This window comes from Bos indicus x Bos taurus, chromosome 4 (genome assembly GCF_003369695.1).
Source record: "Bos indicus x Bos taurus breed Angus x Brahman F1 hybrid chromosome 4, Bos_hybrid_MaternalHap_v2.0, whole genome shotgun sequence".
NCBI lineage: Eukaryota > Metazoa > Chordata > Mammalia > Artiodactyla > Bovidae > Bos > Bos indicus x Bos taurus.
In genome coordinates this window covers 93,152,086-93,440,443 of record NC_040079.1, presented here as the reverse complement: position 1 = coordinate 93,440,443, position 288,358 = coordinate 93,152,086, and the positions used below count along the sequence as shown (strand labels likewise).

The following is a 288,358-nucleotide window of genomic DNA, read 5'->3' as shown; positions in this document are numbered from 1 at the left end:
TGCTTGTGAGGCAGGTGGCAGTACTTTTACAGCAGTTCCCAGGTGGTGCAGTGGCAAAGAATCCACCTGCAATGCAGGAGACACAAGAGACATGGGTTCAATCCCTGGGTCAGGAAGATCCCCTGGAGTAGAGCATGATAACCCACTCCAGTATTCTTGCCTGGAGAATCCTATGGACAGAGGAGCCTGGTGGGCTACAGTCCATGGAGTCTCAAAGAGTCAGGCATGACTGAGCACACACACACACATTCTCATTGAACCCTGTGAGGGAATAATTATTACCCTCACTTTATAGATGAGGAACTCGAGGCTCCTAGAACTTAAGAAACCCATCCTAAGCTAACAAAATGAAACAGAACTCTATCCCGTTATCCCCTGGATCAGAACATCCTTTAAAATGTAATATTGAAAGCTCCAAGATGAGAAGATCATCAGCATTATTCTAGGCTCTGCATTCTGTAATGATACTGATTAAATTAAGAAGATGTTTCTTTGTAAAGAAGTTGATCTTGGGAATTCCCTGGCCATCTAGTGGTTAGGACTTTCTTTCACTGCTGTGGGCCTGGGTTTAGTCCCTGGTTGACGAACTAAGATCCCACAAGCCACATGGCACAGTTAAAAAAAAAAAAAAAAAAGCAGCTGATCTTGTTTTCCAGTTGCCTCTAAGAAGTAGAAAAATCAAGATTTTTTTTGTTTTGCCTCTAAATAATTGCTAATGAATAATACATAGATCAAATAACTGTTTGTTGTTAATCATTGTGCTAAAAAGACCCAGAATAATAGGTGCACTGCTTGCCATTTGATAAATTATTAAGTGGTTTAATAAATGATTAAAATAACTTGAAAATTATGAGTGAGTCCATATGAACTTCACAGCTGTGTTCTTACAGCATAATATTTAAAGGAGAGTGCCAAGATATTTCTGTGCTGGATTATAATGTGGAAATTGTTAGTTACCCATAGAAAGAGGCCCAATTTAATAATGACACTGAGTAATGTTTGCATAATGGTATCAGTCTTATTGGTTATAAAATCATTGAAGATTGTGGTATACATTTCCCTGGGAAGTCAAGATGTAAAGAGACCACATCAGCACCTCCGGTTTGAACTAGGAGCCCAGTTTGGGGTGTGTGTGTGTGTGTGTGTGTGTGTGTGTATGTGTGTGTGTTTAAGGGGACAGACAGGGGTTGGGGAGGGGCAGGGAAGGGATGGGGCACCCTGTGAAATGAAGCTCATCACTTCAAAGGGGCGGCTGGCAGAGAGCAGGTGGGCTGCTCTCTAGGGAGGGTGCAGGGACAGTTATGCACAGGAACGCACATGTGGCCAGGCAGCAAATGAGGAGGGCTGGAAGATCAAAAGGAAACCTGAAAATCACAGGTCAGCCCCAAACTGTACCTCTCAACTAGGATTACAGTGTCAGGAATTTGAAAGGGAGTGCCCGGTCTTTACAAGGTCAAGAGCCACAGACTCTGGTTGAGTCTGTAATGGATCTGATGGAGCGCGTTTCATTTATGCCAAGTACAGAATCCATTCTGGCCTGAGAAATCAGGTAGTTCCCAAAGCCTTTTAAAGTTCGTGGAGGACACCTGCATTCCACAGGCTTCCAAGGGCTCTTTTGAAGTATCTCCAGGAGCTAAACAGCCTTTCCAGAAGGCCGTGCTCGTAAAGTGTGATGGATGCTCTCCCAGATGGCCCCATTTTGCTCATCCAGTGCTGTCATCCAGGTAGAGAGAGGACAGCCTCCTGCCAGTTTGCCCTAAAACAAGGTCACTGATCGTGCAGTGAGGCCACTTATAAATATTTCCTATATAAGTGACATCTGATGTCAATACACTACTCTTTTAAACACTGATCTTTTTGGTTGGCTAGGGAAAAAAAAAAGACACTCTGTTTCTAGGTTTATGTAGCTAGAATTTCCCGTATGCAATTTTAGCAGAATCAAATCCATGAACAGCCCATCTTATGCCAGGCTGTGGTTACAGCAAAGGGCCTGAATGGGACTGTTTCCTTGTACAGTATGAAAAGCAAAATAATTTAGTCATTGATGTTGTTAATTAACTTTATAAATAGAAAGAATTCTTTATAGCCCTCTGTGTTCTGGTTTCTTCCTTTTGAAAGCCCTTTACTCAGTCTCAATGTAGGTATTTATGAAACATTTTGCCTAGTTCAACATAGCATCTTAAATGCTATCTGAAGGATTAAAGAGTCAGTTCAACATTTTATTCATGTATGCCTTATAGATCCCATTTCTAAAATTAAATTTTTTTATTGACTTCTACTGTTTTCTTTAACTAAATACATTGAAAACATCTGCAAAATGTAGTCACAGTCTTGAGGTTCCTTGGAGAAAAACCCCTCTGGTTGAAAAAAATCCATTTTTTTTTTCCTAGCTGTAATCACACTTGGACGGGTAATATAAGCCAGCATTACCCAGGCCTTTTCCTCCTCAGCTGGTGCTGAAAACTCTGGACAACTTAGATAAAAGTAGGCTTTGCTCTGTGGCTAATATGTGGGGTTTATTACATTTCATATCTCATCTTGCATGGTTCAGTGTATCCATCAGCACAATTTCACAAAATAACAAACCCAGTCTAATGAACGTTTAAGTCATGTTCTCTCTGCTTGGGTTCCTAGGAATGTTAGCTTATTTGATTTAATTACAAAAGAGCAAACCAATAAACAGTATCACCAGAAAATTTCAAGCTATGAACACTCAATAAATGTATTCATTTAGTTGCCAGAAAACATGCCAAATACTCTGGCTGAAAATTCAAATTATCTGATTAAATTTTATTAAAACTGAAGTAAAATCAATGGGGAGACAACATCAGTCGTTTATACTGAAACCCCAATGGGAAAACAGCTCACATAATAATTAAGTTTGCTAATGGATAATGTTTAAGATTCATTGTTTGAAAGATCAGGTCTTTAGAGACAAACAGGGACTGAAAAAAATCAATTCAATTATAAACGTCTCTACTCCTGAAATACATGTACTATTAACCTTTCATGATTTTCAACAAAGCATAATGATGAGAAATCATTCCCCAGTGGAAGGGTGAAGCGGTTAGACATGGGGAGGGGCTCGGCAGGCACAGTGGATCCAGCTGGCTGCCAACAGGTTTAATAAGGTGACAAAGCTACCAACAGTGATATCCTAGGTAGACCACTCTATGGCAGAGTTTTGGCTGTGATTTACCTGCCATGGTTTTTCCCCGAGTTGATTCCTGTAGATTCTACCAGCATAGATAAAATTTTAAGAAATTCAATTTTTGCATAATTTAGCCACATTTTTACCACTGTTTGCAAACAAAGAATCTTACATGTATAAAATACGCTATAGGAAAAGGAGGTAGGGCAAATAAAGGAATGCAGGAATGTGAATTTACTTGAGTGGAAAATATAAGGAAGAAAGAAATGAGAACCCAACTCATTCTTCTAGCTGAGAAACTGGCAACTTTTCTTATGAAGTTGTGACACAGCTGACAAAACAGTTGAATTTTGTTTCTTGCAGTGATGAGGCTGCTGTACAAAGAGAAATGGGGAAATTTTGTGATGTTGGAACATATGACTATTTCTCAAAAAAAAATTAAAAGGAAGGAAGGAAGGAATCTGTGCAGATGGTAACCTATTTGAAAGCAGAGGGCTTGAACATGATTCAGCTGCTGAATCTACCAACTTCTGGACTTGCTCTTACCTGAGTTAACACTCTTCCTTAAAGTTATACCAGCCTATGTTTGCAGCTATTTCCCATCATCTATCTTAAGTGCGTACTAAAAAAAATTGAGTTCTCATCTCCTTAGTAGAAGATTGAGGACCAGCTGCTGTGTGTCCTGCTGCCTATAGTGGGACCAAAGAGAGCCTCTCTCATTATGGGTCTCTCTGGATACAGAGGGTTAAGTGAATTTTATCTTGACTCAAGTTGAGGGCCAGATATTCAAGGGCTGGACTGCCCAGCACAAGTCACCCCCTGAATCAGGATTCACTGCTACCGCTGGTTCTCCAGGCAGCACCTACCTCCAGGCCTCACGGCCACTTGCTTTGCTTGAGCATCCCTGCCATGGGCCCAAAAGCATTGCCTTATGTCCACAGCCCGTGCCTCTTCCCTCCTTTCCATATGCACCATTGCTGCTGAAGCCTGAGAAGCCAGGGGCTCTCCTAAAGATCAGGTGAGTACAATGGCCAGGACATGGAAGCAACCAAAATGTCCATCAACAGATGAATGGATAAAGATGCGGTACATATATACAAAGGAATATTACTCAGCCACTAAAAGGAGTGAAACTGGGTCATTTGTAGAGATGTGGATGCACCCAGAATCTGTCATACAGAGTGAAATCCATCAGAAAGAGAAAAACAAATATGGTATGTAATGCATATATGTGGAATCTAGAAAAATAGTACAGATGAAACTATCTGCATGACAGGAATAAAGGTGGAGACATAGAGAATGGACATGTAGACATGGGTTGGGGAGTATGGTTGGGGGGGACAAACTGTGAGATTAGATTGACATATATACACTGCTGCTGCTGCTGCTGCTGCTAAGTCACTTCAGTCGTGTCCGACTCTGTGCGACCCCATAGACGGCAGCCCACCAGGCTCTGCCGTCCCCGGAATTCTCCAGGCAAGAACACTGGAGTGGGTTGCCATTTCCTTCTCCAATGCATGAAAGTGAAAAGTGAAAATGAAGTCTCTCAGTCATGTCCAACTCTTAGTGACCCCATGGACTGCAGCCTACCAGGCTCCTCCACCCATGGGATTTTCCAGGCAAGAGTACTGGAGTGGGTTGCCATTGCCTTCTCCCATATATACACTACCATGTGTAAAATAGACAGCTAGTGGGAGGCTGCTGTACAATGCAGGGAGCACTTTGATGGGTGGGATGGGGGCAAGGAGGAGGGAGAGGATATATGTATCCATATAGCTGATTCACTTCATTGTATCAGCAGAAACTAATGTAACATTGTGAAGTAATTATACTCCAAAACAAACAAAAAAAATGATTAAGTGTGTACACTCTGGAGGTGTGTGTGGAGTTAATACTCTGTGAAGAGTTAATACCCTGTGGGGTAAATCTCCAACCAGTAGGAAACGGGGCTGATCAGATAAACTCTTTTCTAAACTACAGTTGTTCATGTAGCCTCTCAGAAAATGCCCCTGTGAAGGAAAGTAGTAGGTTGCTCTCGATAGTAAACGTGACCGGCTCCGCAAAGCCCTTCCTGGCACTCGCCCTCTTCACTCCTCTGCTTCATTTTCTATTTCCCTCTTTCCTTCTTCCATGGAATTGCACTGTCTAAGGATGAGTAGTCAGCCCACTAGCCCACCGTTTTGTGGGTGCAGGACCCTCTGCATCTGGGGGATGCAGAGGACTGACTGGGAAAGGCCATTTCATAGAAGAGACTTAAGCATCCCCAGAGCTGGGTATCCATGGGAGTCCTAGAGCCAGTGTCCTGCAAATAGTAAGGGACAGCTTGTATGTAAACATAAAAGCTTTTGCTTACTCTGTTTTCTACCAAAATACCCGCCAGATACTTAAAAATAATCACATAGCTCCACTCATGGTATAAAATCTCAGCCTTGGCACCTAATTTGCCCCTGTAGTTGAAAATATACAATCAAGTTGGATTTGTTAGCCTTATATTATCAAATGACATATGTGTATTAGTCACTCAGTCATCTCTGACTCTCTGCGACCCCATGGACTGAGCCTGCTGGGTGCCTCTGTCGGTGGGATTTCCCAGGTAAGAATACTGGAGTGGGTTGCCTTTTCCTCCTCCAGGGGATCCCAACCCAGGGATCGAATCTGACTCTCCTGCATTGCAGGCAGATTCCTTATTGTCATTATCAAATAATAATATCAAATAATTTAGGGCACAGTCTGGGAACCTTCCCAGGTGGCAGAGTTGGTAAAGAATCTGCCTGCCAATGCAGGATGCATGGGTTCTATCCCTGGGTTGGGAGGATCCCCTGGAGAAGGAAATGGCAACCCACTCCAATATTCTTGCCTGGAAAATTCCATGGACAGAGGAGCCCAGAGCCCTATAATCCATGAGGTCACAAAAGAACGGGACATGACTAAGTATTCATGCATGCTGGGAACCAAAGTGGTATTTTTTGAGACCAGATCCCAAAAGAGGTCACAAGATGGTGCCAACACTACCCATCTACCACCTTGGGTTGCTTCTCTCCATGGTCAGACTGTGCCACACACTCGACACACAGCTTTTATATACATGCTCCCAATTCCTGGAACACTTGTTCCTACACAGAACACTCTCCAGTCTTGCACACATGTGTATTTCGACTAATTCTTCTCAGGGTTCCTGACAGCTCCCTACCCCTCAGAGGCAGACTCTGACCTCTGGAATTATATTACCTTTGAAACCCACGTTCTGACCATCTTGTCTTTATTCATTAAATATTAGTCTGAACTGGGTTTAGAGTAAGAGATTTCATCATCAGAAGACACTATGATGTCACGGCCTCTTAATATCTTCCAACAATTCAGAAAACAAATCTGTGAGTACATGTAACACCTGCACTTCCTCTTCTCATTAACTCTGTTTTCCTGAGAATACTGGTGAGAAATAATGAAGGGACTAAATCTGTAGGAACACCTCCTGTCACAGGTGGCGCTAATCGTAAAGAATCCACCTGCCAGAGCAGGAGACAAAAGAGAGGCGCGTTTGATCCCTGTGCTGGGAAGATTCCCTGAAGAAGTAAATGGCAACTCGTTCCAGTATTCGTGTCTGAAAATTCCACGAACAGAGGAGCCTGGCAGGCTACAGTCCATGGGGTCACAGAGGTGAACACACCTGAGCAGGCACTTCTACTGTCGTGGAGAGGTAAAGTTAGAGGCAAGGTAAACAATGCTTAATATTTCTATCCCATTCAACGTGGGCCTGGCTATCCTCACCAAAACTTCCTTTATTGAGGCAGTAACAGTACTTCTGTAGTTATTTTCTAGTGTCATTACACAATTAGAATACATTTGCCTGAAGTCCAAATAGCCTTCTCTTTTTGTCTCATCTTGCTTCTTTCTGAGTCCAAATATCACCATCAATAACGTATCAACAGATCAGAATCTCAGGGAAGAATCAACATCTCACTTCCAAATGACAGAGATTAACAAAGACATTGTTTTCTCCAACAAATATTTAGACTAAATGGCTTCTTTCTATTCAATACACTGATGCTCCAAGTTTCTGCTAGAAATCATTTATTTCCAAAGAGCAATTTGTATCTATTTACAGAAATAATCAGATACTGAAAGAGCTTAATTGCTCCTATATAAAAACAAAACTCTGATAATCAGTCCAAGAATTCAAGGAGTGGCATGACAAATTGCTAAAAGATAATAAATGGTTGGCTCAAGTTAATAGCTCAATTTTGGAAATTGAGGGAAAGAGACTCTTATAAAACAGAAACCACACAAAAAATCTTAAAAAAAAATCAAGGTCCTAGGATATAATGGTGCAGAAAACCACAACAGATAATGCTGGGTGTACTCTCAACCATTCACATTTTATATGCCCTGGGAAGGAATAACCAGTTCCAAACCCCCATCCTCAGACGGCCTGCCTGCTTGGAAACCAGTCATAAGGCTAACAGCACACTGCTGGCAGGTTTCCTGAGAATATACCTTTCCTCTAAGTGAAAGTGTTAGCCACTCAGTCATGTCCAACTCTTTGCAACCCCATGGACTGTAGCCCGCCAGGCTCCTCTGTCCATGGAATTCTCCAGGCAAGAATACTGGAGTGGGTTGCCTTGCCCTCCTCCAGGGGATCTTCCCGACCCAGGGATGGAACCAGGTCTCTGCACTGCAGGCAGATTCTTTACTGTCTGAGCCACCAAGGATAGGTAGCAATACCCATTTCTGATTAGGCTTTTGAGAGTATCAAATATAATTTTAAAATGTAAAACAATAATCACAGAGCCTGGCACAAAGTAATTCTTCACTAAATTGCAATTATTTTATTATTGTTATGCTTATGGGAAAAATCACATGCGCTCAGGATATTTCTTATTTCAAATAATGTCCTTATTGCTAAATCCTCTTCCCTGCAGTTTTGGTCTCATTTGCCACATATTCTCAGTTTATATGGAAATAAAACAGATCATTCTATTCTGGCTTTTCAAAGAGAACAACTAAAGCTCAATGTTTTGACTCAAGTTTCTTTATGGGCCAAAGCAGAGGGATATACTAGTATTGAAAACAATAAATATTGCCACTGAAGTTTTTAAAAATCTCCTAATCAGAAGGATCATTAAGTAGCACAAATGATAACAGTTGGAATAAAGCAGCCAGTGTTGATGAAAAGATGCCCTTACTAGATATATGAGGGGCAGAGGAAGAGGTGGCTGGATAGCACCACCGACTCAATGGACATGAGTTTGAACAAACTCCAGGAGACTGTGGAGGTCAAGGGAGCCTGGTGTGCTGTAGTCCATGGGTTCACAAAGATTCGGACACAACTGAGTGACTGAACAACAACATATGATAAAAGCTAATCCAAGGTTTCTCAACAGGAACAGTTGTTTCTCACAGAAGGTTTTGGAAACTTTTAGGCACGTTTTTGACTGTCCCAATGCCTGAGAAACACTGTTGATATTAATGTGAGACAGACAGTCCAGCACTACAAAAATCTATCCCACATTCCTATGAATGTTCATATATTTTCCCAGATAGTCATCTGAATAAGAAAAAAATACATGATACCTGTCCAAAAACATCTGAGCCTAGACTCTACTGCTGTTTTATATATGAACACAAAGTATATCTGTACACACTGCTTTAAAAACTCTGAGACCCGGAAAAGAGGTTATTTGCAAACTGGAATGGAAATATTTCATTATTTAACAACTCTTCTGGGCCTTCCTGGTGCCTGAGCTGGTAAAGAATCTGCCTGCCATGTGGGAGACCTGGTTCCGATCCCTGGGTTGGGAAGATCCCCTGGAGAAGAGAAAGGCTACCCACTCCAGTATTCTTGCCTGGAGAATTCCATGGACTCTAGTCCACGGGATCTCAGAGAGTCATACATGATGGAGCAACTTTCACTTTCTGTCCATATTGGAATAGACCAGCTCTCAGCCCGGCAAATGTGCTAGTGTTTTTTTTTAACTGAGGAAATGAACTTGCCTAGTGAATGGACATTTCACAATAAATATTAATAAAGTTGGCAAAAGGGAGTTATCAATCTTTGTAAGAATATAAAGTTTTAAAACTATAAATATTGCCATTGAAAGTTTTAAAAAGTCTTCTAACCAGAAGGATCATCAAATAGTACAAACGATCAGAGATGGAATATGGCATCCAATGTTGGAGAAAAGGTGATCTCACAGCCTGTATGACAGGCTTCTCAGTGTGGTGAAGGAAAACAAATCTAAATGAAATAATGCATTGTCTTCCATGAGATGGTTGGATGGCATCATTGACTCAGTGGACATGAACTTGAGTAAACTCCAGGAGATAGTGAAGGACAGAGAAGCCTAGCGTGCTGCAGTCCATGGGGTCACAAAGAGTCAGACACAACTGAGAAACTGAACAAGAATAACCAATGAGATGGTGAAAGATGGCAATCAGCTGTCTAATTAATAGCAGTAAAATGAACAAGTCTACTGTGTAACAATGAGGACATATAACAGTTTTAGGAAGAAAAAGTAATATAAAGAAATGACTTAAAATATAAAAGAGCTATCAATGTCTGAAACACTTATAATTAATTAACAGGGAAGGTATTAATATTACCTTTGCCAAAGTTGTCATTTAAGCAACAGGTTAAAGTTGCAATTCTGTTTATCCACATCGTTTACAGCAGCTTTTAAAAGTAGAACCAAGCGCTTTAGTAACTAATTATTCCTTGACAATTCATTGCTAAGAATTGTGATGATGTTGTGTTGTAAAGCTTAAAAAAAAAAAAAAAAAAGAATTGTGGTGAGAAACTCAATAAATCAACAGATGCTGTTAGTTCCATTCATAAAATTAAGAGTAATTTCTTAAATGATAGATGATTTTGTAAAATGCACAAAGATATGGGAAGAGTTTGTATATCTTATCCTTCAAAAAAGAAATAAGTTGACCATCCAAAGGAAATTATTTGAGCTTGTTTTCATACTTGATACTATTGTTGTATTGATTTTTATATATCAAATGAAAAATTAAGGAAAAATTTAAAATATTGTTAAATTACATGAACTCCTCTAAAATGTATTTTAAAGCTTAAGTGAACTCCTTCTTAAGCTGTAAAGAAATGAGATTATTAAAGTAAAAGTGAAGTCGTCCAGTTGTGTCCTACTCTTTGCGACCCCATGGACTGTAGCCTACCAGGCCCCTCAGTCCATGGAATTTTCCAGGCAAGAGTACTGGAGTGGGGTGCCATTGCCTTCTCCGGGGTATCTTCCCAACCCAGGGATCAAACCCAGGTCTCCCTCATTGCAGGCAGATGCTTTACCATCTGAGCCAATAAAAGAAAGCTTAATGTGAGCTATTAGACAGTTTTACATAATTTTAAAAGAAGCTTGCCAACAGAATTTCCAGATCTTCTGTTTTTGCAGTAATTAGAAAATGATTAGCTTAAACTATTAATTTGAAAATACAATCCAATTAAAAGCTCTTTAAAGCATCTGATGATAACATTTAAAGATTCATGTGTCTTTTATGATACTGTTTTCGTGATTTATCCATTTTTAAAAAGAAATAGAATATATTAGCTAGTATTTCTAGGAAGATTTAACTAAACAAAAAATTGACTTTATGAGTAAATCATAATTTAACTAGGGTAAAAAAGAAGTGGATTCATTCAGTTCAGTTCAGTACAGTCGCTCAATTGTGTCCAACTCTTTACAACCCCATGGACTGAAGCATGCCAGGCCTCCCTGCCGATCACCAACTCCTGGACTTTACTCAAACTGATGCCCATTGAGTTGGTGATGCCATCCAACCATCTCATCCTCTGTCATCCTCTTCTCTTCTCACCTTCAATCTTTCCCATCATCAGGGTCTTTTCCAATGAGTCAGTTCTTCACATCAGGTGGTCAAAGGATTGGAGTTTCAGCTTCAGCATCAGTCCTCCCAATGAATATTCAGGACTGATTTCCTTTAGGAAGGACTGGTTGGATCTCCTTGCAGTCCAAGGGACTCTCAAGAGTCTTCTCCAATACCACAGTTCAAAAGCATCAATTCTTTGGCGCTTAGCTTTCTTTATCGTCCAACTCTAACATCCATACATGACCACTGGAAAAACCATAGCCTTGACTAGATGGACTTTGTTGGCAAAGTAATGTCTCTGCTTTTGAATATGCTGTCTAGGTTGGTCATAACTTTCCTTCCAAGGAGTAAGCATCTTTTAATTTCATGACTCCAATCACCATCTGCAGTGATTTTGGAGCCCCCAAAAGTAAAGTCTGCCACTGTTTCCCCATCTATTTCCCATGAAGTGATGGGATCAGATGCCATGATCTTAGTGTTCTGAATGTTGAGCTTTAAGCCAACTTTTTCACTCTCCTCTTTCACTTTCATCAAGAGGCTCTTTAGTTCTTCACTCTCTGCCATAAGGGTGGTGTCATCTGCATATCTGAGGTTATTGGTATTTCTCCCGGCAATCGTGATTTCAGCTTGGGCTTCATCCAGCCCAGCATTTCTCATGATCTACTCTGCATAAAAGTTAAATAAGCAGAGTGACAATATACAGCCTTGATATACTTCTTTCCTGATTTGGAATCAGTCTGTTGTTCCATGTCCAGTTCTAACTGTTGCTTCCTGACCTGCATATAGATTTCTCAAGAGGCAGGTCAGGTGGTCTGGTATTCTCATCTCTTTCAGAATTTTCCACTGTTTGTGGTGATCCACACAGTCAAAGGCTTTGGCATAGTCAATAAAGCAGAAATAGATGTTTTTCTGGAACTCTCTTGCTTTTTTGATAATCCAGTGGAAGTTGGCAATTTGATCTCTGGTTCCTCTGCCTTTTCTAAAACCAGCTTGAACATCTGGAATTTCACAGTTCATATACTGTTGAAGCCTGGCTTGGAGAATTTTGAGCATTACTTTACTAGTGTGTGAGATGAGTGCATCCATTAGGACTTCTATATTCTTCTTTGGAAGAATCTCAATTATTTATTGTAGCATTTTCATTTATGCATTTTGTTGAAGCAATTTCACTTAAAAAATGAAATTATTTCAAAATGTCAAATAAACAGCACATTGTGACAGAAGATACAGGAGACTCCTTTTTACTGATTTAAAACAAAATATTATTCAGTTAGCAGATATACATAAAATTCTGCTAAATCATTGAGTTATATTGGTAAGAATGCTTTTTAAATATTTCACATCACTGTCACACTTAGAAATTTTTTGAGGCAAACAGGGTGTGGAGAAAGGGGAACCCTCTTTACACAGTTGGCAGGAATATAAATTGATACAGCTACTATGGAGAACAGTACGGAGGTTCCTCAAAAAAAACTTGAAGCAGAGCTACCATATGATCCAGCAATCCTACTCCTAGGCATATATACAGACAAGACTATAATTCAAAAATATACCTGTACCCCTATTTTCATAGCAGCGGTATTCATAATATCCAAGACATGGAAACACCTTATGTCCATAAACAGATGAATGGATAAAGAAGATGTGGTGTGTATATATTTATATATATACACATATATGTGTGTGTGTGTATATATATATATGTATATATATATGGAATATTACTCTGCCATAAAAAAGAATGAAATAATGCTGTTTGCAGTAACACAGATATACCTAGAGATTATCATACTAAGTGAAGTAAATCAGAAAGAGAAAAACAAATACCATACAACACCACTTGTACGTGGAATCTAAAACATGACACAGATGAGCTTACCTATGAAACAGAAACAGGCTCACAGGCATACAGAACAAACCTGCGGTTGCCAGTGGGGTAGGACGTGGAAGGGGCAGGGATAAACTGGGAGTTTGGGATTCGCAGATGCCAATGAGTATATATAGAAAGGAAAAACAACTTAGTCCTACTGTATAACACATGGAACTAAATTCAATATCCTATGATAAACCATAATGGAACAGAATATTACAAAGAATATATATCCTTAGATAGATTTTGTTGTTGTTTAGTCTCTTAGTTGTGTCTGACTCTTTGTGACACCATGGACTGTAGCCCTCCAGATATATGGGATCTCCCAGGCAAGAATACTAGAGTGGGTTGCTGTGCCGTCTTCCAGGTGGTCTTTCTCAACCCAGGGATTGAACCCAAGTCTTCTGCATTGGCAGGTACAGTCTTTACTCCTGAGTCATCAAATACCCATAAATATACCCTGATGCTGGGAAAAATTAAGGACAGGAAGAGAAGGGGGCAACAGAGGATCAGATGGTTGGATGACATCACCGACTCAGTAGACATGAGTTTGAGCAAACTCAAAAAGATGGTGAAGGACAGGGAAGCCTGGCTTCCTGCAATCCATGGGGTTGCAAAGAGTCAGATATGCCTTAGCGATTGAGCATATATACATACATATATATATATATATAGAACTGAGTCACTTTACTGCACACTAGTAATTAACACAACATTGTAAATCAATTACACTTCAATAAATTTTATTTTTTGGAGCATAAGGATAAGCCACCTAAATTGTGAAAATTATATTTTGAAATTATTTCTTTGTGTGACCTATTCTTTTCCAGTGTTGCTCCAATATTGTGGATAGAGTTCAGACCAGACAACTTTTCTATTTATGCTTCCATTTACTTTTCCAGTCCAGTTTCTGTTCCCCTCACTTTTCTAAGATTATGGTCCTTGGACCTTTTTCTTTTTTCACTTTTAAATATTTCAGCATGTTTCTCTTACTGATAAATGCATTTTTAAAAATACAATACAATCAACATTCCATTATCACATCTAAAACTATGACCATATATTATTTGGTCAAATTTGAAAACTTCATTATTCAGATATCCTGTGACTAAGGGTTTATTTTGTACATTTGTTCTATTAGTTACTGAGAGAGGTGTGTTACATTCCCCCACCATGACTATAGATTCGTCTACTTTTGTCATTTATCCTGTCAAGTTGGTTTTATATATTTTGAAGCTGAGACTATCTTAGTAGATGCATACAAACAAAAAAAATATACAACTTCCTGATGTACTGATCCTTTTATCATTAGGAGGTGTCCCTCTCTAACTCTTTACTAAAAGTAAAGAAGCTTCAGGAGATAAGTTTATCTGATGCAAGTATAGCTACACTAACTCCTCTTTATTTTTGGTTAAAATTTGCATATAATTTCATCCATTTATTTTGCCTCCACTGTTTTCCCATCTACTTCCCATGAAGTGATGGGACCAGATGCCATGATCTTAGTTTTCTGAATGTTGAGCTTTAAGCCAACTTTTTCACTCTCCTCTTTCACTTTCATCAAGAGGCTGTTTAGCTCCTCTTCACTTACTGCCACAAGGATGGTGTCATCTGCATATCTGAGGTTACTGATATTTCTCCTGGCAATCTTGATTCCAGGTTGTGCTTCTTCCAGCCCAGTGTTTCTCATGATGCACTCTGCACATAAGTTAAATAAGCAGGGTGACAATATACAGCCTTGATGTACTCTTTTTCCTATTTGGAACCAGTCTGTTGTTCCATGTCCAGTTCTAACTGTTGCTTCCTGACCTGCAAATAGGTTTCTCAAGAAGCAGATCAGGTGGTCTGGTATTCCCATCTCTTTCAGAATTTTCCATTGTGGTGATCCACACAGTCAAAGGCTTTGGCATAGTCAATAAAGCAGAAGTAGATGTTTTTCTGGAACTCTCTTGTTTTTTTGATGATCCAGTGGATGTTGGCAATTTGATCTCTGGTTCCTCTGCCTTTGCTAAAACTAGCTTGACCATCTGGGAGTTCACAGTTCACATATTGCTGAAGCCTGGCTTGGAGAATTTTGAGTATTACTTTACTTGCATATGAGATGAGTGCAATTGTGCGGTAGTTTGAGCATTCCTTGGCATTGCCTTTCTTTGGGACTAGAATGAAAATGGACCTTTTCCAGTCCTGTGGCCACTGCTGAGTTTTCCAAATTTGCTGGCATATTGAGTGCAGCACTCTCACAGCATCATCTTTCAGGATTTGAAATAGCTCAACTGGAATTCCATCTCCACCAGCTTTGTTCGTAGTGATGCTTTGTAAGGCCCACTTGACTTCACATTCCAGGATTTAAAAGATGTTTAAAAGACACTTGCTCCTTGGAAGAAAAGCTATGACAAACCTAAAGAGCATATTAAAAAGCAGAGACATTACTTTGCCAACAAAGGTCCATCTAGTCAAGGCTATGGTTTTTCCAGTAGTCATGCATGGATGTGAGAGTTGAACCATAAAGAAAGCTGAGCACCAGAAAGCTGATGTTTTTGAACTGTGGTGTTGGAGAAGACTCTTGAGAGTCACTTGGACAGCAAGGAAAACAAAGCATTCAACCCTAAAGGAAATCAGTCCTGAATATTCACTGGAAGGACTGATGCTGAAGCTGAGGCTCCAATACTTTTGTCACCCGATGTGAAAAGCTGACTCATTAGAAAAGCCCCTGATGCTGGGAAAGATTGAAGGTGGGAGGAGAAGGGGACGACAGAGGATGAGATGGTTGGATGGCATCACTGACTCGATGGACATGAGTTTGAGCAAGCTTTGAGAGTTGGTGATGGACAGGGAAGCCTGGAATGCTTCAGTCGATGGGGTTGCAAAGAGTAGGAGACCACTGAACAACTGAACTGAACTGAACTGAGGGTTTCTAGATGTGCTCAGCTGGAGAGTTTGTCTTCAATTAACTACTCTGTTATTGCCAGGAGCCAAAGATCAGTCCTGCTGCTTTGGACCCTACTGTTTTTCTTAGAAAGTTTTAGGCTAGAGTCATGGTTTCTCTACCATGTCCAACATGGTCATGCACCGGGAGCCTACAGACAGGCATTTCCTCAGCTCTGCCCGTTTATCTCAGTACCTAAAGCATTGTTTTGACTCTCATCTTTTGGACTGGTGCTCAGTAAGTCAAGCTTTTCATGGTATAAAGGTGTTTCCATTCAGGGCCTAATTCAAGATCACGTCTTGCCACCTGATATAAAAATTTAATAATAAATTATACTGTGGAATAAGGCTGAAGACTAGCAAAGATTCTACTCTCTCAGATTCACAGAACAGTCACGATGTTAATGATAATACTGTATTTATAGTTTGAAATTGCATTCTCATCTACTTCTACATTAATTTCTTATAGGGTAAATGAGACACACAGGGCTTAAATTTTCTGATCCCAAGGCTAGCTAAGACTGCAATCTATTTAATATATAGACTATTTTTACCATATTTGACTACACTCTATTTTTTTCTGCTTCTATTTCAGTAAATCTATGTGAGAGGACTGTGATGTTTGTTGTCTAAATGGTGGTCACTGCAGGAGGCCTCATCTACACAGTGGCCTGGTGCGTCTCAGACTTGAGCATCCCTTCCCTTTGTGATTTCGTCCAGGCCTCCTGATTAGGCTTCTGCAGCTCGGACGTTCTTGCTGTCCCAGCAGTGCAGAGCGATGAATCCCCTCTATGCAGTTCCAGTCTCACGTTGTCTCCAAAGGTTTTCTGGTTGTCTCAGTAGTGCCCCACACTTCCTTAAGTAATGTCTCTGCCTTGCTCATGACCTCAAAATAGCAGCAAAATCCCAGCAGGGCCATATGAAGCAGGCTTTGTGCTCCCTACTCCTCCTGAATGCAATTCCGTGGCTGAGGCTGACACCCTTGCCTCACTTCCACAATCATATAAACTTAGCCTGGCATTTTCCTGAAAACTAATAATCTCTGTCTAAACAAGTGAGCATTCATTAGGACTGAATATTCCAACTTGGGCTTCCAGTTCAGTTGCCCCAACATTCACATCTATGCAAAGAGTAATCAAGCTGTGAGCTCTCACCCCAAGGTTTGGTGTTTGGTGACACAGAGGTACAAGAGAGGATTACCTTCAGAATCTGTTCTGCATAAGAGGGACTTTCTGTCCAATTGGGGTGTCCACATGTATGAAAAGGGCCTCAAGTTCCTTCTTTTTAAGGATCTTTTTAAAAAATGTTTATATTATATGGGAATATAGTTGATTATATATGGGAGTATAGTTGAGTGAAGTCGCTCAGTCGTGTCTGACTCTTTGCAATCCCATGGACTGTAGTCTACCAGTCTTCTCTGTCCATGGGATTTTCCAGGCAAGAGTACTGGAGTGGGTTGCCATTGCCTTCTCCAGGGGATCTTCCTGACCCAGGGATCAAACCCAGGTCTCCTGCATTGCAGGCAGATGCTTTACCCTCTGAGCCACCAGGGAAGCCCATAGTTGATTAACAGGCATATAGGAAAGTGATTCAGTTATACATATACATGTATCTATTCTTTTTCAAGTTCTTTTCCCATTTGGATTATTACAGAGTATTGAGCAGAATTCCCTGTACTACACAGTCGGTCCTTGTTGATCATCATTTTAAATACAGCACTGTGAACATGTCAAGTTCACTCTAATACTGTTCTTTGGAAGGAAAGTTGGATATACCCAGTACTGATAATACCAACTGATAATTTTCTTTTTTAATATTTTCTCTTTGGTTTCTTGGCTCTATCATTACCACCATGTGATGATATTTGGTTAGTCAGTGACTAAAACTGCTAAAAGCAAATGATCAAATACAGAGTTGAACTCTAACACTAACCCTTCAAAAGCCAGGAACTGTTTTAATTTGTTTGCACCCCCAGGCACTGTCATCAGGTTCAGATAGGGGAAAAAAAAAAAAATGGATCCTGTATGGTCTGGATTAGCAGACTCTGTGAGCCCATGTGGTCCCTTGGGACGTATAAAAAGGAAAATGTTTAATAAGTGGCTGGTATTTCTATGCTTTTTTGAGAAAGTTTAATTTTCACTTCTGTCAAGTTGCCCAGTTACAAGAATGGAGGTGATAACAAGCAGAAAAGTTATATATGTGCAAAATCCCTTGAAATTAAAAAATTAATTTTCTTTTGCTTATTTATGGATACCCCAAGAGAATTTTAGTACTTTCTAGAGGGAGGAACTTAACCTCTAAAAAAAGAAAATGGATTCATACCAACAGTGGGAAAAGGCAGTTATATATGGAGAAAAAAGTGTCAAATTCATGTCTTTATATTTAAATGTAGCACGAGAGATTTCTGTCCATTTGTTCCAGATGTTTCCTTAAACCTTACTTGTAGTTCATTTATCTGTGAATAAAAAGGATTTGCTCTTTCTCATTATTTCTGCAGATCAAGTTGAGCACTTCTTTTGAGCAACAAATCAATGTTGTTAGGACCAGCTCTCACTTCATGGGAAATAAAAAACTGTGTTTCAAAACAAATTTTCTTCCACCTAATTTTTTTTCTGTATGAATTTACCTCTCACTCTTGATTAGAATCAAGAACTCCAATCTCAAGTGCATCCCTCAGTGTAAAAGTAGAAAATATTCTGTTGAATTCCCTGAAGATAAGAAGAATGATTATTGGGACATAAAGCCTGGCTTTGAAAAATTCTAGAATTTCTGTCAGTGAACAGAAATTTGTCATTTTATTGGGACACTTTAATGTATATTTATTACAAAGTACAATGAGGTTTATAGAATAGCTTGTAAATCTATTCTTGCCCCAGTAGAAATTTAGAATTGCAGAGAAATTCAGAATGAAAAAACAATCCCTAATATTCTATTGTACCTAGAAAAAATTAACCTAAAATGTATAAACTCTCAAACACTACGATACTTATGTCTAAGAGCTTTCACACATTCATGCATCTAGAAAGCACTCAAAATTTTTGCCAACCATACTATTCTCTGCACGGCTAAAAATTATGGTAAAAATTAGCTGTTTACCTTAAATCTACTTTTTATTAGCTTTGTAACACAGAAGAAAAGAACAATGACACACATATCCATGAAAATTTGGGGATCTGTCGGTTTGGGATATGTACACTGACTATGATTGTTTTCATGCTTCATATATTAATATAACGGTGCGTGTTATGAAACCACAGAAAACTTCAACCTTAGTTGTTTTTCCTTTATTAAAAATGAAGTATTTCTGGACTTCCCTGGTGGTACAGTGGATAAGAATCTGCTGCAGATGCAGGGGACACATGCGATTGCTGGTCGGGGAAGATCCCACATACTAGGGGGCGACTAAGCCCTTGCACCACAACTACTGAGCCTGCATGCCAGAGCCCACCAGCCGCAGTTACTGAGCTCATGTGCCTACAGCCTGTTCTCTACAAGAGAAACTACTGCGAGGAGAAGCCCGTGAACCTCAACAAAGAGTAACTCCCACTTTCTGCAACTAGGAAAAGCCTGCATGCAGCAACAAAAACCCAACACAACCAAAACAATTAAAAAAAAAAATTATTTTCTCCCTAAAACATGGGGATGTTGAAGATACTGATAGCAAGTTTACAAGGTACCTGTATGGACTGCATTTTCTCATTTATGTAAATTTGTATAAGATTTTCTCTACACGTACATGGGCTCAGAGTCATATCTGGGGGTGCATTCATCAAAGTATAAAACAATGTTTTTCTCTGGTGAAAAGACTGAAGATGAATTCTACTTAAAATTTCATATTTTTCTTCATTATTTGACTAGTTTTCAAAAGAAGACATGATTTTTATCAGTATGGTCAAATCATGTATTCAGTTCAGTTCAGTTCAGTCACTCAGTTGTGTCTGACTCTTTGCAATCCCATGAATTGCAGCACACCAGGCCTCCCTGTCCATCACCAGCTCCTGGAGTTCACTCAAACTCATGTCCATTGAGTCAGTGATGCCATCCAGCCATCTCATCCTCTGTCGTCCCCTTCTCCTCTTGCCCCCAATCCCTCCCAGCATCAGAGTCTTTTCCAATGAGTCAACTCTTCGCATGAGGTGGCCAAAGTACTGGAGTTTCAGCTTTAGCATCAGTCCTTCCAAAGAACACCCAGGACTGATCTCCTTTAGAATGGACTGGTTGGATCTCCTTGCAGTCCAAGGGACTCTCAAGAGTCTTCTCCAACACCACAGCTCAAAAGCATCAATTCTTCGGCGCTCAGCTTTCTTCACAGTCCAACTTTCATATCCATACATGACCACTGGAAAAACCATAGCCTTGACTAGATGGACCTTTGTAGTCATAGTAATGTCTCTGCTTTTGAACATGCTATCCAGGTTGGTCATAACTTTCCTTCCTGTATTGGATGCCCCCAAATGAAAGTTTTGTTCCTTAGGCCATTATTGTGGTTTTCAACTTGAAACAAGGCCTTCTGACCTCCTCAGATCACAGGCAGGGGGCAGCTTCTTGCAGACAGAGGCTTTCTAAGAGCACCTCCAGGGCTGGAACTGGCATAACTTCCTGGGAGCTTCTTAGTTATTCAGTTCAGTTCAGTTCAGTCACTCAGTCGTGTCCGACTCTTTGTGACCCCATGAATTGCAGCACGCCAGGCCTCCCTGTCCATCACCAACTCCTGGAGTTCAATCAGACTCACGTCCATCGAGTCAGTGATGCCATCCAGCCATCTCATCCTCTGTCATCTCCTTCTCCTCCTGTCCCCAATCCCTCCCAGCGTGAGTCTTTTCCAATGAGTCAACTTTTCCCATGAGGTATCCAAAGTACTGGAGTTTCAGCTTTAGCATCATTCCTTCCAAAGAAATCCCAGGGCTGATCGCCTTCAGAATGGACTGGTTGGATCTCCTTGCAGTCCAAGGGACTCTCATGAGTCTTCTCCAACACCACAGCTCAAAAGCATCAATTCTTCGGCACTCAGCTTTCTTCACAGTCCAACTTTCACATCCATACACGATCACTGGAAAAACCATAGCCTTGACTAGATGGACCTTTGTTGGCAAAGTAATGTCTCTGCTTTTCAATATGCTATCTAGGTTGGTCATAACTTTTCTTCCAAGGAGTAAGCGTCTTTTAATTTCATGGCTGCAGTCATCATCTGCAGTGATTTTGGAGCCCCCAAAAATAAAGTCTGACACTATTTCCACTGTGTCCCCATCTATTTCCCATGAAGTGATGGTACCAGATGCCATGATCTTCATTTGTTGAATGTTGAGCTTTATGCCAACTTTTTCACTCTCCACTTTCACTTTCATCAAGAGGCTTTTTAGTTCCTCTTCACTTTCTGCCATAAGGGTGGTGTCATCTGCATATCTGAGGTTATTGATATTTCTCCCGGCACTCTTGATTCCAGCTTTTGCTTCTTCCAGTCCAGCGTTTCTCATGATGTACTCTGTATATAAGTTAAATAAGCAGAGTGACAATATACAGCCTTGATGTACTTCTTTCCTGATTTGGAACCAGTCTGTTGTTCCATGTCCAGTTCTAACTGTTGCTTCCTGACCTGCATACAGATTTCTCAAGAGGCAGGTCAGGTGGTCTGGTATTCCCATCTCTTTCAGAATTTTCCACAGTTTACTGTGATCCACCCAGTCAAAGGCTTTGGCATAGTCTATAAAGCAGAAATAGATGTTTTTCTGGAACTCTCTTGCTTTTTCCATGATCCAGTGGATGTTGGCAATTTGATCTCTGGCTCCTCTGCCTTTTCTAAAACCAGCTTGAACATCAGAAAGTTCATGGTTTACCTATTGCTGAAGCCTGGCTTGGAGAATTTTGAGCATTACTTTACTAGTGTGTGAGACGAGTGCAATTGTGCGGTAGTTTGAGCATTCTTTGGCATTGCCTTTCTTTGGGGTTGGAATGAAAACTGACCTTTTCCAGTCCTGTGGCCACTGCTGAGTTTTCCAAATTTGCTGGCATATTGAGTGCAGCACTTTCACAACATCATCTTCCAGGATTTGAAACAGCTCAACTGGAATTCCATCACCTCCACTAGCTTTGTTATTAGCGACACCTATTTGCAGGAACCCATCAGTTATCACCACATTCTCTGCCCTTATCCCACTCAGCTGACAACACTCACCAGGCAAGGACATTGAGTTTTTGACCCCAGTGTGTCTGGAATGGGACCTGGTTATCTGTATTTTTTCAACAAGATTATCAGGTGATGCTGAAACACAGCAAAGTCTGGAGCATCTGGACTCAGCATTTCCCAGTGAATGTTCTTTGCTATGGGACAGAGTCTTTTGTGCTCCCACATTAATCCATTTGGTCAAAGTCTTACCAACCAGTGAATGACTCCTGAGGTGACTCCTCAGTGACATGGTGGACCGGAGCAGTGTCAGAACAAATCTGGCTTAGAAGCCAGGCCTGATCACTAAGAAATAGCTCCCTCTTTAGCAGGTCCGAGAGCACAGGTGTCTAGTGAAAGTTACCTCAGCTTCTCTCTCTAGCTCAGGAAGGCCTTCTAGCATTAGCACATTCTGATCAAGAATCCAGACTTTGGATCTGACAGACTGGTTTTGAATTCTGGCTCCGTCATTGGTTCGTTTGGCCTTTAGGAAGGAGCAGTTACTGTATCTACTCAATAAAAGTAATATTTAGTTCATAAGATGTTTTGAATTTCCATTTATTAACAGCTTTACTGAGATGTAATTTGCATGCCATAGAATTCAGACATTTAAAGAAAACAATTCATTGTTGTTGTTGTTTTAAGTCAATTCAGTTATACTATCAGCACTAATTCTAGAACATTTTCATTACCCTAAAAAGGAACCTCATACCCTAATGAGCAGTCATCCTATAGCCTCCTTTCTTCCCCAGCTCCTGGTAACCATGAATCTACTTTCTATCTCTGTAGATTTCCCTATTTGGGGCATTTCATATAAATAGCCACATTAAAGTGGCCTTTTGTGACTACTTTCTTTTGTATGTTTTCAAGTTTTATCCATGTTGTAGCACATACAGTACTTATTCTTTATTATTGCCAGATATTCCATTGTATAAATATGCCACATTTTGTGTATCCGTTCATCAACTGATGGGCATCTGTGCTGTGTCCTACCTTGGGCTATTAGGAAAAATGCTGCTATGACCATTCATGTAAGATTTTTTGTGGACATTCATTTTCATTTCTCTTGAGAATATGTTTAGGAGTAGAACTCCTGGGTCATATGGTAACTCTGTGTTAAACAATTTGAGGGACTACCAAACTGTTGTCCAAAGTGGTCGCACTATTTTTACATTCTCACCAGCACTGTTTGAGGTTTCTATTATCTCCACATCTTTGTTGTCTGTATTTTTGATTAAAGCCACCTTACAAGTGAATACGAAGTGGTATCTCCTTGTGATTTTGATTTACAATGACCAGTACTCCTGCATGGAAAATCCCATGGATGGAGGAGCCTGGTAGGCTGCAGTCCATGGGGTTGCTAAGAGTCGGGCACGACTGAGCGACTTCACTTTCACTTTTCACTTTCCTGCATTGGAGAAGGAAATGGCAACCCACTCCATTGTTCTTGCCTGGAGAATCCCAGGGACAGGGGAGCCTAGTGGGCTGCCGTCTCTGGGGTCCCACAGAGTCAGACACGACTGAAGAGACTTAGCAGCAGGAATGATGTTGCCATCTTTTCACATGCTACTGGCTATTTGTGTATCTTCTTCAGAACAAGGTCTATTCAGATCCTCTGCCCATTTTTTAATTGGGTAATTTGTCCTTTTGTTCAGTGAGTTGTAAGAGTTCTTTATATATTCTGGACACAAGTCTCTTATCAGGTACGTGATTTGCAAGTAGTTTCTCCTTGTGGGTGGCCTTTTCACTTTCTTGATAGTGCTCTTTGAAATAAAACTCTCAGCTGGATGAAGCTCAGTTTATCTACTTTTTCCTTTGGTTTGTGTTTTTGGTACTGTTGCCAATCCAAGGTCATGAAGATTTATTTACTCCCCTGTTTCTGGCTTCCCAGGTGGCTCAGTGGTAAAGAATCTGCCTACCAAACAGGAGATGCTTACCAAGCAAGAGATGCGGGTTTGATCCCTGGGTTGGGAAGATCCCCTGCAGAAGGAAATGGCAACCTACTCCGGTATTCTTGCCTGGGAAATCCCATGGATAGAGGAATCTGCTAGGCTACGGTCCACGGGGTCACAAAGATTTGGATACAACTTAGCGATTAAACAGCAGCAGCTGTTCTGTAGAATTTGGGTTCAGATTAACTGAGATAATGTATGTGAATTCTAGACATGTAAATACAAGCAGAAAGTAATTATCACATTTAATATTATTATTCAGATAACTCTGGGCTCTCCCTGCCATCCTTATCTGGTTTCTCTAGTTTCCACCCAGTGCTTTTCTCTAGGAATTTCTTATTGGTTGAACTGACTTTGATTTCAGCTTGGATTTCAGACTCTTGCTGATACACTGCCTCTGGAAACTGCATGACTTTTAATTTGAAGCAGATGAGCTGACCCTTGCTTAATCCAGGTTTTGGACTCTCCAGGAGGGGGCATCAGACAGACAAAAGAGAATCACCTGGAAAAATCAGCTCTAATCAAATAATTCCTACTATTCACTGAACACTTGCTATATGGAATACTTTTTGCAAATATTAACTCACTGGAATAACTGTAGCCTTTAAGAATTATCACTTCAGTGTTATCAATGAGCCAGTTGATTTCCAGGGAAGTTCAGTAAATTCCCAACATTTCTTAGGAATTGATGCCCTGAGGTTTGACTGAATATGAAGCCTGTGGTCTTTCTTGTATGCCACTGAGTCTTGCTGTTACAGAGTAGCAAGAAGTCTTGAAGCAGCATTAGAACTTCTTTCTTTAGAAGCTCTAAAATGTATTAAAATATAAACAAGAATAACCTCAGAGACTATGTTCTGGACTTGGAGGGCATTGAAGAAACTGGAAACCAACTTTATGGAACTCAAGGACTTGCAATATAAATTAGAATATAAAACACAAACAAGCAGCCTACCCTGAAGGCAGTTACAAAAGGATCCTGCCTCGATAAACTCAACATTTTCTCTTCTGGACTGGTTTAGGATGTTTGCTATAGTTCAAACACTGACTTAACTTTTAAGAAACTTGAACCTGACCAATTTCTCTAAGTTACTATGCTTACAATTCAAATACCCACCCAGGGGACAGTTAGCAGTACTTTCTCAAATTTTTGTCTGGGACCACCTGCCGCAGAATCCCTTGGGATGCCTATTAACATGCAGATTCCAGAGCTGGTCCCCACATTTTCTGACATACAGCCTCCTACCTGTCAGGCTGCATTTCTAAGCAGCTCTTCACTAAAAAGCCAGAAACAGCAAGTAAGAGTTACTTCCTCGTTGCTGGATCCCACTTTTTTGCCTTTAAGAAATAGCATCTCCCCCTGAAGTTCTCTTTTACTATGGGTTCTAAACATTATAAAAACACAGGTTTATTTAAAGCCAATTAAAAGCATATCGGAGCAATACAGGAGACCCAGGTTTGATCCCTGGGTCAGGAAGATCCCCTCGAGAAGGAAATGGTAACCCACTCCAGTTTTCTTGCCTGGGCAATTCCATGGATGTAGGAGCCTGGTGGGCTACAATCCATGGGGTTGCAAAGAGTCAGACACAACTGAGTGACTGAGTGCACATGTGCACACACACACACAAAGCATATATTGTTTGACACATAGTGATAATAATATCAACAAGTAATAACTAATAGACCAGGTACTATTCTAAGTCCTTCACCTAGATGTTAACACATGGAATCCTCACAAACATCTCATCTTATTGATACTATTACCTTACAACCCACAATGCTGCTAAGGAAACAGAGAGGCCCAAGGTCAAGGTTAAGCAGCTTAAAATTGAAAATAGCCAAAATTGGAACCCACAGGCAGTTTAAGCTCTTGAACATCAAAATTGTTTCTCTTTAAAAAATGATTTAAAGCAAAAGATTAAAGAACACAAATCCATATGTCCATCAATAGGGGACTGGGTTAAGAAATCACATATTCCCCAAACAATGAAGAACAGATGAAAAAATATGAAGAAGCTATCACTGAGCTAAAAGCCTGTGTATAATGTACTGCCTTTATGTGTAGAATAAATATTTTTCAAAATGACTTTTGAGGGATCTTATGTGCTGTGCATTCAGCCTTTGTTATAACAATTTTCTTTCCAATTGATCATTTGATTTTTGATATGGTTATGGTGTAATTTGCCATGAAAAGTTATTTTTCTCTTATGTACTTGAATTAATCCTTCCTTTCATATCTTTTGGATTTGGAGTCATCACCAGAAAGAGCTCTCTCACTTCAAGGATATAATTAAATTCTCCCAATATCTCCTTGATGTTTTTATGGTTTCTTTTTACATCCAGGATTTTTAATGTATTTTAAGTTTATCATGATATACAGGTGAGGAATGAACAAGATATTTTCACAACACCCATTATTAAATTGCCTTCTTTGCCCCACTGATATGTGATGCCCTGCTATCATAAAGCAAATTCTCTCATATATTTTGGATTTTTTGTGGATTTATTTTGTTCCTTTGGGGACCATGTTTTTGATTTACAAGGCAGCCAGAAGCCTTCACCTTATTTTGTGTGTGGTTTTTAAAAAAATTAATTTATATTTAATTGGAGGATAATTGCTTTACAATATTAGGGCTTTCCTGGTAGCTCAGTTGGTAAAGAATTCGCCTTCAGTGCAGGAAACCCCGGTTGAATTCCTGGGTTGGGAAGATCCACTGGAGAAGAGATAGGCTACCCAATCTTTTGCTTCCCTTGTGGCTCAGCTGGTAAAGAATCTGCCTGCAATGTGGGAGATGTGGGTTTGATCCCTGGGTTGGGAAGATCCCCTGGAGAAGGGAGCTTTACAATATTGTGCTGGGTTTCCATCATATATCAACATTAATCAGATCAGTCATAGGTATACGTATGTCCCCTTCTTCTTGAACCTCTCTTCCACCCATCCTGTGTCATACAGAAAATTCCCACTGGCTATCTATGTTACACGTGATAGTGTATATTTTTGCCATTATACTCAAATATTATTTCAGTCTTGCAGATACATTTATGGCCTATGTAATGTGCCATGTTACAGCCAATATCCCTTGGGGAAGCTACAGAAGTAAGGAATGGTGGTTGCACAGTGACGGCTTCAGAAGCAAACAGGTCGAGGAAAACACTGTCCTGGTTGATGAAGATTATTGTGCCACTCCCCTGATAAGACTTTCTAATTCAGATGAGACTGTCCACTCAACTCTGCAGGTACCTTTGGGAAAATAGCAGCCACGGGGATTGGGATTAATTTCACATCGTCTGTGACCCTGAAGAGAAAACATGCTACCTCTATCCATGCATATGCCCTTGGCATTGTGTGAAAGTGCAGGATCAAAGTCAAACCTTTCAACTTTCCAGACTCTTAGTTTGGAATGTGTGTCTGCTGTTGGCTTTCAGGATCTGCCCATATTCCCCTCAAACCACAACAAAATGGCAGCTTGACTCAAGAATGTGGAGAGAATGCCATAGGGGCTGCTCTAACTAAAGTCGCTTTTCATATCACAAAGCTCCAGCATGGGCCACTTTGTGACCCAAAGTCCCTTTAATCCCCTGGAAAGCCTGTTTGAATGGGATAGACTTTTGAACCGTTTTTAAACTCTGCAGACCCCATATCAGACCCATGAGTCTCAAGTTACCCACGGATAGTGGGATAAGGCAGTGAGAGCACTGAGCCACAAGACCTGCGTGTGATGAGGCCAATGCTCCTGGTTCAACCCCTGCCCCATGTTAAGTTCCAGTAACCCCAGATGAATGTGAGTGTACTTTTTAAACCTGAACAGCTGGGAAGAAGGGGTCAGTCACAAATTAAATTAGGAGGTGTAAAATGCCGTGGGAAAAAAAACACACCAAGATAGCAGAAACAGGTGCCAAAGGGCATCTTTTCACAATTTCTTCACAATTTCATTTCTTTATGTATGATAAGCAGCTAAGCTGCATTACAGAAAATTTCATGCTTCTTTGACCTTTTGATTTACTGAAGAGAAAAAGAAATCACACCTGTTGCTGAGTAGTATACTTTGTTCCCCAGCAATCTCAAGTGCTCAATTATTTCACATTGCGTATGAATTTAAAGACGTGTTTTTTACACCTATAGATAACAGACTTGTGGAGACAGTGGGGGAAGGAGACAGTATAGCAATTTCGAGAGAGGCATTGAAATATATACACTACCACATATATGTATATATTTGCAACTTACATGCAGAGTACCTCATCAGAAATGCTGGGCTGGAAGAAGCACAACCTGGAATCAAGATTGCTGGGAGAAATATCAATAATCTCAGATATGCAGATGACACCACCTTTATGGCAGAAAATGAAGAGGAACTAAAAAGCCTCTTGATGGAAGTGAAAGAGGAGAGTGAAAAAGTTGGCTTAAAGCTCAACATTCAGAAAACGAAGATCAAGGCATCTGGTCCCATCACTTCATGGCAAACAGATGGGGACACAGTGGAAACAGTGTCAGACTTTATTTTTTGGGGTTCCAAAATCACTGCAGATGGTGATTGCAGCCAGGAAATTAAAAGACGCTTACTCCTTGGAAGGAAAGTTATGACCAACCTAGATAGCATATTCAAAAGCAGAGACATTACTTTGCCAACAAAGATCCGTCTAGTCAAGGCTATGGTTTTTCCAGTGGTCGTGTATGGATGCGAGAGTTGGACTGTGAAGAAAGCTGAGCGCCGAAGAATTGATGCTTTTGAACTGTGGTGTTGGAGAAGACTCATGAGAGTCCCTTGGACTGCAAGGAGATCCAACCAGTCCATCCTAAAGGAGATCAGTCCTGGGTGTTCTTTGGAAGGAATGATGCTAAAGCTGAAAGTCCAGTACTTTGGCCACCTCATGTGAAGAGTTGACTCATTGGAAAAGACTCTGATGCTGGGAGGGATTGGGGGCAAGAGGAGAAGGGGACGACAGAGGATGAGTTGGCTGGATGGCATCACCAACTCAATGGACATGAGTTTGAGTGAACTCCAGGAGTTGGTGATGGATAGGGAGGCCTGACGTGCTGTGATTCATGGGGTCGCAAAGAGTCGGACACAGCTAAGTGACTGAACTAAACTGATTCACATATATTTGGAGAAGGAAATGGCAACCCACTCCAGTATTCTTGCCTGGGAAATCCCATGGACAGAGGAGCCAGGTGGGCTACAGTCGATGGGGTCACAAAGAGTCAGACATGACTGAGCAACTAAACACACATGCACAGACACACATATATGTGTGTGTATATATGTGTGTATACCATATATGTGCATATATATTTGTGTATACTATATATGTGTATATGTACACACATATTTACCATGTGTAAAATAGCTAGTGGGAAGTGGCTGTATAGCACAGAGAGCTCAGCCTAGTGCTCTGTGATGACCTGGAGGGGTGAGTTTGGGGGTGTGGGTGGCAGGGAGGCTCAAGAAGTAGGGAATATATGTATATTTACAGTTGATTCATGTTGTTGTGTAGAAGAAACAAACACAACATTGTAAAACAATTATCTTCCAATTAAAAACAAAAAATAAATATGTGTCTTTTAGAAACCAACCTTTTCAAGCACTACCTGAACAGTACAACTGTCCCTTTATTATAATTTTTCAATAGTCTAAGGATTCAGTTCAGTTCAGTTCAGTCACTCAGTCATGTCCGACTCTTTGTGATCCTATGGACTGCAGCACGCCAGGGCTCCCTGTCCATTACCAACTCCAGGAGTTTACTCAAACTCATGTCCATTGAGTTGGTGATGCCATTCAACCATCTCATCCTCTGTCGTCCCCTTCTCCTCCGCCTTCAATTTTTCCCAGCATCAGGGTCTTTTCAAATTAATCAGCTCTTCTTATCAGGTAGCCAAAATATTGTAGTTTCAGCTTCAACATCAGTCCTTCCAATGAATATATTCAGGACTGGTCTCCTTTAGGATGGGCTGGTTGGATCTCCTTGCAGTCCAAGGGACTCTCAAGAGTCTTCTCCAACACCACAGTTCAAAAGCATCAATTCTTCGGCGCTCAGCTTTCTTCACAGTCCAACTCTCACATCCATACATGACTACTGGAAAAACCATAGCCTTGACTAGATGGACCTTTGTTGACAAAGTAATGTCTCTGCTTTTGAATATGCTATCTAAGTTGGTCATAACTTTCCTTCCAAGGAGTAAGCGTCTTTTAATTTCATGGCTGCAGTCATAATCTGCAGTGATTTTGGAGCCCCCCCAAATAAAGTCTGACACTGTTTCCACTGTTTCCCCATCGATTTGGCATGAAGTGATGGGACCGGATGCCATGATCTTCATTTTCGGAATGTTGAGTTTTAAGCCAACTTTTTCACTCTCCACTTTCACTTTCATCAAGAGGCTTTTTAGTTCTTCTTCACTTTCTGCCATAAGTGTGGTGTCATCTGCATATCTGAGGTTATTGATATTTCTCCTGGCACTCTTGATTCCAGCTTGTGCTTCTTCCAGTCCAGCCTTTCTCATGATGTACTCTGCATATAAGTTAAATAAGCAGGGTGACAATATACAGCCTTGATGTACTCCTTTTCCTATTTGGAACCAGTCTGTTGTTCCATGTCCAGTTATAACTGTTGCTTCCTGACCTGCATACAGATTTCTCAAGAGGCAGGTCAGGTGGTCTGGTATTCCCATCTCTTTCAGAATTTTCCACAGTTTATTGTGATCCACACAGTCAAAGGCTTTGGCATAGTCAATAAAGCAGAAGTAGATGTTTTTCTGGAACTCTCTTGCTTTTTCGATGATCCAGTGAATGTTGGCAGTTTGATCTCTGGTTCCTCTGCCTTTGCTAAAGCCAGCTTGACCATCTGGAAGTTCACGGTTCACATATTGTTGAAGCCTTGCCTGTAGAATTTTGAGCATTACTTTACTAGCATGTGAGATGAGTGCAATTTTGCAATAGTTGAAGCATTCTTTGGTATTCTAAGGATTACCTATTCTTAAGTCTGAACTTTTTATTGGAAAGACTTTAGAAAGTTTCAAGCTTATATCACAAGACAACTGATGGGTTTGTCATAGTCCAAAGCAGTCTTCATGTGCCCCTGATGCTTCATGAATTCCAAGCAGGAGACCCAAAGTGCAACATGTCTAGACAATGGCCAAAGAGCTTTGCCAGCTCAGCCTGCAAGTAAACACGGGGTTGTAAGAGAGCCACTTGTGAGTCTCTGGCTCCACTCACCCTTGCTGGGGGCCCTGCACATACTTGAAGTTTCCCTCAAATTGTCTCGGCGTTCCTTCACCTGGTCTTCTTGGCTATCCTTTGGCTCTCAGCCTTTTATTCCTTGTCCACTTGGGGTCACTGTGTTGTGCTATTTAATGCCTGTAGAGGGCATCACCATGGCTGCCAAGGTCCTCATTGCCACTTCTGTGTCCAGACACAAACCAATGAGCTCCATACTGAGGGATTATCTCTTGGTGTTGACACCCAAGTTCCTAACACTTCATGACCTCAGGATCTTGGCTTTATTCATTTTTGACCAATCTTCCTTTATACTTTTATCCTTCAGACTCAAAGTGGAAACAGGACTTGAGGGCCATTTAAATGAGTAATAAACATCCTACTCTTCCCTTGAGGCCTACTATTCTTGAACTCTGCCCTTAGAAGAGGTTCTAAGAAGCTTCTTCCATCTCAAAAGTCTTCTCAGTCCTTCACGCCAAGGGAGCCCTAGCCAGCCTGCTCCCAGTCCTTCAGACATGTCTGAGTCCCTGGACAGACCTTCTGCTATGAGATTAAAAGCAACACCAACAGGATACAACTTTGAAAATGTTATTTCTTCTTGGTTAAAATGCTATTTCTTCTTGGAATTGGCATTCTGAATATATAATCCTATGGATGTAGAACAATCGTTTTGTTTCCTTCCAAATCACTGGACGGCAGCAAGAGTCGGTAACTCACCAAAGAAATGGTCTGCAACCGTGACTTTCACTGCACAGAAACAGGGCCACTCGCTGATACACAGCATTAAATATGCTCCACAATCCCACGTGCAGCCCAAGTTTCTAGGAGTTATTCTCTTCAAGTGTCAGATGAGCACAGCTAAGGCTCAAGGGAAGGATTTTGTCAGCAACCAGGGCACAGAGCCAGTGGGTCACAGAACTATAACTGCGAGTCTTATCTTAGTGTCCTTTCTCTATTGTCCCTCACTGCAAGCTGCCTCACTCCATGAAATAGCACAGGACAGGAATATGACAATGATCTTGATTTTCCTCTCCCAAAAAGTGATTCTGCTTTTCCTACTTTCTCTCCCTTGTAAGCTTTACTGGATAGAAATTTGCCATACTTGGGATGCTGGACATGTCCATGACATCTATCAGAAATCTCCTTGCCTCCAGTGCCTGCTGAGACAATCAGCTGTAGGCCACCATGCTCTATACCATAATGCACTTCCATAGATGACCAGACAGAGAATGGCTCCTGATCCAAGGTGGACCTCTGAGGTGGTCCATCATGAAATCTCCACCCAACAGGAATGCCCTAAACTGGATGCTAATTGGATGAATCGATCAAATCCTCTCTTCTGGACTGAAAACAAAGACACAAAAGAATGGAAGCAAATCACAAAAAATGTAGTGATGCCCTCCACAGAACTAATAAATGAATAAGTAGAATCCCAGAAAAAGTAAGAGAACAAGAAATAAGAAATGAATGAAGATAATTTGGGGGGGCTTCCCTTGTGGCTCAGCTGGTAAAGAATCTACCTGCAATGCAGGAGACCTGGGTTCAATCCCTGGGTTGGGAAGATCCCCTGGAGAGGGAAAGGCTACCCACTCCAGTATTCTGGCCTGGAGAATTCCATGGACTTTATAGTCCATGGGGTCACAAAGAGTCAGACATGACTGATATGTTCACTTTTCACTTTCACTAATTTTCCAAAAATAATGAAATACACAAAATCACAAGAAGCTCAAGTAATTGTTCCAAGCAAGATGAAAAGAACACGTGTGCACATAGACACATGCACCAGCACACACAAATCTAGATACATCGTAGTCAAACTGCTGTGAAGCAAAGATAAAGAAAATAATCCTGAAGTCAGCTAGCATTTTTTTTAAAAAGGATACAATGTACATAAAGAAACAAACAAGAATTACATCACACTTCTCATCCTAAACCATGCAAGACTGACAATAAAGTGACATTTTAAAGAAACATGAGTAGACTTCATTTATTATTATTATTATTTTTTAGTTTACAATATTGTGTTGGTTTTGCCATACATCAACATGCATCCACCACGGGTGTACACATGTTCCCCATCCTGAACCCCCCTCCCACCTCCCTCCCCATACCATCCCTCTGGGTCATCCCAGTGCACCAGCCCCAAGTTTCCTGTATCCTGCATCAAACCTGGACTGGCAATTCATTTCTTATATGATATTATACATGTTTTAATGCCATTCTCCCAAATCATCCCTCCTCTCCCTCTCCCACAGAGTCCAAAAGACTGTTCTATACATCTGTGTCTCTTTTGCTGTCTCACATACAGGGTTATTGTTACCATCTTTCTAAATTCCATATATATGCGTTAGTATACTGTATTGGTGTTTTTCTTTCTGGCTTACTTCACTCTGTATAATAGGCTCCAGTTTCATCCACCTCATTAGAACTGATTCAAATGTATTCTTTTTAATGACTGAGTAATACTCCATTGTGTATATGTACCACAGCTTTCTTATCCATTCATCTGCTGATGGACATCTAGGTTGCTTCCATGTCCTGGCTATTATAAACAGTGCTGCAATGAACATTGGGGTACACATGTCTCTTTCCCTTCTGGTTTCCTCGGTGTGTATGCCCAGCAGTGGGATTGCTGGGTCGTATGGCAGTTCTATTTCCAGTTTTTTAAGGAATCTCCACACTGTTCTCTGTTGGGGGCCAGAGTGAGGTACTCCGCCCGTGACAAAGGTCATGAGGAAGGAGGCTTGACATACGCAAAGGTGGGATCGAGCCTCAGGAGTCCCCCTGGAAATCCTCGAGCGTCTACCCCCATAACCAGAGCCTGCCTACTTTACTACTTTGTGCTCTCACCTACACCTCTGACTTTACGGGGGGCTGTCCCCCACCACCTCTTTCAGAGAAGAAGTTAACTTAGAGCTCCAGTTAATAAAAACTCCTGGGTGTGACAAGAGTGTTTTAACCTAAAAACTCCTTTGAAGGTTCTCTGGCCTGCCTGACAGGCTTGTCCGGCCACATGTGATCACTCACAGCCTCCCAACCGTGAGAGGCACGAGATGCTTTAAACCTTCTAAAAACAGGTTCCTTAGAAAAGTTAGAAAACTCTTAGTATAAGTATAATGGGCTGATTAGAAATTGTATTGGTGAAGGGTTTTTCATTTGTTGAGCCAATGTTTGTTGCTAAGTCTCCACATCCCCTGCCCTTACACACATTAATGAATTTATAGAAGAAATAAGTATTAACCTTTGATATTAATCATGTTAGACCTTAGGCTAAGTAAATTCTTTCCTTAACTAAAATCCACTATACCCTCACCCTATAGGAGTGTAACTTTATTTGGGTGGCGTCTGTTTTAAGAATAATCACACCTGGAGAAATAAGTGTTGACTGGCCGCTGTCACAAGGAGAGGGTTGTAAATTGGCCAGAATATGATGTAACACCCCTAAGACCTCTGTATACATTTGTGTGAAGCACCTGACTTTAATCAGGACTGCTGTCCCCGCGTGACTTTTGTATAACATCTCAGTGTATAAAAACAGACTCTGGAAAATAAAGAATTGGGATCAGTTTCTCAAAATACTGGTCTCCCCATGTCTCTCTCTCTTTCACTCTGGCTGAGTCTCCATCTGGAGCGCGGAACCCACCATGCTTACTAATTATTCCTGGGCTTCTAAGATCCGACTGGGGAGGCCTCAGTGTCTCCTCTCCTTCGGGAGAACGGAAGGACGCCTGTGGCCTACGTAAGTGGTGCAAACTTCTTGTCTTGAAGTTTTATTGGTCTCCCGCGTAAACCAAGCCACTCAGCCTCTTTTCTCCACTGAATTTTCCTACTGAGCTATCCTTATTCTATTACTCTTTATATCTTTAATTAATATCTAATTGAAGCTATTGTATCCTGACCCTCACAGACGCCATCCCCGCTTCGAATACCCTGGATCAGCTGGGGCTGGACCCCGGCAGTTCTCCATAGTAGACTTCATTTTTGTTAGTAGTTTTAGATTTATAGAAGCAAGAGATTGTACATAGAGTTCCATAGACCCAGTCCCTCTCCTGCCTTACCCTCCAACTCTGCACATACTTTTCCCTACTATTAACATCTTACATTAGTATTGTATACCCATTACAATTCCTTCAGTTCAGTTCAGTTCAGTCTCTCAGTCGTGTCTGACTCTTTGCAACCCCATGAATCGCAGCACACCAGGCCTCCCTGTCCATCACCAACTCCCGGAGTTCACTTAGACTCTTGTCCATCGAGTCAGTGATGCCATCCAGCCATCTCATCCTCTGTCGTCCCCTTCTCCTCCTGCCCCCAATCCCTCCTAGCATCAGAGTCTTTTCCAATGAGTCAACTCGTCTCATGAGGTGGCCAAAATACTGGAGTTTCAGCTTTAGCATCATTCTTTCCAAAGAAATCCCAGGGCTGATCTCCTTCAGAATGGACTGGTTGGATCTCCTTGCAGTCCAAGGGACTCTCAAGAGTCTTCTCCAACACCACAGTTCAAAAGCATCAATTCTTCGGTGCTCAGCCTTCTTCATAGTCCAACTCTTACATCCATACATGACCACAGGAAAAACCACAGCCTTGACTAGACGGACATTTGTTGGTAAAGTAATATCTCTGCTTTTGAATATGCTATCTAGGTTGGTCATAACTTTCCTTCCAAGGAGTAAGCGTCTTTTAATTTCATGGCTGCAGTCACCATATGCAGTGATTTTGGAATCCCCAAAATAAAATCTGACACTGTTTCCACTGTTTCCCCGTCTATTTCCCATGAAGTGATGGGACCGGATGCCATGATCTTCGTTTTCTGAATGTTGAGCTTTAAGCCAACTTTTTCACTCTCCACTTTCACTTTCATCAAGAGGCTTTTTGGTTCCTCTTTACTTTCTGCCATAAGGGTGATGTCTTCTGCATATCTGAGGTTATTGATATTTCTGCCGGCAATCTTGATTCCAGCTTGTGTTTCTTCCAGTCCAGTGTTTCTCATGATGTACTCTGCATATAAGTTAAATAAGCAGGGTGACAATATACAGCCTTGATGTACTCCTTTTCCTATTTGGAACCAGTCTGTACAATTCCTTATTGTAATATAATAATGTAGTTAAAGTAATTATGTAATGTACATTATTAATGTACAATTTTAACAATGGAAACTATGGACTACATTAACTATAGTTTGTGGTTTATACTAAGGTTTACCCTTAATTGTAGTTCTGTGTGTTTTGATACATGCTTAATAACATGTATCACCATTTGATTTACAAAATATAGTTTCCCAACCCCAAAATCACCCCTATACTTCATCTCTCCCTTCCCTCCTCCCATACTCCTGGAAACCACAGATTTTTCAACAGTCACTGAGTGGCATATTTAAACTACTAATGGGGAAAAAATATGATCAAGCCAGAATTTTATGCACAGTGAAAATATTGTCCAAAAATTAAGAGGAAATAAAGACTTTCATAGACAACTCAATGACAGCCAATATGTACCACAGCCATGTTAATAAAAATTTTCAGGCAAGAGTATTTCTACCGAGTGGAAACTTGAATTTGCACAAAGAATTGAAAAGTACCATCAGTGGTAAATATAAACATTTTCTTTTTAATTACTTTAAGAAATATTTGACTAACATAAAATAGTTAACAGTCTACTGTAGGGCTTATATGTGAAAATAAAATGTACAAGAACAATAAAACAATAATAAAGGTAGGAGGAAGTGAAAATATACTGTTGTATAATTCTCACATCACATATAAAACAGTATAATATTATTTTAAGGAAGCTGTGATACGTTACAGTTGTACATTTTAAACCTTAGAGGAATCATTAATTTTCTTTAAAGAGGTAAAGCTAAAAGCCACAAGAAAAGATAAAATGGATTAATAAAAATACTCAATCCAAAAGAAGAGGGAAAAGGGAATAAAGAACAAAAGGGAAAAATAAAAACTATAGCAAGTTTTTATTGTCAGGTTGCTTCATTTGTGAGCCTTTGTTCATACCCATATTTAAGATTTTTATGTCTGTATAAAGATGTATTTATCATTGCTTGATGTTCCTCTTTATCCCTGCTAATATTCTTTGTTCTTATGTATGCTTTGTCTAATATTAATAAAGGCCTTAAAAAAATACTTCAGGCTAGACTTACCCATGGGCTATATAAATTCAACCATTTAATAATTAAATAAAGATGGTTTAAATACTCAAAAGCCAGAGATAAGAATACACAACAAACAAACCAATAACAACAAAAACAGCCAACTATGGCTTATCAGTGAGAAACTTCTTAACACCATAGCCCATGGGCTAAGTCTAGCCTAAGTATCTTTTTAAAGCCTTTATTAATATTAGACAAAGTAGACATAAGAACAAAGAATATTAGCAGGGATAAAGAGGAACATTAGGCGATGATAAATACATCATTATACAGACATAAAACTCTAAGATGTGGGTGTCAACAAAGGCTCACAAAGAAGCAACCTGGCAGAACTAAGACAAAACACGGCATCACAATTGCAATAGAGACTTCAACACCAACACTCCTCTTTCAGTAGCTGGAAGATAAAAACAGGGGGAAAAAGGGTAATGATATAGGCCTGAACATTACAGCCAAACTGTTTTACCTAACCAATAATCATTGAACACTCCACCCAAATACACATTCTTTTCAAGTGCACATCAACGATTCACCAAGATAGATTACATTCTGGGCCACAAAACAAACCTCAACAAAGTTAAAAGAATAGTAAGTATGTTCTCTAATCAAAACATAAATAAACTAGAAATCAATAGCAGATATATGGAAATATCCAAAAATGTTTAGAAATTAAACATACTGCTAAATAACTCACAGGTTGAAGAAGGAGTCAGGCAGAAATATCTGTCTAATTACATGAAAATGAATAAAAAACAATTCCAAATTTATGGGATGTAACTAAATCATACTTAGAGGAAAATTTATAGTTTTAAATAAATATATTAGGAAACAAAGTTCTCAAATTAGTGATCCAAGTTTTCATCTTAAATAACTATGAAAAAAACAGCAAATTCAAGCGAAACAAAAAGAAAGATTAGAGCAGAAATAAACAAAACTAAAAGCATAAAATGAATGAAAATCAATGAAATAAAAATAGTTCTTTGCAATTATTAATAAAATTAATTAAATTCTAGCTAAACTGATGAAAGAGAGAGGAGGCAGAGCAGAAGGAGGATGGAGAAAAGAAAAAGACACAGATTAACAGTATCATAAATAAAAGAGGAAATGGATCCCATGGAGCTTACATACATCAAAAGGTAGGAGGGGAGTACTATGAGAAACTATGCCAAGGGACTTAATAACATGAATCTGCAGTTATAGCACACCCTTGGCGAAATATCTGAAGACACAAGGGGGGAACCTGCCCCTGGTGTCTAGTGAGTAGAGGTCTGGGATGCTGCTAAACATCCATCATGCATGGGATACTCTCCCACAACAAAGAATCATCCTGTCCAAACACCATTTTGGTTGAGAAACCCTCACTTAAGAGAAATGGACAAATTCCTTGGAAGACATCTACTAACAAAGTTTTCTCAAGAGAAAAACAACCTGAATAATTCTATGAAAGACACTGAATCCACAGTTCAATACTTTCCACCCAAAAAAACAAAAGAACCCCAGAAAACTCTAGGCCCTGTGGCCTCACAGGTGAACTCTAACAATTTGGAAGAAACAATACCAATTTTTTATACATTCTTTCAGAATATAGAAGAGAGAACACTTTCCAACTCATTTTATGAAACCATTACCCTGTTACCAAAGCCAGACATTACAGGAAAACTAATGTCTAATATCTTTCATGATCACAGGCATAAAAAAATTTAGTAATAGTGGTTCAGATCCAACAATTTATAAAAAGGATAATAAATCCTGAGCAACTGGGATTAATCTCAGAAATGCAAAGTATATTCAACATTGGAAAATCATTAATGCATTTCACCACATCACCACATCAACAGACTGAAAAATAACAACCATATGATCACTGAAAATGATGCAGGCAAAGTATTTGAAAACCGTCAACATCCATTTGTGATCAAAACTGTCATTAAATAGGAGTAAGGGGAACTCCCTCAGCCTGATGAAGGGTATTTACAAAAACCCTACAGTCCACCTCCAAACTTAATGGTGAAAGAACAAGGCAGGGACGCCACTCTCATCATTCCTATCCCGCAACAGACTAGAGATCTTCATCCATGAAGTAAACCAGGAGTGCAGGGGTGAGGGAGGGAGATGGGGAAGGGGGCATTCACACTGGAAATGAAGATTTAAAACTGCCTTTATTAACAGATGACATGATTATCCATATAGAAAATCTCAAGGAATCTTTACGTGGGCTCAGCAAGGTCACAGAGTAGAAGATCAATATAAAACATTGCATTTCTCTGTATCAACAATGAACATTTGGAAGTTAAATTATAGTACCATTTGCAATAACATAAAAAATGAAACACTATTAAATCTAAAAAAAAAAATGTAAAAAACTTGTTTAATGAAACAAGACAACTGAGAAGTCATACCAATTCATGGACTGAAAGATTCAATAAAATACATACTTATTACATAACCTACCCGTCCTTCTCAGAGAAATTCACCCAAGACAATGAAAGCATATGTCTACACACAGACTTGTACTTAGAGCTTACTCTGACACCAGCTGGTGAACTGAAATACAATTTTGATGTTTAATATCACTGCTGCTGCTGCTGCCAAGTTGCTTCAGTCGTGTCCGACTTTGTGCGACCCCCTGGACTGCAGCCTACCAGGCTTCTCCGTCCCTGGGATTCTCCAGGCAAGAACACTGGAGTGGGTTGCCATTTCCTTGTCCAATGCATTAAAGTGGAAAGTGAAAGTGAAGTCACTCAGTCGTGTCTGACTCTTAGCGACCCCATGGACTGCAGCCCACCAGGCTCCTCCATTCATGGGATTTTCCGGGCAACAGTACTGGAGTGGGGTGCCATTGCCTTCTCCCTTAATATCACAATACACAGGTTTAAAGGCACAGTCTCCAGCAAGACTGCCCTTACTCCTGATGCCAGCCACACTTGGGGGCGCCCAGGCCATTGGTACTTGTGATTAACTGGGAGTCACCACAATCCCCTCAGGTTCGTCAATTCACTGAATATGCTCACAGAATTCAGAAAAGCAGTAAATCATTATTATGGCTTTACTATAAAAGATAAAAATCAGGACCGGTCAAGCAATGAGACACCGAGATTAAGGTCTGGGAGGTCCCACAACATGGAGCCTCCATACTTTCTTCCCTCCCCTCGGAATCAGGGTGGGTGGTCACACTCTCTGCCACACGGTGGCAGCGCTCCCAGCCAGGATGCTCTACTGAGCTCTGATGTCTAGAGTTCTTACTGAGCTTTCGTCACAGAGAGATATGAATGAAATCATTGGCCACTGGCTGAATTCAATCTCCAGCCCTCCTCCTCTCCCCAGAGGTCAGCAGGCTCAAAGCCCCAAACCTTTAATCATACAGATTGATTTCTGTGGTGATAAACCCTATCCTAAGTCAACTACCTCCTTAGTAAAAACTCAAAAAAATGATTGAAGGAACTCATTAAGAGCAAAGCAATCCTAATGCTCACACAAGTCCATGGATTTAAAGTCTACCTCCTAGGAACCAAATTCTTTATTACACAACAATGTTCATAGCAGCTTTATTCTTCATTACCAAAATCTTGAAACAACCCAAATGTCCTTTCAACTGCTGAGTGGATAAAGTAATTGTAGTATATTCATACTCTGGATTAGTATTAAAGATAAAAAGGATGAGTTACTGATATATGTAATAACATACATGAAGTTCAAAAACAATTATGGCAGGTTTTTTTTTTTCTTTGCATAGGCATTGTAAATGCAATAATTATCTACATAGCATTAGCTTATGATCTGTAGCATCAGAGGAATAAATCCTTTTTTTAATAATTACATTTAGTTCAGGGTTTTGCAACCTCAGTGCTATTGACATTCTGGAGCAAACAATTCTTTGTTGTGGGGTGAGATACATATATATATATATATATATATATATATATCATATATAATATTATACTATTATTATGCTATATATATATTATAGCATAAGATATATATTCTACCTTATACATAGGATATTTAGCAGAATCCCTGGCCTTACTCATTAAGATGCTGGCAGCAATTTCTCCAGCCCTGACAGTCAAAAATGTCCAGACATTCTCAAATGTTCTGAGAGAGGTAACTTATCCCCAGTCTAAAATTGCTAATGCAGTCAAACACAATTTTTACAGTTTTCATAATATTAACTATTTTGTGGAGACAAACATTACTTAAATCAGTGCAGGAAATTTGTGGCATTCAAATTATGCTTTCCATAGGAAAGCTCATCCAAATTTTGTATAAGTTAGAAACTTTGGAGTATTATTACTTTTCACACCAGGTAAAAATATATAGTTGTTTTAAACCAAAATTATTAAAGCTGTCTAGCTTGTCCAAGTACTCCCTTTCTTTAGTAATAATATCTAGATTTTTCTGCATTTACACACCTAATTATTAAAACAAGGACTAGCATTTTTCTCTTTATTTCTTCTTGTTGTACACATACAACCTTTGTTTCTTATGTTATATCCCAGGTAATCAGGCCATTAATTAAAAGAATGGCTAATTTTTTCACCCACCTCTTTCAGCAAGTGTTTGAGTTTCATTAAAGAGCTAACAAACTAATCCAATGGATTTTTTTAACTTTCTCTCTGAAAATTATTTTGTCCTTTCATTTTAAATGTATTTAAGTCCTACTTAGTCTTTGTAATCTCACTTATTAATTTTGTAGGGACATAAGCAAAGGCATATGTCTATCAATAAATACATTTAGAAAATACTTCATACTTTGATAAAAGAATTTTACCCATCTCCTGAGCAGTGTAAAGGAACCCTGGAGGAGTTGAGTTTTGGATTTCTTGCTATTTCAGTATTTATATTTTGTTTTGTCTTTAACATAAAGCTCCTTTTCCTATTTTCATCTGCCTCACCATGGAGTTTTGTTTTTAAAGAAATGAGAAAGAAAAATCGGGTTACTCAGCACCTTTCGGGTTGCATAGGAAGTCAAGAAGTTTGTGACAAACCAGAAGGAATCTTTTCAATTCAATCTGCAGTTCCATTCCACCATACATACAGACTCTTTTATAAAACTGTTATAAGAACCAAGGAAAGTTCTTAATTTCGATCACTCATACTCTACAACCACATGAAACCAATTTCAATTTTTGAAAAAAGCTTTGCATGAATTCTACTTAATGGTTAATCTGTATATCTGAAACAATTTGAGTGCTCAATCAATTCCCAGAAGTTGAGAGATAATAACGTGGGTGAATGCCAGCCACAAACATAGTATTACAATTATATACAGACCATTTATAAAAGGCTAATTACTTCTTTTACAAAGACAGAAAAGTTTTCCACTTATACACACACACACACACACAAGAAGCAGGCTTACTTATACAACCTCATCCATGAATCAAATATAAAGAACAAAACTCACCAATTTGTCGTAGCAGCTTTGGAAGGAGAGTGGTCAGAACACAAAGGATGGAAGGGAGCCACTATCTTTCAAGCAGGCACAAAAACCTTTTTCCTTGAATGTCTTTTTTAGCTTCTTTAAGCGCTGTGTAAATAAAGCAACATGGAGGATTCTACCTCTGGCAGAAGAAACACCATCAGCGGGTGTAGGCGGCAACGTGAACTTCTTAATCTGAAGGCAAGACTAGGTATTGGCCTGGGTAAACCTAGATCTGCAATGCCAGTAAGGATTCTTAATACGCCTCAAGGCAGGCAAACAAAAAAGCAGATGGCTGCTTGAGAGAGAATCAGAAGGTCAGACCACAGAAAAATCAGCTTCTCCACATTGCTTCCACCAATCGAGAAATGAAACAGCTATGCGCTAATCAAAATCAGAACCAGATTGATCAAGGCTCAGAGAAAGAACCAGAGGGGCAAAGTGGGAAACAGTCAGCCAGGGTGAAAGCTCTAATTGCCGACTGAGGTTCATCTGAAGAGGTAAACTCAGGGCAGAAGGTGAGTCACCTGTGCATCTCTGAGCCCTTTACTAGTCAAAGGAAAACAGACACAGGGGGATTTTAGGAAACGCTTTTGCTTGTAAAGAAGACTGTGAGGGAATTTTCAGACTCTCGAAGGATTGGCCCACAAAATAAAAAGAACAAAAGTTATTTGAGATAAAAACTATCCCAGAAGTATCAATGTTACTGAGTTAATAGCCTGCTCATGGGAGTGAAACAGCAATTTTCTCACGTAATCTTTCATCTCACATTTTTAAACACCAAGAAAAACCTTGCTTTTCTTATTTATGTCAGTTGCAAAGTCTCTCTCTTCCCAGCTAGGAAAACTATGCCTATTTACATCAAGACAAGTGAGAATATTTGATTTTGCTGCCTCTAGCCTTCTCCTCTTAAAGTAGGGATAGGGGGCCCACTTACATGCTCCCTACACGACCAGACACAAATTTGTCAGGTGTTGCTTGCAGAGAAAAGACAATACCCAGAATCAAAGTCTTCAGTTCCTACTATATTTTGTACATGAGAGCACAGATCAGTTCAGTTCAGTTTCAGTTGCTCAGTCGTGTCTGACTTTTTGCACCCCATGAATCGCAGCATGCCAGGCCTCCCTGTCCATCACCAACTCCTGGAGTTCACTCAAACTCATATCCATCGAGTCAGTGATGCCATCCAGCCATCTCATCCTCTGTCGTCCCCTTCTCCTCCTGCCCCCAATCCCTCCCAGTATCAGAGCCTTTTCCAATGAGTCAACACTTCACATGAGGTGGCCAAAGTACTGGAGTTTCAACTTTAGCATCAGTCCTTCCAAAGAACACCTAGGACTGATCTCCTTCAGAATGGACTTGTGGGATCTCCTTGCAGTCCAAGGGACTCTCAAGAGTCTTCTCCAACACCACAGTTCAAAAGCATCAATTCTTCGGTGCTCAGCTTTCTTCACAGTCCAACTCTCACATCCATACATGACCACAGGAAAAACCTTAGCCTTGACCAGATGGACTTTTGTTGGCAAAGTAATGTTTCTGCTTTTGAATATGCTATCTAGGTTGGTCATAACTTTCCTTCCAAGGAGTAAGCATCTTTAATTTCATGGCTGTGGTCACCCTCTGCAGTGATTTTGGAGCCCAAAAACATAAAGTCTGACACTGTTTCCACTGTTTCCCATGAAGTGATGGGACCAGATGCCATGATCTTCGTTTTCTGAATGTTGAGCTTTAAGCCAACTTTTTCACTCTCCACTTTCACTTTCATCAAGAGGCTTTTTAGTTCCTTTTCACTTTCTGCCACAAGGATGGTGTCATCTGCATATCTGAGGTTATTGATATTTCTCCTGGCAATCTTGATTCCAGCTTGTGCTTCTTCCAGTCCAGCATTTCTCATGCTGTACTCTGCATATAAGTTAAATAAGCAAGGTGATAATATACAACCTTGATGTACTCCTTTCCTGATTTGGAATCAGTCTGTTGTTCCAGTTCTAACTGTTGCTTCCTGACCTGCATACAGATTTCTCAGGAGGCAGATCAGGTGGTCTGGTATTCCCATCTCTGGAAGAATTTTCCAGTTTGTTGTGATCCACACAGTCAAAGGCTTTGGTGTAGTCAATAAAGCAGATGTTTTTCTGGAACTCTATTGCTTTTTCAATGATCCAACAGATGTTGGCCATTTGATCTCTGGTTCTTCTGCCTTTTCTAGATCCCAGCTTGAACATCTGGACATTCACAGTTCACATATGGTTGAAGCCTGGCTTGGAGAATTTTGAGCATAATTTTGCGAGCATGTGAGATGAGTGCAATTGTCAGCAATACGTGAACCATGAACTTCCTGATGTTCAAGCTGGTTTTAGAAAAGGCAGAGGAACCAGAGATCAAATTGCCAACATCTGCTGGATCATGGAAAAAGCAAGAGAGTTCCAGAAAAACATCTATTTCTGCTTTATTGACTATGCCAAAGCCTTTGACTGTGTGGATCACAATAAACTGTGGAAAATTCTGAAAGAGATGGGAATACCAGACCACCTGACCTGCCTCTTGAGAAATCTGTATGCAGGTCAGGAAGCAACAGTTAGAATTGGACATGGAACAACAGACTGGTTCCAAATAGGAAAAGGAGTACGTCAAGGCTGTATATTGTCACCCTGCTTATTTAACTTATATGCAGAATACAGCATGAGAAACGCTGGGCTGGAAGAAGCACAAGCTGGAATCAAGATTGCCAGGAGAAATATCAATAACCTCAGATATGCAGATGACACCACCCTTATGGCAGAAAGTGAAGAGGAACTAAAAAGCCTCTTGATGAAAGTGAAAGTGGAGAGTGAAAAAGTTGGCTTAAAGCTCAACATTCAGAAAACGAAGATCATGGCATCCGGTCCCACCACTTCATGGGAAATAGATGGGGAAACAGTGGAAACAGTGTCAGACTTTATTTTTGGGGGCTCCAAAATCACTGCAGATGGTGACCGCAGCCATGAAATTAAAAGACGCTTACTCCTTGGAAGAAAAGTTATGTCCAACCTAGATAGCATATTAAAAAGCAGAGACATTACTTTGCCAACAAAGATCCATCTAGTCAAGGCTATGGTTTTTCCTGTGGTCATGTATGGATGTGAGAGTTGGACTGTGAAGAAAGCTGAGCACCGAAGAATTGATGCTTTTGAACTGTGGTTTGGAGAAGACTCTTGAGAGCCCCTTGGACTGCAAGGAGATCCAACCAGTATATTCTGAAGGAGATCAGTCCTAGGTGTTCTTTGGAGGGAATGATGCTGCAGCTGAAACTTTTCAGTACTTTGGCCACCTCATGTGAAGAGTTGACTCATTGGAAAAGACTCTGATGCTGGGAGGGATTGGGGGCAGGAGGAGAAGGGGACGACAGAGGATGAGATGGCTGGATGGCATCACCGACTCGATGGACGTGAGTCTGGGTGAACTCCAGGAATTGGTGATGGACAGGGAGGCCTGGTGTGCTGCGATTCATGGGGTCGCAAAGAGTCGGACACGACTGAGTGACTGAACTGAACTTGAACATTTTTTGGCATTGCCTGTTTGAGATTGTAATGAAAACTGACCTTTTCCAGTTTTGTGGCCACTGCTGAGTTTTCCAAATTTGCTGGTATATTAAGCGCAGCACTTTAACAGCAGTAGTAGTGACAAATAGATTCAAGGGGTTAGATTTGATAGACAGAGTGGCTGAAGATCTATGGACAGAGGTTTGTGACACTGTACAGGAGGCAGTGATCAAGACCATCCCCAGGAAGAAGAAATGGTTGTCTGAGGAGGCCCTACAAATAGCTGAGAAAAGAAGAGAAGCCAAAGGCAAAGAAGAAAAGGAAAGATATACTCATTTGAATGCAGAGTTCCAAAGAATAGCAAGGAGAGATAAGAAAGTGTTCCTCATAATCTACAGATTCAATGTGATCCCTATCAAATTACCAATGGCATTTTTCACAGAACTAGGACAAAAATTTTCACAATTTATATGGAAACATAAAAGATCCCAAATAGCCAAAGCAGTCTTGAGAAATAAGAATGGACCTGGAGGAATCAACCGCCCTGACTTCAAGTTATACTACAAAGATACAGTAATCAAGACAGTATGGTACTGGCATAAAAACAGAAATATAGACCAATGGAACAAAATATAAACCTCAGAAATAAACCCAGGTACCTATGGGTAACTTATTTTTGACAAAGGAAGCAAGAATATACAATGCGGCAAAGACAGCTTCTTCAATAAATGGTGCTGGGAAAGCTGGACAGCTACATGTAAAAGAATGAAATTAGAACACTTCCTAATGCCATACACAAAGATAAATTCAAAATGGATTAAATACCTAAATATAAGACCAGAAACTAGAAAACTTTTAAGCAGAACACTCGATGACATAAATCAAAGCAAGATCCTCTATGACCCACCTCCTAGAGTAATGGAAACAAAAACAAAAGTAAACAAGTGGGACCTGATTAAACTTAAAAGCTTTTGCACAGCAAAGGAATCTATAAGCAAGGTAAAAAGACAACCCTCGGAATGGAAGAAAATAATAGCAAATGAAACAACTGACAAAGGATTAATTTTCAAAATATACAAGCAGCTCATACAACTCAATACCAGGAAAACAAACAACCCAATCAAAAAGTGGGAAAAAGACCTAAACAGACATCTTTCCAAAGATGACATACAGATGGCTAACAAACACATGAAAAGATGCTCAACATTGCTCAGTATTAGAGAAATGCACATCAAAACCACAATAATATATCACCTCAGATCGGACAGAATGGCCATCATCAAAAAGTCTACAAACAATAAATGCTGGAAAGGGTGTGGAGAAAAGGGAATGCTCTTGCACTGTTGGTGGGACTATGGAAGATGGTATGGAGATTCCTTAAAAAACTAGGAATAAAACCACCACATGACCCAGCACTCCCACTCCTAGACATATACCCAAAGGAAACCAAAACTGAAAAAGACACATGTATTCCATTGTTCACTGAAGCATTATTTACAATAGCTAGAACATGGAAGCAACTGAGATGCCCATTGACAGATGAACGGATAAAGAAGTTGTGGTACATATACACAATGGAATATTCAGTTCAGTTGCTCAGTCCTGTCTGACTCTTTGCGACCCCATGAATCACAACACAGCAGGCCTCCCTGTCCATCACCAACACCCGGAGTTCACTCAGACTCACGTCCATTGAGTCAATGATGCCATCCAGCCATCTCATCCTCTGTCATCCCCTTCTCCTCCTGCCCCCAATCCCTCCCAGCCTCAGAGTCTTTTCCAATGAGTCAACTCTTCGCATGAGGTGGCCAAAGTACTGGAGTTTCAGCTTTAGCATCATTCCTTCCAAAGAACACCCAGGGCTGATCTCCTTCAGAATGGACTGGTTGGATCTCTTTGCAGTCCAAGGTACTCTCATGAGTCTTCTCCAACACCACAGTTCAAAAGCATCAATTCTTGGACGCTCAGCCTTCTTCACAGTCCAACTCTCACGTCCATACATGACCACAGTAAAAACCATAGCCTTGAACAGATGGACCTTTGTTGGCAAAGTAATGTCTCTGCTTTTTAATATGCTCTCTAGGTTGGTCATAACTTTTCTTCCAAGGAGTAAGCGTCTTTTAACTTCATGGCTGCAGTCACCATCTGCAGTGATTTTGGAGCCCCAAAAAATAAAGTCTGACACTTCTTCCACTGTTTCCCCATCTATTTCCCATGAAGTGGTGGGACCAGATGCCATGATCTTCGTTTTCTGAATGTTGAGCTTTAAGCCAAATTTTTCACTCTCCACTTGCACTTCATCAAGAGGCTTTTTAGTTCCTCTTCACTTTCTGCCATAAGGGTGGTATCATCTGCATATCTGAGGTTATTGATATGTCTCCCGGCAATCTTGATTCCAGCTTGTGCTTCTTCCAGCCCAGCATTTCTCATGAGGTACTCTGCATATAAGTTAAATAAGCAGAGTGACAATATACAGCCTTGATGTACTCCTTTTCCTATTTGGAACCAGACTGTTATTCCATGTCCAGTTCTAACTGTTGCTTCCTGACCTGCATATAGATTTCTTAAGAGGCAGGTCAGGTGGTCTGGTATTCCCATCTCTTTCAGAATTTTTCACAGTTGATTGTGATCCACCCAGTCAAAGGCTTTGGCATAGTCTATAAAGCAGAAATAGATGTTTTTCTGGAACTCTCTTGCTTTTTCCATGATCCAGCGGATGTTGGCAATTTGATCTCTGGTTCCTCTGCCTTTTCTAAAACCAGCTTGAACATCTGGAAGTTCATGGTTCATGTATTGCTAAAGCCTGGCTTGGAGAATTTTGAGCATTATTTTACTAGCCTGTGAGATGAGTGCAATTGTGCGGTAGTTTGAGCATTCTTTGGCATTACCTTTCTTTGGGATTGGAATGAAAACTGACCTTTTCCAGTCTTGTGGCCACTGCTGAGTTTTCCAAATTTGCTGGCATATTGAGTGCAGCACTTTCACAGCATCATCTTCCAGGATTTGAAAGAGCTCAACTGGAGTTCCATCACCTCCACTAGCTTTGTTCATAGTAATGCTTTCTAAGGCCCACTTGACTTCATATTCTAGGATGTCTGGCTCTAGGTGAGTGATCACACCATCGTGATTATCTTGGTCATGAAAATCTTTTTGTACAGTTTTCCTGTGTATTCTTGCCACCTCTTCTTAATATCTTCTGCTTCTGTTAGGTCCATACCATTTCTGTCCTATATCGAGCCCATATTTGCATGAAATGTTCCCTTGGTATCTCTAATTTTCTTGAAGAGATCTCTAGTCTTTCCCATTCTGCTGTTTGCCTCTATTTCTTTGCATTGATGGCCGAGGAAGGCTTTCTTATCTCTTGTTATTCTTTGGAACTCTACATTCAGATGCTTATCTTTCCCTTTCTCGTTTGCTTGTCACTTCTCTTCTTTTCACAGCTATTTGTAAGGCCTCCCCAGAGAGCCATTTTGCTTTTTTGCATTTCTTTTCCAGGGGTGGCGGCCAGAAGGAGCAACCACACATCCAAGAAGCGGTGGCTGCCCGGAAGCAGGAGGGCCTAGAGGAGCTATTCCATGTTCAAGGTCAGGAGGGACAGTGGTGAGGAGATACCCCTCGTCTAAAGTAAGGAGCAGTGGCTGCGCTTTGCTTGAGCAGCCGTGAAGAGATACCCCATGTCCAAGGTAAGAGAAACCCAAGTAAGATGGTAGGTGTTGCAAGAGGGCATTAGAGGGCAGACACACTGAAACCATAATCACAGAAAACTAGTCAATCTGATCACACTAGGACCACAGCCTTGTCTAACTCAATGAAACTAAGCCACGCCCATGGGGCCACCCAATACGGGCGGATCATGGTAGAGAGGCCTGACAGAATGTGGTCCACTGGAGAAGGGAATGGCAAACCACTTCAGTATTCTTGCCTTGAGAACCCCATGAACAGTATGAAAAGGCAAAATGATAGGATACTGAAAGAGGAACTCCCCAGGTCAGTAGGTTCCCAATATGCTACTGGAGATCAGTGGAGAAATAACTCCAGAAAGAATGAAGGGATGGAGCCAAAGCAAACACAATACCCAGCTGTGGATGTGACTGGTGATAGAAGCAAGGTCCGATGCTGTAAAGAGCAATATTGCATAGGAACCTGGAATGTCAGGTCCATGAATCAAAGCAAATTGGAAGTGGTCAAACAGGAGATGGCAAGAGTGAATGTCGACATTCTAGGAATCAGAGAACTAAAATGGACTGGAATAGGTGAATTTAACTCAGATGACCATTATATCTACTAATGTGGGCAGGAATCCTGCAGAGGAAATGGAGTAGCCATCATGGTCAACAAGAGTCCAAAATGCAGTACTTGGATGCAATCTCAAAAATGACAGAATGATCTCTGTTCATTTCCAAGGCAAACCATTCAATATCACAGTAATCCAAGTCTATGCCCCAACCAGTAACGCTGAAGAAGCTGAAGTTGAATGGTTCTATGAAGACCTACAAGACCTTTTAGAACTAACACCCAAAAAAGATGTCCTTTTCATTATAGGGGACTGGAATGCAAAAGTAGGAAGTCAAGAAACACCTGGAGTAACAGGCAAATTTGGCCTTGGAATACAGAATGAAGCAGGGCAAAGACTAATAGAGTTTTGCCAAGAAAATGCACTGGTCATAGCAAATACCCTCTTCCAACAACACAAGAGAAGACTCTCAACATGGACATCACCAGCTGGTCAACACTGAAATAGATTGATTATATTCTTTGCAGCCAAAGATGGAGAAGCTCTATACAGTCAACAAAAACAGGACCAGGAGCTGACTGTGGCTCAGATCATGAACTCCTTATTGCCAAATTCACACTTAAATTGAAGAAAGTAGGGAAAACCACTAGACCATTCAGGTATGACCTAAATCAAATCCCTTATGATTATACAGTGGAAGTGAGAAATAGATTTAAGGGACTAGATCTGATAGATAGAGTGCCTGATGAATTACAGAATGAGGTTCGTGACATTGTACAGGAGACAGGGATCAAGACCATCCCCATGGAAAAGAAATGCAAAAAGGCAAAGAAAAAAAAAGGAATATTACTCAGCAGTAAAAAGGAATATATTTGAGTCAGTTCTGATGAGGTGGATGAACCTAGAACCTATAATACAGAGTGAAGTGAGTCAGAAAAAGGTAAATATCATATTCTAATGTACATACATGCAATATAGAAAAATGGTTCTTAAGAATTTATTTACAGGGCAGCAATGGAGAAACAGATATAGAGAATAGACTTATTGACATGGGGAGAGGGTAGGAGAGGGTGAGATGTATGTAAAGAATAGTATGGATACTTTCATTACCATATGTAAATTAGATAGCCATTGGGAATTTGCTGTATGCCTCAGGAAACTCAAACAGGGCCTCTGTATCAACCTAGAGGGGTGAGATAGGGAGGGAGATGGGAGGGAGGTTCAAAAGGGAGAGGACATATATATATATACACCTATGGCTTATTCATGTGGAGGTTTGACAGAAAACAACAAAATTCTGTAAAGCAATTATCCTTCAATAAAAAAAAAATTTTTTAAAGCATTCTTCAGTGATCAATGCAAAGAAATAGAGGAAAACAGCAGAATGGGAAAGACTAGAGATCTCTTTAAAAAAAAATTAGAGATATTTCATGCCAAGATGGGCACAATAAAGGACAGAAATGGTATGAACCTAACAACAGAAGCAAAAGATATTAAGAAGAGGTGGCAAGAATACACAGAACTATACAAAAAAGATCATCATGATCCAGACAACCATGATGGTGTGATCATTCACATAGAACCAGACATCCTGGAATGTGAAGTCAAGTGGACCTTAGGGAAGCATCACTACAAACAAAGCTAGTGGAGCTGATGGAATTCCAGTTGAGCTATTTCAGATTCAAAATGATGATGCTGTTAAAGACTTGATCACCTGAGTTGAAATTTCAGCCTGATCACTTACCAGGTCTAAAACTTTGGTATGCTTGAGTTTTCCATTTATAAACCAAAAAGTATCAATACTATCTACACCTCAAATAACTGATTAGTAAGTGCTATAAAACTGTTTGCTGTTGGAATCTTATTGGAAATACACAAATAGGTTCCTGCAGCTTATAGGATTGCAACATATAACATTATCAGTCATTTTATTTCACCTGCATAACCCTTTCACCTGAATCTAAACCCTGCCATGTTTTCACTTCTAGGCTTCTACACAAGGATAAATCATAAGGGTCTTCAGTGCAATCATCACCTTCTACTAGCCATTTCTTTGGATCAAGGTATATAGCTGTGCAGAGAGTCAACATAGCAGGTATGACTGCTGTCCTTTGAAAGGTCTGCTTGTAATGTTGGTCTTTGTTCTCAGGTATTTGAGAACTTCAATTTTAGGAATATTCCTACCATTCCCCAAACTGATAAAACTGGCTCACCATGTGTAAACTGACATATGGTTTATGTGTGGAACACACTTTCCAGCATTTTGGTATGTCAGGCAGTCTTCAATGAGCTTCCTTAACCAACCATGTTTCACACCTGTTATCACAAGTCATTGCTAGGGGGAAATTAAGTATATCCTGCAAGACTGCATTGGGAGAGAACTTCATAAGCTTGTGGCCAGCTTCCCTCAAACATAGCCATGTGCATCCTTTCTTGTGGATTTTCTTCTGTATTGCTTTGCTATAAGAAGTCTTTGCTGTATGACTAAAGGCACAGTCCTGTGAGCCCTCCTAGTGAATCAAGTGGTGGTCTTGGAGTTTTCCAACAAAGAAGTAGACCTATTGTTTTATTCCACTCAATGACATGTAATAGTTCATGTTTACCATCTCAATTAAAATACCACATTTCATACAATTCTTATACACTGTGCATTGGTAAACAGACACAAGTAAGTATAATCTTTATTCCATTAATTTTTTGTGTATTTGAAACACCAAGTTCTTGGCTGTAAACAGACACAAGTAAGTTTAATTTTTATTCCATTAATTTTTTGTGTATGTGAAATAGCAAGTTCTTGGCTGCCGCTTTAGATCCTAGATCAAACATAGCATCGCCCTATTATATATGGATCAATGTCTGGCACACATTTTAAAAGCTGACCTGTATTACATTTCTCTCTTCTTTGCATCTCCTAGTCCCTTGGACTGCAAGATCAAACCTGTCAATCCTAAAGGAAATCAATCCTTAGGGGGGAGGAGCTAAGATGGCGGAGGAGTAGGATGGGGAGAACACTTTCTCCCCCACAAATTCATCAAAAGAACATTTAAACGCCGAGTAAATTCCACAAAACAACTTCTGAATGAAAGCAGAGGACATCAGGCACCCAGAAAAGCAACCCAAGTCTTCGAAAGGAGAGAGAAGAAATACAGCTCCACCCATCAGAACACCGACACAAGCTTCCCTAACCAAGAAACCTTGACAAGCCACCTGTACAAAGCCACACAGAGCGAGGAAACCCCACAATAAAGAGAACTCTACAAACTGCCAGAATACAGAAAGGACACCCCACACCCAGCAATTTAAACAAGATGAAAAGACAGAGGAATACCCAGCAGATAAAGGAACAGGATAAATGCCCACCAAACCAAACAAAAGAGGAAGAGATAGGGATTCTACCTGATAAAGAATTCCGAATAATGATAGTGAAATTGATCCAAAATCTTGAAATCAAAATGGAATCACAGATAAATAGCTTGGAGACAAAGATTGAGAAGATGCAAGAAAGGTTTAACAAAGACCTAGAAGAAATAAAAGAGAGTCAATATAAAATGAATAACGCAATAAATGAAATTAAAAACACTCTGGAGGCAACAAATAGTAGAATAACAGAGGCAGAAGATAGGGTTAGTGAATTAGAAGACAGAATGGTAGAAATAAATGGATCAGAGAGGATAAAAGAAAAACGAATTAAAAGAAATGAGGACAATCTCAGAGACCTCCAGGACAATATTAAACGCTACAACATTCGAATCATAGGGGTCCCAGAAGAAGAAGACAAAAAGAAAGACCATGAGAAAATACTTGAAGAGATAATAGTTGAAAACTTCCCTAAAATGGGGAAGGAAATAATCACCCAAGTCCAAGAAACCCAGAGAGTCCCAAACAGGATAAACCCAAGGCGAAACACCCCAAGACGCATACTAATCAAATTAACAAAGATCAAACACAAAGAACAAATATTAAAAGCAGCAAGGGAAAAACAACAAATAACACACAAGGGAATTCCCATAAGGATAACAGCTGATCTTTCAAAAGAAACTCTTCAAGCCAGGAGGGAATGGCAAGACATACTTAAAGTGATGAAAGATATAACCTACAGCCCAGATTATTGTACCCAGCAAGGATCTCATTCAAATATGAAGGAGAAATCAAAAGCTTCTCAGACAAGCAAAAGCTGAGAGAATTCAGCACCACCAAACCAGCTCTCCAACAAATACTAAAGGATATTCTCTAGACAGGAAACACAAAAACGGTGTATAAACTCGAACCCAAAACAATAAAGTAAATGGCAACGGGATCATACTTATCAGTAATTACCTTAAACGTAAATGGGTTGAATGCCCCAACCAAAAGACAAAGACTGGCTGAATGGATACAAAAACAAGACCCCTATATATGTTGTCTACAAGAGACCCACCTCAAAACAGGGGACACATACAGACTGAAAGTGAAGGGCTGGAAAAAGATTTTCCATGCAAATAGGGACCAAAAGAAAGCAGGAGTAGCAATACTTATATCAGATAAAATAGACTTTAAAACAAAGGCTGTGAAAAGAGACAAAGATGGTCACTACATAATGATCAAAGGATCAATCCAAGAAGAAGATATAACAATTATAAATATATATGCACCCAACACGGGAGCGCCGCAATCTGTAAGACAAATGCTAACAAGTATGAAAGGAGAAATTAACAATAACACAATAATAGTGGGAGACTTTAATACCCCACTCACACCTATGGATAGATCACCTAAACAGAAAATTAACAAGGAAACACAAACGTTAAACGATACAATAGACCAGTTAGACCTAATTGATATCTACAGGACATTTCATCCCAAAACAATGAATTTCACCTTTTTCTCGAGTGCACATGGAACCTTCTCCAGGATAGATCACGTCCTGGGCCATAAATCTAGCCCTGGTAAATTCAAAAAAATAGAAATCATTCCAAGCATCTTTTCTGACCACAATGCAGTAAGATTAGATCTCAATTACAGGAGAAAAACTATCAAAAATTCCAACATATGGAGGCTGAACAACATGCTGCTGAATAACCAACAAATCACAGAAGAATCAAAAAAGAAATCAAAATTTGCATAGAAACTAATGAAAATGAAAACACAACAATCCAAAACCTGTGGGACACTTTAAAAGCAGTCCTAAGGGGAAAGTTCATAGCAATACAGGCATACCTCAAGAAACAAGAAAAAAGTCAAATAAATAACCTAACCCTACACCTAAAGCAACTAGAAAAGGAAGAAATGAAGAACCCCAGGGTTAGTAGAAAGAAAGAAATCTTAAAAATTAGGGCAGAAATAAATGCAAAAGAAACAAGAGACCATAGCAAAAATCAACAAAGCCAAAAGCTGGTTCTTTGAAAGGATAAATAAAATTGACAAACCATTAGCCAGACTCATCAAGAAACAAAGGGAGAAAAATCAAATCAATAAAATTAGAAATGAAAATGGAAAGATCACAACAGACAACACAGAAATACAAAGGATCATAAGAGACTACTATCAACAATTATATGCCAATAAAATGGACAACGTGGAAGAAATGGACAAATTCTTAGAAAAGTACAACTTTCCAAAACTGGACCAGGAAGAAATAGAAAATCTTAACAGACCCATCACAAGCACGGAAATTGAAACTGTAATCAAAAGTCTTCCAGCAAACAAAAGCCCAGGTCCAGATGGCTTCACAGCTGAATTCTACCAAAAATTTAGAGAAGAGCTAACACCTATCCTGCTCAAACTCTTCCAGAAAATTGCAGAGGAAGGTAAACTTCCAAACTCATTCTATGAGGCCACCATCACCCTAATACCAAAACCTGACAAAGATCCCACAAAAAAAGAAAACTACAGGCCAATATCACTGATGAACATAGATGCAAAAATCCTTAACAAAATTCTAGCAATCAGAATTCAACAACACATTAAAAAGATCATACACCATGACCAAGTGGACTTTATCCCAGGTATGCAAGGATTCTTCAATATCCGCAAATCAATCAATGTAATACACCACATTAACAAATTGAAAAATAAAAACCATATGATTATCTCAATAGATGCAGAGAAAGCCTTTGACAAAATTCAACATCCATTTATGATAAGAACTCTCCAGAAAGCAGGAATAGAAGGAACATACCTCAACATAATAAAAGCTATATATGACAAACCCACAGCAAACATTATCCTCAATGGTGAAAAATTGAAAGCATTTCCTCTAAAGTCAGGAACAAGACAAGGGTGCCACTTTCACCATTACTATTCAACATAGTTTTGGAAGTTTTGGCCACAGCAATCAGAGCAGAAAAAGAAATAAAAGGAATCCAAATTGGAAAAGAAGTAAAACTCTCACTGTTTGCAGATGACATGATCCTCTACATAGAAAACCCTAAAGACTCCACCAGAAAATTACTAGAACTAATCAATGAATATAGTAAAGTTGCAGGATATAAAATCAACACACAGAAATCCCTTGCATTCCTATACACTAATAATGAGAAAACTGAAAGAGAAATTAAGGAAACAATTCCATTCACCATTGCAACGGAAAGAATAAAATACTTAGGAATATATCTACCTAAAGAAACTAAAGACCTATATATAGAAAACTATAAAACACTGGTGAAAGAAATCAAAGAGGACACTAATAGATGGAAAAATATACCATGTTCATGGATTGGAAGCATCAACATAGTGAAAATGAGTATACTACCCAAAGCAATTTATAGATTCAATGCAATCCCTATCAAGCTACCAACGGTATTCTTCACAGAGCTAGAACAAATAATTTCACAATTTGTATGGAAATACAAAAAACCTCGAATAGCCAAAGCTATCTTGAGAAAGAAAAATGGAACTGGAGGAATCAACCTACCTGACTTCAGACTCTATTACAAAGCCATAGTTATCAAGACAGTATGGTACTGGCACAAAGACAGAAATATTGAAAAATGGAACAAAATAGAAAGCCCAGAGATAAATCCACGCACATATGGACACCTTATCTTTGACAAAGGAGGCAAGAATATACAATGGATTAAAGACAATCTCTTTAACAAGTGGTGCTGGGAAAACTTGTCAACCACTTGTAAAAGAATGAAACTAGAACACTTTCTAACAACATACACAAAAATAAACTCAAAATGGATTAAAGATCTCAACGTAAGACCAGAAACTATAAAACTTCTAGAGGAGAACACAGGCAAAACACTCTGCGACATACATCACAGCAGGATCCTCTATGACCCACCTCCCAGAATATTGGAAATAAAAGCAAAAATAAACAAATGAGATCTAATTAAACTTAAAAGCTTCTGCACATCAAAGGAAACTATTAGCAAGGTGAAAAGGCAGCCTTCAGAATGGGAGAAAATAATAGCAAATGAAGCAACTGACAAACAACTAATCTCAAAAATATACAAGCAACTCCTACAGCTCAACTCCAGAAAAATAAACGACCCAATCAAAAAATGGGCCAAAGAACTAAATAGACATTTCTCCAAAGAAGACATACAGATGGCTAACAAACATGAAAAGATGCTCAACATCACTCATTATCAGAGAAATGCAAATCTAAACCACTATGACGTACCATTTCACACCAGTCAGAATGGCTGTGATCCAAAAGTCTACAAGCAATAAATGCTGGAGAGGGTGTGGAGAAAAGGGAACCCTCTTACACTGTTGGTGGGAATGCAAACTAGTACAGCCACTATGGAGGGAGAACAGTGTGGAGATTCCTTAAAAAACTGGAAATAGAACTGCCTTATGATCCAGCAATCCCACTGCTGGGCATACACACTGAGGAAACCAGAAGGGAAAGAGACACGTGTACCCCAATGTTCATCACAGCACTGTTTATAATAGCCAGGACATGGAAGCAACCTAGATGCCCATCAGCAGATGAATGGATAAGAAAGCAGTGGTACATATACACAATGGAGTATTACTCAGCCATTAAAAAGAATACATTTGAATCAGTTCTAATGAGATGGATGAAACTGGAACCTATTATACAGAGTGAAGTAAGCCAGAAAGAAAAACACCAATACAGTATACTAATGCATATATATGGAAGTTAGAAAGATGGTAACAATAACCCAGTGTACAAGACCGCAAAAGAGACACTGATGTATAGATCAGTCTTATGGACTCTGTGGGAGAGGGAGAGGGTGGGGAGATTTGGGAGAATAGCAGTGAAACAGGTATAATATCATGTATGAAACGAGTCGCCAGTCCAGGTTCGATGCACGATACTGGATGCTTGGGGCTGGTGCACTGGGACGACCCACAGGGAGGGTATGGGGAGGGAGGAGGGTTCAGGATGGGGAACACAGGTATACCTGTGGTGGATTTATTTCGATATTTGGCAAAACTAATACAATATTGTAAAGTTTAAAAATAAAATAAAATTTAAAAAAAAAAAAAAAGGAAATCAATCCTTAATATTCATCAAAGGGACTGATGCTGAAGCTCCAATACTTTGGCCACCTGATGCAAAAAGCTCATTGGAAAAGACCCTGATGCTGCGAAAGGTTGAAAGGAGGAGGAGAAGGGGACGACATAGGATGAGATGGTTGGATGGCATCACTGACTCAATGGATGTGAGTTTGAGCAAGCTCTGGGAGATAGTAAAGGACAGGGAAGCCTGGTATGCTGCAGTCCATGGGGTCACAGTCAGACACGACTGAGCGACTAAACAACTCCTTGATCGGGCTTCCCAGGTGGCTCAAATGGTAAAGAATCTACCTGCAATGGAGGAAATCTGGGTTCAACTCCTGGGTTGGGAAGATCCTCTGGCTCCCCACTCCAATGTTCTTGCCTGGAGAATTCCATGGACAGAGGAGCCTGGCTGGCTTACAAAGAGTCCACTGGGTTGCAAAGAGTTGGATGTGACTCAGCAACTAACACTTCACTCTTTAATCATATCAGCAAGATCCTTGGCAAGTACCTTTCCTCCTCCTGATGAGACAATACTCTAGTATCCCTCACTGAATTCATTATTCTGGTACCCAGAGGCAAATTCAACTTCAATATGTGCCATAATTTTTCAAATTCTCCTTTCTTTCAAACACTGAACTCTGCATTGGAATGATGTTTAAAAAAACCCAGAAAAACAAAAACAAAACCCCCCATAACACTGTGTCCTAAATCCATTGGTTTTGTCTCAAGTTTCTATTTCCTAATTTAATAAGGCTTCACTTTGTTTTCTTCTCCCCTGAAGTGTAAGTCTTAGTTGCCCAGTCATGTCCGACTCTCTGAAACGCCATGGACTGAAGCCCACCAGACTCCTCTGTCCATGGAATTCTCCAGGCAAGAATACTGGAATGGGTAGCCATTCCCTTCTGCAGCGGATCTTCCCGACCGAAGGATCGAACCCAGGTCTCCTGCACTGCAGGCAGATTCTTTACCATCTGAGCCACGTGGGAAACCCATTCATAGGTATTTATAAGAAAAGATTCTATAGTTAACTAAGTTTGGGAAGTTAGAAAAACAAAGTTAAACAGAGTTCTTTATTATATAACTTTTTAGAAACTTTGATACAATCATTTGAATTGTAAAGGAAGATTTCAGGGTTTTGGATAGTATATAGATTTGCGTAAGTTACATAAAAGTATAAAATTATTTCTTCATGAACATCTTAAAGGGGTCAATATTTTACAGTAAGTATTTCGAGAAACAATATGACTGCCCCTGATAGGGGAGGAGTAATCACACTGATGTCTGAGAAGTCTGTGGATCCAGATGAAGATGGCTACAAATACCATGACCAGTGAGGCAGAGCTACATTGCACAGTACTGAATCTATTGCCTTTAAAACTGAAACCTCATAATAGCAGGCATATTATGAATTTAAAATGAGGTCAAACAAAAATTGTTAACAGATTACTTATAGGTCTTTCTCTTTATGGGAAAATTATAATTTTGTATGTAGGGAAGAATGAAGTTTCTTTAATGCTGAGGTACTAAATTACTTGCCCCATGAAAGGAAAAAGTAAATTCAATTTGTTGTAGTAAGTCAGTAATCACCCAGTAGTTTATCCATCAACCTAGGACTTGAGTTGCTTGATTTCCAAACTGAAAAGAAAGCAAAATACACACAGATACTAAAGGTAAGACAACTGAACAAGCACTTTTTAAAAGTAATAAAAATACATCACTATGAAATAAAATTCAACAAAAAGGTTTGTTAATACTTTATTAGTATTTTCTAATGGACAAAACATAATGCAAACCAAATAAAATTTTAAATCTTTTTAGTTCAATAAAAATAACTGACATTCTGATTGCTGTTTCTTCTTTGTTAAAGAAGTATTGATAGAATAGTTAGGCACACAGTTGACACTTATTGTACAATGATATGCACAAGTTATCTTTAAACAATTGTAATCCTAAAATGTGCTCTTTATATTTTTCCCTTGTAATACAGGAGCCATGCTCCTATAAGCAAAATTTACTAATAACAAAAGAATTTTACAAGGAGTGACAAAACGACTTTTAAAACAAGTCCTTAAATAAAAGGATGCAGCAACAACGGAATGTTAAGTTGTTGGGTTAAGAAGACAGTTTAACTAGATCTCAAAACATTAAAAATTCATTTATTTTACAATTACTCAAATACACATGCATTAAATGAAAATATTGCACAAATTAAAATTTTAGATTGTGAAATTTTATATTGTTCTTAAATTTTTAAAAATTGGTACACTTTCTAGTAGCACTTAACTGTTTGATTTTTTTCCAAACACCCGCAGCAGAAACTTAAAATGAAGGAACTGCTATATTCAAGAAAGTTTTAAATGTTTTTTAAAATAAAAATTAAGGCTAACCAAGTGCATCCATTGGTCAATGGCACAATTGTTTTCAGCAACTATTCAGAAAACCCTAATCACAGGAAATGCCCATCTTAGTATTATATTTAAATCATACAATCAATTTTTTAGAGGAATGAACTGTAAGTTATTAGTGATGGTTTCTAAATAGTTTATGTTACCTGAAAAATCAGAAAAACTCAAATGAAGAATGATTAATTTTGAAGGTTCTTGCCTAAAGGCACCACTGACTTAAAAACACATTCAAAAATCAAATATCAGAAGACATAAAGCCTCTTCCTGTATATATTCATATATGCAATAAATGCATTAAATGTAGTAACTTCATTAAACATAGTACACTGTACTTGACTTATGGGTTAAATATTTTACACACAGCTCGACCAAATCACTCAAAAAGTATATCTAATTTTAGCATGACCACAGCTTTCTCTGATGTAAAACAGAGATGTGCAAAGAGAAGATGCACAACCGTTTACATAGACTACCATTTGACATTTCTGCTTCTGAAATATAAACTCTTTTAAACAAAAATTATTTTAAAAACCCACTTACTCTAATAGTTTTTGGTATGACTGCAGTTATCTTGCAGGGCTTCATGAAAATCTGCAATACTGCATGACCTTTCCCTGGTTGATGGCCAGCGTTCCTCACATTATCTAGAAATGCTTTTTCACATGTACACAGTAGACTCTTACATGAATTCTGTTTACTCTTAATATTTACTTATGTCAAAAATATACTGGAAATGGGCAGGGGTGTATCTTAAAATCATTGCACTTATGGCCATGCTGATGCTTCCTACAGACATGTTTCACATGTTTCTTCTAAAGCCTGGGGCAGGAAGATACATTGAGAAGAAATATTATTTCTTCCACCAGAGTCAATAAAGATCTTTTCTTATTTGGAAGTTTAAATGAAAGGGATTTATGTAATTCTGAAGACATGCAACACAGGCTGAATATATGCAAACTCTAAGTATGCATAACAGCATTGTTAATAAATATGATCATTATCATAAAGCTTTAGAGGAAGGCTTTATTCTATCAGGCTTTGCTTCATAAGTAGGATCTCAGCAAGAACAAGACAATAACATCTTGTCCCAATCTTAAAACTCCCAAACAACTGGGATACCAATACTCTGTCCCTTTATCCTAAGCACCCGGAAGTTCTTTTAACACCAGCATCTTGGCTCAGTGGTCTTCTGATAAATAGCTTCACTATTATAAGGTTTTAGTGTTAAATATTTTTAAAACAAAAAACGCTGAGACACCCAAACACTTAGTGGAAGTTAAACTATGCAGAAGTCCTGCATATAAAACATATGAAGACTTCCAAGATGGACAAATGGAGACTGAGAAAACGAAAGGAAATGCAGAAGCTCCAAAACTGGAAAAGGTATTTTGTTGTTGGTATAAAATTATTTTAGGGACTTAAATGTATACACCAAGGGGTTTTGCCAACTTGCTTTATTTAGTAGAATTTTACATTATGCAAAATATAAATAAAAGCATATTTTAAAAAATATTATAGTTCTGTTTTCATTATTTCTTTTCATATATGTACACTGTAATAGAGTTAGGAATTTGTATGTTTACATACAACTTATAAGCTCATTTAATCCTTTGATTTGCTATTTTTGCAATCACCTAACGTATGTCTAGATCACACAATTTAAAATTATCATAGAGTAACTTTCAGGAGTACTTTTTTTAAATTTCCATATTTTAAGAAGTATTTGGCAGTTCCTTCAACAAATTCTAGCCCCTATTATATAATCAGTAATCTCTTAAAGAAAGCTGTAATAACTTCAAAACTTAAGAGCCACCATATGCTTCTTTTTGCACACAGAATGCCAAAATAAAACTTAATTATGAGTACCATAAGAGCAAAATAGAGCCCTTAAGACATAGAAGAATTACTTAAAATCTGTTTTCTACCAATGAATAACAAATCCAATCAAACTTTGGTTGTGACTGGTTTTATTTTACATTAGGTTCTTATGTCATGAAAACAAAAGTGTAATTTGGATATGTCACTTCATACTTTAAGGGCATTCTGTCATTTTCCCTAGACCTGAAACAGATGTTTCAAAGATCATTCACCTGGCTAATCTACACTGTATCAAAATTCCGACAAAGATATATAAAACCATTATGCAAAACAAACCCCTCCAAACAGTACATTGCACGGTTTCCCACTGTTAAACAAATTAGCCAATTTGTCTGTGAACCATTGTTTTGTGCTTTCCTTAGCTCTCATATATACACTCTGGCACTTTGTCATTGCTGGAGAATGCTGATTAGTTTGAAACGGAAGAGACCAATGTCATCCTTGCTTGAGCTGTAGGCAGTATCCTCTCAGTGTTGCAAAAATATGCACCAAATCATTTAAGACACAGAAATCTCTCTTGGTACAAGTGGCTGGATTATAGACAATGATGAGAAGAATGGCAGTCATATGGATGTATTAATAATCTATTCTGAGACACTAAAAGACCGGTGCAGACACAACAGTATATGAGTTAAGCCCCAGAAGATCCGTCCATACCATTAGTCCTGGACAAAATGAACACCAGTTTCAGAGATTGGAGTGTCACCTTTTCTGTAAAGAAGGCGCTTGAGTAGTTTGAAGTTTCTGTTTGTATTTTTGCATCTGCTTTGACCGTGAATGCAGTTTGTTGAAAAGTTCACGGAATTTATACTGTGGAAATAAGGTTTCCAAAAAGCCTTCCAAAAAGACATAAACCATTCTCCTATTTAACTGGTTGTGCTGAAACATTTCAAAAACACGAAGAATACCTTTCCGTGTTGTCTCAGCTCCAATAATGTGCTTCAGTTCATCTAAATAAGGGGAGGGGAAATAAACACAATTCATTATTCAAAGGAAATACAAAAGTATTCTAAGTTAAAACATGTAAAGTACACATTTGAGTGACTGATAAATAGCCAGTATTCAGAGAATGACCTTAATATAAGTTTAATAACTGACTTAAAACTTATATACATCAAAAATATGGACACACTTGTATGGTATTGGGAGACAATACAAACAACAGAAAAAGCACAACCCAGACTCAGAAACCCCAAACTAAGTGTTATAATCTTGTCCCTAATGTCACTCAGCTGTGTCAGACTCTTTGTGATCCCATGGATAGCAGACCACCAGGCTCCTCTGTCTGTGGGATTTTCCAGGCAAGAATACTTGAGTGGGTTGCCATTTCCACCTCTATGGGATATTCCCAATACAGGGACAGAACCCACGTCTCCTGTGTCTCCTGCATTGGCAGGTCGGATTATTTACCACTGAGCCATCTGGGAAGCCCTGTCCCTTAATACCTATATAACTCACCCACCCTGAGTTTCTTTCCTCATCTGTAAAATGGGAATTTATAATAACCAATATCATTATTACTGTGAGAATGTATAAAGCTTTGATGAGATAAAGTGAAAAGTGATCTGTAAACTCTAAAACACTATAAAAATATTCTCCATCTAATGCACAATGAGAAATACTACAAACAAATGTGGAAACTTGATCTCTGATTTAAAAAAACTTGCAACACACTAATAGTGCATTGGCAGGATCTGATTGGTACAAACAGATAAAGGATTTAAGAACATGAATAAGGAAATGAGCCCCAAGTGTGGAAAACATACAAACAAATGGGGTGGAACAATTTGGCTCCGTTTTAGGATTCCTGTAAAAGAAAGTGGTGAAAAGAATGGAAAACTGACAGTGCTCCAACTGGCAGGGTGAGCACACTTGGAGTTCACTCACAGGCAACATGAAGTTACTAGAGACACCTGAGTGTGGGAACATCATGTAGGATCATTCTTAATTATTTATAAACAGGGCCCCCAAAACAACACTTTATTGCTTTCAAAAGAAACATGCAACTCCTAAAAAGTATGTTTCTAACTAGGGTACAATATAATTTTAAGCAAATAGTTTTTAAATTCACTAAAAAACAGGTGAGGAATTCTGTACATATAAAAATACTTATTTTTATATCTTTCCTCACTTCCTTCAAGTCTTCATGTAAGTGTCATCCACTCACAACTGCAAATCACCTGTCACTTCCATTTTCCTGCACTATCTGTCTCCTCGGCTCTTAGCACTATCCAATATACTGTGCTTCATCTATTTCTTTTGTATGTCTTCTGTGTCCCCCCAGTAGAATGTAAACTCTAAGGAGGCAACGATCAGTGTAAAGAATAGTGTCTGGCTCATGAAATGCTCTCAATAAATATTCATCGTATAAATGCATTAAGATTTCTTTCTACTCCATAACTGAGTACATCTAAAGCACCATCCGGTTTATTCTAAAAGTATATGAATATCCTAGGCTACTGTTTCTCTTTATTTTTCTAAAATGTTATTTCTGTAACTTGCTTTTTATCTCCAAACGCAAAAGTATAGTCTATAGAGTGTAATAAAAAGCCATGTGGCAAATATCCAATTTAATGGACAGAAGAGAAAGTTGATTAAAATCTACAATGAAAATTTAAAGAAAAACAAAATTATAGGAAAAGAAATAGATGATATTGAAAACGTAAATATTTTTCTATTCCCTACATCCATAATTAAAATGTGGAGAAGAGATGTCTAGGTATTTTAAAAGACATTTATCACCATAGGAGAAATCAATCACCCAACTAAACAAAACTTCTCTTACTGAGAGAAGACAAATGGACAAAGTAAATCTAAGTTAGTGAGATAGTAGAGTTCTAAAATAATTCATATTACACCAAAAGAATGCCACCATGTATACTTTCTTTAGGATCATGTTTTAGCAGAGATTAAGCATGTTTCAAAGGCATTCTTTGAGAAAATGTGTTTGTTCTCTTAAACAGAACAAATATTCTTTCCGAAAACCTCATACTTCATTATACTTTATTATTAGCCCTTTCATCTGTCATGGGCTTCCCTGATAGCTCAGTTGGTAAAGAATCTGCCTGCAATTCAGGAGACCCTTGTTTGATTTCTGGGTTGGAGAGATCCCCTGGAGAAGGGAAAAGCTACCCACTCCCGTATTCTTGGGCTTCCCTTGTGGCTCAGCTGGTAAAGAATCCACCTGCAATGCAGGAGACCTGGGTTCGATCCCTGGGTTGGGGACATCCCTTGGAGAAGGGAAAGGCTACCCATTCCAGTATTCTAGCCTGGAGAATTCCAGGGACTGTATAGTCCACGGGGTCACAAAGAATCAGACACGACTGAGTGACTTTCACTGTCATCTGTCACAGATTTTATCATCAACTTTATTCTTAAAATGTTTCAAGACAGCAAAGTGAAGCGGTTCAAGTATAATTTTTATTGAAGTGGTTGAATACAGTGGTTTCAAGAACTCAAAGCTAAGTCAGACTTCCAATACTCACTCCTTAAACCTCGGGTGTGTGTGTTTTAGTTGCTCAGTCATGTCCAACTCTTTGGGACCCTGTGGACTATAGCCCACCAGGCTCCTCTGTCCACAGAATTCCCCATGGAGTAACTACAGCACACCAGGCTCCCCTGTCTATGGAATTCTCCAGGCACGAATACTGGAGTAGGTGGCCATTGTCTTCTCCAAGGGATCTTCCCGATCCAGGGATCGAACCCCAGTCTCCTGCATTGCAGGCAGATTCTTTACCATCTATTCCAAGGTAGATGCCAGGCAATCTACCTTGGGTATTTACACTTAACCCCTTTGAGGTGATTTTTTCCCTCATATTTAAATCTGTGATGTTAACAGTTTCCTAGGCTTTATAATATTGTTATATTTGTGTGTGTGTGTGTGTGTGTGTGTGTGTATGTTAGTTGCTTAGTCGTGTCTGACTCTTTGCAACCCCATAGACCATAGCACAACAGGCCCCTCTGTCCATGGGATTCTCCAGGCAAGAACACTGGAGTGGGTTGTCATTTCCTTCTCCAAAAGGAACTATAGAAAGAAAGAAAGAAAGAAAGTGAAGTCGCTCAGTTGTGTCCGACTCTTTGTGACCCCACAGACTATAGCCTACCAGGCTCCTCCATCCATGGCATTTTCCAGGCAAGAGTACTGGAGTGGGGTGCCATTTTCTTCTCCAATACTGTTATGAAGATTAGTTAAATATATATGAGAAATAAGTAGCACAATGCCTCCTGGTATATAAGCCATCAAATTGATGTTATTATAGTCAAAAGGCAGCTAAATTTGGCATGCTTAATGCACGCCATAAATTCGGAAGTACAAATTGAGATTTATGCTAAAAATGTTCACTTACCTGGCATAATTGAAAGTAATTTAGTTTTTCCTGCGACTCTTGTTCTCATTCGAATACCTTTATCTCTGCACGGGATAGTCTCGGCTAAAATGCCATTTGGCCAAAAGGCATCTCTATTTAAGAAGATTAAATAAATTTTGTAAACATTTTCATTTTCTAATGATACAAGTTGGTAAAATTATCCCAATTTTCTACAGAAAACATAAATGCAAAAAAAAAAAGGAAACATTTCTGAAATTCTATTTAGGTGTGATATTCAACAGATAGTAACTAAGTGCAGGGTTTACACAAGAAAAAAATAACAGAAGTATGCCCTGGAGTAACTGCATCCATATCTTACAGCTGTGTTGATTACAATGTTTCTTTCACCTATATAATCCACTCTTCTTTACTTTACAGTGTGCTGATTACTGTTCCCTAGTTCTTCAAGCCAAAGAGAGGAATTAAGCACAATAACTAAGCTTCTACCTGGGGATCTGGTCTCAGAGAGAGCCTGCGAGAACAGTTCTTAACTGACTGCCCATTAGAAACACCTGGGAGTTTTAAACACTATGTCCAGGCCTTCCACCAGATGCATTAAGTCAGACCCTGCAAATGCGACCTAAGGATCAGTACTTTTTAAAGCTGTTCAAGTGATTCCAATGTGCCCTCCAGAGGAACAACATTTACACACCCTGAAACAGAATGAACGTGCCAGGGAACGCAGTCCAGCTTTTAGAAACAATATGGTACAGTGATGAGAAACTCAGCTTCAGATTAGAGAAACTTGTTTCCCCAACTTTCTAGCACATGAGCCTTTGGGCAAGCTGCTGAACTTCTCAAATTCTCAATTTCTTTGTAACAAAATGGAAACAAAAAACCCTATCTCATAAAGGAGGATAAAATCAGAAACTGGCCATAGTAAAGTAGTTGCTGCTGCCGCTGCTGCTAAGTCACTTCAGTCGTGTCCGACTCTGTGCGATCCCGTAGACGGCAGCCCACTAGGCTTCCCCATCCCTGGGATTGTCCAGGCAAGAACACTGGAGTGGGTTGCCATTTCCTTCTCCAATGCATGAAAGTGAAAAGTGAAAGTGAAGTCGCTCAGTTGTGTCCGACTCTTAGCGACCCCATGGACTGCAGCCTTCCAGGCTCCTCCATCCATGGGATTTTCCAGGCAAGAGTACTGGAGTGGGGTGCCATTGCCTTCTCCAAGAAAAGTAGTTGGATGGTGCCAAATATTGTACGCTATTGATAGCTGCCTTCTTGTTTCTGTTACTTCAAAGGACATGATGCCATGCATATTTGTGTTCTGCTTATCTCTCACTGTTAGAAAAGATGTTTATTTCTCTGCCGTTTCATGCATTCCTTGAAGGGACTGAATCTTACCTCTGAGTCACCAGTTAAGAGGGCTAGACACAGAGAAGGGGCTGAGAATATTTTTGGAGAATCGATATATGAACTGGAGTATCACTGCTCTTAATTTGAACCTTTTCAGAGGTTCTAAATAAAACCTCTAAATAAAAGAGCCTAAATAAAAATAAATAAAAGGGTCTAAATAAAAATTTAGACCATGGTCAGAGACAAACAAATTTCTAAAATATCTCACTTAAAATCAAAGTTAGCAACTACAACTGAGAAAAATTACTCTCCAAAACTAGGTAATCTGATTATATGACCATGCCATGTATATACTAGTACTTCAATTATTTTAAAGCCACATTACTGTGATAAAATGTAGCCTAAGATCTAAAAGATTTTTCATTTACAATTTTTTTTTCTATTCTGGTTCTAAAGAAAACAAAGATTAATAGGTGCAAGGGATAAACGTTTATTATAATTTTTACAAGTCTTTTTGGTCATCAGTGATGATTAAAACCAATGTTATGGCCAGAAAGAAAAGGAACGCGATAAAAGTTAGTGATAACAATGTTCAGCTCTGTGCTACCTGCAGGAAGTGACTGTGTCTTAAGATATACCTGAAACGTTTCACTAAGTCAGCTACTTGCTCCGGTGAGGTCATCCAATCAACATGGTCAACTATTTTTCTGAAAGTAAAGAAATTTAAATAAGTATGGTCAAAATTTTAGAAGGTAAATCAAATAAAGAAACATTACTTCTTTCATGGAGTAAGCAACTTAATTTGTGTGTAGATTATCTCTGATAGCAATAGAATGCTTCAATAACCTTCTTCAAAGGCCCACAGAAAGAAATTCCCCTACAAAAGTTTGGGCAATCTACTTCTAAAAGTAAAACTTGAAAAGCTAAGTAAGATCAGCCCTAAGTAGTTTTTTGTTTTTTTTAAAAAAGTGGTACCTATTAATAGTATCACCATATGTAGCTCTTATAAGTTGTTGAAGTAGGTTTTTGATATTCCTTCGCAACCACTGATTTCTCTCTTTTAAGTCGAATACTTCATCCATGAGAAGCAGCATTACCCTAAGTGGAATATTATCATCCACCTGAGAAAATAAAGGGAAGAAATGAGATATATTTATTTGAGTTATCTATCTCTTGTGAATGGCTAATTTTGTTGCTTTTACCAAATGATTACTACTATTTACAGGCTGGAGAACAAGTTATACTATAGCTTTTATAACTGACTTTTTATTCTAATTCAGCAAAAAATACTTTTTTTTTTTTTAGAGCTTCTCCATCTTTGGCTGCAAAGAATATAATCAATCTGATTTTGGTGTTGACCATCTGGTGATGTCCATGTGTATAGTCTTCTCTTGTGTTGTTGGAAGAGGGTGTTTGTTATGACCAGTGCATTTTCTTGGCAAAACTCTTAGTCTTTGCCCTCCTTCATTCCGTATTCCAAGGCCATATTTGCCTGTTACTCCAGGTGTTTCTTGACTTCCTAATCATCCCAGACCAGGGATCAAACCCATGTCTCCTGAATTGGCAGGCGGATTCTTATTCACTGCAACACCAGAGGAGTCAGCTGATACTGTGCCTTGTACTGTAGATTTATAGTAAATCTTGAAGTAGGGTGAGTTCTACATAATTTTTTTTTTCTTCTTCAGTATTGTCTTAACTATTCTAAGGGTTTTTCCTTTCTATATGAATGCTAGAATCAGAATCTGTTTCTCTGTATTTACAAAATGGCTTGCTGGGATTTTGAGTGGATTACATTTAATCTATAGATCAAGTTGGGAGGACTTGACATCTTAATAATATTGAAACTTCCAATTCATGAACACAGAATATTTCCCTATCCATTACCTAAGGGTGGAAAAATTCTTGTATAGCCTAAACTTAAAAAAAAAAAAAAATCCTGAAAAGCCAAGTTCTAGGTCTCTAAGTTTAAGGCTTTGGGTCTGATCCACATGCTGTATAAAATCCATCTCAAAGGTGTATATCATGTCTTTACCACTTTCTAAACCATAGTTTCCTTCAACTAGAACTCACTGATTTATCTCTGAATGCTTCAACAGACTAGATTTATTTACTTGATTCAAGTAATTTACAGACTTTTCCTATAGGCTTTTAAAATGCTAATCATTTCCCCCTGAGACCTCTGCCTTTTGCTGGACCCTCATCTTTTTTTTTTTTTTTAATTTTATTTTATTTTTAAACTTTATATAATTGTATTAGTTTTGCCAAACATCAAAATGAATCCGCCACAGGTACACATGTGTTCCCCATCCTAGACCCTCCTCCCTCCTCCCTCCCCATACCATCCCTCTGGGTCATCCCAGTGCACCAGCCCCAAGCATCCAGTATCGTGCATCGAACCTGGACTGGCATCTCATTTCCTACATGATATTTTACGTGTTTCAATGTCATTCTCCCAAATCTTCCCACCCTCTCCCTCTCCCACAGAGTCCATAAGACTGTTCTATACATCAGTGTCTCTTTTGCTGTCTCGTACACCAGGTTATTGTTACCATCTTTCTAAATTCCATATATATGCGTTAGTATACTGTATTGATGTTTTTCCTTCTGGCTTACTTCACTCTGTATAATAGGCTCCAGTTTCATCCACCTCATTAGAACTGATTCAAATGTATTCTTTTTAATGGCTGAGTAATAATCCATTGTGTATATGTACCACAGCTTTCTTATCCATTCATCTGCTGATGGACATCTAGGTTGCTTCCATGTCCTGGCTATTATAAACAGTGCTGCGATGAACATTGGGGTACACGTGTCTCTTTCCCTTGACTAATTTTGTTGCTTTTACCAAATGATTACTACTATTTACAGGTTGGAGAACAAGTTATACTATAGCTTTTATAACTGACTTTTTATTCTAATTCAGCAAAAAATACTTTTAACATCTGTTTTGACAGAAAACAGAATTAAACAAATCTACAATGATGAGTAAACCCCAAAGCTGCACTGGAAAAACCTTCTCCAAGTGGATTCATGATGACCTTAGGTTTGGGACCTTTTAGTAGAGTCTCTGTCAGTTTGTAACACATGCTAGCTAGCCCCTCTGCCTATTCTATGGAGCAGCTTTTTCCAAAGGACAAAATATTCTCAACATTTCTTTTTATTGAATAGAACAAAATAAAATCTACACAGAACATTTTGCTTTGCTTGGTTAGTGAGTTGTACATATTAGGTATTCTCACAATAAAGAACCTGAAATAAAATCCAGTACACAGCTAACATTACAAAAGTCGACTAAATTACTAGAATTTTCTTTTAATTTTTAACAAGTAAAAATTTGTACACTTTCATCATGGGAATATTCAATTATGATATAAAAAGTAAAGAAAGACAATGAGAATCCTTTGATGTGGAAATATATAGATAAAAACCAGAAAGGTGCAGATCTAGAACTGCAACAAAACTGCATAATTGCTAGTAACTTTATAATTCTTTGATCACTAAGCTACTCTTTTCTATTTCCTCATCAGTGTTGTAATTTGAATACTGAGAAAACAGCAAGAGTCATTCATTTTTCACTGTGTTGTAAACATTTTAAGTGTGCCTTCTCTTTACATATCAAAAGTTCATGGCTTATCTACTCTCAATACTGCTCTATTCTCTGATCAAGTATATTCATAAGTTTAGTGCCACATAACAATTCTAATAAACAAATTATAAACACTTACTAAAAGGTATAATGTTATGGATATTATAACAGTACAACACATAATAAACATTCTTGAAAAAACAAAAATATTATCTTTGTTTAAGACAGTTTTACTGTAAAGAAATCCAATGAGAAACTGAAGGGGGATAATTATAACTTTAAAATAAATCTGCGTAATAGAACAGAATATAAAGCACAGACTCAAATATATAAAATAATTTAACTTGTAACAAGGGAGAAACATACACTGGGGAAAGCAGGCCTTCTCAGTAAATAGTGCTTAGGTCAACTGGACTCCTACATCATTCTACACACAACAATTAATCCTGATGAATGGCAAATCTAAGTTTTGGCATGGTAAAGGAAAACGATGTTTGAGGAAAAGCATAGGAGAACATCTATGTGACCCTGCAGTAAACACAGATCATACATAGAGAATAAAAGCACACAAAGTGGAAGATACTTACAAGAGACAAATACTTGTATCTGACAAATAACCGATACTCAGATTATACAATGTACTCCTACTAATCAAAGACAAAGACAGACAGCCAAGCCAACAGAAAAATGGGGGAAAGGACTAGACATATAAGACGGGACACTCAAATGGACAATAGGCTTATGAAAAGAGGTTCACAATTTTAACAGTCATCAGAGAAATGTAAATCCATATGAGATACAACAACCAGGATGGCTAAAATTAAAAAGGCGTGACATAAACATATTGAATTCTGGCAGGCTGTGAACCTCTGAAATTCTCATGCATTGCTGATGGTAACGTAAGTGGTACAAAGAGTGTGGAAAACTATTTGAGAGTATCTACTAAAACTGAATATATTTGTAACCTCTGACCAAGCAATTCCATTTCCGGGTACAGAGAGAAATGTGTACATATTTATTTAATCAAAAGATATGTACCCAAATGTTTATAGGAGTACTGTTCATAACATAGCAAATAAATTGTATTATATTTACAAAATGTGGTACTGTAAGGCCACAAGAATGAAGAAACCACAATCACACAGAACAACATGGAAGACTACCACAATGCTGAAGAAAAAAAGCCAGACTGAAAGGAGCACATGCCTCACAGTTTCATCTACATAAAGTATAACAGCAGGGCAGAAGTCAGGATAGTGATTATCCTTGGCAGGGGAGCGGACAGTGACAGGAAGAAAGCAGTAGGGGCTTTCTGGGGTACTGGCAACGTTCTGCTTCTTGTTTATAGTGCTGGTTACTTGGGTATGTTCAGTTTCTAAGAATTCATCAAACTTAATGATTAAAATATGAGTACATTAATAACATACACATATTATACTTCATTAAAAAGTTAAAAAGATCTGCACAGTATGATTTGAATTCCAACTGACTGCTACCAAAACAAAAATTAACTCACAGTATCATCAAGTTGAGCTGAAACTCGACAATGTTCAGGATCTGAATCAGTCTTCGGAATTAAAGGAGGAACCTAGTATTAAAAAAAAAAAAAGAACAAAGTAAACACACTAAAGCAGAAAATGAAAGAACACAAGATAATAAACTGAAACAAGTGTCAAATATAATAAAGAGCACTTGATTCTGGGGACAATAGATAAACAAAATTTAGACAGCATTAACAAAGTATTAACAATCTAAAATTAAAAAATGAATATAAAAGTGTAATTATTTCATTATCAACAGATTGTTTTCCTTTAAAAAAAAAAGGATTCATTTTGAGTTGGAAGGAGATATTAGTCATTCAAACCTCCATATTTTTTAGAATTTAAAGCTAAGAAATGTTAAATGATTTAAAGACAAAAGTGAATAGCACAGAGAATAGAACTGCAATCTTTTTTCTTCTATCATAAAGAGCCTTGCAGTATGTTAACAGGCTGAAAGAAACTAATTAACTAATTGTTACACAATGTAAGCTATCAAGAAGAGGGACAGAAAGACCAGTGCTAGCTGGTAATCATTTCTCAGTATAGGAAGGACCACCAAGATCACCTGTTATAACCCCTGCATGTACCGGTCAGGAAAAAGAAGAATGCAAAAGTTCAGTGACTTCTGTATGAAGTCATATGGGTAGTTACCGGCAGAAGCGGCACCAGACAACCCTCCCTTCAGTGTTAGTGCACTGCCCCACGATTAGAAATTCAGATGGAGCATCAAGAAGATATGAGAGTTGACAGAAGAGTATGATTTACACACACTGTATTTTAGGAATTGTCTCTTACAATAAATAAATTCTATCTGTGTTTATATATATTTCCTCTTCATGGAAACATGATCTAACAAATATAAAGTTCTAATACCTACATGATTTCTTTCATAGTCTTGATTATAACTTTAAACAACTAGGTCGAAATTATTTTTTAAAATGTACATTAGGAAGCAAAAAACTACTTGATTCACCAGTATCCACTACCAGTATAAAGAAAATGCTTCCAAGCAAACTCCTCTGTTCCTCTCACAGGTATCTACATACTAAGGATTGATGATGTTGAAAGACTCTTCCTCCCTTTCATCTCGTGAATCTTAATCGTGTGACTCAGGAGAAATTTATGCTTGCTGATGAATACTAATATAATTTACACAATAGCACGTACCTGTTTTGCTATAAATTTTAACATTATAGAATAAATATGCTATAATGGAATAAAACAGTACAAAGAATGTTAACTTCATTAATTTTCAATGTGCTTTAAATTAATTTTTAAATTGTACTGCAATAGAGACTGAGAAGTGAGTGCATTTTACAGTATCCACTTCTGATAATTAATTCTCTTTAGCTTTTTAATTCTTTATGAGACTATGAATTAGACTAGAGAGCTTTGGACTTACAAAGAGAAATAAGGTAAACCTAAGCAGGAGCTCAGTAAATCTTAGTTGACCTAAAAATCATTTCCTTCAGACATTACTGAAAACATCTTCTTACCTTGAAAAATGATTGCCTTATATCTTGACCTAATCTTTCTGACATTTTGCCCATGTTGTCTGACATTTTAGTCATTCCCTCTGCCAAGCTATCAGGAAGGGATTTGACTGCATTTGAAACATTCCTCATAGAATTTCGAAGTGGATTTACAAAAGTGTCCATCTAAAGGGAAAAAGATATTATATCATGACTTCACTGTATCAAGTTTATTATTCAACTGAGAAGCCTCAGAAAACCAAGTGCCACACACAAAAGGTGTAATAACTTTCCAGTCTATAATAACTCATTGCCTTTTAAAAGTACGAAACTGTTGTCTTCAGAGTGTCTTTAAAATGTATTTTCAGACACAAATATACAAGTGATATATTTACTGGAAGAAAATGAAAATAAACCTTGGGTTGCCTTCTTACTAAGCAAACCTCTGAAAAAAATGAAGAGTTTTCCCAAACGGAAACTTATCCAAGTATAAACAGCTACAACATACTTCTGCCGTGATTCAAGGCAACAATGACAGATATTCTGAGCAATACTGAAAAGTAAATGAGCAGATACAATAAACAAACAGAAAGCTCAAAGAACTAAGATTTATTTAACAAAGTAGTTTTTAGGATAGGTTTCATGCTCAATTAGAATCTATGGAAGGAATCTGGAATCTATTAGGAAAAAGAAAAGCTGCAAATCAGACATGCAAGCCATATTTTACTAAGGCAGAATAGAAAAACCATAAAGAAAATATGCTAAGAGATATATAAAGAAATAATCTCAGAGGGATAGGAAGCTTTAAAATTGACATTCTGACTGTAATAGATGCCAGATAGTTTCAATTAAGAAAGGGAGAGCCATCTAATAAAGAACCCAAAGATACATATGGATCTTGATTTTTAACAGATAAAAACAAACAAAACGAAAGAAAGAGAGAAGGAGGGAGGGAGAGGAGGAGGAAAGGAAGGAAAGGAGAAAATAAAAACCAGACAACAAACCAAAGTCAAACAATACTAAGAATATTTTCCAGAAAGTGTTGAATCTTATAAAAACTACCATAGAAACAAATTATGTTCCATGCAGGAAGAAAAAAAAATAGCAATCATAGCAAAAAACACTGAACCCCACTATTTAAGAAACACAACGTTAATAGATATTAATAAGATAAAAGTATTTAATATGCTTTCAGGATTTCCAACAAGAAAACCAGAAAAGGTGAAATAGGTACTGTAATAAACAATAACAACAAAAGGGAATTTCAAGATAACTGTAAAAGTGTCAATAATTCTCTGGCTTAAGCAAGGACAACAGTCTTACAGATATGCTTGCTAGAAAATACAACCTGTAGGAAGGACACTGTCACAGTACAACAAATTCACAGTAGAACCAATGGTGACAAATGAGGAAGAAAGGCTTGAAAATCGCTACCACTGAAGAGATACAGAGATTAAAAAGAGTAACAAGAAGAAGTTAACCATCGTGTGTGCATGTGTACTTGTGTGTAAAATTATATATACATATATATATTTGGGTGAAAAATTATAATATATATGTATGTGTGTAATTCTAATTCTATATACAATAGTAATTTTCAGTTAACCAGAACAGTGTGTTCAAATTGGTCAGGACATTACTTCTATACTGACACTACTGCCACGTGTATTAGAACACAAGAATTCTTAAGAGAGATAAACATGAGAATACCACACTTAAAATGTACAACTTTAGGAAAAATGGCCACCATTCAACCAAGTTTTAATGTTCACAGATAAGGTAGAATTTCAGAAGCAAAAAGGCATGAATTTCACTTGAATCTATAACTTACATTAAAAATTGTTTGAACACCATCAAAAGTACTTTAGAATTTTATATATCTTACACTTCATAGTGGAAACATGGGTTCAGCTAATACAATCTTAAGTTGGTTAAATGAATACAACCTCAATTGCTATCCAGGCTTGAGGCTATGCTATGCTAATTGCTTCAGTCATGTCCAACTTTTTGTGACCCCATGGACAGTAGCCCACCAGGCATCTCTGTCCATGGAATTTTCCAGGCAAGAATACTGGAGTCGATTGCCACGCCCTCCTTCAGAGGATCTTCCCCCACCAGGGATCAAATCCACATTTCTTATGCCTGCTGCATTGGCAGGCAGGTTCTTTACCACTAGTGCCTCCCAGGAAGCCCAGGCATGAGGCTAACTACCACTAATACTCTTTCAAAATAAGAGAACTTAAATCTATACCATGAGTTACATCATAATTAAAAATAGTTGTCTGAGCACCAATCCTAGATCTTCAGAATCCATTTCCCTTTTTGTTCCTGTTTTTTCACCCTCCAATTTCTGAGGGTAAAGCTTAAACATCTGTATTGGCGGTGCAAAGTGGAGGGAGCAAAGGAGCATGGAAAAACTTTTACACATGATTATGTCTCTCAACCATAAAAAAAAAGTAGAATTTTAGAAGCATAAAATCAGTCTATCACAATCTAATATTTCCAGAAGCAAGATTTGTCCTAAAACAGATGTTTAAAGCAAAAAAAAAAAAAAGACAATTGCAAATTACCAAGCAGATGAGTAAATTATTGACTGCCTGCAAAAGTGTACACTTAGCCTGACTTAACTAGATGTTAGCTATTCAATTGTCACCTCAGTTATTTGTATCAGTTAAAAATGCAAACAAGGGAATTTGAATTTAAATTTAGGTCCCTACCTACAGCTTAAAAATGCCATTACACTATGATAAAAAAAAAAACAAAAAACTGGAAAGATACTGTGTGCATAGAGGAAGACTACTTGTCTATTACTTCTTCTAGGAACTGGCCCATAAATTTTGAAAAGCTAGGCAAATTGTGTGACCAAGATAATGTGTTATAAAGTATTATTTCTCAAACTCTGATTCAGTTCAGTTCAGTTGTTCAGTCGTGGCCCACTCTGTGACCCCATGAACTGCAGCATGCCAGGCCTCCCTGTCCACCCAAACCCATGTCCATGGATGGTGATGCCATCCAACCATCTCATCCTCTGTTGTCCCTTTCTCCTCCTGCCCTCAATCCTTCCCAGTATCAGGGTCTTTTCAAATGAGTCAGCTCTTTGCATCAGATGGCCAAAGCACTGGAGTTTCAGCTTCAACATCAGTCCTTCCAATGAACCTCCAGGACTGATCTCCTTTAGGATGGACTGGTTGCATCTCCTTGCAGTCCAAGGGACTCTCAGTCTTCTCCAACATGATTAGCCAGTGATAAAATGTTTGTAGATTATTTTCTCTAATAGCTATTTAATTTCCAGTGAAATACAATAAAGGAAAATATTATACTACAATTTATCCAAAAAGGAAATGTAGCTGAAAAATCCTCTTGATATTCATGAAAATTATCCCAACAATCTGAAAGAGGTCAAGATGAACTTAGTAATTATTAATATGATTTATGAAAATGTATGTTACTATGGAGTCCCAGAAGTGACTCAAAAGGATTTTTAGACTCTAGTAGTAATTTTTTAAAAAAGTGACATGCAACTATTTGGAGATAAACACATACATATATACATACACACACATACGCACATGCTACTGCAGGGTGGCAAAAAAGAAAATGCCTACATTTAATATAATACTCAAACCAGTCAATCCTGGAGGAAATCAACCCTGAATATCACTGGAAGGACTGATGCTGAAGCCGAAGCTCCAATACTTTGGCCACCTGATGTGAAGGGCTAATTCACTGGAAAAGACCCTGATGCTGGGAAACATTGAGGGCAGGAGGAAAAAGGGGCTACGGGGAATGAAATGGTTGGATGGTAATGGACTTGAGTTTGAGCAAACTCCAGGAGATAGTGAAGGACAGGGAAGCTTGGCATGCTGCAGTCCATGGAGTCACAGAGCTGGATAAAACTTAGCGACTAAACAATATAATGCTTCTTTTATCTCAAAAGGGTATTATCAATTTATAATTTATCTCAAATAGATGCTATCTTAAGAGATAAACTAAGGTAAACATAAAAAAGATGGAATATTGACATGCATCTCTATTGACAATAAACCATTTTAAAGTTGGAATTAAAACTCATACACTTCAATCATGAAATACAAAGATAAGGTCACCATATTTTTCCCCCACCATTATAAAATACATAACCTAGAATTTCTTATTAAAATAAAACATTCCATTTAGAAATGTTAACATTCACTTGGATGTTAAAACCATGGTATCCTTGAGAGATCATTTGAAGTTCTTACAGTTGTTAATTTTTACTTAGTTGTACCAATTCCTTAATCTTTTTTAAACAAGTTAGTCTTTTTATAGGGGATGAGAGGTAGGGAAGTCTTTTAATTTTCATTTTGAAATAACTTCAGACTTTTAAAAAGCTGCAAAAGTAATATACAGAATTCCTACTTACAGTTTCCCCAACTAATGCTGCAGCTCCTGTTACTATTGTTACTACTTCTAAGAGCCAGCACTGATTCAGACAGGCACTGTCATGCAGAGATTATTTCATTTGATTCACACATGCTCTAAACTGAGGATTAACACCTTCGATCTTGAGGAAACTAAAGGCCCAGAGGTCAAGTAACATTTTGCAGGCCACAACTAATAAATGGCAGAACAGGAATCTGAACCAAATGCTGCCTGACTCCACTGTTTGCCTTCTCACCCACTGAGCTCTCTCACCCAACTTGAGCAGTAAATCATTTATTGTCTTAACCTAGCGTCTTATTTCCAGAATAGGCCTGTGTCCCTAAAAATTTAAATAATAACTGTTTCACTCAAAAGGCATAAATTCTTTCAGGGACACAGTCTACTTAACATTTTTACTATCCTTACTCCAATTAAAAGACATTTCCTCCCAATAAGAAGTATTAACAGCTCCTTTTTAAACTAATGAAAGCCTGTGGCTTGTCTTAGGCCAACTTTCCTTAAAGCATCATTTCAGAAACAAAGCTTTTTTTTTCCCTCCCCTTTCCAGCTACTACTGGGTTTTAATCTACATGTAAAGACAGGAGTTTATTAGATATGCCTATATATAGTAGGCTTGATAAAGCATCAGTTCAGTCACTCAGACGTGTCTGACTCTTTGATAAAGCACAGAAGATGCCAAAGAACATTTAATAAAATTTCTAGTTTTAAAACACACACATAAATATAAATTATCTTCTTTTACTGAAAACAAAGTAAGAAAACAGACCTATGAAGAAAGCCAATGCAATGGTCTGCTTACCTTGCGAGCGAAATCCCCTTTCCCTTTACTATAGGCTTTGTTCTCAAGGAAATCATACACATAGTGAGCCAAGGCTGGAGACGCTTTCATCATTTCAGGAGTTAACAGTAACTAACAGGAAAAATCAGAGGCATCTTATATTGAGAGGGTACTGGAAATTAACTCTACTTACAGTGTCATCTGCTAGAAAGCTAAGAATGTATAGTAAAAAATGTTATCAACATTTTTTAAAATAGTAACACATTTATCTATTATCTATTTACTTTAGCCTCGCCATGTAGCATGTGGGCTCTTAGTTCCCCCTGCAGTGGAAGTGTGAAGTCCTAACCACTGGATTGTCAGGGAATTCCCCAAAATGTTATCTACTATTCCATTTTCAGGTTTTACAGCTTATAACTAAGAAGATCCAAAGTAGTAAACTCCTATGTTATTCACATTCTAATTTTAAAGTTACCATTAATGGAAAGTACATAAAACAATTAAAATTTTTAAGTATTATAAAGAGGGCCCAAAACAAAATATTGCTTTTACAACATGATATAGTCTAACATTCTAGCTTAATTCCTTCAATGAAACATGTTTTGACATATTGAGATCATTAGCTAAGACGCAGACGGTACAGCCACAACTAAAACATACATTTATGGCACCAGATTTGAAAAAAGGTGCTTATTTTCTAAATAATTAATACAGATTTTAATGCAATGAAAGTTAATACATTCTAAAAAATCAAAATGTTTGACAAGTCATATAAATAATATCATTTAGCCTTAAGCCAGAAGACAAAGGTGAATAACAGCAGATTTATATGTTTTTCCTATCCTTTCAGTAAACTGTAGTGCTATGGAATAGTTATATGTAGTGCTATGGAATAGTTATAAGCAAACTCAATTAAACTTATAAATGTTTAAGAGAGAAAACTTCCCCAAAATATCAAGTATAGTATTGGCTAAGTTTCACTAAATACTAGGACACAGTCAGCAAATTTTTTATGTACAGTTCATATAATAATTATTTTACGTTCTGTGATCCATAGTCTGCTGCAACTACTCAACTCCAATGTAGTAGTGTAAAAGCAGTCATAGACAGCAGTAAACTAAATGGGTAGCTGTGTTCTAATAATATAATAAACTCTAATAAAGCAGGTGGCAGGCTGGATATGGTCTGTAGGCTGGAATTTGCTGACTCCTAAAGAGTGAAGTGGGGAGCTAATATTAACAGATGAGACATCTTCATAAATCATTCATTAGTATAAAAAACCATAAAGTGATATTATTAAAATCTGGTATTTGGGTACTACTTTCTAAAACAAAGTCATTTCTGACAATCCTCACACAGGAAATAACTTATGAGACACATTTTATTATTTCAGAAGAGAAATCTGCTGGGTGTGTGTACAGGTGTGGGTGTGTAGGTGTGTGTGGGGGTATGGGTGTGGGTGTGGCTATGTACTCATCCAAACCTGAAGGTAAGATTTCTAGCACTGAGTGTGTGTGTGTGTGTGTGTGTGTACAGATGTGGGTGTGTAGGTGTGTGTGGGGGTGGGGGCTGTGGGTGTGGCTATGTATTCATTCAAACCTGAAGGTAAAATTTCTAGCACTGAGTGTCCAGAAAACTTCTAAATTAATAAACAGAGAAACAATATTCATAAATTACTGATCAGATTGCAAGTCACATCTCAGCACCTCAAAAGTGGCTGCTATCTCACTATTTACAGTAAAAGCATTCTCTACCAAAGAAATCAACTATATTTGTGTGATCTATTAAAATGAGAACCTATGAGTAATAATAAACCTGAACTTACCTGCAAATATGCATTTAGATCTTTTTTTCTCTTTTCTAAAAAATCTCTATCCATATTATTAAAAGTCTTTTTACCAGGAAGCTTTAATATGCTTGACAGATTTTCAAACTACAAAACAAAATACATTCAATAATCTTAGATTTTTTTTTTTACAAAAAGAGAAAAGTATTTTCCAAGTGATAATTTCTCTATGTATCAGAAGTATCTTAAACAGATTTTGCAATATATTTTATCTTATTAAGCCAAAATCAGAAAACATAAAATACTGTGCAAATAGATCCAAACCACAGTTCTAATGTTATTATAAAGAAGTTATTTTCTAAGAATGACAAACATGGATAACTGATGAACCACATGGTTTTTCATTTTAATAATCTCTCTGATTTTAAGATCATTCAAAATTTTAGTAACAAGAGGTTTTAAAAAACATTTATTTAAAAACCTTTTGACAAGAATAAAGTATTAGCAAATAAACTATTAATAATCAAAGTTACGAGTTTCTGGTTTCTTGAAAAAAACTCAAATATTTTTATATTGATGACTTCAAATCAGTTAATCACTGTAATAGCTAACTATTAAAAGTAGAAGAGGCAAACTTCAAAATATAGATTATAGCTATAACTCTCTCTATATAATGACATATAGTATAACACTGATACTTTTCCCCTGCATGAAACTACATGAAAAATAAATTCATAATTACTAAGAAAATAAAAGAGCTATATAGCATATATTTTATATTTGTAAAGTCACTAACAAAAACAAGTGTACATATCTGAAGTTTAGCATCTATAGACTTCACCTTCAAAAGTCCAGATAGGTAGCAATCCACCATGCCTTGTTAATAAAGCACAGATTTTAACCATACTAGCTGCTAACAAAGTGGAAGAACAACATCATTCAGCAAGTCATTGTGCTTGGGCTAACAGTATCTAGTATCTAAAACTTTAATGAGGAGCTTCATTGCTTTTCCTGTGCGATACATATCCAGGATGCAACAAGCTTTCTAAAATCATTCTTTGATTAAATAACAACAGACAACAATGAGTCTGTAAAGAAAACTCATTCCTGGTGCAGAGATTAAAGAAAAGAGGAAATGAAAAGGTGTAGGATAATTTTCATCCCAGAAACTGGAAGATTCTGATAAATCATTAAATGGAATGGTAAATCAGATGGTTGCTTGGAGCTATAATGTGACAAGTTCATCACATGTTATGCATGAAAGTTAAAAGTAGTTCTTTTGCCGCTGCCAAGGAAAAAAAGTGGGGGCAGTAATTTTCAGGGAAAATGTTATGCTGTAGTCACAAATTTGGTGGTTCACAAAAGTGTAAGAATGGGTCTTTATTGAGTATGAATGTATAATATCCTGGTTTTAATTTTTTAACCATTTTATAGAAGTAAATTTACATTTTTCAAGGTGTCCTAAAAGACATTTAGTTTCCTGGAATATGACTTTTCAATGGTATCTTAAACTACTGATTGAATTTTACAGAATGCATAGTTTATTTAGGTATTACCAATATATTTTATTCCCTTATAATTCACATGTTGAAACGTTAATCTCCAGTACTTCAGAAGTGGCTGTATTTGGAGACAAGGCCTTCAGAGAGGGAATAAAATCAAAACAAAGCCCTTATAAGAGGGATACAAAGACCCATCGGGAATGGGAGCATACAGTGAAAAGTCCTGTGAGGCCATATTCAGCACCATCTGAAAGTCAGAGAGCTGACTCAAGAGAAATCAAATTTGCCAACAACTTGATCTTGGACTTCTAGCTTCCAAAACTATGAGAAAACGGATTTCTGCTGGGTATTTTGTTATGGCAGTTCCAGTAAACTAACACACCAAGGGAATATAGCGGTACTCCTCAAAACAACAATTTCCAAAATTTTGAAACATTAAACCTTATTAATAAAAAAATTAAATGTAACAGTTATTTTCTTAAAGTCTAAATTATCAAGCTGGTTTTAAAATTATCTGTCTGTACCAGAAGCACTATGACTAACAGTTTTTCTCAAATACTGCTATTTTAAAAGGAAGAAAAATGGAAAAATTTAATGCTCTATATTAATTCACTATTTGATATTTAAAAAATTATTTACAAGTACAAAGTAGTCCATTCCCTACAAAGTAATAGGATTTCCTCTGCCAAAAAGTCACAAAAATATTTTTAAATGAATGCAAAAAAAAAAAAAAGAAAAAGAAACCTACCTAAAGAACTAACATAAATTAAAATGTATTTCAATGTTCACAAAGAACTCAAATACTATACATAAATCACAGAAATTCCAAACCCAAAGATTTTATCTTTCCACACTGAATATGTCAGGTCTAGAAAATTTGAAAAACATTTAGAATTTTTTATTAGAAGGATTCAAAGTTCATTAAAGAAAATAATAGTTTATATGTTTAGAATGGGAAAAAACTTTATGTCACAAAGTTAAAGAAATGAAATGAAAGTTAAAAAAAAAGAAATCTGTTCTAAAATAACTTTAATACTTAGACAGCTCTATGGAGTTAAAATTTATTTCGTCCACTGACTGTACTGTTGTCACCAGTGAACTAAAAGCTTACTGCATTTTCTTACAGGATTTGTTTTAAAAATACAAATATAAAATAAAACTAAAGATATAAATAAGGCAGAACTAAAAGGCAAATAGTATGAGTCTTATTTACAAGTGCTTAGTACTTTCCTTAAACCTAAAATTTCACTTAACAAGCTTAGGTTTTAATTTCTTAAGCTCCAAAAGCAATCGATATGCTTTAGTAATCACATACTACTGTAACTTGAACACATCCACGTCATCTGTCTGCACTGAGCACTTTCAAAACTGAATTGTGCTTTATCAGTTAGTTGCATTTAATTTTGGTGCTATACTGAAAAGTAAATTTTCCACATGAATTGTTCTATTAGTAGACTTTTTAAAAAGTATGTTCTTTATCTATATTTGTCAATCTATCAACACAGCATTTACAGTCCTAACCTAGAATCTTTAAGCAATGATTATTCCTCTGAACAGTAGGGAAAAATTAAAACTATTCATACAAAGAAAATTTCATATTATACGAAATTCCCATAAATTTGCAAGTAACTAAAACTACTCCCAGTAAATCACATTACTTTAAAATTTGTCATGTTAAGTTAAAGTGTAAGGATGAAAAGGAAGAGATATATGAACTATGTGATTTAAAAAAAATATCAAACAGGAATTTTGGGGGGCAGAAAATTCTTTCACTTCTGCAAACAAATCAAGCTAAACATGGAGATCTATTTAACAAGAACAATAGAGATATGCCCAAGTTATTAATTTCCTTATGAATATAATTAAAAATAGTCCTTTTAACATGGGCTTGTGGAGTCAATAATAACCAGGTTTCTAAACACTTTAAAGCTTTATTAGTAGGTTATCTCACTCTATTTACAAAATATTTTAATGAGAATTATGGTGCGAACCATACATTTTCTACATCCTAAGTGAAAAATATATTTTCTGATTATTTATGTAGTAAAATGTCATTTCAAAGCTTAGTTCACCCAATCAAATGTCACCATTATTATTATTCTATGGGCTTACTAATAATCATGTATTTTAAAACACTGCATGAAAGATTATTGTGACTTAAAATAAATTTCATAGATTACCTACTCCAATTTATCCACTGATAATTTATTTTGTTCTAAGTTAAAAAGAAGAAAAAATATTTAATAAAAGATAAAACAGAGAAAAATAAAAATGTTTACATTTGTTACATTTAAGAGTCCTCATACTTCTATGAAACAAGAGAGTTGTATTTGGTAAGAATTAAAAACATTATTTGGTTAATTTAAAATATAATTTAGGTTTTGGTTCTTCATACAACTTAATGGATCAAGGATTTACCTGTTAGTAGTTGGGAAAGGATGCCATTTAAAATAACCACAGCTTTAAATTATTTTACCAAACAGAAATCACAAATTGTCTTACAATGATCTCTATATGTTAAATAAACCCAAATACCTATGCAAAGGACAAGACATACACACTCTCTTAAAATCAGACATACACATTTATTCTAATTTTCCAAGGTATATCATTGGTACTTTGTCACTAGTCCACAATGATTAGGACTTTAAAATTTATTAGTTAAATGGACAAAATCATTCTAACATTCACTGTTGATTATAAAAAATTGTTACCTTATTTTCTTAGCTTCGGTCAGTACCTTAGTATCACTCACAACCATTCAGAATCAAACATGGAATCACGGAACAATATAAAGCACACAAACTTTAAAAACCTCACGACCTGTTCGGTGATCCTCATGTGGAAGTCGTGGAAGTCACTGTAGCGACGGTAGGTCTTCCACATCTCCTCAGTGTTCACGTTGCGCCGGTGCACAGTGATGGCGTACAACGCATATGTCTTGCCATGATCGTTACAGACGCCTGCCACAGCATATGGGTCATAGTGAGCATATACTAGTCATTTAAGACAAAATGAAGAGGAACAAAAGACACAAAAAGGAGGAAGATGAAGAACGAAAACAAAAAGGACAACATGAAATGGAGAATTTGAAATGACAGGTAAGTCAAAGGATGTCACCAGGATAAAATAGATTCCTGTCATCTGTACTCACAGCCATAAGATGTTATATGTGTTGGTTACATCACAAAATTACCTACCAGGCTATTATGATACTACCAACGACACAGTGGTGTCCACTTTGGATTCTCTTTCCAAAGAGCTTTTAACAGAAACAAAACAATACCTTCTGTGTTAGCCTTCACTGTTCAGCTGTAACTTAATTAATATTGATAGCTCTGAAATTGAACTGCAAGCAAAAGCTACAGGGTAAGATCTATCTGGACTTCCCAGGTGGCTCTGGGGTAAAGAATCTGCCTGCCAATGAAGGAGATACAGGTTTGATCTCTGGATTGGGAAGATCCCCTGGAGGAGGAAACAGCAGCCTATTCCAGTATTCTTGCCTGGAGAATCCCAGGGACAGATGAGCCTGGTGGGCTATAGCCAATGACAAGACTGAGCGACTAAAACAACAAACAACAAGATCTATCTGATCTTTTGGCAAATCTTTCTCATTCACAATATATAGCAATTTACAAGTATAATTTATTCTGAAGACTTTTCTAAGAAGTCATTTTTTTCTACTGAATTGACACAAACCATCCAAGTCAGGCAGTCTTGAAAATCAAAACCCATTCCTATTTTGTTCAGATCTTGAGTAAAGAGATGTACTTTGAATAATTCTGTCTCATTTTCCATCTTCCTACCCCAAAGCCATGTTGTACTCTACTTAAGATCACCTTTTCAGGTCTCCAACAGTTTACTAAGTCTCCACTCATCTGTACCTGGTCTGCTTTTTAATTAACTCACTCACCTTAATTTCAATAACTATTTTTTGATTTATATAACTGGATGTGGTTCTTTTTTACAGTGTGGTATTCTTAGCTTGTTTTATCTCTACGATTATTTTTATCATACTCCCTGTGGTACACAACTACTTGAGGATGGCTGAATCTTGTATCACCCACATGTGATATGACAGCCTTTCAATTTCATATGAGTGATACCATTCCCAACCATGACCTTGACATTCTTTGTTCTTTCCTCTGACAGTAGGCTAAGTTCTTCTAGTTCCTCTTTCATATCAAGTCACCCTCTGTGAATCTGGGCTTTATGCAAAGGCCTGTGGTTCCAGGCTCTCCTCTGCCTTAGCCTATTTGTGCCTCTTTTAAATTTGAGGGCACAGAAATGCTATCAAAATTAAAAGAGCAGTCTTTACACTCCTATAAGCTCTTTGGCTTCACTTCTTCTTCATTTCCCTATATTTGCTTTTCCTCATAGTCTATTCCACCTGTAGATTTCCTCTTTTAGGTATTTTTATTCTACTGTTTTCAGTTTTTCTATGTGTAGGAAGCAAATTTTTGCATAGCAGTTTAGACTATCTTGTTGACCAGAAGTATAAATTGCTCTTGTTAAAAACCAAGTGGCCAAGCTTTGGAGCTGACTAAATATTTTGTATTTTATACATACTTAGGCAAAGAAAGGTCTGAGCAGCTTCTTAGTAAATTATTTTAATCACAAAACACCTACAAATCTATACTGGCAAAAGCAGTTCTACAGAAATCTCTCCCAGGTTTTCATGAAAGTTTTTCTAAGATTTGCATTTTATATTCAGAATTGTCCTTCATTTCCTTTCTATCTAATATCAGTGTTCCTGATTTGACAAAATATAAGACTGGGGACTGATGCTGAGGCTGAAACTCCAATACTTTGGCCACCTGATGTGAAGAGCTGACTCATTTGAAAAGACCCTGATGCTGGGAAAGATTGAGGGCAGGAGGAGAAGGGGACGACAGAGGACGAGATGGTTGGATGGCATCACCGACTCAATGGACATGGGTTTGGGTAGACTCTGGGAGTTGGTGATGGACAGGGAGGCCTGGTGTGCTGCGGTTCATGGGGTCGCAAAGAGTCAGACACGACTGAACGACTGGACTGAACTGAACTGAAGACTGGGGATAGACCTGGGTCATCTTGCTGTCAGAGACTTTATTATTCACTGTTCACATCTTTCAATTATCCTTCACTCGGAGACCCATGCAGAACAAACTGTACAACACTTTCATCACATTAAAAAACCACCATCACTCAACAGTGTCAGCATGCCAACAAGGGAATGGCTTTACATGCTGTGTTCAGGAAAGGTTTGGGAAAAGATAATAGAAATCAGGGGCCACTTAGGCAGCAAACCATAACCAATTATGAGTTAATAAAAACAAGGAAACTAGCAAGAAATAGAAAAGGAAAGAAGAAAGGAATGTCAGAAAGCATTTTAAAAAATAATAATCAGATTTGTTACAAATTTGATAGGCAGGGAGATCAGACTAGGATGGGTACACAAAAGGAAAAATATGGGGCTATTATAAAACAAGCCCTAAGATAGAAAGGTAATTTGATTTTATAATGAGGCTACATACATTTTCAGATGATGGTGAGATATTACAGTGGAAATAATAGGTTGTGTTTTTATTAGGACAACATTACTACTCATGGCAGGTGCTGTGCAACCTCTTCGTTACTAATCTATAACCAGATAAGGAACTAGGACCAGGATAGAAATAAATCTCATCACTAAGCATATTGTCTAACCTAGCCACTATTTTTTAAAACAAGATTCCTCAATGAAGGGCCAGTCCACTAGTCCAAGAATCATTCCATAAGTGCACTGCACTAGTTCTACTTCCTGCCATAAGGTTAAGGACATGGCATCCAGACTCAAAGAGACTCTGGAGCCCAACTAGTAAAGTAAATGTTTATCGAACAAACACTAATATATAATGCCCCCCATGTAACTACTAATACAATTAATATTAGTTGAGGATTAGTATGAGGCAAGTATTACTATTATCCCATTTCACAGATGAGGAATTAAGATACAGAGAAGTTAAGACTCATCCAAGTTCACCCAACTATTAGTGGCAAAGCTGGGGTTTAAACCCAAGCAATCTGGATAAAAAGTTGTGCTCTTAACCACTCTAGTGTACTGCCTCTTTAGTGATTACGCATAATTTTGTCTGAAAGAAAGAAAAACTTATTAAAAATGCTTAGTAGAATGCTTCCATATCCTTTAAGAAGCTGATAAATACTTGTTGAATGAATGGACAAAACAGCTAAAATACCAGAATCCTCAGAAAAGAGAGATTCACATAAGAATTATGAGAAGCAAGATAAGAAAACCATCACTGACATTATCTAATAACTCAATAACAATGATGAAATTATTTGTTTCCTCAAGTCACTGGCCATTTTGCACACATGCTAATTCAGTCATGAATCTCACCTCACCCAAGCCTTTCTTGTTTTCATAAACTCCTATACAAAAGCTTCATTTACCCAGAAATCTACTGACTCCTGCATGTATGAAAACAAATACTAAACTAAAATCTGCCCCAAAACAATTTACTAAGAATCATGCAGACAATTATCAGCTAGACTCAAAGAAAAGATTGGTTTCAAAGTTTATCAGCAATGACAAAATGCTCAGAATTTATCCTTTTTCAAATGATAACAGTAACAACCTTAAAGAAAGGAAACACACATACAATAATAAACATTATAGAATTTAATGAAGAATATGCTACAGAAAAAAAGTAACATGAAAATATGACTAAAGAATAGAAAAATGATTTGTAAAAATAAATGTGGAAGATAAGGTAGTAATAATGATACTCAATAGTTTTTAAGTAATAATTAAACCACAAAGTCTCTTACCAGTGTCTGAAATGTAGGCGTGAAGTTGTACTGAGTCATCAGAAGATACATTTGAAAGGTCATCTAAAGACTGATGAAGGAAAAAAATTAGAAAATAAAAATTTTAAATTCTATAGGAAAGAAAGCGTTAAAAAGATTTCTATATCATATACATTACTCATTTTTGCTCTATGTCCTTATCTGTACCTCCCTCTCACAAACAATAATTCTCTTTGTTTATACTAATAGGAGAAAGAGAAGATAAGATTAAACTGTAAAACAAAGTAATATAATAATTGACTTAATAAATACATCAGATTATTTCTTCCTTCATTACCTGTTACATACTATAATTTGCTTCTTCTCAATTATATTCAATATATGGCAAGAAAAAATGTGGATAAAAATAAGTAGACATGTTATTTTTTTATTATTATTTTTTACTTTACAATATTGTATTGGTTTTGCCATACACTGACATGAATCCGCCATGGGTATACATGTGTTCTCCATCCTGAACCCCCCTCCCACTTCCCTCGCCTAGTAGACATGTTCTTAAATCAACATTTCACTTTTTTGATGTTGAAATATATTAGAGCCAACTGTGTATTAACACTTTTGTTAACTTAGAAATAATTTTAGTTAGACTCTTTATCATAATCGTACCTACATCAAAGGGTATGTGAGGACTAAATGAAGACATGTAAAACATTTAGAAGACTGTTAACACAAAAAATGTTAGTTAATATTATGATTATTTACTAAATGAAGTGAATCTATGGTTAAGATTTATTTTTTAAAAAATAATTCCATAAACAAAAATTATTACTGATTGATTCAGAATAAATTTTTTAACTATAGACTTGGGATCAAAACTTTTTTGCTCCATGTCCACACACCCACACTTACACAGAGGGAACATAAGGATATAATGAAGGCGAGACTGTATGGAAAAGAGTTAACACAACAGACCTTAAGTTGCTTTCCTTAGAAAGGACGGCCTGGGACAATATCTGGGAAGTTAGATTTAGAAAAAGTTCCCATCATTCCTAACTGCTAAAGTGGCTTACTCTACCTAAACTATCTGTATAGACAATGTGGTTTACACCAAATACCCACTTTTCTCCTGGGAGTCAGTTTAGTATATGCTGGACAAAATGGTGCCTTGTGTGAACTACCTCCAATAAAAACCTTGGGCACTTATGTCTCAGATGAGCTTTCCTGGTAGCAGCATTTCACACATGTTGTCATATTCACTGCCAGCGCAATTAAGTCTATGCTATGTGACTTTTATGGGAGAAGATTTGTGGAAACTTGAGCTAGGTTTTCTCTGGACTTTGCCCCATCCACCTTTTCCCTTTGCTGATTCTGCTTTCTATCCTTCCGATATAATAAATCTTAGCTGTGAGTACAGCTATGCTGGGGTCTGAGTCCTTTTAGTAAATCAGTGAACATAGGAGTGGTCTTAGGGACCTGTAACACACAGATAGTATACGATTCAGACATATTATACACTTGAAAAACCATGGGATCTGAATGAACTTTGGATTCCTAATGTGGTATTACCAGTTATTCATGAGTCATCTAAATGACCTTAATGCAGTCATGCATGTGACATAAAGCCATTTAAAATTAAGCAACTGCATCCTAAGAAGAAAGCCAAAATTCTATCCACTAAAGACTGATCATCAGAAGAAACAAAATTTGGTAACTCCATACAGACGATCCACAAGTCAAGTGGGAAAACTATTCAATTAAATTAGATCTAGTCCAGACTTCGCCACTGATCACCTTAATAGACTTTAGCCATATCAATAAGTCTTTCTTGTATTTCAGTTTTCCCAATGGTAATGGTGTAATATCTGTTCTACAACTCTATCAGGATATAATGTGAATGAAAATACTTTGAAAAGAATTAGAATGCACTTACTTTTTAACTGACCTACAACAAAACATTTTGACAAATAGCAGAACCTTTGTTTTAGAATTATTTTTACATGAAAGATAGAACCCCAAAGGAAATGGAATAGTCTACAAAATTTAAAATTGTTATCTACTGTAATCTTCTTCTAACTATAAGCTAGCACAGGGAATATAAAACAATCACCCTTTTCAAAAAAGCATTATTATTACTGGTAACCTTCCTTTGTAGGTAAACATATAAAAAGTTATATGTTGCTTTCTTATTACTTTAACCATGTTAGCATCTTATACTATGCAAGGCAGAAGCCGTTGAAAAACTCTGTATATAAACGCCTTTTCTAGCACACATAAAATATGCAATTAATATTTGCATTAAGTATGATGAAAAAATTCAATGAAATGTCTCTTAACCATTAGCCACAGTTATAATGCATGTGTAAATATCAACTAGACTATATAAAGTTACAACTGATAACATTATAACCATGGAACTACACTGTGATTTAGAAGTATAAGTACTGATTAATCAAAGAAAACTCTGATTTCAAAACAAGTGCATTAATGTTGTCCTGAAATAAAATACAGTTTGCAAAGTGACCATGGTTTAAGATTCTTGAACTTCTTGCCAAAAAAAGAAGTGTTTTTTGTAACATTATGCTAGGTTAAAAACCAAAAATTGAAATTTACTACAATAATCAATTCAGCAAACAGAACTACAATGGCACTTCTAAATGCTTATATAATCTATGTGCTAACCTCAATCACAAAATGAGTAAACCACCACAGTAAATATTTTCTTTGCTTAGTTTGCTGGAATAAACTATAATGATCCAGTTTATAATTTTAATACAATTAATAAATTTATCTTCATTAAATATGAAAAAACCTGATAAAGAACAATTTTTTGTAATCAAACTATTGTTAAAATTCAACTGTTTATTCAAATTTATCTTAGTATTTAAAAAAAAGAATCCAAAAGACTCCAGCTACTTAAAAGCTTGGATTTAACAGATTTGTGTGAAAAACAAAAACTGTAAGTCATTGATGTCAAGTGTCACCTTTTTCAATTCACAGACTGTTTTGCTTTATATCACTATAGGATAAAAGGAATCTCTTTTATTTGAAAAAGCATTTATTCCAGATAGGGAATGAAGAAAAAAATATTTTTTAATAGTGTTCAAACACTTGTACAAGAACTACAAACATGAGTACTAAAAAATTTCAATGCAAGGAAAAGTTTCATCATATTTGGAAACTTTTTCTTCCTAATGGGCATTATATTGCTAACACTGTTCAGTCTCCAGGAGCTATTCCTTTTTGTCATTAGAGTTAAGCAAATGGTAATGATACCAGATAATTTAGGAAAATACTTAAAACATTACAAAATATCTGACATAACACTATTGCTGATTTGCTTTAGTGTTTTGTTAAAGGTTATACGTTGTACAATAATGGAACATTTATACAATAAGGTCATTTTAGAAATAAATGTCATACTAAGGAACATAAAACAATGGACCTCTCAACTACTTATCTATTACAAAAAGTTCAAAAGAAAAAGTCATGTAGGTAGTAGAAGGAAAAACAAGGCAAACACTCTCTCTCCATCCTGAACAAATTCTGGACTGAAACTTGCACACAACACTAATATTTCTCTCTAGTAGTATTTTATGAAACAAGGTACTCAATAGCAAGCATGGATATATAAGAGAACTGAAATGTTTATTATTTCACATTTCACCTTGAATATCTGAAATGCCAATGAAGTTTATATGCTAAAAATGTGTCATTCTTAAACCTGTAATCACAGAATACAGTTGCTTAATTCTCGTAAAACCCTCTAAGCTTAAAAAATGTGTTGTTTTTTTTTTTTTTTCCCAATAACCTGAACTTGTTAGTGTGGACCTTAAGAAATATCTTTAGGTTTTCAGGCATCCCAACCAGTTTTTTATTTCTTTTCTAATTACAAGAAGAAAAAACTAATTCCAATGTAAACATTTATGTGTCATAAATTTACTGCCCATCATAGCACTGATCAGAGTGAAATATTAAATATTGAGGTTGAAAATAATGAAATCATTATCACTTGCAACTAAATCAGGCAGGTGATTTAAATCCATTTTTTAAAAAGAAAATAAACTTCATTTCATTAAGTTCTAATCCACAGATCCCTTATATGTGAATTTAATATTTCTATAAAAGTGCAACAGCTTTTTATAAAGGATGATTTGAGGGTTCTAATACATCATTTATTTACATATGTTAAGGCTCAGTTTTTCATATTATTTTCAGGCCACTTTAAGAATTAAAGTAGTCATAACAGTACTTACCAAATTTATGCTTCCTGTAGGAGACCCATTAAAAGATTCTGTGAGAAGGAAGATCCAACTTAGTATACAGTCAAAAACTCTTCCAACAGTGCTTTAGCTATCTAAGGTTCAAACACCGAGAATGAAAGCCACAGAAGCCAAGAAAGAACAAGAAAGAAAACTGTGGTACACTACTCCCAAAAACCTGTTTTCATGGTTTTCTAAGCCAGGTTATTTCAGTGAAAACAGTTATGTACCTAAGTTGTTACCCTTTCCCCCAAAAAGGCATTTATGTACAAAAAAAAGCATTTTATGTATTTTATTCTCATAGTATCATATTAAATTGTCTAATATAAATGTAAACATGAGGTAAACACCACAGAATGACATCTGAAATTGTCATTTGAAATGAATGACATTTCACACCAGGAAATGTCAGAGGTATTTTGTTACTTCTGTCTCACTGGATTAATATTACAAATAAAATTATTCTTTAATATGAAAGATAAAAAGTTGTTTATTAAACCTATAAAGTCCACTTATTCACAGCTGGTCTGTATCAAAAATGCTGTAGTCTAGATTCTTAAATCAATATACAATTAGTAGAACAAAAGACACATTAAATTCCATGAGTAATGTCATTTAATTAAAAAGCAACTAGAAATTATTTTTAAAAATTAATGTTAGAGTAATTATTAAAATTAACATCTTTTCCCTCAGAATTTTTGTATATATCTGATCAAATTAAGTTATCAATTAAGATATCACTTTGTAAAAACACAAAGGAATATACAGCAAAGCAATATTCATAAACAGTTTAAAGTTATTATATGGCTTGTAGCATATTAGATATTATTTATAGTTTGGATCTCTAGATGCATCTTCAAAGGAAATTTCTATTACTATTGACAAAGGTAGCTAGTGTTGCCTTCCAACTTCAACACCTCTAACTGTCCAAGAACATTTCTCAGTTTCTCAAAGCTCTGAACACAAAATAGGAAATTCCTAGGATAATTAGAATAGATAAAAAAAAAATAGTTCTCTATCCTCCTTATTCAATTATATACCTCTTACCTTCTTTGGGCTGCCCACCTCTTAAGTCTTCCCACCAAAGACATGTCAAAAGAAAAACTAGGAGCAAAACAGGGGCTTCCCTGGTGGCTCAGTGGTAAAGAACCCATCTGGAAAGGTAGGAGACATGGGTTTGATCCCTGGACTGGGAAGATTCCCTGGAGAAGGAAATGGCAACCCCCTCCAGTACTCTTGTTTGGGAAATCCCATGGACAAAGGAGCCTAATGGGATACAGCCCATGTAGTTGCAAAAAAGTCAGAATTTAGCAACTAAACAAGAACAAAGGAGCAAAACAAGGCATGGTTTACCTTCTTGCTTACCAATAAGATTCAGAAATTTAGATTGTCTAAAGCCAATGGAGATCTATATTTAATCAAGACTTTAACAACTGCTTAAAAATATTAGAAAACAAAAGAAACACGATGAGGAAAAATGTGATTGAAATTAAAATTTAAAAGGGAAAGCATAATTTAAATATTTAAAAGGCTGTGAATTTGTTTTAATAAAGGAAAAAATATCTACCCTTAAAATAACTTAGAGCTAAACTAACTAAAGAAGGCAATCTCACGGAAAAAGACAAGGAAGACAGAAGAGAGAGAGCATGGGTAAGCAAGCCATCCAGCTACCTACCTACTTACAGAAGTTTAGTTAAATAAGAATGCAATTTAATTAAATAGGAATGAAATTTCTTCTAAAACAAAGAAAAACTACCACAGGATATCATTATACATGGTAAGACTTTACCCACTAACTTTGTGCTCAATTAACCCACATTAAAAAAAAAAGGTGGGGGCAGCTACACATTGAACACTAGATTGAATCATTATTTCAAAATGTCTAAAAAGCAGCCAGAATTTCAAGACTTTAAAAAATACACAAAGTATCAGGAAGCTTAATTTTTAAAAGTCAGAAAATGAATTTATAACCAGAAAATATAAGGTCTATTTTAATTAATCCTATACAAACAAGAAAATTATAAGCATTACTACTTGAAAAACTTGTAGCAAATGCCTAAAACCTAAACACTCACAAATACACATAAAACCCATTTTTAATAAAAATGTTTCAAGTTATACCCATGATTACATATACTTTCTTAACATGGTTTCAAAAAAGTATTAGGCAATTTCTCAGTTACAAAACATGTAAGAGCTCATTAATTAGGACACAGAATGTTAAAAAGCAAGCAATGTCCCAGACAGATAAAAGATATATGTGTATATATTAATTCCAAACTACAATCAATGATTCCAGTGTGAGGGACTACTCAATGGCTGACATAAAAGAAAAGTTCATTTGATTCAGATCAAAATCAGCTGCAGGGGAAAAAAAAAAAAAAAAACCTCCTAATCTACTTTGTGTTTTAAATAAGTATGACATTTTGGGAAGTTTGAGATCACATAAATAATTTGCTTCCATCAGTCACAAGACAAATATAAATGGAAGCTAAAAGTCAGTTTAGAAGATTCTGGAAGAGTTTTTACACTATAGGATCAAAAACTACTCCCACAGAATATATTGCTACTATGATCATTATATAATACATGAATGCTTATAAATTAGCTGCTTATGATTTAATTTATCTTCTTTCTTTCTGGGTCAGATAGCAATTCCATTTCACAACACTAAGCAAATTTCTAAAGTAGACAAAATTAAAATATACAATGAAAACATTTATAATAGTCCTTTAAGGAAGGAGAGTTTCTACTACAAATTTCATATCAGCTCTGTAAAAGATTTTTCAACAGAGATAGTAAATAGATACAATATATAATAAACTTGAAGTACACTGATTTTACTATTGAGCTGGCAGAGAAGTACTCTTAAAAATAGAAAACTCCCTCCATTAAGCAATCAAATACAGTTAACAGAATACTATTTCAGTTTTACAAATAACCAAGATACTAGATCATCAATCAATATAAAAGCTATTGTAACATACAAATTTTTGTAACTATATTTCTTCTATAACTTAAAAAGTAAAGTCTCACTAATATCGAATAAGGAGTGGGGAGGATGAGTTGAAAAGAGGGGAGGCTAGAAAGTTTCTAAAATAGAGGCATTTGCTAAAGCAGTGCTAACCACTTAATTACATCTATTATATCTCCAACTTTAAGTGGTCCTGTCCATTAACTCCATTTATAAGTAAATGAACATAATTAAAGCACTCTCTTAAATACTTAGTAAAGTCTTTCCCATTTACTTTGTATTTACATTGGTTATTTGCTAGAAATTTTATCAAATTCTAGATACTTCATTAGAGTTTAGTAAGTACTTCTGCATTGAATCACTAGTAAAAATGGTCATCAGGCCTAAAGTCTGCAAATTGTCTAAGGGCTGCCTCTCGCACTATTCTTAAATAGCCAATTATTTACTATGAAGAAACACCAATATTTGTGTTTTGGTTTATATACCATTTTTACATATAGAATTCCATTAAAATGTGACAACTCTGAGGTAGGATATTACTACAAGAAGAATAATAGTCTACATTTATAACTGAGAAAAATGAGGCCTAAAGAAAGTAAGTGTTTGGCCAACATCACATAGGTAATAAGTAGTAGAAAAAGAGTAAAATCAAAGTGTTATCACTCTTAAAGTCTGTTTTATTCACTATACAATGTGAACAGAAGAAAACTGAAAGACTGGAATAAATGACTTGTAGCTTCTCCTGGCTTATATTATACAGGATTTGGAACAGAATACAATTAAAAACAGAAAAAAATGTTTTTACAATGTTTTATAGTTTATGGAACATTCTCAGAATCATCACTTGTTATCTCATTTAATCTTCTCAATGATCCTATCATTAATCATGGCAATTATTACTTTTACAAGCAAAAAAGAAACTACCATAAAAATATTGGGGTGACAATCCCTTTGAAAACATGCTTCAAGAATTTTAAGAAAAGTTCTCTTTTCTCGCCCTTCTCCTTTTCTTTTTTTCTTTTCTTTTCCCTTTTTTCCTTCACTCTTTCTTTCTTCACTATGTAAGTTAAATTGTTGTGCTCTCTTTGCTGTATTCCCCAGTTGGCAATCTGCTTAGGCTCAGCTTTCCAGACTGAGCATTAGTTAGCTCTGCTTTTAACTGATCAATATCACGTTTGGTTTCCCTTGTTCACTAAGTCTATCCCCTGTACTCTTTTCTTTAGAATACTTTCGTTATGACTGTATGTGTGGAAGTGAATGTATATGTCCCATTATTTCTGTAATTACCTACCTGCTTGATCTCCTCCCACTAGAACACAGGCATTAGTCACCCCTAATAAGAAGTCAATACAAGCCACTCAGACCAACAACCTTTCCCTCCCAGGGCCAAAACCAAAACGAAGAAGGAATACAACACTAAAGCCTGGGAAAGTGGAGCAAGTTAGAAAAAAGAAAAAAAAAGAAAAGACAGAGAAATACAGCACAAATGAAAGAATAAGACAGAAAGTCACAAGACCAAATAAACAAAAATGAAATAAGCAATCTACCTGAAAGAGAGTTCAGAATAATGACAGTAAAGATACTCCAAAGTCTTTGAAATAGAATGGAAAAGATGCAAGAAATAACACAGTTAATACAATCACCAAGGACACAGAAGAAATAAAGAATAATCAAACAGGTATAAATAACACAATTACTGAAATTAAAAATACTCTAGAAGGAACCAATAGCAGAATAACTGAGGCAGAAGAATGGATAAGTGAGCTGAAAGAGAATGGTGAAAGTAACTGCTGAAGAGCAGAATAAAGGAAAAAGAATGAATAAAATTGAGGACAGCCTCAGAGACCTTTGGGACAATATTAAACACACCAACATTGGAGTTATGGGGAATCCAGAGGAGTAAGAAAAAAAGAAAGGCACTGAGATAATTTCTGAAGAAATTATAGCTGAAAACTTCCCCAACATGGGAAAGGAAACAGTCAATCAGGTTCAAGAAGCACAGAGTCCCTTACAGGATAAACACATCGAGACACATATTAATACAGCTAACACAGATTAAATACAAAGAAAGAATATTAAAAGCAGCAAGGGAAAACCCATATGCTTAACAGCAGATCTTTCAGCAGAAACTGAATGGCAGGATATATTTAAAGTATTGAAAGAAAAAAAATCTATAACCAAGATTACTTTACCCAGCAAAGATCTCATTCAAAATTGGAGAAATCAAAAGTTTCACAGACAAGCAAAAGTTAAGAGAATTTAGCACCAACAAACCAGCCTTACAACAAATACCAAATGGACTTACATAGCCAGTAAACACAAGAGAAAAGAAAGACCTACAAAAACAAACCCAAAACAATTAAGAAAATGCCAACAGGAACATATATATCAATAATTACTTTAAATGTAAACAGATAAAATGCACCAACCAAAAGATACAGACGGACTAAATGAATACAAAAACAAGACCCACATATATATGCTGCACACAAGAGACCCACTTCAGACCTACAGAAACACAGACTGAGAGTACAAGGATGGAAAAAGAGAGTCTATGCAAATGAAAGCTTAAAGAAAGCCAGAGTGGCAATCATTATTTCAGGCAAAATAGACTTTAAAATAAAGAATATTATGAGAAATAAGGAAAGACACAACACCAATGTTCAAGGGATTAATCCAAGAAGACATAAAATTGTAAATATTTATGCACCCAACATAGGAGCATCTCAATATATATATAAGGAAAACACTAACAGGCATAAGAGGGAAAAATCAACAGTAATACAGTAAGAGTAGCAGACCTTAACATCCCACTGACACTGATGGACAGATGATCAAAACAGAGAATCCATAAGGAAACACAAACCGTAAATGAAACATTAGACCAAATGGACCTCACTGATATCTTCAGGACTTTCCACCAAATGCAGAAAAATATACTTTCTTCTCAAGGGCACATGGAATATTCTTCAGGACAGACCACATCTTGGGTCACAAATCAAGCCTCAGTAAATTTAAGAAAACTGAAATCGTATCAAGTATCTTCTCTGACCACAATGTTATGAGACTATATATCAACTACAGGAAAAAAACAACTGCAAAAAACACAAACTCATGGAGATTAAATAATACATTACTAAATAACAAAGAGGTTACTGGAGAAATAATTCTTAAAGATTAAGATTTCTTAAAGATTCTTAAAGAATCCAAAGATTCTTAAAAACAAATGACAACGAAAAGACAACCCCAAACCTATGGGATTCAGCAAAAGCAGTTCTAAGGAGGAAAGTTTATAGCAATACAATTCTACCTCAAGAAACAAGAAAAGCATTGAAGAGACAACCTAAGTCTACATTCAGAGCAGCTGGAAAAAGAACAAAAAATCCCAAAGTCAGTTGAAGGAAAGAAATCATAAAGATCAGAGGAGAAACAAATAAAGAAGTGAAGGAAACAATAGCAAAGATTAATAAAACTAAAAGCTGGTTCTTTGAGAAGATAAAATTGACAACCCAATAGCCAGACTCATCAAGAAAAAAAGGAAGAAAAATCAATTCAACAAAATTAGAAATGAAAACAGTAGAGGTGACAAGAGACAACATAAAGGATCATATGAGAATATTATGAGCAACTATATGGCTAATAAAATGGACAACCTAGAGGAAATGGACAGATTCTTAGAAAAGTTCCACCTCCCAAGACAGAATGAGGAAAAAAAAGAAATTATGAACAAGCGAATTAGAAACAATGAAATCAAAACTGTGATCCAAAATTTCCCAAAAAACAAAAGCCCAGGGCCAGGTGGCTTTACAGGGGAATTCTATCAAACATTTAGAGAAGAGCTAATGCCTATTTTTCTGAAAATCTTCAAAAAACCTTCAGAGGAAGGAACACTTCCAAACTCATTCTACAAGGCCACAATCACTCTGATACCAAAACCAGGAAAGACAACACACAAAAAAGAAAATTACAGGTCAGTATCACTGAGGAACACAGATGCAAAAGTCCTCAACAAAATTCTAGCAAAGAGAATTCAACAACATATTAAAAAGTTCATATACCATGATCAAGTTGGGTTTATTCCATAGATGCAAGAATTCTTCAATATACACAAATCAATCAATGGATACATCATATTAAAAAACTGAAAGATAAAAACCATATGAACATCTCAACAGATGCAGAAAAATCCTTTGACAAAATTCAGCACCCATCTATGATAAAAATGCTTCAAAAAATGGGCACAAATGGAACCTACCTCAACACAGTAAAGGCAATATATGATAAGTCCACAGTAAACATTATTCTCAATGGTGAGAAACTGAAAGCATTCCCTCTACGATCAGGAACAAGACAAGTATGTCCTCTCTTACCACTATTATTCAACATAGTTTTGGGAGTCCTGCTGCTGCTGCTGCTGCTGCTAAGTCGCTTCAGTCGTGTCTGACTCTGTGCGACCCCATAGACGGCAGCCCACCAGGCTCCCCAGTCCCTGGGATTCTTCAGGCAAGAACACTGGAGTGGGTTGCCATTTCCTTCTCCAGTGCATGAAAGTGAAAAGTGAAAGTGAAGTTGACCAGTAGTGTCCGACCCTCAGTGACCCCATGGACTGCAGCCTTCCAGGCTCATCCGTCCACGGGATTTGGGAGTCCTAGGTAAGGTAATTAGAGAAGAAAAAGAAATAAAGAAATCCAGACTGGAAAAAGAAGAAATAAAACTCACTACTTGCAGATGACATGATACTATACATAGAAAACCCAAAAGAAACTATCAGAAAATTACTAGAGCTATTCAGTGAATTTAGCAAAGTCATGGGATGCAAGGTCAATACACAGAAATCATTTGCATTTCTATATACTTACAATGAAAAATTAGAAAGAGAAATTAAGGAATCAATCCCATTTACCATTGCAACAAAAAGAATGAAACTTCTGGGAATAAACCTACCTATTGACTATGCCAAAGCCTTTGACTGTGTGGATCACAATAAACTGTGGAAAATTCTGAAAGAGATGGGAATACCAGACTACCTGACCTGCCTCGTGAGAAACCTGTATACAGGTCAGGAAGCAACAGTTAGAACTGGACATGGAACAACAGACTGGTTCCAAATAGGAAAAGGAGTACATCAAGGCTGTATATTGTCACTCTGCTTATTTAACATATGCAGAGTACATCATGAGAAACGCTGGGCTGGAAGAAGCACAAGCTGGAATCAGACTGCCAGGAGAAATATAAATAACCTCAGATATGCAGATGACACCACCCTTATGGCAGAAAGTAAAGAAGAACTGAAGAGCCTCTTGATGAAAGCGAAAGAAGAGAGTGAAAAAGTTGGCTTAAACTCAACATTCAGAAAACTAAGATCATGGCATCTGGTCCCATCACTTCATGGCAAACAGATGAGGAAACAGTGGAAACTGGCCGACTATTTTTCTGGGCTCCAAAATCGCTATGGATGGTGACTGCAGCCATGAAATTAAAAGACGCTTACTCCATGGAAGGAAAGTTATGACCAACCTAGATAGCATATTCAAAAGCACAGACATTACTTTGCCAACAAGGGTCTGTCTAGTCAAGGCTATGGTTTTTCCAGTAGTCATGTAGGGATGTGAGAGTTGGACTATAAAGAAAGCTGAGCACAGAAGAATTGATGCTTTTGAACTGTGGTGCTGGAGAAGACTCTTGAGAGTCCCTTGGACTGTAAGGAGATCCAACCAGTCCATCCTAAAAGAGATCAGTCCTGGGTGTTCACTGGAGGGAATGATGTTGAAGCTGAAACTCCAATACTCTGGCCACCTGATGCGGATAGCTGACTCATTTGAAAAGACCCTGATGCTGGGAAAGATTGAGGGCAGGAGGAGAAGGGGACGAAAGAGGATGAGATGGTTGGATGGCATCACCGACTCAATGGACATGGGATGGGTGGACTCCAGGAGTTGGTGATGGGACAGGGAGGCCTGGCATACTGCCGTTCATGGGGTCACAAAGAGTCAGACACAACTGAGCGACTGAACTGAACTGAAGGAGACAAAAAAACTGTATATGGAAAATTATAATGAAGAAAGAAATCAAAGACAACATTAAACAGAAGGAGAGATATACCAACTTCCTGGGTTGGAAGAATAAATGTTGTGAAAATGACTATACTACCAAATGCAATCTACAGATTCACAGAGATTACCAACATTTTTCACAGAATTAGAACAAAAAATTTCACAATTCATATGGAAACACAAAAGACCCCAAATAGCCAAAGCAGTCTTGAGAAAGAAAATAGAGCTGGAGGGATCAACCTTCCTGACTTCAGTCTATACTACAAAGCTATAGTCATCAAGACAGTATGGTACTGGCACAAAAACAGAAATACAGACCAATGGAATGTGATAGGGAGCCCAGAGATAAACCCATGCACATATGGGTACCTTATTTTTGACTAAGAAGGCAAGAATATACAATGGGGCAAAGATAACCTCTTCAATAAGTGGTGCTGGGAAAACTGGACAGCTACATGTAAAAGAAGGAAATTAGAACACTTCCTAATGCCATACACAAAGATAAACTCAAAATGAATGAAAGACCTAAATGTAAGGCCAGAAAGTACAAAACTTTTAGAGGAAAACATAGAAGAGCACTCAATGACATAAATTAAAGCAAGATCCTCTATGACCCACTTCCTAGAGTAATGGAAACAAAATAAAAATAAAGAAGTGAGACCTAATTAAACTTAAAAGCTTTTGCACAGCAAAGGAAACTACAAACAAGGTGAAAAGACAACCCTGAAAGTGGGAGAAAGTAATAGGAAAGGAAACAACTGACAAAGAATTAATTTCCAAAATATACAAGCAGTTCATACAACTCAATACCAGAAAAACAAACAACCCAATCAAAAAGTGGGGAAAAGACCTAAACAGACATCTCTCCAAAGAAGACATACAAAGGGCTAACAAACACATGAAAAGATGCTCAACATCGCTCACTATTAGAGAAATGCAAATCAAAACTACAATGAGATACCACCTCACACCCATCAGAATGGCCATCATGAGAAAGTCTACAAACAATAAATGTTGGAGAGGATGTGGAGAAAAGGGAATCCTTGCATTGCTGGTGGGAATATAAATTGACACAGCCACTATGGAAGACAGTATGGAGATTCCTTAAAAAACTAGGAATAAAACCACCATATGACCCAGCAATACCATTACTAGGCATACACCCCGAGGAAACCAAAATTGAAAAAGACACATGTAACCCAATGTTCACTGCAGCACTATTTACAACAGCTAGAACATGGAAGCAACCTTAGATGTCCATCAACAGATGAACTGATATAGATACTGTGCTACATACATACAATGGAATATTATTCAGTCATAAAAAGGAATGCATTTGAGTCAGTTCTAATGAGGTGGACAAACCCAGGGCTGCTTATACAGAGTGAAGTAAGTCAGAAAGAGAAATATAAATATCATATACTAATGAATATATATGGAATCTAGAAAGATGGCACTGGTGAATTTATTTTCAGGGCAGCAATGGAGAAACAGACACAGAGAACAGACTTATAGACACAGGGCAAGGGGAACAGAGAGAGGGTGAGATGTATGGAGAGAGTAACATGGAAATTTACAACACCATATGTAAAATAAGACAATGGGAATTTGCTGTAAAACTCACAAACAGGGGCTCTGTAACAATCTGGAAGGGTGGAATGAGGAAGGAGATGAGAGGGAATTTGGGAGGGACGGGACATGGGTGCACCTATAGCTGATTCTTGATGTCTGACAGGAAACGAAATTCTGTAAAGGAATTATCCTTCAATTAAAACATAAATTAAAAAAAAAAAAGGAATTCTAGGCTCAACAGTTATGTTCTAATTTATCAGATTTTAACATTTTAATTTAGTTTAAGTAAGTAAACTTCATCATTTATTCATGGATTTTAAAATATATTACAATTTATATTTCAGCTTTAAGAACATTTTTATGCTATTTGGTAAGCAGAATATATACAGGAATATACATATATAATGGATAAATGTACAATGTGCACTACCTTACCTCCATCACCGTCATCTGATCCTCTGAAACTAGGATCTTTTAACATATCCAGCTCAGCTAACATGCGCACATAAAGTGCATTCTGTCTGAAGGAAGGATAAAATCTTTCATCTCGAAGCATCAATTCATACACCTTATTGAAATAAATCAAGATATTCAATCATTAATACAAATAATGTACTAATTTCCAATAATAAGATTTCAACAAAAGGTAGACAGAGGTATTACTGTAATGAATTATAGGCTCCATATTTATAAGATGTCAGTAATAAGACTATGTCACAACTAGTGATATTTTTCTGGCCCCTCTAGCATCTAAATTATACTGAAGAGAGTCCTACTGCAAAACAAGTCACATGACAGCAGTTATACATAATGCTCTACAAAGCAGTGTTTTCTAAGAAACAAATCCAAATAAAGACTCAAAGCACATATTAAAATAAATGAATCTGTTATTTATATATCATCTATTCATAAAATTCTAGAATCTGTATCTGTCACTTCAGCCAGATTCAAAGTAAATAACCCAGTACAGGGATTTTCCACATTTCTACAGTAAATAAGCAAAGAAAAACTGGCTATTTTGTGAAGTATTATTACCATAACACATCTTTTTAGTTATCACACTGTACTTTCATAACGTTTCAATAACCTTTTACAGACAAATTACATGCATATAGACATATACATTGTTTTCAAAAAAGATACAGTGATAAATGTTGTACATAATACCTTCCTTTGAATGTCATCAAAGATTTCAGGGGTTGGATCTTCATGATTCAAAGTATCTGCTAATTTTGCTACCAAATAATCATCAACAGTAACTCTCGGAGATGCCTGACAAACAGAGAAAAACACAAGTAGCATTGATCTTTGAAATTTCTAAATCCAAGTTAAGCCTTCATAGTAGAATTAAATAATTTGTTGTTCAGTCACATCTGACTCTTTGCAACCCCATGGACTGCAGCATGCTAAGCTTCCCTGTCCTTCACTATCTCCCTGAGTTTGTTCAAAGTCATATTCATTGAGTCAGTGATGCCATCCAACTGTCTCAACCTCTGTCGCTCCCTTCTCCTCCTGCCCTCAATCTTTCCCAGCATCAGGGTCTTTTCCACTGAGTTGGCTCTTCGCATCAGGGAGCCAAAGTAGGATAATTAAATAATGGAATCATAGTACTAAAAGTAACTGCCAAAAAATCCTTGGTTTGTAAGTGACACCTTGATGTTTAAAGGCTGAAATCAGAGCTAGCATTTTTCTGGCCATGAGGTACTACACAGAAGACTTGTTAGACAAACGTGGATTTAAATCTTAACTTTTGCTGAGCAAGTTTCCTCTCACAAGGCTTCACTTATTCAATCTGTAAAATGGAGATAAACACTACATATGATTAACTCAATCTGTAAAATGGAGATAAACACTACATATGATTATAGTGAGGATGAAAAGAGATTTATGTAAGACTTATGTGTCCAGCACATAGGAAATAACTGTCACTACCAGTTAGCGTTGAGCATGCAGTAGTCTTAGATGTGTATTTAATAAAATGTCAAAAGAGTATGCCATGTTGCTACTTATCATTTCACACTAGAAACAATCCTTTTGAATGGCACTTAAAAGAGACCATGTTTATCCTAATTCAGTTTTATAATACTGCAGCAAAGTATCAGCATGATAAGGGACAGAAAAAGTTCGAAAAGTTACTTTGTTTCAATAACTTTCATCTCAAGGTGCATAATGTGACAGACACTACAGACATTACTCAGCATGTTAACTTTTGTATTTTTAAGTCTGAAGGATATGGAGAATAAATGAGTGATTAAATGATGGTAACTTTTAGAGACAATAACAAAAAAATGCATTGTTTAAGCAATTTCTCTGTGCTGTTAAGACTATCTAAGGAACAGAATAGATAAATCAAGAAGAGAAGAAAAAGTATGTAAGTATCCTGGGCATACATCCAGATAAAACTGTAATTTAAAGGTAAACGCACTCTTATGTTCAAAGTAGAACTATTCACAATACCCAAGGCATAGAAACAACCTCAATGTTCGTAGAGAGATGAAAGGGTAAAGACAATGTGGTACAGATACAATGGAGTATTTCTCAGAGATAAAAAGGAATGAAATAAAGTCACATGCAGCAGCATGGACAGACCTAGAGATTATCATACTAACCCAAGGAAGAAAGACAAATTACCATATCACTTTTATCCACGATGTAAAACATGACACAAACGAACTCATTCCCTGGTGGCTGAGACGTAAAGCATCTGCCTAGAACCTGGGAGATCCGGGTTTGATCCCTGGGTCCGGAAGATCCCCTGGAGAAGGAAATGGCAACCCACTCCACTAATCTTGCCTGGAAAATCCCATGGAGGGAGGAGCCTGGTAGGCTACAGAGTTGCAAAGAGTCTGACACAACTGAGGGACTTCACTTCACAAAAGAGAAACAGACTCATAAACACAGAGAACAGACCTGAGATTGCCAAGGGGGAGAGAGGATGCAGGAGGGAGGGAATGGAAGTTTGGGATTAGCAGATGCAAACTAGTATATATACAATGATAAACAACAAGGTCCTACTGTACAGCCCAGGGAATCACACTCGATACTTTGTGAAAAACCATAATGGAGAAAAATATGAAAAAGGAATGTGTATATGTGTAAATGAATCACTTTGCTGTACAGCAGAAATTAACACAATATTATGTACCAACCATTCTTGAACAAAATTAAAAAAAAATTTTAAGTAAGTAAACAGGAGGGTATGAATGTGCAGCATAAGGGCTATACAACTTCTAATGTCCCTTGTTAATTCAACACTCTTAGAAGTAAACTCAGGGAGGTAGTGTGGTGGTACTTTTTTGGTTCTTGTGAGGGGGTTTTTGGAGGAAGAAGAAAAGGACACTTGTCTATTATTTGTTTGTGTATGTGTGTGGTGTTCCCTTCCCGCCTCCCCCCCCCCCCCCAACCCCCGACCCCTCTCACCCTGAAGTAAGGACAGAACTCAACAGCTTCAACTATGTGACAAAGATCAGAGAGGAACATGATTTAAGTTAGTTTCTGTCCTTTCATGTGCCCTCTGAGCTCACTAAACTCAGTTTCTAGGAAGTAAGAGACAAATTTGAAAATAACATTTTCAATTTATCTAGCTTAATTTTTTTCTATAATCTCAGGTACAGAGAATTGGATTAAGCCTTATCCTTGGAATATGTATGGTGAGCAATACTTTCAGAGAGCTAACATTGGGCATAACTAACCAAGTCCCTTTTTAAAAAAAAAACAAAACAGTAATATAGAAGAAATATTTGCACATATGGTACTACGTTAACATAAAAATACAAAAATTGCATGTTTTTTCCAAAATTATCTATTAATCTGTACTGCTTACTTCCATATTACACAAATGTAGTTATTTAAACAAAACGACTAGTTAACAGTGGCAACGGATAATTAATAGGACTAAACAAAAAATATGTTTGAGAAAACAAAACAATTTACTTAATAATATTCCTGTTCGCTGATATAGAAACTTATTTTAACATTTTTTAAACTTTTCACCTAAATTTAAAATTGGTAGGCAGTACCACTGTTTATTCTTAAAATATATAAATCTAAGACTATTTAAAAGATTATACATGTAATAGGACTAATAGATACATTTGTATTTAATAAAAATAAACAATTATATTTACCTTTTATTCTATGATCTTGTAGGACATTTTTGTGTGCCTTTTTTTCTGATCTGCCTGCAGTCTTCAGGACAACCCTTTATTTTATACAGTGGTATAACTAAATACAATCAACTATAAAATAAAATTCACTATGACTTTTGGCTCTGCTCTTGAGCCTTTATCACATTTATTTCTCTTACCACTGCAATGTCATGACATCAAGTGAAATATCCTTTCAATAAAACCATTTAGGCAAAGAATAATGGGATTTTACTCACTAAAAACAGCAGGTTTTTAGACCTACAGGGATTTGTTTCCAGCTTTCCAAAAAAAGTGTCCATCAACTTTGTATCTCCACGTTTGGTAGACCAGCTGTTTGTCCATCAGGTTCTCTGCATGTATGAATTCATCATATAGGTTGCCCATGTCTAAAACACCCATTTTTTAAGTACTTCAAAGCATAAAGGATGTCATAAGTTAACAACCTCTCCTTTTCAAGGAAAATGGTTCTAAAACGCATAGATCATTTAAACATGTGAGAATAAAGGAGCATTCCAAAGAAATTATAGTTTTATTAAAGAGAGTGAGGAAACTGTTTAAGCTGGCTGTTCCTTTCTGGTGATATCTGAGTTCTTAATAGCTTTATTTTCAAAAAATGAGTTATTTTCTTCATTGTATAAGTTCTTGCTATAGCCTACATGTACTCAGTTCTGTACATTTATTTCAAGGTTAATTTTAGTTCCTTCAAAAACCATTCAATAGTTTTAGAGAAAAATCATATAAATTTCTGTTTACTGTAATTCTTTTCACCACACACATTCTTGATATATTTTCAAATGAAAGATGGATATTATTCTTGTTCCATGCTAAAAAAAATATGATTACTGCCAACAATGGCATCTTTTCTACTGCTGGCAACAATGACAGCCATCTGGAAGGCAAATGTCTAAAGTTATCTCTCCTGACATTTTTGTAATGTCAAAATCTCATAAAGCTGAAGCAGTAGTATTATTTAGAACATATAGGTACAGGAAAACTACATGGGAAAGTAAGTGAATAATTAGAGAAAACTGGCTTCATCAGAAAGCAAGAAAGTAAGGACAGGCAAAGGCTAACATAGGGATCTTTTAAAATACAGGTAAGTAACTCAGTCGTATCCGACCCTTTGCGACCCCACTGACTATACAATCCATGGAATTCTCCAGGTCTGAATACTGGAGTGGGTAGCCTCCAGGTAATCTTCCCAACCCAGGGATTGAACCCAGGTGTCCAACATTGCAGGTGGATTCTTTACCAGCTGAGCCACAAGGGAAGCCCTTTAAAATACAATGGACGTTCTACTTCTAAAGCTGAATGGAGTGTATAAAGGCATTTGCTATACTATTATTCTTAAAACTGTGTACTCTTTTAAATACAATATATTTCATAAGGCAAAAATGTAAGCATACGCACAAATGAGTGGTTTCCAAATAATATATATACTTAAAATTAAAATATAATTCTGTGCTAATAAGTATGAATTAAAAGGTATTACAGCATAGTCATTAAAAATACTGGAGTGTGACTCTTGAGGATTATTGTCCATATTCATGAAGGACATCAGTCTGTACTTTTCTAAATGATGTCTTTGTCTTTGATATGAGAATACCACTAAATTCATAAAATGAGTTGTAAAGTGTTTCTTTTTTCTCTTTTCTGGAAGAGTTTGTGAAATACTGGTATTATTTCCTCTTGAAATATATGATAGAATTCACTAATAAAACCATTTAGGCCTGGGCTTTTCTTTGAAAGATGATTTTTAATTATTAATTAAATTCATTTACTGTATTTTCTATTTCTTCTTGAGTCAGTCTGACAATTAGTGTATTCCCAGAAATCTGTCCATTTCATCTAAATTGTCTAATCTGTTGTCATAAAGTTGTTTGTAATACTTCCTTATGGGGCGTCCCAGGTGGCTCAGGGGTGAATCCACCTGTCAATACAGGGTTTGATATCTGGGTTGGGAAGATCCCCTGGAGAAGGAAATCACAACTCATTCCAGTATTCTTGCCTGGGAAATCCCATGGACAGAGGAGCCTGGGGGCTATAGTCTATGGGGTACTAAAAGAGTTGGAACTAAAAAAAGAGGAACTAAAAAGCCTCTTGATGAAAGTGAAAGTGGACAGTGAAAAACTTGGCTTAAAGCTCAACATTCAGAAAACGAAGATCATGGCATCCAGTCCCATCACTTCATGGGAAATAGATGGGGAAACAGTGGAAACAGTATCAGACTTTATTTTTCTGGGCTCCAAAATCACTGCAGATGGTGACTGCAGCCATGAAATTAAAAGACGCTTACTCCTTGGAAGGAAAGTTATGACCAAACTAGATAGCATATTCAAAAGCAGAGACGTTACTTTGCCAACAAAGGTTCGTCTAGTCAAGGCTATGGTTTTTCCTGTGGTCATATATGGATGTGAGAGTTGGACTGTGAAGAAGGCTGAGCGTCCAAGAATTGATGCTTTTGAACTGTGGTGTTGGAGAAGACTCTTCAGAGTCCCTTGGACTGCAAGGAGATCCAACCAGTTCATTCTGAAGGAGATCAGCCCTGGGATTTCTTTGGAGGGAATGATGCTGAAGCTGAAACTCCAGTACTTTGGCCACCTCACGCGAAGAGTTGACTCATTAGAAAAGACTCTGATGCTGGGAGGGATTGGGGGCAGGAGGAGAAGGGGACGACAGAGGATGAGATGGCTGGATGGCATCACTGACTCGATGGACGTGGGTCTGGGTGAACTCCGGGAGTTGGTGATGGACAGGGAGGCCTGGCGTGCTGAGATTCATGGGGTCGCAGAGAGTCGGACACAACTGAGCGACTGAACTGAACTGAAAAGAGTTGGATACGACTTAGCGACTAAGCAACAACGGTATTTCCTTGTAGTCCCTTTAATTTCTATAGTCAGTGGTGATGCTTCCTCCTTCATTCATGATTCTGGTGATCTGTATCTTTTTTTCTTGGCCAACTGAGCTAAAGGTTTCTAAATTTCATTATTCATTTTACAGTGTTTGATTGTACTACTGGTTTTTCACTATTGTCTTTCTGTTTTCTATTACACTGATTTCCATTTTGATCTTTACTATTTCCTTCCTTCTGTTTGCTTAGATTTGTTGTGCTTTTCTTTTTCTAGATTTTTAAGATGAAAATGTATATTGCTGATGTGACATCTTTCTTCTTTCTAATCAGGCATTTAAAGCTACACATTTGCCTTTACATATTTCTTTAACTGCATCCCATAAATTTTGATGTATTGTTTTCTTCATTTTCATTCAATTGAAAACATTTTCTAATTTCCTTCTGACGTTTTTGACACAGACAATATTTAGAAATTTGTTGCTTAATTTTCAAATATTTATAAATTTCCTCAAATCCCTTTTGTTCTTTATTTCTAATTAATTCTACTATGAGAAATGGACACACTTATATATAATTTTAACGCCTCTAAAATGAGAGTTGTTTTATGGCCTAACTTATGATCTATCCTGGAGAAGGAAATGGCAACCCACTCCAGTATTCTTACCTGGAGAAATCTGTGGACAGAGGAGCCTGGTGGGCTGCCGTCTATGGGGTCGCACAGTTGGACACGACTTAAGCGACTTAGCATGCATGCATGCATGCACTGGAGAAGGAAATGGCAACCCACTCCAGTATTCTTGCCTGGAGAATCCCAGGTACAGAGGAGCCTGGTGGGCTGCCGTCCACTGGGTCGCACAGAGTCAGACACGACTGAAGCGACTTAGCACCAGCAGCAGCATGATCTATCCTGGAGAATGCTCTATGTATATGCTTGAAAATAAAACTGTTGTTAGGAGAAGTATTCTACAGATGTATTTGGTCTAATTGGTCTAAAGTATTGTTCAATTCTTGTACATCCTTGGTCATTTTTCTATCGAACTGTTTCATCAGTTTTTGAGAGGGAGTATTGAAGTCTCCAACTATTACTGTTGAATTGTCTATTTCTCCCTCAATTCTGTCAGTTTGTTCTCCATGTATGTGTGGGCTTTGTTGTTTTATCATCCTGATCAATTGACCTTTCTATTATAAAATGTTCCTTGTTTCTTTAGTAACGTTTTTTGTCTTAAAATTTATTATCTAATATTAGTATAGCCACTCCAGCTCTGTTTTAGTTACTGTTTTCAAGGTTTACCTCTTACTTCCTATTATTTAAAGTTGTGTGACCCTGAATCTTAACTCTGTTATTTAGTATCCACATGACCCTGGACAGGTTAATTCAATTTTCTTTCTTTTTTTTTTTTTTTTTCAGTTTTATAATTCAATCAATTTCTTCACCTATAAAATGAGAATAATACACAAAATACTATTATCAGGATAAAACAAGGCAATGTAAGACAGTTGTGCATAGCAGCATGAACAATGGATATTTACAAGTACTACAAATCATTATTATCTTCTTTGCCAGTATTATTAATGTTAATTATTAATAATCTACCATTATTAATGACACTGTCAAAGAAGAAAAGAAAATGTATCCTCAAATAAATCAAAGTATATCCTCACCTTTTCTGATAAATACTGTTCATAAATTCCAACAGCAGCTGCTCTCAAAAGACCTTTGGTTTGGTTGGTTTGATGTTTTCCATCTTTCTGACGACTTGATAAAACTTCTAGCTGCTGTTGGGCTGTAACCCGGTATCCTTCCACTGTCATCCAAAAGAAGAGATGTGCCTGACCTCCAGTTTGCTGCATGTAGTCTATCAAACAAAATTCATAACAACAGAGATATTAAAGTCACAGATTTTTGAGTGCATACAGCTGTAAGACAAGTTAAGAAAGAAAGTATTTGAAAGTTTCAAATACTTAAAACTCTGCATTTTGAACATGTTTAGAAAATGCTGGAGGTTAAAAAAAAAGTCATATCATAAACTGGTTAAGCTGAAGAGACCAATTATGCAGAAAAAAGAAATGGAAGTGCATTTTAAAAAACATCTGATTTTTCATGAAAACACCTCTTGGGAATAAAGATGCCAGGGAAGGCTTCATCAGAAATAAACTACTTCAACAACATTCAGCTTCCATTCTCAATAAAAACTATTAATCATAATATTACTATTATATTACATGTATTAAAAATAAGGATTGGGTTCTTCAATAAGCCATGCATTTCTTTTTGTTCATGAATATGAAGACTCAGGAAGTTTTGCTGGGAGCATCCCCTAGATAAAAGCAATTCTGATGTAACAATAAAATCAATACACATTTATATATAAAATGGTATAAAAATAAGACCCTTCCCCCGTTCATGCACAAAAATGATACAAGCAGGTTATATATACCATACTTTCCTGATAAAGTCTCTTTCTCAAATAATTAAAATTCATAGTAGAATCTCTTGGGGTTTATTTAAAAGCATATTAGCAAATGCACATTGGAACTACAATAAGCATTTATTTCCTTAAAACCAAACAAATCTCTATCCCTATGGTTTCTAAAAAACATGGGGGTATTTCAGAAAATGAGGAGTGGAAGAGAAATATATATGGCATGCCTAATATCAAGTATTTAAAATTTAACAATATATACAATTATAAAAAAACTTGAGGGTTATATTATTTTTATAAAATGTATTTACCTACCCATAAAAAACTGTAGTGCAACATTGTCTACAAGAATGCTGTCCAGGGGGACTGTGCAAAGTTTCCCAAAGTTTGCTGCCAGTTTCACAGTATTTATCTCCTATAAATACAAGTTTTTGCAGATTAACATCTCATCTATTCACTCACTATGTTAAAGATCCTTACATAGAAGTAAAAAATTAAGTTAAAACGGAATAAAGTTTTCTCTTCTTGTACAGGTGCGTTACCAAAAAAAAGTATCAGCTCACTGAATTTCCTAGAGTTATTTTAAGAGCTGCTTACTAAGTATACATTAAAAGTACAATAAGCACTCATTTCTTCTAATAAAAAATAAACCTAAATGTATTTTCATGTATTCTTTATTTTTTACCCATTCCAAACAAAAATGAACATGATAGGGACTAAAGGGGATATTATGTTGAAGAATAAACCCCAATATTTTCAAGTACAGGTTGAAGTCTACCTATTAGAGAAAAATAAAATATTCCTAACTAGTAGATTTGCTAATTGGGTAAAAATTCTATAATCTTTGTAGAAAATGTTTTTCTTTTCAGTCTACCTAAATGGTAAATTACATAAACTTCAAAGCAAGGAAACTACCTATATAGAGAGAAAAAAGTTTTTAACAGGTTCAGAATTTAGAGAATCTACACGTCCTGCACTGTGCTAGGTGCATTACACATATCACTTCATTAAATCTCCACAGCAATCCTATTGGATAAACATCACCAATCCCACTCAACAGATAAGAAAGCTGATGATCAGAAATGTTGCCTATGATTGCAAAGCTGGTTAGAATGAGTCAGTGTCCTCAAAGTCTGATGCCCTTTCCACAAAAACCAACAATGTTTCTGGAAATGATTTCCACCAGCTTCTCTGCATTCCCAAATCCATACTCACAAACCTGTATTTTCAAAAAAAGATGCACAGGTTTTCTGAAAGTTAGATAAGGCTGCCTTATTTAGGGGCAGATACTAAATTAGGCATAGGTGATATATAAAGGAAAAGGAAGATGATTTGAAAAGAGGAGAAAAAAATTCTCTTGTAATTAGTATCTCCTCTTCATGTAAGTACGTAAGAACAACAATAGATTACTGATTTGAAATTGCTGGGGTAAAGCAATCTATTGCAAATTGCACTCATTTCACATACTAGCAAGGTAATGCTCAAAATCCTTCAAGCTGGACTTCAACAGTATGTGAAGCAAGAACTTCCAGATGTATAAGCTGGATTTAGAAAAGGCAGAGGAACCATATCAAATGGCCAACATCCGTTGGATCATCAAAAAAGCAAGAGAATTCCAGAAAAACATCTGCTTCACCGACTATGCTAAAGCCTCTGTGTGGATCACAACAAACTGTGGAAAATTCTTGAAGAGATGGGAATACCAGACCACCTACCTGCCTCCTGAGAAACCTGTATGTTGTAAAGAAGTAACAGTGAGAATCAGTCATGGGACAACAGACTGGTTCAAAATTGGGAAAGGAGTATTTCAAGGCTGTACACTGTCACCTTGCTTATTTAACTTATATGCAGATGACATCATGCGAAATGCTGGGCTGGATGAAGCTCAAGCTGAAATCAAGATTTCCTGGAGAAACATCAGTAATCTCAGACTTGCAGATGACATCACCCTAATGGCAGAAAGTGAAGAGGAACTAAAGAGCCTCTTAATGAAGGTGAAAGACGAGAGTGAAAAAACTGGTTTAAAACTCAACATTCAGAAAACTAAGATCACAGCATCCGGTCCCATCACTTCATGGCAAGTAGAAGGGAAAAGAATGGAAACAGACTATTTTCTTGGGCTCCAAAATCACTGTGGAAGGTAACTGCAGCCATGAAATTAAAAGAATTTAATTTTTTTGAAAGAAAAGCTATGACAAACCTAGATGGCCTATTAAAAAGCAGAGACATCACCTTGTTGACAAAGGTCCACATAGTCAAAGCTATGGTTTTTCCAGTAGTGAAAGTTGGACTATAGAGAAGGCTGAACGCCAAAGAACTGATGCTTTCAAACTGTGGTGTTGGAGAGGACTCTGGAGAGTCCCTTGGACTGCAAGGAGATCAAACCAGTCAATCCTAAATATTCATTAGAAGGACTGATGTTGAAACTGAAGCTCCAATATTCTGGCCATCTGATTAAATGAGTCAACTCATTGGAAAAGACCCTGATGCTGGGAAAGAGAGAAGGCAGGAGAAGAAGGGGACAACAGAGGATGAGATGGCTCGATGGAATCACCGACTCAATGGACATGAGTTTGAGTGAACTTTAGGAGATGGTGAAGGACAGGGAAACCTGGTGTGTGGCAGTCCATGGGGTCACAGAGTTGGACACGACTGAGTGACTGAACAACAACAAAGCAATCTAGTAGCAGCACATGATTTCCCCTATATAAATCTTCCTTCCTCAGATTTTATCACTTCTTGGTTCTGTCCAGCAGCATCTATATAGATATGGGATGGAGAAGAGTATTCACTATCACTTTATTTGTAATAAAAAGAAAAAAGCATCTCGAAGACTTTAAGATGAGCAGTATGATTAAAAAAACTCTATCTCTGAAGATTCTGAATTTTCATCCAAAGGAATACATGCTATGACTTGAGCTTTTAAAAAAGGTAAAGCTTCCTATTCAAATTAGAGTTGACAAGCTTCCAAACAAGGTTTCTAAATTTTAAAAGGAATTCAGTATCAAAAAGTATTTAGGCAAACAGACTTAAATAATGATGCTTAAGGATCAGCAGGGGCTTCCCTGGTGGTTCAGCAGTAAGGAATCTGCCTGCCAGTGCAAGGGACATAAGAGAGGAGGGTTCAGTCCCTGGGTGGGGAAGATCCCCTGGAGGAGGGCATGGAAACCTACTCCAGTATTCTTGCCTTGAGAATCCCATGGACGGAGGAACCCGACAGGCTACGGTCCATAGGCTCGCAAAGAGTTGAACACAACTGAAGCGATTTAGTCCACAACACACAAGCATCACTAACTCTAGGATCTAGGTAGGGTAACTAGATAAAGAAACAACAATCACAAGTGAAACCATATTATTCTTCTATTCTGAATTTACACGCATATATAAATTCATTTTAAAATACAGTTAACTGAACAAAGACAGACATACATACACCTGCACACACATTTATGACAAATGTAGGCCTCAAATAATGTTTAAGTTATAATTAAACTAGCAAACTAAACTCAAAATTTTAAACTAAGTCTTCTATTCCTTAAGGAATTTAAGTACACTGCAAAATTACAAGACCAAAGAGTCACAAAACAATTTCCAATAGAAAACCAGCATAAAAAAGGTGACTACACTGAAAACTAAAGGTAGTAAAAAATTTGTTTCAAAGCCCCAAATCTCTGCTCTCTTTTACAATGAAACTCATCCAAACAGCTACCTATAATGACTGTTTCTAATTCATTTCTTCTCATTTTCTCCTGACTGACTCCCATCAGGGTTTTTCTCCACTATTCAACCAAAATGCTCTCATGGATCACCAATAATACCCCTGTGGCAAACCCAACAGTCAATTCTAAATCTTCATCTTACTCAACTTATTAGTAGTCTGTAATACACCTGATCTCTCACTTTTTTCAGTATTTTCTATACTTTGCTTCTAGGATATCACACTCCTTTCCTTCAATCTCAACAGTCATTTACAGTTTGTTTGGCTAGACCTTTCATTTTGTCTTAAACACTAGTAACTGAAGTGCCTCAGGACAAAGTCTTTGATATCTTCTTTCTTAAACTCATTCTTTTAAGTAATCTCATACAATCTCTCAACTTTAAACAAGCAGCTGATAATCCTGAGGATTCTCAAAGTTTATTTCATTCACGAAATTTCCCTTAAACTTGAATTTACCAATTAGAATGTCTACTTTAACATCAAACAGGGATCTCAGGCTAAAACATTCAAAACCTGATTCTCTCTTCCAAACTTCCTCCTCCCTCAGTTTTATTCATTTTAGTGAATAACAACACTATTCATGCAGGTGCTTGGTCCAAAAAACTTTGGAATCATCCTTGAGTTCTTTTTTCTCTCTCAACCCATATTTAATACATTAGCAAATACTGTCTCTAATTAACTTCTCACATGAATCCCCCCAGACATCTCTTACTAAACAAAAACAAGAGTCATGTAAACGATCTGTTAGTTTCCATTCCACCACTCCACCACAATCTACTCATCACAGAGCCCAAGTAATCATTTTACCTCATAAGTCAGATTATGTCACTTACCAGGGAAAATCTCCAATGGATTTCTATCACACTCAGATTTTTAAAAATCTTACTATGGAAGGTAAAACCATGTATGATCTAACCCCTAAGGTTTCTAATCTCACTCCTACTACAAATCCTATCATACATTCCATACCACTCACAATGACCTCCTCTAACTCACCAGGCACTTTCCTATTCCAGGGACTTCACATTTGCTCTTACCTTTGCATTAAAGATTAAAGAAAAAAAAAATTCCACAGGATTCGCTCATATTATTCAGATCTCTCTATGTTTAAATGTCACCAGATCTCTCAGCATCTATCTAAACCACTTTGACATTCTCTACCACCCTACTTTACTGATTTTCTTTCACATTTTAGGTTTTTTTTTTTTTTACATTTTATTTTTTCACATTTTACTTACTTTTACATTTTTTACATAATATATCAATTTATATATTGGTTTATTTTCTGATTCTGCAACTAAAATGTAAGCTTCATGAGAGAGATTTCCGTCTGTTAGATCCATCTAAATGGTGTCCGATGTACATAATTCAATAAATGTTGAATTTTAAATAAATGTCACATGAGTAGATAAATACATAAATCAAGAAAAAAATTTGACTTTTCATGCAATATTTGAATCTCATTAGCTTGTTTTAATAAATACTTACACTACCTTGTATAATATAAATTTTTTCGAAATTTTTAGTTCTTCTGTAAAATGCCACACTGGTTAATACTCAACCTTTTGTCATTTGCTGGATATTTTAATGAAGAGAAATTATCTATAGTTAAATATTAATTCAAGAGTATTTTACTCACTTTGCCAGACTGCAACCGTTGTATTCTTGAGTCACATACTTTCTTCACAAATAATAAGCTATTTATTTGATTTTTGATGGTGTTGATATCTAAGAATAAACAAATTGATTATGAGGTAAAGTGGCAGTGTTACTTGTGAAATACTTTAAACATACACTTACTATAATTTAACATAATAACCAATGAACACAGCAATTATTTATTTAAAAAATAAATAACTGGAAATTTTATAGTGAAATTATTTAATTAAAATTAAACTATGCCAATTATCTTTAGCGATAACTGCAATAATAAGAGTCTCACATTCAGAAAACTATTGTGCTTTATTCTCAGAACATATTAGCATAATAAAAGTCAGATTCAGTTAAGGTGAAAACCACTAATAACATAAAATGACCTTTATGTAAATTAAAGTTTTGTTTGAATATATAGTAATTGTTAAAGAAGTAAAACATTCTTATTCTTAAATAAATTACTTACCATCACCAGCTGTATCTAGAGATCGAAGATACTGTAATTCTTCTGCTGCTTTATCTCTGACTGCTTCGAGCTCTCCAATATTGTCACTCAATTTAATAATGTTCATAAAGGCCTCATAGTTGCAATTAGAATCACGGATCTGAAAAAAAGTTTAAAACACTGATGGGAGGGAGACTCACTTAAGTGAAAACAGAATCTTGAGTACCTATCATGGGCCAGGCACAACTGTCCTCAAACAAAATGAAAATCTCTCTACTCATGGTACTTAACTTCTCCTGGGTCAGAGACTACTAACACAGTAAGATATATAGCACACTGTGAAGTAAAGAGTACACTCAGAATGTCTGATGACAGCAAGGAAGCCATGGTGACTAGAGCTAAACCAAAGAAATGCAGAAGGGCAAGGGAGATGAGTGCTAATGGAAAAGCAAACGTGACAGGGTTTAGTAAATGGTTTGGCTTTCTCTGTGAATGGAATGAAAAGTGATTGGAGAATTTTAAACATTAAGAGCGGCATTCTCTGACATAAATTTAACAGAATCACTGTAACAACATGAATAACTGTTATTTCATCTTTCTTTTCCAGCCACTTGCTATTTAAGAATAAGAATGGAGTAAAACATTAAGTTGGATTTAACCATAATGTGGTTTTACCAAGCCAATAATAAACTGAGAGAGAGAGGAAAGGTAGTTGAGAATGTTGTAAAGGATCTAATGACTATGACTGTCAATGAATTTAAGCCAAATAAAACAGTAAAGGGAACTATGAAAAGGTAGCCAACTTGGTTGTCCATTCTAAATAGGAGTCCAAGTACTGGTGATTGCCAAAGTTCAGAACTGTGGGGAAAAGAGGCAGGGGGGCAATAAGCACATGAAAAAATGTTCAAAATCATTAATCATCAAGGATGTGCAAGTTAACCATAACAAAATGAAAATGCCAAATATCTATCAGAATGTGGGGAGACCAAATTTGGTCTTCACATTCTCAAACAGTGCAAGGAGAAGTACAAAATTATAACAGAACTTCAGATAACTAGTTGGCGATATCTCTCACTTTGTATAAATTTTACTTCAATAATAAAAGAAGTAAGTCATTAAAGACCTGATTTTTCTAAGAATACATTAAGAAACAAGTAAACAGCTGTTCACTAAGCTGCTCTAGTAGGAGATAACAATCGGAGAAGGCAATGGCAACCCACTCCCAGTACTCTTGCCTGGAAAATCCCATGGACGGAGGAGCCTCGTAGGCTATAGTCCATGGGGTCGCGAAGAGTCGGATACGACTGAGCGACTTCACTTTCACTTTTCACTTTCATGCATTGGAGAAGGAAATGGCAACCCACTCCAGTGTTCTTGCCTGGAGAATCCCAGGGACAGCGGAGCCTGGTGGGCTAACGTCTATGGGGTCGCACAGAGTCGGACACGACTGAAGCGACTTAGCAGCAGCAGCAGCAGCAGGAGATAACAATATAAACCAATTAAGTAAACTATTTCACAGTCAGAGAGAAGAGTTTACAATTAACTAGTTTGTCCCCAAAAGATATAATATATATATTTTGAGATAAATAATGCAAATTGGCAGATACTATCTTTAGAAATGACTTAAAAACTTGAAACTTCTGTTAGGTAATATGAACATTTTATTTGGAGGATATATGTTACTACTACACTGCTCTAACCTTTTCCTTTCAAATAAAAATAAACTATACAATTAGCTATCATTAATATGGAATTTACCTGGCAGAAAGAGTAAGAACTGAGCCAATTTTATAATACCTATGTGCAAAGGGTTTTCCACATAAATAATGTCAAGAGAATAAACCAGACAACAAAGCAAGCTAAAGATCCTTTATTGATATCTTTTTCTTTTAAATATATTTTCTGATATTTTACAGCAAAGCACAATAGTGCTCAATCACTGTTTTAAATAAAAAAGACCCCAACCATGATACATAATAACAGTACCAGCCCAACTATGCAGAGAACAAGTAAAAATCTGGTGGCTTGAATTCTGTTCTGAGTATGTGTTAAGTCCCTCAAAAATGTTTTTACCATGTAACTAATTATATACTTAATATACGCTCAGCAAAATAAAAATTGAAAACTAAAGAAAAATAGAAATAAAAATAATTCCTAATCCCTTGAGTGAGAGATAACCATAATATTCCAGTAAACTTGCATCCTGTTCTGTACTATAGGTAAGATTATACAGTACTGTAAACTGATTTTTTAAGGTTAGTATATGATATTCATTTTTGTGTTACAAAAAAAATCTTTTTAAAGATATTTACTCTTACTTTACCACTTAAACGTTTTAAAATTTTACCTTTATCCTACTTCTTAAAAAATCACTTATGACATAACCAATACTTGTAGTAAAGTGAAATAAACAAAAGAGAAAACTTAAAATTTTCAGGATCCTACATCTCTACTACAACAGAGGATGAGATGGTTGGATGCCATCACCAACTCAATGTACATGAGTTTGAGCAAGCTCTGCAAGTTGGTAATGGACAGGGAAGCCTGGCGTGCTGCAGTCCATGGGGTCGCAAAGAGTCAGACAGGACTCAGCAACTGAATTGACTGACCTCTCTATTAACATTTCAGTCAGTATACAACTTATCAGAATCACAGTCACTCATAAATATATACTTACTTATATATTTATTTTTAAAGGAACAGATATCTACACACACATCATTTTTAGTTGTCCTTTTCACATAAAAAAAAAAACACATCTTTTCATATTCATAAAGACATACTACCATCATAGTATAAATAGTATTTATTGTATCAATATTCCTAAACTATTCCTCTATTTTATTGTTCAGTTGCTCGGTCCTGTCCGACTCTGCGACCCCATGGACTGCAGCACACAATAGCCTTCCTTGTCCGTCACTATCTCCCAGAGTTTGCTCAAACTCATGTCCACTGAGTTGGTGACGCCATCCAACCATCTCATTCTGTCGTTCCCTTATCCTCCTGCCCTCAATCTTTCCCAGCATCAGTGTTTTTCCAGTGAGTCAGCTCTTCACAGGCGGCCAAAGTATGGGAGCTTCAGCTTCAGCATCAGTCCTTCTAATGAATATTCAGGACTGATTTCCTTTAGGATTGACTGGTTGGATCTCCTTGCTGTCCAGGGGACTCTCATGAGTCTTCTCCAACACCACAGTTCAAAAGCATCAGTTCTTCGGCGCTCAGCTTTCTTTACAGTCCAATTAGCACATCTGTACATGACTACTGGAAAAACCAGCTTTGACCAGACAGACTTTTGTTAGCAAATTGATATTTCTACTTTTTAATATGCTGTCTAGGTTTGTCACAGCTTTTCTTCCAAGGAGCAAATGTCTTTTAGTGTCATGGCTGCAGTCACCGTCCACAGTGATTTTGGAGCCCAAGTAAATAAAGTGTGTCACTGTTTCCATTGTTTCCCCATCTATCTGCCGTGAAGTGACAGGACCGGATGCCATGATCTTAGTTTTTTGAATGCTGAGTTTCAAGCCAGGGTTTTCACTCTCCTCTTTCATCAAAAGACTCTTCAGTTCCTCTTCACTGTCGGCCATAATGGTGGTGTCATCTGCGTATCTGAGGTTACTGATATTTCTTCGGGCAATCTAAATTCCAGCTTGAGCTGCATTCAGCTCAGCATTTTGCATGATATACTTTGCATGTACATTAAATAAGCAAGATAACAATGTACAGCCTTGATATACTCCTTTCCCAATTTTGAACCAGTCTGTTGTTCCATGATCGGTTCTAACTGTTGCTTCTTGATCTGCATACAGGTTTCTCAGGAGACAAGTAAGGTGGTCTGGTATTTCCAACTCTTGAATTTTCCACAGTTTGTTGTGATCCACAGTCAGAGGCTTTAGCATAATCAATGAAGCAGAAGTAGATGTTTTTCTAGAATTCCCTTGCTTTTTCTATGATCTAACGGAAGTTGGCAATTTGATCTCTGGTTCCTCTGCCTTTTCTAAATCCTCCTCGTATATCTGGAGGTTCTCGGTTCATGTACTGTTGAAGCCTAGCCTGAAGGATTTTGAGCATTAACCTTGCTAGCATGTGAAATGAGTGCAATTGTGCCTCTATGCTGAACACTTATATTGCTTTCATTTTTTTAAGGATTATTAGCAAGATTGCCATTAGTAGTCTTAAATTGGATTGTTATAACCTTGTTTATCAGCACTTTACGATAAATTTCAAGAACGGAATTCCTAACCAAAGGCTTTTTTTTTTTTAGTTATGGGGATATGCAAATTTTTAAAGCTCTAGGTACAGCCTAGCAGGATCTAAATAAGCTGACAAAGGAAATGAAAAATTAAGTTCTGTGAACTCCATGAAAGATTCTAGGAACCAAGGCTAGGAAGACAATTTCTGCCTATAGGGGACCCATAATCCGATGCGAGAGACAAACACTGTAATAGTTACAACAATGAAAAATGGCACGTCTAATAATGGATATGATTGTAAACAAAGAACAATCAAATACTTCCTTCCTAGAAAAGCTAGACTGAGTAAAAGAAGACAATGTGGGAGAGAAATTTCAGATTCACAAAAAGGAATCAAAGACTTAGGTACCCATCAAAGTAATTCCCAGCAATAGCCCATTTAACACATTCTTCCTCAACCATTAATTTACTGAGGAAAAGCATATATAATCAGAAAAAAATTAGAACTAGCAAACTTAATAACCACTAACCCTTTGATATACCTGATGAATGACAAAACTATGAGTTATCTAACTTAGTGACATACTAAGCGACTTATAGAAACGTATCTAGAACTTAGATCTTATTCTCAATCTAATGTTCTTTCCTTCATATTTTTCTCTACTATTTAGCATAAAATTTAAATTGCATGCTATTTAAGTAGTTCAGATTAATTTGAAATCAAACAGCAGTTTTAAGAAGTACTTATCATCTATACACACAGATAAGAAAACATCCTTTTTTAAATTTAAATAAGTAGAAACAGCAGGAACACTGTAAGGAAGATTATCTTATCAACCTACTTCCTTAAGGGAAATCTGGCTAGTACATTCAACACATAAGCTAACAGAAACATTGAAAATATAAAAGATTACCTTGAGATATATTTTTACTTAATTTCTTTAATAAATTATTGCTTAATCATCCTGACCTCCAAATCATATTTATACCTTTTAAAAAACTGTTTTAAAAACAAGAGCTGCATTTTAGAAAGTACATACCATCCATATGATATATTGATTAATATAATCAGGGTCACTGAGTTGATTTATCAATGGAAGAAGAACTCCACGTGCAAGGATTTCCTGGACAAAAATTTTAAAACACAAAAACAAATTTAATCTCATATACTTCTCAAATCAATAGCACAGTGTAAATTTCCTAACTCAATGCTGTTACTGAAGAAAGGTAAGGTATAGATAAAAGTAAATTTGGTAAATGACATGATTTACAAAAAGATGAGCTAGCATACATCAGTTGAATAAGATGAAGCCATCTATATCAACTTAGATACATGGGCACAATTAGCTAAAGTACAGTTGAGCGAAAAAAAAAGCAAAAGTATACCTCTAATAAGCAGAATCAAGATTGCCAGAAGAAGTATCAATAACCTCAGATATGCAGATGACACCATCCTTATGGAAGAAAGTGAAGAGGAACTAAAAAGCCTCTTGATGAAGGTGAAAGTGGAGAGTGAAAAAGTTGGCTTAAAGCTCAACATTCAGAAAACGAAGATCATGGTATCCGGTCCCATCACTTCATGGGAAATAGATGAGCAAACAGTGGAAACAGTATCAGACTTTATTTTTCTGGGCTCCAAAATCACTGCAGATGGTGACTGCAGCCATGAAATTAAAAGACGCGTACTCCTTGGAAGGAAAGTTATGACCAACCTAGATAGCATATTCAAAAGCAGAGACATTACTTTGCCAACAAAGGTTCGTCTAGTCAAGGCTATGGTTTTTCCAGTGGTCATGTATGGATGTGAGAGTTGGACTGTGAAGAAGGCTGAGCACCGAAGAATTGATGCTTTTGAACTGTGGTGTTGGAAAAGACTCTTGAGAGTCCCCTGGACTGCAAGGAGATCCAACCAGTCCATTCTGAAGGAGATCAGTCCTGGGTGTTCATTGGAAGGAATGATGCTAAAGCTGAAACTCCAGTACGTTGGCCACCTCATGCGAAGAGTTGACTCACTGGAAAAGACTCTGATGCTGGGAGGGATTGGGGGCAAGAGGAGAAGGGGACGACAGAGGATGAGATGGCTGGATGGCATCACTGACTCGATGGACATGAGTCTGAGTGAACTCCGGGAGGTGGTGATGGACAGGGAGGCCTGGCGTGCTGCGATTCCTGGGGTCGCAAGGAGTCGGACACGACTGAGCGACTGATTTGATCAAGTTAGCATTTATATCCATTTTTAAAAGGCAAAACATGGCAGTATATGTATTTATGGACTCCTACATCTATATTAAAAGTATAAAAACAAAAAAAGAAAACAATCAGAACAGTGACTGCCTTTGAGGGAGGGCTAGAGCAACTACAGCAAAATGTTAACACTGCTCAAATCTGGTTTGTTGGCGCATAAATGTCTATTGTATTAACTTGCTATACCTGTCTGTTTGAAATTTCTAATACAAGATAATAAAAATAAAATAACATTTATGGTAATACAATTACTTAATATTCTTTGACTATACCTTCCCATTCTCTGCAGCTGTTTACACGTCTATCAAGATTCTGGCTCTCCTTCTAGGACTGACTACAGAATTAATTTTCTAATTAAATAAACCCTGATTGTTCTGATGAACACTATTCACTTATATATTTAAAATACACTCATGCTTTGTATTTATGGCATTTATCACATACCATTCTTTAAGTAATTCTGTGTCTTCCACCTCTCCTAATATACTACAGCTCTTTAGGAACTTTTCGTATGTGAGTGGAAATTAGTTAAAAGAGATAAAAGATTTATCTCTATGCAAAAATACTCTTATCTTCTCAAGGTCACTGTCTTAAATATGGCATGACTTTGAAAAAATTAAATGATGCAAATCAAGAAACTAAGTGGCTCAGATGGTAAAACGTTTGCCTACAATGTAGGAGACTGGGGTTCAATCCCTGGGTTGGGAAGATCTCCTGGAGAAGGAAATGGCAACCCACTCCAGTAGTCTTGCCTGAAGAATCCCATGGAAAGAGGAGCCTGGCGGGCTACAGTCCATGGTGTCGCAAAGAGCAGGACATGACTGAACGACTTCACTTTCACTTTCAAACTTAGACAATAGTCTACTTGTTTAATCTTCAGTCCTCTATGCTTGTGATATCTAGAGTTATGAAACAGAATTTCTTATGAATACTAGAAAGGCTAAATAGCCACAAGTTTAACAGGATGTTTCACTTTTCTAAGTAAAGGACCAATTTATTTATTCCTTTCCAGATTTCTAATTTATCTGTGCCATTTTCTGGTATAAGTTCACAGACGAGAGCCTTCACTTTGCTTTCCTTTAGAGAAATATTTTATATAAATTCTACTTCTATAAGTTTTACAAGTCTTTGACAACTTTTACCCCATGATCAATTAATATTTCTAAAAGGCACTAATGGAGGCTCCAAAAACTTTTTGAAATGTCTTTTAAGACATCTCCCAGTCTCAAATTAGAAAATTGCTTATTCTGGATTAGCTTTAATCTCTAACTTTTTAAAAATTATATTTATTTATGTAATTTCTTCTCTCAAATTATGTATCTGACCACACATGCTCAAATTTTTAAATGTATTCTGAAATGATAAAATTGACAAACAAAAAAGTGCTTTATTGAAAGTTTATTTTCAAAGGAGTAAAACACATATGGGTAACCTTTTTGAATAAGTTTACTGCTTCATATTAGTTAAGGCAAACAGTCGTTATGTCTCTCTGAAAACTATTTTGATCTCCTAATTTGCCTCATGAAAGAGTTTGGTTAGTCGTGTATATGTGTGTGTGTCTGTGTGTTTAGTTGCTCAGTCATGTATGACTCTGCAACCTCATGGACTATACAGCCCACCAGGCTCCTCTGTCCATGGGATTCACCAGGCAAGAATACTGGAGTGGGTAGCCATGTCCTTCTCCAGGGGATCTTCCTGACCCAGGGATTGAAACCGGGTCTCCTGCATTGCAGGCAGATTCTTAATCATCTGAACCACCAGGGAAGTCCTTGGTTAGTCATACGACTCAATAATTCCTATACAGTTTTAGTGAGAGCAAAATATTGCAAATATTATAAATTATGTGGCAATTTTCATATACTTTAACACAAGCATAAGCTGTCAAATATGAAGATTTAAAAGTTACAGAGTCACTGAGGCCATGAATCTTTATGTCCATAAAACGTGGTAATGGGAGACAGCAGAGGCAATTAAATAGCAATATCTCAGTCAAATGCTGTGATTTGTACAACTCATACAAAGGATTCATATAAAGGAAAGAACTAAGAACTTTCTAGTCTGTTATTTAATCTGAACAAAGTGCCTTTTGGGAAAACCTAGATTTAATTATCAACAAAGGAAAGTGATAAAGAACTATCAAGTTAAGAGAAAAACAAACTGACCACAGAGCTCTACAATTACACTCACTCAATTAGACACAAGCAAAAAGAAATGAAATATTGGCCTAAAAGATCAATCTATGGCAAAATGTATTTGCTTTTTCTTTAAACAACCCTACTTATTTTAAACACATTTTAAACCCATGTAACAAGACTGATCGTCATTCCTGTCTCCTAAAAGTCAGTTTAATCTTTAAAGAGTAGCAGTAGCATGTGCCCCATAGCCAGCAAGGTCAAATAGGTTTCCTCTCAGATCACGAACTCCTTATCGTCAAATTCAGACTTAAATTGAAGAAAGTAGGGAAAACCACTAGACCATTCAGCTATGACCTAAAGTGACACAAAGATTCGAGGGATTAGATCTGATAGAGTGTCTGAAGAAATATGGACAGAAATTCAAGACATTGTATAGGAGACAGGGATCAAGACTAGTCCCAAGAAGAAGAAATGTAAAAAAGCAAAATGGCTGTCTGAAGAGGCCTTACAAATAGCTGTGAAAAGAAGAGAAATGAAAAGCAAAGGAGAAAAGGAAAGACATATATATCTGAATGCAGATTTCCAAAGAATAGCAAGGAGAGATAAGAAAGCCTTCCTCAGTGATCAGTGCAAAGAAATAAGAGGAAAACAGAATGGGAAAGACTAGAGTTTTCTTCCTGGAGAAAGCAATGGCATCCCACTCCAGTACTCTTGCCTGGAAAATCCCATGGATGGAGGAGCCTGGTGGGCTGCGGTCCATGGGGTTGCGAAGACTCGGACACGACTGAGCGACTTCACTTTCACTTTTCACTTTCATGCACTGGAGAAGGAAATGGCAACCCACTCCAGTGTTCTTGCCTGGAGAATCCCAGGGGCGGGGGAGCCTGGTGGGCTGACGTCTACGGGGTCGCCCAGAGTTGGACACAACTGAAGTGATTTAGCAGTCGCAGCAGCAGAATGCTCTTCAAGAAAACTAGAGATACCAAGGGAACATTTCATGTAAAGATGGGCACAATAAAGGACAGAAATGGTATGGACCCAACAGAGGCAGAAGATACTAAGAAGAGGTGCCAAGAATACACAGAAGAACTGTACAAAAAAGATCTTCATGACCCAGATAATCACAATGGTGTGATCAACTCACCTAGAGTCAGACATCCTGGAATGTGAAGTCAAGTGGGCCTTAGGAAGCATCACTACCAACAAAGCTAGTGGAGGTGATGGAATTCCAGGTGAGGTATTTCAAATCTAAAAAATGATGCTGTGAAAGTGCTGCACTCAATATGCCAGAAAATTTGGAAAACTCAGCAGTGGCCACAGGACTGGAAAAGGTCAGTTTTTATTCCAATCTCAAAGAAAGGCAATGACAAAGAATGCTGAAACTAATGTACAATGGCACTCATCTTACATGCTAGTCAAGTAATGCTCAAAATTCTCCAAGCCAGGCTTCAACAGTATGTGAACCATGAACTTCCAGATGTTCAGGCTGGATTTAGAAAAGGCAGAGGAATCAGAGATCAAATTGCCAACATCCGTTGGACCATCGATAAAGCAAGAGAGTTTCAGAAAAACATCTATTTCTGCTTTATTGACTATGCCAAAGCCTGGATCATGACAAACTGTCGAAAATTCTTAAAGATGGGAATACCAGACCATTTGACCTGCCTCTTGAGAAACCTGTATGCAGGTCAGGAAGCAACAGTTAGAACTGGACACGGAACAACACCTGGTTCCAAATCAGGAAAGGAGCACATCAAGGCTGTATACTGTCACCCTGCTTATTTAACTTATATGCAGAGTACACCATGAGAAACACTGGGCTGGATGAAGCACAAGCTGGAATCAAGACTGCAGGAAGAAATATCAATAACCTCAGATATGCAGATGACACCACTCCTTATGGCAGAAAGTGAAGAAGAACTAAAGAGCCTCTTGATGAAAGTGAAAGAGCAGAGTGAAAAAGTTGGCTTAAAACTCAACATTTAGAAAACTAAGATTGGTGCATCTGGTCTCATCACTTCATGGCAAATAGATGGGGAAACAGTGGAAACAGTGTCAGACTTTATTTTTTTGGGCTCCCAAATCACTGCAGATGGTGACTGCAACCATGAAATTAAAAGATGCTTACTCCTTGAAAGAAAAGTTATGACCAACGTAGACAGCATATTAAAAAGCAGAGACATTACTTTGCCAACAAAGGTCCATCTAGTCAAAACTATGGTTTTTCCAGTAGTCATGTATGGATGTGAGAGTTGGACTATAAAGAAAGCTGAGAGCCAAAGAATTGATGCTTTTGAACTGTGGTGTTGGAAGACTCTTGAGAGGTCCTTGGACTACAAGGAGATCAAACCAGTCCATCCTAAAGGAAATCAGTCCTGAATATTCATTGGAAGGACAGATCCTGAAGCTGAAACTCCAATCTTTTGGCCACCTGATGCGAACAACTGACTCATTGGAAAAGACCATGATGCTAGGAAAGATTGAAAGAGAAGGAGAAGGGGACAACAGAGGATAAGATGGCTGGATGGCATCACCAACTCAATGGACATGAGTCTGAGTAAACCCCAGGAGTTGGTGATGGACAGGGAGGCCTGGTGTGCTGCAGTCCATGGGGTTGCAAAGAGTCACACACTACTGAATGACTGAACTCAACTGAACTGTGCATTAAAATTGATTATCTGATTGGTATATGCTATATGGCAGGCACTGTGAAAACCAGTAAGTACACAGTGATACAGAATACAGAAATGAAGAAATGGCCCCTGTCCTCTAGGGCTTGGGATTCTGTTAGGGGAAAAAGGCATCGAGCAAGTTAATCCAACAATCAAACTTTCATGTTAAAATATGGTAAATTTAAGAAGGAATACAGTACCTACCTACACTGATAGGGAATTATGAGGGGGCTTTTAGAGAAGGAAGTATTTCTGAGGAAGTGAGATATGAGGGACAAATATAATTTAGCCAAGAGTATAATGCAAATCATTCTAAGCAGATGAAAAAAAGCGTACGAGATAATCCTATAGTGGAGAGAAATGGCACTTTGGAAAAGCCTGTGTGGTTGGAGTACAGTGATGACATGGAATGAAGGCCAGAGAGGTTAAACAACGCCACATCACCCACAGTCTTATTGTAAGCCTTTTAAAAGGACTTAAGATTTAAAACATTTGCTGGGTGGTCATTACGGGAATGAAGAAAAGACTTATAAAAGGTACACAGGATTTGGAGGCAAGAGTAAGACTTCCATCTTGTGCATTCAAAGTTTAAAAGGGCTATGCATCAGTGAAATAGTGATTTTAGTAGGCAGCTGGTGGACAGTTTAGAAGGGAAAGATATAGATTTGAAAGTTATTAGCATTTGGATGGTGTTTAAAGTCACAGGGATGGATGCGCAAGAAGGCACAGAATTGCACAACTTGTATATTTAAAAGTTAAGCAGAGTATCAGGCAGGCAAAGACTGCTCCAAATAATCAGCATGAATGAATATGATGACTGATTAGCAGTATCTTCCTTCAGTGGTAGATGTGAATCTAGACATAGACATGCCAGATGTTGATAATGACCAGCCCAAGTCTTCAATGTATATAATCTATCAGACTCTTCCCATCAAGATCAAGCATTTTCTATTCATTTCACAGCATCATTACCCTACCTGAAAATGCACTGAACTCAAGTTAGAGAGCTATCAGGATACTGATAAATTGATACTGCTTAAATAATAATAAGCAAAAAAGCTCAGTTAGGAACTGGTGTATCTGTTTTGCAGAATGGCAGACTAAAAAGATCATAAACTTTCATTTTCAGTATAATCAGAAACTTTTAATTTAACCCATTGAGCCAGGGTAAGGACTAACGTAGCTAGCATTTCTTGGTCATAACCAGTAATCAAAGTCAAAATGTTATTCCTTTACATTTGCACACAGAATTTTATCCCAAAGGATTATACCCAGAGAATAAATGAGTCCAAAATTATTGTTTTCATCTGACATTTATTTTTCAATGCCAAGAAGTAGAATCTTAGCTGCCCAGGGTTTTTTTTGAAAGTTTCTATCAGAAGTGTTATTTTAATTGGCCTACTTTAGATAAATTTATAGGATTCATTGGAAGGACTGATGCTGAAGCTCCAATACTTTGGCCACCTGATGTAAAGAGCTGACTCATTAGAAAAGATCCAGATGCTGGGAAAGATTGAAGGCAGGAGAGGAGAAGGGGATGACAGAGGACAAGATGACTGGATAGCATCACCGACTCAATGGACATGAGTTTGAGCAAGCTCAGAGAGATGGTGAAGGACAGGGAAGCCTGGTGTGCTGCAGTCCATGGGGTAGCAAAAGTCGGACATGAATAAGCGACTGAACAACAATGTTAAAGAAAATTTAAAACATAATCTAACTTTAACTCAAGCAGTTCTTGAGGTGTTGTCCAGGAACCTCTGGGGTGTAAGGGAAAGGGAAGCAAACAGTGGTATTTTCAGAATGGAGCATGATAGTTAATGGAATGTGCTTGTGTATTCTGTGTTCCAAAATTCCTTAGTTTTAATATTTACAATATAATAAATATTGATCGACAAAGCCCACATAAACAGAAGCTATTTGGGGTCCTTAATAATTTTTAAGTGTGTAACAGGGTCCTGGGACCAAAAATTTGGTAATTACTACTCTAAGTTTCTTTATAGCCATGTATTTGGTATGTGTTTAAGCTTACCCTGACAAAGTATCGCATGATCTTGTTCTGGAAATCTCCAGGAGGTAGCAACAAATATAATAAGACCTCACACAAATCCCTTAGGAATCCTAGAAATAAAAAAAAAAGGAGCCATAATAACAGAAAATACAAAATCTCCACCTACTCTTGATATAAAACACAAAGTGGCAGGATTAAGCAGTTTGCTGATTATATAAGCTTATTATCTTAGTAATTAATCAGTATTCAATAAAAATCTTTGTTATTCTCCAAACAGCAAATATTCATTAATCAAAGTAATATACACTTTTTTACTTTGCCCAGTTCTACCCTACATCTATGAGATGGCTGGATGGCATCACCAACTTGATGGACATGAGTTTGAGTAAACTCCAGGAGCTGGTGATGGACAGGGAGGCCTGGCATGCTGCGATTCACGGGGTCGCAAAGAGTCAGACACGACTGAGCGACTGAACTGAACTGAACCCTAAATCTTGAGTTGTTGAGAAACTTCAATTACAAAAGTGTTTTTCCCCAAAGTTTTAGTTGCACCAAGTATTCTACTCTTCTACCACACATCTCTACATACTTAAGTTATCTGCACATTTAAAAATATACTTACAATTCTTTTTCAAGAAAGAACCTCCACTAACCTGGCAGGTAATAAGAAAAAGAACATGCTCTTCTATTTTACTGATTGAAGAGGGCTTGATTTACATAAAAGAACTATACATCATTCTAACTATTCCTTACATTTAGTTATTTCATATTAATGCTAATGAAGGAGCAATTAAAAACTGAATTGCATAATAAATATAAAAAGGAAAGAAGAAAAACGGAAAAGAGCAGAAAAGAAAGCAAAGAAATAGAAAAGCTGAGCACATTTTAAAAATCTAAGAAAACAATTTCCACGACTAGCAATGCTTTTCTGACGTGTTCATATGCTGACACTTCCTGGGAAGGTAATTATGTAACTGATAATCAAAACCTGATAATCAAAACAATATGCCCAGTAGCACAGACTCGGTCACTGTAAAACTAGGAAAAGACAACATCCTCAGCTAAAATTTATCTGGTCTAACCTCTCAAAAAGAAAAGTCAATTCAACTCTATAAATTTCATTTGAAACATTATCATCATTCCCTTAGAAAATATTTACAATAATAGGTGTATTCTCGAATTAGAAATAATAAACTCAAGGTGAAGATAAAACTACTACAGATCAAAAAAAGTAAATTCCTAAGGATAAAATGTTTGTGTTTGCTATATTTTAAAAGACAACAAAGGAAGTTCTCTTTAACTGAAAAGGCTCTCTTTAAAAGAAAAAAGAATCTGGAAATTTACTTCTAAGAGTTAAAAGATAAAATAAGCAGTAGTGTTTTTACTAAGCTTCCTGTCCTGTAAGAATAACTTCACTCTTAGATTTTACCCTGCTGCTGCTGCTGTCGCTTCAGTTGTGTCTGACTCTGTGCGACCCCATAGATGGTATCTCACCAGGCTCCCCCATCCCTAGGATTCTCCAGGCAAGAACACTGGAGTGGGTAGATTTTACCCTGGTATTTGTTAAATGGTTCTGCTAATTTGCCTCTACTAACGTGAACAGTTAATATGCTCAAAAAGTTAAATTAAAAAGAAAACCTTCTTCATCTTTGGGAGAAGTGCACACTAGGTCACGGCAAACATCCTTTTCCATTTCAACTTCAACTTCAAAGAAGGTATCTACAAGATCTTCTGCTGTACCTGGACAGAAAAGGAACAATTCAAGATTAGAGAATAATAAAGAAAAACGGATTTAAAAAAATAATAATAAAATAAAATAAAATCCTAATTTTCAAATGGGATAAAGATATTATTACCTTTCACTTGATCATCTTTCTCTGTTATCTTTTGTTGGGCCTTTCTGAATACTCGTAGGTGTGTGCCAAAATCATCTACAAGGCGTGTAGTAAAATAAGGTTGCCAGTCTATTTCTTTAGACCTTATAACAAACACATTACATAAAAGGATGACTTTTTAAATCAAAAAATAAATTTATTCAATGACTATTGAAAAACAACATGATCATCACAGACTGAATTTATTTACACTTTTTGTCCATTTAATCAGTATTACATCTTAGCATTCCTCTTCAAAAGACCCATAGTTTATCAAATCTATTTAAACTTTTGAACAGTATGCTTTGAAGTATTTTATGTGTCGAAGCTTAAAAGTATTAAGTGTTTAAAATTAAAAACAGGAAAGAAAACAGGCAATTTCTCATCCCAGACATAACAACACATTAAGAACTTAGAATGCTTTTGCTTGTTTTTAAAAGAGCACTTGGGATTTTTGATTCTTTCTGAACCCTTTCTGAATTCTCCACATTCTTCCATTTAGTTATACAGTCCAAGTTTTGAACCAAATACCTTTGGTGTGAGCCTGATTGGTTTCTGTTTGCATATATAAACACTTAAAAACTCAACTATTCAAAATAGCTATAGTCACCTGGAAATGGTTTAAAGAATAATGTATAAAATACCACACTTACCCATGAAAAAAGTGGTAACTAATTTTATTAAGCTACCTAGTACTCTTATAAAAGAAGACTTCAACAAACACTGCTAATTTAGCACACCAGTGAAACATAACAAATACAATAGATAAATACAAAACAGATTACACATCTCTTTTGATTAAGTGATAATTTTAAACAAGCATTTTTTCAATGCTGTTTTCCTTATATTAACATTAAAATTAATTCATCCCTTTATGAACATACCAAATAGAAGACAAAGAGTTATTCATAAAGATGCTGAGCAATAAAGGAGAGGAAAAAAAAAAAGTATACCATAAGTCATCATGCTAATTCACCATACATAAAAAAGCAAGTGAGTAAGTTAATTTGATTATTGTTTTTGGAGAAAAACCTTATAAATGTGATAACAGCACTGAGGAATATCACAGACGGCTGTTTTCAAATAAAAACAAATTATTAACATTAATATACTTTTTAATGTGCAATTATAATCTATTATACACATGGAAAGTAAATTATAAGTACATGAAATACAAGTCAACTTATTAAAAATAAAGGTAACCTGAGTGTTCAGATTTGCAGAGGGGTTATCATTAGACTATATGAGCCATGTATATTAAATACTTTGAGGTCTCTAGAATCTTTGTTTCTTAAAAGAGAAAAGCACTATTATCTGTGTAAGCATCTTTCAAAAATCCTTACATGAATATCTGTACAAAATCATCCAAACTTGAAAATTTGTATAAGAACAAAATTTACATGGTATAGACCATAAATTCATTTAATCCATAAAAGGTTCATTCTAACAAATTTAGAAGCAGAATCTTTCAAATTGTATGTGCTCTGTTTCATGTATAGTGCTGTTATAGAATTTATTGAAATTCAAGCAAAATAAATTCATTAATTTTAGAACCTATCTCAATACATCTTAGAAGATGTAAATGAGACATCTGAAGAAGATATAAAAGGATGTAAAAGTAATATTTAACATGACTGGAAGTTAATCAGTAATGCAAATATAAAAAATTATTTTAATTATTAAACACAGATTTCTACTTTCAATATATAAATACATTGAGGTGAGGAAAACAGGAAGCATAATATTTCATATTCCCTGTCCAAGGTAATTATTTTCCCTCTGCTTGACTCATTTTCACTGAATACATACAAATTTAATGTAAATCTCAATTCAAAGGAACTATTCTAGGTAAGGAAGATAGGAACAACAGTAGTACATGACTGCCCACTTATAAATTAGGAAAATATCTACTAATAATTTCTAGTAGTATTTACCTTATAATTTGAAAACATTTTGTTGACAGTGAAGTACTTCCTAAAATTATGGTATATGACTAATATATAATAAGTGCAATGTAAATATAAATTTAAAAATCATTTAATTTATGTAATAGCCACATTTCCTTCTATTGATCTACAAATAGCTTTCTATTTGAGTTCTTAATACTATTATTCTTAAATCATAACTGCAGTCAAGGCTCTTTTTCACTTTGTTTAAAATATTTCCCCACATGTCTTCTAGTAAAAACATCTAGATTATTATACAACGAATCCTATTATCTATACTTTCATTTTATTACTACTTAGAAGCTTTCATTTCTTGAATTTAAAAATGAGAGCATACTTCCTATATGACCAAGAGAATAAGGAATATATTCAACCCTACTCCAAAAAAATAAAATTTACAGTAGGTTCCTGTAGCTTATATATCTTGATAGAATGACTGCATGAATTACAATGGTTAACTAGGAATGCAAATAAGAAATGAAGTCTCAAAGAACAAAAGCAACAGTCAAACTATAAAGTGAACCTCTCTGAATATATATTAGGCCTTATCTTCACCTCTAATACCAGCATCTTATTCCTGGCCTTTTCATTGGTCTCCCATGTCCTTTCTTGTCTCTGCCTTCATTCTGTTTTCCATAGAGCAGCCAGAGTGATCTTTTTAAAAACACAAATATGATAATACGAAACAAGAGCTTTAAAAATACTTTAATGACTCCCTGATCATGCATATCTGGGTCCCTGCTTACTTCCTCATCGTCTGTTTCGCTCTCTTCCTTCCTCTTTGGTTCTGTTCTTATCTCAGTGCCTCTGGACAGACTATTTCTTCTGCCAAGTTTGCTCACTCTGTCTACTCCCTACAAATTTACTTTCTCTCCTCCACATTCCCCTGACAATTCCCATGTATGCTTTCGAGTTTATCTAAAATGTTGGCTCTACACACAGAACCCTGCATTGACCCTCACCCTCTGCCGTACTCCTTCACACTAGGTCTGGAGATCTCTGGTTACAGTGCTTAGTTCTATAGCACTAGAATCTGCAGTTAAATAATTCAATTGCTGAGATAAGTCAGGGATTTCATCTGTTTTATTCCACTGTGTTTGTTTTATTCACAGTGTTGTTCCCAATGGCTAAATAATACGTTAAACACTGGAGGCACTCAATACATACCAATTTATTGATTTCTCTTTCAGGGTCAGAGCACTGTTAACAGGTGCCTGGAGAATGGCCCATGAACCACCTAGAACAGCTTCTTCCTTACTCCTTAAAGTTCTGAAATGGGACACACATTGATTGAGAAGCTCTTTTTGCCTCTCTAAAACCTAAAGCTGCTGCTGCTAAGTCGCTTCAGTCGTGTCCAACTCTGTGCGACCCTGTAGATGGCAGCCTATCAGGCTCCTCCATCCTTGGGATTCTCCAGGCAAGAACGCTGGAGTGGGTTGCCATTTCCTTCTCCAACGCATGAAAGTGAAAAGTGAAAGTGAAGTCGCTCAGTCGTTTCCGACTCTTAGCGACCCCATGGACTGAAGCCTACCAGGCTCCTCCGTCCATGGGAGTTTCCAAGCAAGAGTACTGGAGTGGGGTGCCATCGCCTTCTCCAAAACCTAAAGCTACTTAATGCTAAAGCCTAAAAAAGGCACTGAATGTCCCAAATATGGGGCTGAGACTGAGATTACACAAATTGCTTCACTGGTTCCATCTATTCTAAGCAGTATACAGCTTATCATAAGGAATACAAAACACACATCAAAATCAATTAAAGACTTCTGTAAAGAGGCCTGGACTGGCATACATGCCCTTGATTCAAGTAAAAGATACACCATTTCATTAGTTGTGAAATTCAGCAAGTCATATCACATCCCATGGTTTTTCTCTAGGGACACTTACAGCTTTAAGAATCTATGATTAACCAAATACAACATACACATAGGCAGGCACACAGGAACACAATACATGGAAAAGTGATAATGAGTAAATAAAATATCTGATCAAAAGAGGGAATCATGAATGTATGTCATTTTAACTTCAATCATATAAATCATTCAATATAAGACCAAGACAAGACCTTTTGATTAACGTTTTGCTAAGTGTTATTAATGTAGCCTTTGTCTTGAATAAATCATTCTCACACTGAAGAAGTTATGGTTTCCAGTTTCTTTTAAATGACGTAACAACTAAGGACATTTGTAAACAAATCTGAACGCAGAGTAAGGGTCTTTCAAGGCTCTTCACCAGTATTTTGTAGTTGTCTTTTGCACACCTAATTCAATTGCAATCTATTCAGCAACTTGCTCTGAGTAAATTCCAAAGCAAGTGACCTCATTTTCACAGGAACTACCCTGTCATACTCATATTTCTTCAAAATAGGTAGGGGTAAATTAAATTATATGATTATAATAAAAAATATAACCAGGGTACACAGGTTCAGAAACAAATACAACTTCCTTTTCTAACACACTCAATTGTCTTGCTCCTCTAAAGTATCCCTGTTCAGCTCACACTACAGACCTATTATATGAAATTTTCTTTGCCCAAGAATCTATTAATACAAGTGACTTTTGATAAGTTTAAATCTCAAAAAGTGGGAACAGAAATGGGCAGAAGTATAAGAAAGTGGTCTATTAGCCTAGCTTTAATGCTACGGGCATGAGTTAGTATGTCGTACAAAGGGAATGGACTGGCTAACTAAAGAGAACTTCTACTACAGTAGTACAGAACTCGTACCATTCCAAAAAGAGTCACATACAGAAATAAGCAGAAGTTAAGAGCTATGTCATAAGTTAAAAAAGATTAAAAAAATCTTGATGAATGAGTACTATGATTGATGAATGAGTACCATTTAACAGGGAAAGTAAGGATATAGGAACAAGCAAAAGAAGGGAATGAGCATGATCAACCCGTAGTTGATCACGTAGTCATCACGACGACTTGCCTAACTAAAGAAGTGGGTGACTGCTGGGCAGTAGAGGCAATCTTCACACACTTGGCAGAACACTGTCCTGGAAAAAGTCCTTTATATCAAAATGAAAACAGTCAAAACTGATCTTCCCACAGAAACAATCCTATGATAAATGTTTCATTCCTTATGCTGTATTATTTTTTCACAGGAATGATTACTAAGATATTATCTTAAAACATTAAAAATGACACAGTATACTGCATAGTATATACACTGTATAGTATTCGTGTTTGTATATGTGTGAATATATATCAAAAGTCATACACACTTATCACATATAAAGGCTTTTTAAATGTATATTAATCAGTAAGGGCAATATAATAACCAACTGCATAAAATACAATAATATGTATTAATCTCCTAAATGAGGTCTTTTACCTTCTAAAGAAGAAATATCAGACATTTTTTTTAAAAAATCACTAGCAAAATTCCTAGTTTTACTGGGTAGATTTTGACAAGCATCTTTGAAGACATTTTGAGAAGTTCTATTTCACTAGTTTTTTTGATCACCTGACTCACAGCCATCTTTTGCCGAAAGTGAGTGACCTATCTGTAAAAGAAAAAAATTCCTTCCTTGAGTCACTGAATCAGACAGTTAACCCCCTCAGAATTCACTATCATAAAGGATATACTCTTTAAAATACATAAACCTTTACATGTTTCCATCCTTAAGAGTCCTTGAGGGAGTACTTTGTTAGCATCAAAAGCTTCAGCCTAAAATTGAATTTGAGCAATATTTTAAAAGCAAAGAATTGTAAACTTGCTTCTAAATCCATTTAAAGACTTTCCCTTCTTCCAGTCTCAATTTGCTCATAAATATTTCAAGTTACCATAACCACTTCCCTAGAGCATTTTTGCTTCCCTTTTAAAAACTACTTCAAGAATTTAGGACTGAGTATAAAATAATTAAACTAATTTTTCACAACATTCCTAAATTTACATTAAACTTATGATCACTCTCTACCATAATCCTCAAAAATACATGGAGAATCACTCTTTCACAGGAGCTAAGTTAGCAACCATGAGGACACAAGTTTCACCACTTTATGGTTATAATTAGTCTGCTCCCTTCCCTCAGCTGCACCTCCTCCCCCTGTGTGCTGCAGCATGCGTGCATGCCAAGTCGCTTCAGTCAAGTCCGACTCTTTGCTATCCTATGGACTGTAGCCCGCCAGGCTCTTCTGTACATGGGATTCGCTTCCCTAGGGGATCTTTCCTGACCTAGGGATCAAATCCATGTCTCTGGCACCTCCTGCATTAGCAGATGGGCTCTTTACCTCTAACTCCACCTGGGAAGCCCCATGTGCTGCAGGGGGAGAGCCAAATGAGCACCTCTCTCTCCCAACCCCACATGCAGTGACTTTATGCTCACAGCTTAAAATCCACCACGGTGGGAACTTAAAGTAGCAGACTTACAAAACTACAAATTTATTGTTTTTAGTATTCTATAGAGAAGAGCAGTAGTTTGGATAATCAAGTAAAAAACTGTCAAGTTTCATTGATACAAAACTGCTTAACTATAGGGAAAAGATTGGTCTAGTACATATCTTAGATGTTTGAAGTCTTGCATCCTTTCTGACCATGCAGAAATGTAATAAAAGGTTTAAATATAGTTTATCATCATCCTACTTTAAGATTTACTATCAGTAAAACAGCAGACCAGAGAAGTACTTTAATCCCAAAGTAAATTAAATCTAAAAAAATAACTCTCCAAATGGTATTCAAAATGTGGGGTGTGATAGAGAATGTGAGTGTTTTGAAGAGGAGATATGAGTGAAGGCAAACAGATCGAGATTAGTAACAACTATATCAGGGAATCTCAGTATTTCAGAACTGAAAGAGATCTGAAAGAATTACCACAAACCTTTATAATTACAAGGCCAAAAATGTAAATTATTTATTCCAGATTAGTTACTGAGGTAAAGGTTTTGTTAAAACAAAAACAGGATTCCTGAGTTTCAATTCAGTTTATCTGCTACACCTTGAACTACATGAAATCTTCTGACTCATAAAAGTTATAAACAAATTGGTAGAAATGGAGAAAAATCTGGGCCTGCAGTTTTATATAGCCATAGTATGGAAATGGTACTCAGTGAACTACAACTCCACATAAAAAAATCCATCCAGTTCTACAATGCAGAAGTTCTAAAGAACTTCAATCTCCAAATATAAAGAAAAAATTAGAAGAACACACATAAAGCACACTCACCTAATTTAGAGGTTGAGTATAAAGAACACAGAGCTGGAAGCCTTAAGCTACATGAAAAAAAAAAAAAAATAACCTGGGGCTAAGTGTGCATCTTAAGTATAATGTTAAGTACTAACAATTAAATTCATCTTACTAAGTATTTTAATAAACAAGGTTTTCAGTAAAATTTATCTGATAAATGAAACATTCGTAGACCCAACAGTGAAATACATTAAATTCTGTGGGAAAAAAATTACCAAGAAGTCATAAATGGAAACTCTGTTAACAATAATCTATTGAGTATTGACTACCCCATTATGTACAAAAACAACTATATGTAAGCACTAATTTCAAGATAACTTCACGAGGAAGTAAGGATACAATGGCTATCTGTACAAAACATGTCATATACAGCTGAAAAAAAGGATTCTTTTATTTATGTGCTAATAATATAAAAAACAGGAAAATAAATTTAGTTGAAAAAAGTCATCCTAGATATATATTTTTTTAGTGCTGAGCACCAAATGTTCCTGTCTTGGGCTACAAGAATAATGCATGCCTGTTTTGTAAAATGTCATTTCTTTCTTTAGATTTTTCTATATCAGCTGTAAATTAGCCATACATCCACAATCCAAAGATCATTGTTAATATTTTACTATTTTTTTCTCTTACTGTTTGCTATGCTCACATATTTACAATTTTAACACACCTAAAATCATACAGTGTACAACTTCTTTGTATATGAGTTTTATTCCAATATTTTTCCTATTTCTTGAATAATACTTCTTAATATTTTAATGGATGCAAACTCTTTTCCTAAAGAGCCAAACAGGAACGGTTTCAGGCTTTGCAGGCCACATTACCTCAGTCAGTTCTGCCACTAAAGCACAAAAGCAGCCATGGACAAAATGCGAACAAATGAGCACAACTGTCCAATAAAACAGTAAAACTGTATTTATAAAACCAGGAAGCAATGCAGTACAGTCAACAATGGCCTAGTTTTAACATAGGGAAAAGCTCTGAAAGACACTCTCTGTCCAAGATATACAAATAACTAATTAGCACAAGAAAAGATGCTTAATATCATTAGCCATCAGAGAAAAGTAAATCAAAACCATAATGAAATACCACTTTAGACCAAGGAGAATGACTTTAATCAAAAGCCAGACAATAACAAGTACAGGCAAAGGCAGAGAAACTGGAACACTCATACATTGTTGGCAGGAATGAGCAGCCACTTAAAAGTTTGCAGTTCCTCAAAAGATTAAACAGAGTTACCATATGACCCAGAAATTTCATTTCAAGGTATACATCTCAGAGAAATGAGAACATCAAGTCTACACAAACATGTACATGAATGCTCATAGTAGCATGCTTTATAAAAACCAAAAAGTAGACACAACCGCAATGGTTACCAACTGATGAATGGATAAACAAAACATGGTGTGTCCATACAACAGAAAATTATTCAGCAATGAAAAGGAGTAACTAATAATACATGCCACAACAAGGATGAAGATTGAGGGCAGGAGGAGAAGTGGACGACAGAGGATGAGATGGTTGGATGGCATCACTGACTCAGTGGAGATGAGTTTGAGTGAACTCCGGGAGTTGGTGATGGACAGGGAGGCCTGGCGTGCTGGGTCCATGGGGTCACAAAGAGTTGGACACGACTGAGCGACTGAACTGAACTGAACAACAAGGATGAACCTTGAAAACATTACACTAAGTGAAAGAAGCTAGTCACAAAAGATCATATATTATTTTATTCATGTAAAATGTCGATAAAGACATAGAAAAAATATATAGTTGACTACGCAGAGGTAGAACCTTGTGGGGGATATGGGAAGAGACTGATTAGTGGATATCAGGTTTCTTGGTGGGGCCATTAAAACATTCTTAAAGTAAATGTGATAAAGGCTGCACAACTCTGAATACACTGAGAGCCAACAACTTAAAGTGGGTGAAGAGTATGGCATAAGAATTATAAAAATATACAATTAACCACTAACCTTTACCTCTATACACCCATTCTTGAAGTCCAGTTTTGGGCTCAATCCACATCAGGTTTTGCTCAGGTACTCTGGTCCATTCTACCTCTAGATCAAATCCTTTAAATAACACCCAAATAACCAGTTTCTCTCCATTTCATGTGTTTTAATTTTGTTTCCTCTGCCCTTCCCCCTCAAAAAACAATGAAGCTAAGAAGACAAGAGAATCTGTGTGCATATATTCCCAGAAATGTAAGAAATAACAAAAACAAGAAGAAAGAAGTTAACATTCACTGAATACATACTATGTGCCAGATTCCTATGGTGTTTTACATGTTCTTTTCTCTCATATAATTATTACAACAACCCTATGAGAAAATTACCTCATTTTGCTGATGCTGAGATTGAGGCACAGAAAGTTAAATAACTTGCTCAAAAAATCACTTATTGGTTGACAAACACTTTATGAAATATTTCATGCATATGATCTCATTTGCCCCTCACAACTCAGAGTTTGTGACAAGTATCAGTATCACTATTTTACAGATATGTTAGGAAATTTTCTAAGTATACTGTAACTTAATGGTACAGGTAGAATTACAATACAGATCTCCCAAGGCTTTCTCTCCAATGTCATGCTATCTTATTTGAAGAGAGAATTAAAAATATACAGGTTATCACAGATTCATCCCCTAAAGTTCCAGGTTAATGCCCAGGTTCCACAGAGAACTAAAGAGTTCCCTGGGAAGGTTTCCTTCCCCAAACTGCTACTAGAAACAGGTACTAAAGTTAGGATGACGTGTGGCATTACAATGTACTCTCTCATATCTGATGCCATTTAATCTTAGCAACAACCTGATAAGCAGATACACGTTGTCACTAGATGCAAAGAATTTATGTTTCTTATCCATTCAAGGTCATGTTGTTTAGTCACTAAGTCATGTCTGACTTCTTGTGACCCATGGACTATAGCTCTCCAGGTTCCTCTGTCCATAGGATTTCCCAAACAAGAGTACTAGAATGGGTTGCCTTTCCTTCTCCAGAGGATCTTCCCCACCCAGGGATCAAACCACCATCTCCCACACTGGCAGGTGGATTCTTTACCACTGTACCACCAGTGCCATAGAGCTTAATAAATAACAGAACTAAAGCTCAAAACCAGAATTTCAGACTCTACATATATCCTTTCCCTCCTGTTATAACAAAATTAGCATTTTGTTTGATGCTGATATTCTGTGATTGTTTCCTCAAGGTGCCAAATAAATATGAACACTAGAATTTGGTGGTTCTAAATCTTTCTGGGGTTCACAGGTCCTTTTTGAAAATAAAATCTACAGAACCACTCAGAAGGAAAAAGAAAAAAAAGCACAGAAAATTTTGCTTAAATCTTCAAGGCTTCATGGGCCCCTGGTTAAAAACTCTATACAAGATTGAAATTTGAAGGAGAGAAGAGATAACGTACGCTTTGCAGTGCACAGCAGACAAGAATAAGAATTTAAGAAGTATTCAAGTAATGATTATAAGCACTTAATTTTCTTGATATTCTCATTGGAAATAATCAAGGAGCCCCTGTGAAAACATATATTTTAGTATGGCTTTACTAGAAAAAGCCAATGAAAGACAAAAATAAAGCCACTCATTGAGAAGGCACAAACATTAACTGAGCCTCACTACATGCTACAGACAAGTAATATTATCAGCTTTTTATGAATAAGGAAACTAAAGCTCAAGAGAGGCTGATTAATTTGCTCCAAAACTTAAGGCCAACGACCAAGCAAAGACAAAATTCAGATAGTCTAGGATGGAAGAAACTTGGTTCTTCCTATAATCACCCAATATTTAGCATGAAAGCACAGAATGTTAGTAGAGAAGGAAATGGCAACCCACTCCAGTATCCTTGCCTAGAGAATCCCATGGTCAAAGGGGCCTGGTGGGCTACAGTCCATGGGGTCGCAAAAGAGTTGGATATGACTGAGCAATTGAACAATAATAGAATGCTAGAGAAAGGAGAAAAAAACTATAACAGGAAGTTTAAAGAAAAGGTAGTTAGAAGATCAAAGAACAGGCAAAGCACTGCAGTGATATGACAGAAAGGTGAGGGAAACTAAGATGATAATCTAGATCACAATATATCTGTTAGGGACTGGGGGACAGAATAGTGACTGTTAAGAATGATTCTTACTCTGCCCCCAACTCAACAGATAATCTTGGACTAACTGTTTAATCTTTCTGGAATTTAGCTTCCTTATCTGTGAAATTATGGGTGAACGGTGACATAAAAACTTAAATTTCTAACATTCTTCACAATTTTTAAAACATTTTCACATGAACTATTTCCATTACATTCTACCGACCAGGGATTTTTGCTTTATTCACTGCTATATCTGCAGCATCTGGCTGAGGCAAAGTAGACATAAAATATGAGTTAAAAGAACACATGAATTTGCTCCAGACCAAAACCCTGTGAGGAATACAGTACAAGGCAGGTATTTATGACACTTATTTCACACATGAGAAAAACCAAAATCCAAAAAATTTAGAATACTTGCTCACAGTCCCATAGTTAAATGAGAGAAGAGGATACAAACTCACTCAAGTCTTCCAATTACTAGTTCAAAATTCTTTCTAGGTCTACAATTTTTTATATTTTAATATAATCTTAAGCAGGCAGACAAAAGAATAATGAACTCTTCTTACTCCCATCTTTGCAGAGAGGGGGGAAAAAGTCATTAGAAGGGTGTTACTATAAAAAGCAGTGACCAACAGATTCAGAATAATGATCTTAAACAATATCTAACATGCAATAATGTTACATATATGAACTAAAGGACATAAAATCCAATTTCTGACTTCTTTGATTATATGTTAGTATATTTTCTATATTCCACAGTGCATCTACACTCATAATTATGGTTGGCTACTTTCCAAATGTTTGCTGTTAATCATAAAAGAGAAGGGGCTTCAATCTATCTAAGTAAGGTTAAAATTCAAACTATGAAACCTACTGCAGCCTGCCTCAGTGACCGGAGGCTGAGGAATTCATCTCCCACTCTAAACCTTAAGATCAACTGAATTATAGAAGAAAAGTCTTGACAGGGCAGCATGAGCTGGAAATATCTATTCAGACAGAAACAGAAACAAAGTAAGAGCCCTAGGGCAAAGCTCTACTCTCCAAGACTCTCAGAAGTACAAAAGTGCATTTCAAGAACCTAAGTGGGGAAGAAGAGGGGCTGGCTAGAGAATAACACCTTCAGATTTGAGAACCTACTTGTGACACAGCAATGTAGCCTCCTGCCTTGAGGCCATAGGCTTGTAGGAAAATCACTGCATGTACTGGGTAGAAAAATCTTCTATTAAAAAAAAAAAAAAAAAAGAAGATAGCAAACTTACCCAAAGATAAAATCCTTTCTTTAAAATATAAATAATTTCTCCACATGAAATGGCCCCTCTAAAAATCAAGTAGTTTAAATACAAGGATACAGACCAAAATATTTAGGCAGTATATAAGAGGGTGTTTGTAAAGTGAGAATTTTAGTATATCTCAGAAAAGTTTCTTAAAGGAAATCTCATTAAAATATACTTCTCTTCTGAAAGTAAATAAATAAACTGAATATTCTCCACCGACTGCTCCTTTGAGTTCTTCTAAGAGGACTTCATTAGGTATGTGCCTAAGATAAGTGGGCAGTTACACTGAGCTCTTCTCACAGCACCTGAATAAAGAAGACTACCTGGAATGACTCTGGAACCTCAGTGAGCCCCAATCTATCCCCCAGAACTACCACCATGGATGGCTACAAGGCAGTGCTGATCCCACACAGAAGAGTACATGGACCCGGAGGATGGCTTCACTGGCTGGTGAGAAGCCAACATGAGCACAGTGGGCGTCAGGAGGTGAAGCACAACATGCAGGTGCTACAAGATACTGGTTAGGAGTCTGACATCTGCTTCACCAGGTGCAGAAGCAACAATTGGGACTCTCTGGACTACACCAGATGCCACTGATCAACTGTGGCTGCCAGTAGTGCAGACTTAGCCGCAATAAGGCAGATGTTGCTGCCAAGCAGGATGAAGCCCAGGTAAAGATCTGGAGATGCTGTCATGTTCTACCATCTCCAGTGAAGCCTGACTATCCCTTCAACAGCAACACCAGTAAGACTGCAGGCATGCAGACCTCAATAGCCATCAGCTACCCTCCTGTGAAAGTCTGAAGGACACTACTGCTAGAGTTCTGCCCCTTTGGAATGAAAAAATAGTTCCCCAGATGGAGGAAGGGGAGAGGGTAGTGAATACATCCCTTAGCATCAGGCTTCAGGGCACCGTCAGCCCTTTGGCGGGGCTCTCTGAAGAGGCTATCGTGGAGTTGCACCTGCCTCCTGGTATTCCCACTGAACAAGAACTTGCAGCCCATCAAGCCCATGCAGTTCCCTGGGAAATGAAGAGCCCATGTGTGGCGTTATGGAGGCTATGGCTGCCCAGGGCAAGCCGATTAAGTGAAGCCAAGCAAGGACACCTTGCTTTCCCCAAGACATGAGCCCTGCCACGCCATTCCTCTGCATCTCTTCCCTGCAAGTCTGTGGGCATCTTAAATTGTATCTCCAGATGGGGATCAGTGGCTCCCAATTTTGCTCTAGCCATTTTGTCTCTTGCTCCCACTCATTTCATACAATCTAGTCAGAACAGCACCTATGGGGCATGGGTTCTTCGTGCAAGCCAAGGAAAGACTTATTCAAGAGGGTGGAAATGCAGTAACTCTGGGATTTTTTTTGCTAGTGCTTTGTTTATTACTAAAGCCCTGCTTGAGTAGGAGACTGGCAGGAACCATGCTAAGGTGTGACCAATAAGGAGGAACAAGCTAGCTTATTTGTGTTGCCAGCAGCTACTCCTATACTATTCTGTGGCCAGGTAACTGTCAAAGAGACTCTACTTATTCCAATAGAAGACAAATGGAAACTGCATGGGGTTCAAACAAATATTTCCTCTGTTACTCCAGAGGAAATGACTCTAGAAGATTGGGATCCATCCTGTTTATGTATTTACATTTACTTTTACCACACACACAGACATACAAATATATATAGATATATATGCACACCACACACACTGCATCTATATTTACACATATTTATATATTTCATATATTTATATAAATATTAATATTAAAAATGCCAACAATAACAAAAACCTTCTGAGGTTTCTAGTGGTCAGTTGGCATCAGAATACAAACCATTCCTTACACCAATCTGAGACAAGCTCCTTAATGTCTACGGTACAGGGCCTGATCCTGCCTTATGTTTCAGAACCCCTTGCCTGCCTTACTGTTTTACGACAGTGAAACACCTCCTAGTCATGCCCAAGAGTGTCTTTCACTGCCAGATTTCTGAATCATGTTCCGTCTGTCTGGCCCTGCCACCTTGGTTCAGTATTTACTTTGAGTTTAACTGTACTAAATCTTATTTCCTGAACAATATAATAAAAGAATGATATTGCAATTAAAAACAAAGAGTATCTGGGTAAGAGGGGAAAAAGTATTATCAATATGTGGGATGAAAGACTCTGAACTGTCACATGATTGGACAACTGGGTTCTGAGGAAGAAACTGACATACAGACTTAGAAAACAGGGATTAGTCGAGATAAACATTCTGCAGTTGTAAAAGAGTAAAGGTTTTTCAGGGCTCTAGTTCCATAAACTAAGAGTTATCCCACAATAACAATCTACTGCTCTACTTACCTTGGAATAACCAATTTTCTCCTTCCATTTAAAAGTTATTTTCCCTATTGATACAAACAATATTTAAATTTTTCGGCATAAATACAATCCAGTGACCTTACCTAGTAGCAAACTGAATGAGTGCATTCTGAAGAGTCTGCCTAATTTCAAGAAGAAAAGATTCATCATCACTTAGTGTATAATACCAATACTGGACATAATCCCTCAAGGAAAACTGGATAACCTAAAACAAAAATACAGGAAAAAATACAGTTTTTAAGGATTTAAAAAGTAATAGTGGCAAACTAAAACTTAAAAAGATTATTTGAAATTTTCATTTATTATCTACCTAATAAATTGTGGTAGTAAATAACTGTCTTCATTACAAGAGCATCAATATGCTAAAAAACATTTCAAAAAATTAAGTTATTAAATTAAGTTATTTTGGTAGCCCAATTCATCTACTGCCTAATTTTTTTTTAATTAAAGAATTATCTATGGTGAAGCCCTACCCAAATTCAGGTTAAAGATGGAGCATGCAGAAACATTAATTTCCAATGGTAAAATACAATGAAGAGTTTTAGTTAGTTTGATGGAATGAGATGCAAAATAATATCAAGAGACCCTAGTAATCTTGAAAAAAATGCTTTCTTTGAGAGTATAATCAGATTCATTGCAGTCAAATGACAAAAATGACATAATTCACTTAACTCTAATACCAGTGATAGTGTCAACAGCATTATTACCCAATAAATGGCAAATAATACAACATAATGTATAATTTTTCTGCAAATCAGATAAACTAAATAAGGGTTTATCTATAAAATAATATTTAGAATTTTAAGGTACACATTATTTGCAATAGTCATATAATTGAGCATCAGTGAAAATATTTTGGGAGAGAATAATTTTAATTTTTAAAGTATTTTTGAATGAAGCCAGTAATATCCATTTTAAAAAGTAACAAAAGTAGTAGAAAAACCTCTGACTTATCAAACCACTAGCTTAGTCATCAGCTGAAGAGCAAAAATTTTTGAAGAGCAACATTGTAACTCTTAAAACAATTAGAAACACTATCAGATGTTAATAAAAACTTTTTTTTCAATGTAAATTCAACCAAAAGGGTTTAACACAAAGCAAACACATATAAACAAGTTCATAAATAAGGCAGCAAGTTTATATAGAGAATCCAAGAACAGCATTATAATGAATTTCCAGCATATTACATAAATAGCAAAATTATTTCTTAGTATTTCAAGAGAAATGCACCCAGCACACAATATATGGAATTCAAATACCACATACTGAAACTCACTTGCTGGAGAGGTTCATCAATTATATTGGCACCTGTCAATCTTCTATCAATCTTTATAGTTCTGGCTTCCCGTTTCATTTCTTCTAAGCACTGAAAGGGAATCATAATGTTTTATTGCATAGTTTCTTGATTCAAAATATCTATAGTTTATTTCTAACTAAATATTGACTGTAACATCCCTCTCATTATCTTCAAGCTAATAAATAACCTTATTTCTTGAGACTCAGGTATCAAGCAAATACTATGTCTCAAATTAAGAAAACTAGATATCCTCAGTAACAATAATCAGCAAACATTATTTAGAATGTGAGAAACTTGAAAAATCAGGGATACTGTTATCATATTTCAATGAAAATTTAACACCATAAATTAGTGTTTCAGGTGAGTCAAATTAATAATGGTCTTTATTAAACACACCCCCATTTCCTCCTCCCTCCCAGCCCAAAGGGGTATACCAGCTGCCAAATTAACATACTTTAAATTAAGTTTTACTAAGGGATGGTTCTCAGCAACTAAAAAAAATTAATTTCTTTTGTCCATAGTTTTCAGAAAGATCAGTGACCTGGAAATACAGTAAAAAGTAGTAGGATACTCTTTAATTAATACAAACCAGGGCTTCCCTGGTGGCTCAGTGGTAAAGAATACAACTGCCAATGCAGGAGACACAGATTTGATCCCTAATCTGGGAGGATTCCACCTGATGTGGAGCAGCTAAGCCCATGCACCGTAACTGCTAAGCCTGTGCTCTAGAGCCAGAGAGCTGCAACCACTGAGCGAAAATGCTGCAACCACTGAAGCTCACGCACTCCAGAGCATGTGGGCTGTGCGACAGGAAGACACCACGTCCAGTGAGAAGCCCGCCCATGGCAGCTAGACAGTAGCCCCCGCGGGCCACAACTAGAAAAAAGCCTATGCAGCACAAAGAGCCGGCACAGTCATAAACAGATAAAAAAATTTTAAAAAGCACAAATGCATATTAAAAACATATGTTTCAAGTTATCCCATGCAACCACTGAGATTTTTTTCATAAAATATACTTATAAGTCATTTTAGAAAAAGCAAATCAAAATCACTATTTATACCATATACCAAAAAACAGATCATAAAGATTTAACCAATCTTGATTATGATGCATCATCCTCTCTATGTACCATTCAAATGAATAGAAACTATGGATGGCTAAGAAATGATTCAAAAAGAAAAGGCAAAAAAATCAAACAATCCAAATGAAAAATGGGCAGAAGACCTTAATAGACATTTCTTCAAGAAGACACACAAATGGCCAGTAGGCACATGAAAGGATGCTCAACATCACTAACTATCAAAGAAATGCAAATAGAAACTACAATGAGGTACCACCCACCTTATACTGGTCAGAATGACCATCATTAAAGTCTACAAATAACAAATGCTGGAGAGGGTGTGGGGAAAGGGCAACCCTCCTACACTGTTAGTGGGAATGTAAGCTGATGTTGCCACTATGGAAAACAGTATGGAGGTTCCTGAGAAAACTAAAAATAGAGCTACCATATGATCGGGCAATCCCATCCCTGGGCATACATCTGGACAAAACTGTAATTCAAAAAGATACATGCACCTCTATGTTCACAGCAGCACTACTCACAACAGCCAAGACATGGAAACAAACTAAATGTCCATCAACAGCTAAATAAAAGGGGTGTGTGTGTGTGTGTGTGTAGAGTACAGAATACTTCTCTGCCATAAAAAAGAACGACATAATGCCATTTGCAGCAACGTGGATGTGACTAGAGATTATCATACTAAATGAAGTAAGTCAGAAAGAGAAAGACATATACCATATGGTATCACTTGTATGTTGAATCTAATATATGGCACAAATGAACGTATCTATGAACCAGAATGACAGACACAGAGAAGAGATTTGTGGTTACCAAGAGGGAAGAGGGGAGGGAGAGGGGATGACTGGGAGTTCTGGGTTAGAAGATGCAAACTATTACACTTAGAATGGACAAACAGCAAGGTCCTACTGTATAGCACAGGGAACTGTATCAAATCTGGGATAAACCATAATGGAGAAGAATATTTAAAAAAAGAATGCATGTCTGTGTGTAACTGAGACAATTTGCTGTACACCAGAAATTAATACAACACTGTAAGCCAACTATACTTCAATTAAAAAAGAAAAGATTCATTACCTCAAAAAAGATTTGTAAGCAAATTCAGAGAATACACATTAACAGGAGTTTTAAAGGGGGGCAGAGGTAAGTTTCAAAGATTATTTTAAAGGTAACACTAAATATTAGAAAAACTGTATTTACTTATCAATATGAAAGTCATATTAGCACATAATGGACATGTTAATAATTATAAAATTCAGTTACTGGCACCGACTCCAGACCATTTTCTTCTCTTCATACATGAAAATCATTACAATTCCACAATAATAACTGAAGGAATTGCGAATGTGAAGCCTATATCTAGTATGGAATTTCAATTTTATTTATATAGTACGATATTTGAAAAAAAAGAAAAATTGCAACACGAAAGACATAAAATTGAGCTTGAGGTAACAAAATTATAGAAACAGCATAGCCTAACTGCAAGCTCTACTTTTCAAGTGAGCTTAAGAAAAAATGCCCGTTTTCCCCCGCTCTGGTTCCTATGCATTTACTTCATTCAAAATAGTACGTTCACTGACATTTCAATAATTGACAATGACATGATGCTGTGATGCATCAAAATTCTATGTTAAGACAGCAGGAAAAGATTCCAAATTTTTATCTTTTCCTCAAATTTGCATGCTCACTTTTAACATCCAACATGCATTTTCTAAGCCTGATCAGTAGTCTCTCATAAGTTTATAGTCAGCATTAGTGAACTATAGGAAGATGTGCCAAGCCATATAAAGGCGATCACATTATCAACATTACACACAGCAGGGCTTTAAGGTCTTACATTCCTTTACCCTTCTTACCTTAGGAATCCCAGTTGATGTTGGAGGGAGAAATGAATGTTCACACTGCTCTAGGTACTTCTCTGAGTTTGTTTTTCCAAACAGCAGAGTAACAACAAAACCCCTGAAAGAAATTTAATTATAGATACAAAACAAAATTTCACTACAATTTAACACATATTTTTCTGATTTAACAGACAGTTTATCATGCACTAAAAAGTCAGTTTGTGACTTTGGCAAGGCAAGGAATTGACAGATTTTGTTAAGTTTTGAAGTTTAAAAAAACTATAAACATTTTGTGAATTTATATAATAATGCCTTTCCAAGTTTTCATTCAATATTATTTCATAAGAATCTCAGGCATCATTTTCAAACTTTAGGATAATAAGCCTTCATTAATTAAGCAGGTAAGCTAATAACCAAGGATAAAGACAAATGAGATGTATTTCTATAGGTCTGTTAACTAATTAGAGAGAGAGATAACTTGTCACTAGGAATATAAACAAAGCCTAGGTATACTTAATACATTTACAGATACAGATTTGACTCTAAATTATCTGCATTTATATTGTACCCCGATTGCTAATTTAAAATTCTGCCTTATTCAGTAATTGTATTAAACTTTCTTGGAGTTCTCAAACAATGTAAGTGACTGGAAAGCTATTTAGAAAACTTGGCTTATTAGTATCTAATATAAATTAATTACAGTCCTAAGGACTTCCCTGGTGGCTCAGACGGTAAAGCGTCTATCTACAATGCAGGAGACCTGGGTTCAAGCCCTGGGTTGGGAAGATCCCCTGGAGAAGGAAATGGCAATCCACTCCAGTACTATTGCCTCGAAAATCCCATGGACAGAGGAGCCTGGTAGGCTACAGTTTATGGGGTCGCAAAGAGTCGGACACGACTGAGCGACTTCACTTTCTTTCATACAGGAAAAAGATGATCCAATTTATAATTCATTTGAAATAAGTCTGGAATTTAAAAAGAAACATAAATATATCCCAAAAAGCTATTTTTAAAAACAATTATGGAGTCAAAGTAAGACAAATACTGGTTTAGAACTACTTTAAGTATTGATTAAATGCTATCAGTATTTCCTACATTTAAAATTGACCAAACAAATTGAAGCACTACTGAGTAGACAGAAAATCCATAAAAGAAAATTAAATTTTAATTTTATAATGATTTATAGTAATCTTACAATGATTGAAAGAGTATAGTGACAAGAAGAGAAAGTGAAAAATTAAACATAGCCAGCCTCAGGTACTGAAAGGAAGATTTTCAAGGTCCTCCGCTTTTTGTGGTGATCTGCTACATCACTGCTCTTCAGCACAGGGAGGCGGGTGGAGAAACAGATACACTCAAGTCAATTTACGTCCTCAAGTCTGTTTCTTTTTTAAAAGACTGGCCACAGAATTATAAGTAAATTTCACATATCTGTGTTGTATCAAACATTATTACTAAGAATCAAGTTGGTCTTGTATTTTAGTTTTACCTAGACACAATAAAATGCTTATATTACATTAACAATGTATTTCTAAAAACATTATCATAAAACAGACTGATAAAATGTGCACCTTTGCCCACAGTGTGACAGTAGGAAAGAAAGCTAAGAACAGTCTGATCTTAGAACCTAATTCATAGCTTCAGCCTTGAGGTTTAAGAAAAAACAGGTGCTGTAGAAAATTGCATGACCAAACATAATGGAATGCCATTAAATAACCCACATTGGTATTTAAAGTATCCTAAAATAACAATCCAAAAGGAAAAAAGAAAAAAAATCAAAGGTTTTCTTTACATTACAAAATGTGATTAGCTTTACTATAAGCAGAATGTATACATTATTAACACTGTATACAGGTAAATTATCAACACTGTATACAGGTAAATTGCAGAACTCAAAAACTTAAGTTTGACTAGCCAAAACCATCCCCAATTAAAAAAACACCTGGTAGCTTCCATAAGAAAATGTATTAATTCTCTTCTGACTTGCAATGTTAAGTGGGCAAAAGAACAAAAACATATTTTTAAAATTTAATGAAAAAAATTAAAACTTAGATGACTTTCAGTTATATTATTTTACTTATATACTTTTATTTATATTATTTTACATATTATAGTAATTATTTTACTTAATATATACAAAAGCCTGCTTTTGCTTTTAAAATTCATAAGGCATTAAACTATATAAAGCTACATTCAATAAAGGACCATCGTTCTTCATAATGAGAGCCAAAATAAAAAAGATTTTTGACTCAGGAATTATGATACTCATTGACTGTAACTGAGTAACCTGGGAATGCTTAATTAACTGATCCTGAGATGATGTGGGGATGCTTGTTGGTATATAAATTGAAGTCCCCTTACTGTGGCAGCAAGTCTCAGTGAGATCAATAACTTGGAACAGAATAACAGATCAATTTACGACATAAAATGAACTTGGAATTTCAGATCCTTTCATGTGCCTTAATGCTTAATTCAGAGTTTTTAGTGGTTCTTCTACAGCCTATCTATATCTCACCTTATCTAGAAAATTTCACAGAACTTCAACAAAAGAATTTAAAAATTTTACACAACACCAAAAAGAATAAAAAATTCTTAACTTTTCAAATTATACAAAAAAGTTTGTATCACCATAAAATAAAAATTTTTTTGAATATAACTACCCCTACTGCTGGTACAAATCGTAACTATCTATACTTTTATTTCTATAGGTATCTTAATTTTACTATTTTTAACTTTGGTAAAAATAACAGCATTCACAAAGCATGCTGCCATTTCTTATGGTCATTTTTTTTTTCTTATTGAGGTCTCATGGTCATGTTTCCATTCTGAACAACTGAACATGACATAAACTATAAAATTATCATTGAGAATACTTACCCACCCACAAAGCAGAGGATATAAAATGCCAAATAAAATATTACAAAGGGTCCAAATGTTATTAGAGAAAGGACAATGCCAAGGCTTCCCCATCCCCATATGGATAGACTGGTCTGAAACAAAGCAGAAAAAAAATCTTTTTAATAAATAAATAACTTTCCATAGGAACTAGAAAAAAACCAACAAAACTTTTTCATAGTTTATATTTTTTCCTTTTAAGCATTTCACAGTACTGTTTCAATAATTTCAAAAATATTTACTTTTGACAGTACATTACTGGAAATTTATCTCCAACAATATAACAAATCTATAAGTAGAAATAAATTTATAGTGTATCAGCAGTGTTTTAAAAAATCCACTGGGAAAATAAACGAACAAGAAAAAGTTATATAAACTCTTGAATGATATATTGGCATTAGAAGTGATAAAGTATTTATAAAAAAATATTTACATATTTATATATGCAATAGCAAGTATAAAAGGTACAGATTTATTTGTTTAGAATACTCTTTTTTAAAACTATAGCATGAGACGTTTTAAAAATTAAAATTTCAAGGTAATAAATCCATCTCTCACTGAAAATTATATTTTTCTTTTGCTCAAATTGTGTGTAGAGATTTGTAAAATTATAATTGCACAACTTACAGTTACCAAAATTTATCATGAGTACAACAAAACATCTCTAAAAATTCTCCATCTTTATAAAACAATTCCTATTTCATTTAGATATACACTGTATTATCTATTAAAAACACTCATTTTGTTGAAGGCAAACTGGATTCTAGCAATTTATTATGAGTAAATAAATGTATTCAGTTCAACAAGTTCCTACATCCATTTGCCTTGTACTGTGAGGTATACCATCTATGGGGTCACACAGAGTCGGACACGACTGAAGTGACTTAGCAGCAGCAGCAGTGAAGTATACAAAGGATGTATTTGTCCCACTCCTGCCATCAAGGAGCACAGAGAAGAATGTCTTACAGGAATGAAACAATAGACACGAACCAAAAGAAAATAATAGAAAGCAACAGAAACCAAAAGAAAATAATAGAAAATATGCTAAACTGAACAAAATTAATGACCAAAAAACTATGGAATAGACAATAAGTACTATGGATTAGGAGAGAAAGTTTTACTTATTTATTCATTCACCAGTCATTGATTGCTTCCTCTGTGCTCTAAGCTCTAAGTGCTGGGGATATCACAAGGAATAAGACATTCTAATTAGGGAAGAACAACAAGCACACTCTCATAAATTTACATACCTTCATAAGTTTACATTCCAGAAGAAAAAAAGACAAAGAAATAAATATATTTAGTGAAAGAGGAGAGTAAAAAAGCTAGCTTAAAACTCAACATTCACAAAATTAAGATCATGGCATCCGGTCCCATCACTTCATGACAAATAGAAGGAGAAAACAGTGACAGATTTTATTTTCTCGGGCTCCAAAATCACTGCAGACAGTGACCGCAGCCATGGAATTAAAAGACGCTTGCTCCCTGGAGGGAAAGCTATGACAAACCTAGACAGCGTATTAAAAAGCAGAGACACCCCTTGGCTGACAAAGGTCTGTATAGTCAAAGCTATGGTTTTTCCAGTAGTGTACAAATGAGAGTTGAAACATAAAGAAGGCTGAGAGCCAAAGAATTGATATTTTCAAATTCTGGTGCTGGAGAAGACTCTTGAGAGTCCTTTGGACTTCAAGGAGATTAAACCAGTCAATCCTAAGGGAAAGCAACCCTCAATATTCATTGAAAGGAATGATGCTGAAGCTCCACTATCTTGGTCACCTGATGCAAAGAGCCAACTCGCAAGAAAAGACCCCGATGCTGGGAAAGATTGAGGGCAGGAGGAAAAGGGGGCAACAGAGGATGAGATGGTTGAATGGCATCGCCAACTCAATAAACATGAGTTTCAGCAAGCTTCTGGAGTTGGTGATGGACAGGGAAGCCTGGTTAACTGCAGTCTACAGGGTTGCAAACAGTCAGACACAACTCAGTGAATAAACAAAAAAATTAGTATCAGATGGGGATGAAGGCTATGGAGGAAAATAAATTATGACTGGTCTAAGAAGTTTTCAATGATTAACTAACACATGAACAGAATCCCGGATAAGATTTAAGGAGAATTTATAATAGTGAGTCTTCTATCCCCAAATAGTACTTTTCCCTTTATTCATATCTTCTTTTATATCCCTCAGTAAAGGGCTCTTTTATTTTTTCTTCTACACAGGCCTATACAACTCTACTTCATTCATATTTTTATTATCTTTTTTCCTCAGCCTGGCCACTCATCTTTTTAACCAGACGACAATGCTTGTTGATGAACTTTCTACTCTGCCTTCCTGATCAGCTCCTTGAATCAGCTGGGGATACTACTGCACCTGCAGAAGTGGTCTTCCCTGACCTTTTTTTTTTTTCCTGTCAAAATTCATTTTTATATATAGAAAATAAAGACTTATTCCAGTTGTTATACTTGAAGTTGCTAATAAAAATTTTTTAATCACTAGTTAATAATCCTATTTTAACCAAAACAATGAAACTGTGGCTTTAAAACAAAGTATTTAGCACCATTTGCTTATAGGCCTTTCAGACTTTGTTCTTAAAGTTTCTGAGACTTTCCTGTCTGTAAAGTACAGGAACTGCTAAGCTACACAAGGAACCCTCTCTGGGACAACCAACAAGAAGGTTAAGTGGTCAATAAACATTCAGCCTGGTGATGTGGACTGTACAAGATCCCATCCTCTCCACTCCAGCTCAGGAGGGACCTGCCTCCACACACTAAGGTATGAAGAGTACTGCCATTAGTAGCTGGAAAGACCAGTTTTAACAGCAAGTAACAGTAAATCTCTGGCACAGAGGCTACTGTCTTTAGTATCCTGTAATTTTAGGAAATTCTGTAAACAGCTTGGATTTAGTTCAATTTATTCTGAAATGAAACATACTTACTAAGGTTAAACTACTCTGCTAGGGTACCTGTCTGCTGGTTTAGTATCCTTACAGAATATAAAAATATAATCCATGTAGGTAAATCATAGTCTTAAAGTATACTTAGAATACGGCATTATTTAAACCAAAGTCTAACAAAATGTCTACAAATAGAAGCAGCTAATGAAACCAAAACCAAAGTTATGATGAAGGAGACTCTCACTTGAAGCTGTGTCACTTAGAGAAGGCTGAACTCAAAGCCATTCAAGGGTGGTGAAGGCAGCACCTTTAGATAATTTCAATCAGGACCAGAAATCAGTACTTTTCAGAAAAGTCCACAGAAGTGTTCCAAAGACTCTTATGCAAAAGAATGTCATATTTTCTGCATCAGTGAGCAGTAGTGCCCATCAGAACGTTCTAATAACTCAAAGATAAAGGCAAGTCCAACTTGATCAGATGTCAAAGGAATGGAAGGTGGACTATCAGGTCACCCTTACAGCTTCTGCTGGCTTTTTACTATATGCTGTTCACCAATGTGAGTCAGGTGGACTTCTATAAGAGAAGTGTTTGGTGGCCAGGACCTCTTTTGGGCATTTCTTCCTAACTGGAATACACAAGAGATAAGGAAGAGGGGTTCTCAGGTAATGCTAGTAGTAAAGAACACACCTGCCAAAGCAAGAGTCAAAAGAGACACAGGTTCGCTCCCTGGGTCAGGAAGATCCTCTGGAGGAGGAAATGGCAATCCACTCCAGTATTCTTGTCTGGAAAATCGCGTGGACAGAGGAACCGGGAGGGCTACAGACATAGGGCTGCAAAGAGTCAGATATGATTGAAGCAAGCACAGCACAAGGAATAGGGGAGGTAATACCGGGAAGCTACTCTGTCCAGCTCAGAATGAGTTAATTAAGTCCATATATTCATTCAAGAAGCCCATGGATCCTCTAGCTGTGGACAGTGGCTGATGTGGTCATCCAGAATCGACACTGTGGACCACAGCAGTGTTTTCCTACATAGCTCCAAAAATCCTAGAGATTCACTGGATCCAATGGCCCATAGATAAAATGCATGGGAATGGAAACAGACAGAGCTCCCACCAGCATCTTCTGAACTTCCTCTGACTGATATACTGCAAAGACTGTCAATAACCACATTCCCATCACTGTCACATATCCCTGCCCACATGTCCCACAGCTCACTCTCAGAGGGGTGGGTGTACAGCCTGAAGACTGGGTGAGATCTCAAGAGAATTCCTCATCAACTACATGAGGAAGAGGGACAGCATGCCTCCATCTCTGAGAAGTTTTTGGAGAAGGAGAGGTCAGTCTTAGGAAATAAACCTCCACTTGACAAAAAGAAACTCTAGATGGTAAGCAGACCAGATCAATTCTGCTTGAACTTACACAACAGCTTCTGAGCAACAATATCCCTAATAGCTGTGAGATAACAGGTTGATCCTACGGTTCTGAAGTCCCAGATGCCACAAAGCACCTTCATGATGGCCTGCTCAAATATGGAATAGTGATGTGGTCTCGGTTTGTTGCTGAGGCCAAATGCTACGAAATTGAGGGCAATCACTCAATGAAACCTGAGGGTCTGACCTTCTGAAATTTTGTACCAATCAATCATAGCTGGATGTTGAAAAGCCATGTAAAACCACAACTATCTCTGGATTCCCAACCACATCCCATGGAGAAGAAGAGCCCATGGTAGAAGATTCGAAGTCCGCTGAGTAAAAAATTTGCCTGATGATTTCCATGAGTAAAGAGTAGGTGAAAGCTGGGGGCAGGGGGCAGGGACTGCAGACAGGCCACAAGCAGGGGCACAGCCAACAGCCCCACTGGACCCACCACTACTTACCTGATTAAGGTAAGACCTAGGCTACAAGACTCTATGTTTGGGGAACCAGGCTGTGCCTCCCCTGACTTCTATATAAGAGCTAAAAGTAGGCCATGGTGGCTTAGAAGAAAGTACAGAGCGTTTCAGTCCCTCTGACAATACTTCTGAAGAACACCCAGTTACCTGATCCACACTATAGTACTGCGAGATGGCCAACTACAAGAAACAGATGCTATTTCAACCAAGATCCACTCAAATAAAGCTTTCCACTGACTTTCCTGAAAAGAGTTCTTATAAACTCTCAGGAGAGCCAAACCAGACCATGACCCAGATAATTTATCCAACCTACCTTCTTCAATGAGATTTGACCCAATATTAGCAATACTGCTCCTTCTTTACAAAGTTATATTTATGCTTGCTAGCCAGTTTTCAAAGCTATACAACTTACTGGTTAACAACTTACAACTTAAGTAAGTTAACAACTTACTATTCAGAGGTTTTATGAAACCAAGCAAAATGGCTGTCTCTGGAGATGAAGGAAGGAAGGCAGCATGCAATTGGAGGACAATACACACGGGGCTTCTCAAATAGTACTCAAATGTCCTGGTTTTTAACAAGGCGTTTGCTTTAAACAGTATAAACATGTTTTCCATCTGTTTGAATATCAATTCAAGAAAGTTAAAAATTAAAGAGATTTTCAAGAAAGAAACATAATTATATAATCTGGGAAAAATTATTAACTCAATTATTTAACATGAAGAGATGCTCAACTGTCTAAAAACTCAAATTTTCAGAATCTTACAACTGTCTTCCTACTTGTTGGAAAATGGTAACAAAAGTCATCAAAAAAACAAACTCTTAGAAGACCCTTTATCTCAATTAAGTTTGAGAGAAATTTCTATAGTTCAGGGATTAATAAAATTAAACATTTCCAATCAAGTAAGTCAAGTGCACATTTATTTTGTGGTTAATCTTATAATATTTAACTTCAAATATTAAGTAAAGTAATGCTTAAAATTCTCCAAGCCAGGCTTCAGCAATACATGAACCCTGAACTTCCAGATGCTCAAGCTGGTTTTAGAAAAGGCCAACGAATCAGAGATCAAATTGCCAACATCCGCTGGATCATTGAAAAAGCAAGAGAGTTCCAGAAAAACATCTATTTCTGCTTTATTGACTATGCCAAAGACTTTGACTGTGTGGATCACAATAAACTGGAAAATTCTGAAAGAGATGAGCATACCAGACCACCTGACCTGGCTCTTTGAGAAACCTATATGCAGGTCAGGAAGCAGAAGTTAGAATTGGACATGGAACAACAGACTAGTTCCAAATAGGAAAAGGAATAAGTCAAGGCTGTATATTGTCACCCTGCTTATTTAACTTATATGCAGAGTACATCATGAGAAACACTGGGCTGGAGGAAACACAAGCTGGAATCAAGATTGCCAGGAGAAATAGCAATAACCTCAGATATGCAGATGACACCACCCTCATGGCAGAAAGTGAAGAACTAAAGAGGCTCTTGATGAAAGTGAAAGAGGAGAGTGAAAAAGTTGGCTTACAGCTCAACATTCAGAAAACTAAATCATGGCATCCAGTCCCATCATTTCATGGCAGATAGATGGGTAAACAGTGGAAACAGTGTCAGACTTTATTTTTCTGGGCTCCAAAATCACTGCAGATGGTGACTGCAGAAATGAAATTAAAAGACTCCTTGGAAGGAAAGTTATAACCAATGTAGACAGCATATTAAAAAGCAGAGACATTACTTTGCCAACAAAGGTCCGTCTAGTCAAGGCTATGGTTTTTCCAGTGGTCATGTATGGATGTGAGAGTTGGACTATAAAGAAAGCTGAGCGCCAAAAAATTGATTCTTTTGAACTATGGTGTTGGAGAAGACTCTTGAGAGTCCCTTGGACTGCAAGGAGATCAAAACAGTCCATCCTAAAGGAAATCAGTCCTGGGTGTTCATTGGAAGGACTGATGTTGAAGCTGAAACTCTAATACTTTGGCCACCTGATGCAAAGAGCTGACTCACTGGAAAAGACGCTGACGCTGGGAATTATTGAGGGCAGGAGGAGAAGGGGACGACAGAGGATGAGATGGTTGGATGGCATCATTGACTCGATGGACACGGGTTTGGGTGGACTCCGGGAGTTGGTGATGGACAGGGAGACCTGGCGTGCTGCAGTTCATGGGGTCGCAAAGAGTCGGACATGACTGAGCGACTGAACTGAACTAAACAATGAAACATCAGTATAGAGAACTGTCCAAAATAAGGAAGTTTTATGTTATATTTAGGGTTCCCATTTATATGTTTGGCTAATATTATAATCTTATTATCCAGTGAGATTAAGAAAAATATTTCATCTAAAACCATTCTAAGTTTTTGAGTTCTGATTATTTTCTTAGATGACACAGGATGATACAATTTAGGACAGTTTTGTACTATATCAGAATATTTTTACAAATTCAGAATGGAAGCCAAAGAATAGAAACATATCCATGTAATAGTGATTTTTACTAAAATAATACTTTTCAGTAAAATAATACTTCATTAAAATTACTATTTTCTTCTCCAAACACAATAACAACACTGAAATATCCATATGTCTGCTTCCCTAAGGTTATCGACACACAACTGTAAGATGGAAGAAACCTCCAAAATCATCTCTTGCAGTACTTCTCAAACTTTAAGGATCTAAAATGCAAGTTCTTAAAATACAGATTCTGGTCCATTATGTCTGGGATGGGGTTTGTGATAGTTTCATTTCTAATAATTTACCAGAACTGTTCAGAACTAAGGACAATTATATATCTATAATGCTACCAAAATTAATCCCTAAGTCCACAATACCTTACTCACAATTCCAGAACCTCTGAAAACCAAAATTGTACCAAGCATTCTACATGCATACCTCATGTCCTCCTCAGAACAACTTAAGAAGTAATCGAGAAGGTAATATAACACAGTGCTCAAAAAACATGAAGTCTGGAGTTCAACTGAATGAAAATCTAACTTTCATTATGTATTAACTGTGTAACCGCTCCATGCCTTCATTTCTTCATCTATGCTGTATGGTTTTTCTGGGTAGTAAATGAGTCTATGCTCTAGTGCAGGCATCCCTAACCTCTGGGATCTAATGCCTATTGATCTGAGGTGGAGCTGATGTAACAAAAATAAAAATAAAGTACACAATAGAGGTAACGCACTTAAATCATCCCAAACCCATCCCCCTTCTCCCTGGTCCATGGAAAAATCATACTCCATGAAATGGGTCCCTGGTGCCAAAAAGGTTGGAGACCACTGGTCTAGTGATCAATTTTAGCTTAATCACTATTATTATTTCTAGTTTAACAATAGAGAAACTAAAGTACAGAGAAGATTTTTAAAAAATGGTCCAAGGTCACACAGCTAGTAACAGTAAGAGTGGGATTTGATTCTATTCAAATTCTGACTCCTAAGGAACCTTACAATTTTTCAGTTGACAACTGCCTGAAGTTAGAAGTCACAGTAAAAAAAAATTAAAATCATAAATGAGTGGTTTCTTTTATTTAGTTAATTAGCTTAATATACCTCCCAAGAAATTACAGTCAGAAAACTACTTGTAACGAATGTAATAAATTCCTGATTTGAGTACAAAGTACATAAATATAAAGTATAAGTTTTATTAGATAATCAGTTCATCCACATATTCCTTACATAAATAATGGAAATAACACACAAAGACATAAAAAACGACCCTTGCTGCCATGATGCTTAAGAATCAAGAAGTTGACAATGTAAAAAGTGTTGCATGTCTCCTCATAGTAGAAAGCATGGGGAAGTAATTTACATTGTAGTATTTCATGTCTATTAATTCATACTACCATTTATCTCATTTGATCCTCATCACAGACTTCTATGATAGGAAAGGTAGTATAATACAGTACTAAAAACAGAATCAGAAATTACAGGTTCCAGTTTGCCACTAAAGTTCTGTGTAACCTCTGCAAAATCACTAACCTCTTTTTGATTCAGAATTCACACTAGCACAATCAAGGAGCTGAGTTGTAAAATTATCTCTCAAGTCACGTCCATCAAAGGCAGACTGATTAAGTAACTTTGATGTAGAGCCAGGCATAAACTCTCCTGGTTACATGTGGAGAGTGGGGCTAAGTGGAAACAGTTATTTTCGATCACAGAAGAACAGACTGTCAGAGCTTCCAGAGAACAGACTTTGGACTCTCCTAAGGAAACAGAAATCAAATTCCCAACATCTGCTGGATCATCAAAAAAGCAAGAGAGTTCCAGAAAAAACATCTCCTTCTTTATTGACTATGCCAAAGCCTCTGACTCTGTGGATTATAAAAAACTGTGGAAAATTCTTCAAGAGATGGAAATACCAGACCATCTGACCTGTCTCCTGAGAAACCTGCATGCAGGTTAAGAAGCAACAGTTAGAACTGGACATGGAACAACAGACTGGTTCCAAATCAGGAAAGGAGTACATCAAGGCTGTATACCATTACCCTGCTTATTTAACTTATACGCAGAGTACACCATGAGAAACACTGGGCTGGATGAAGCATAAGCTGGAATCAAGACTGCTGGAAGAAACATCAATAACCTCAGATATGCAGATGACACCACCACTATGGAAGAAAGCGAAGGAGAACTGAAGAGGCTTTTGATGAAAGTGAAAGAGGAGAGTGAAAAAGTTGGCTTAAAACTCAACATTCAGAAAACGAAGATCGTGGCATCCAGTCCTATCACTTCATGGGAAATAGATGGGGAAACAATGAAACAGTGTCAGACTTTATGTTTTCTTGGGCTCCAAAATCAGTGCAGATGGTGACTGCAGCCACGAAATTAAAAGACACTTACTCCTTGGAAGAAAGTTATGACCAACCTAGACAGCATATTAAAAAGCAGAGACATTACTTTGCCAACAAAGGTTCATCTAGTCAAAGCTATGGTTCCAGTATCCTGTATGGATGTGAGAGCTGGACTATAAAGAAAGGTGATCACTGAAGATTGATGCTTTTGAACTGTGGTGTTGGAGAAGACTGTTGAGAGTCCCAGGACTGCAAGGAGATCCAACCAGTCCAGCCTAAAGGAAATCAGTCCTGGATATTCATTGGCAGGACTGAAGCTGAAGCTGAAGCTGAAGCTGAAGCTGAAGCTCCAGTCCTTTGGCCACCTGATGTGAAGAACTGACTCACTGGAAAAGACCCTGATGCTGGCAAAGATTGAACGCAGGAAGAGAAGGGGATGACAGAGGATGAGATGGTTGGATGGCATCACCAACTCAATGGACATGAGTTTGAATAAGCTATGGGAGTGGTGATGGACAGGGAAGCCTGGCATGCTGCAGTCCATGAGGTCACACAAGAGTTGGACACGACTCAGCGACTGAACTGTACTGAGGAGTCTCAATAGAGTGAGTCAGCCACTCTCAGTTATATTCACTTGGTATGTCTCAACACATTACATGGCATAGGGCAGCCAGCCAGACAGGGCTGAGACTCATAAAGCTGATATTATTTCAGCACCAACCTGGGTCACAGAAACTACATACAGGAATTCAACAACAAAAATAAGTGCCCAGAAGACGAATGGCCTTATTGAAACTATAGATTGTTTTCCTTCCACCTTATTCCATCTGTAAGTAATTGCAATAGAATGAGCTCCTGACACTGAACTTTGGCTCATTCAACAAAATACAGTAATTTAACCAAGGCCTGCTACAAAGAAGCTGCTCAGTAAATATGGAAATAATTAACTCATTTACTAAGGAGAGAAGTAAAATGAGGGAAGTAACAGAAAGAGAGGGGAGAAGGGCAAAAGGGAGGAAAAAGAGAAAGGGCAAGAAATGGAAAGGGAAACTGAAAAAGAAAAGGACCCTAAACTGAAGTCCTCTTTCTCACTCCCACCTTAGGACTGTATGCAGAGCTACACATTCCTACCATCATAATCCACAACAAGGCCCCAATCTCAAAAAAAAAAAAAGGAAAAGGTTGAAAAAAAGGTTTCAACATACCCTACACCAGCCTACATCACTACTTCCCATTCAGGGAGGCAGCACAGAGAAGCTGTCACAGAGGGACCATCAGTATATTTAGCTAAGTTGGTACCAAACCCCTCTTTTGATACTCTGGGAACATGTAAATAAAGATTCTCTTCCACTCAAAACTAGTATATCCTTGTGAGGATGATTAAACACCAGCGTGATATGGTGCATGTTTTCAATCCAGCTGCTGGGCCAGGAACAACAGAGGGCCTTGTCTCTAAGACGGTCAACTGCCCAGCTGGCAAAGATTATGGCCACTGGGCACCTGTGGACTTTCTCCTCCCACTCCCAACCAGGGTGGCCAGAACATGTATATATGTATATGTATGTATATACATACATACACACTAGCCCCATGTACTTAGTTCTCCAGTAACAGAACTCTCTCCCTTAAAATGGAAGTCTACAGTTAAACTTTTACATATTTTCAAAAATTAATTATGTATACATATGTAGGTAACTACTTTAACAAACCCTTTAATTTTTTATTAGAGCAGTAGTTATAAAAGGTCACATACTGCTATATAATTAGCACACCTAGCATCCAATGACAAAGAAAACACAAGAAAACAAAAAATGATACAATTAATTCAGTGTCTTTTAAATGAGATTCCACCAATTACAAAATAACTATACACGGTTTGAATAAATAACAGGTACATTCATAGGCATTTGCTTATTCAGAATACAAACTAAGTTGGGCTGCAGAACCTCTCCCCACCCCCACAGCCCATACATTGGGAACCACTGGAATTAGAGTCTAAAAGAAACTACAGTATTGAAAAAACAAAAGACTGTATTTACTGAATGCTTTCCCTTATACAGAAAGAATAATAAAAGTATTTAAAATGTGGATGGAGCAGTATAGCAAAGAACAGTCCTGACAGGCTTCTAGCAGGCTCAAAGCCTCCAACTGCAAAACCACATTAACAAGGTTTCCTGAATTTCTGATAAAAGGCCCGGAAGATACATAAAGCTGAAATAAATTAACCAAGAGTGCTTTTTAGAAGCTATATTTTTCTAACTACACACAATGCTTTTGTGCCTTAATAATAAATAACTAAAAAAATAGTAAAGAGTTTTTAAAATAAACTTTTAATCTTTATCAAAAAGAAAATTACTTTCCTTATGTTTCCATTTGACAGATAAATGTCTATTTTTAATTTATATATATATCAGTCTCATTCCTAAACAAATATATATGTGTGTGTATATATGTATTATGTATATATAAATGACATGCAAAAAGGAAAAGTATCCCCTTAAAAATAACTGATCAAAGCAAGTTTTAAAGCTACTAAAGAATAAGACAGCTGAATATCTAATTATGCAAGCTAATCAAACCCATCAATATATTAGAAAATGCCAATTTTGTGCATTTTGAACAAATTTTTTTGTATTAGCATATGTACCCAGATTATCTTTTTAATTACATACCAGTAAAGAAAAGTATGTATAGCTATCATTCATCCAAGAAAGGGAGGGTAAGAGTTATAAATATAGAAACATTTGCTCATTCTTTTAAATGTAAGGATATACAGAAACTTGAACTACAAGGAATGGAGAAAATGGGGTAAAAGAGGATAGGTATGAGAACTAGGCACTTTGAAAATACTTTGCTCTGCAGATCTAATTTTGTATTGGTATAAACATCTTACACATAAAAAGAACTTCAAAAGCAATCTCTAAAAAGAAAAGTGAAATTTGAAAGTCTAACTGTATATACTAACAACGTGGAAAAACCACATAGAGGAAGTATTTCAAGTGATTTTAAAATATAGTAATTTTACTGTGAATCATTGCTTCAGTAACAAATAGTGTTGACAGTTCCAACAAAATGAACTCAGGCTACTGGAGGAATGGCTAATTCCACAGCTAGAGCAGGAAATGAGTTTAAGATGGGTCCAAACACTTTATCATACCAGAAAGCTACCAAAGATTACTGAAAAAATGTCAAACTCAGCAGACAACCTGAAGAGGTCTCACCTGGCTAAAAATGGAATCAGTAACAATAACAACTGCAATGGATTGGAGTACATCAAATATCTGAGTTTATGAAATTAAGAGATACTTTTAAATTTCACTGATCTTTGAAGGGTTCTAAAGAACCAACTATTTTTGAAAAGTGTTATAGAATTAAGCATTTACTGGGGTGATCAGAGTTGATAAAAAAAATCAGTTTCTCCTTAAGGAGAAAAATTCACATAATAAAAAGTGACAGAATATTGCCATATTGCAATCCCTAACATATTAGTGATCTGGCAGTCTAGGTAGGGCATCAGAGCTGGGGGAGGGAGGAAGAAAGAAAAGAGAGAACGAGAGAATGAACCAAACATACATGCCTCTTGGAATAAAAATACATATCAATTCAGTTCAGTCACTCAGTCGTGTTCGACTCTGCAACCCCATGGACTGCAGCATGCCAGGCCTCCCTGTCCACCACCAACTCCCGGAGTTCACTCAAACTTATGTCCATTGAGTTGGTGATGCGATCCAATCATCTTATCCTCTGCTGTCCCCTTCTCCTCCCGCCTTCAATCTTTCCCAGCATCAGGGTCTTTTCCAATGACTCAGTTCTTCACATCAGGTGGCCAAAGTACTGGAGTTTCAGCTTCAACATCACCATCAATCAAAGTTTTGTGCGGGTGGGGTGGGGGGAAATCAAACCTGAATGATTGAGGAAATGCACAAAGACTAAGAAAATGTTACAATACATCATGGAGATGAACTAAGCAAAATTCAGACTATGAGAAACAGTAAAGGGCAGAAGATCCAATTCCTTCAACAAATACAGGGCAAGGGGGAAAAAAAAGGAGGGGAGAGGAAGGTTAAGGAGAATCTGCGGGTTAACACTGCAATATGCAAACTTATTCAATTTGATTATAACAAAAATACAGTGGAAAGAGAAGAAGGAGGATGAGGAGGGAAAGAAGGAAGAGAAACTGGGTAATTATAAACATTTTTTAATGACATTAAGAAGTTGCTGTTTATTTTTTGGCTTGATACAATGAATGGTACCGGCTATTATGCTTTAACAAAAAGAACCCTTAATGTTTTAGAGATGCAAGATGAAATATTTAAAGATGAAATCATATGATCTAGAATATGCTTCAAAATAATTCTGGAAGTAGACAGTAGGGGAAAAGTGAAAAAGGATCAACAAAAAATATAATTAGCCATGAGGTGATAAATGTCTAAGCTGGGTGTGACAGAGGGAAGTTCATTACACTCATCTTTCTACTTTTAAGGTTTGAAATTTTTCACTAAAAACATTTTTTAAAACACAATAATCACAAAATTCACTTACATAGTAAATGCACTTGTATTTCTTAAGGAATCAATACCAGAAATAAACAGTCGATAAACATGATAAATGTTCATAGCCCAGAGACTTGGGATTAAAAGATTTCTGTGATTAGTTGACAGTAAAGCAATATATACTTGGCTATTCAATCAAGACAAAGATTCTTTTAAATCCGGAACTACTTTAAGTAATGAGTTTTAACATTCTATCTCATGTGTGGGTTATGTATTCATTTTAAATAACAACTACTGTCTTCTAAAATTATTGTTTTGGGAGGTTACACTGATCCTATAATAATTGGATAGCTATCTATTGGGCCTTAATCATACAAAGATGAATCAAGCAGTTTCTGCCCTCAAAATGCTCACAAACTAGGAAGGCAAAATACACATGGAACGATAAACAACTGTAGTAAGTGCCATAATGAAAAGTTACAAAATGTTTGGGAATACAAAAAAGATAAGTCCTCCAGAGCTTAAACAGTAGTGATATATTTGCTTTGTCTTCCAAAAGCAGTTTTGCAGGTGAACAAGAATCAATCTCTTTTCTTTACAGTTACCCATTTCTTTCCATCAAAATGGTATTATTGGAAACTGACTAGTAAAATTCCAAGTGAACAAAGATTTAAAAATGCTAGCACTACAGCTGTCAGTCGTGGTTCTCCTGGGCGGGGCGGGGTGGGGACGGCGGGGACAGCTCGGTGACCGGCGATGGGCAGGTTCCCCCTGCACTCGCCGCGGGAGAGGGACATCGTGGACCGGCCCCCTGGGCACAACTGCCAGGACCCTGGACGTCTCCCCATCGTTGCGGAACAAGAAAGAGGCTGCGTGGCCCGACTGCCCCAAACGGCCGGCGACCGCCAGCCTCCCTGCGAGGAGAAGGGGACCTCGCGAGGCCCTGCGGACAGGCCGCTTTACGTGGCCCCCCATCGAACCCAGCCCTCTCCGTCCCCGGTGCATCCTCCCCGGCCGCCCCGTTCCTGGTGCCCCGGGCTCCGGTGAACTAGAAACCGACCTCCGAAAAACAAAAGTTTCCTTCTTCAAACCCCATTCGATGGTGCCCCGTACGCAGTTTAATGACCAAAAGGCTTCTCACACACCCCGCTGTCCTTGCCACACCGTTCTCTACCTACAAAAGAAGCTTCCCCCCGCCCCCGTGAATTGGAATTCCAGCGTTCCCACGCCCACGAACGAGCGCAGCGCCTGCCCTTAAGTCACTTCAAGTCGAATCACCATTGTCTCCACGCCGCCTGCACCCCCTCTGCCTGGAATGCCCCCCCTTTCAACCGTGAACTCCTGCTCCGACGTCACCCCAAAAGCAAAGCCTTCTGACTTCCAGGACCGAATGAGTCACCGCAGCCTCTCGGCGCTCACCTCTGCGGACTCTGTTCTGTCCACTCTTCTCTCCCATCCCCCGTTTCTAGACTACGACCTTCTCCCAGATCGCATCTTCAAGTTTGACTCTCCAGCCCCCACACTATACCTACAAAACAGGGTTTTTATTCTGTGAATTGGAATCCGGGCGTCCACAGCAAAGCCCCTGACACCTAATACAGCTCTGATTCCATTATCTTACGCCTTGACAACAGTATCGCAGTTTCCACCTTCTCGACCGCCCAGCCAATTCTCTCTCCCCTCCAAACACGAGCATCTCTTTTCCTTTCACTGAACGTGTTATTTGCTACATCTGCTTATCGCCTCTCTGGCACACAAATTCATCAACCGTAGTTGTAAGCTCCTTGAAGGCAAGGACTAGCACCCTGTAGCCTCCAAGTCTCAAAGGGGTGGTCGCCCAGCTATGCCAGTGGTCCCAGACTTGCAGGAGGTGGTTCAGAGTCACACAAGCCCAATAAAACACGAATAAAAAAAAAGAGGGACCCTCAGTATAAAATGAACACACACATCTTAACTAGAAACCTCTATACAGAAAAAAATAAATAAATAAAAATAAAAATGCTAGCACTACAGAAGAGTGTGCCAAAGGGGAAGTACTCTTTGACTCGAAAGTAGGACAGAGAATATCATTTGTTTACTGAACTGAAGCCCAATGCTCAAGGCTATTTATACTTTTATGTCTAAGTTTATTTAAGATTTCATCTATAAAAGGCAACAAAGTAAGTTGTGAGGGATAAATGCAGTATTAAACAGTTTCCAAAACTACACAAAACCAAAAGACAGTCTTTTCAACAAACGGTGCTATCAAAATCAGACATCCACATGCAAAAAAAAAAATTAATCTAAGACACAGATCATATACCTTTACAAAAATTAACTCAAAATGGACCATATACCTAAACGTAAAACAAAACTATAAATCTCCAGAAGATAACATAGATGACTTCGAGTACGGTGATGCCTTTTTAGATGTAACACCAGACATAATCTATGAAAAACTTAATTGATAAGCTAGATGTCATTAAAATTAAAAACTTCTGCAAAAGACAGTATTATGATAATTAAAAGACAAGCCACAGACTAGGGAAAAATATTTGCAAATGACATATCTAATAAAGGCCTTTTTATCCAAAACTACAAATAACTCTTAAAACTCAACAGTAAGTAAATAAATTCTGGTTAAAAAATGGGCCACAGATTTTAATTGACATCTCACCAAAGAAGATATGAAAGTGAAAGTGAAAGTCGCTAAGTGGTGTTCAACTTTTTGCAACCCCATGGACTGTAGCCCACCAGGCTTCTCTGTCTGTGAAATTCTACAGGTAAGAATACTGGAGTAGATTGCCATTACCTTCTCCATGGGATCTTCCCAAACAAGGGATTGAACCCAGTTCTCCTAAACTGGAGGCAGATTCTTTACCAGCAAATGAGCACATGAAAAGATGCTCCACATCATATGTCCCCAGGGAGATACAAATTAAGAACAGAATAAGATACCACTACACACCAATCAGAATGGCTAAAATACAGAATAACTAAATGCTAGCAAGAATGTGGAGCAATAGGAACTCACTGGCAGCAAGGCAAAATCGTACAGCCACACTGGAAGATAGTTTGGCAATTCCTTACAAAACTAAACACACTCTTTACCATACAGCAATCATACTCCTTGGGATTTATCCAAGAGAACTGAAAACTCATGTCCACACAAAAACTTAAATCAACTTATTCATAACTGCCAAAACATGGAAGCAACCAAGATATCCTAAAGTAAGTGAATGGATATATAAATTGTGGTACACCCAGACAATGGAGTATTGTTCAGCACTAAAAAGAAGTAAGCTACCAAACCATGAAAAGACATTGAGGAACTTTAAATGCATACTACAGAGTGAAAGAAGCTAATGCAAAAAGGCTACTTACTATATGATTCCAAGCATATGACATTCTGAAAGACAACACTATGGAGACAATAAAAAGATGGGGCTCGGTATAAGACCAGGTGATGAACTGGCAGAGACAGACAATTTTTAGGACAGTGAAAATACCCTGCAAGTTATTATAATGATGGATATACATTATTATATTTTTATCTAAGCCAACAGAACACACAATACCAAGAGTTTTGAACCCCAAAATAAATTATGGACTTTTGGTTAAAAAAAAAAAAGTACCATTCTCGTGAGAGAGGTTGATAATGAGAAGAGACTCTGTGTGAGAGCAGGAAGCACATGTGAAATCTCTGAACCTTCCTTTTGATTTTGTTACAAATCTAAACTGCTCTTTAAAAAGTCTTTTAAAAACTACATATAAATAATCATAAGCACAAGATAGTTTTACAAAAGGAGACAATGGTAATAAGACACTGCTGCTGCTGCTAAGTCATTTCAGTTGTGTCCGACTCTGTGCGAACCCATAGACGGCAGTCCACCAGGCTCCCCCATCCCTGGGATTCTCCAAGCAAGAACACTGGAGTGGGTTGCCATTTCCTTCTCCAATGCATGAAAGTGAAAAGTGAAAGTGAAGTCACTCAGTCGTGTCCGACTCTTAGCGACCCCATGGATTGCAGCCCACCAGGCTCCTCTGTCCATGGGCCTACCAGTCATTAATTATAAAAAACTGCTACACAGTCACAGCCAGCCTTCAGTTCAGTTCAGTGGCTCAGTTGTGTCCGACTCTTTGCGACCCCATGAATCGCAGCATGCCAGGCCCCCCCATCCATCACCATCTCCTGGAGTTCACTCACATTCACGTCCATGGAGTCGGTGATGCCATCCAGCCATCTCATCCTCTATCGTCCCCTTTTCCTCCTGCCCCCAATCCCTCCCAGCATCAGAGTCTTTTCCAATAAGTCAACTCTTCGCATGAGGTGGCCAAAGTACTGGAATTTCAGCTTTAGCATCATTCCTTCCAAAGAACACCCAGGGCTGATCTCCTTTAGAATGGACTGGTTGGGGAATGCAGGTATACCTGTGGCGGATTCATTTCGATATTTGGCAAAACTAATACAATATTGTAAAGTTTAAAAATAAAATAAAAAAAAAAAAAAAAAAAAAGAATGGACTGGTTGGATCTCCTTGCAGTCCAAGGGACTCTCAAGAGTCTTCTCCAACACCACAGTTCTAAACCATCAATTCTTCAGCACTAAGCTTTCTTCACAGTCCAACTCTCACATCCATACATGACCACAGGAAAAACCATAGCCTTGACTAGACGAACCTTTGTTGGCAAAGTAATGTCTCTGCTTTTGAATATGCTATCTAGGTTGGTCATAACTTTTCTTCCAAGGAGTAAGCGTCTTTTAACTTCATGGCTGCAGTCACCATCTGCAATGATTTTGGAGCCCCAAAAAATAAAGTCTGACACTGTTTCCACTGTGTCCCCATCTATTTCCCATGAAGTGATGGGACCAGATGTCATGATCTTCGTTTTCTGAACGTTGAGCTTTAAGCCAACTTTTTCTCTCTCCTCTTTCACTCTCATCAAGAGGCTTTTTAGTTCCTCTTCACTTTCTGCCATAAGGGTGGTGTCATCTGCATATCTGAGGTTACTGATATTTCTTCCAGCAATCTTGATTCCAGCTTGTGCTTCTTCCAGCCCAGCATTTCTCATGATGTACTCTGCATATAAGTTATATCAGCAGGGTGACAATATACAGCCTTGACGTACTCCTTTTCCGATTTGGAACCAGTCTGTTGTTCCATGTCCAGTTCTAACTGTTGCTTCCTGACCTGCATATAGGTTTCTCAAGAGGCAGGTCGGGTGGTCTGGTATTCCCATCTCTTTCAGAATTTTCCACAGTTGATTGTGATCCACACAGTCAAAGGCTTTGGCATAGTCAATAAAGCAGAAACAGATGTTTTTCTGGAACTCTCTTGCTTTTTCCATGATCCAGCGGATGTTGGCAATTTGATCTCTGGTTCCTCTGTCTTTTTTAAAACCAGCTTGAACATCTGGAAGTTCACGGTTCATGTATTGCTAAAGCCTGGCTTGGACAATTTTGAGCATTACTTTGCTAGTGTGTGAGATGAGTGCAATTGTGTGGTAGTTTGAGCATTCTTTGGCATCGCCTTTCTTTGGGATTGGAATGAAAACTGAACTTTTCCAGTCCTGTGGCCACTTTTGAGTTTTCCAAATTTGCTGGCATATTGTGTGCAGCACTTCCACAGCATCATCTTTCAGGATTTGGAATAGCTCAACTGGAATTCCATCACCTCCACTAGCTTTGTTCGTAGTGATGCTTTCTAAGGCCCACTTGACATCACATTCCAGGATGTCTGGCTCTAGGTCAGTGATCATATCATCGTGATTATCTTGGTCGTGAAGATCTTTTGTACAGTTCTTCTGTGTATTCTTGCCACCTCTTCTTGATATCTTCTGCTTCTGTTAGGTCCATACCATTTCTGTCCTTTATCGAGCCCATCTTTGTATGAAATGTTCCCTTGGTATCTCTAAAATCTTGAAGAGATCCCTAGTCTTTCCCATTCTGTTGTTTTCCTCTATTTCTTTGCACTGATCGCTGAAGAAGGCTTTCTTATCTCTTCTTGCTATTCTTTGGAATTCTGCATTCAGATGCTTATTATCTTTCCTTTTCTCCTTTGCTTTTCGCTTCTCTTCTTTTCACAGCTATTTGTAAGGCCTCCCCAGACAGCCATTTTGCTTTTTTGCATTGCTTTTCCATGGGGATGGTCTTGATCCGTGTCTCCTGTACAATGTCACAAATCTCCATCCATAGTTCATCGGGCACTCTATCTATCAAATCTAGTCCCTTAAATCTATTTCTCACTTCCACTGTCTAATCATAAGAGATTTGATTTAGTTCATACCTGAATGATCTAGTGGTTTTCCCTTTTTTCTTCCATTTAAGTCTGAATTTGGCAATAGCCTTATCAATGCCCAAAAGTACAAAACTCAACTGTAAAACTGCTCAAAATTCATTCTACTTTAAATAAAGTATAAAGAAACTTATTTTTACATTATATTAAAATCAATTCAGATTGATTTCACAGATTTCATAATCTCTCATCTTAGTATAGGGAATAAGACATCAACATCTCTGATACAGGAAAACCTGAGAGAATATACACAAAATACGTGTCATATATTTAAGGAAAATTGTTAGGTGATCAGAATTTTAGTTGACATAACACATTAACACATACTTCAACCAGCTCCACCGAAAACGCCACTCCTCCCAAAGAACATCACTGTCTTTATTCCGGATACCTAGTGTGTAAATTCCTCTCATAATATAATCTGGTGTGGTCAAAAGCCAGCTAGATCAAAATCAGCAATCAAATCCTAACATCTTGTGGGATAGCTTTTTAAATATAATTTTTAATTATGAGATCTAACTTTTATACAAATGGAATTTATTCACAAAGGAAAGTTGTTGCTAAAAGGAAACATGTACACTCAAAACTATGAAAGTTCCACTTGCAGGAATCATTCCTTTTCCCTCCCACGGAGCACAAATAGAAAAGCCAAAGGCCAGTTCCAACATATCACCCTGATTTTCCTATGGAATAAGGAGGAGATTTTTCTATAAAAAGCCTTTACTTTGACTCAACCAAAATAAATAAAGATAATACAGCAAGCCCTAACAAATTATACTCAGAACTTGAAAGCCACCAAGTGACAGAAACATTATTATTCATGTGGGTTACATTCTGGTGGCAAAATACCAAAGTTGCATTTGTATGTGTGTGTATTTAATTTTGTACTTAAATATGCACGATAAAATAACAGAAAAATATCCTCCCTAACTAAACACTCTAGTTTTAAGTCACTGACCATGGTAACCAGGATCAAAACCTCAGCAAGTAAGGAAATGAAGTGGGGAGGATTTACTACCAGCTTACTTACTGAAAATGGGATAGGTCTCAGCCCATCTGACTTCATGGCTCATTATTACTCAATCTTCAAAATCAAGGGATTGAGCCTGTTTCCTTTTCCACTAGTCAGCTGAGGCTTTCAAGTCAAGGTTCCTCTCCTACCCTAGTATGTAACAGAAACAAATGTATCTCAGACATTTCAGTAGGTCATGCGGGTTGGTCTTTGACACAAAGAATTTTTTTTTAAATTTAATTTTATTTTTAAACTTTACAATATTGTACTGGTTTTGCTAAATATCGAAATGAATCCGCCACAGGCTGGATGCTTGGGGCTGGTGCACTGGGATGACCCACAGGGATGGTATGGGGAGGGAGGAGGGAGGAGGGTTCAGGATGGGGAACACATGTGTACCTGTGACACAAAGAATTTAAAGTTCAAGAAAGGGATCAAAAATTGCCAGCACATTATTTTGTTAAATTCTGAATAAAATTTTTTAAAATCACCTAATAAAACAACTTTTCTCGAAAAAGAGAAAAATCGGGAATCACCTCTGCAAGGCAATAATGGAATAAAGCTGAGTCGCAACAATCTCCATGAAAATGAGCCACAAAGCTGGGATTGCCACAGTCCCAACACGTGCTACAAGGTGTACCTGATTTGAGTCCAAGATGTGATTTATCACTTTATAGTTATTTTAAAGAAAGAAGCAAAATATTTATCTGTATCTATATCACTATCAAAAAAGGAAAAACAAAAGATAAACCAAGAGTGTAATATGTTTAAAAAATGGCAGTCTGTTTCTTAGTAGACGTAAACTTAGAATACCTACGCCCGTTTCATGAAGGGATGTGAATTCACATAAATGATTTAAGCATTTCCTTTTCCCTAGTTTAGTTTGACAACATACACTTCAAAGAGGAATAAACTAACAGCCTCAAGAAGAAACCAGCTGCATAAAGAATGAATTGAAATGAAATCATATCTCTTATGATTATACAGTGGAAATGACAAATATATTCAAGGGATTAGATCTGATAGAGTGCCTGAAGAACTATGTATGGAAAGAGGTTCATAATACTGTACAGGATGTGGTGATCAAAACCATCTCCAAGGAAAAGAAATGCAAAAAGGCAAAATGGCTGTCTGAGGAGGCCTTAAAAATAGCTGAGAAAAAAAGAGAAGTGAAAAGGCAAAAGAGAAAAGGAAAGATAAACCCATCAAAATCTAGAGTTTGAAAAAACAGCAAAGAGAGATAAGAAAGCCTCTTTAAGCGAACAAAGCAAAGAAACAGAGGAAAACAATAGAATGGGAAAGAGAGATCTCTTCAAGAAAACTGGAGATACCAAGGGAACACTTCATGCAAAGATGGGCTAAATAAAGGACAGAGACGGTATGGACCTAACAAAAGCAGATGTTAAGAGGTGGCAAGAACACACAGAAGAACTGTACAAAAAAGACCATCATGACCTGGATAACCATGAGGGTGTGATCACTCACCTACAGCCAGACTTGCTAGAGTGTGAAGACAAGTGGGCCTCAAGAAGCATTACTATGAACAAAGCTAGCAGAGGCAACAGAACTCCAGCTCAGCTATTTCAAATCCTAAAAGATGCTGCTGTTAAAGGGCTGCACTCACTATGCCAGCAAATTTGGAAAACTCAGCAGTGGCCACAGGACTGGAAAAGGTCAGTTTTCATCCTAATCCCAAAGAAAGGCAATGCCAAAGAATGTTCAAACTACCACACAATTATGCTCATTTCACATGCTAGCAAGATAATACTCAAAATCCTTCAAGTTAGGCTTCAACAACACGTGAACCAAGAACTTCCAGATATTCAAGCTGGATTTAGAAAAGGTAGAGGAACCAGAGATCAAATTACCAGCATCCATCGGATCATAGGAAAAGCAAGAGAATTCCAGGAAAGCATCTACTTCTGCTTCATTGACTGTGCTAAAGTCTTTGACTGTATGAATTACAACAAACTGGAAAATTCTTCAAGAGATGGGAATATCAGACCACCTTACCTGCCTCCTGAGAAACCTGTATGCAGGTCAAGAAGCAACGGTTAGAACCGGACATGGAAAAACAGACTGGTTCCAAATTGGGAAAGTACATCAAGGCTGTATATTGTCACCCTGCTTATTTAACTTATATGTAGAGTACATCATGTGAAATACCAGGCTGGATAAAGCAGAAGCTGGAATCAAGACTGCCAGAGAAATATCAATAACCTCAGATATGCAGATGACACCACCCTTAATGGCAGAAAGGGAAGAGAAACTAAAGAGCCTCTTGATGACAGTGAAAGAGGAGAGTGAGAAAGGTAGCTTAAAACTCAACATTCAAAAAAATGAGTTCATGGGATCCAGTCCATTACTCCATGGCAAATAGATGGGGAAACAATGAAAACAATGACAGACTTTATTTTCTTGGGCTCCAAAATCGCTGCAGACTGACTGCAGCCATAAAATTAAAAGACGCTTGCTCCTTGGAAGAAAAGCAATAACAAACCTAGACATCGGAGTAAAAAGCAGAGACATCACTGTGCCAATAAAGGTCTGTGTAGTCAAAGTTATGGCTTTTCCAGCAGCCATGTAGTCCAGCAGTCTTTTCTAGCAGGATGTGAGAGTTTAACAATAAAAAAGGCTGAGCGTCAACAAACTGATGCCTTAGAACTGTGATGTTGGAGAAGACTCTTGAGGGTCCCTTGGGCAGCAAGGAGATCAAACCAATCAATCCTAAAGGAAATCAACCCTGAATATTCATTGGAAGGACTGATGTTGAACCTCTAATACTTTGGCCACCTGATGCAAAGAACTGACTTATTGGAGAAGACCCTGATGCTGGGAAAGATTGAAGGCAGGAGGAGACCAGGGTGAGAGAGGACAAGATGGTTGGATGGCCTCACCGACTCAAAGGATGTGCATTTGAGCAAAGCCTGGGAGACGGTGAAGGACAGGGAAGCCTTGCGTGCTGCAGTCCATGGGGTCACAAAGAGTAGGAAATGACTGAACAACTGAACAACAACAAAGAATGAAAGGAACAAACAGGGGCTGCAAAGAGGAAGTTTCTGAAATCTGATAAAGTTGGAAAGAATAAAGGGATATTGATATTCCTTTCCAAGTATTTCAGATTATCTTTAAGCAGAAGAACACCGGCAAGTCCCAGGATTCTGTTTTCACTCTCCTATAGTCGTGCTATATGTGCAATCCTTAAGTAATCTTGTTTACTTTTAACTACCTCATATGTACCATGACTTCCAAAGCTGTGTCTCCAATCCAGATACACCTCCTGAGTTTCTAACACTTATATTCAACAGTATGCTGAACGTTTTTGCCTGAATTTCTCATGGGTACTTCTAATTCATCATGTCTAAAATTAAATTTATACCATACCCCAAATTTCCTATATTCCCTTATTTAAATTAAAAGGAGATACCAGTACCTAATCAATCACTGAAAAAAGAAATCTTAAGAGTTATCCTGAACTGCCCTCTTAGAACTCTCACACTCAACTAATTAGTTATATTTTACAGCTTAAGCATCTCTCGTAGCCCTCCCTCTCCTCACCACCAAAGCCTGAGGTAAGACCTCTGCTCAGGCCTGCAAGAATACAATAGCCGCTTCTCCTCTATTCCATCTTCCATCCTGCCTCTCCTCTATTCTATCCTCCTTTTTTTCAAAGGCCAAATGACCTGTGAATTAGAAACACCTGGCTTTTTCATGAGTAGGACCTGTTCTCTTGCTTTTTTCTCTGGGATGGATTCTCTCTTTCTAGCAAAACCTCTATCAAGTTCCCTTCAAGAACCAGCTCAAACTTCTATCTTCTACAAAGCAAGTCTTCCGTTACAAGCACCTCTCCCTGCCCAGCTAGAAGGTTCAGTCCTTGCATTCCGTCTCCACTGCACTATTTAAAGTTCTATAGCAATTATTTATGTATATCTACCTTTTCTAGACCAGAAACGTCTTTCACTCATTGATCAAACATTTATTAAAGTCCAGCATGTGCTCCCTATAGGCCAGGTTCTGCAAGTAAAGGATTGTTCTGGGTCTCAAAAAGCTCACAATCTTGTGGAGGAGGAGAATTACATATGAAATAATACAGTAAGAAAATGACAAACATGCATCAGCTATTGCAGGGCGCTAGTAAGAAGGAGCAGGTACTCCAACCCAGCCTAAAAAGGAGGAGGGGTGAACAAATCAGAGGACACATCCTGACAAAGGTGATATGTAAGATTAATCTCAGAGGCTAACGGACACAGCCAAGTGAAGAAGAGGGCAACTGATAATGAGAAGACAAGAGGAGCAGGCACTGAAGCAAAGAAGAGTATCCCCCAGGGAAGCCATTGGAAGTTGTTTTTAAAGGATAGATTGTCAGAGGCATATGTACTGTTCAAGTTTAAACCATTCTATCAATTATGTGCAAGATCTGAAATAGGCAGGAAAATCTATAAAGAGCAATTATAGTCATATTACCTAAAAGCCAGAAATAGAGCAGAAGCAGGTGTGATGAACAGAAATCTGCATTCTGGAGAAATATCTAGAAGATCTGGTCAACAAATCAGTAGACTGCATGGAGCGTGAAAAAGAGCCGTCACCACAGTGTCTTAAGCTGGCTGAACAACTAGTCACCCTAAACAAGATACAAGAAAGAGGGCTGGGGGATGGAATGTTTGCTGTTTTGTTTTGTGGATGAAGAAGTGAAGTTCAGTATGGGACATATTCAGAGTAAAGATATATGCAGAGCTCAAGTGAAGACAGCCAGCAAGCAAATGGATATAGTACTGCAAGTTATTTTCAAGGGAATATTCAGATAGAATCAGATAGAATTCAGATAGAATCAGAACTGATCACCACACAGTCATCTAAAAAAAAATTACAATGAAGCATATTATGAAGAGAGCAGAAAGTCAAGGACGAAATAGTGGTAAAATCAACATTTTAAGAAGCAGAAAAGGAAAAATGAAGCTCACGAAGATGACTTGAGAAGGTAAGCTCAGAAAGGTATAAGAAGAACCAATAATGGATGGAGCCCTACAATCTTAGAAAGCATGATCAACAGGTCTAAAGGAGAAGAGCTCAGTAGGTAAAGGCCAGTCAATGTCCAGAGGATTTGACAACTACAAGGTAACTGAGAGTGACATCTAAAGAGTAGTAAACACAAAAATAGACTGCAGTAGTTCAGAGGTGCGTGGGAACAGATTTGTATATATATCAGGTTTTAGGATGGGAAGAAATGGCAACCCACTCCAGTATTCTTGCCTAGTAAATTCCATGGACAGAGGAGCCGGGCAGGTACAGTCTGTGGGGTCACAAAAGAATTGGACACGACTGAGCACACACATGCAAACAGGCTCTAGGGAAGGATCCAGAAAAAAGTAGAAGTGAGATAAGGTATGACGCACAGAGAAGTAGGTGAAGGAATCCAAGGTACAAAGAGAGTCTTTCATTAGAGACAGTTCAGCTTCCAAAGCACAGAATTCTTTAAGAGCAGAGAAAATACAATATTCAATTTAATGTGCCCATAGCTAGCAAAATTCCTGGAACACAACACAAAGATTCTATGACACGTATGAATGCATGCATGAATTCAGGGGGAATCTCTCTTTCTATTAGACTAAACACTCATTCACCAAAAAAATGGACCATAAAATATTAAAAACAAGCATTAAAATAAATAATCTGACCAAAGGGGGGAATCCTTAAAAGAAACATTCCCTAGAAGCATGTATCTCCACCCTTGAGAGCTACTACTTTTGAGATTTATTTACATTTAATAAACTTAAAAATACCAGAAATGTATGGGATCTAGAGATATCCCATGATAAAGTCTATTCAGTCTTTGCCATTCAAAATAAGATCTCTTTAGTAGTTTACTAAACAAACAAAAACTACAATCAGTAATTCTTATATATGTAAAAGGCATGTGCCGATCCCACCTTCTCATCCACAGCCCTGAGACTCACGGTATCCTACCCACCTTCTCTGCCTCATCTCCAACCTTGACTGTACCAGGAATGTACCCCGATGCAAAGACAGCTGAGGAACAGCATGGCTGTGTACCAAGGCAGACACTGTATATACTTGGTGAGACCGGGCTCCATCAGCGAACTGAGCTAGACTCTTTCTCGGTAATCTGAAAAGCTAAAAACTGCTGCCTGTCGATGATGGGCACTGAACCTGAAAAAGGGTATGTATATTCTGGAACTGGAGTAGCCATTTTAAGGTGACATACAGGCCACTCAGTAAGCAAGGAACCCAACTGAGAAAAACAGAAATGAGGCAGATAACACTCTAAAAAGACAAGAGACTCTGTGATTCCCTGAAAGAGAGAGAAGTAAGATTTTAGGTCAGCATTTTAGTTCCCACAGGACCAGCTGCATTCCACTGCACTACCCTGGATTCTCCATTTTATGTGACATAACTAGGGTGTATGTCTACTCCTTACAAGGACAATCAAGTCATAACTGGAAAAATCCCTACCCAAGATTAGGTAAGTGCCAACAATATGAAGTCATTTTTGTTTCAAGTCTAAATAGATACCACACACTGTAATACACAAGTAGCTCTGCTTTCTAATCTGAGCTCTGCTCACCGATCATGTGACCCCGGGCAATCAAAATGTCTGTCAACATTTGTTTACTCATATCTAAAAGGAACTGAATTACATACTTCTTATACTTAAATGGCTTAAAAATTAACTTGAGATGATAGTGAGGGGTGTGTGTAAGTGTATACGTAACAAATTCACAGATATGGTCAAGGCAACTCCTTGGAAGTCTCTTGTGAATTACTATAAATGCAAGGAGAAGGTAAACTTAGGAGAATAAAAAGGTTCTATTCTAAAACCCTTAACTGGGTTATACATAATAAATTATTTTCCTATTGAGATCATCATTAAGACTACCAGAAATCCAAAAAGCAGTACCTGAAGCAAATATAGTTTCTATGTGAAAAAAATGAAACTGCTGCTGAGGACAAAGCACTCATCTGATACACTGCCTCCCTTCTTGGGCTTCTTAAAAATGCCTATCGACTACGGTTTAAGCCATCTTCCGAGGGATTCCTGAAGTATAGATCACCATGCTCTGAATTATAAGAATGACCCCCATCACACTGGGCCATAGTTACAAGGGTAGATTTCTATAGCTGGTTTAATGGTCTATGAGACAGCCAAACAGAATAGCTCTATCAAATAATATAGGTAATCAAGAGTAAGCGGTGACTGTCATCTAGCCAATAAAATCCCTTGCGACTGTCAGCTGAGGGTGATGAGAATAAAAGTAGCAGTGAGAGACAGAGTTAATCATGATGGCACAGCGCCAGCACAGGCGATGATAAAAGCCTAATGCCAGGGAGTGTCACAGGGCAACCATGTAGCTAGATCTGTTTTATATATATATGTGTGCGTGTGTGTGTGTGTGTGTATGTGTGTATATATGTGTGTGTGTGTATATGTACATATATGTGTATATATATGTGTGTGTGTGTGTGTGTGTATATATATATATATATATATATATAATGTTCTGGTGGTCAGACGTGTTTAACTCCAGTCCAGATCTCAATCTATTTGAAATCAGTAAAAGCAACCATTTCTGGTATACTGTGAAGTCTGGCTATCTAATAAGGCTCTTTTTTCACAAATTTCTCCAGTCCCTTATAAAATTCTTATCACTGAAGATAATTCCAGAATCTTTGTGCCTTATATACTTAAAAAAAAAAGTCTAACATAGCTCATACTTTTCATAAAGCTAAACACCTTTTTAGTAGGTCTCTATCTTTAAAAATAAAGACATAAAAACAATGACCTTCAGATTCTTTCCTCAGTACTACAGATTTAAGTTTATATTCTATTAATATATTCTCTATTAACAGAAAAACTCAATTAGATCTTTCCAAGTTGACATTACCATCTTACCTTTTTTTTTTTTTTTTTTTCTGGTAAATATAACTTAGGGTCATTCTATGACAAAAATCAAATTAAAAATGAAATACTGTAAGAAATAGGCAGACTTTAATAATGTCAGAAGGTCATTATTTATTCCAAACTAAATTAAAATCAACCTTAATCAAAAACTTAAGGTATCTAATGACTACCCTATCTTAAACCATTTACTTTGAAATTTCTGTATTACCCATTTATCAAGCATAATACAAAGCATTGTTTTCTTAAGTAAGTTATAGTGACAGGATGGATAAAGAGACAAAAAACAACTGCCAAGCTCTTTGCAAAAGCAGAACACAAAGAAATCTGACCCACACTGAAGTCAATTAAAGCCTATAAATAACCCTGAAAGGTACCCAAGACTATTTTTGCTATTGTTTTTTCTCTATTTTTACTTTTTCATCCTTTTCATTTTATTTTGTACAGTAAACAGATTTACATTTACTTAGACCTCTAAAAGGCTTCCCAGGTGGTGCCAGTGGTAAAAGAATCCACCTGCCAATGCAGACGTAAGAGACTCAGGTTTCATCCCTGGGTCTGGAAGATCCCCTGGAGAAGGACATGCAACCCACTCCATTAGTCTTGCCTGGAGAATCCCATGGACAGAGGAGCCTGGGGGCCTATAGCCCATGGGGTCACAAGAGTCAGACACAACTTAGCGTGCACGCACAGACCCCTAAAACCATTCTTACGGATTCTAACAACATAAATACAGTGAGAGAAAAGAAAGCAAGGAACACAACTTCACTTCAGTTTGAATGAAAGGAACAAAGCAAGATCATAGTCAATGAACCTCTAGAAAAACCATAAACCTGTTTGAAGAATCTATTTTATAAGATGTACCAAATAAAAGTTGACACCTTAAAAAAAAAAACAAATTGATCTTTGGTTCATTTTCCTTTTCCAGTCACCACAGTTTTACAAAGAGAAGTAGAAAGGAAACTGGGGATATGTATAAATAAGTATTAATATGTATGTATTAATAAGTATGTATTAATAAAATCGTGTAGCCATTGTATAGAATCGTGTAGCCATTGTACAGTTACTCAAAACTTTAAACATACAACTACCATATGACTGAGAAATTATACTCCTAGGAATATATCTAGGACTGAAAACTCAAATACATATACATACATGCTCACAGCCAAAAGATGGAAATAGCCTAAATGTCCACTAATGAATAAATGGATAAGCAAATTGTGGTCTCTCCTTACAAAAAAGTATTTATTATTCAACCATAAGAAGGAATGAGGCAGTAGTGATATATGCTACAATGGGGACAGGACATTACGCTAAGTGAAAGAAGCCAGCCTCTAATGGTAGATACTATGTGATTCCATTTATATGAAATACCCAGCCTAGAAAAATCCGTAAGACAGAATGTAGAATGATGGCTGCCAACTGCTGGGAGAAGAAAATGGGAAGCAGCTGTAGTGGATGCAATCTTCCTTTCGGGGTGATGAAAATGTTTTAGAACTAGATAGAGGTGACCGCACATCTCTGTGATTATACTAAATGCCAGTGAATTGTTCACATTAAAATGGTAACTATCTTATGTCAATTTCACTTCCAGCTCAATTTTTTGAAAACTTTAAAATAAGAAAAAAAAAAAAAACTGGGTCAGCTGTTAGAAGACACAATTTCTAGAACCGGGTTCTAGGCCAGCCACTTATAGCTGCCACTTATAGCTGACCTCTCTGAGCCTCAATTTCTTCATCTGTAAACAGGTTGGGAACAGATGATATCCAAGCCTCCTCTCATTAACTGTTGCTCTGTATCTGCAGCTCTGAGTTTTTAAAGAATTGTATTAAATAGGAATTTATCTGGGAAAAAAAAAAAAAAAGCATGAAGTACTGGTTAATGTTCTCAGACAGTTTTACATGAAACTCATTAGAAAGTTTAACAAAACTGACTCTCATAATGGCTTTAAGTTAGGTGGACATAAACATTAAAAGGCAAGTCAATAAAGGCAATTCTGTAGAAGTAAAACTAATGTGTTCTAAGACTGTAATTTTCTAGTAGTCACGCTATATCCAAGGACAGAAGTTAAGAGAATCTAACCACAATTACAAATGAAATTTGCAAATCTAGAAGAAAGACTGGATTACATAACTCTCAGGCATTTTTCCTTAACATCAATTCTTTCAGGCTTTAAGAGGTGCTGAGTATTATGTAACCTGCAGTCACTGAGTGTTGGTAGTCTGTATTTCAGATTCAGAGTTAATCTATTAATGTGCTGTGCAGTGCTGAGCTTAGTCACTCAGTCATGTCCTACTCTTTGGGACCCCATGGACTGTAGCCCGCGAGGTTCATAGGGTTGTTTCTTCGAGCAAGAACACTAGAGTGGGTTGCCACGCTAGTTCCTCCTCCAGAGGATCTTCCCAACCCAGGGACCGAATCCGTATCTCCTGCATTGCAAGCAGATTCTTTACCTTCTGGGCCACCAGGGAAGCCCTAATCTATTAATATACACAGCTAAAAATAAGGTAAACCATAAATACTAAAGAGCCTAACTAGTGTTCTCACAACTCTTATAAGTTGGCAGACTAAAGCCACGTAAGCAAGCCAAAATTTTCTTCAGGAAGCAGCTTTGGCTATATTCTAACATAACAAATGCTGACCTGAATTATCAGAATCTCCCACCATATAGTATAGCAGAAATAATTTTGGTCTAGAAAATTTAAGCCAAATGATGTCAGCTGCCACAGCCAAAGAAATATCTTAATAACACTCCTATGAATTGTCTCAATCTGTATTGGCAAACTAAACTATGAGATGTGCCCACAAATGATTGAGATAACTGACTAGTTGTGCAGCTTTTATTTTTAAATAAATATCAATTGAGCTTTAGAAAAATGGGTACCATTCATACCCACCTAAACATAGGTAAATCAATGAATGCAAACCAAAAAAGAGAAAAGGGAAACAAGCATCATTTACCGATAATTGCTCTTCAGTCATCTTGCTAAGCACATCTGAAGACCACGAACATAAAAGATACATATAAAAAAGATGCAGGTCACAACCGGCTGTTAAAAGCATCCTTTCGATGTACCCTAAACCCCTATGACCCATCATAGGCATTGTATGCTTGGTGTCACAACATCAAAAAGTTAATTTTCCTTTCATAATTCAAACGTGAAATAAGATCACTGAATACAAAATCAATTAATTTTTAAAAGTATAACAGCTTTTAATCATGGACATACGTTCTGCTTGGTAACAGCACATGGGTTTTAATTACTGGCTGATATAATATACTGTAATTATGCAAAAGTATATTTTCCACTTAGCATACAATTTTCTTACTTATATATCCAGCTACCACCAAATCGACGACTATACTACTTACCCTATTGTGACCAAAAATACATTAAAATTTTTGATGCTTTTAAATGTACTCGTCTTTCAAAAGTAATTCCATAGTTCATTTGTATAACTAGGGTAGCTCTTGAAGTCTACTAGTATTATACTTTAAAAAGCTTTAATTTAAAAGAAATTTGCTACACTCTGCTGACATCTCTCAAGTTAAACAATGCAAAAAAGTCAAGTTACGTATCAAATTAAACAAATGAAGTGCAGTAAAGTAATTTATTCTGACAAATTTGAATCAATGAAACAATTATAAATTTCTAGTTCCATAAATAGTTTATACTTTAGTTAATCCAGACTGAATGGTTTCTTTATGAAACTCATCTCAATCCTTTATGCATAAAATTCCAATGTATAAATAAAATTTCCCTAGGTAATATACAAGGTCCCTTTTCACTGTTTCTAAGTCTACACCATTTCTTCAACACTGAAAAAATCTAGAGTTGTGCAATTAAAATTGTTCCTGAAAAGCATCAAGTGTAAAAATAAAGAAAAAGCAAAGGCTTTGCTATTCTTAGGTATAGCAGAGGGTCCAACTCACACAAGTAAGCACACTGGAGTGAGAAGAGCTACGCTGGGCAGAACTAACCAGACCCTGACACTCCAGAGAGGTGTCCTGCTATTGTGGTAACAAAAAAGACCAGTCCTCTCAACATTCCCCTAGGAGCTTGTGGAACAGCAGTGTGAAATGCTGGACTTCTCCATGGATCTTACACAATCAATCCACATCCCTTAACAGAGAGAAGAATACAGAGCTAGGACTTCCTATGAAGTTCAGCCCCATCTAGGTCTTAAACTGACTCCTGAGAGCCATTCACCCAATTCCCAACTCTCATCGACCATGGAACCACTAAATATATTTTCCAGACCAATTCTGAACCCATGATGCCCTGTTATTGTTGCCATGTCACTATCAAAAGACAAATGTAGTTATCAGTCCTCTCCTGTACTCTAACCACTGTACTGTTCTTGTTACTTCCTCCTTTATCCAACTTCCTGTTGCTTCCCTTCCTCCCAAAACCTCCCTCTGGGTTTATTCTGCTCTATGACAAAAATAAATGCATCTATATCATCAACAATTTCACTGTTTGCTTTACGTAAAAGCTGCTTCCCCTGCAGCACTCTCAAAGGCTGCTTATTCTTTCATTTATCAAGTACCCCAACTTCACAATGAAGGGTCATAGTCCTAACCATAACTCTCAGCCAGTCTCCTGTAAAAAAGGAAAAAAAAAAAAAAAAAAAAACCCTGTCACTGTGCAATTGCTGCACATCAGAATTACCTAGGGGCTTTTTAAAGTCCCACTGCCCAGATTACACCCCCATTCAAATTAAATGAGAACAGCTGAGGCTGGGAACTGGCCATTGGATTATCTAACGTGCAGCAAAGCTAGGATAAGTAACACTGGTAGTTTGCAAAGCTCCCCAGGTGATTTTGCAATATGCAGTCACAGGTACAAACCACTGACCCCCAAGGCATTCCTAATCATTCAAAACTCTTGACACATAGCACATGACAAGCTTCTCTATCCTAGGTACTGTATAACCTTGAATTATTTCAACATACATCCATTCAACACTCTGTTTTGCTTTGTTTTTTTGAACACGCTGCACAGCTTGTGGGGTAGCAGTTCCCCAACCAGGGATTGAACCCAGGCCACAGCAGTAAGAGTGTTAAATTCTAACCACCAGCCCACCAGGACTCCCAAGTCTACTGTTAACATCCTAAGCATTCCACTTCCACCAACTTTCCCTGCACGTCCACGTCTGCCACTGTAAGACCACACATCAAACTTCATCTTTCTGTCTTCTCCGGATGGGAATATGACTATCTTACCCTCTGTTCAATCTTCCAGTTCTACACTATTTAACCCTGTTAGATCTATGTTTCGTTATTGCTCAGAACTGCAGGCGCCTGACTCTTCTACTCTCTCCTTACTTAGCCTACTTCTGCATCCACGTCCCTCCACGGTTCACCATCCAACCACTCTCTTGCCACTATCTTCATTTGTCATATTAAGTGGGAACTGTCTGCTTGTTTTCCTGTATATACCATATGCTCTAAGTCTCATGAGGACATAAATTGTGTATGTTTTGTTCACTGATGTATTCCTGGTGCCAAGAATAACATCTGGCACATCCAGTATACCCTGAATAAGTATACCCAGAATACACAGACCTTCTCACTAGTCATCTAAATCAGTGTTATAACACATCACTATTTTTTCCCTAGTGATAATCTTCACCAGACTACCTTCCTTTATCATTAACTGGCATCTTAACACTTAGATGTAACTTGCCCTTGGTTTCTGTGTCAAATCAATTCAGTGAGCAACTACTCTCTATAGGGAAAGGGAAGAGAATACGGGAGTAAAAAGTGCAACAATAAATAAACTCTACTGGAAAAAGTAGACAAACACTTCAGGCGCTTGTAAAAGCAGGAAAAGATAATTTACACTGCCACCTTTAAGAGTAAATTTTTAATTTAATGAAAATATTCTCTCATGTGTAAGTAAATACCCAGACTGTTTTTAAAACAGAGAAAGCAAACAATACTTTCACTTTTTACTAAACATTCTTCTAAACTGGTTTACTTTTCAAGCTGCATGAACTTTTCTAATATATATATATTTTGCAAATAATACTTTTATTATTTTTAAACTACACATATCACTTTTCCTACAAAAGACACATCATATCCTTAACTCATTTTATTTACAGTCAATCAACACTCATTTAAAATATTTAAGTGACAACACTACTATGGGTGTTCATTTCTATCAAGCAATGATCATGATCAAAAAACTTGTATTTCACCACCTGAAAAACATGAAACCAACACCTTGCTTAAGAAAGCAGGGTAAAACAGTCAGTCACACTATGGTAACAATAAGGGAATAGCTCAATACATAACCTTTAAAATGAATCTGCTATGGGAACAAATCTTAAAAATGGATACTTAATGACCTAGATAACCACAATAGTGTGATCACTCACCTAGAGCCAGACATCCTGGAGTGCTAAGTCAAGTGGAGCTTAGGAAGCATTACTATAAACAAAGATAGTGGAGGTGATGGAATTCCAGCTGAGCTATTTAAAATTCTAAAAGATGATGTTGTGAAAGTGCTTCCCTCAATATGCCAGCAAATTTGGAAAACTCAGCAGTGGCCACAGGACTGGAAAAGGTCAGTTTTCATTCCAATCCCAAAGAAAGGCAATGCCAAAGAATGTTCCAACTACCGCACAACTGCACTCATCTCCTACACTAGCAAAGTCATGTTCAAACTTCTCCAAGCTAGGCTTCAATAGTATATGAAACAAGAACTTTCAGATATTCAAGATGGATTTAGAAAAGGCAGAAAAACCAGAGATCAAATGGCCAACATCCGCTGGATCATCAAAAAAGCAAGAGAGTTCCAGAAAAACATCTACTTCTGCTTTACTGACTATGCTAAAGCCTTTGACTGTGGGGATCACAACAAGCTACGGAAAATTCTTCAAGAGATGGGAATCGCAGATCACCTAATCTGCCTCCTAAGAAGTCTGGATGCGGGTCAAGAAGCAACAGTTAGAACTGGACACGAACAACAGACTGGTTCAAAACTGGGAAAGGAGTACATCAAGGCATTTAACTCATGTAGAGTACATCATGTGAAATGCCAGGCTGGATGAATCACAGGCTGGAATCAAGATTGCTGGGAGAAATGTCAATAACCTTGGATACACAGATGACACCACTCTTATGACAAAAAGCAAAGAGGAATTAGAGTCTCTTGATGAAAGTGAAAGAGGAGAGTGAAAAAGTTGGCTTAAAACTCAACATTCATAAAACTAAGATCATGGCATCTGGTCCCATCACTTCATGGCAAATAGATGGGGAAACAGTGGAAACAGGAACAAATTTTATTTTCTTGGGCTCCAAAGTCATTACAGATGGTAATTGCAGCCATGAAACTAAAAGACTCTTGCTTCTTGGAAGAAAAGCTATGACCAACCTAGACAGCATATTAAAAAACAGAGACATTACCTTCCAACAAAGGTCCATCTAGTCAAAGCTATGGTTTTTCCAGTAGTCATGTATGGATGTGAAAGTTGGACTATAAAGAAAGTTGAGTGCCGAAGAATTGATGCTTTTGAAGTGTGGTGTTGGAAAAGACTGCTGAGTCCCTTGGACTGCAAGGAGATCAAACCAGTCAATCCTAAAGGAAATCAGTTCTGAATATTCACTGGAAGGACTGATGCTGAAGCTGAAGCTCCAATACTTTGGCCATCTGATGGGAAGACCCAACTCACTGGAAAAGACCCTGATGTTGGGAAAGATAGAAGGCAGGAGGAGAAAGGGACGACAGAGGATGGGATGGTTGGATGGCATCACTGACTCAATGGACATGAATCTGAGCAAGCTCTGGAAGATACTGAAGGACAGAGAAGGCTGGCATGCTGTAATCCATGGGGTCGCAGAGTCAGACACGACTGAGTGACTGAAGTGAACTAATTTGTATATTGTCAAGGTTTACTTAAGTAGTAAATAAAAATTTTAAAACATTAATAAGTATAAGAGTAACAAGGTGGAGGTGATGAGGGCAGACACACTGCTGCAAGCCACTGTGAAGAGGCAGCTGGACCACAGTCAGAAATAATCCTCAAGACAATCATGACTGAGCTGCGACTCCTGGACATGGAGTGCTGCTCAAAGAATAAGCCAGCCTAGTTAGGGATCTGCACAGTCAAGACCCAGAGACTCAGAACATGCTTGTAGTTGTTTAGTCACTAAGTTGTATTCAACTGTTTCGCGACCACATGGACTACATGTAGCCCACATGGCTCCTCTGTCCATGGGATTCTCCAGGAAGGATACTTGACTGGGTTGCCATTTCCTCCTCCAGAGATTTTCCTGATCCAAGGATCAAACCCACGTCTCCTGCTTTGGCAGGTAGATTCTTTACCACTGAGCCACCTGGGAAACTCTACTAGACATTAGGGAAATGCAAATCAAAACCACTACTGAGATACAGATAATAATAAACGTTGTTGAGAATGTAAAGAAACAAGAATCTTCCCATATGGCTTGTGGGAAAATAAACTCAATCACACAGCAAATTACCTTAAGCTCCTCTTACAAAAGTAAGTTAGAAAGAATGAATTTAGCTAATACATCAGAAGACTGCCAAACTGTTCTCTACTAAAGTACACAAAACTTTTACCATGGCAGTTAACTAGTACAATATAAGATAAAACAGGCCATATTCATAAATGTCCCTTTGCCTCATTCACATAAGACTTTAACAATACAAAAATAAAAAGTCCCAGTATTGACAACTCAACTTCTGCTTTTCCCCATAATAGATAACAAAAGGGAAAGTCACAGTAGTTAGATGTTCAAAGCACAGCCTAATACTGAACTGTCACCAATCTCCTACTTCTGCTTTTCCTTCTTATGAAAAGAAGCATCCTATTTTAAAGGAGTGCTTAGTATTAACTGCTTAGTGCTTTACTAACCACTTTACATATATTTCTAATGCTCACAACAACTCTATGACACGCTATATTACTAACTCTAATCTATAGATGAAGAACAGCTTAAGACACAGAAGTGGACCATGAACTAAGGCTTGGTTTAAAATTCAAGCATGTCCTGAACCATGATTTCACACTGGCTCTCAAGTAGGTTTGTTTTTATTTTTTTAATCATGTGGAGGTGATGAGCAAAATTCTGCACACGTATCTAAGGAATCAAATAAAAGGGATTTATTAAGATTTAAAAATTCTATTTATCAGAAAAACCCGAAGTGACTAAACTGACATATCTTAAAGTCCTTGGTACTCCTTAAGAATCTGATGTAGATTTTGTAGGTATTACTATTCAGATAACTTTCCAAGGTATATTCTAGAGTTGATACAGGTTCAGAAAAATGTCCTTCATGTTCCTGAAGGCTGTACAGTAACAACTCAACAAAACAATGATCCTGAAAGTACTACAAGATATTTGTGATTCACATAAAAAATAAAGCTTAACATCATTCTTTAACTGTGAGATTCTGAGGCTTTTTAATCAATAAATTCAGACAAGAAGGCATACAACACAAAAGGAAGTTATACTGAGCTGTATTATTTAAAATATATATACAAACTGTGTATACATTTACCTTTTAAATTAGCAATGGAAAATATTTTTAAACCTATTAAGTGGAATATAAAAGTTAAACTCTTTATTGTGGCCTGTTAAATTTACTTCAGAGGGAGAGAAAAGGGTGACGGTCAAGGGAAAAAACTGAGAAAGGAAGCTGCAGAACTACAGACACAGAAGAGAATACAAGACAGAGATGAGGGGGGAAAGTCAACATATCCACAAAGCAAAAACGACAAGGAGGAAAAAATAACTATAGTAAGGAAAATAGAGACAGACACAGATTCACCCACAGAAGACCTTGATGGCACAATCTTCAGCTAAGCAAACATTATTATCACATGAACACTCCTCTCCTTGAATATAACAATTTATTGTACTATTACAGGAATGCAGATAAGGAGCTGCTGAATAAAGGAATTGCAATTATTTATGTTCTTAATACCCATATTTAGATGTACAGTACAATTAATAATTTACAAATGAAAGTCCTTTTCTTAACCTACTATACATTACTAAAAGCTAACTATGTATTTTCTTTTAGACAAAGGATTTTTAACATTCCTCATCTTTTTCTATTCTCTATAAAGGAATAATTCAAGAGAAAAGCTTATATAAATTCTGAGTTACTTTACATAAAACTTGATTAAATTGACAAGAACCATAGTATTTCCCATAGCAGAAAACTACACAACGCTGACACTTTTTAAAGCATAACATGAGAATACTACAACTTTTTCCTTTCACTTCATCTATAGTAAAAGGTTAATGGCCAGAAGAAATTATTGGTCAGGGAAAAGTTCTAGTTATGGTCATGGTATACAAGTGTCACCTCTCTTGATGTCCTCCTGATATTTAGTCTAAATTTAGCCCTAGGGCAACACATAAATCAGAAAGTTAATAAAAACTGAGAAAGTAAGGGAAGAATTAGATCACCTGGGTCAAAAGGGAATTACTTTATTTGATTTGACATTTTAAAACTTATCCAATGAAACAAAGACAAAACACAAAAAACTTCGAACAAATTTTAAACAAGTGGTTTAAAAAAATAAACCACTTGTTACTTACTTCTGAGGAAACAATAAAACCTAGCTGTTTCTTGGGTGTTACTGTGGGAAATACTGTGTGTGGTACTTACCATGCCATCTCACTTAATACTGAGAACACCCCTATGCGCTAAGGATCATTCATTTAAAAGTTACACCGATAGAAAACTGAGGTTCATAAAGGTTAATAACTTTATAAGGTCAAAACACTCCAAACTGACAAAACTTACAGATTCATATCCAAACAATCTGACACCAACTGTCAGTCTTAACCAAAAGCACATACTCTTCAGAAATTAAGAATGTAAGAATGCTCAATCTGTGTTTAGAAGAGATAAAGACATAGATGATAACACTCTTTTTGAGTTCCAGCAGAAAGATAACCTCACTAACTTCTGCAGTCCTATAAATTTTGCATTAGTGCTTAGTATTTGATTGAATATTATGAGCTATCAGACATTAACTTGTAGAACTTGGTTCAAAAAACATTTTCTATATAAAATACTCTTAAGCCTAATCAACTTTCCTAAAATTTGTATATAATTAATATACCCATTATTTGTACAGCCTATCATTTCAGTTTCTTTTTCTGCACCTTTGTTGTGCTATACATTTCACCTTGTCTCCAGCCTCCTCTAGCCCATTTCCTCTTATTCTGCTAGCTCTTACCAGGATTAGACCATTGCAACAGTTTAAGTGTTGAGCACTCAGGTAGTACACAAGAAAAAAGCATCAGATATTAGCAATTAACACTAGATATTAAAGTAGCTGGTTATATTAATAGTTGCAATCTAATTAACACCTTGAGGAAAACTCTGAGGGGGGAAAAAATGCCACCTCAAATAATCTCAGGAAGAGAAATCAACAACAAACTCTAAGGTATATCATGACTTGGAGAAACACTGGTAATACATAGTATCAGAGTATCTTAAAATCAGACCATTATTTCCCCAAACTGAGGCAAAATTAAATGGAGGTGAAATTTTATTTCAGACTCTACTCTTCCATGTACAACTTCAACCAGTTTTATAAATTCCAAGCCTCAAATGACAGTGAATCCAAGAGCCATTCTCTATACACGTCCTGTCCTGTCGTCACACAACACTAGCCTGAAAATAAAAGATGTCACAATACAAAGAATCACATACTCTCTCACATGCCAAGCCACAGCCAGGCTAAAAATAACTCCAGGGTTCCAGGAGCAAAAGCAAGTCAGGTTTAAATGGGAGTAACACTCACAAAGACTCCGCAATAATGCCGGGCTAAGGTCGAAAGCAAAGCAGGATTCACCTTACGAGTCTCTTGGCTGCATCAGAATTAAAACTCCCTCAGGAAACTGGAGAAAATGGTGCAATAATCTAACAATGCTGAATTAGTCCAGATTGTATATGAGCCTCTGGTACTAACTGAAAGACTATTAAGCCAGTTTCATTTTCACCACTGAACACAGCAGAATTATATTATTAAACTTTTCTGGTACATGTTATTTCTGAATATGCAATGGAAACAGAGATGAGTGAAATGAGCAAACAGTAAGAGTGACATGGAGAGATATTTTAGGTAAGAGATCATGGTAGCAGCTGCCCTCCTAGAAAATGTACTCTCCAAATTTCCAAATTTTTGAAATTCGTGACCAAATTTTACTCCTGCAAATTTCAAGACAGCATTAAAGGTCATATAAACATCAAACACTCCACAAAACACACAAAAAAGTGTCTTACTGTACTATTATAAACAAAGCTTTAAGTTTATCTAGTTCTGGAATACAAATGAAATCATAAAAATAAAGCAGTAAGAGATACAAAATAAAATCCAAGTTGTTTGCATTTATAATTTATTATATAAAAGCAACACCAACCTAATCATATTTTTCCCTGTAGGAAAAATTGAAACAGAATTACATTCTAACTAAATGCTTGATGTTAGCTATTTTTTTTTTTTTTTGGTCAAACTTTTGTGTGTTTTGTGATCCCAAACATAATTTTCAACCACAGTGTACTATTTTAAAAACCCTTATGGAGTTAGATACCAACTAGTCTTTAAAGGGTAATTAATGTGATAGTTTAAATTTATCAAAGACAATTTTTGTCCTAGTAATTTTTCAATTTACTTTCATTTTATTGGAGGGAATATTCAACATTCTTTTATTCGACAGCTATTTAGTGAGGACTAAGTGTTAAGCTCTGTTCCAGACACTGGGAACACAAGGTAAAGCACATATTCGGAGTTTACGTGAATATGTAATATATGAGGGCAGGGACCAAGTATTACTTTTACCAAGGTAATGGAATTCAGCCAGGTCTTTCAGTCAAATTTGGTAGACTTCTTAAGGAGTGATAAAGAGCTTTTTTCAGAAAAACAAAGCAAACAAAAAAAAGACAAATTCACCGATGTTTTTTTCACTTCTGTGAATTAGCGTGGAGCAAACAGAGACAGTAGAAATGGGTCAACTCTTCACTTGTAAGAAGCAGTTCATTTTAGAACTGCTATCTCATCCAAACTGGTAGTTTCACCTGGAGTTATTTAAAAAAAAGAAAAAAAAAGCAAGTAATTACCTGTTAATTACAAATTCTCCAAACTCTTATTCCTCTTAATTTTTCACCTTTTAATTATATTATGTTTTATTCTGACAAAAAAAAAAACACCTCAAGGCTTCAGCTGAATGATGGCCAAACTGCCAACATTTAGCTCTGATGGTGAATTTTCTGAGGGGAGGTTTCAGATCAGATGCAACTTCAGCACCAGAACTTAGCATGTGCCTACCACACAGTAGGGGTATGTACGTTTTGTAAACAAAGTGACCCACAAAAAGTAGTCTTCAGTACAAGTTACTATCAAAGCTTTTTAAACACTGTACTAAACAACAGCTTTTCCTTTTTAGAACTTACCAGGGGTTGTTTAAAAATAAAAGATTTCTTTTGCCACAAATATTTCATAATATGTACAAACAAATGACTATGAACCCCCAAATAAGCAACCTTTTCCAAAAATATTTTTCGGAACTTCCCTTTCAGAATTCTTTGGAATCAGTTCACCAACCACAAAAGAAACTATCCTCACCACCAGTTGCCAAGACATGCTGTCAGTCTATTCTCTTTTTCCTTTCCCTTCTTTTGGTCTAATCCCTGACTCCCCTGTAATTGTACCAATAGCCAGAAGACACCCTCTTTTCTCCTGGGATCCACCCACCCACTGAGAAGCCAGTTAGCCATAAAGCTAGATGGAGCCTAGGGTTTGAATTCATGTAAGTGCACAGAGAGGAAAAAAATTATATATTAACCACTAATATTTGTATAATGATTGAGTTTACGAAGAGTTCTACTCTACCATTTATTCAGTTTTCACAACAATGTGAGAGTAACTAGGAAGGTATTATCATCTCTGTTTTACACAGAAGGAAACTAAGACTCAGAAAGTTCAAACAACTTTCTCAGTGTCACATCATAAATAAACCATGACGTTAAGACTCATCCCTGTAATGCTTAACATATAGATCATACTTGGGTAGCCTCACTATTGAGGTACTAATAGACAAGTATCCAACACCATGACTCCAACCTATTATTCAAATTTTAACCATTTTTAACATGATAAAACAGAGCTGTCCACTTGATTCAAAAATCGAAAGTCAATGTTAAAATACCATCAATTGAGGGGGCACTTGGTCTCTGAAACCACAAAATTTCAAAACACAGTTTAAAAAGTCACAGCCTTGAACCTCACACAGGAATGCCATCAAGTCACAGCTTTGCCATCAAACAGCTAGTTAGCGAGTGGCCAGCATCAGAAACTCTCAACCGTGATAGAATCTGTTTTCTTCCTCTTCCAGAAGCTCACGCTCTCTCCTTTTCCACTATTAGTCAGCTAACAGAGCTTTCTTGATCCCACCTAAAACAATCTGTTTCAAACATCCTCTCATAGCCTTTCTTCCTCTCTCTAAGCATACTCTATTCCATAAACTAGAAATGACACCATACATAAACATAAACACATCTAACAATGTGATAATTAAGAGAGAAAGCACGGTTTACAATCTGCAAAACTCTATGTACGTGCTGCTAGTTACTGCACACAGAAGTGAAGAGCCATTTCTCAAGTGTGCCTTACTATTCACAGACCAATGCCTTGTTATCTTTTAAACTACAAACGTTAGTACTCAGTTCTTCCAAATTTAATTCTATATTTCCTCAAATAAAATAATTTTATAAACTTGTGGCAATTAGTGCAAAACTTTTAAACACAGTGGACTAGTTAGGAAACTTTTATATCAATTTTTGTGAAAGTAAAAGTGTTAGTCATTCAGTTGTGTCCGACTCTTTGCGACCCCAGAGGCAATAGCCCGCCAGGCTCCTGTGCCCATGGAATTCTCCAGGCAAGAATACTGGAGTGGGTTGCCATTCCCTTCTCCAGGGGATCTTTCTGACCCAGGGATCAAACCCAGATCTCCCACACTGCAGGCAGATTCTTAACCATTTGAGCCACCAGGGAAGCCCAATTCTTGTGAAACAGTGGTCAAAAAACACTTTGGAACAATCCATCTGAACATTAATATCTCTAAACCCAGGACATCCAAGAATGGTTATGGAAATCTAAAACCTCTTTTTTAATATTCTGAAATGCCAAATGGAAAAGCGAGACTTACCTAATATAAAGTTATAGGGTTTAACTAAAAAAATTCAAACATATTTGCTTTTGTTTGCAATTCTATCAATGAGTTAGCTAGTTGCTAATCAGAAGTGATGAAAAATGGGTATATGTGTACTACAGTAATAAAATATAAGGAAAATAAATATGAAATAAGAATAATTTATGTATAAGCTCTCTGAAAATCTGGAATCAATGGGGCAAAAAAATGAAACATAGGTCCTTTAGAATTCTTGAGAAATGGCTGACAATATTCAACTTCGTTTGTCAGAAGATCCTAAACAAAGTCATATGTAGAGTGACAAGGTGGCCTCATTCTAGACAGTGATGTCCTTATACTTACTTTGTAAAATCTCTTTCCCACCTCTTAACATCCTTTGAAGGTCAATGGGCCTATTGTTCTTGTTCTGGTTAGTAGCCTTTAAAATGTCATTAATTAATAATTAAAGAAAGAGATCACATCGCTTAAGGAATAAGCCACCACAAGTGTATGTCTCCAAACAAATATATTAATCAACAAAATCAAGTCATAATTTTTTCTTAAGCACTTCCTATGAGCAAGGGTGTATGTGTGCGTGTCTTTTAAAAAGAGCTCTGAAAGTCCAAAGATCTCCCCTGATGCACAACTCATCACATCTCAGGGTTTCCCAAAGCAAAATACAACAAACTCTTTTAAGTCTTTATATTAAGTCAGGGTTCTCCAGACAAACAGAAGCAATAGGAAAAATTTTTTAAAGAGATTTATTATGAAGGACTGGTTCACAAGCTTATGGAAGCTGAGAAGTCCCACCATCTGCCATCTGCAAGCTGGAAGGACAGGAGAGCCAGTGGTTTAATTCAGCCCAAAGGCCTGAGAATCAGGGAAGCTGATGGTATAAGTCATGGCCCAAGGGTAGAAGAAGATGAAATGGCAAGTTTGAGCTGGCACTCAAACAGTGAAGCAGAAAAAAGGGGCAAATTCCTTCTTCCTATTGTCTTCCTCAGGCCCTCAAGAGACTGGACAGTGCCCACCTACACTGCAGAGAACCATCTACCTAAGGAGTCCACCACTTCAAATGCTAATCTTGTCCTCATCCAGTTACACCCTCATCACTATACCCAGAAATACTGTTAAATGTGACACTCCAAGGCCGGTCGACGCATAAAATTATCTATCACAGTCTGTATGCAATTTGACACAAATTCTAACACTTTCTCTGAGAGTAAATCACCTATCAAAAGCTATAAGAAGTCCCATCTAATTTTCCGTAGGCAAATCTTCCAAACGTACTTGAACCACAAAATTGTACTCCCTTAACAACTATTAACCAGGGGCTTCTAAAAGGGCAGCAGCCTATGCCTTATCCATCTGTACATATTTGTTAACCACAAAATCAAGAATTAGCATTAATATACAAAAAAATCAATAAATCTGGATGGAACTTACTTAGCACACCTGTAAGTAACATCTACTAATGCCCCATATTTACACACAACCCAAACAACTACTAAGTTTAAATAACTACAATTTTTATTCACTATTTTTAAAAGCATGTATGTCAACAGACTGCTGACTGGTTCTCATGCAAAGATAACCTCCAGAGTGTGCCATAGCACTGGACCAAATTAAGCATACTGTCCTACATCTTCTATACCTTTCACTTCAGTTCAGTCGCTCAGTCGTGTCTGACTCTTTCTGACCCCATGAAGCGCAGCACGCCAGGCCTCCCTGTCCATCACCAACTCCCGGAGTTCACTCAGACTCACGTCCATCGAGTCAGTGATGCCATCCAGCCATCTCATCCTCTGCAGTCCCCTTCTCCTCCTGCCCCCAATCCCTCCCAGCATCAGGGTCTTTTCCAGTGAGTCAACTCTTCGCATGAGGTGGCCAAAGTATTAAGAGTTTCAGCGTTAGCATCAGTCCTTCCAATGAATCCCCAGGATTGATCTCCTTTAGGATGGACTGGTTGGATCTCCTTGCAGTCCAAGGGACTCTCAAGAGTCTTCTCCAACACCACACTTCAAAAGCATCAATTCTTCAGCGCTCAGCTTTCTTCACAGTCCAACTCACATCCATACATGACCACTGGAAAAACCATAGCCTTGACCAGACGGACCTTTGTTGGCAAAGTAATATCTCTGCTTTTTAATATGCTATCTAGGTTGGTCATAACTTTCCTTCCAAAGAGTAAGCATCTTTTACTTTCATGGCTGAAATCACCATCTGCAGTGATTTTCGAGTAACTACTCACTTACCCATACCCTAAGTCCGATATGTTGAAATTCACTCCTATTTTAAAAAGAGTGGCACTTCCCAGGTGGCGCTAACAATGCAGGTAGGCAGAAGACATGGGAGTTCAATTCCTGGTTAGAGAAGATCCCCTGGAGGTTGGTGTGGCAACCCACTCCAGGATTCTTGCCTGGAGAATCCCCACGGACAGAGGATCCAGATGGGCTACAGTCCATGGGGGTCACAGAGCCGGACATGACTGAAGCGACTTAGCACACAGAGGATAAGTAAGTGAGCTTTAAACAAACAATTTTCAAGTATAGTATTCACAAATTATTGGACAAATGTTATAAGAGGAACTTTAAAATTAAGAAGTCCTGAAAAAAAGGTCAAATGGACATCAAGTGGAGAAAAAAAAAATCCTCTCATCCATATATGGAAATGCAAAGGACACAAATACACAAATACAGCCAGCGAGTCTTCTAAATACTTCAATAGTATTTAGAATGAAAACAAAACGAAGTCAAAAAACTTAAATTGAGAACTATGTTAATAACTTCTCTTTACATTAAAAAAAGAAAAAACAGCATAATGATCCACTGGGGCTCTACTTTCAATTCACACTAATCTATCATATCTCGCAGGTTTCTAAGTTCAGTGTATACAAATGAATTTGCTCAACTGGAGAAAATTTTCCTTTCAGCTTAATTTAATGTAGCCCTTAATTGAACACTTGCATGGTTTCTCACTTCTGCTAAGGTTCAAAGACCTAGTCTGACAAAATGCAAAAGTGAAAAGTTTCACCTGAATGTTTATTATTCTCATTTGATATGAATGTTACATTAAGTAGCTATATTTTTCACATCCCCACTTCAGTTTAAAAAAAACAACCAAACTAAAAACAGTGTGCTGATGATTATGAGCTACAAAAAAAAGATTAATGATGCATTCCATACTGAGCCACAGAAACAACAAACACTTTAGAATGAGTTCCTAGGTGTGATTACTGACGCAACCAGATGTATAACTTAAAGGAAGCTATATTAATCCCCAACCTCAGTCTTCTTATCTGGCTAATGGGGCTACCTCCCGCCCCAGTGTTGTGATGTGAAAGAACTGAGCAGACTGTGTGATTCACCACTTTCTGGGCACAGTATACGCTCACTGAACAGAGCTCATCATTATACATTCTGAGATCTCAAATAAAACAAATCACAGCCCCCAGACATGCTGATATCTAAGTTAGCACTAAGAGAAGCACTAAGAAGAAATCCCACACTACAATTTTAGTAAACCAATACTGAATATCATTTTGTATCCAAAATATTTCAAAACAGGACTATTTCTGAATGTGGTCCAAAAAAACCTAAGTTCAAGTAAAAAAGTCTTTCTCAAGTAATAATAATTTTCAGCTTATCTACTACAATATTCAGACAAAGAAGCAGTATGTTTTAAAATCTATGAAGAGAGCTGGAAATTGCTCCTAGGGAGCAACATGGTCAGAGTTCTGTACCTAGTCAGGAGATGGGATTCCAGTTTCACCTCTGCCACTAATAATTATTTGGCCTTGGACAAGTCTCTGGGCTTCAGTTTTCTAATCTATAAAATGATTATTCACAGACATAGATAAGATCCAAGTAGCATTTAATCTGGGCCTTACTTTGGAGAAGTAATCCAGGGTAGTTGTTAACAACGGACTTAGCAGAGATAGCCGAGGTTGGAACCCTGGCTCTGACTCTTAAAAGCTAAGTGCAGCACACACACGTACGTGTACACACACACACATACACACAACTAAAGCACATCTAACTACACACACACACACACACACAACTAAAGCACAAAGAACTACAATGACTGACTTACTATTGAAAATATCTCACTGAAACATGAAATTATTTTAAAACAGGGAAGCTTAGGGGAATTCCCAGGTGGCCTTGTGGTTAGGATTTCAGGCTTTCACTGCCCATGGCCCAGGTTCAATCCCAGGTCAGAGAACTGAGATCCTACAAGCCATGAAGCGTGGCCAAAAAATAATTTAAACAATGAAACACAGACGCTTAGAAAGTTCAGTCTTCCCCATTTTACTAGTAGCACCAAGAAAGCATTACAACTCTTCAATGGCTGCTAACCTAAGCCAAATTTAATCAAAAGATCATCTCCTAAAATACTGTATATTATCAACAGCACTGAAAAATTATAAGGCTAATCTTTCCCACAAAATATCACACTAAAGGTAAAAATAAACTTTTGATACTTATCTTTTTTTCCAGACCTAATACTGCTAATGACAACAGAAGCTTATTGATGTACCATCATCTCTGGGAATAAAATTAACTACTGGAGTGAAAAAAAAAAAAAAAATCTGTGGGATATAAAAATACAAAATGAACTACAAACTACTAGAAATAAGTAGTTCATGAGCTAAAATCAGCCAATAAGGACTGACCAGGCACATCATATGCCAGGCTCTGTACACATTATCAAGTACAAATACCAAAGTATGAAGTTCCTCAGAGTCAATAAAGTAGGACAGGTAAGTCCTCTATTACCACGTTTTCACACAACAAAAGCCACTCATCTACACACATTTCTATCAGTCCAAGTAGGAATACTTCCCACCGCCCATTAAAATTTCTTCCTATCCTTAGTTCAGCCCACAAAGATGCCCAAACTAGTCCCTGACAGCTGACACTGGAATTTTCACAGGACTTCAAGTGAGTAGCTTCTAAGACATTTCCTCAAATCCACAAGCCTCAGAATTTATCTTCAATGACACCCAAAAGAGCATACACCACAACACCTGACTGTGTGAGGTCAAGTACCCAGTTAAATCAATTTTGTTCTTCCCCTTAAAGTACTGCTACAGAAGGCAAACTCTGCTTCTTCAAAAAGTCTACTTTTTGCAATGGACATCAGACAACAGAAAAGGGAAACTGACTGGCTAGTCACAGTTGCCCTACTTCCATTTCAGGACCAAGGGGAAAAAAAAAAAAGAACTGTTCCACTGAAAGTACCAAGGGAGCCTTAAGCAAATCAAGAGGACAGATGCTAAACTCAACTTTCTGATTCCCACGATTTAAGCGAAAGGTGAGGGGTGTGCGATAGGGCGTTAATGTAACCGGGCTACCCAAGTGTCCCCTTAGACAAAGAGGTCCTCTGCACGAAGTAGTCAAGGTGGGGGCGGGAAACCAGCCCGGCTGGCCGAGTGACAAACCCAGGATGCTGACCGAGTTGGGAAGTGGAGGGCCCTAGAGGCCAGGGACACCAGAAGGGAGACACCTCGGGCAAACCGTAGGGGAACAGGGACCAGCACGAACGCAAAGAGACCGACGCTGCCACAGAGCAACGCGTAAGGGGACGCCACGAAGGGAGCGGCGAGTCAGGAGGCAGCGACAGCAGCAGGGAGACCAGTGCCAGGGGCGACGGGCAAGTGGCAATCGCGAAACCAGAGGCACAGGCAAGCCGGAGGTGGTGGGACTGTTGACTCAGCACCGCTCCTATTCAAGGGGCACTTGTAGGATCCCCGCTGCTGCTCGGCCCCGGGGGCCTGCTACCAAAGGTCGGGCCCGCCAGCGGCTGAAATGATGTTATCTGACCGGCCAGCGCCGGCCCCTTCCCCATTTCACAGGTAAACACTGGCCGCCGTCGCCGCTTACCTCTGTTAACATTATTACACCCCGGGGAAGTGAGCTCCTCCCTAGCCTCGCCGCATGGCAACAGCCGTAGCAGCAGCGAAAACTGCCTGAGCCGCCGCCAACGGCGGCAACAGCTCCTTCAGTCCTCTCCCGGGCGGCGGCTTTACTCGGCTTCGCTGGCTTCCCCCCTGCCCGGCTGCTCGCGACGGACGCGCCGCCATCTTGGAAGAGCGACGTCCGCGTCTCCCTGCGACGTGCGCTCCCATTGGCGGGCGCAGGGGCCGCCGGCGTCTCGTGACTGTCGCCATAGCGCCGGCGCGCGGGGAAACGGAGGCGGGCGGCTGAAGACCAGCTCAGCGCTAGTGGCCAAGGCCCCGCGGCAGGGCGCAGTGGCTGACTTGGGGCCGCCGGGAGGACAGACAGGCCCCACCGTGGGGCCGGCCCGGGAGCGGGCGCGAGCGCCCGAGGTGACTGCTTATCTTCGGCCGCACGCCGGGGTCGGTCGGCCCTCGGGTGAAGCGGCGGAGGCCGAGGCTCCGACGGCTGGCGCGGAGGACCTCGCGCGTCTCGGGTATAAGGAGGCAGAGGTCCAGGAGAAAAACTTCCTTCTCGCATTTCCCTGGCCCTGCGGCGACCTAACAGCAGCCGGAGGATGTTCGTCTTTCTCCACTGTCTGTGGCTTAAATATGATCTGAAACTGCTCCCTGCTCAGTCCTTCTCCTAAACTTTGCCAGAAACTTTCCTTTGTCCTTACCAATCCTCAGCGAGTTCTCTACTGGGGTGCGCGACGGGTAGTAGAAGCTATACAGGCATATCAGCTTTACCCATATCGTAGCAGTTAGACTGTCGCTGATTCGATGATTGGCCAGCACCTGTATAACGATGAGGGCTTGGTTTTGCCCCTCATGAGAAATCTCTAAAAAAATAAAAGCCAGTTTTGCTTTTTAACTGAGGTCTGTACAGCTCTACTGGCTTCTTGATGCAATGTGTGTATGTGTGTATATCATAGCAAATTTCAGCAGGTATCATTGTAAATAGTCATGACTTAAATGGGACAGAGCTCTGGAACCCAGCATGCATAGAAGCCCTGAGACAGACACTGTTCTAAACCTGAAACTAGATGACTTACGATGTGTGAAACAAGGCAGTCACTTCTACCTGAATTGTAGTGAAAGTAGTTTACCTGAATCTGCTCTCTATAAAGTGTGTTACCCTGTTGTAAGAAACCAGTTTCCAAAGAAATTGACAAGTTTTCACATTTGACATGCAGAATCCTTCCATCTCTTTTAAGGGGATACGAAGGCATTTCCGAAAACTAAGACCAGTAGAAGTTCCTCTCTAGTGGAGTCCCCGTCCCCCTTCCCTAACGGTAGTACTATTGTGTAAAATGAAATTTACTTAATACATTACTCTTAAATTCTCAAGGCGTTACGGACCTTGTGTTACCTCGTGTCCTCATCAAGGAAACAGGATGGTTCATTTTGGTAGTCAGAAATTAAAGATAAATCCTGATTTTACTCACTTCAACTAATTGAGGCAAGTAATTTTGTGTTGCTTTGATCTACATCTGATACATAATTTCCATATTAAAGGACCAGCAAAATTACGACCTCTGCAACAGAATAAAATGTGTTACTGATATTGACAGCATAAGCCATGAATAGGAAATAAGATTGGAAAATACTATCTGGCCTAAGACACTAAGGGAAATGAAGAGATACTAGAGACAAGAACCTGGAAAAAGACAACTGTTCCAATGTATAAATAAAACAGGAGGCTCATTAATATTTAAGATACCAACTAGTAAATTCAAACTGTAATCTAGGTGTCTGCCCTGAGTAATTTTGTTTCACATATTTTTCCCATTCCAGAAGCAAGGCATTTTCATTTGTTTTAAAGGTGGTAAATTAAGTGTAAACACAACTTGAGGTTTGTACCAACCTGTAATATGACATGGGTATACTTTTAACGTTTAGGAGTTTGTAGACCAAAGAGCAAGTCAAAATCATTAACTCCAAGTTTTCTTACCCAGAGTTCTTTCTGTGACCTAAAAAAGCCCTTGTGCTATCTAGTCTCCCCAGTCCCACCCCACATCCACCTCTCTGACCTCATTTCTACTAAGCATTGCTCCTGTAAGCATGGTATCCTTCTAGCCCTGGGGCCTTTGCACTGACTGTTTATCTAGAAGCATCTTTCCACCAGATACCCACATGGCTAGATCTCTCACTTCTGTTCCATCTTTGCTCAAATGTCATTTTTTTCTAAGGAAGACTACATTTAAAATGTTACCCCTCCCCCAGCATCCTCCTAAAAGACCCTGAAAGGAAAAGGCGTAATTAAAACTGAATTTTAAAAAAATCCCTGGTGTTGAATTTTTTTTTAATTGACCATTGTGTTTTCTTATCTTCATGTTAGTGGGGGAATTTCTTTTACTGTCAATAGAATGCCAGAGAGAAGTTTATGACAGAATTGTAAGCTGAGCCTTTCCCTTAACCTTACGTAACTGCTGATATTTTCAATGGCGGTAATAGGATAGGGGGGATAAAAAGATAAAATATGTTAAAAAAAATTTTTTTTCCCTCGAGCATGAGTTAAAAGTTATTTTGTTAGCAAGGGAAGCAACAAAGTAAGAGACTTATGGAAGTTGGGAAAGAGAATGCTTACAGAAGCAGCTAGCTTAAAAAAAAAAATAAAAAGTAAACATCTAATTTGGCACAGATTGCAGTTTCATTCCATGTGGTCTTAAAAACATCCTATCACTTGTAAAGGAAACTTGGGACAGGCTGACCTAAGATGCCAGGTTTTTTGGCTATCAATCAGAAATTTAAAACAACAAAACAATCCATCTTAAGAAACATGATAAGGACACAGCTGTGGTTGTAACTGCGAAAGGTTTAATTCCTCAGCAGCCAGTTCGTCCAGTTAACACAGAAAGGATGACAAAAAGGTCAGAGGCACAAATCAAGTGTGTGATGCTTTTAAATAGGGCATTGCTGGTGATTTCTAAACCTTAGAGCAACAATTCAGAATATCTAGTTTGTCTTTTTAATTTTAAAGCAAAGAAAAAAAATTATTCTACATATTCAGGTTGTCACATATTGGCTGTAATCCTTTCTGAGAAACTGGGAAAGTGTAATGTCAATCTCCCAAGCAAATTCCATCTATCGAACAGTTGGCGCATTTAATCCTTTGGTTTCTTAAGCCATTTTACTAGCTACAGTTTATTCATGAGGCAGTGTCATCAATGTCACCTATCACCTCCACTGAACATTAAATAGTACCATATGTTCATTAGTAAGGTCCAGTATGAGAGTCAGTGTATCAGTATTGAAATAATACATTGCCAACAGAAGAGACACGTTATAAAACAACAGCAGGATATCCTGATTCTTTTTTATAGCTTTAGTATGACACCAATAAGACAGAAATTTCAAAGTATTTAAGAGTGATCTGAAGTCTAGCTTCAACTAGCTCAGCATGTGCTTTTTTCTTAAAACAGTATTTTTTGAAGAAATACTGAGGCAACTCAAGGCTGAGAGAGGCAGATATAATACGAAGTTTCTCTAACATCACATAGAGCCATAAAATAATAATATTCACAGTTCAATTCAGTCCAGTTGCTCAGTCGTGTCCGACTCTTTTCAACCCCATGAATCGCAGCACACCAGGCTTCCCTGTCCATCACCAACTCCTGGTGTTCATTCAAACTCACGTCCATTGAGTCGGTGATGCCATCCAGCCGTCTCATCCTCTGTCGTCCCCTTCTCCTGCCCCCAATCCCTCCCAGCATCAGAGTCTTTTCCAATGAGTCAACTCTTCACATGAGGTGGCCAAAACTGGAGTTTCAGCTTTAGCATCATTCCTTCCAATGAACACCCAGGACTGATCTTTAGGATGGACTGGTTGGATCTCCTTGCAGTCCAAGGGACTCTCAAGAGTCTTCTGCAACACCACAGTTCAAAAGCATCAATTCTTCAGCGCTCAGCTTTAGCTCCACAATGGTACCAAGATCTTCATAGAAAGGACCTTATGAATATGTAGAGGTCTGTAGTGTATTTCAGAGGTTTTCCTATATCACTGACAACCTCAGTCAGTAATTTTTAAAACAAATATTTGTACACCATAAAAATTAGGCCCTGAGCACTTTTCAAAGAGTTATTTCTCAATTGTTGATACTGTTTTTCAGTGTATGGGCCAGGTGCTGAGGGCGGCATTTCACATACATTTAACAACTGAAAATGACTATCCCAGTAGATCTTAAGAACCTCCAGGCTATGAGAGTTTTAGTAACTTAACTGAGATCACCTATCAAGGATACATGCTATCAATGTGATCCTGATGTTGACCTCAATCACCACCTCCTCTTTGAGTATGGTGTTTAGTCCCTAAGTCACGTCCCAGTCTTTGCAACCCCGTGGATTGCAGGACACCAGCCCCACCCCACCCCCAACCCGCGTCCTCCACTATCTCCCAGTTTGCTCAAATTCATATCCATTGAGTTGGTGATGCTTTCTAACCATCTCATCCTATGCTGCCCCTTTCTCCTTTTGCCTTCAAATCTTTCCCAGCATGAGAGCCTTTTCCAAAGAGTCAGCTCTTCACATCAGGTGGTCAAAGCGTTGGAGCTTAATCATCAGTCCTTCCAATGAATATTCAGGACTGATTTCCTTTAGGATTGACTGGTTTGTCTCCTTGCAGTCCTAGGGACTCTCAGCAGTCTTCTCCAACACCACAATTCAAAAGCATCAATTCTTCGACACTCAGCCTTCTTCATGGTTCAACTCTCACACCCATACATGACTACTGGAAAAACCATAGCTTTGACTTTGTTGGCAAAGTGATGTCTCTGCTTTTTAATACGCTGTCTAGGTTTTTCATAGCTTTTCTTCCAAGGAGCAAGTTCTTTTCACTTCATGGCTGCTGTCACCATCTGAGTGATATTGGAGCTCAAGAAAATAAAATCTGTCACTGCTTCCACATTTCCCTCTTCTATTTGCAATGAATTCATAGGACCAGATGCCATGATCTTAGTTTTTTGAATGTTGAGTTTTAAGCCAGTTTTAAGCCTTTTTCACTCTCCTCTTTCACCTTCATCCAGAGGCTCTTTACTTCCCCTTCTGCATATCTGAGGTTGTTGATATTTCTCCTGGCACTCTTTATTCCAGCCTGTGCTTCATCCAGCCCAGCATTTCGCACGATGTACTCTGCAAAGAAGTTAAGCAGGGTGGCAATATATAGCCTTGATGTACTCCTTTCCCAGTTTGGAACCAGTCTGTTGTTCCATGTCTGGTTTCAACTGTTGCTTCTTGACCTGCATAACAGATTTCTCAGGAGGCAGGTAAGGTGGTCTGGCACTCCCCTCTCTGTAAGAATTTTCTAGTTTATTGTAATCCACACAGTCAAAGGCTTTAGCATATTCAAAGAAGCAGAAGTAGATGTTTTTCTGGAGCTCCCTTGCTTTCTCCGTGAACCAGTGAATGTTGGCAATTTGACCTCTGGTTCCTCTGCCTCTTTGAAACCCAGCTTGTACATCTGGAAGTTCTCAGTTCACATATTGCTGAAGCCGAGCTTGAAGGCTATTTGAGCATAGACTTGAAGTATGTGAAATGAGCATAATTGTATGGGAGATTGAACATTCTTTGGCATTGCTCTTCTTAGGGATTGGTATGAAACTGATCTTTTTCAATCCTGTGGCCATTGGTGAGTTTTCCAAATTTGCTGACTCATTGAGTGCAGCACTTTGACAGCATCATCTTTTAGGATTTTAAATAGCTCAACTGGAAGTCTGTCACCTCCACTAGCTTTGTTCATACTAATGCTTCTTGAGACCCACTTGTCTTCCCACTCTAGGATATCTGGCTCTAGGTAAGTGACCACACCATTATAGTTATCCAGGTCATTAAGACCTTTTTGTATAGGTCTGTATATTCTTGCCACTTTTAATCTCTTCTGGCTTGTGTTAGGTCCTTAAGGTTTCTGTCCTTTATCATGCCCATCCTTCTATGAACTGTTCCCTTGGTATCTCCAGTTTTCTTGAAGATATCTCTAGTCTTTCCCATTATATTGTTTGCCTGTATTTCTTTGCTTTGTTCATTGAAGAAGACCTTCTTTGAGTATAGATCTACATAAATTATTTCAAATTACTTTGCATAAGACACTTGTTTCCTCCATTTTTTATTGATTCAATCATTTGTTTGAGTATGTACTTACAGATATTTATTTTATACTTTGGGATAAATCCGATACTGACTTACTTGTTTGCTCAAACTGTCTCAGCTTTGGCCATTGGAAGTTCTTTCATTTGTCCTATGTCTTTTTAATATAATCCCATCAGTGTAAGATTTTTTTTGTTCTTGTTTTTAAATACTTCCCTAATTTCTCATACTATAAGATTCTCTAGGCTCATCATACCTCACTTCTAGAATCAATCATTTCTCTAAGGAAATCTGGTTCCTTTTTTGAAGAGTCGTATTAGAAACCAAGATCTGTTCTTGGTTTCTGGAAACACATCTAGAAGCTAGAGGTATTCTTTGCTACTCATGGTGTCCTTTCTTTTCAGCTCTTGTGGCTGAGAAAGCAAGGAAATGTATGCATGTACATTAAGCAGTAGATATACATCCATTATATGTATTTCTGTTTAGAACCATCTATTCGCATAGTAAACTAAGCATGAATTCATACGAATGTCTCCAACTCTAACCCATTACCAAATAGATGATTCTAGCCTGCTTTCTTTGCTTATCTATAAATTTTCACTCCAACAATGAGAAACCTGATTCCTATTATCAGCCATCCATTTCAGTTGTTAAATTCCAGTATGCATGTATAGCAGTATCAGAATCATTAGCCACAACCCCTTGTGAAATTGAGTATAGTGTCCAGGTGCAGTGTCTTTTATCTTTAGTCTTACAAGCTTCAGTCATTTCCAAAGTTGCTTAGTGCAGCACCTTTTCCTCCACTCCCTTCAGTGAAGTCATTTACAGTCTCTCGTTGCAGTCTACTTTCTTGAGATTCTCCCAACCTCCTCAATAATTTGAATTTTTAAGTTCATATACCTTCAGTTTCACTCTTTGTGCTGACTTTTGACAAATGTATAATGTCATATCATAAAGAATACTTTCACAACCCTATAAATAAAGAGAAATGCATAATGAAATTACTTTTACACTTTACATTTTTTCAGACCCAAACAACTAATGATTTTATAAAAGAAACTTCACTTGGATATAGATAGAGATATCTATCTATCTATATGTGCAGCATGCCAGGCTTCCCTGTCCTTCACTATCTCCCAGAATTTGCTCAAATTCACGTCCCCTGAGTCAGTAATGCTATCTAACCATCACAGCCTCTGCTGCTCCCTTCTTATTTTGCCTTCGATCTTTCCCAGCATCAAGATCTTTTCCAATGAATCAGCTATTTAAGAACTAAAGTTAGTTAACTTTAAAAACTAAAATTTTTCAATGATCTTGTCCCGGATTTCTTATGTGAATCCTAAGAATAGTGATTGACATTTGACCTCCTGTATCTGCCTTCAGGCAAAGGAGGAAATGAGAAGAGGAATCAGTACTCATAGGCAGAACCAAATATATCTACTTATTTAAGGCTTCCCTCAGCTAGTTCCATTTTTACAGAGTAAGGAAAAAATCAAAGACTGCGTTTATATTGCTTCCTAATTTACTAGCTTAACAACAAAGGTAAAAAATAAAATTGTTCTAAGACTCACTAGTGTTTTTAAATGGTCACATATTACATTATTTAGCACAAGGTTAATAAGACCTGCCTTCACCCTTGCATATATGGTGATCTTTCTATTTTCAATAAAAATTTTAAATGTTAAAATAACTGTAATAGTTTTGGGGGGTTTGTTGTTTAGTCACTGTGTGTGTGTGTGCTTAGTCGCTCAGCCGTGTCTGACTCTTTGCGACCCTGTGGACTGCAGGATGCCACACTCCTCTGTCCACGGGAATTCTCCAGGCAAGAATACTGCAGTGGGTTTCCATGCCCTCCTCCAAGGAGTCTTCCCAACCCAGGGATCAAACTCAGGTCTCCCACATTGCAGGCTGAATCTTGACCATCTGAGCCACAGGGAAGAACTCACTAAGGCGTATCCAACTGTTTTGCTACTCCACGGACTGTAGCCTGCCAGGCTCCTCTGTTCATGAGATTTCCCAGGCAAGAATCCTGGAGTGGGTTGCCATTCCTTCTCCAGGGGATCTTCCCAACCCAGGTATCAAGTGTGATCTCCTGCATTGGCAGGCAAGTTCTTTACCATATGAGCCACCAGTGAAGCCTTAAGTGTGTAGATGTACATGCAATAGAATGGGATTAGACACATGCCACATAATATTGTCAGTGGAATGAGAAGAGATGCCTGAAAATATTTGCATTGTGGTCCTGTCTTTGCTATTCATGACGCTTAGTCATGTCTGACTCTTTGTGACCACATTGACTGCAACACGCCAGGCCTCCCTGTCCATCAGCAACTCCCAGAGTTTACTCAAACTCATGTCCATTAGGTCGGTGATGCCAAGCAACTATCTCATCCTCTGTCGTCCCCTTCTCCTCCCACCTTCAATCGTTCCCAGCATCAGGGTCTTTTCCAGTGAGCCAGTTCTTTGAATCAAGTGGCCAAAGTATTGGAGTTTCACCTTCAACATCAGTCCTTCCAATGAATATTCAGGATTGATTTCCTTCAGAATGGACTGGTTGGATCTCCTTACAGTCCAAGGGACTCTCAAGAGTCTTCTCCAACATCACAGTTCAAAAGCATCAATTCTTTGGCACTCAGCTTTCTTTATAATCCAACTTTCAAATCCATACATGACTACTGGAAAAACCATAGCCTTCACTAGATGGACCTTTGCTGACAAAGTAGTGTTTCTGCTTTTTAATATGCTGTCTAGGTTGGTCATAACTTTCCTTCCAAGGAGTAAACGTCTTTTAATTTCATGGCTACAATCACGTTCTGCAGTGATTTTGGAGCCCAAAAAATAAAGTCAGCCACTGTTTCCAATGCTTCCCCGTCTATTTGCCATGAAGTGATGGGACCGGATGCCATGATCTTCGTATTCTGAATGGTGAGCTTTAAGCTAACTTTTTTAAAGTGAAACTCTCCTCTTTCACTTTCATCAAGACGCTCTTTAGTTCTTCTTCACTTTTTGCCATAAGGATGGTGCCATCTGCATATCTGAAGTTATTGATATTTCTACTGGAAATCTTGATTCCCAGCTCGTGCTTCATCCAGCCCACCGTTTCTCATGATGTACTCTGCATATAAGTTAAATCAGCAGGGTGACAATATACAGCCTTGACGTACTCCTTTCCCGATTTGGAACCAGTTTATTGTCCCATATCTGGTTCTAACTGTTCCTTCTTGACCTGCATCCAGATTTCTCAAGAGGCAAGTAAGGTGGTCTGATATTCCTATCTCTCAAAGAATTTTCCACAGTTTTTCAAGATCCACACTGTCAAAGGCTTTGGTGTAGTCAATGAAGCGAAGTAGATGTTTTTCTGAAATTCTATTGCTTTATCTGTGATCCGGTGGATGTTGGCGATTTGATTTCTGGTTCCTCTACCTTTTCTAAAACCAGCTTGAACATCTGGAAGTTCACAATTCATGTATTGTTGAAGCCAGACTTGGAGAATTTTGAACATTACTTTGCTAGTGTGTGAGATGAGTGCAATTGTGCAGTACTTTTAGCATTCTTTGGCGTTACCTTTCTTTGGGATTGGAATGAAAACTGACCTTTTCCAGTCCTGTGGCCACTGCTGAGTTTTCCCAATTTGCTGACATATTAAGTGCAGCACTTTCACAGCATCATCTTTTAGGATTTGAAATAGCCTCAACTGGAAATCCATCATCTCCCCTAGCTTTGTTTGTAATGATGCTTCCTAAGGCCCAATTGACTTCACATTCCAGGATGTCTGGCTCTAGGTGAGTGATCACTCCATCGTGATTATCTTGGTCGTGAAGATCTTTTTTGTACAGTTCTTCTGTGTATTCCTGCCACCTCTTCTTAATATCTTCTGCTTCTGTTAGGTCCATACCATTTCTGTCTTTTATTGTGCCCATCTTTGCATGAAATGTTCTCTTGGTATCTCTAATTTTCTTGAAGAGAACTCTAGTCTTTACCATTCTATTGTTTTCCTCTATTTCTTTGCATTGATCACTGAGGAAGGCTTTCTTATCTCTCCTTGCTGTTCTTTGGAACTCTGCATTCAAATGGGTATATTTTTCCTTTTTTCCTTTGCCTTTCACTACTCTCCTTTTCACAGCTATTTGTAAGGCCTCCTCAGACAACCATTTTGCCTTTTTGCATTTTTTTCATGGGGATGGTCTTGATCCCTGCCTCCTGTACAATGTCACAACCTCTGTCCATAGTTCTTAAGGCACTCTGTCTATCAGATCTAATCCCTTGAATATATTTCTCACTTCCACTGTATAATCATATGGGATTTGATTTAGGTCATGCCTGAATGGTCTAGTGGTTTTCCCTACTTTCTTCAATTTAAGTCTGAATTTGGCAATAAGGAGCTCACATTCTGAGCCACAGTCAGTTCCTGGTCTTGTTTTTGTTGACTATATAGAGCTTCTTCATCTTTGGCTGCAAAGAATATAATCAATCTGATTTCGGTGTTGACCATCTGGTGATGTCCACGTGTAGAGTATTCTCTAGTGTTGTTGGAAGAGGGTGTTTGCTATGACCAGTGTGTTCTCTTGGCAAAACTCTATTAGCCTTTGCCCTGCTTCATTCCATATTCCAAGGCCAAATTTGCCTGTTACTCCAGGTATTTCTTAACTTCCTACTTTTGCATTCCAGTCCCCTATAATGAAAAGGACATCTTTTTTGGGTGTTAGTTCTAAAAGGTCTTGTAGGTCTTCATAGAACCATTCAACTTCAGCTTCTTCAGCATTACCTGTTGGGGCATAGACTTGGATTACCGTGATATTGAATGGTTTGCCTTGGAGACGAACAGAGTTCATTCTGTCATTTCTGAGATTGCATCCAAGTACTGCATTTCAGAATCTTTTTTGACTGTGATGGCTACTCCATTTCTTCTAAGGGATTCTTGCCCATAGTTGTAGATATAATGGTCATCTGAGTTAAATTCACCCATTCCAGTCCATTTTAGTTCACTGATTCCTAAAATGTCAATGTTCACTCTTGCCATCTCCTGTTTGACCACTTCCAATTTGCCTTGATTCCTGGACCTAACATTCTAGGTTCCTATGCAATTTTGCTCTTTTTACAGCATTGGACTTTACTTCCATCACCAGTCACATCAACAATTGGGTTTTGTTTTTTGCTTTGGCTCCTTCTCTTCATTCTTTCTGGAGTGATTTCTCTACTGATCTCTGGTAGCATATTGGTCACACCAACCTGGGGAGTTCATCTTTCAGTGTCCTATCTTTTTGCCTTTTCATACTGTTCATGGGGTTCTCAAAGCAAGGATACTGAAGTGGTTTGCCATTCCCTCCTCCAGCAGACCACGTTTTGGCATAACTGCACCATGAACCGTCCAAGTTAGACAAGGCTGTGGTCCATATGGTCAGATTGGTTAGTTTTCTGTGATTGTGGTTGTGTGTCTATCTGCCCCATGATGGAGAAGGATAAGAGGCTTATGGAAGCTTCCTGATGGGAGAGACTGACTGAGGGGGAAATTGGGTCTTGTTCTGATGGGCCGGGCCATGCTCAGTAAATCTTTATTCCAATTTTCTGTTGATGTGTTCCCTCCCTGTTACTTACCTGAAGCCTAACTATGGTGGGGGTAATGAAGATAATGGTGACCTCCTTCAAAAGGTCCCATGCATGCACTGCTACACTCAGTTCCCCTGCAATAGTCCACCACCAACCTCCGCCTCCACCTGGGACTCCTGGACACTCATGGGCAAGTCTTGGTCAGTCTCTTTTGGGGTCGCTGCTCCTTTCTCCAGGTCCTGGTGTGCACAAGGTTCTGTGTGTGCCCTCCAAGAGTCTGTTTCCCCAGTCCTGCGTAAGTTCTGTGTAAGTGTTCTGCTGTCTTCACTATTAAAAAGGAGTAAACCTTGAAAGTGAAAATTCATCATTTTTTGAGCTTCAGTGTCTTTTTCTGTAAAGTTAGGAGGTTGAAACATATAACTAGATTAACACTAATATACTGTGTACATAAGTAGTCAGTTGTTCCTTGAAGAATTGGGCAGTGCATTGCAGCTCAAGATCAAATGCCCTCTAAGGTGTCTTTCAGTTTTAAAACTGTGCTACTTATGATAGTAAGTTGCAGTTCAATTTCTTATCCCTTACCTTCAACAAGCATGTTCATCATCACCTTTCTCAAAAACCTTGCTATTGAGTAGAGGCTGCTGTGAACTGTTGCTGTGAACTCGTTGAACTATCACCCTTCCACTTAAAATGAGACACTTCCTACATTATAATGACCATGTACACATCCATGAACAGAGAAATCAGCAGAAATGCCAAGAAGAGTGTTGGTGTATAAAACACAAAGCAAATAATCAAATAAAAAGCATATTATTCTTGAAACCTATAATCCACCTAATTTGGATGGATAAGATTTATCTTATTCACTAAATCAGCAAAGTGCTGAGGGCTTCACATTTTATTTTTAAAAATAGATGTCCTTTTCAAGTTTTCCTGTTGTTGGGGAAGTGTTCTTTCTGTTGCTAACAGAGAGCTAAGTGTTCTGCTGTGAATGGGACATGTTTGTTTTTATCAGTAAGAGTGGCAGAAGGATGAGTGAAGGAATCCCTTTTGTTAAAACTGTGTTTCTCCAAGTGAGATGTCTGCCTTCTGGGTCAAAGCCTATGATTGGCTGTTTACCAGAGTAGCCTTTAATCATGGAATTTGCTCATCTGTTTACACATTATTTTATTCACTAAACCTTAAATGAGCTCACTATTCAATTTTTAAAGATCACAGGGCTATAGAATTCTTAATAAAATTTCCATTGTCACTCAATTTCTACTAGTTAGAAGGTACAAAGAGATGATTTATCATCTTTGCATTTTGGGCTGATATAATTTAGCCTCAAAGTGAGGAGGAGGATTAGAAACAGATGAGATCTGGCTTTCCCTTCAAATCTTATGATCATATAATTAAAATACAAGGCATCTTGCCCTTCATCTTTGTATATCACTGTTTGCACTGTTAAGGGAAGGAAATTGAAGGGGGAAATATCACAGGCAAGCAAATTTGAGCAAAATATTACTTTGGTATATATTATGCTTAAAACTGAATGAAAAAAACGGCCATTCTGGCAATCCTAAGCTTAAGATAAGAGTTACAGAATTATTTTTAAAATGTAATTTTCTTAACTTGAAATTAAGTTCTGTATTATCACCATCCTAATGATATTGTAGTACTCTGAAAAACTGTTGATTTCCTAAACAAAAACTTTTGTTTTATTTGAAGCTGTGTCTCTGAGTAGTTCATCAAGTTTATACTTTATAGTTATACCAGAAATTTTGACTACACTGAAACTCTATACTGTGAAAAGTGTAATTGAGTTACCATCTTTCAAATTTCATTTTTTATTCTTTAGAAGTAAATTGTTAATCTGTGAGCCCCTGGTTTTTGGGATAGGGGGAATATTTCATTGTAGCTTTCTAAATCATTCTGTGGCATAATGATGTTGTGTTGGCTTAGTCATTTCATTTTCCTCCTGAGCATTTAGGGAGAGTACAAATCCTGCCTATCTAGGTGGGGTCAAATAATGACCCCATGAGCTAGCTCAATGAAATGCAGCAATCCTCCTCTCTTTCCACCTCCCAAGGTGACCTTGAACACTACTTGAGATAACAAAGACTTGACGTGGAAGGAACTGCACAGGAGAATCTGCCCACTAGATTAAAAAAAAAAAAAAAAACACCAAAAAAAAAAAATTAAAATAACTTTGAACTTTGCACAAGTGACAAATTCTTTTATTATCGCGAGTTGTTGTTACAGTGTTAAAACCCCCTGTGACTTCTATTTATTGACAATAGAAAGTATCTAACCTGAGAAATCCTCCCCCTTCTCATAAGCCTTCCTCCCCAAGTGAGGGTGCTGTTTGAAGTAATATTACTTAAATAGATTCTCAATAGCTACACATGTTTTTAAGGAGAGCCACTTTAAGTCATGGCCTGGGTGTTACAGACTAGACAGACACACACACAGGCGCGCACACACACAGACACACAGATAGCTCCTAAAGATTTCTGGGAGAGGGGAATGGATTGAAGACGCTGTTTCTATCTGTCTTCTCAGAGAAGAAAACCGGGGAAGTTAATGGAATATAAAAATGTAAATAAGAGATAGGCATGAACCAGAACCAGGGACCAGTTGCTCTGAAAATTCTGAGAGCCTTTCCAAACTAAAGGAACTAAAGGAGGGTTCAGACCAGACTACGTTTGACTCAGAAATTTCATCAAAGAATGACTTCCTGGTCATTTGCACGGTTTTGCCCTGGGAATGTCTTACAGATACTCCCTACCTCTGACTCTCCCACACTGAACAGTTCACTTGGGGACAAGGAAACCAATGTTTCTAAATGCCTCTCCTGTGCCAGTTGCATTCTGTACATCTCATCTTTAAACCTTATGGTTAGCACTGTTAGCCCCATTTTAAAATGAAGAAATTAAAGCTGAGAAGGTTATTTAATTTGTCTAAGAGTCCTCTGCTAATAAATAGCAAATGGATTTCAAGTTTCTGACTTGAAATCTAATTCTTTTTGTCCTACTATACCTTTCCTAACACATACCTGCTTAGCCCCAGATCCAGGAGATAATATACCCTTTGAATGGCCAATAAAACACCTCTTTCCCCCAAACATTTCCTGCTTTTTACAATCCAGAGCTCTTGAGCATCTCTTGGAATAAACCCTTGTTTATCTAGTGGTGACATGTTTTTCCAGTTTACTCACTTCCCCCCAACCTCATATGAGAATAGATAAGGGGATGAGCCCCATAACATTCTGATTTGTTCTGTTAATTTGTCAAGTCTAAGCACAGTTCTTCTCTAGTGTAAACACTCTTTACCTCTCCTGATTGTAAAATGCTAATCTCATATATTTATCAAATTTTTCTTATTGATTGGCATGCATTCTGTATTCAGCTAATTTCACAAAGCCCACTTGAGGCCTCTTTAGCATTGACAGCAATATGATTTTCTTATGTCTGTGTCAGATCTACTGGCCTGCGCCTCTTGCCTTACCTGTCCCGAAACCAGAGGGTATTTGGTCTGTTTCTTTCATGTGTCCTGCCTTTCCAAGTGAGGTGCCAGACTTCAGCTGTGCCACTTCTGTTCTCCTTTACTTTTTTCCCCTCAGAGGCTTATGGTTTTGCGATTGTGCAGATGAATTAGATCTCCCCCTCCTCATCTGCTTCTGACGTTGACAAATCCATCATTAATGAACTCTTCATCTTTCTCCTTAGGCTAATCCCTAGTCCCTAAAGTATCCTTCATAACCACGGTCATAAGCTCTCTCTGAGCCCCATGGGAGCAGAAAGGGGTGGCCCTGTGGTCCGTAACCAGCAAAACCACAAAGTACAGGTTGTGACTTCACCAGCAGGCCTATTTTGCTGCAGCCCATGGACATTTTTAAGAAGCTAAGTCCAGTTAATTTGCAAAGTCTTCCGTTTTTGACATGAAAAGCCACTAATGTAAATTTATTTTCAGTCATTTCTAATGATTTTTCTCCTAAGCTCCAGGTTATCTTTTCCTTATTTATTAGTCTCATTCATTGTCCCTTTTCTTTTTAACCAATTCCTCAGAAACATGCTTGGTATGCTGTATTTCGCATAATTGTATGTTTTTCTTTGCTTTGCTCATTTTAAGAAATAGATACTAAAATGTAAAACATACACTGAAAAAAACAATAAGATTTTACAACTATTGTAAGGTATAGTTCGGGCCGAGGCAGAAAAAGGAAAGATGACCTCAACAGAAGTAGGTTACCTTTATTCAGGCAAGGAGGGGCAACAGTCAGCCTAATGACCAGGCTGAGCGCCGAGAGGGATCAGGGAGGCTCCATATTTGTAGGCAGGCTTGTGGAAGCAATAAGGGAAACGTTAATCAGGTGGGATGTTTTGGGTATTTTTTAGTTGAGATGGCATTTGTAGTTGGGCAGGGGGTGATAAGTCTTCTGGGCAGGTGTAGGGGGTGGAAGGTTTCTGGACAGGGGGTGACAAGTCCCAGATAGATGCAACCAGCCTGGAGCATCAGGGCAGGACCTAAAGTTCTGTTTTGTTTTCTCCAAAGTTAGATGATTCAGCAAGGGCCTTTGAAACTGTTGTTTTCTTTTTTAGGCCCAAAAGACTCCTTCATTCCAGACCCTGAAATCATAAAAAAAAAAAAGGAAAAAGGGCACCGTATCTCTCTGGCTACTTCCTGCTGGATAGGGGCGATGATTTTGGGTCTGGAATGGAGGATCCTCCTAGGGCCCAGGGTCTCCTTTTTCTGAGGTTGGGGTGAGGCTCTCGAGAAGAAGAATGGTCTTGACCTGATCTCGAGAGATGGCCTGAATCCGTTCTTGGAGAAACTTTTGAAAGAGATTGAAGAGACAGCGTCCAAATAAGAGGAATAGAATGATAAGTACCAGTGGTCCCAGGAAAGGGAGCAACCAAGGAAGGACCTGTTGGAACAGGTTTGGGGGACTCTAAAGGTTTTGTAACTCTTTTCTGTGGCGTTCAATTCTGTCTCTAAGTTCTTTGACTCTGCTCTGGACTATGCCTGTTTCATTAACAAAATAGCAGCAGTCCTCTCCTAGGAAAAGGCAGGTCCCTCCCTTTTCCTCAGTGAGAAGGTCCAGGGCTCACCTATTTTGTAGGGCCACAGAAGCTAATGAGTTAATTTGTCTTTGGATTGAAACGAAGGACTCTACTACCTGTTCCATGTCTTCATTAAGTTCTTGGGACAGCTTGTAGCAGAAATGGGCAAAGGTCGAGATGCCTCCAATCCCGGTGCCTAGGGCTGCTGTTATGCCAGTCCCAATTAGGAGGGGGGCTATGACAGCTCGTCTTTTCCTGTGGGAAAGTTCCCCTTGGGGGTAGACTATTTGTTCTACCTTTTCTTCTTTGAGGAATGTTAGGCCCGGGGTCAGGAAGACCAAGATGCAAGGTCCAGGGGGGTCCGAGGGGAGACATGAATATGCATAGGTCCCGCAGAGAATGAAGATTTCTGGATTGGTGCAATTGTTTGTGCTGTTCCAGAGAACCCAAGTGGAACAGAAGGAGGGAGCGGAGTTTGTAAGACCAGTGTAGTTGGGACTAGAGTGGTTAATACAGGTTAGGTTTGAAGAGGCTGAGAGTAGGACATTGTCAGAGACTGGCCCAATGAGTTGTGTACTTTTTTGTTGGGAAGGGGAGGTATAGTTGCCCTGTAACAGCCAGGTTGAAGGTAAAGGAATTGCTATGTGCGGTGAGGGAGACTGTGACATGCATGTCCAACACTGGGATGTGTGTTGTGTGTACTGGAAGAATTGGAAGGAAGAGTTGAGAAGGTGGGTAAGGTGTTGGTTGCCAGAGGGAGGTTTTAGGAGAGGCCGTAACTGGGAAAGGAGGTCTAGGTGTTTATAAAGCTCAGGGATTGCCTGTAACCAGGAAATTATGTTCTTTATGACTTGTTCTTGTTTCTTTTCCTGATTTGGATCTAGTACTCCGCCCCCGTCTGAGTACCCCCAGTGAGTAATGGGATAGAAACATATGTTTATTCCATTTGGCTTATGGCAGGTACTCATGAAACTTCCTCTTTTGTACTTTAACAGTGAGTAGGGATTTGGACTTTCTGCCCCCAAGGTTCATGGTGCATGGTTTTGGAGCTGTATTATAACATGAGGACTGTACATAGGAATAAATGTCAGAGCAGGGGCAGGGAGTAGCCAGAAGGCTGGGGAGTGCAGCAAGGATAAGGAACAGAGGAGTCATGGGGCTGTTAGTTAGGCAGTGCAGAGGAAATAGCACCCTAGGAGTAGAACACAGCCAGCAACGCAGGCGATACCCATGGAAAGACGAAGGGTAGGTGGCCAGTCCTGAGGGAGACAGTTACCAGGCCTATAGCAAGGACTAAGATTAAGAGTGCTATGATAGAGAGACAGGGAGAGGCCAGTCAGGGCGAGGGGCAAAAGGCCCCAAGTTGGTGGTTATTTGAATCTGAGGAGGAACAGTGTTCATTAGGATGTAGAATGATGTAGAGAATGAGAGTAAAGAAACCAATTTCGTCTGGAGTCAGGTTGTAGAAGGTACCCTGGAGCCACAGTTGAGACACCAGGGTAGTCAGGTCTTTGAAGGAGGTTCCTGTCGGGGTGCTGGTCCAGAGGTCTTGTAGTATTTGGGTCAGGAACAGTTGTAGGTTGAAGAGAGTCCAGGTCACTCAGTGTCCTCTCGGATGGTTGACAGGTTGTCGCTGGGTGAATTTTAAGGAGGTGGGTCCTGTGAGGGAGCTGATAGGTGTCATTTAAGGAGGGCAGCGCAGGGTTGAAGGTGACCCGTTTTAGGCGAGAGAGGTGTACCCAGGAGGGGTGACCTTCTCGAGTTTTGCTGCAGCTGGGGTAAGGAGGATGATTTTGAATGGTCCCTGCCACTTTGGGGTTAGGTCACCCTGGGGATTATCAGACAGATAGACCATGTCCCCAGTTTGTAAAAGGGGCAGGGAGGCTTGGGGTCAGGGGCGGGCAAGTTGTGGTTGATGTATTTCCAGAGGGCATTGCGGAGTTCCACCAGCAGAGGGGAATGTAAGAGGCTTGGTATGGGAGGAGGTTCAGGAGGGAGTCCAGGAGGGAGCATGGGGCTTCCACACATCACCTCAAAGGAGCTCAGCCCCTGGGGCTTTCTGGGCAAAGCCCGTATTCTGAGGAGAACAGTTGGCAAAAGTTAGTTCAATCCAGATGTACTTCGAGGGTTAGTTTGGTAAGGGTTTCTTTGATTTTTCTATTCATCCTTTCTACCTTTCCTGAGGACTGGCGACAGTACGGAATGTGAAATTTCCAGGGTATCTGTAAGAATTGGACAAGTTGTTGGGTGACCTTGGATGTAAATTCCAGGCCCTCATCAGACTAGGGATGAAGGCTGGCCAAACCTGGGGATAATTTCTGTGAGGAGGATCTGGGCCATGGTGTGGGCTCTTTTGTTTGTAGTGGGAAATGTTTCTACCCATCTCGAAAAGGTGTCCACAAGGACCAGGAGGTATCTGACTCTCCGGACCGGGGGCATATGAGTAAAGTCTATCTGCCAATCCTGTGTTGGGAGGCTGCCTCGCATTTGAAGGGTTGGAAAGGATGTCAGTTTAAGGTTGGAATTGGGGTTAGTACGTTGACATGTTTGACAGGAGCGGGTAAGGTTATCTAAATATTGTTGGTCAGCAGTGGATATGGGGAAGTGGTTACGGAGGAACTGTTGGAGTGTCTTGGATGAGGGATGAAAAAGTGAGTGTAGATAAGAGAGGATTTCTCTGGTGGTGGGAGGGTCGGGAGGAGTCAGAGCTAAGATGACAGGGGACTGGAGGGAAGGATGGGACAGTGTTATCTCCTTTGCCTTCTGGTCTGCCGCATTGTTGTAGGCGGATATGAGACTTCCCTTTTGATGTCCCCTACAGTGGAGGATGGCGGCTTTGTTTGGTAAAAGTGCTGCCTCTAGAAGTTTGTGGATCAGGTCTGAATTAATAATGAGGGATCCCTTTTGGGTTAGGAAACCTCTTTCTCTCCATATTAGGGTGTTTGAGTGAAGTATGTTATAGGCATATTTGGAGTCTGTGTGGAAGTTAACCCTTGGATTTTTAGCCAGAGTTAAAGCTCTGGGGAGAGCTATCAGTTCTGCCGGTTGGGAGGTGGTGTGAGGTGGCAGAGGTGAGGCTTTAATTGTCTGTGTTTCATGATTGTGACAACGGTCCCCCTGGATGATGGCATATCCTGCTGCAAAGGGTGGGGATTTTTGAGAGCTGCCATCAGCGAACCAGTGTGTGGTGTCTGGGTCTAGGATGGGCTGATCTGTTAAATGTTGGAAGGGGTTTTGGGTAAGATCTACTGTTAGGCTGCAGCTATGTAGGAGGGGGTCTCTTGTAGAGGACATGGGTAATAGCTGGCGGGGTTAAGGGGAGAGCAGGGGGAGAATGAGAGCTGAGGGTCGAGGAGAAAGGCATGTAGGACCTGCACCCTGGAAGGGGGAAGGGAGAGGAAAGCCCGATGTGATAGTAAGTCTCAGGAGGTGTGTGGAGAATAGACTGTTAACGGGGCATGTCTAGAGAGTTTATTTGCTTCAGGTACGAGGGCTGCGATAGCAGCCATGACCTGTATACAAGAAGGCCACCTCTTGGTCACCATGTAAAGCTGTTTTGATAGATAGGCTATGGGAGCCCAGATGTCTCCGGCCTGCTGACACAGAAGTCCCAGGGTCTGTCCTTGGTTGGAATGGGCAAAGAGAAAGAATGGTCTGGTGTGATCTGGCAGGTGGAGAGTTGGCACTCAGAGGAGGCTCTGGGTGAGCTGGCGAAGAGGATTGGCCAGCGAGGAGAGATTAAAGAGGGGCTCATCCAGACATCCTTTAGTTGCCTCATAGAGAGGCTTTGCAATGAGGGAGAAGTTAGGGATCCAGATACGGAAAAAGTTTAGGAGGCCGAGGATAGACAGGCGCTCCCTTTTTGTTTTTGGAAGTGGACAGTTAATCAAGGCCTGGATTCTATCTGGGGGAATAGTTCTTTGTTGATGGGATATGGAGAGCCCCACGTAGGTGACATTTGTCTGGGCTATTTGGGCCTTAGATTGGGATACCCGATAACCCCAGGATCTCAGGGCCCCAAGGAGTTTGGCAGTATGTTGGAGGCAGAGTTTTCAGGTTGGGCTACAAAGGAGGAGGTCATCTATGTATTGGAGGAGATGACTTGGGGCTAGGTCGAGTATCTGTAGGTCCTTTTGTAAAGCCTGTCCAAAAAAGTAGGGACTGTCTCTGAACTCCTGGGGGAGAAATGTCCATGTTAGTTGTTGGGAAACGTGAGTCTCGGGGTCTTGCCAGGTGAAGGCGAAAGGGGTTGGGAGAGGGGATGGAGGGGGATGGTGAAAAAGGCATCTTTGTGATCTAATACTGTGAAGTGGGTTGCAGTCGGGGGTATGGTAGACAGAAGGGTGTAAGGGTTAGGGACTACTGGGAATGTTGATGTGATGGCCTCATTGACTTTTTGCAGATCTTGGACCAGTCTCCAAGAGTTTAGTCCCTTCCTTACTGCCAGAATAGGGGTGTTGTGTGGTGAATGGGTAGGAATTAGGATAGAGGCTTGAAGAAGACGGTCTATGATAGGCTTAAGGCCCTTGTGGGCCTCCGGGGTGAGAGAGTACTGTTGTTGGGTGATTATAGTCGAGGGGTCTTTTAGGGTAATGTGGACTGGGGGATGATGTTTGGCTATGGGTGGGTGATCAGTGTCCCACACTTGGGGGTCTAAGGCGGGTAGATCCAAGGGAAGGTCAGGGGTGAGGGATAGGGACAGTACAGGTGTCATCTGCATGTAGAATATAGAGACTGTATCAAGGGGGCGTATGGTAATAAAGACCCCCAATTTGGATAACAAGTCTCTCCCTAGGAGTGCCATCGGACACTGAGGCATTATGAGGAATGAAGGGTCGATTTTTCAAATTGACAGAGTAATGGAGGGCTGATCTTTGGCCTTAGAGGAACTCCAGAGACCCCCTTGATTGTGAGTTCTGAGTCTTGAGTTGGGCCAGAGTAGGAAGTTTAAGAGAGAGAAAGTGGCTCCAGTGTCTACCATAAAAGAGGTCTTTTTTCCAGCCACCACCCGGTCTACCCTAAGTTTCGAGCTCATGTCCAGGACACAGGCCGGGGGGCTGAAACCCAGGCCCCGTCATTGGAACAACTCTCATAGGGTTGGGCTGGGGTTCTGGGGAGAAGTGGGGATTTCCCCAGAGGCACCAGGGGATCCCTGTGGACATTCCACTCTCCAGGTCTGGGAGGTGGAGACCTCTCCAGGGGTACCAGGGGCATCCCTAGAGACAGTCCATCTTCCAGTGTCCCCATTGGCCACAGGTTGGGCATGCTTTTGTGGGGGGCCGCGGGTTTAGGCATGCCTTTGCCCAGTGTCCTGACTGGTTGCATGGGAAGCAGGGTTGGGGGGACGGTGGTGTCTTAAGCCCTGTTCTGGGATGACTTGGGCCAGGCTGATCTCTTCCTTTAATTGCTGCCACCAAAGAGGTATATTTAGCTTTTCTCTCACATTCTTTTTTCTCTTAGCCTCCTCCTCTGTATTATTGAACACCTTGAAGGCTACTTCTAGAAGGTCTCTTTGGGGGATCTCAGGGCCCTTTTCTAGTTGTCGAAGCTTGCGTTTGATGTCAGGGGCGGACTGGCTGATGAATTGAACATGAAGGTAGAGTAACCCAGCAGGGGTGGTGATATCTAGGTTGGTATACTTCTGGACTGCTTCTGTGAGGCGTGTCAAGAATAAGGCTGGATGTTCGTCTGCCCTTTGGGTGATTTCTCTGACTTTATCATAATTGACATGGATATGAGTACTTTTTTTGCATTCCTTCTAGAATGTAGGTAATCATATGATTGAGTCTCCTGATACCTAGGTCACCAGGCTGGTAAGTCCAGTGGGGATCTAACTGAGGCACCGCCTCATCAGCAACTGGGCTATCCCGGTCTTGGTTATGTAAATGATCAGCATGGGCTTTTGGTGCTTGCCAGATACTTTTTGTCAGGGGTGAGAATGGCATTTAGGATACAATCATACGTCACTTCATGTGAGGTTATAGGCCTGGGAGAGTCTCAGGAATTCTTTTCTGTATCTGGTAGGATTTTCAGAAAATGATCCTAACTTTTCTTCTATCTGGCTCATATCTGACAATGAAAATGGTACATGGACTCAGGGTGGGGGCGGGGCCCTCTGGTCCTACCACCTCTTTCAGGGGAACATGTGTTGGGTACCTGATCCTGTGGCAGGGGGGGAAGGAAGGGGGAGTCGGGGAGATGGGGTAGCGGGGTCGAGGGGGAGTCAGGAGAGGTTTCCGGGTCAGTAGGTGAGTTGGATGAAGGAGAAGGAGAGGGTTGGCGCGAGGTGGTGGGTAGGGAGAGGGCTCCTCCACGGGGTGCGGAAGGTCACGGTCTGCGGTTAGTTGAGGAAGAAGAGCCCTTTTGCCTAGGAGGCAAGGTGCATAGTAGGACCTCGTGGGTGGAGCAGGCCTTGCTAGGGAGGGCCTGCTCCGAAGGGCCCAAAAGGCTTGGGATTAGGGGACCTCCAACCACTTGCCATTCTGTTTCAGGAAGTCGGTGAGATTTTGAAGAATGTTTAAGTCAAAGGTGCCGGTTTCAGGTCAGCGGTCTTGATTATCTAATTTGTACTGAGGCCAAATCTGTGTACAGAGTTGTTTTAAATGGTTAGCTTTGAGTTCATTGAGAGTGGTCTGAGATTTTTGAAAACACAGATCAGAGGGGAATCTTTTGGGACAGGTTGGCCAGACCCCATAATAGAAAGGCAAGCAGAGGCTCCTATTGAGAGCTCCAGTCGTCATCCTTAGTGGCAATAGGAGTTATGAGAAGAGAGCTCTGTGTCGAGGTGGAGCGTCCTCCACTGTCGCCTAGAGTGGCTCTGGGCCGGGGGTCCCCAGGACCCAGAGAGGACTGAGTTCTAGGGCGCCTCTAGAACACCATCCGGATCTTACCTTGATCTAGGGTCCGGCTTGAGTGGAGTGTTGCATGTAGAGCAGTCGAATGGCAAGAGTTCCCTATTCCGGAGGTCGTGAGAGAGAGAGAGAGAGAGAGAGAGAAAGGGGATAGAGCCGAAGCCTGGGGGTACGCAGGCATCAATAAAGCCTTAGCACAAGGCTTGCACCGCTCACGAAGGGACTGGGCACCCCTGAGGGGAACTTGAGTCCTGGCAGAAAAGTGAGCTCGGAGGATGTTTGCCCTCCCAGACTCCGGGAAAAGGGAAAACAATGAGAGGGAGGGAGAGGGAGAGATAGTGAGACGAGTGCCTCGCCCCTTCCCGGTTTCAGCACCAAGAATGTAAGGTATAGTTCGGGCTAAGGCAGAAAAAGGAAAGACGACCTTAACAGAAGTAGGTTACCTTTATTCAGGCAAGGAGGGGCGACAGTCAGCCTAATGACCAGGCTGAGCGGAGAGGGATCAGGGAGGCTCCATATTGGTAGGGAGGTTTGTGGAAGCGATAAGGGAAACGTTAATCAGGCGGGATGCTTTGGGTATACTTTAGTTGAGATGGCATTTGTAGTTGGGCAGGGGGTGATAAATCTTCTGGGCAGGTGTAGGGGGTGGAAGGTTTCCGGACAGGGGGTGATAATTCCCAGATAGATGCAACCGGCCTGGAGCATCAGGGCAGGACCTAAAGTTCTGTTTTGTTTTCTCCGAAGTTAGATGATTCAGCAAGGGCCTTTGAAACTGTTGTTTTCTTTTCTAGGCCCAAAAGACTCCTTTAACTATGCAATGTTTAAAAGCAATAGGTCTATGTGCAACATCAAAGACAGGATAATTACTAAATGACACAATTACCACCCAGTTTTTAACTTAATTTATTCAGCAATTACTCTCATTTATCCATTTCTTTTACTGATTAAAGCACATGAAGGTTTGAGTTGTTGGAAAGCCAACAAGCAGACACCTCTGTATTCAATGTTAAATATATAAAAGTAGAGTATTAAATTAAATATCGAAAATGTTTCTCACTGTCATTTTCCTTTATTCTTATTTCTTGGTCAAAGCATACTCACTAAAAGTTAGCAGTATATCTGAGATAAACAGCATATTCCCAGTGTTCATTTTCCCACTTTGTCTATTATTGTTTTTAAGAAAATTACTAGAGTGTGAAAGAGATTCTGATAGAGTTCATAATGTGAAGAAATAGAAGTCAGATTTTAATCACACACATCAGTGAAGGAGCAGAAAAGGCTTTCAGAGATCTTGATTTCACTTCCTTTTCTAAGTAAAATATAAAGCTCATGGAAATTACATTTTTTTGTAAATGTGACGAAATAACTTCTCAATCACTAGCACTAATAAAAGAGAAAATGGTTTTGAAAAATCCAAAATAGTGAATAATCTAAAACTTGTCAAACTATAAAGTAGAGCCATTGAAATTTGAGTGTGTCTAATGTGGAATACCTACCTTGCTGTATTTATTGAGTATATTGTTTTAGATAAATCACAGAGATGTCATAGCAGAACCTTAATTTCACATGTTACCTCTCTATTTCACAATCACTTCAAGTTTTTATTATTTTTTCACTACTATTTCTTCACAGGACTCATGCAAACCATCACCAGTGCTGTGCTAGAACTGGTTTGGACTGACTCAAGAACTAGGGAAACTTGAAATTCTTGGAAATTTACTAGTCAATTTTTAGATATAGTAATTATTAAAAAATAGAATATATAAATTTACAATTAAACACATTATATATAAAACAAAGGTAATAAACACAAACAAATCTTCACTTCCCAATTATTATACTCATAATATTTATATATTTATAATATATAAATATATTATAATATTTATAATATTATAAATATTATACTCTTTATTATTATCTATCTATTACTGAGGTTATTTATGCTTAGAGTGAAAATTCTATAGAATAGTGTGCTAGTTCTCATTTCTTCCCAACCTTTTCTTTATTGATTAGTATTTAAAATTGCCTTCGGTGGGAATATTTACATCATGGAAATTGGCAATTATAACAAACCATGATTTGAATTATCATTTTGTTGATTTTCTAGAATTAGGGAAGTGATCAAGAGTATGTTAATATGCATATTGAACTTTAAAAGTGTCATAACTAGTTGTTACATTGTAAGTAACACATAAAAATTAGAGGAGCCTTCCACTATTCAAAAATTATTATCCAATTCAGCAAAGAAGTTGTTCCCCACACTGACAAATGAATGAAGTTCTGACATTTTACTTGTTCAGTTCAGTTCAGTTCAGTCACTCAGTCGTGTCCGACTCTTTGCAAACCCATGAATCGCAGCACGCGAGGCCTCCCTGTCCATAACCATCTCCCAGAGTTCACTCAAACTCATGTCCATCGAGTTGGTGATGCCATCCAGCCATCTCATCCTCTGTCATCCCTTTTTCCTCCTGCCCCCAATCCCTCCCAGCATCAGAGTCTTTTCCAATGAGTCAACTCTTTGCATGAGGTGGCCAAGGTACTGGAGTTTCAGCTTTAGCATCATTCCTTCCAAAGAAATCCCAGGGCTGATCTCCTTCACAATGGACTGGTTGGATCTGCAAGAGTCTTCTCCAACATCACAGTTCAAAACCATGAATTCTTCGGCACTCAGCTTTCTTCACAGTCCAACTCTCACATCATACATGACCACTGGAAAAACCATAGCCTTGACTAGATGGATCTTTGTTGGCAAAGTAACGTCTCTGCTTTTGAACATGCTATCTAGGTTGGTCATAACTTTTCTTCCAAGGAGTAAGCGTCTTTTAATTTCATGGCTGCAATCACCATCTGCAGTGATTTTGGAGCCCAAAAAATAAAGTCTGACACTGTTTCCACTGTTTCCCCCATCTATTTGCCATGAAGTGATGGGACCAGATGCCATGATCTTCGTTTTCTGAATGTTGAGCTTTAAGCCAACTTTTTCACTCTCCTCTTTCACTTTCATCAAGAGGCTTTTTAGTTCCTCTTCACTTTCTGCCATAAGGGTGGTGTCATCTGCATATCTGAGGTTACTGATATTTCTCCCAGCAATGTTGATTCCAGCTTGTGTTTCCTCCAGCCCAGAGTTTCTCATGATGTACTCTGCATATGAAAAAGAAAATATAAACCAATATTCATGTTCATCAAAGACCTGTCAGTTGCAACCACAGTTTAGCCAGGATATAGGGACAGCAAAAATCAACAAAAGCATTAAAAGAGAATCAATTGGCTATATTCAAATAATAAAAATATTGAACATTATATCATTTTTGAAGATATTAAGAAGAGGTGGCAAGAATACACAGAAGAACTGTATAAAAAAGATCTTCACAACCCAGATAATCACAATGGTGTGATCACTCACCTAGAGTCAGACATCCTGGAATGTGAACTCAAGTGGGCCTTAGGAAGCATCACTACCAACAAAGCTAGTGGAGGTGATGGAATTCCAGTTGAGCTATTTCAAATCCTAAAAGATGATGCTGTAAAAGTGCTGCACTCAATATGCCAGCAAATTTGGAAAACTCAGCAGTGGCCACAGGACTGGAAAAGGTTAGTTTTCATTCCAATCCCAAAGAAAAGCAATGCCAAAGAATGCTCAAACTACCACACAATTGCACTCATCTCACACACTAGTAAAGTAATGCTCGAAATTCTCCAAGCCAGGCTTCAGCAATACGTGAACTGTGAACTTTCAGATTTCAGCTGGTTTTAGAAAAGGCAGAGGAACCAGAGATCAAATTGCCAACATCCACTGGATCATCGAAAAAGCAAGAGAATTACAGAAAAACAATATTTCTGCTTTATTGACTATGCCAAAGCCTTTGACTGTGTGGTTCACAATAAATGGTGGAAAATTCTGAAAGAGATGGGAATGCCAGACCACATGACCTGCCCCTTGAGAAATCTGTATGCAGGTCAGGAAGCAACAGTTAGAACTGGACATGGAACAACAGACTGGTTCCAAATAGGAAAAGGAGTACATCAAGGCTGTATATTGTCACCCTGCTTATTTAACTTATATGCAGAGTACATCATGAGAAACACTGGGCTGGAAGAAGCACAAGCTGGAATCAAGATTGCCAGGCAAAATATCACTAACCTCAGATATGCAAACGACACCACCTTATAGCAGAAAGTGAAGAGGAACTAAAAAGCCTGATGATGAAAGTGAAAGTGGAGAGTGAAAAAGTTGGCTTAAAGCTCAACATTCAGAAAATTAAGATAATGGCATCTGGTCCCATCACTTCCTGGCAAATAGATGGGGAAACAGTGGAAAAAGTGACTGACTATTTTTTTGGGCTCCAAAATCACTTCAGATGGTGACTGCAGCCATGACATTTAAAGATGCTTTCTCCTTGGAAGGAAAGTTATGACCAACCTAGACAGCATATTAAAAAGCAGAGACATTACTTTGTCAACAAAGGTCTATCTAGTCAAGGCTATGGTTTTTCCAGTAGTAATGTATGGATGTGAGAGTTGGACTATAAAGAAAGCTGAGCACTGAAGAATTGATGCTTTTGAACTGTGGTGTTGGAGAAGACTCTTGAGAGTCCCTTGGACTGCAAGGAGATCCAGCCAGTCCATCCTAAAGGAGATCAGTCCTGGGTGTTCACTGAAGGACTGACATTGAAGCTGAAACTCCAATACTTTGGCCACCTGATGCAAAGAGCTGACTCATTTGAAAAGATCTGGATGCTGGGAAAGATTGAGGGCAGGAGGAGAAGGGGACGACAGAGGATGAGATGGTTTCTTGGCATCACAGACTCAATGGACATGAATTTGGGTGAGCTCCGGGAGTTGGTGATGGACAGGGAGGCCTGGCATGCTGCAGTTCATGGGGTTGCAAAGAGTCCAAAACAACTGAGTGACTGAACTGAACTGAACTGAAACACTATGTGTCATTTATTCTTTATATCGATAAAATATTGGATAAATATATATGCATCTTTAAATATATGCATCATGCATTTTATTTCCAGAGAGTCAGATTACCAGCTCACTATTGTCTGTTACTGACCCTCTGGCACCTTTCACACAGCCTTAGTTTTTTTTTTTCATTTGGAGGATAATTGCTTTACAATATTGTGTTGGTCTCTGCCATACAACATGTGAATCAGCCATAAGCATCCCCTCCCTCTTGAGACTCCTTCCTACTCCGCCATCCCATCCCCCTAGGTCATCACTGAGCGCTGGGCTGAGCTCTCTACGTGTTATATGGCAACTTCCCACTGGCTCTCTGTTTCACACATGGTAATGTGTATGTTTCAGTGCTACTCTCTCAATTTGTCCCACCTTTCCCTTCCCCTTCCCCTACTGTGTCCACATGTCTCTGTGTCTGTGTCTCTATTCCTGCCCTCCAAATAGGTTCATCCGTGCCATTTTGTTTAGTTTCCATATATATGCCATTAATAAATGATATTTGTTTCTCTCTTTCTGACTTATTTCACTCTGTACCCACTTCAGGGTTCTTGGGCTTCCCCAGTGGTTCAGACGGTAAAGAATCTGCCTGCAATGCGGGAGATCTGGGTTCGATCTCTGGGCTGGGATGATCCCCTGGAGAAAGGAGCATCTACCCACTCTAGTATTCTTGCCTGGAGAATCCCATGGACAGAGGACCTGGTGGGCTACAGTCCATGGGCTCACAGAGTTGGACTTGACTGAGCGACTTTCACTTCACTTCACGACAGGTTCTAGGTTCATCGACCTCAGTTCTACTGACTCAAATTCATTCCTTCTTATCAGCCTCAGTTTGTTATCACTTGCCAGCTTACGTCTCATTCCTCCAGTCTCACATTTAGTTGGTTATGACTTGAATGATAAAGTCCTTCTCTGGTTTTGAGACCTGGATGCTCAGGAGTGCTGTTTTTCCTAGGGTTGCTAAGTTGGATCTGCTGGCAGGTATGTTCTCAGCCATATGAAGAAGGAATTTTTAGCAACATTAGAAAATGAAATTAATATGCCAAGAGAAGTAGAGACAAACAGAAATGAATGCAGATTGAGTATGTCCTGGTGATGTTGAGTTTCCAGATTCAGTTCTTCCTATAGCCATTTCTTTATTTCAATGTCTTCCCAGTTATGTGAACCGATATACATTTATCTTTGCCTCAAGATAGCATAAGCTGGTTTTCTATCAGTTGCAGTATTAAAGCCCTAATACAAACCTCCATGCAGTTAATGGGCAGACTTCAGTGAGTCTGTAAACTGCTTGAAATTGTGTGCAAGATTTTGTGTGTTTGTGTGTAAATGCATTTCCTCCCCTCTGAGAATAGGGTTCATAGCTTCCTTTAGATTCACAAAAAGACCTATAAATCCAAATGCTTATTTAAGTTAATGAGAATCAAAATAAACTAAGTCAATAGCTTTCTATGTCAAAATTTGCTCAGCATATATTTTATACCAACCTCGAGGTGGTTACATTCACCTGAATATGAATTTGAGTTTGTCTTTGCCTCATGTTTTTAACCTAGATTTTTAAGGCTTCCTAAGAGTTCTAAATCCCAAAGGCACTTAGTTTTCATTTAATTCCTTCCTTGTTGTTACTTTCTTCACATACTAGCCTATTTCTATATGTGTGATATTGTTAGCATATTTCTCAACAGATACTAAAATGGGAGGCACTTGTTATTCATTCGACTTACAAAACTTCAAGGAAGATGAACATCTACTAGAAGTCAGTATCTATATTCTATCAAAACTTTAAAAATGACTTATATCCATCTTTAGAAGCCACTTTCAAGGAAATAATGTGTGTGTGTGTGCTCAGTTGCTCTGTCGTGTCCATCTCTTTGCAACCCCATGGACTGTAGCCCACCAGACTTCTCTGTTCATGGAATTTTCCAAGCAAGAAGTTGGAGCCGGTTGCCATTTCCTACGCCAGGGGATCTTCCTGACCTGGGAATTGAACCTGCATCTCTTATGTTTCCTGCATTGGCAGGTGGATTCTTTACCACTGTGACACCTGGAAAGCCCAAGGAAATAGTATCAGGCATTAAATCCCAATTTGATAAAGATGCAACAGTTGTTTCAAGATTACTTTCAGAAAGACTTCTAGGTTAAGAGGCTGATGAAATTATACTATAGGACAGAAAGCATCTTTATTGGGGCAAAACTGGGCTCACTATGAATGAGAAAACAGTGAAAAGTAAGAATCCATCTTGTTGTCTTGTGATGTTAGCTCTCAAGTAGAAAATAACTGTATTCGATAAGAAGCAAAATAAAGTGTTCCCAATACTAGGTAGCCAATATCTTCCCTTCAGAAAAAGTGAAAGCAATTTCAGAGGATAATTTTTGTCTTAAGAAAAAAAGTAATTTATTGCTTGGATAAGCATGACACAGAAGGCTCTGCAGGTCCCACTCACCTAACTGAAGCAATATTTTGTTAGCTTTTGTAAGAATTTTGATTGATTGCACCTATTGCACTAAAAAGAAATTATTTAAATCTCATTTAAAATATGTGTGGACACAAATAAAGTAACATAGTCAAAATGCCTTTGAAAATAAATTTGGTTTGAAAATTAAAATATGATACATTTAAATTTCTAAGAAAAATAATAAAAGTTTGTCATCAAAGCCAATAGACAACATTACAAATATCCTATCAAGGCAGTAATAAATAAGCAAAGTTTCAGGCTCATACTGAATACAACTAGACTAAGACATCAGGTTAATTGGTAAGTCTAGTAATGAGAGTTTAAGGGGTAAAGTTATCAAGTTAACAGGACTATTTTAACAAAAAAATTACTACATTTAAACTTTACTCTTAGTTGAAATTTAGTGTTGCTTCTCTAAATCATATAAACCATTAAGTTGAGAATAATTAATTGACACACAGAAGAAAATTCTAGCCTTAGTTCAAAAGCTACAGAGTGGGTCATACGTATTTAATGGGTAGTTGGGTTAGTCCAACTTTTAAGGCTACAGCCTCTAATTATCTTGGAGTCTGTAATTGTCTTCATCAGTAGAGCTTGTGCTATTGGCTATAATGTTCATCCAAATGTGTACACATAGATTCATAGATAAGCATGACACAGAATGTTGTGAAGGCACTGATCACCAAACAGAAAAAATATTTTGTCATCCTTTAGTAAGGCTTAGTACAATAAGAGTAAGACATTGACCCCTGGATGTCTCTGACTTCAAAACTTGGATTTTCATGATAGCTTATTATACTAGAAGTGCAAGTTATCACGGCTCTAGGTGTTCAGCTCTAAGAAGAAAAAGTTAGATGCAAAAAAGTCAGTTTGGGACTAGAAATATGTGGTTCTTTTACTCTTCATTATCTACTTATTGATATTATTCATTTCTTATATAAGATGCCTTACACTGACATCAAAATAACCTACCCCAACTAAAAATAAACTGTAAAACTGAGCTTGACACATATTTAAGTTGTTATTCTATGTCACATGCAAACAGGGCAAAAAGGGAAAAATAGATAACCAACAGATCCATGTGGCAACTCTTCACAATAAAGACTCTAGATACTGAGGCGTACAGAAAGCAACACACACTCGCCTGCACATAGCACTAAGAGTTAGGGCATTTTCACTCTGATACTATCAGGGTGAAAATTACAAGCAAATGATAGGCATAGTTCATTGATATGCTTGATACACTTACCTCATGAAATGTAGAGAAACTATCAAAAAAGAAAATATGAACAGTGTTTCAAGCCTTTAGGAATGTAATGTTTTATTTCAGAAGAGTAATAATTAAATACCATTTTCTATTTCATACAAGTTACTTAGATATCTACATAAATTTCCTCCTACATATAAAAAGCAGATAATACTAAATGATAATAAAACAATCAATGATGCCACAAATATTGACATTTCTAGAAGAAAGGCAAATAGTGTGATCTTTCACAGCTAACAGGGTTCTGATGAGGCTTGGTGGATTGTCTTCTACTGGGTCTCTTCTTGTAACTATTTATCATTTGCAAGCTTGTTCTCATAAGATAACAGCCTAGCTAAGTTATCAATAAAAACCTTTGTTTCTACAAAGAGCCTCTGCCCTAGGTCCGTCACTTTAATAAACAGGGAAGCTAGAAAAAAAAAAATCTTTAAATATTCTTTACTCAGTATCTCCTGAAATATAGCATCTAGAATTAGTCCTAAGCAGCCATCTTGGTAACCTCTCTTTTATACCATACCCTAACCTTTTTGTCTTTTCTAGTTCATTGGTGACTTAGGTGGTAAAGAATCTGCCCACAATGTGGGAGACCTGGGTTCAATCCCTGGTAGGGAAGATCCCCTGGAGAAGGGAATGGCAGCCCACTCCAGTATTCTTGCCTGGGAGCTTCCATGGTCAGAGGAGCCTGGTGGGCTCCAGTCCATGGAGTCGCGAAGAGTCAGACAGGAGTGAGCGACTAACTCTTTCACTTTCAATTCACCAGTAACTGAAAGCACCTCTGACCGAGAGAGAGTGAACCTGCAGGAGAAGAGAAAGACTTCCAAAAGGTGCAACAATTCAGGCAGAAGTACATAGGAGACCGAAAGTTTACTTCACTATGTCTAATTTTAAAAATTCTACAGCCCACTCTAAGTTTAAACTTTCATTTCCTTTCTTCCAAAAGTTCCATTCCTATCCCCCACCCCAAGCATCAGGACCATTTAGATAACAGGACCATTTTTTAACTCTCCCTAAACCATCTTTTCTAACTCTCCCCAAATTTGAAAGTGGTTGTGAAATTTCAAGAGAATGAAATCAGAAGACACTGAGAGGAAAAAACATGGGTCTCAGTTGATTTGGGATCAGTATACAATATTTAAAATGTTAGTGTAATCTTTTAATAAAAATAAGAGAATTCCTTTGTTTTCAAAAACAATTATTTTCATAATTTTAAGGGACAACTGGTCTCTGATGATAAAATAATTATGAAAACACCAGGAACTGACAATTAGGTGAGATTGTTTGTCATAATCAACTCATCTGCAATTTGAAAATAACAAGAAGGGGTGGGGAAATAAGGCAGGAAACTGTAATTTCTGTAGGGCATCATCATAACTTTATCAGTCAGTGACTGTTAATTGAAGGCCAATTTTGAATAATTTTTAAAAGCAGAGAATAACAGATAGTATCATAGGATACACTTTTTAAAAGTTAAGGGTACATACATAAAGCCAACTTTCTGCAAAGATGCAAGTGATGAAACACTTTCCACAATGTAATAATTACATCATATACAACCATTAGTTTGTAGGTCCTTCTCTTCTACTAAATTGAGCTCCTTGAAGGAAAGATAGGCTTTATCTTTCTGCACAAAGTGTGACTCAAATGTTTGATTAATTTGTATACTGATACATATCGTTATGGAATATATAGTCAAAATACTCAAGTTAGAGTTTGTACTATATTAAAGTCACTTTCAAAGCTTTTTTTAAAACAAATACTCAGGTCCTAATCCGTACACAGTCCCAGATATGTTTATTTTTTTTTAAATAAAGACATGAAGTTTATTTTTGAGTGTTGAGCACTGATTGTGGAAATTAGTTGCCCAACCCATGCCCTTCACAGTGAGAGCATGGAGTCCTAACCACTGGACCACCATGGAATGTCCCCTAGATATGTTTTAAAAGCTCAAAAATTGATACACCTCCCCACAACATGAAGAATATACAGGGAACCATGAGAGGCAGTCCCGCCAAAGTCAGGAGCAAAGCAAGGATGCCTATTTAGCTCCACTAGTGTTAAACTTGGATCAGAGGTGCCAATTCAGTCATACAAGTGAGAATAAGCAGAAGTATAAGAATCAAAAAAGAAAAAGTGAAGCTATATCTAATGGTATATAATACATTTGTATAGCTAGAACACAGAAGAGAAGCAATGCTAAGACTAGCGCAAGTAAGAAAAAAAGTTTTAACCCAGGTCTCCTGCATTGCAGGCGGAATCTTTACCAGCTGAGCCACAAGGGAAGCCCAAGGTATTCATAGCAGATGTTAAATTAGGGATTCCCTGGTGGTTCAGTGGTAAAGAATCCACCTGCCAAGCAGGAGAAACCGGTTCGATCCTTGAGTTGATAAGATTCCCTGGATAAGAAAAAGGCAACCCACTCCAGTATTCTTGCCTGGGAAATCCCAAGGACAGAGGAGCCTGGTGGGCTACAGTCCATGGAGTTGCAGAGTTGGACACAACTTAGCAACTGAACAACTACAACAATGTTAAATTAACATATGAAATAAATAATTTTCACAGAAAAATAACCACTTAAATCATACAATTAAAGAAAAATATTTATAGTAACATCCAAAGTATTAATACTTGGATATAACCTTAACAGAAAATGTGTTTAACCTAAGGAAAATTTCAATACTCAAACTCAGAAAGTGGATCTAAAGAAATGGAAAGACATTCTTTATTTTTTAACAGGAAAACTCAGTATTATAAAGATGTAAATTCTCTCCAGGTTCAGATCAGATCAGATTAGATCAGTCGCTCAGTCGTGTCCGACTCTTTGCGACCCCCTGAATCGCAGCACGGCAGGCCTCCCTGTCCATTACCAACTCCCGGAGTTCACTCAGACTCCGAGTCAATGTCCATCGAGTCAGTGATGCCATCCAGCCATCTCATCCTCTGTCGTCCCCTTTTCCTCTTGCCCCCAATCCCTCCCAGCATCAGAGTCTTTTCCAATGAGTCAACTCTTCGCGTGAGGTGGCCAAAGTACTGGAGTTTCAGCTTTACCATCATTCCTTCCAAAGAAATCCCAGGGCTGATCTCCTTCAGAATGGACTTGTTGGATCTCCTTGCAGTCCAAGGGACTCTCAAGAGTCTTCTCCAACACCACACTTCAAAACCATCAATTCTTCGGTGCTCAGCCTTTTTCACAGTCCAACTCTCACATCCATACATGACCACAGGAAGAACCATAGCCTTGACCAGACAAACTTTTGTTGGCAAAGTAATGTCTCTGCTTTTGAAATGCTATCTAGGTTAGTCATAATTTTCCTTCCAAGGAGTAAACGTCTTTTAATTTCATGGCTGCAGTCACCATCTGCAGTGATTTTGGAGCCCAAAAACTAAAGTCTGACACTGTTTCCACTGTTTCCCCATCTATTTCCCATGAAGTGATGGGACCGGATGCCATGATCTTCGTTTTCTGAATGTTGAGCTTTAAGCCAACTTTTTCACTCTTCACTTTCACCTTCTAAAAATCCCCTGAAGTGTGTTTGATGAAGATGGATTATTCTTGAGTTCACATTCCAGAATAGATAGGGAAATTCTAAAGATGATCTGAGGGAAAACTAGACCTATGTGATATAAAACATACTACAAAGCCTCTATAACTATAAATGTGGGGAGTGGATGCAAGAATAGAGAGGCCAATGGAATAGAATACTGTGTTCAGAAATAGTTCCAACTAAACAAGTATGGAGTTTAGTAAATGATAAAGGGGGCAGTTTAATTCACTGGGAGAAATGATAGACTTCAAATAATTGTATGAGAATATTAGATATAATTTTGGAAAGACAAAATTAGATGCATACCTCACCCATACAAAAGAGGAAACTGAATGCATCGGAGATCTAAATGTAAAATATTAAATCATATAAGTACTAGAGCAAAACAAGGGACTTTTTTTTCCTGGTTGGTTTTTTAAGTTTAGCAGTGTGTACATGTCAACCCCTAACTCCCTGACTATCTCTCTCCCCTACCTTTCCCCCTGGTAACCACAAGTTCAATCTCTAAGTCTGTGAGTCTGTTTCGAAAGTAAGAGAGATTTTAAGATGTGGTTATATGACTCAAAATCTAGAAGCATTAAGAGGAAGTATTTTATTTCCCAGCCTATATTGCTGACAGAATCTCTAGTCAATGGGAAGTTGAGCCTATACTCACCAGAACGGGGAAAACCAGTCAGAGGGTTTGGGGCTGAACCCTGCAACTGAAGGACCGGTATCGTCACGCGTGTGTGTCCCCCGGCCAGATGGGTCTCCAGTGCAGCCTCCTTACCCCCTACAGTACTGCTCACTTCAGACCCCTAGGGTTCTGCCTTTGCTTTTCAATCTGACATTCCGCTAAGACTGGAGACTCTAGCCTGCTTCTCTAATACCTGATGATCCTGCGTTAAAATTTACTACCAGCTCCCCACAAAAAGGTCACATCCTAGTCCCCAAATTCCCATACCATTAGTCACAGTCTGAGGACAAGTTGTGAAGTAATAACCCAGAACCATAAAACTGACTTCTTCCAGTATTTGCATTTCCCTGTAAATACAATTAATGCTTACTACCCTGTTGTGGCATGGACTCCTTGCATGGCCTATGATCATTATCGTTAGTCACTCAGTCCTATCCTACTCTTTGCGACCCCATGAACTATAGCTGGCCAGGCTCCTCTGTCCATGGGATTTCCCTGGCAAGAATACTGAAGTAAGTTGCCATTTCCTTCTTCATTATTACTGCATAATTGGTTCTCCTCAAATAATGACTTCTGTTAGAACCAAGCCCAGGGCTTATTTCAACTTTGCAGTTTGAACTACTGGCCTGGCTTCCCCAGCATCTTAACCAGTAGAGAAGCCACTCTTCTCAGTGACCATTTTCAGTGTAATCCTGTCTTCCTTCTCCGTGCCCAGTCCTCTTTGATAGACTTAGCTGGCTAAACCTATGTCATTTGCCCCTTAATCACCAAGTTGCTTTTCATTATGTATGGTAGACATTACAATGCTCACCTATATCTATCCTTCCTGGAAATACTGTGCATTACACTGCTCTGCCCAGGTTTTAGTTAGGTGGTACTCTCATAGCTTGAGCTCCCCAGATGCAGCCTCTAGAATAAAAATGTGTGAGCAAGTGATGGATTAAGACAATGTTCCCAAGAGAGAATGATAAGGAAGTGAGAGAAGCAAAACAAGAATGAAATAAAATCGAGCAAGAGTGTAAGCTAAACACCCACAGAGGGCTGGCTTTAACATGCTCCCACAAGAGAATTCTGGAGGGTAGGTGATACCTCTGAGTTGTCCTAAGTTAAGGAAAGAGAGTTGAGCTCATATTCCTGCACAAATGGTCATTAATCAACAGCCACTGGGAAGAGGGGGTATGTGACCTCCTGGTTCTCTGGACAAAGGAGTCCCAGTAGCTTACAGGCAGGCTGCTGAAGAAGACCAGTACTGGCCATTGAATGCACACATACTAGAGATTTAAAAAGATACACCAAGGAAAGACATTGTCTGTGAACCTTGAGAGTTACGTGAGTACTTCTGGCCAATGATGGAAACACTGGCCATGACTATCACAGGTGAATTTAATTTCGAATGTGCAGTCCTCCAGCATTTTATTCTCTTCTCTTGGCAACTTAGAAGCTTACCTGCTTCAGGCAATCCAGCACCATAAGGTGGTACAGTCTTGTCAGCCTACATCCTTAAGTTATTGGAGCAGAGCCTCCTTCCTGGAGGCTATTTTCTCTGAGCACTTCTACTTACTAAGTGAAAAATAGACTTAGGCTGGGTTTGTTATTATGGCATATCCTCTCCTATCCTGTAATATGTGTATCATTTATACATTATTCATTCAAAAATAGTTTTAAGCAAATACCATCTGCTAGGTATTGTGTTCTAGAATATAAAGGTAGAATAGTTTTTTCCCCTTAAGAAAGCCCATTTTGTCGCAATAGAATATAGTCAGTACCATAATAGAGATACAGTGTGGAATCCAGATAGCTGTATGAACAATGAATAGTAGATTCTAAATCAGACAGCAAGTTAGGGAAGACTTCTAAGAGGAGGTTACAGACAAGTTATAAAGCATGAGTAGAAATTAGCTGGAAAAACAAAGAGACTAAGGAAAGAAGGTCATTTCAGGTAATGAGGTTATTAGATGTAAAGCTCAGATTCATGATGCACAGGACAGGACACACCAGTGACTCACAAAATACAATGGTACACAAATTAGTATTTTGATATTTTGTTTGTTGTAGTTTAACCTATCAGATTGAACCACAGACCAGTTAACTGATAGGAAGTCAGTTCAAATGATGAGCTAGTTCCTGACCTAAGGCAAATCACCATGTTACCTCACTGTATCCTGTTTGCCTACTCTGAAAGATAAAGGTACTTACTGACCTGCTTCATAAGGATGTTGTTTAATTAATATATGAAGTTGCTTTGAAAATACCAAGCCCTTCTCAAATGTGAAGAACTAGCACAATTTCCTTGGGAGCTGTGTTGATAAAAAGACAGCATGATTTTTAAATCTTTGGAGTAGACTAAATGTAAAGAAGAAAATATGATTCCCTGGTGGCTCAGCTGGTAAAAAATCCACCTGCAATGTGGGACACCTGGGTTTGATCCCTGCATTGGGAAGATCCCCTGGAGAAGGGAAAGGCTACCCACTCCAGTATTCTGGCCTGGGGAATTCCATGGACTGTATCGTCCATGGGGTCACAAAGAGTCAGACACGCCTGAGCGACTTTCACTTTCATCGGGCTTCCCTTGTGGCTCAGCTGGTAAAGTATCGACCTGCAATGCAGGAGATGTAGAAACATAGGTTCGATCCCTGGGTTGGGAAGATCCCCTGGAGGAGGGCATGGCAACCCACGCCAGTATTCCTGCCTGGAGAATCCCCTGGACTCCCCTGAACAGGGAGCCCGGTGGGCTACAGCCCATGGGATCACAAAGAGTTGAACACAACTGAAGCACCTTAGCACACAACTTAGCGACTAAACAACAACAAAATTCCCAATTATAGGATATCCCTGAGAGCCCTATTCATTCTACAGTATTTTAAAAAGCCTAATACAGATCAAAATTAAAATAAATTACAATTGGTGATGTATGAGTAATATAACTCATTACATCAATCTGAAAAGATACAATTATGAGAGCAAAGTTCTATTTACTTCTCAAGTGGGCATGTTCTGTTGTTTTTGTTTGTATGGAACATTAGTCAGATTTTGAATAGTCACATAGTTTTCATTCTGTAAGAGTTGACTCATTAGACAAGACCTTGATGCTGGGAAAGATTGCAGGCAGGAGGAGAAGAGGAATGACAGAGGATGAGATGGTTGGATGGCATCACCGACTCCATGGACATGAGTTTGAGCAAGCTCTGGGAGTTGGTGATGGACAGGGAAGCCTGGTGTGCTGCAGTCCCTTGGGTCACAAAGAGTCAGACACAACTGAGTGACTGAACTGAAGTCATGTGATAGATTCATAGAGCGGCAATGAAAACAGTAACATTTATTGAGCACTTACTATGTATCTGCATTTTGTTACTGGCAAAGCCCACGGGAGTCTTCTGGAAAAATAAGATGGAATCCAGGTGATAAGGTCTTCCTTTTTCTTTTGTGCACAGTCTGGTTTCACTTGCCAATTGGGGGATGTGTGGTAGGATTAGAGGTCCCAGCATAGAACTGCATGTCTGACAGCTCAGTTCTGCGGGTCACCTGCTGTAGCTGCCCAGGATACCTCGATTCAAGATGGCAGCTTCTGGCCACGTGCTGAGAGACTGCTGTGCCCAGCAATGCAATATGAAGCCAGCCCAGCACTGCTGCAACAGACTGAGGAGAAAAGCCCGTCTTGTCTCACTGCAGAGACCCTATGAAGTAGCTCTGTTCATGGCCTGTCTAGGAGAACATGTTCTCTGGAGATCCAGCTCAGGAGCCTCTATTCTGTACTGAAAGAATAAAACTTCCCTTTGCTTCTGAACTGAACTCGGTCTCATTCCATTAATGCAAGTGACACCAGAGAGGAAGATCCTTGTTGAGCCCCAACTTGAGAGAGTTGGTAACAATTTGACTTGGATTATCTGATTTAGTATCTCCTCGAAAACCTATGACTTATATAATATATACTGTGTATGCTAATTGATACATGTATCTGTAAATTTGTCTAACTTGTAAATGTATGTGCCTAACTTTCCCATCCCACATAAACTAAACAGGTATCTAAATGAAATGATTTTTATGACAGCTGTGAAAATCCTTCTAATCACCCTGAATTGACATATGGTTTTCCCATTTGTCACTTATTTTTTATAGAAAATATCCTTTACTCTCTAGGGGTTTACTTATTACTTCTAGCAAGTTTTATTAAAAAAAAAAAAAAGTAGGCTGTCATTTCCAGATGTTGACATGACTCAAAAATTACCAGAGTGAACAATTAGGGAAGATTAGAGAGGAAATGGCAACCCACTCCAGTATTCTTGCCTGGAGAATCCCATAGCCAGAGGAGCCTGGCAGGCTACAGTCCATGGAGTGGCAAGAGTCAGACACGACTTAGTGCACTGTCTCAGAGAGGAAAGGATAGGGTCTGGGGCTCTAGCTCTTTATCAGTTCAGAGAGCAGCAGCCAAAAGACACTGTTAGATTAGGAGAGACACAACTGGGAGCAGAAAGGGAAAGAAAAAAGTTAGAACATGAAGTTCGTATTAGAATCATAAGTTAGGCTAAGGACAAATACCAATTTCCATTTCACACAAGAGGAACTAGAAACATCAAACAATCACACAAAGTCACACAGGTGGTAGATCCTAGAATGAAATCCCAGTTTGTCTGATTCCAAATAATTGCTACCATTTTTCTGTTTACAATAGTGCTTCCTGAACTCATGGTACCTTTGGTGCCTTTTTTTTTTTCCTTTGCCATGCTGCTTGTGGGATCTGAGTTCCCTGATGGGGATTAAACTGTGGAAGTTTAATCTTGCAGTGGAAGGGTGGTGTCTTAATCCCTGGACCACCAGGGAAGTCCACCTTGATACTTTTTTATTGCAATAGACTGAAGTGAGCTGACTTTCCCAGCCTCCTCTCAAAGAAACCTAAATCTAGGTGGTCTGATGTCTTTTGAGATTCAGTACTTTACTCGTGTACAGTAGAACTAATTAGGAAGAAAAGTTTAGACAAGTGCTGAGCATGGAAGCCATGGAGCCTAGTGACTAGTCTATGAACTCTGGAGTCTAATCTTGTGATGTTCAAATTCCAGCTTTACTACTTACTGCCTGCGTTTCCTTGGCCCAATTACTTAAAATTTTCATGCATGAGTTTCCTTATGTGCAAATTGGAGGCAATAATAATATGCAGTTCATGGAGGCTTTTTAAAAGCATGAAGTGATAAATATTAAAGAGTACAGGAAATAATGCGTTTCACACAAGGAGTGTTCAATTCATGTTGCAAGATATTCAACACAAACAGCAAGACACTAATGTTATGGTTGGATGTGGGAGTAGAAACCAAGAAGGCAATGAAGAATGAGGATTGGAATCCTCTAGAACAGACAAAAATGGCTTAGTGGAAGTGGGAGAAGAAAGGAAAGAGAAAGCACAGAGGGACTTCTAAGCAAGTTGAACCGAAAGAATAGGGTGCAAATATCAAATACTAAGAAGTAAAATACAATTTAACAATACAGAAATTGCTAGGGAGCGAAGAGGAAACCTTCTTTCTGGCTGATTGTAGAAGCAGCAAAGGCAAGAGCTTCTTAGGGGGAGATTAAGGGAGGCAGAGAACCCGGAGGAGAAAGAAGTTATGAACAATAGACAGGATTAAGCACAAGTACACCCTCAGGGGATTGGGTCATGGCGGTCACAAGGAGAGGAATGGAAATGAGAGGGAAAGGATTGTTGAAAGGGAATTTTATGTAAAAGAATGAGGATAATGATTTGGGGCTGGAAAAGTGGGTGGGGAAAAGAAGAATGAGGAAATACTGGAATAGGAAAAATTAGGACGTTATATGAGGCAGAAAGGAGTTTACAGCTTATTTTCCATGCACCGAGAGACTTAGAGATAAATCATGGTCAGGGTTGAAAGGTGAGTGTATTCAGGTGATAAAAATACAATCAGAGAATTGTGCTGACGCAGAGTTACGTGGCTTACTTCTAAACCTTCATCTCACAGACATTCTTTGCTTGACCCAGAAAATCCGTATTCACAGTATGACACACACAGAATACAGCTTGATTTGTGAGTGGTTACATACATTTTGCATGTGAGTGGTTAAGATGTAGCAATCCTTTTCACGCTTGTATGTAGGTGCAAATATATAATGAGAATGAGCTGTTCACCATGTAGTCAGCTGAGTGGGTTCTACTACGGCTACTATATGAATTTCAGAGTTTCTGACAAGGGTGTGATTTTAGAACAACCTAGTTAAGGAAGTGAAAATTCAGCTTTTCAGACCTTAGAACAAGTAACTGTCATATTTAAATCTGAAGAGTTCATCCAGATTTTGACAGTGATCCTGGTGTGCAATAAGACTTTGGCCCCCCAGTGAGGCTATAAGTGAAGCAGAAAAACAAATAGGCTATGAATGCAAGAGTTGAGTGGAATATATTTTTGTCTTAGGAATTTATAACATAAGGTATCCTAAATACTTTGATTTTTTTGGAGTACAGACATATGTTAATATATTAAATATATTTTCCCAAAGACTCGTTTTTATAAGTATAGTCAATAAATATCAACATATTTTACTTCTAGTAGTCTTTTGTTTTCCTCAGATCAGTCTTATGGACTCTGTGGGAGAGGGAGAGGGTGGGGAGATTTGGGAGAATGGCATTGAAACATGTATAATATCATGTATGAAACGAGTCGCCAGTCCAGGTTCGATGCATGATACTGGATGCTTGGGGCTGGTGCACTGGGACGACCCAGAGGGAGGGTATGGGGAGGGAGGAGGGAGGAGGATTCAGGATGGGGAACACAGGTATACCTGTGGTGGATTCATTTCGATATTTGGCAAAACTAATACAATATTGTAAAGTTTAAAAATAAAATAAAAAATAAAACAAATATTAGTTTTTTAGGGAAGAGCTTTCAAATATATAGAGACATTAAGTTTCAGAAGTAAAGGACTTCTGTGTTCATGTAAATATTGGGGCGTTAAACCATCTCATACTGTTTTTATATTATATTTTGAACTGAAGCAAAATTTCAACTCTAGGTGGCAGTTTACTCCATCACTTACTTACGTTCATTTAACAAGCAGTAGCTTCATTCACAGTTTTTCCATGAATGCATAATTTTGTGTAAAAATTAGTCTCTGGCTCTCAGTTGCTGTTAAAAATAGGTTTGATTTTAGGAATAAAATCATGGCTTGAGATGCAGGTTTTCCATGTATCTTGTCATTCTTGATTTCATTAAGTTGATGAAATGAAGCAAAAAAGAATAACGATGAACATTTTAACCATTTTTTTTTTTTTTTTGAGGAATATAATCTTCAAATCATGGCAACCATTCTGTGTCAAAGTTGTGTTTCTATCATGCAGAATAGAATTAAGGGTGAATAATTTTTCATGAATACACTAATTTCCAGAAATATCAAGGATGTTGAATTCAAGACATTGAATTTTCTGAAACTTTTTTTTAAAAAAATGATATTAACTTAGTTGAAGGAAAAATATACATCAAAAGGAAAATGACTCATATCTGAGTTTCTCTCTGCCTCTCATTGATGGAAATAGCTAAAGCTAGTATTTTTTGGGGTCATCAAAGACCAAAATCCTCATCAGACTGCCAAAATAAAAACAATGCTTCCCCTAAACCACTCTGCATAAGTATTATGTTTTGCCTTACACTCATAAGGATGCTAAAATTGGTTATATAGAATAACTCCAGGCATTTACCACCCAAATAACTTGCCACTTCATAGTTCTTTCATTTTTTTTTAGTTCTAACAAAAGAAAGATTGATATGGATTTAAATTGTCCCCAAATTAGGTTTCCTTTAAAGTGGGGGTAGTAATAATATCTACTTGACTGTACTGTTGCAAGCTTGAAAAAAAGATTATGTTTGTACAGTGACTGGCAGCAAATATTCTGTATTAGTTATTCTTACTGGCCTCTTTGTAAAAATTAATAAAATGTATCAACTAGAACCTCAAGAGACTGGTCAATTTGACAAACTCATGAAAAGTTTTTATTTATGGAGTTGCATGACTCTGACTCCCCAGGGCCCATCACTGTCTCCATACTCTCCTACAATTAAAAGGAACATAGGAAAAAGCCATATGGCATGGGTGTAGGGGGTGAGAATATTAGTCACTGAAGTGAGAAAATGAACAATTTCCAAAATGTGTCCAATTGTTTATAAAAGTGAATATGAAATTATATTTGGTAAAACTGGGTTTCTGCATTTCTCCTTGATATCTGTATATGTCTCTATATAGGTGTGTGTGTGTGTGTGTATACATATATAGACACATATATTTATAATATGTGTGGATGGAGAGATATATATGCATTGTAATATCATCATCTCTACTCTCATTTTATTGAATGATACTCTTCAGGGTTTATATAGAAATCAAAGATACTGATTCTAATAATAGAATGGAATCTTTTATTTCCCTCATGTTCCATTTCTATATCATTCACATAAATATGTCTACCTAAAATATCCCTGTGGCAGACATTCCTAACTGCAGTATCCCAAAGAGATAGATAATAGGAATGCTGTCATATTGATCCTCAGAGGTGTTAAGGCTCCCACGTGGGGCCTGAAACAGCTCAGCATGGAGCCAGTTGACCTCATCCATTTAACCCAGGGTTTTATGCAAATATTACTTCTATGTATGCTTTTATGTGAAAAAGATTGGAAAGAACTATCCTAGCATCATCAGGTATTCTCATCATCAAGGGCTGGATATGGTCTGCAATTATATGACCTTTCAATAATCTTCCCCCAATAGAGTACTAATCATCTGCAAAAGCTTTAAATAACTTCCCATTGCTTATTGAGTAAAACCCAAACTTCTTAGGGTAGTATTCAAGCCCTTACACTATCTGGCTCCTGGTTACCCTTACAGGTCTATTTCCCATCAATATCTTTTCATACCTGACACTGGAATGTCATGTCATTTCCACATACCTAAACCCTGATTCAAATGCAACTGTCTCTACATAGCCTTATTAAAGTAGAACTAATCCCTCAGTTTTCCAAGTACCCTCGGCATTTTATTTTGCTCTTTTTATGACGGTTCTCATGTTCTATATGCATCTTGTACCCTAGTTTTCAGTAGGATTAAGCTCCATGTAGCTAAAAATTACCCTAATAATCCAAAATAATAAGATCTTAAACAGATAATTTTGTTTTCTCAATCATCTAAAGTCCAGAAGGAGGCAGCTAAGAGCTGTTGCAGTGCTCCATAGTGTCACCAATCTAGATTCTTTTACGTCTTTGCTCAGCCCTAATCTGGCACATGGTTCCAGTCACTTGGTCCAAGATGGTTGGTCAAGCTGAAGCTTGACTGGGGCTGACTATGTCAGGAATATAACCAGCTGAAGATAAAAGAAGAGCATTATGTTTGCATTTTAAGGACTCTTTCTGAAAGTTATATACCCCACTTATACCTGTATTTTGTTGTCCAGGATTGAATCACACATACACATCTAGCAACCAGGTCAGCTGAAAAGGGAGCCTTTATTCCACTGGCCAAATCCCTATTTTTTTTTTTTTTAATAGAGGTTATATTACTAGATGAAAAAGAGAGGATGATATAGGGGAAAGCTACTAATTTCTGCTTCATTCATCTATGAGATGTATAAACTTTTTGAAAGACAGACTTCTATTTGATTTAACCTTGTAATCCTGGAATCAGGAAGAGTACCTTATACACACACACACACACACACACACACACACTAAATATTGAATGAATACATGTGTACATAAGAGTAAGACATGGGCATATTAGTCATCTATTCTTTTATTGACTCCATTACTTCAAGTGACATTGAATATTGAATTTGAATATATGGAGTTGATTTTATTTTAATATACACACATGTCTATGGGACATTGAGAACCAAGTGATAATTAAATGTAGGGAAGCAAAATGAAAAGAGATCACTCTGAACATATGTATAATGGGAATCTGGAAATCATGTGCCTTAGACTAGTGTTAACACCAAATCTGAATATCACTATTGGCAAGCCTATTGTCATTGCTCTATTCCAACTACCTGCATGAACACAGGTAAAATAACAAATCAAGCCCCTTTCCTGATTATTGGAAACATGGGGATTGTCACATTACACATTAAAAGAAGAACTGTGCATCACTCCCCTTGTTTCTTTTTCTCTGATGCCAGTGACAAGCTGTGTCACTCCATCACTAGTAGCTCCTCAGATTTGAAGAAGTTTTCTTAAATTTACCCCTCCCCACCTTCATCAGTGGAAGATACTGGCTTTGGAGAAGTTAAAGTATATCCTTATAAGAGTCCTTCCCTCCCCCCCACATTATACTTTATAATTTAATGTCCCTAGCTTCTTTCTTAGATCATGATTTTGGTAGGAGACTGTTGAAGTTCACTTTCTAGTTCTTTTTCTATGGGTCATTATTAGGCCTCTGGAAGTCGCCATCATGTTTTACATGAAGTTTTACAACATTTCCTTAACAACACACAGACACATTATTGTAAGAAGAAGACCTTTCATTTGGGAAAGAATGGGAAGAAGAGGGGAGTAGAAACTAAAAACTACAGGAACTTAAAAATAAGTTGTACCGCTGTCTTACATTCTCTTAAAAATGGCTAAAATCTCCTAATTTCCTTTGACTTCTTTTTCTGTGCCTATCACCACGGAGTAGACTGTATTGTTAAAATTCAGGATTTATTGGGTTTTGATTAAGATCAGAAACTTAATCTTCTATAAACTGACAGAAAGATTTAAAATCCAATCCATCCATCCAGTTAACAAGTATTTGAGCGGCCATACTATGTAAGGTGCAAATATCAACATCTGAAATGAATACAGAGATGAATCCTATATCAGGTTGGCTCTCAGAAAGATGACAGACTAACCGCAGAAAGTAAGCATCATGTAAGAGGTTTTGGTCAGCATTAGGTTTAGATGTGAGGAACAGGAAAACTCAGAATAACAGTGGTTTAAAGAACATATTTCTTATCCATTTTAAGCACCCGAAAGGTGGTCATTCCAACAATGAACAGCGGTGGCGGGGTCACTCTGCTGTGCCCTCCTTGCATTCCCAAGCCTCCTTCAGGGTCCCGTGCTGCTTTGGGAGTTGCCTCTTTCATTACCAGTCAGCGGGAAAGGGGAAGGGAAAGAAGAATGCGTAGCTTTACACTAGTTTCCTAAGGCTGCTGAAATACACGGCTACAAAGGTGCTGGTCTAAAACAAAAGAAATATTCTCCTACAGTTTTGGAGGTCAGAAATTTGAAATCAAGGTGTAGACAGGGCTGTACTCCCTCCAAAGTTCTTACTGGAAAACACTTCCTTGCCTCTTCTAGCATCTGATTGCTCTAGATATTCCTTGATTTGGGGCTGCTTAGCTCCACATTCTGCTCTGTCCTCACATTGCCATCTGCCTTGGATGTCTCAGGGTCTCAAATATCCCTCTGCCTTCCTTGTCTAAGGACACTGTCACGAGATTGAGGGCCCACCCTAAATCCAGGATGATCTTGTCTCATGATCCTTCACTTAATTACATCTGCAAAGACCCTTTTACCAATTAAGCTCACATTTACAGTTTTCAGGATGCTATATCTTTCAGCGAGTTATGATTTAACCCACTAACGCCTCTCACTTTAAGAGGACTTCTTAAACCCAGAGGGATGGTATGGGGAGGGAGGTGGGAGGGGGTTCAGGATGGGGAACACATGTACACCCGTGGCAGATTCATGTTGATGTACAGCAAAACCAATAAAATATTGTAAAGTAACTAGCCTACAATTAAAATAAATAAATTTATATTAAAAAAAAAGTTGTTCTCATCACCTCCACTTCTATCCTATTTAATAGAACTTATTTAGTACACATACTTAGCTACCTGGGCAGCTGAGAAATGTAGTCTTTATTCTGGGTGACGATGTACTAAGTTAAGAAGCAGGGGTTCCATTAATCATCACAGGAAAAATGATATTGTTCTTATAAAAACTATTTAGAAATGCTATGGATTAGTATGACATGCTTGTCCATTTGGGCCAATGTTATTCTAACTTAGACGTGTATGAGTTATAAAAATTTTAAACAGTAATTACATCTTATAAAGAAGGAACTGTAAAAGCCCTGCTAGGAATTTGGTACACAACCAATTCCATAATGGCCACATTTTCCTAGAGAGTTTGTGAGGTTTAGTGTGGCTACAAGAACCTCTTCGACTCCTCTCGCAGTTGCTTTTCTATGCTTTAACTCGAGGTCCTAATAAAGTCTGAGAACTCACAGACTTGTTTTTTAATCAAGAAAGAAATCAGTTCATGTCTGAGAAGAAAAATCTGTTAAAATTCACAAACCTGTAATTTGGTGACAATAAAGTGTTTCTTTTTGTAAAGAGGTATCAACTATATACTCAGTCGAATCAGAATCATTTGCTATCAGGTTGAGAAAGACAGATGAATAAAATCTTAGGGTTTAAAATGAACTGCATTAGATGAACAGACGTTTATGAGACTCAGTCAGAAAACAGCTTGATACTCAAAGTTCTGGGCAGTGAATCTTGGTTTATAAACTGGGAAAAATAAAGCCCCTCAAGATACAAGTAAGGATCTAAGCATTCATAAACCTATTGACTAAACACATTGCTCTTGTAATCTTAGAATTTTCTCTTGTTAAAATTTTTAGTCAAATTTGGGTATTCTCACAAAGATTATGTGAGACTTTTTTTGGTTGCTTGCCTTTTTTTTTTTTTATGAACCAGTAATGCATCTGCCATGAAATTAAAAGATGCTTACTCCTTGGAAGAAAAGTTATGACCAACCTACATAGCATATTGAAAAGCAGAGACATTACTTTGCCAACAAAGGTCCGTCTAGTCAAGGCTATAGTTTTTCCTGTGGTCATGTACGGATGTGAGAGTTGGACTGTGAAGAAGGCTGAGCGCCGAAGAATTGGTGCTTTTGAACTGTGGTGTTGGAGAAGACTCTTGAGAGTCCCTTGGACTACAAGGAGATCCAACCAGTCCATTCTGAAGGAGATCAGCCCTGGGATTTCTTTGGAAAGAATGATGCTAAAGCTGAAACTCCAGTACTTTGGCCACCTCATGCGAAGAGTTGACTCATTGGGAAAGACTCTGATGCTGGGAGGGATTAGGGGCAAGAGGAAAAGGGGATGACAGAGGATAAGATGGCTGGATGGCATCACTGACTCGATGGACGTGAGTCTGAGTGAACTCCAGGAGTTGGTGATGGACAGGGAGGCCTGGCGTGCTGCGATTCAGGGGGTCGCAAAGAGTCGGACACGACTGAGCGACTGAACTGAATTGAACTGAATGCATCTGGGGGCTTCCCAGGTGGTTCTAGTGGTAAAGAATTTGCCTGCTAATACAGGAGACAGAAGAGACTCAGGTTCAATCCTGGGGTGGGGAAGATCCCCTCGAGAAGGTAATGGCATCCCACTCCAATATTCTTGCCCAGAAAATCCCATGGGCAGAGGAGCCTGGAGGGCTACAGTCCATGGGGTTGCAAAGAGTCAGACATGACTAAGCAGTTGGGCAATGCATTTAGAGTAGAGGTTCGATAGGAAAAGGAGTACGTCAAGGCTGTATATTGTCACCCTGCTTATTTAGCTTATATGCAGAGTCCATCATGAGAAACGCTGGGCTGGATGAAGCACAAGCTGGAATCAAAATTGCCAGGAGAAATATCAATAACCTCAGATATGCAGATGACACCACCCTTATGGCAGAAAGTGAAGAAGAACTAAAGAGCCTCTTGATGAAAATGAAAGTGAGTGAAAAAGTTGGCTTAAAGCTCAACATTCAGAAAACGAAGATCATGGCATCCAGTCCCATCACTTCATGGGAGATAGATGGGGAAACAGTGGAAACAGTGTCAGACTTTATTTTTGGGGGCTCCAAAATCACTGCAGATGGTGACTGCAGCCATGAAATTAAAAGACACTTTCTCCTTGGAAGGAAAGTTATGACCAACCTAGACAGCATGTTAAAAAGCAGAGACATTACTTTACCAACAAAGGTCCATCTAGTCAAGGCTATGATTTTTCCAGTAGTCATGTATGGATGTGAGAGTTGGACTATAAGGAAAGCTGAGCACTAAGAATTGATGCTTTTGAACTGTGGTGTTGGAGAAGATTCTTGAGAGTCCCTTGGACTGCAAGGAGATCCAACCAGTCCATTCTAAAGGAAATCAGTCCTGAATATACATTGGAAGGACTGATGCTGAAGCTGAAACTTCAATACTTTGGCCATCTGATTCAAAGAACTGACTCACTAGAAAAGACCCTGATGCTGGGAAAGATTGAAGGCGGTAGTAGAATGGGATGACAGAGGATGAGACGGTTGGATGTCATCACCGACTCAATGGGCATGAGTTTGAGTAAACTCTGGGAGTTGGTGATGGACAGGGAGGCCTGGTGTGCTGCAGTCCATTGGGGTCACAAAGAGTTGGACACAACTGAGCGACTGAACTGAACTGAACTGGTCAATTCAAAATTATCTTCATATGCCCTTTGCTTGGCTAGAGATTCTTTTTCCTGCTGTCCTGAGGTTCTCTTGTACCCTAGAGCAGAATGCCTCAGCTTAAAGAAGAATCTTGAATTTGCTACATGTTGTACATTGAAAATTGGTTGAAATGATACACAAAATCATATGAGGAAGTGATTAGGAGAAACAGAAACTCCTCAAGGAACATGGAGCATAACCTATTTAAGTAATTATTGGCTATCAAAAAGTTACCAATCAGATTTAGACTCCTGGGCCCAGTCTCTTGTTGACTCTGTGAAACTGCCCATTAGGGCAGACTCTAGTACACAGAAGGGAAATGAACACTTCCTTTCTTGTATGAAGTATCCATCTCTAGGATATTAGCCATCAAAAGTGCAAAAAACTTCAAGTTGTAAAGCTACCACCCCCTGAGCATATTATATACTTAGTTTTGTCCACATATATTCCATGTGTTACAATTTAGAAAGTTTGGGTGCTGTTTGTAGCTAACTTTTGTGAGGAATTTTCCATTTAGGAATTAGTGTTCTGCATGGGTAATTCTTAATTTTTAAAAGCCTCTTTAACTTTCAGTATCACTAAACTTTAATACTTTGGTATTAGATTTCTGGGAACTGCTAGAAAAGAAGTCTAGTTTTCTTTCCCTTGTTTCCTTGGAAACAGGCAAGATGTTGAAATGAAAAGCTTCCTGATTCCCTTTTAGTGTCCCTTTCTTTCGCCCTCTATCTCCTCCTGGTCCGCATTCACAGTGTCTTCTTCCTGCCCTGACTGCCTTTTGTAAGACCTCTCTGAGGCCATTCTATTTTCAGGGCACTCACTGTTTCCAGTCATCTCATCTCCAGTCCTGGAGTCCGGATTCCTCCCTTACAGCCTTCCATTAAGTACTACGAGGAAAGCAAGCTGATTGAATTAGTTGGAATTCTGTGTCAGTGAGTAATAGTTTCTTTAGTTTCAAGTTATTCACTTTACTAAAGGGGAAGGCTTGTTACCTAATAAGAATGGCTAATGGGAAGAATTTCATTCAGGACAATGAAGTAAAGTATATAGTTCTTTTAATAAGATGAAAAATGACTTTTAATGCTCCCTTTAACCCCCTTGTTCTTCAATTTTATGACAAAATAGGGGTTGTATAAGGGGCAGAAATAAGGGATTGTTCAAGGGACAGAGAATTTTGGCCACAGGCCACTTTCCCTCCTCTGGAACTGTTTCCTGGGTCTACCCCAGGCTCAGCTTATTGCAGTTCTTTAGGACCAACTGGGACTTGGAGTTGGAAACATAGAAATATAATGAGTCAATATGTCCAGTGGAAATATAATGAGTCACATACGTAATTTAGACTGTTCTAGTAGTCATATTTTAAAAAGTAAGAAGAATAACTTTAATTTAACCCAACATATCTAAAATATTTAGCATTGAAACATATAACCAGTATTAAATTATTAATGAATGTTATACATTATTATTTTCATAGTGAGTCTTTGAAATTCAGTGTGTATTTTATACTTACAGCACATCTCGATTCAGACTAGTAGCGTTTCACGTGCCTTAATAGCCATGTGTGTCTAGGGGTTACCTACCAGGCACGTGAGTTCGTGTTAAGTCACTTCAGTCATGTTGACTCTTTGCGACCCCATGGACTGTAGCTCACCAGGCTCCTCTGTCCATGGGATTCTCCAGGCAAGAACACTGGAGTGGGTAGCCATACCCTCTTCCAGGGGATCTTCCCGACCCAGGGATCAAACCCATGTCTCTTACATCTCCTGAATTGGCAGGTGGGTTCTTTATCACTAGCACCACCTGGGAAGCCCAGGGGTTATCATATTGGATAGTGTATTATGGACCATGACTCTCCATCTTTGCTGTACGTTAAGATCATCTAGGAACCTTTAAAAAACCCTGATGTCCAAGTCAAACCCCAGACTCATTAAATTAGAAGATTCTACTCTTTGGAGTAGAATTTGGCCTCAGAAACTTTTTTTTTTTTTGAGTTTGTGTTTGGTTGTGCTGGGTCTTTAGTGCTGCATGTGGGCTTTTTCTAATTGCGGAAAGTGGGGGCTACTCTGTAGTTGTGGTGTGCAGGCTTCTTATTGTGGTGGCTTCTCTTGACTCTAGGGTGCTAGGGCTTCAGGAGTTGTGACTCTCAGGTTCCAGAGCATAGGCTCAGTAGTTGTGGCACATGAGCTCCATGTATGGGCACTTCAGCATGTGGGATCTTCCCGGACAAGTGATCGTACCCACGTCCCCTGCATTGCAAGGTGAATTCTTAACCACTTGACTACTAGGGAAACCCAGGCTTCAGAAAATTTTTAAAGATACCTAGGTGACCAACCTAGACAGCACGTTAAAAAGCAGAGACATTACTTTGCCAACAAAGGTCCGTCTAGTCAAGGCTATGGTTTTTTCAATAGTCATGTATGGATGTGAGATTTGGACTGTGAAGAAGGCTGAGCGCCGAAGAATTGATGCTTTTGAACTGTGGTGTTGGAGAAGACTCTTGAGAGTCCCTTGGACTGCAAGGAGATCCAACCAGTCCATTCTGAAGGAGATCAGCCCTGGGATTTCTTTGGAAGGAATGATGCTAAAGCTGAAACTCCAGTACTTTGGCCACCTCATGCGAAGAGTTGACTCATTGGAAAAGACTCTGATGCTGGGAGGGGTTGGGGGCAGGAGGAGAAGGGGACGACAGAGGATGAGATGGCTGGATGGCATCACTGACTCGATGGACGTGAGCCTGAGTGAACTCTGGGAGTTGGTGATAGGCAAGGAGGCCTGGTGTGCTGCGATTCAGGGGGTTGCAAAGAGTCGGACACGACTGAGTGACTGAACTGAACTGAACTGAACTGAGGTGATTACACTGGGATGCTAAGGCTGAGAAGGTGCTAGATTTGTGTTTCTCAACTTTGGCTTAGAATATTTGTATAGTTTTTGGTTTGAATAGCAATGCCAGAAATCCACTCCCCAGAGATTCTGATTTTAATTCATTTAGATTGGCTACAAGGCAAAGATGGTTGTTCAAATTTTCCCCAAGCGTAATGTACAGGCCAGGTGGAGAAATGTACAGGCCTGTACAAGTACAGGCAGATGCTTTTTTCATTTGACTACTTAAAACTGAAGTATAGTTGATCGGCAGACACTTTTGAATTCAGTTGTCTATCAGCAGCTTTCTCTACAATATTCTCGATAAGCTAATTAGTCTTCCATTTGGATTCTAAGATCCACTTCTCTAACTGTACCCACGGATCCTTGTTTTTGTTTCCCTGCTTGTTTTGCTATTTAGTTGCTAAGTCATGCCCAACTCTTTGCGACCCCATGGACTGTAGCCCACCAGGCTCCTCTGTCAGTTTCCCTACCTAAGTCCCTACTTAATCCACAAAGTATTCCATTTCCTGTAGATCTGTAAGTCCTTTTTTACTAGAATTCTCTCCCAAGACCCTGCCCAGTAAACAGGTCTCCTGCAGATATCCCCAGTGATAGCTGTCTGCCTCCTGGGATTCCTAAATAATACCCCTCTCTGAATTTTATATCATTGTTGCCCACTGGACACTTTCCTCAGATGACAATGTGTGTTTAGTGTATGTACACATGTGTGTATGTGTTAGTCGCTCAGTTGTGTCCAACTCTTTGTGAGATTATGGACATAGGCCAGGCAAGAATACTGGAGTGGGTAGCCAGTTCCTTCTCTAGCGGATCTTCCTGACCCAGGTATCAAACCCAGGTCTCTTACATTGCAGGCAGATTTTTTACCATCTGAGCTACTGGGGAAGCCTCTCAGATCACAATAGATTTCCCCCTTACAAGGGATTTACCTCTACCACCACCTACTGCCTGTCTCTATTCCAGGTGCCACAGACTACCTCAGCCTTCAGCTGTATTTGTCACCTCAGGCCCCATCCTGGTATTATATTCAGGTTATATATTCTCCCACTCTGTCTCCTTTTTTTTTAGGGGAAAATTTTTTTAATTGATATATTTAGCACAATTCTCTTTATAAAATATACTTATTTTAAAACCCTAAGCAAAAACCCTGTCATTCATTTCAAAATCAAGTCATTTCAGTGTTCTCCCTTGAAGTGCCTGCAGTTTCTTCCTCTGTCTCAAAGAAGGACAAGGGGTCTGTTCTTCACATCGGTCATCAGGGTAAAAATCCAGGAGAGAGAAATCCTGTTGTAGCCAGTACTGTTCTCTCTTAACACAAAGAGACCCTGCACCTTCAGGACACAGGGTTGCCCGCTGCCCCACAGCAGGGCCTGGAGCAGGTTCGTGGTGACTAGTGACGTCTGAGGGAGGGGCCATAACTGTTGAGCCAATTAGGAGAAATGTTGAGAAGAAGCTTCTCTGTCAGCTTTGACCCTATATGGTCACACATCTTAGATATTCTATCTAATACGGTCATTAAGGCTAGTGATTTTAGATGCTATCCCTTCCAAGGTATTCTCCCAAACAGGTGGTAGTGCCCAAAAAGTTGTCACAAAGGAGTGCTATAGACAGTGTCCCCCCACGGCATCAGTGATGAGAGGGAAGTTAGTCTAGCTGGTCTTAGGACTCAGTGAAGCTTCAGTTCAGTTCAGTTCAGTTCAGTCGCTCAGTCGTGTCCGACTCTTTGTGATTCCATGGACTGCAGTACACCAAGCCTCCCTGTCCGTCACCAACTCATGGAGTTCACTCAAACTCATGTCCATTGAGTTGGTGATGCCATCCAACCATCTCATCCTCTGTCGTCCCCTTCTCCTCCCGCATTCAATCTTTCCCAGCATCAGGGTCTTTTCAAATGAGTCAGCTCTTTGCATCAGGTGACTACAGTATTGGAGTTTCAGCTTCAGCATCAGTCCTTCCAAAACCCATGCACAGTATGAACAATATAATGAAGCTTAGGTTCTTTAAGTCTTATTACAGGAAGAATTCAGTGAGAGAGAAAGCAATAGGTAAGCAGTGAATTTGTTTAGACAGATGTAAATTCTATAGGTAGAAAGTGTGCATATGCTAAGTCCCTTCAGTCATGTCCAACTCTTTGCAACCCTATGGACTGTAACCTGCCAGGCTCCCCTGTCCACGAGATTCTCCAGGCAAGAATACTGGAGTGCATTGCCATGCTGAGAGGATGTTCCCAACCCAGGGATTGAACCCACGTCTCCTGAGTCTCCTGCATTGGCAGGTTGATTCTTTACCACTATTGCCACCTGGAAAGCAGTTCATCTCAAAAGACAAGAAAGTCCTTGGGAGAAACACACTCCTCAGACCAAGTGTGGGCCATCTCAGAAGGTGAGAAGCTCACTCTGCCTGATTCTGATGCAGCCAGAAAATCTCATGAAACCTGTGAGAAGGACTGTCTTAATGATTGACACACATTTTCTTGTCAGTCTTCCCTCCCTGGAAGCTCACTCTAAATTCCCCTACACTTTTGATTATAGTTTCTTCCCCTAGTTCTATTTTTATGCCAAATTGCTCTAAAGATTCTGCATTTCTCAAGTTGGCTCTTTCTTGTATGGGCCACATCTCAGGTGCCACTGTCCATCTACACATTTACCCAAGCTAGGAGAATTGGGCATATTCTTGGCTCCCTTAATCCCTACCTTCAGTTTGGTCACCATGTTCTTTTTGATTCTGCCAGTTTTATTTTTCACTTAGCAATATTTCTCCACTGCACTTATCTTTCTAAAATACACTGAAGCATCACACATTTGTTTAAAACTTCCTGGCTTTCATCTCCTACAAAACTACAAATTCCTAAGTGTGGCATATAACAATAAAATTGGTCATGTGTGTGATTGCCACGACTGGGTTAAGAACCTCCCATTTTTTAGACTGTCCTCAGTCTTTGGTTTGCCTCATCTCGCTGCATCCGTGCCTTCTACCTTCTGTCTAGACACTCTGAACACGCACTGTGTATATGTGTACTTTTTCCAAGTTTGCTATTCTTTCTACCTGGAGTATTATTCCTCCCATTCTTTGCCTGGGAAACATTTGAATAGAGTAGCCATTCTAAAATTCTGAAATTTGACATTCTTTTTCTTTGGATCTTTAGCTCTTTGCACTGAGTTACATTGCTAGCAATTACTGAATTACTCATTATTTTTGTGTGTCTACCCAGTTAGGATGTGAACAGAAATTTCTTATCTATTTTTGTGTTCCTATTTCTGGCGTATGTTAGTTATTCAATAAATGTTATATATAGTTATTGCATAAAAGGATCATGGCTTCTTTTATATGGAACTATGTAAATCCTTTTATTTTCACCTTCTTAGGGAATTAACTGTTGGTATACATTCTGAGACTATTTAATAGAAAATATATGAAGATTTCAGTCCCAGGTTTTGTTTTTCTTCCTTGTCTTCTTGTCACAAGCATCTTTACTCAATCATCCAGTGCTATTCATTGCCTTGGAGGAAGACAAGATATTGGGTTGACCAAAAAATCTGTGACATCTTATGGGAAAATCCAAATGAGTTTTTGGCCAACCCATAGAATATGGAATAAAGCACTGATAGTTATTTCTGAAAATTTAGAGCAAAAACAAATAATAGAGTAAAGCATTTTGATTTGCTAGAGTCAAACATGGAGAAGGCAATGGCACCCCACTCCAGTACTCTTGCCTGGAAAATCCCAGGGACGGAGGAGCCTGGTGGGCTGCAGTCCATGGGGTCGTGAAGAGTCGGACACGACTGAGCGACTTCACTTTCACTTTTCACTTGCATGCATTGGAGAAGGAAATGGAAACCCACTCCAGTGTTCTTGCCTGGAGAACCCCAGGGACGGGGGAGCCTGGTGGGCTGCCGTCTATGGGGTCACACAGAGTCAGACACGACTGACACGACTTAGCATCAGCAGCAGCAGCAGAGTCAAACAGTTAGAAGGCGGCAAATATTTAGGTTCCCAAAAGTCAACTTTTGGAGAACTGAGCATAGTTGATACCAGAGCCTTTCAAGCTTTTTTTGATTGTAACTCACAAAAACAAATACATATCCAACATACAATACACAGAGAATTAAAACAGAAGTTTTATGAAACAGTAATTATTTTTATTATGTGATAGAGTCGTATTTTCTGTTTGATTTGATTCTATTTAATTTTTAAGAAAAATTCTTTTATTTTATAAACTATGGATGAGTCACAATTTATGGTTTGAAAATCTGATTTACATTACAAATCCCGAAATGGAAAGAATCTACTATTTAATGTTAGGGCATCTTTTTCACCACTGTGAAAAATGATAAAATTTCAGCTAGCTGTCAAGAAGAAGATGAGAGGAGCATGACAAAGATTTAATCCCACCTAATCTAGAAAACCCCAATAGGTTTAGAGGGAATTCAAAGAAAAGAAAGAAAAACAAAGGCCCCTTACAGAAGCTCTGCAAGAACCTCTATGTGTAGGACTTTGATGTCTGTGCAGCAGAGACTGGTCTCATAGAGGCGAACACACATCCCAGCATGGGAAAGGGGAAAGACTTGGGTGTTCGGGAACTCTCAAGAGGTGTATAGAAGAGTTGAAAATCTGGAGGACCAGCAAAGGGCTGACGTTAGGATGAGAAAAGCTCCAAATGCATGAGATCTCGTGAGCAGATTCTAAGTGAAGTGAAAGTCACTGAGTTGTGTCCGACTCTTTGAGATCCCATGGACTATACAGTCCATGGAATTCTCAAGGCCAGAATACTGGAGTAGGTAGCCGTTACCTTCTCCAGGGGATCTTCCCAACCCAGGGATGGAATCCAAGTCTCCCACATTGCAAGTAGATTCTTTACCATCTGAGCCACAAGGGAAGCCCAACCAGGTACTAAACCAGCACCGTATCTTGGCTATCAGCAGCAGATGGCAGCTCATGATTTCAAAGGCTAAAATTAGTCAGACATAGCAGATGTCACGGAGAAGGCAAAGGCAATGGCACTCCAGTACTCTTGCCTGGAAAATCCCATGGATGGAGGAGCCTGGTGGGCTGCAGTCCATGGGGTCGCTAAGAGTTGGACACAACTGCACGACTTCACTTTGACTTTTTACTTTCACGCATTGGAGAAGGAAATGGCAACCCACTCCAGTGTTCTTGCCTGGAGAATCCCAGGGATGGGGGAGCCTGGTGGAGTGCCGTCTATGGGGTCGCATAGAGTCGGACACGACTGAAGCGACTTAGCAGCAGCAGCAGCAGCAGCAGCAGCAGATATCAGGTCATGATGCCTGAAGGCCAGGTGTGACCAGAGACAGCTAACCAGACTACAGTGCTCCCTGACACTCATCTTCAACACAGAGATACACCAAGCTGTTGTATAGATCCCCAGGGAACTTAGTTCACTTAAGGGAGAGCAAGGAAGACTGAATAGGAGGAAGAAAAGGAGACGGGAAATTTTCTTCTTACTGTTTGTCTCAAAGACATTGAATTTTAGTGATACCAAGTTTAAGACATTGAAATGGCAAAAATATGAGATTTTCACCACCATTTCTGTGCATTTGAGTAATGACTGCACATTTTCCCCTGGTGGCTCAGTCAGTAAAGAATCTGCCTGCAAAGCAGGAGACTCAGGTTTGATTTCCCCTGGAGAAGGAAATGGCAATCCACTCTATTATTCTTTTCTGGAAAATCGCACTGACAGGGGAGCCTTGTAGGCTACAGCAAGAGTCAGACACGACTTAGTGACTAAACCATCACCAAACACAACTACCAAAGTGATACATTATCTAACGGTGAGTGTCTCTCATCATCCCTCTGTCATCAGCAGAGGTTTTCTGATTATACACGTAAAGATGAAAGTTTTAGCATCCTTCCTTCTACCTCAACTAAAACCAGTCAGAGGGAGGAGACATTGCACCAGCCATTGATGGTGATCTCTTGAGACAGCTAGGAGCACTTCAGCAGCCAGTTTGAGGGAGGGGAGAGCAGAAAGGCTAATATGTGGAGACGCTATTAATCAAGAACAACCCTGAGCTACAGGGTTGACCTGAAAGGAAGGGCTTGACCAATACCAGAGAGGAGAGTCATGGCTTGGGTAAGATCGAAAAAGAGGACTCTTGCAGAACCCCTTACTGCATGGGAACCCAACAATGAGGAGAGAGAACAGGGCTCACTACTGGATATTGAAGGAGAAGGACTCTGAAACATCTGAGAAAGCCAGTCAAATTCCAGTGGAATAGGAGACAGGTAGTACAAATAAGCTGACCTGGCCAGGGGCAGCTGGGATATTGACCTCCTGATGTGAGTTTTGTTGACTGCACTTTGGACTCTCAACCAGACCCACCTGCCTTCGAAGGCACACTGTCCATGGACATGGAACTCTCATGAATAACTGCTTTTGTTTCCTCAACATTCAGATGCCTCATTCTAGCCTCCTCTCTACTTCCTTTCAACATCAAGAATATCTGCATTCTCTTACGGCCCTCACTTGGATCTTGCCATGATATTTGCTTTTCATTAGACGATGTACCTCACAGTGTGTGACATCTCTCACTAGCACCCTTAAGTGTTTTGGTCAACCCTTCCTGAGAAATTTTAACTCTGTATAAGTTGTATAGCTTGTCTTCTTTTCCCTCTGTTATATCCAGGCTGTGAAGCATGGTTATAGAATATTAATATATAGAATGGGGCAATTCCAAACATGGGCCACCCAATCTCAGTTGGTCTTTTAATACTATATGAACATCTTTTTAAAAAATGTAGTATACAGTCTCCCCAAAGCTGTTGCCATCTGTAAGCCTGTTTACTTGTAATAAAATAAATAGTAGTTAATATCTGAACTACAAACTGTGGAAAATTCTGAAAGAGATGGGAATACCAGACCACCTGACCTGCCTCTTGAGAAATCTGTATGCAGGTCAGGAAGCAACAGTTAGAACTGGACATGGAACAACAGACTTGTTCCAAATAGGAAAAGGATTACATCAAGTTTGTATATTGTCACCCTGCTTATTTAACTTATATGCAGAGTCCATTATGAGAAACGCTGGGCTGGATGAAACACAAGCTGGAATCAAGATTGCTGGGAGAGATATCAATAACCTCAGATATGCAGCTGACACCACCCTTATGGCAGAAAGTGAAGAAGAACTAAAAAGCCTCTTGATGAAAGTGAAAGAAGAGAAAGAAAAAGTTGGCTTAAAACTCAACATTCAGAAAACTAATATCATGGCATTTGGTCCCTCCACTTCATGGCAAATAGATGGGGAAACAGTGGCAGACTTTATTTTGGGGGGCTCCAAAATCACTGCAGATGGTGACTGCAGCCATGAAAATAAAAGACGCTTACTTCTTGGAAGAAAAATTATGACCAATCTAGACAGCATATTAAAAAGCAGAGACATGACTTTGTCAACAAAGGTCCATCTAGTTAAGGCTATGGTTTTTCCAGTAGTCATGTATGGTTGTGAGAGTTGGACACACTGAGGAAACCAGAATTGAAAGAGACACGTGTACCCCAATGTTCATCACAGCACTGTTTATAATAGCCAGGACATGGAAGCAACCTAGATGTCCATCAGCAGATGAATGGATAAGAAAGCTGTGGTACATATACACAATGGAGTATCACTTAGCCATTAAAAAGAATACATTTGAATCAGTTCTAATGAAGTGGATGAAACTGGAGCCTATTATACAGAGTGAAGTAAGCCAGAAAGAAAAACACCAGTACAGTATACTGACGCATATATATGGAATTTAGAAAGATGGTAATGATAACCCTGTATGCGAGAGAGCAAAAGAGACAGATGTATAGAACAGTCTTTTGGACTCTGTGGGAGAGGGAGAGGGTGGGATGATTAGGGAAAATGGCATTGAAACATGTATAATATTATATAAGAAACGAATCGCCAGTCCAGGTTCGATGCATGATACAGGATGCTTGGGGCTGGTGCACTGGGATGACCCAGAGGGATGGTATGGGGAGGGAGGTGGGAGGGGGGTTCAGGATGGGGAACATGTGTACATCTGTGGCAGATTCATGTTGACGTATGGCAAAACCAACACAATATTGTAAAGTAAAAAAAAAATAATAAAAAAAAATTTGTAAAAAAAAAAAGAAAGAAAGCTGAGTGCCAAAGAACTGATGCTTTTGAACTGTGGTGTTGAAGACTGTTGAGAGTCCCTTGGACTGCAAGGAGATCCAACCAGTCCATCCTAAAGGAAATAAGTCCTGAATGTTCATTGGAAAGACTGATGTTGAAGCTGAAACTCCAATACTTTGACCACCTAATGCAAAGAACTGACTCACTGGAAAAGACCCTGATGCTGGAAAAGATTGAGGGTGGGAGGAGAAGGGGACGACAGAGGATGAGATGGTTGGATGACATCACTGACTCAATGGACATGAGTTTGAGTAACTCTGGGAGTTGGTGATGGACAGGGAAGCCTGGCATGCTGCAGTCCATAGGGTTGCAAAGAGTTGGATATGACTGAGCAACTGAACTAAACTGAACTGAATATTTGAACACTCATTGTGACTGGTATTGTATAAGCATTATCTCATTTAATTTTCATAGCCACTCGTGGCAAGTACTGTTATTGACCTCATCTTACAGGTGAAGAAATGTAGGATTAGAGACATTTGCTCCTGGTCACAATTGGTATATGAGAGTGCCAGAGTTCAGATCAATTCCTCTCTGATTTCAGAACACTACATTTTAAACAGTATGTAGCTCTGCACACTTCTCAAGAGGCTACTCTTTTCTTTAGAAAAAAATATTTTTAATTATTTTGCTAAATTAATTTTTTATTGAAGTGTAGTTTATTTACAATATTGTATTAGTTTTAGATGTTCAGCAAAGTGATTCAGGTACACACACATACACACATGTATACATGTGATGTGTGTGTCTGTGTATGTATATATATGCAGGAAATGTGGGTTTGATCTGATCCCTGGGTTGGGAGATCCCCTGGAGGAGGAAATGACAATCCACTCCAGTATTCTTGCCTGGGAAATCCCATGGACAGAGGAGCCTGACGGGCTACAGTCTATGGGGTCACAAAGAGTTGGACACGCCTTAGCAACTAAACAATAACAAATGCATATATTTAGTTCCTACCAATTTCTGCTCATAATCTTCATATCAGCAGGCCCACGTTACATTGGAGGAGGCAGGTGTGGTTCCTATTCACTTGGGAGTGCTCTAAGGGATGACATCATATCCTTTCATGTCCCCCAAATATAACTATCCTCCTCGCATCCTGATGTTGTTACCATTTTACACAAGTTCCCGAGGACCCAGCAGAATGTAGAACCCTGAATGGTTAAGCTACATAGTTTGACATGTTAAATGTGTAAAGTGTTAGGTTGAACTCAGATAATCAAAACTCAATTTGTATACCACATTTGTCTCTGCACTGGGAATGCCACAAACTCAGTACCAAAATTTGCAAAAATCAATGCCTGAGCACTTTGATATTAGAATTTTATGGAGTTGTTGCTGCCCTTTCCCACAATACCCACTGATGGCTTTCTTCTTACTCCTTGCTCATCCCACCCCCATCTAGTTGACCCTCCTGTCACTCACTTTTTGGCATGAAGAACTTGGCCTCTGCTTGTGCCTAGGCTCATTATATGGCAGCTGTTTTCATTACCATCTCATTATTTCACTGAGGGGGAGATGTTTCCATGGTGATGCTGAATTGCATAAGTAGAGATTTTACTACACTGAGCTTTTATCTACTCAATGTTCCAGTTATAGGGGAAATGAACTAGAACCTTTTTCTAGTAGGAAAAGGGATTGTAAATCTCCCTTGTTTACTGTTACGTGTCTGAACTTTTTATCAGTGAAAGTATGTTGTAATTTTGATTTCTAAACAATAGATGGAAGTTGATGAAGAAAACCAGGAGTTGTTTCTTTTTATTCTAATTAACTTGCCCTTTACCATACCCATGGATATTTCCAGAGCATCATTTCTTGGGATAATTGACTAACATTCTCAATATTTTTTTTAATAGCCCCACAAGGAAAAGAGAATTTGAAGTCCCAAGAAAAAAATCTATATAGCAACTAGACCCGGTCACTAATGTGATTACTCACTAAGGTTTGATTACTTCTAAAGTTGTCATTCGGAGAAGGCAATGGCACCCCACTCCAGTACTGTTGCCTGGAAAATCCCATGGATGGAGAAGCCTGGAAGGCTGCAGTCCATGGGGTCGCTGAGGGTCGGACACGACTGAGCGACTTCACTTTCACTTTTCACTTTCATGCATTGGAGAAGGAAATGGCAACCCACTCCAGTGTTCTTGCCTGGAGAATCCCAGGAGCGGGGGAGCCTGGTGGGCTGCCGTCTATGGGGTCGCACAGAGTCGGACACGACTGAAGTGACTTAGCAGCAGCAGCAGCAGCAAAGTTGTCATTGCCCAGGGAAACAAAGGTCACAACAGCATGGAAATGACTATTTAATATTTTCTTCACATACGAATGAGTGACACAGCTTTTCATTAATTGCTTTGTGGTTAATCTACATTTGCAGGAAGATTTTTATTAATACACTTTCCCTTACAGTAAGCCTTCAATAATTTGATCTTCACTAAAAGTAAATCTATCCATAGCTTCAGATTCTTTTGTCACCATTTGCCTTTGGATTTTTAGCCAAATAAAGCCACATTTGTTTAACATTTATGTTCTTAAACTTATATTCTACTTTTTAATGTAACAACTCTGTGCTAACTGAAGTCCAAAGGCAATTAAAATGTTTAGAATAAATAGCATTGACATTGATGGAATTATTAAGGACATTCATTAAACAAATGCACCAATAAGGTAAGTACAGTGGAGCATGTTAAGGTTAATACAGAGAATGAACAAATCAATTACAAACTGGAATTCAGTCTAATATAGATTGATTTCTGACTGAATCCAATGAACTTTGGATGAGTGGAGTATTCTTTTCACATAGTTATTGGTGCTACAGAGATTCTCCCATGGCTGATTTTTAATAAATTAAAATTATTAAAATAAGTTTGCCTAATTAAAATTATTAAAATAGGTGGTACAGAAGGATAGAGTGCCATGGAACACTTCTTGAGGAACTATTACGTATTACAAACAATGGAAGATCTTTTCCTATTACCTCATTTTTTTTCTTGCACCAGCATGAGGCAGATGTTACCATTTCCACGTAAAGAATGATGAAACAAATGTTTGGATGTTAAGTACCTTATCAAATGTCAAACATAGTCAGTATTAGCACTGGGGTTCAAATTCTGGTGTTCAAGTCTATCGTTCCTAACACTGCATCAGAAGCAACTGTGAAATTATGATAGTCACTGTCAATCTCCAAATAAACTAAGAAAGTTTTGGGGGGTATGTGTGAACAATTTAAGAGTGAGATTGTCATGGAGAACCATAGAAGAGCTATCAAAATCTAGCACAAAAATCTGCTTTTATGAAGATTTTTTGTGTGTTAATAAGTAATAGCAATGTGCTCTGCAGTGCTTAGTCACTCAGTTGTGTCCGACTCTTTGGACTCTTTGTGACCTCATGGACTGAGGCCCACCAGGCTCCTCTGTCTTTGGGGATTCTCCAGGCACGAATACTGGATTGGGTTGCCATGCCCTCCTCCAAGGCATCTTCCCATCAGGAGCATTGAACCCAGGACTCCCACATTTCAAGCGGATTCCTTTATGGCTGAGCCACCAGAGAAGCCCAAGAATACTGGAAGGGGTAGCCTATCCCTTCTCCAGGGATCAAACTGGGGTCTCAGGCATTGCAGGCGGATCCTTTACCAGCTACCTTTGGACAATAAATAACATATTAAAATGAAAAATAGAATTTTTTTGTGGATAAGGATTGGTTTGGAGGGCAGTTCAAACTTAGTGCAGTTTATCCTCTCTATGAGGCCTCATTCAAATCAAAGGGCATTTGAATTGTTCATCACTGTATTTTATTTTAAGCTGCTTCTATTTCAATCAAAGTCCCACTTCTAAGGGGAATAATGTCTATCGCCACATGAAATCCAAGTGCTCTCTTCCTTAAGTGCTTAGATATAACCCACAGAATCCCATAATCTGTACATTTGAAATACGTGTAGGTTCAAAACATGATGGTCTTGCCTTTATATTCCACTTGGCATTCAAAGTTCTATTTCACTAACCCACTGAGCTAGATTAAGTAAAATTCCATCTTTCCTTATGAGAATATTTTATTTTTGTTAGAATATTGCTTATTATAATTATTTACATTCCCTGTCAAACTTTGTTTTCTATATTTTAAATTAAGGGGAAATTATAGAGTTGAAGAAATAGACACAAAGAGACATAGGGTAATCAGGAGAGCCTCTAGTCGGGATATTTCCAAAATATGCAGGGTGAAACTAACACAACCAGTGTTCAGTCCAATGTTTGTAGAATTGAGTCCTTTGAAAAGTGTAGGTATAGATAAAGCAGAGCTCCATTTGACTGGGAGCCAAGTATCACCTGGTACTATTTTTGTACAGTCTATTATTATCAAGCAATGTCTTTACAGAGAGTGAAAGTATAATGACCTTTCAGTCCTCTAAATGTGGATAAGATCTCAATGTCAAAATACATTGCTATGCCTCACCACATAGCATGAGAGAAAATTAATCAAAATTTTATGTGTGCAGATGGAAATGCCTAAGCCAGTTTTACAAACCAATTACTGTTCAGTTCCAAAATCCTGTAACTTGTTCAAGATTTAATACACACTGAACAGCCTCAGAACTCCTTGAAGAATAATAATTCACATTTAGTGTAGAATGTAAGTTGACTACTATTTCTGCGTTCTTTAGTTCCTATATTTTTCAGTTAAGGCAAGTTATGATTCAGGACCACGCAGGAGGTGCCTTTGTAGAATATGTTTTCTGCTGATTGGCCTTTTTACAAAGATGTACGCAGCATATTTTTCATGATGTAGCACCATTGCTATTAAGGGTTCTGATTCTGCACTCCTTATTCAGGATAAATGTCCTGAGAATCCTAGATAAAGACAGCTGAATTTAGGATAAAGAAACAAGGTTTTATTTTAGCATTTGTCATGGCTAAACCTTAAGGATTACTATGAAAAGGTCTAATTCTGCAGGAAATTTTGCTCTTATTGTTTTTGCTTAGAAAAGTTGTCGATGTCCAGATCAAAGAATACACTTTGCTGTTTTATTTTAAATTTTTTTTACAATGTAAGTAATATTGCATATGTCTTTCATATAAATTAAAGACAGAGATAAACAAAAATGAAAATAATTCACACATAATTTTACCACTCAGAGATAATCATTGTTAATATTTTAGCATTTAATATTATATATAATCTGATGAACACTTTTTAAATAATTGACATAATATGCTAAAATTGATAATAGTATTACATTTTTAACATTTTATTCTAGATTTTAAAAATTGCAACATATCACATTATGACAGTCACTTAATAAGCAATATATTTCGAATGCTTTTCCATGTCTTCAAAAAACTCAATTATGATGGTTAAGAAAATATTATAGACTAAATAGAAAGCGTCCCGTATATGAATCTTCAATCGTTTTTATTATTCCCTAAAACTGTTTTGAAAAATTCAGATACCCAATTGCTCATTTTAAGTAAATATTTACATTTTAAATCATGGGTTTAATAGCTAACAAATGTGCCATGTCTGTAATATTAAAATATTAACATTTTAACTTAAAACTGTTACAGAGCTCTTAAGTATAGCTAATGGAATCTAATGTCATAGTGATTTGGCGCTCACAGTCGTACATTTGAAAAATATATCAAGATGTTTTTGTCAGACAGTATACATTATCCCTTTTCCTTCTTATACTCATGTTTCCATTACATTTACCCCCACAGATTTTTCTTGTCCTAATAGAATCTATTTTTATTTTTGAAGTATTTATATTTCAAAAAGATTTATTAATTACATTTTTATACCTCTCTGAAGCAAAATATATGTATAAAATGACATTTTTTACATATACTACCATTTTTGAAAATTATTTTGTATTGTGTTATAATTATATTTAATATTAAATGATCAATGATAGATAAATGCATTGCATTTTTATAATTTATTGTTAAATATTAAAGTTTTGTTGGAAATATATTTCTTAATAAAATAGATAATTTTTCTTCAATAAAGGTCATATCCACAGATGAGTATGCCCTATTCCTAAAATGAGACAAATTTTGGAAATTCAACATTCACTTATAAGTATGTGCTGTACTGTGTTTAGTTGCTCAATCGTGTCCAACTCTTTGCGACCTCATGGACTGCAGCCCACCAGGCTCCTCTGTCCATGGGGATTCTCCAGGCAAGAATACTGGAGTGCGTTGCCATGTCCTCCTCCAGGGGATTTTCCCAACCCAGGGATCGAACCCAGGTCTCCTGCATTGCAGGTGGATTCTTTACCGCCTGAGCCACCAGGGAAGCCCACTTACAAGTATATGGCTTACAAATTTTTTTTAGTGTTGTTTCTAAGTGATTATGAAAGAATTCATAGCACATTTCCTCTGCTGCTGCTGCTGCTAAGTCGCTTCAGTTGTGTCCGACTCTGTGCGGCTCCATAGATGGCAGCCCACCAGGCTGCCCCGTCCCTGGGATTCTCCAGGCAAGAACACTGGAGTGGGTTGCTGTTTCCTTCTCCAATGTATGAAAGTGAAAAGTGAAAGTGAAGTCGCTTAGTCTTGTCCAACTCTTAGCTACCTCATGGACTGCAGCCTACCAGGCTCCTCCGTCCATGGGATTTTCCAGGCAAGAGTACTGGAGTGGGGTGCCATTGCCTTCTCCCACATTTCCTCTAAGTTAGCCTAAATTTGAATAAGTATGTGGCAGGAATGGAAAAATACATAGAAAAGTAATTGACATGTGATGGTGAACAGGAGACGCACCCAAAGAAAAGACAAATACAAATTTACAATATCTATGATATTTTAGCAAATGTTACTGAAAATATATGTCATATGAGTCTAAGTATATGTTAAAAGGACTCTGAAACCCATTAAGCTACCTCCACCACTTTTTTTTTTTTAACCAAAACTTGAGATGGTCATAAGTGAAAAAAAAATACAACATGTATTACATATATGTATTATATTTCACTACCTCCTTCTTGAAATCATTTTTTAAAAAATATAACAGAGACCCGAACAGTGTCTTGATTAAAGGAGGCTTCCAGACGCCAAAATTTTGAACTGTTGTTTGGCACCTCATAATCTTTATGCAATAGTTTATATACTTTATACAATACTTTGGCCACCTGATGTGAAGAACTGACTCATTGGAAAAGACCCTGATGCTGGGAGGGATTGAGGGCGGGAGAAGAAGGGGACGACAGAGGATGAGATGGTTGGATGGCATCACGGACTCCATGGACATAAGTTTGAGTGAACTCTGGGAGTTGGTGATGGACAGGGAGGCCTGGCGTGCTGCAGTCCGTGGTGTCACAAAGAGTCAGACACGACTGAGCGACTGAACTGAACTGAACTGAATCTTTATGCAATGCAGTTTGTAAATTCAGAACAGGTGAGAGATGCGTTTTTTTTTTGTTTGTTTGTTTTTTGTTTTTTTAGTAAAGTAGACAAAAGCATTAGGGAAAGTGAAGCTAAGGAAGGAAAATAGACATGGTATTTTGACCATAGGCATATTCAAGAAAAAATTCATTTTAAAAAACAAAAATCTGAAAATTGATTTTCTTAACATATACTGTCAATACTTAGGTTCCACACAGAGTGTCTTCAAATATCCTCAAAGATACTAACCCTTGGGGTGAATATCACTGGTGTGCTAGGTCTTTAATGCTAAAACATCTGCCTAAATATACTGACAAGTGATTAATATTAAAACACCATTGTTTTTAAGATGGTTACTCAGAAAGAGGACATTCCGACACTCCAAACAAATGTTTGTGGATCTGCATTAATACCACACTTCAGATACTGTCTTGGTGGTTCTCTATTTTGCATGTCTTTTCAAACTTCTCTCTCCCACCAGGCTCTTGCTCACCCATTAGTCTCTCACTACTTCACAGCTTTCGCTAACTAATGCTGTCTACTTGTTTATTACGTCACTTTTTTCCTGGCCCCTTCTCTGCCTTAAGACTTTTCTTTGTACATCCTTTCAGCTTCAGTCTCACTGCCTGATTCCTTCAAAATTCACAGTCGCAGTTTCCTCAGAGCAAGATTCTGATTGACACAGCTTACTCCATTTGGTCAGAGATTTTTTTTTTAATTGGAGTATAATTGCTTTACAATGTTGTGCTAATTTCTGCTGTACAACAAAGTGAATCAGCTATATGTATACACGTATCCCTTCCCTCTTGAATCTCCTTCCCACCCTATTCCACCGCTCTAGGTCATCACAGAGCGCTGAGCTGAGCTCCCTGTGCAATATAGAAGCTTCCTGATAGCTATCTATTTTACATGTGGTAGTGTGTGTATGCGGAGAAGGCAATGGCACCCCACTCCAGTACTCTTGCCTGGAAAATCCCATGGACTGAGGAGCCTGGTGGGCTGCAGTCCATGGGGTCTCGAAGAGTCGGACACGACTGAGCAACTTCACTTTCACTTTTCACTTGCAAGCATTGGAGAAGGAAATGGCAACCCACTCCAGTGTTCTTGCCTGGAGAATCCCAGGGACGGGACAGCCTGGTGGGCTGCCGTCTGTGGGGTCGCACAGAGTTGGACAGGACTGAAGCAACTTAGCAGCAGCAGCAGCAGTGTGTGTATGTGGAGAAGGCAATGGCAACCCACTCCAGTGTTCTTGCCTGGAGAATCCCAGGGACGGGGGAGCCTGGTGGGCTGCCGTCTGTGGGGTCGCACAGAATTGGACACGACTGAAGCGACTTAGCAGCAGCAGCAGCAGCAGTGTGTGTATGTCAATGCTACTCGATGTGGATGGATGTAAAGTTGGTCAGAGATTTTGATGCCAAGATACCCTGAGCTTATGACCAGCTCACGGACTGGCTGCCCAGTTTGATTTGGTAAAGGTGGATGGTGTCATCAAAGACTTGAGACTGCCCCTTCAGTAATGATTCACCTTGCACACAGAACACCAGTTAGTACTCTAAAGAACACCGCTATGTCCTCAGTAAACTATTTTGCTTCTTGTCTTTTTGACAAAGCAATATACTGTAAACATTCCTTCATGATAATACATTTTTGTGATATCACCTTAATATAATAGTTTGCAAACAACATTGTTCACTGCAACTGGGAGCTTAAAAAATAATACCTCAGTCTCACTCTCAGAAATAATGATTTTTGAAAAGTGACCCAGGCTTTGGAATTTTAAAAATATCTTCAGATGATTCTAAATTGCAGACAAGTTCATGAACCATGGCTTTAATGCATCCACAGTGTCCTTGAGTGCATGCACTTTAACTTATTTAATAAACTTTTTCTCAGTAGATATATTTTAAGGTTGTCATTAAGTCTTCACTACCTTAAGCAACGCTAACAAGAATATCCTCTTAGCAAAATTTCTGAGCACATATGTGATTACTTTCCTAGGACACATTCTTAACTACTGGAGTTATTGAATCAAAAAGCATAAACAATTCAAAACAGACCTCAAAAAATCCACAAATTTATACTTTTGCAAACAACATATGCATTAATGTATTTGCCTAAGCCAGGTGGCTCAGTGATAATCTGCCTGCCAATGCAGGAGATGCAGGAGATGCAGGTTCAATCCCTGGGTCAGGAAGATCCCCTGGAGGAGGAAATGACAACCCACTCCAGTATTCTTACCTGGAAAATTCCATAGAGGAGCCTGGTGGGCTCCAGTCCATGGGGTCACAAAGGATCAGACAGGACTGAGCGACTGAGCATGCACACACTCATGCTAAGCCCAAATAATATTGTGGTGGTGATTTAGTTGCTAAGTCGTGTCTGACTCTTGCAATCCCATGGATTGTAGCCTGCCAGGTTCCTCTATCCATGGGATTCTCCAGGTGAAACTACTGTAGTGGGTGGCCATTTTCTTCTCCAGAGGATCTTACTGACCCAGGAATCGAACCTGGGTCTCCTGCATTGCAGGCAGAATCTTTACGGACTGAACTATAAGGGAAGCCCATATAGTATTGAATATTTAATTGTTAGTTTTTTCTATTTGGAAGTAAAAAAAAAAAACAACTATATGTTTTATTTTAGTTTTCTTTCTTGCATTACTAGGAAGCTTAAATTCCATCCCATTCTCAATTTATTTTGCCCTTGTTTTCCTTCTGTGAATTATTCACACTTGTTTATGTTCATTTTTTTCTGAGATGATCATTTCTCTGATTCATTTATTTCTCTTTACACACTAAAGCTATAGATCATTCGTCATATATATTGTGCATATATTCAAGATTGTTATTTGCTTTCATTGTTGCTTTGCCATATAGATTTCTGTAAGGTTAAATAATTCAATTAAAAATTTTTTTCTATTTTTAGTACTAGTTTCTTTTTTAATGTGTTGGTATAATTGACATATAACATTAGATTAGGTTTCAGGTACACAACACAATGATTTGACATTTGTACATCTTGTGAAATGATCATCACAATGTTTAGTTACCACTACCACCTGAATAGTTTCGATTTTTTTCTTTTTCTTTTTCTTGTGATGAAGGTTTTTTAGATTCACTCTCTCAACAGGTTTCAAATATGCAATATAATATTATTAAATACAGTTACCATGCTGTACAGGCTTCCCAGGTGGTACTAGTGGTAAAGAGCTTGCCTGAAAATGCAGGAGACAAGAGATGCAGGTTCAATCCCTGGGTGGGGAAGACTCCCTGGAGGAGGGCATGATAACCCACTCCAGTGTTCTTGCCTAGAGAATCCCATGGACAGAGGAGCCTGGTGCATCCACAGGGTCGCAAAGAGTTGGACATGACTGAAGTGACTTAGCACACACGTGTGCACCATGCTGTGTGTTACATCCTTATGACATTTATTTGTAACTTGAAGTTTGTACCTTTTGTACTGATTCCCTTCACCTGTTTTGCCCACCTCTGGCTACCACAAATCTGTTCTCTGTATCTATTAGCTTAGGTTTTGGTTTACTTTATTAGTTTTCTTTTTTTATATTTCACATAAAAATATGGTATCATATGATATTATACAGTATTTATCTTTCTGACTAATTTCACTTAACATAATGCCCTCAAGGTCTATTCACATTTTTGGAAATGGAAAAAAATCATTCTTTTTAAAGGCTGAATAGTATTTCATTGTGTATGTGTGTGTGTGTGTATTTGTGTGTGTGTGTATACACCATTTTCTTTATCCACTGATGGACACTTAGGTTGTTTCCATATCTTCAGTTCAGTTCAGTTCAGTTCAGTCGCTTAGTCGTGTCTGAGTCTTTGTGACCCCCATGGCGTCCCTGTCCATCACCAACTCCCAGAGTTCACTCAGACTCATGTCCATCAAGTCGGTGATGCCATCCAGCTATCTCATCCTCTGTCGTCCTCTTCTCTTCCTGCCCCCAATCCCTCCCAGCATCAGAGTCTTTTCCAATGAGTCAGCTCTTCACACAAGGTGGCCAAAGTACTGGAGTTTCAGCTTTAGCATCAGTCCTTCCAATGAACACTCAGGACTGATCTCCTTTAGGATGGTTGGACCTCCTTGAAGTCCAAGGGACTCTCAAGAATCTTCTCCAACACCACAGTTCAAAAGCATCAGTTCTTCGGCACTCAGTTTTCTTCACAGTCCAACTCTCACATCCATACATGACCACAGGAAAAACCATAGCCTTGACTAGATGGACCTTTGTTGGCAAAGTAATGTCTTTGCTTTTGAATATGCTATCTGGGTTGGTCATAACTTTCCTTTCAAGGAGTAAGCGTCTTTTAATTTCATGGCTGAAGTCACCATCTGCAGTGATTTTGGGGCCCCCCAAAATAAAGTCTGACGCTGTTTCCATTTTTTCTCCATCTATTTCCCATGAAGTGATGGGACCAGATGCCATGATCTTCGTTTTCTGAATGTTGAGCTTTAAGTCAACTTTTTCACCCTCCTCTCACTTTCATCAAGAGGCTTTTTAGTTCCTCTTCACTTTCTGACATAAGGGTGGTGTCATCTGCATATCTGAGGTTATTGATATCGTAGTTGTTGTAAATAATGCTGCAATGAACACAGGGGTACACACTTTTTTTTGAATTAGTGTTTTCATTTTCTTTGGATAAATCCTCAGAGTGAGATTGCTGGATCATGTGGTAGTTCCACTTCTAAGTTTTTGAAGACCTTTCCTACTGTTTTCCTTAGTGGATGCTCCAATTTACATTTCCACCAATAATGCACAAGGGTTCTCTGCTCTCTACATCCTTGTCAACACTTCTTAGTTCTTGTCTCTTTACTAATAGCCACTCTAACAGTGGCTTCCCTAGTGGCTCCAGCAGTAAAGAATCTGCCTGCAAAGCAGGACACCTAGGTTCGATCCCTTGGTCAGGAAGATCCCCTGGAGAAGGAAGTTGCTACCCACTCCAGTGTTCTTGCCTGGATAATCTTATGGACAGAGGATCCTGGCAGGCTACAGTCCGTGGGGTTGCAAAGTATTGGACATGACTGAGCAACTAAGTGCACACACACACACACACACACACTCTAATAGGCGTGAGGTGACATCTCACTGTGGTTTTGATTTGCATTTTCCTGAAGGTTAGTGATGTTGAGCATTTTTTCATATGCCTAGTGGATATCTGTATGCTGTCTCTGGAAAAATGCCTACTCAAATTTTCTGTGCATTTTTTAATAAAAATTATTATATTGAAGTCTATGAGTTCTTTATATATTTTGGATATTAACCCCTTATCAAATGTATGATTTGCAAATTTTTCTTTCATTCTGTAGGTTGCCTTTTAATTTCATTGATGATTTCTTTTGCTGTGCAGAAGCTTGCATTTTGATGCAGTCCCACATGTTTATTTTTATTTTTGTTGTCTTTGCTTTCAGAGCCAGATTCAATAAAACACTGCCAAGACTGATATTAAGGAGCTTATCACCTACATTTTCTTCTAAGAGTTTTATGGTTTCCTTTCACTTTTAAGTCTTTTACCAATTTTGGGTTAATTTGTGTGTATGATGAAAGAAGTAGTCTAGTTTAATTCTGTTGCATGTGACTGTCCAGTTTTCCTAGCACTGTTTATTGAAAAGACTGTCTTTCTCCATTGTATATTTTTGCCTCCTTTGTCATAGATTAATTGGCCATATGAGTGTGAGTTCTGGGCTCTCTGGTCTGTTCCATGATCTATGTGTGCCAGTTTCTTGGCTTAAGAAATACAATCCTTCATTGACAGTTTTTCTAAATCCTCGAAAAAAAACTTATTGAAACTGAAATTGATTGTTTTATGTGATAAATAAATGAGATCTGAAAAATATAACAGGTTTGCATTATTCAGCCATTATTTGCATCCATCTCTTACCAGAAGCATAAGTGACTAAACACTAGAGATGTAAAAGTTTACCTCCAAAAAGTGCTTCGTTTTCACAACAGCTCAGCAACTGAAACTTTGAAATATTCCTGGGTATACTGAAGCAACAGGACAACAATAATGATGGTATAATGAAGCTAGATGATGTTCAACTGAAGGCTCTCTTGCTCATTTTGTTTCATAATCAAGATTCCAAACAGAGCTTTTAAAAGGGATTTGGTTCCCCATAGTGCTACCCTGATGCCTGTGTTTGTCTGTAATGTAATCCTTAGATGTAGATACAGATATCAAGTCCTGTGGAAAGTTAGCATTAAATTACTGGTTAATGTAACTCTGAGAGAATTGTGTTCAGTACAGCATGTCTTTGAACCAACTCAAATATCCTTATACTTGTCCTTCAGTTTATGATGCTGAACGTATGGTGCTCTAACCCTATAAGAAAATAGTAAAGATGAGATTGCCGGGTAGTCTCATTTAGACAGTTAATTTTATCTTTGTTTTCTTAAGTCACATTTCATTGTTCTTCTCGATGGTGCAAATCTAATTGGCTCTTATCACAGCTGCATTACCTTCAAAGGCAGATAAAATTAATGCAAAGTAAAAGATCACTAGAATCAGAGATATCTGGTTAAAAGGGAGACAGGCTTGCATAAAGTGGTCGCACAATCCACAGAAGGCTCTGGCAGAATAATAAATCATTACTTTCTCCAGGTTATCATTTGGTACTCTAGTTCATTATTTTGTATCATTTTGTTTTAACCTTGGATTGTCCCTACTACATCTGCTCTGCTGTGATTAATTCTGCTGATGGAAATAAACTGTCGAAGGGCAATGCTGTACTGCATGACTAATTAGCCTCCCGAATTATGTCCATAAATTAACATTTTGTTTTTATTCATTTAAATAAATCAAAGTTGTCCAAACTTATTTTGTACAGATCACTCTAATACCAATTTATTTTTGTAACCTTTTAGCTAGATCAGGTTGCTTACTTTTCGGTCAATTAATTCCAAACAGTTTCTTACCTGTGTAGTGCTTAGTTGCTCAGTTGTGTCTGACTCTTTGTGACCCCATGGACTATAGCTTGCCAGGCTCCTCTGTCCATGCAGATTCTCCAGCAAGAATACTGGAGTGGGTTGCCATGCCCTTCTCCAGGGGATCTTCTCAACCCAGAGATTGAACCCAGATCTCCTGCATTGCAGGTGCATTCTTTACCAGCTGAGCTACCAAGGAAGCCCTTCTTTCCTATACTTTTCTACAACTACTATGGGGCCTACCTATTGTTCAACCTATAGTCACAGTTGGTCCAAGTGGAAGAAAACATTTTTGTTCGCTTGTTTTAGTTAAGCTGAACTCTGCATCAGGCTTTCTGCTCTAGTTTACCTGTCCTCCGCTTCCTCCTGCCCTCAGCTCTGGCCACAGCCCTTCATCCTCTGTTTCCATTGTTAAATGAAAGTAACTACTGTAGAGCGAATGTTTGCATCTCCCCCAAACTCATATGTTGAAGTACTAATCCCCAGCCCTAATCCCCAGTGGTGGTGGAAGGTGGGGCCTTTGGGAGGTAATTAGGCTGAGATTAGGATGTGAGGGTGGGACCTGCATGATGGGATTAACAACCTGATAAAAAGAGGGGGAGATACAAACTCTCTCTCCATGTTGTGAGGATGCGGTAAGAAGGCTGCAAGCTAAGAAGGATGCGCTCATCAGACATCATGCTGGCCAGCACTTTGATCTTAGACTCTTTAGCCTCCAGGACTGTGAAAAACATTTGTTTAAGCACCCAGTCTATAGTATGTTGTTATAACAGCCTAAACTGATTAACACAGATTGCTATTGAGGAAAAAAACAAAAACAAAAACCCAAATTCTTCTCATAAGAATCTTCTGGGGCCTCTATCAAAAGAAAAAGACATTTTATAATACTGAAGCAGGGACCAAGCCATTGATTTTTTTTTAAGCCTTCACTTAAGACAATAGTTAGGACCAAATGAACTCACAGGAAACTTCCAAAGTCTGCTCAAGATTGCTATATGAAATAATATTATTTGATATAGGACAGATTATTTTAAGAACAGAAAAATGGATGGGAAGCATTTCTATATATTCTGCAACATTGGGTTATCTGTCTCCAAAGATAACTTGAAGATTAGGACTTAGTCTTTTCAGAACATTCTTTCACTGGTCTTATTTTAATAAAAGCAATTAGGCCCTTTTCAATAAGGGGTTCACTCCCTGCCACCTCAGGAGACTGAATAATATGAGAGAATTTACAAGCCTCATGTTGATTTTGGAAAGCTCTCACAGTAACCGTCCTAAACTCGTATGTAAGTGTCCTGGACTGGCCCCTTCCTGCCCACTGGACCTGTTGTGCACATGCTTCCCAATTTCATGTTCAGTGAGGACATGTTGGTAGCTTGAATTTGGCAGGAGTACTTATTTCATGAAAATATGCAAACAGTGCCAGTTAGGACCTAAGTTTTCCAGAAAGCTGGTTGTTAAACCTTTACCAGCATCCCACTGTTTATAATCCAGGTCAGCGTCTCCAGGCATGGCTCTTGTACCATGTCTTTTTGGATTAAACTCTTCACTGATTCATAGAAGAAGAATCTTTATATCCATTCCTTTCCGGAGAGGTTTCCACAGTTATGACAACTGTTTCTTCTTTTCTGAGGCACAGCCACCTTGTGTTCTCTCTGACACTCAGATGGCTTCGACAGAGGAAAAGATCACATGACTGAATCACTGGATCGTGCACAACTGGATCACAACTGAGTGACCAGTGTGTTTTCAGTGGAAACAGATTTGCCAAAGGGCACTTTTTATACCAAATGAACATTTTTTTTTCCAGTTTATTTCATGCTTACTATTACTGTCTTAAGCACTATAAGGGATACAATGGTTGTTTCTTACAGAATCCTTTCAAACTTCCTAGGAAATTCACTGAATTTCTAATAATCAGAGAAATTCATTAGCCAGGACTAATGAAATATACAAAACAAATAGGAAAGGCAGGTAGTAAGAGCCAATCATTTAACTTTCTGAAATTTGAACCAAATGATCCATATTTTGAAGAAGTATACATGCTTGAGGGGCAGAGGAAGCAGAGAAGTTGGAAAAATTTGAGAGGTATTTGCATTCAACTTCAGTAAAATGTTGAATTACTATTATCTCCAGAGATTGTATTCTTCTGATTCATTTAGGAAAATTTTTCTGGACTTCTTACATTTATTTTTTATATTCTTCTTATATTTTTTATATTTATATTTATTTTTATATTTATTCTTATATTTATTTTTCCTAGATTCATTGAACTTTTCTGATTCTTCATGGTAGTAGAGCACATACAGTGTAACATTACTTTAAAAATTGGAGATTGCATAGAACTCAGCCATTATTCTTTCCTGATGAAGCAGAAAGCATAGTTTTGGACAATTTATTAACTCCAGGATCCATATTTTTGTAAATGAGGCCCCAATTTGAGCTTATCTTTTTTATCATTTGCTTGTAGGAATTCAGTATATTCTACTAATGATGTTGAGGGTACTATTTAATTCTAAGGGAGTATGATTCCATGGTTTTCTTACAAGTCTAGGGCATATACCTATACACTAAAAAGGTTAACTGAGGATTTTGCTTGTTTGAATATGTGTAAGTTATCAAACTTTGAATAAATAACATTTTAGAGTATTTCTTAAGATTTCCACATTATACTATCCAAATTCTGTTACCAAATAGAGGAACACAGGAAACAGTCTCCTAAGCAAGTCTATTAATAGAAGGAGATTTCTGTTTCAAGCAAAGGGAAGGAGGAAATCTAGGCTTTATTTCATGTACACACCATGTGACCAAAACTGTTCTAGCTGTTTCACACATGTTCATCTTGAATCACAGCGATTGTGTAAGAAATTTTGTCTCCATTATGGAGATGAGGAATCAGAGATTCAAAGACATGTATTAACTGAGTGGTAATATAGTTGGTAAGCAGTATACACAAGAATGGAAATTAAGGTTTATCTAATTCTAGAGCTAATTTTTATTTTCATTGCCCCTTGCTCCAGAAATATGTCTATATATATATAAACTTTTATAAAAGAAATTTCAAAATCCATTTTTTTTCAGATTCTGAAGCAGTAAAGTCTGTATCAATATATTTCTGAGTCCAAAAACCAAAATTATCCTTACATATCAATCCCCAAACACAAATACATTTTTTATGTATTAATTCAATATTGCTCAAAATAAAAATCACCTGAGACATCTGCTTGGTCTAGAGATAACCCTAAAAGAGGGATGTCATGTAAGTTTCATTTCCTATGTCAGATCTTATCCCTTGGTAGTGGCTTTGAATTCCTGCGTGGAGAAGAAATCTGAAGTTATCTCTAGAGTCAAGGAAGTACCTTGGGATTCATCAGAGATGAGGACCATGGTCATGGGAGAGGAAAATGGCAACTCATGTACCTTGAGTTGGCTAGAACTGCCACAGATATTAGTAAAGCAGTATGTAATTTGGGATACTACTGCTCAAAATTGCCTTTGACATTCAAAGTTATATTTATCTCACTTTGGAGAGTTGTGTTTCCTAAGTTTGCCTGATTATAAGAATCATCTGGATTAATTGTTTAAAAATACTGTTTGCCAAGCCTCCTCTCTGGAGATTCAGGAGGTTAAGAGTGGGAAGTCAGGAATTTTATGATCTGGCAAGTTTGGGAATATTTGAATTGCTTTTGCATTCAGAAAGTCCCTGTGAAGGCAAACATTAACTTATTAAGCCGTAATAACTTAAGACATAATCTTCCCAGTACAGACTTGAGCATTTATAGGCCAGGGGCAAACCATAAATCAATTTGATGGTGACTAGTGATTAGAG

At 38.2% G+C, this 288,358-nt stretch overlaps 1 protein-coding gene and 2 pseudogenes across 3 annotated transcripts; 1 reads left to right on the top strand and 2 right to left on the bottom strand.

Moving 5' to 3' along the window:
- Positions 1 to 60,618: 60,618 nt before the first annotated feature.
- Positions 60,619 to 208,460, bottom strand: SNX13 (sorting nexin 13). 3 transcript variants are annotated; one of them, XM_027539994.1, is made up of 26 exons: positions 208,219 to 208,460; positions 157,858 to 157,970; positions 154,996 to 155,098; positions 152,040 to 152,129; positions 150,847 to 150,968; positions 135,917 to 136,038; positions 135,699 to 135,800; positions 134,082 to 134,170; positions 126,042 to 126,125; positions 120,833 to 120,971; positions 120,353 to 120,441; positions 115,311 to 115,410; positions 114,235 to 114,428; positions 106,741 to 106,845; positions 106,009 to 106,141; positions 94,969 to 95,006; positions 90,737 to 90,806; positions 86,750 to 86,922; positions 82,464 to 82,571; positions 80,660 to 80,770; positions 75,463 to 75,624; positions 73,942 to 74,013; positions 69,815 to 69,960; positions 69,478 to 69,546; positions 67,523 to 67,635; positions 60,619 to 64,126 (listed from the first exon to the last, which is right to left on the bottom strand). In XM_027539994.1, exons 1-26 carry the CDS (start codon positions 208,228 to 208,230, stop codon positions 63,879 to 63,881), a joined length of 2,907 nt encoding a protein of 968 aa, XP_027395795.1. In that variant the 5' UTR covers positions 208,231 to 208,460; the 3' UTR covers positions 60,619 to 63,878. The 3 variants fall into 3 exon arrangements, with proteins under 3 accessions (XP_027395795.1, XP_027395797.1, XP_027395796.1); XM_027539995.1 differs by having other exon boundaries at positions 60,633 to 64,126; positions 86,750 to 86,889; positions 208,219 to 208,459; XM_027539996.1 differs by lacking the exons at positions 152,040 to 152,129; positions 154,996 to 155,098; positions 157,858 to 157,970; positions 208,219 to 208,460 and adding an exon at positions 140,810 to 140,871 and having other exon boundaries at positions 86,750 to 86,889; positions 150,842 to 150,913.
- On the top strand, positions 148,799 to 150,128 carry LOC113891779 (annotated as a pseudogene).
- LOC113891655 lies at positions 161,571 to 163,297 on the bottom strand (annotated as a pseudogene).
- Positions 208,461 to 288,358: the final 79,898 nt, after the last annotated feature.

What these genes read in the sequence shown, in the direction of transcription:
- SNX13 (XM_027539994.1), bottom strand. An exon ending in ACATGAGGATCACCGAACAG is followed by an intron (nt 82,572 to 86,749) that starts GTCGTGAGGTTT and finishes TTTGTTTTGTAG; the next exon opens with TTTGAAAATCTGTCAAGCAT. An exon ending in AAGGGGATTTCGCTCGCAAG is followed by an intron (nt 75,625 to 80,659) that starts GTAAGCAGACCA and finishes TTTTCCCTTTAG; the next exon opens with ATGGACACTTTTGTAAATCC.